This window comes from Ranitomeya variabilis, chromosome 2, assembly GCF_051348905.1.
Source record: "Ranitomeya variabilis isolate aRanVar5 chromosome 2, aRanVar5.hap1, whole genome shotgun sequence".
Classification (NCBI taxonomy): Eukaryota; Metazoa; Chordata; class Amphibia; order Anura; family Dendrobatidae; genus Ranitomeya; species Ranitomeya variabilis.
Genome location: NC_135233.1, coordinates 368,599,970 through 368,878,328, shown reverse-complemented (window position 1 = coordinate 368,878,328; position 278,359 = coordinate 368,599,970). Strand labels below are relative to the sequence as shown.

General features: G+C 46.2%; 4 protein-coding genes across 5 annotated transcripts; 3 read left to right on the top strand and 1 right to left on the bottom strand.

Annotated features, from left to right (window-relative positions):
* Positions 1–23,024: 23,024 nt before the first annotated feature.
* Positions 23,025–23,981, bottom strand: LOC143803775 (olfactory receptor 2AP1-like). The gene has a single exon (XM_077281543.1). It carries the CDS (start codon positions 23,979–23,981, stop codon positions 23,025–23,027), a length of 957 nt encoding a protein of 318 aa, XP_077137658.1.
* Positions 23,982–71,399: 47,418 nt separating this feature from the next.
* LOC143806015 (vomeronasal type-2 receptor 26-like) lies at positions 71,400–209,346 on the top strand. Of its 2 annotated transcripts, none has more exons than XM_077285903.1 (7): positions 71,400–71,571; positions 85,550–85,768; positions 86,122–86,413; positions 113,825–114,070; positions 121,279–121,491; positions 129,533–129,656; positions 207,792–209,346. In XM_077285903.1, exons 1-7 carry the CDS (start codon positions 71,537–71,539, stop codon positions 208,685–208,687), a joined length of 2,025 nt encoding a protein of 674 aa, XP_077142018.1. In that variant the 5' UTR covers positions 71,400–71,536; the 3' UTR covers positions 208,688–209,346. The 2 variants fall into 2 exon arrangements, with proteins under 2 accessions (XP_077142018.1, XP_077142017.1); XM_077285902.1 differs by having other exon boundaries at positions 113,825–114,616.
* Positions 209,347–256,291: 46,945 nt separating this feature from the next.
* Positions 256,292–258,218, top strand: LOC143803774 (olfactory receptor 6C1-like). The gene is made up of 2 exons (XM_077281542.1): positions 256,292–256,470; positions 257,429–258,218. Exons 1-2 carry the CDS (start codon positions 256,292–256,294, stop codon positions 258,216–258,218), a joined length of 969 nt encoding a protein of 322 aa, XP_077137657.1.
* Positions 258,219–263,560: 5,342 nt separating this feature from the next.
* On the top strand, positions 263,561–264,427 carry LOC143809437 (olfactory receptor 6C1-like). Its single transcript, XM_077292508.1, has one exon. It carries the CDS (start codon positions 263,561–263,563, stop codon positions 264,425–264,427), a length of 867 nt encoding a protein of 288 aa, XP_077148623.1.
* The last annotated feature ends 13,932 nt before the right edge of the window (positions 264,428–278,359 follow it).

Genomic DNA, 278,359 nt, shown 5'->3' with positions numbered 1-278,359 from the left:
ACAAGTGACACCATTTTGGAAAGTAGACCCCCTAAGGAATTTATCTAGAGGTGTAGTGAGCATTTTGACCCACCAAGTGCTTCACATAAGTTTATATTGCAGAGCCGTAAAAATAAAACAAACATTTTTTCCCATAAAAATTATTTTTTAGCCCCCAGTTTTGTATTTTCCCGAGGGTGACAGGAGAAATTGGACCTCAAAAGTTGTTGTCCAATTTGTCCTGAGTACGCTGATACCCCATATGTGGGGGGAACCACCGTTTGGGCGTATGGGAGGTCTCGGAAGGGATGGAGCGCCATTTGGAATGCAGACTTAGATGGAATGGTCTGCAGGCGTCACATTGCGTTTGCAGAGCCCCTAATGTAACTAAACAGTAGAAACCCCCCACAAGTGACACCATTTTGGAAAGTAGACCCCCTAAGGAACTCATCTAGATGTGTTGTGAGAGCTTTGAACCCCCAAGTGTTTCACTACAGTTTATAATGCAGAGCCGTGCAAATAAAAAATATTTTTTTTTCCACAAAAATTATTTTTAGCCCTCAGTTTTGTATTTTCCCAAGGGTAACAGGAGAAATTGGACCCCAAAAGTTGTTCTGCAATGTGTCCTGAGTACGCTGATACCCCATATGTTGGGGTAAACCCCTGTTTGGGCGCACGGGAGAGCTCGGAAGGGAAGGAGCACTGTTTTACTTTTTCAACGCAGAATTGGCTGGAATTGAGATCGGACGCCATGTCGCGTTTGGAGAGCCCCTGATGTGCCTAAACAGTGGAAACCCCCCAATTATAACTGAAACCCTAATCCAAACACACCCCTAACCACACCTCTAACCCAGATACACCCCTAACCCTAATCCCAACCCTATTCCCAACAGTAAATGTAATCCAAACCCTAACCCTAACTTTAGCCCCAAACCCTAACCCTAACTTTAGCCCCAACCCTAACTGTAGCCTTAACCCTAGCCCCAACCCTAACCCTAGCCCTAACCCTAACCATAGCCCTAACCCTAGCCCTAACCCTAGCCCTCACCCTAGCCCTAACCCTAACCCTAGCCCTAACCCTAGCCCTAGCCCTAACCCTAACCCTAATTGGAAAATGGAAATAAATACATTTTTTAATTTTTTTATTTTTTCCCAAACTAATGGGGTGATGAAGGGGGGTTTGATTTACTTTTAGGGTTTTTTAGCGGATTTTTATGATTGGCAGCCGTCACACACTGAAAGACGCTTTTTATTGCAAAAAATATTTTTTTCGTTACCACATTTTGAGAGCTATAATTTTTCCATATTTGAGTCCACAGAGTCATGTGAGGTCTTGTTTTTTGCGGGATGAGTTGACATTTTTATTGGTAACATGTTCGGGCACGGGAGATTTTTTGATTGCTTTTTATTCCGATTTTTGTGAGGCAGAATGACCAAAAACCAGCTATTCATGAATTTCTTTTGGGGGAGGCGTTTATACCGTTCCCCGTTTGGTAAAATTGATAAAGCAGTTTTATTCTTCGGGTCAGTACGATTACAGTGATACCTCATTTATATCATTTTTTCATGTTTTGGCGCTTTTATACGATAAAAACTATTTTATAGAAAAAATAATTATTTTTGCATCGCTTTATTCTGAGGACTATAACTTTTTAATTTTTTCACTTATGATGCTGTATGGCAGCTCGTTTTTTGCATGACAAGATGGTGTTTTCAGCGGTACCATGATTATTTATGGCTGTCTTTTTGATCGCGTGTTATTCCACTTTTTGTTTGGTGGTATGAGAATAAAGCGTTGTTTTTGCCTCATTTTTATTTTTTTTTTTGGTGTACACTGAAGGGATTAACTAGTGATATAGTTTTATAGATGGGGTCGTTACGGACGCGGCGATACTAAATATGTGTACTTTTCTTGTTTGATTTTTTTTTATTTAGATAAATAAATGTTTTTATGGGAATAATATATTTTTTTTTTCTTTATTTAGGAATTTTTCTTTTACTTTTTTACTTTGTCCCAGGGGGGACATCACAGATCGCTGATCTGACAGTTTGCACAGCACTCTGTCAGATCACCGATCTGAGTTCCAGCGCTGCAGGCTTACCAGTGGCTGCCTGTCTGAGCAGGCACTTGGTAAGCCACCTCCCTCCCTGCAGGACCCGGATGCCACGGCCATTTTGGATCCGGGCCTGCTGCAGGGAGGAGAGGTAAGAGACCCTCACAGCAACGCGATCACATCGCGTTGCTCCGGGGGTCTCAGGGAAGCCCGCAGGGAGCCTCCTCCCTGCGCGATACTTCCCTGTACCGCCGGCACACCGCAATCATGTTTGATCGCGGTGTGCCGGGGGTTAATGTGCCGGGGTGGTCCGTGACCACTCCTGGCACATAGTGCCGGATGTCAGCTGCGATAGGCCGATCGCGCTGGACGTACTATTCCATCCTTGGGAATTAGGGCCCACCCCACATGGATGGAATAGTACATCCAATGGCAGAAAGGGGTTAAACTAAAATAAATAATGACAACATTCAATAGTGCTTACGCAGGTGGTAAGTTAACTTAAAATGAAGTTAATAACAATAGTGTGGTGATGTGTTGGGGGCGGGATTATGTGTGGTGATGTGTTGGGGGGGCGGGATTATGTGTGGTGATGTTGTGGGGGGCCGGGATTATGTGTGGTGATGTGGTGGGGGTGGGATTATGGGTGGTGATGGGGTGGGGGGCAGGATTATGTGTGGTGATGTGGTAGGGGGCGGGATTATGTGTGGTGATGTGGTGGACAGGCGGGATTATGTGTGGTGATGTGGTGGGCAGGTGGGATTATGTGTGATAATGTGGTGAAGGGGTGGGATTATCTGTAGTAATGTGGTGGGGGGGCGGGATTATGTGTGGTAATGTGGTGGGGGGTGAGATTATGTGTGGTAATGTGGTAGGGGGCGGGATTATGTGTGGTGATGTGGTGGACAGGCGGGATTATGTGTGGTGATGTGGTGGGCAGGTGGGATTATGTGTGATAATGTGGTGGAGGGGTGGGATTATCTGTAGTAATGTGGTGGGGGGGCGGGATTATGTGTGGTAATGTGGTGGGGGGTGAGATTATGTGTGGTAATGTGGTGGGGGGCGGGATTATGTGTGGTAATGTGGTGGGGGGCGGGATTGTGTGTGGTAATGTGGTGGGGGGCGGGATTATGTGTAGTAATGGGGTGGGGGCGGGATTATGTGTGGTGATGTGTTGGGGACGGGATTGTGTGGTGATGTGTTAGGGGCGGGATTATGTGTGGTGATGTGTTGAAGGGGCGGGATTATGTGTGGTGATGTGGAGGGGGGAGGGATTTGTGGGGGGCGGGATTGTGTGTGGTAATGTGGTGGGGGGCGGGATTGTGTGTGGTAATGTGGTGGGGGCGGGATTGTGTGTGGTAATGGGGTGGGGGGCAGGATTATGTGTGGTAATGGGGTGGGGGCGGAGCTACTGTGCAAGGGGTGGGATAAGCGAGTAATCACGATGCCTCTTATATATATAGATGCGCACCTGAATGGAGTGTACAAATTGACACAATATATTCAATGCCACCTGTTATTCATTTACCTGTGTGTCAGGATGATGCTGCAGAGATGGTGGTTCCAAATATAAAAGGTCCTTGCGGTGTGCACTAATTTGTGAGTGCCAGATTCCACGAGGCAGAGAAAGCTTCCTTACTGATGGGGCGCCGTCCCGGCCGGTGACAAACGCCCCTGTTTGTTGGTAACAAGTTACTGCGTGTGGGTGTTCCCAGTCAGAAGCTGGCGAACAGCCAGCAAGATGCAGGAAGCTGCAGGACCTTGCGTGACGTCACGGGCACGTGATACCTCACGTGACTGGCTATTGCTATGGAGCGCCCTACGGACCACAATCCAACGTGTTTCGGGATCACTGATTCCTTCGTCGTCTAGTTTTTTAGCATTAAAATAATGAACTTCTAAAAGTGTGGTTTAAGTTGTGTGATGTTCTTGGAGGTATCATCTGAAGTGTTGACTTGGCAAAATTTTTGTTTAGGAGATAAAAGATCTGAATCTTTTAGAATTGAGAACACTGATTAGATGTAAGCTTAGCATTTTTCCCATCTGGGACATTTATAATAAATTAATGTTTTGAATCCCACTGTTCTTGAGGTAAATGTGGGCCCCATCGGTGGGACCTGCATGTATAGTACATTTGTGGCATATCTTCAGTCAAACTTGGCACAACCTTTTAATGACTGTTCATGTGTAGTTGTACAAGAGCAAATTATTATTATTAATAATGTTATTATTATTTAGTATTATAGAGCCATTTATTCCATGACGCTTTACACGTGAAAAGGGTGTACACATTAAAAAATAAGTACAATAATAACCTTTTCAGAATACCACCCACCGTATATACGCGAGTATAAGCAAAGATTTTCAGCCCATTTTTTTAGGCTGAACGTGCCCCTCTTGGCTTATACTAGAGTTTTTGTCCCAGGGGTCGGCGGGGGAGGGCGAATGGCAGGAGTGGTGGCTGTCACATCATACTCACCCTCCCGGCCAGTCTCTGCACGTCTCTGCTTCCTGTGTTCAGGTCACGTGGTACCACTCCTTAAAGTAATGAATATGGACGCATCTCCACTCCCATAGGCGTGGAGCGAATATTCATTACTTTAATGAGCGGTACCATCTGACCACTGAACACAGGAATAAGCTGCCGGCGCGTGCCAGAGACCATCAGAGAAGCAGGGACTTGCAGAGATGCCCCAGGATGGGGTGAGTAGGATGGGGGAGGGTGAGCCATGCGATATTCACCTGTCCCCTTTCCACCACAGCGCTGTGTCTTCCGTGTCCTCTGGTTGTGACTTTTAGGTCAGAGGGCATGATAATGTATTTAGTGTGCGCCCTCTGCCTGAACAGTCACTACAGAGTGCCGGAAGACAGAGCGGTGCGAGGTGGTGGAATGGGGACAGGTGAATATCGCAAGTGCAGGGGGCCTGAGCCAGCGGCGACACCGGCACCTGACCCCTATAGCGTGCCGGTGTCCCCGCTTGCTCAGGACACCGGCACTCGGCACCCAGCGATGAAAGGTGAGTATGCCTTTTTTGTTAATCTCAGCAGCAGCATATGGGGCATATTATTCTATAGAGCATCTTGTGGGGCCATCAACCTTTATGGAGCAGCATATGGGGCATATTATGCTATGAAGCATCTTATGGGGCCATCAACCTTTACGGAGCATTATATGGGTCATATTATGCTATGGAGCATCTTATCGGGCCATCAATCTTAATGGAGAAGCATATGGGGCATGATATTCTATGAAGTATCTTATGGGGCTATCAACTTTTATGGAGCAGCATATGGGGCATATTATGCTATGGAGCATCTTAAGAGGCCATCAACCTTTATGGAGCAGCATATGGGGCATATTATTCTATGGAGCATCTTATGGGGCCATCATTAACCTTTGTGCAGCATTATATGGGGCATATTTTAATATGGAGCATCTTATGGGGCCATTATTACCCTTTGTGCAGCATTATATGGGGCATATTTTTGTATTTTTGGAGCATCTTATGGAGCCCATCATGAACTTTATAGAGCATTATATGGTCCATATTTTGTATGGAGCATCTTATGGGGCTCCAGATTCAATATGAATATTCAAAAACATTTAAACTACTGATGTATCAATCAATTTAACTTTTATTGGTATCTATTTTTATTTTTGAAATTTACCAGTAGCTGCTGCATTTCACACCCTACGCTTATACTCGAGTCAATAAGTTTTCCTAGTTTTTTGTGGCAAAATTAGGGGTCTTGGCTTATACTCGGGTCGGCTTATACTCGAGTATATACAGTAGATTGGTACTCAAAGGGGTTTTAATGGTCTTTCTCATTTACAATGAAAAACAAAATTACCATATATACTTGAGTATAAGCTGACCCGAGTATAAGCCGACCCCCCTAATTTTGCCACAAAAAACTGGGAAAACTTATTGACTCGAGTATAAGCCTAGGGTGGAAAATGCAGCAGCTACCGGTGAATTTCAAAAATAAAAATAGATGCTCCATACCGTTCATTATGGCCCCATAGCTGTGCCATATAGTGCTCTGCACCATTATTGCCCCATAGCTGTGCCATACAGTGCTCTGCACCATTATTGCCCCATAGCTGTGCCATACAGTGCTCTGCACCATTATTGCCCCATAGCTGTGCCATACAGTGCTCTGCACCATTATTGCCCCATAGCTGTGCCATACAGTGCTCTGCACCATTATTGCCCCATAGCTGTGCCATACAGTGCTCTGCACCATTATTGCCCACTAGCTGTGCCATATAGTGCTCTGCACCGTCCATTATTGCCCCATAGCTGTGCCATACAGTGTTCTGCACCATTATTGCCCCATAGCTGTGCCATATAGTGCTGTGCACCATTATTGCCCCATAGCTGTGCCATACAGTGCTCTGCACCATTATTGCCCCATAGCTGTGCCATATAGTGCTCTGCACCATTATTGTCCCATAGCTGTGCCATATAGTGCTCTGCACCGTCCATTATTGCCCCATAGCTGTGCTGCTGCTGCAATAAAAATAATAAAACACATACTCACCTCTCTTGCTTGCAGCTCCTCGGCGCCATCTTCCCGGCGTCTCTCCGCACTGACTGATCAGGCAGAGGGCGCCGCGCACACTATATGCGTCATCGCGCCCTCTGACCTGCACAGTCAGTGAGGAGAGATGCCGGGAAGATGGAGACAGCGCCCGGCGTGTGGAACGCGGACAGGTGAATATGTAATACTTACCTGCTCCCGGCGTCCCGCTCCTTCCCCCGGACAGCTGGTCTTCGGTGCCGCAGCCTCTTCCTCTATCAGCGGTCACCGGCACCGCTGATTAGAGAAATGAATTATGCGGCTCCGCCCCTATGGGAGGTGGAGCAGCCTATTCATTTCTCTAATGAGCGGTCCCACGTGACCGCTGAACAGGGGAAGAGCTGCAGCACCCGGAGACCGTGGGACGGGCAGGGGGAGCGTCAGGATCGCCGGGACTAGTATGCCTCGGCGCCCTCTCCCCCTCACCCGCCGACCGTGACTCGAGTATAAGCCGAGGGGGCACTTTCAGCCCAAAAATTTGGGCTGAAAATCTCGGCTTATACTCGAGTATATACGGTATATTTATTTAAAATAAAATCCATTGAATTTGTGTGTTCACCATAAAGTAGTATAGTCTATGTTCACTAATTATCCCTATGAGATCCCTGAGTCTCCAAAGACTTACAGTAAGAGTTGCATGATATAAATTCAAACTTGCGGAAGCAAATATTATATTATATTAGGAGCAGATCACATTATTTCTGGTCAAATGACAGAAAATTTCTTTTTAAAAATAAACAACTTATATAAAAAGAAATAAAAACCTAAAGGAATATAACAGATACTGAAGACCTCTGTCTTGATTTCTTATGTTGAATTCTCTTCTGTTTGGAGGAGCTTTGGAAATTCATTGATCTATAGTAAAAAAAAAAAACAAGGACAAAAATGATAATTGGCCATGGTGGACGGTGTCAAAGGTTTTCTTGGTATTTTAAGTAATTTTCCAAAGGAGGTAATGAAAAAATGATGAGATATATTTCTTATTCTATTCTTATTTTCTTCCATTGAATGGTATTTTTTATATTTTTTATTAATACATCTACCATTCCAAAATTAATATTAAAACATGCTTTTCTAATCTCCTCGACTGTCCATAAATCTATTGAAAGAGGAAAACTCTCCAGGGAATTTAGGCAGGCAAATTTTTCTCCAAATCCTGCTGGCAGCTGCAAATAGGATCTAGTTACACACACGAGCAGTGAACACTCTGCCAGTAATATTGTTAATTAGGGGCGGTCTACTGGTATTCTTATTGAGAAGCGAACTGCAAGATGTATTTATTTAGAAAGGACCAATATGTAGGACTTAGGGTACTGTCTCACAGTGGCACTTTGGTCGCTACGACGGCACGATCCGTGACGTTCCAGCGATATCCATACGATATCGCTGTGTCTGACACGCTACTGCGATCAGGGACCCCGCTGAGTATCGTACGTCGTAGCAGATGGTTTGAAACTTTCTTTCGTCGTCAAGTGTCCCGATGTGGCGGCATGATCGCATCGTGTAACAAAGGTGTGCACGATATTCTCCACCTCCTCTGCTGATTCTACATCGCAAATACGTCATGAAATTATCGCTCCAGCGCCGTGCATTGAGAAGTGAGACCGCAGTCTACGACGCTGGAGCGATAATGGTGCGACGCTGGAGCGTCACGGATCGTGCCGTCGTAGCGACCAAAGTGCCACTGTGAGACAGTACCCTTAGTCTACTGCCACAGTTTATTGAAGTCCCTGAGATGGCACCTTAAAGGTCGCCGCCGTTATTTTAATTGTATCAAGCCATCAGATTGCTGGTCTTCCTCTTTGCCTTATTCATTCTATCCTTCCGACATGATGTCCTTTTCTAGTGATCATATGATCTGTCCCAAGAAGACAAGTCATAGCTTGTTGATCCTTGCTTCTAGTGACATGTCGGTCTTGATTTGTTCCAAAATTTGTTTGTTCTTCTTGCCATCTACAGTACTGATAACATCCTGCTCCAGCACCACATTTTGAAGGTCTTTTGTCTTGTTTCTTTATCATCCAGGTTTTGCATCCATATGTTATTACAGAAAAGACCAGACTACATACTAGCCGTGTCTTTGTTGCCAGTGAAATGTTCCTAGAATTAAAGTCCTTGTCTAGTGACTTAATTGTTTATTTGCCATAGCAATTTTCCTATTGACTTTCGTTGTCATCGCTGCATCTTGAGTGATCGCTTATAAGAGTAGGTTGAAGTGCTTTACAACTTCCAATTCATCGCCGTCCATCTCAAATGTGTCTCGGTCATACCTGGCAGTAGTCAATATCTGCGTCTTTTTACTGAGTAGGATTCCCATTTTTGAGCTTTGCATCTTGACACTCCATAATATGTCCTTCATCATATCTTTCCTTGTTACAATCAATGTTGTATCATCTGTATATTTAAGATTATTGATTGTCCAGCAATTTTGATTCCATCTTCTTTCACGGCAAGTTCAGCAGTCAAAAATAGCTTCTGCATATACATTGAAGAGAAATTTTGACAGGATGCAGCCTTGTCTGATGCCTCACTCTACTTTGAACCATGCGGTGTCGTCATTTTCCGTTTGGACTATTCTTGGTCAATGTAAAGGTTTCTACTGAGGCTGATCAGATGGTTTGGCACTCCCATGTCTTTCATGATATTCTAAAGTTTCTAATGATCAACACAGTCGAAGGTTTTGTTATAGTTAATGAAGCAAAAATAGATCTCCTTTTTATATTCTATGGCCATTTTCATTATTCATGTAATGTTAGCAATTACACCTCTGAATCCTGCTTGTTCTTTTCTAAAACCTGCTTGTTCTTCTAGCAGATCTTTGTTAAAGTAAGGTTTGTTGCTGTCTTTGTAGGATCTTCAGTAGTATTTTGCTGGCATGAGGTATGAGTGCAATAGTCCGATAGTTTCCACTGTCAGTAGCATCTCCCTTCTTCAGAATAGGAATAAACACCGATCTTCTCCAGTCCCTGGGCCATTTACCAGTTGTCAACATCAACTGCTGCTTCAGAAGACTTTATTAGCACAATTAAAATATTGGCACATCCAGGCTCTTAGTTTTTTGACAGACATTTTATTGCAGCAACAACTTCATCTTTCAGGATGTCAGTTCTCTATGATTTCCAGTCTCAGTTTCTTTTTCACTGAGTTGTTCTTGTAGAGGTGCTTAATGTATTTTTCCATATTTCCTTGATCTTTTCTGGCTCAGTTAGTTTGTTCCCATTGGTGTCTTTCAATATTCCCCCCTCTTGGTTAAAACTTTTGTAATATCTCTTTGACCTTTCGGTATGACTTCCTATTCGCTTTCTATCTCTGTACATAAGTTTTGATAATAGAGTTCTTTGTCTGCTCGAATAACTCTCTTTAGCCTTTTACTAATGTTGGTACTGATGCTTCCTGTGTGTTACATTTTACTTTTGCCATTTATATTGCCATTTGTCTTTCTTTGATGATCTTTAGGGTCTCTTCTGTTAACTATGGCTGCCTCTTGTTTATTATCTTTCTGGCTTCTTCAATAATAATAATTTTTATATGTGTCCATAATTTCTCAGGCTTTCTTTCATCTGTGATCACATAAATTAGTTGTGCTGATCATTTAAAAAGCTTAATTTATGTTGGACAAATCAAAGTTGGAAACGACCTCTTGTATAGTCCATTTGTGCAGCTTGGCTTTAATCTTTACTGTCAAAAGTTCAGGATCAGTTCCACAATCAGCTCCTGATTTTCTTTTCACGGTAATGATCGATGACCGCCATCTTTGGTGAACACATATGTAGTCAATATGATTCTTACAGACCCCATTCGGTGATGTCCATGTGTAGTCTCCCTTTGTGATATTACAAGAAGCTGTTCATGATGGACAGTTTATTTGTCAATTTCAATTTCAATGAATCTTCCTCCAGCCTTGTTTTTTGCATCAAGTCCAAAGTTTCCAACAACTATTCTGTCACAAGGAAGTTTTCTCAAACATCTCCAACTGTCATGGCGGCATCAGGGTCTGTAGATAAGACAGATTCAGCCACTCCTCCTTGTGACTCCATAGATTGCTATGGTCAGCACAAAGTCACTTGGGGGTCGACTTATAGAGCTGCAGCTCCTAGGCAGGTTAGAAGGAGTTAAATCTTTGCTAGACTCAACTTGTTGATTGCCTGTGGTTAAATGATGTGGGAGAACCAGTTGTGTCTGCTTTTGTCTACTTAAGGCTAGTTTCACACTAGCATTTTGAGGAGCTGCGGAGGGCTGCGGACTTCCTCCGTAAAGCCCTGCCCTCGGCCGCACCTCCGCCGCTAGCTTCGCCTACTTCTGCGCATGCGGCAAGCGTACCTATCTTTAACATTAGGCGCGCAGGTCGTGCAGCTGTATGCGGATGCTTCCGCATGCGTCATTTTAACGATGCGGTGAAAAAAAGAAATTGCTACCAGCTGCGTCCTACGCTGGTCGTCGCATCGTCAAAATGACGCATGCGGAAGCATCCGCATACAGGCGCACGACCTGCATACCTAATGTTAAAGATAGGTACACAGGCCGCATGCCGGCCGCATGCAGAAGTAGGCGGAGCTAGCGGCGGAGGTGCGGACGAGGGCGGGGCTTCACGGAGGAAGTCCGCAGCTCCTCAAAACGCTAATGTGAAACCGGCTTAAGCTGTCTCCACTGTTCAGGTATTGCCAGCAATAGTTCTTCTATGTCTGAAGAGTTGATTATTAGTGGTTATTTCTAAAGTTGTTGCGAGCGGTGTTCGGTTAACCCTTTCCTTTTCCCCTAGTATCTTAATGTTGCTTTATTACCTCATGGGATTCCTCACTTTATATTGTGTAATTTCCCTAGAGTGTTGTGTGATTGTGCTTCCGTTTCTAACGTGTCTGTCTTGTTATGTATTTCCCCATACACTGTACAGAATAGTGCTACTTGGGAGCATAGGAAGGTACAAAGCGCAGACATCTCCACCTTCAGGGGTAATCCTGTGACAGGGATACCCAGGGACACCAAGCCTGAGGGTCCGTACAGGTGCACATCTACTTTCCCACAGTCACACTGTGACAGATTCCACGTTTGCTGTGGCCCCCTTTCGCATTCAAGTCTTACATGATAATGAGTAAATCTTGTTTTGGCATCTTGTCGATTTAAAGATAAACAGATTTCTAAAAATGTTCTAATGAATTATTATAACTTATTTTTAAGGAAAGTAAATTGCTTGAATACCTCCATCTTTTACAGCAACATGTTACATAAAGGACATGATTTCTAAGAGTAATTACACCACGGTGGATTATTTTTTTGTTAAAGGTATTTCAGATTCTCCTGAGCTACAGTTTCCCATTTTTCTTCTGGTCATGGTCATTTATCTGATCACTCTTGCTGGTAATATGTCTATTTTATTGTTGGTAACATTAGAACGGTTCCTTCACACTCCCATGTACTACTTCTTGGCTAATTTATCCATCATGGACTTGTGTTCCTCCACCATAACTCTTCATAATATTCTTGTTACTTATGTCACTAAGACCCATAACATTTCTTATTTTGACTGCATGGCCCAAGTTTTCCTATTCTCTGGGTTTGAAGCTAATGAGTTACTATTACTGGCGTCCATGAGTTATGACCGCTATGTCGCTGTCTGTAATCCATTGCGTTATACAGTCATCATGAGTTTTAAGATTTGCCTTTACCTGTCAGCCATCTTTTGGTCTATGGGCTTCTTGCAGACCATACCATATGTTGTCCTATTGTCCAGAATCTCATGCTATAGCTCAAAACTAATAAACCACTTCTTCTGTGACATTCTCCCTGTGATGGAACTCTCCTGTAGCAGCCTTAAAGCCTTAGAAATCTTACTTCTTACAGAAGGCCTCTTGTTATTGAATGTAACCCCATGTTTGCTCACATTTATCCCATATGTATTCATTATTGTCTCTATTTTAAAGATCAAGACCGCTTCTGGAAAACGTAAAGCCTTCAACACATGTTCTTCTCATCTGACTGTGGTTGTCATCCTCTATCTTACTCTCGGCTGCCAATATCTGTCACCGGTGTCAAAATATAAAGTGGTTTCTAATAAAATGTTCTCTTTCTTCAATGCTGCTATCGTGCCTCTACTGAACCCTCTTATATATAGCTTGAGAAATAGAGATGTCAAGGCAGCCTTGATGCGAAAGATAATTGTGTTTAGATCTGTAAATTGTCTAAAGAATTAATACTATATTAATGTTACAGAATGAGGTTTCTCTTTACTAACAATCCCGTCGAAGGAATGTACTTTCTTGTTTCATGTCATGGAGAGAAGTGTAAAATTCTAAATGGGTCAGGGCCTAATGCGAACAAATGCATTCTTTTATGTGCAGTGAAGAGGAATATGTTGGTACAATTTATATAAGTAGTTTTACTGTGAATTGTTAGGAGCTATATCAGAGAACAAGAATGGATACTCTGAACTTTAATTTGAAGATCAGTTTTAAAGAGAGAACATTTTTTCATCTGTAACCCTCTATGTTTCTAATATGTATTTAATAGTTTTTTTCTTAATATTTTACTGTTGTAATTTACAGTGAACAATATAATTAATCTACATATTAATCCCTGTAAAATTACATATATTTAAAAAATTGTATAAATTTATCCATTCCCTACCTTTTAGACTATATAAAGCTCTCATAACATCAGAGAATTAAGTAAAGACATTATGCAAGAAAGAAAAAAGACAAACTATTAATGTATGATCAAATCACTATAGCTATTGTAAAATGTAAGAAATAGAAAATTAGAGCAGCACAAAGAAGAGACCGGGTGCAGAGCCCCCCAGGCAAATACCAAACCTCAATTATAAAAGAGGAAAATTGGAGGCAGCACACCGTTTGTAGTGAAAAAGAGCTATTTAATCAGCCCAGAAAGCGATGTATCGGTCCCAACAGGAACCTTTCTCAAGAAAAAATGTAAAAATATAATAAAATGTGTCTGTGTTTGTTGGTAAATCCATGATGTCTTGTTTATTTTGTCTGTTTTATTGGAGAATTCTCCTTAGAATTTCTAATTTTTTATTTAAGCTATATAACATTATATTATATTTTATTATATTACATTATACAATTTGTGTTCAACATTATTGGCACACTTAATTGTATATTACAAAAGGCAATATCGATATAAGCAGATATGTACCAATCTTGTAACATTAGAAGATTTTAATACTGCATTCTTTTCATTTAACAATAAAGTTTACCTGTCATACATAGTCATTAAAAGAAAATAAAAGAAACATTTATTACATCATGCTTGATTAATAACTAATCAATCATTGGTTAATTGATTTTGTCCTTTATTTCAAACTGAACCGCGGATGCTATTAACCATGCCCTGGTATTCCTATAAAAAATATGAAAAATCATGAAAAGTCTCAATGTGCCTTGCCGCTGCTTCTGTCCACAGTATCGTGATACAAACTGCTGACCAGCAGTATACATGAGCAAAAAATTAACACCAGATTATTTGAATAGCTTCTAGCCTTTATTCTCTAAAAGTTTACGAAATAGGAAGGCACCTGTGATTAAAAATCTGCAAACTCTATTTCATATCAAACAGGAAGAGTAAACTTTTCAAAGGCAGATGCAGTACTAGCATCATTAGACCAGATAATAAGTATGTCATCCATATACCGCCCATACCAGGCAACATGTGGATGAAATAAACCATCATCTGAAAAAATAAATAACTCCCCCACCAAGCAACTTAAAGAATAGCTAACGAAGGTGAAAACGCGATACCATTGGTGCTTCTTTAATTTGGACAAAAAAGCTCTGAATTAAGCATAAAAAATATGTTTTAAAAAATAATAACTACCCCTATGGATGAATTCTTCCAAATCTAAAATGCACTTACTATATTTATTCAAATGAAAAGAAGTCGCCTCCAATGATCTATTATGAGGAATCCATGAATTGAGGTTAATGGTTGTAGATGTTTGTCAATCCAACTATGAACTAGGATCTGGGGGGAGGAAGGGTCTTTGTCATAATAAAGGAATAGAGAGAATAGAAAGATGGAGGCAGTAGGGGGTCAATGAGGATTTAGGGGGCTGAGATATGCAAGGAAAGCTAAGTAGGTGTAACAAATAATAATAGTATTCAATTTCTGCTAGCAAATGCAAGAACTCTCGCCAACACAATTAATGAACTGGAGACTGTTATGTCAGTCACAGAATACAATGTCCTGGCTGGATGAAATCCATGACTGATTAACAAACGTAGATGGTTACCCTACATTTAGAACGGACAGGAAAGACAAAAAAGGTGGAGGGGTGTGTATTTTCGTAAAATGAAACATAAAACCTGTGCTCAATGATGACATTGGGGGGGAGCTGCGACAATGTAGAGTCACTTTGGGTAAATGTACATGGGGACAGCAATATAAGGGAAAGCTGCTAATTGGAGTTGCTACAAGTAGGGATGGGCGAACCCAAACTGTAAAGTTCTGGACCCGTACCGAACACATAGTGTTCGGTCACAAGGTCCCGAACACGGGTTTCCATGGGAAACCCATGTTACAGTTCAGGTCCAGGGCCTGTAAAATAATAAAATTAATAATAAACAATATAATTATACTTACCTTTCCAGCGACGCGTCCTCCCGTCCAGCTATCTCCTTGCCGCATCTGTTTCCAGGGCCGCTCATTAACTTCCGGCAGTATTAACTGCCAACGCTGGCCGAAAAGTGCCGAGCAATGTTCGTGAATAACCCGGAAGATAATGAGCGGTCCCGGAAGTAGATGCGGCCGGGAGACAGCAGGACGGGAGGACACGTCGCTGGACAGGTAAGTATAATAATGTTTATTATTAACTTTATTCTTTGTTTCACAGCCCCCCTGCCCCATCCCATATCTGTAAATTCCAAGCTCGGGGTTCGGACGCAAGTTCGCATCATCTCCAGCCCCGAGCTCGAACTTTACAAAAAAACTCGGGCGCACCTGCCAATCCCAATCATCGAGGGGTTGCCCATCACTAGCTACAAGCCTTCTAATATAGCTGAACAGGCAGAGGATGAAATGATGCAACAAATTAAAAAGTGCACCAAGTAGTGAAAAGTGGACACTACCATAAATAAATCAATTAGTTTACTTTATTAAGAATAAAAATTAAAGTAAACATACAATACAAAACAAGTACAAAAACCATGAGCCCCAGCAATTTCAGACTAAAAAATGGCTTGAGACTACAGTTTTTTTCCACTGCGGCCATTGTAAGGCCTGTTCAAATATGATTAAGAGCAAAACGTATTGCAACTCTATGGGGGATAGAATCTTTACCAGCAGGCAAGTCATCTCCTATTCATCCAAGGGAGTTGCATATTGTGCAGAGTGCCCGTGTGGCAAATTTTATGTGGGACTAAAAACTTATGAACTCAGGGTCAGAACCCAGCGTAAGATCCTCAACAACATAAAACTCTGCCTAGACATTTTTACCATTATCATAACAGCAACTCCTGTCTGTTGAAGATTAAGGGCATAGACATGGTGTCCTTGGAACCCATAGGGGGTAATCTTAGCAAAAGCCTAGTCAAAATGGAAAATAAGTGGATTTTCATGTTGGGGACCATTGCTCCATATGGGCTCAATGTAAATTTGGAGTTTAGTACCTTTTTGTAATGTTCATAGGTTTATCATGGTTACGTGGATTTTAGGGATTGGGGGGCAGTATTTAGGGATGTGTATTGTCTTATTTTACTTTGTACTTGTATGGGTTTCTAATATGTATTTTTTATTTAGTTTTTTTATAGTCATTGTTGTCTGGTTTCCCTCAGTCAAATAGGATTGATTCCGGGGGTCCCCCACTCATATCCCCTGCTGTTTGGATGTTCCTGCCTGGATCATCTTTTCTGGGCTTTCCTACGATGAGTGTCTTTTCTGGTAGATTTGGCCATTTTTGGCCATTACTCCTTCAGTGGTATATCAGTCATTGGTTACTACTATCAATCCTATTTGACTGATCTGCTACTCACAGCGCTCATATTATAAACCCTGGTTTTTGGGGAGTTTCTTACATTTGCCCTAATTGTAGGGACACTATGTGCTGGTTCTCCAACACTGAGTTTTTTCCTGCTGATTTCGTCCCTCTTAGGGCATACTAGGGATCGTCCAAATTTTGACATGTCCTGATTATTGATATCCCAGGGTGCATTGGATAAATATTTATTAGGAGCTATATTGCCTCAGGGTTATAAGATTTAATTGCACTTATTGTATCTATTTATTGCAAAGGGTTTGAGTGGTTGTTTTCACGTTTTTACCTGTGTTTTATGTTTTCTGTTTCTGTAATTGTGGGTCAATAAAATTATTATATTTTATTATTTTGGTGTAGTGTGCATGCCTTACAGTAGTCCGTTTCTTCTTTTTGGCACTGTTATTTATTTTTACTACTGGCTTTTGCACCTCTCTTGATTATCTTTACAGAGTAATGCGCCTGGTTCCATTATTATTGTACCCGAATATTAGCCCAAATGATTTTGATTAGGAAATTGGGCCTGGTGCCTGCACTCCAGTATTACCTCTTACAATTTTGATTAGGAAATTTGGCTTGGTGCCAGCACCCCAATATTATCCCAAATGATTTTGATTAGGAAATGGAACCTGTTGCTTGCACCCAAATATTAGCCCACATTATTTAAATTAGAAAATGGGGCCTCCTGCCGTACCCCAATAGTAGCCCAAATGATTTGAAATAGTAAATGTGACCTCCTGAGTCCTGACTGCAACACAGTATTAGCCCGAAGAATTTTGATTAGGAAATAGGGACTGGTGCCTGCACCCAGTATTAGCCCAAACAATTTTGATTAGTAAATGGGACATCCCAAGTCCTGACATCAACACAGTATTAGCCCAGATGATTTGAATTAGGAAATGTGGACTCCTGCCTGAACAACACTATTAGCACAAACTAGTTAGATGCTGGAAGGTCGATTTCACACAGGACATCTATCTAACTGTTTGACAACTTACAGCAGCCTCTATGCGTTGTTACGCGTACAAAACATTGCCAGCAAAATAAGATGTAGGCTTTTTATTTTTATATGGAGAGAGACATGTGACTTTGGCAGCCAATGTCAGAAGCCCTACTGTTTGGATGCTGTGGAGGGTTTCTGTGCCCTGTTTGGTTGCCGGAACGTAAACACATTAGGTTAAATAAAAAATTAAAATTAAACTCTGCTGTTCCTCTGACCTAGACACACCCCTGCCCCCCTATCATACAACACCACTATCCTAGCCAAAGTCCTAATAAAAGCATTAATGTAAAGGCAATCATTTACCCGAACTGTGCTCGAATTTTGCCAAATTTGAGGGTAAATGCTCAGGAATCCGAACACGAATCCGAATGAGCTATGTTCGTGTCAAATTTGAGATTGGCTAATGTTTTCTGAACAAGTTCATTCTACTCTAGTTATATAACAACGAAATGTACTCCAGACCATGGAGTAGTCTACAGGTGATCAATATAATACTGATAAGTTTTGAACAAGTTTTTTAAGGGTTATATACCAACGAAATGTACTCCAGACCATGGATTAGTCTATAGTTGAGCAATATAATACCTATAAATTTTGAAGAAGTTTTTTGAGGTTTACAATGGGAGAAATAAGTATTTGATCCCTTGCTGATTTTGTAAGTTCAAATACTGCTGCTCATAGTCACCTTTATAAAAGACTCCTGTCAACAGAATTAATCAGTCAGACGCTAACCTCTACAACATGGGCAAGACCAAAGAGCTTTATAAGGATGTCAGGGACAAGATCATAGACCTGCATAAAGATGGCATGAGCTACAAAACCATAAGTAAGACGCTGGGTGAGAAGGAGACAACTGTTGGTGCAATAAGAAGAAAATGGAAGAAATACAAAATGACTGTCAATCGACATCGATTTGGGGCACCATGCAAAATCTCACCTTGTGGGGTATCTGTAATCATGAGGAAGGTGAGAAATCAGCCTAAAACTACACAGGGGAACTTATTAATGATTTCAAGGTAGCTGGGATCACAGTCACCAAGAAAACCATTGGTAACACATTACGCCGTAAAGGTTTAAAATCCTGCAGTGCCCGCAAGGTCCCCATGCTCAAGAAGGCACATGTGCAGGCTAGTCTGAAGTTTGCCAATGAACACCTGAATGTGAGGGATTGGGAGAAAGTGCTGTGGTCAGATGAGACAAAAATTGAGCTCTTTGGCATTAACTCAACCCGCCGTGTGAGGAGGAAGAGAAATGCTGCCTATGACCCAAAGAACACCGTCCCCACTGTCAGTCATGGAGGTGGAAACATTATGTTTTGGGGGTATTTCTTTGATAAAGGAACAAGACTACTTCACCACATCAATGGGAGAATGGATGGAGCCATGTACCGTAAAATCCTGAGTGACAAGCTCCTTCCCTCCGCCAGGACATTAAAAATCGGTCGTGGCTGGGTCGTCCAGCAAGACAATGACTCAAAACATATAGCCAAGACAACAAAGGAGTGGCTCAAAAAGGAGCACATTAAGGTCATGGAGTGGCCTAGCTAGTCTCCAGACCTTAATCCTAAAGAAAACTTATGGCGGGAGTTGAAGTTCCAAGTTGCCAAGCGACAGCCTCATAATCTTAATGATTTAGAGATGATCTGAAAAGAGGAGTGGACCAAAATTCCCCCTGACATGTGGCCATATCTTATCATCATCAACAAAAAAGTCTGACTGCAGTCTTTGCCAAGAAGGGTTTTGCCACCAAGTAGTAAGTCTTGTTTGCCAGAGATATCAAATACTTATTTCTCACTGTAAAATGCAAGTATATTTATATAATTTATACAATGTGATTTTCTGGATTTTATTTTTGATATTCTATCTCTCAATGTTAAAATTATCTTACCCTTAAAATTATAGGCTGTCCGTGTCTTTGTCAAAAATATTAAGTTGCACCATGTATTGCTAAGAATCATAACTCTAGAACATTGGAACTGCATTACTGCCATAGAAAATAAGAAAACGCTACATTATGTACATATGAAATATTGGAATAATGAAACTGCAATATTGGTATAAAAATTACAGTAAAAAGGAAGATATTTAGCTTATAGATTTGCCAGTATATGTGAGCCCAACACCTTGGTGCACTACCTTTATATCAGTCAGAGTCAGACATGACCCATACATTGTTCATCCCTGGAACACCTCCACATATTGGTACCATCCAATCAGGTCACAGTCTTTTGAGTTCACTAGAAACATGCACATGGCTGCTGATGTCAATTCTCTCCTGAAGGTGGCGCTCTTAGATCGAGAATGGATAAGATAATCAAGGGTCACATGAGAATGCAGAGGTCTTCAGCTTCCTACAGATGGTGTCCTTGTATATTTAGCCAAATCCTGGTATCAAACAAGCCTGAGGACAAGTTCAAATTCCATTTAGGCTGGAGGGAAGATGTCCATCAAGAACAATGGTTTGTAATCAAAACACCACAGGGATTATACAGTATGTACCTTCCAAAAGGCCAGACAAGATGTCCATCTGGAATGTAGGTGCTTTCTATTAACCGAACAAAAGGCACCACAACACAGGACACACAATGCTTTCCTGCCTAACAGGTTTTGTATCCCCCACACTTACAGCTCATTGTCTCTTTGATGTACAGTAGGCCTTTGGTGTTATCCAGTTTATGGATTCAATTATGAGTTCAGTTTTCTTATGATATATACTGTACATTGTCCATGATGGCTTCCAACATTGTTTAAGGAATATATATTTCTATTATGGTCAAGTTTATAAATATATAAGAAACAATATTATGGGAGAATTGCCTAAGGGTCAAAAAGACACCAGGTCCCAATTAATCAAGACCAGTGTTTTTCAGACCATTCTTGATGAGGGGGCTTGGTGAAATGTGAGATTGGGTTTGCCTTCCTACAAATCTTACTGCAGTCAGAGATGATAATTTGAGGAGCGAGGGTCTTGAAGCTTCATTCCTGCCCCATCTCTACCCATTTTGTTATGGCTTAGTGGAAACACCAAAAGTCGTAACAATTTTTGCGCAGTCTTGCATTGCACAAAAATTTTGTGACTTTTCAAAGCTTTTTACACTTTTTTTGGCAAAAAGGTTTAATGAATTGGGGCCTTAGTAAATAATAGTCAAAAATATCAAGACTGGGATCTAGGTTCAAGAAAATTGTACAGGATCACAAGAGACGTGATTGATTACATTAGATTTGATGCAATTAACGATCTCAAGGCGCCACTTACCAGTCATAGCTTTGGACCATCAGATATAATGTAGCACTGATTAACCACCTAATATAATTCTTTTCAGATAAGCAGGAATTTATGAAGATTAGCTGTCGTAGAACAGTGTTCAACAATCTGCAGTATGCACACTTTAGGTGGTATGACCCCACAATCCCAGAAGGTGGACATTGTGGTTGAGAAACTAAAATTAACCTTGCTTTCCTTAGCATCTACCAATGGTTTATTCTTGGCTGCCAGGTTTATGGATGGGTGATGGGCCATCAATCTTTGACAGAAGTTCAAAATAAGTCTCGTCACCCTTCACCTACACTGCTACAGTCCTGCTGTGCATAGTGGGAGTAGGCCAGACTTAGAGAGGTGGTCGTCTAGCTGCAACACAGTAGACAGTGGAGAATTTACTGGTGCAAGCAAGACTGAGCAAAGGTGCTGAGGCATGAGCAGTCCTGCAGAAAGTAGAGAGCAGGGCCAGGAGGAGTATGAGTCGGTAACATTGCCATTTATACACCACACAGTGACCCACGCATGGTTTTTGATCTATGATCTTTATTTTTTTATAAAAACACCAGCATAGGGACAATATATGGTGTCTAATAACTACTAACATTAACATACAGGAAAGATATATATCTTGGTACCGTGTTAGCCAGTGGATAGAAAAATATTTAGAATTTGGAGTTCTCAGTGGTTAATACCTTTTAATGGCTAACTGAAAAGATGGTAACAAATTGTAAGCTTTTGAGACTACTCAGGTCCTTTCTTCAGGCTTAGACTAAGAAGTATCATTGTCAGAAGCTCCCTGTCCTCTCAAACAGCTGCAGGAACCCTTCTTTGCAACCAGAAAAATGTAAAACCTGTCCATTTATAATGACCACGGACAAGATAAAGATCCCAAATTCACATCAGGACTTCAAGATCTCAGGTACTTTCTGCTGCATCACATATAATGTGGTGTACCTAATTAGTTGTACCAAATGTCCAACTGGGGGTCTTTATGTAGGGGAGACATGGCAAAAACTGAGAACAAGGATGAACTCTCATCGCCACACAATAAGAGAAAGAAGAATGGATCTACCTGTGGCACTACATTTTTGTCTCTCTGATCACAGCATTATGGACATGAAAATACTTGTATTAAATGGTAACTTCAAATCTCAGAGAGACAGAAGAGTATGGGAATATAAGCTGATGATGCCCTTTGACATTCTCAGTGCAGGAATGAATGTGTCGCATGGATTTATGTCTTTTTACATCAATTAAGGAATTTGTTCCTCAGACCATGTTAGGGTATCATAACATAGAACCAGACTCCAATCAGAGGACAATAAAACATTCACACTCCTTATCTATGAACTGTTCCAATATTTATGGACATAACTGTTTATCACTCACATAATGGTAGTTCTACTTCACGTCACCTGTCTTATCTATGGCATTATTTCTGTGCTGTGCTGTGCATAAACAGTTAGCCATTAAAAGGTATCAACCACTGAGGACTCTCAATTCCAAATACTTAACATTAACATATAAATCCGTTCATAATCTGTCTGCTCCATATATCTCAGAACTAATCTCCCCATAGCTTTTGACACGTAATCTCTAATCCACTCTAGACCTTCCGCTCTCCTCTATACTCACACGTTCCTCACCAAATCTACTCCAAAACTTTTATCAAGTATCCACCCTCCAGAATTCTGAGCCCCAACACATCCGATTATTATCCAACACATTTAGAACTTTCAGACGAAACTTGAAAATGCATCTCTTCAATAAAGCTTACAGCCTGCAATAACCAACCTTACCACCACCTTTCTCCTTCCCCATTATTCTGTAGACTGCAAGCCCGCAAGGGCAGTGCCCTTTCCTTTCTCTATCAGTCTGTGACTGTCAGTTTGTTCACTGTAATTAATATTTTGTATGTAACCCCTTCTCATGTACTGTACATAAATATGGAATCAATGGTGTTGTAAAAATAAATCATAATAACTGGTGCCAATATAAGAAATCACATGGATACTGGTGAATGTTTTAACATTTTCTGAATAGCATTGACAGCAAAGACAATGTAATAATATATGACACAAAGAAAAAACTACTCCCCTGCTTGAGAGCATGGTACCTAATTTTGAAATTGTCCTATACAATTTTCCATGTGACAATTGAGCAGATCTCATGTAGACCTCCTGTAACTGTTAATATATCTAAATGTTCGTATCATGGCTGACTTAACATCTTTATTTTTTAAGCTGTAAATTAGAGGATTTAAGATAGGGATAGCAGCTGTGTTAAATAGAGAAAAGAACTTATTGGACTTTGAAGTATCTAATGATGTAGGTGTCAAATACTGGAACAAGAGGACCGAGTAAAGCAGAATGACCACCGTGAGGTGGGATGAGCAGGTGTAGAAGGCCTTCCGTCTACCAGTGCTGGACTGGATCTTCAGTATGGTGGAAATGATGAAGACATAAGATATGAACTTCAAAATAAATGGGGTTAAAGTAAGGAGGAGAAGACCTTCTGTCAAGATTAATATCTCAAGGGTTGAAGTATCACTGCAGGACAATATCATGAGAGGTACAAGATCACAGAAGAAGTGATTTATTACATTCGATTTATAACAGGTAATGCCCAAAAGCAAAATAATGTAGGGTATCACCTCTATCATGCCCAACAGCCAACAGCAAATTGCAAGAACAATGCAGAGACTGTGGTTCACGACCATGTGGTATCTCAAAGGATTACAAATAGCAACATAGCGATCGTAGCTCATAGCAGTTAGAAATAGGAACTCATCACATATCAGAAACCCAGAAAAGTACATCTGACAAATGCAACTCTCATAGGAGATCCTGTTATCCCCCGTTATAAAAATGATAAGGATATTATGAAGAGTCACGGTGGTGGAGAACATGTCTAATACAGACAAGTTGGCCAACAAGAAGTACATAGGCGTGTGAAGTTTAGTATCCAGGCAGACCAAGAACAGAATGATCATGTTACCACCAATGGTTAGGAGATAAATAAGAAGAACTAAAAAGAAGATTATTAACTGCAGCTCTGGAGAATCTGAAATGCCTTTAATAATGAAGAACATGACAAGAGTTTGATTTTTTTCTATAATTTCCATGTTGTTACCTATTGGAAAGATAAAAAAAAGTTATAAACAGAACATAATACATCACTAACATAATTTAAAATATTAAACAGGAAAGTCATACTTGTTAATGGAAAGGGTAATAATTACTTAACTTCTTGGGGATAGTTGAGGAGCAAAAGCTGCAACACTATTTTTAGTGTGTTTTTTTTCTGATATTGTGTTTGTATTATACTGTTTATGTTTGAATATAGTAGTAAAAGAAAAGTATAATAAAATTTGAAAAAAAAAGTAAGGTATTCTTCGAGAATGTTATAAAATGACTACCACCACATACTATCAAGCAGTATTTGTTTAGATGCTGACATTCAATGACTTTGAATCATATTCTATGCTATTTTTGGTTTATGCACACATCATGTGTAATCACATATTTCAAGCATGCTACCCATCCTCGTTCTGTGCCAGAATGGGCTGCAGCATAAAGAAGGGCTGCAGCATAAAAAGCACTGATCGATACATATGGGTTAACTGTCAGAGGAGCAGCATTGTGAATAAACTTACTTGATCTACTCACTCAGTCAAGGAGAAAAATAAAAATTTCCTCAGCTGAGCACAACAGGGTTATTTTCTCCAGCTTTAGTCCTGCTCTAGTCCTCAGTCAGTCTGTTTAGCTGCTGTAAACTGGAAGATTGACTCAGCAGAATGGATTTAAAAATGAGCACAGAGCAGGATGAACCTGGAGAAAGAATAATCAGTTGTGTTGAGGAGAAGGCAGTTACATCCCTGCTATGACATATTACTAGGACTGGTTGAAGCTTGAAATATGTGACTACTGAATTACAATAAAAATAAATAGAATAAGCCAACTTATTGCAGTTGCCTAGTTCCCCACCCCGAGCATGGGATGATCGTCGCTGCCACCGATGATAATCAGAAGATTGTAGAAATAATTCAGTCCGACAATATAAAATCTTTGGTTTTGATTATAAAATGAAAATATCTTCACATGCATCCTTAATCCATGGACAAGAACCTCAATGTGTTTCTGGTGCACTCAACTGCCTTACTCATGAACTACGGAATTACACTAAGCAATAGCACACAATATGCTGTTAAGTCTTTGGATGTCAACATATCGCCAAAAATTTCTTACTGGTAGACACCAGTGAAATTAAAATAAATGATTATTTTTTGTGTTGTATATGTAATAAAATAGCTATTGCCAATCTTAACCCAAAAAAGGGGGAAAGCAGATATGAAAGGTGGTGATTTCAACATTTACTGGCAGCTGTTGAGTTGAGGCCCTTTGCACTACTTATTACTTCTTAATCCCTGTAGTGAAGAAGTACCATCATACCTACCTTGTTTTTGTAAAAAAGTTTACACTTGGGAACATATCAATTAACCATGAAATAAAATATTTTAATTCAATCTCAAACATGTCCCGTAGAAGCGCCATATCAGGCGCGAAACTGCCGTCATCGGAACCTGCCGACTCTTTCCTTTGCACACCCCCGAGCCGTGAAGGTTTTATCTATGTTTGAATAAAGGATCAACCCATTTTAAAGGATCGGTGAGTGCTACCACTTTTTCTTCAACTATGGGTTGCATTTCTGTGACTTTGGGCAAAAGCACCCGAGATCCGAGGGCAAGCTTCTATTGAAACCAGGGGTGTTCGGTACCATAACTCAGTCAAACTGGCGGTGCTGTCTACTATTCCTTTTTGACAGTCAAACATGTCCCTTCTCATATTTTTTTAAATAAAATATCCTTAATTAAAAAATGGAACAGAAAAAAAAAAAATCTTCATCATGGACAGATCATTTCATGGGTATTAAATGATTAAATGGTTTCCTAAAACATATAAAAAACTAATTTCAAGGCAACCCCTCTCCATAAACAATATTAGAATATTTCAAAACTTCCTTTATTACTGTTACAAAATACAATAAAATGTTTAGTGATACTGTATACAATCAATAGAAACAGGAAAGAAAAATGATATAGACAAACAAATCCTACTCAAAATTGGATATAAGAACCAGTTCCAAAGATCTCTGGAACTATCTTTCAGATGTAAGGATCTATTATGTAGTAATTAATTACGGTAGCTAGGTGGATAATTCTCTTGAGTCGAAATCTTATTAATGAGATTTACCGACAACCTGTCAGTGATGGGAGTCATCATCTGTCTAATTGTGGTTTGAACAGAGTAATATATAGTGTTGATAATTGCCCTGGGAAGTTTCTCCAAGAACACAGATTAGACTTGTAATAATCCCTAGAGTCATTCTTGAAAAAATAAAAAATTTTAATTGTAAATGCACAAATAACTGCAAAAATGTCCCACAAATTGACATTGACATTGGTGAACTCAAAATCTAAAGTTCATTGGGTCTCTGGTATTTATACCATATGGCAACTGGGATGTTGGATCGGCGAGTTTGACGTTCCATAGAAGTTAAATGCTGACTACGTTCTCTAGTCAGAATGGGAAGGCCGCTGTAAGAGCTCAAAATTCAATGATAAAAACATGAAGTAATTTTCTGTGAAATAGTATTGATAGCCTGGAATAGGTTGGTCTTCAGTAGAGATGAGCAAATCTGCTGAGATTCAAATTCAGCTGACAATTTGTTTACTGCACCCCACAGCCAATTCTCACATCCACAACATACTTTTCGCTGGCACTAGTGATGGGCGAGCCCATGGGTGTTCAGTTTCGCGGGTCCGGCCGAACATCTAAAAACAGTTCTTTTCGGGTACCAGAACAGTACACAAACCTGAACCTGGACTCCATTCATATGAATGGGGGGCCCAGATATCCATTGTTTGCCACGCTGCCATGGATATTGGCCCACCGAGCCTAAAAATAGCAGCTCGCAGCCGCCCCAGAATATTCTCACGATGCTAACGGTGATCTCATTGAGGTCACTGCAGTACATTGTCCAGGCTCACAGTGAAGTGCTGGTGGGAATGCAGAATCAGTGACCTGTGATAACCTTGACAACATCACTGCTTGTCACTGAAGCTGCATTCGCAGTACCTCATTCTCTCATGATTTTCAGCCTGGACAGTTGCATCATGCCACCATTCAGGATGTAAACCACATAAACGCAGGGATGGATTATGGAGTGGGACAGTATTGCTAATCTTCACGTCCAACAGGTGAGGGATATGGTTCTTTATAATTTCTGTTTTTTTCACAAGGAACAAGGGCTTCAATAGAATGGGCGTAAAGTGAGTATAACTGTGCTTTTTTTATTTCAAATAAAGGAGTCTGTGTCTTTCAACTAAAGAATTTTACTCTGGCTGTGGCTTTATTGCAATCAAACTATAGGGTTAGTAATGGACAGTGGTCTTACAGAAGTCTTTCCATCAATAAGCACTGGGCTTACGGTCACTTGATAATACAAAGGTGACAACAACCCCACAAATATTACCCCACTTGCCACCGCCACGGGACTAGTGGGAATAGTGAGTCTAAGCACTAGATTTGGTGCATCTAATTGATGCGCCATTTCTGAGGAAGCTCATGACTCATGTTCTTAGCCTGGAAGGAGGGACAATTTCCTTGGCTATTAATATTAGTCCACAGCCGTCTGTTTAGCCTTTGCTGGTTTGAAATTATGGGAGGGCCGTATGTCATTTTTTTCTGGGGTCTTCCCATAAAGTAACCAGTAAAGGCTAACCAAACAGCTCTGAGATGATATTAATAGCCTGAGAACTTTTAGGGATATTGCCCTCCTTCACAGAATATTAACATCAGCACTCAGCCATTAGATTTCTCTCTGCTGCTTAGGAAAATTACAGGGGACCCCCACTCATTTTTTTTCTAATTTAATAACATTTTGAATTTAACAAGAACAGTAATGTCAATCATTACAATTGTTTCTCTGGCTTTGCAAGTGCCAGTGCCAGATTGGTGAGTCTGGCACTTGGAACTCCTACATTCAACAGTACGGCACTGGAGCTATCATAAGACCCAGTGGCTTGAACTCAGATGACTTTTCAGGTTACCAGAGTTCACAGCCACCGGGTCTCTTGGCAGCTGCAAGGGCCGGAAACCTCATGGGAAACTTTGAGGAACATTTTAAGGTTATTGGAGTTTCCAGCTGCTGGAACACCTGGAGGCTGTGAACTGTTGTGAACTCTGTTTTTGGGCTCCCTCTAGTGGTCACAAGTGGTACTGTGTAGTGTTGTCTTTCTGCAGGTTGGCAGCATCAGCTGGTTCGTTATCCTTGGTTGGTTTCCTATTTAGTTCACCTGGATACTCAGTTCCTTGCCTGCTCTCAATGTATTCAGTGCTCTTCAGATTCCTTGTGACTACCTTGCTCCCAGTCTCTCCAAGACAAGCTAAGTTTTTGTTTGATCATTTTTTGATTATCAGCATTTATTATGTTTTTAGTCCAGCTCGCTAAAATGTGATTTCCTCGCTTGCTGGTTGCTCTAGGGGACTGAGTTTCTCCCCCCCACACCGTTAGTTGGTGCGGGGGTTCTTGAAATCTCAGTGTGGATATTTTGTAAGGGTTTTTTACTGACCGCACAGACCCCTTTACTATTTTCTGCTATCTAGTATTAGTGGGCCTCATTTGCTAAATCTGTTTTCACCCCTGTGTATGTGCCTTCCTCTTACCTCACCGTTATTATATGTTGGGGGCTTCTATTTCTTTGGGGATTATTTCTCTGGAGGCAAGAGAGGTCTTTCTTTCTCTCTAGGGGTAGTTAGTTCCTCAGGCTGGCTCGAGACGTCTAGGATTTTTAGGCACGTTCACCGGCTACTTCTAGTGTGTTTGGATAGGTTCAGATTTGCGGTCAATCCAGTTTGCCACCTCCCTAGAGCTTGTCTTATGTATGTTACTTAGCTGGAGTAATTTGTGATCCTCAACCACTAAGGATCATAACAGTAGAGCAGGCCTCAAAAGTGTTTAATGCATCGCAGAAGTGGGATAAAAAGAAGACCTGAGTACATTTTTTTTTTTCCTCCCGCTTTTCCTTTGCTGCAGTCTGTTTAGCTTCTTTCATCCCCTTGAACTCTGGGTGGTTTTGAGCTCAGCTGCAGACATGAATTTTCAGACTCTGACTTCTAGTGTGGATCATCTGACTGCACGGGTGCAAAGTATTCAGGATTTTGTTATTCATAGCCCTATGTCAGAACCAAAGATACCCATTCCTGAATTGTTTTCTGGTGATAGATCTAGGTTTCTAAACTTTAAGAATAATTGTAAGTTATTTCTATCTCTGAGACCTCGTTCCTCTGGTGAATCCGCTCAGCAAGTTAAAATTGTTATCTCCTTGTTGCGTGGCGACCCTCAAGATTGGGCTTTCTCTCTGGCGCCAGGAGATCCTGCATTGCTTAATGTAGATGCATTTTTTCAGGCTCTTGGGCTGCTTTATGAGGAGCCTAATCTTGAGAATCAGGCAGAAAAAGCATTGCTGGCTATCTCTCAAGGTCAGGATGAAGCAGAGGTGTATTGTCAAAAATTTCGGAAATGGTCGGTGCTTACTCAATGGAATGAGTGTGCCTTGGCTGCAAATTTCAGAGAAGGTCTTTCTGAGGCCGTTAAGAATGTTATGGTGGGGTTTCCCACCCCTACAAGTCTGAGTGATTCTATGGCTTTAGCCATTCAGGTTGATCGGCGTTTGCGGGAGCGCAAATCTGCTCATCCTTTGGCGGTATTTTCTGAACAGAGACCTGAGTCTATGCAATGTGACCGAACTCTGACCAGAATTGAGCGACAAAGTCATAGACGTCAAAATGGGTTGTGCTTTTACTGTGGTGATTCTACTCATGTTATCTCAGCATGCTCTAAACGCTTTAAAAAAATCGCTAAACCTGTCACCATTGGTACTATGCAGCCTAAGTTTATTTTGTCTGTTACTTTGATTTGTTCTTTGTCATCCTACCCGGTTATGGCTTTTGTGGATTCGGGTGCTGCCCTGAATCTTATGGATTTGTCGTTTGCCAGGCGCTGTGGTTTTGTCCTGGAGCCTTTGGAATTTCCTATTCCTCTGAGGGGAATTGATGCTACGCCATTGGCTGAGAATAAGCCTCAGTATTGGACGCAAATGACCATGTGCATGACTCCCATACATCAGGAGGTGATTCGCTTTCTTGTTCTGCATAATTTGCATGATGTTGTCGTTTTGGGTCTGCCATGGCTGCAGGCTCATAATCCAGTTTTAGATTGGAAAGCTATGTCTGTGTCAAGTTGGGGTTGTCAGGGAATTCATGGCGATGTTCCGTTGGTGTCTATTGCTTCTTCCACTCCTTCTGAGGTCCCTGAGTTTTTGTCTGACTACCAGGATGTATTTGATGAACCCAGGTCTAGTGCCCTGCCCCCTCATAGGGATTGTGACTGTGCTATAAATTTAATTCCTGGTAGTAAATTCCCTAAGGGACGACTTTTTAATCTGTCTATACCAGAGCATGCCGCGATGCGGAGTTATATAAAGGAGTCTTTGGAGAAGGGACATATTCGCCCATCCTCTTCCCCTCTTGGTGCAGGATTTTTTTTTGTGGCCAAGAAGGACGGTTCGTTGAGACCTTGTATAGATTATCGTCTTCTGAATAAAATCACAGTCAAATTTCAGTATCCTTTACCACTATTGTCTGATTTGTTTGCTCGGATTAAGGGTGCCAGTTGGTTCACCAAGATAGATCTCCGTGGTGCGTATAACCTTGTGCGCATTAAGCAGGGAGATGAATGGAAAACAGCATTTAATACGCCTGAAGGCCATTTTGAGTACTTGGTGATGCCTTTTGGACTCTCTAATGCTCCTTCTGTGTTTCAGTCTTTCATGCATGACATCTTCCGAGAATATCTGGATAAATTTATGATTGTTTATCTGGATGACATTTTGGTCTTTTCTGATGATTGGGAGTCCCATGTGAAGCTGGTCAGGATGGTGTTTCAGGTCCTGCGTGCTAATACTTTATTTGTGAAGGGCTCAAAATGCCTCTTCGGAGTACAGAAGGTCTCCTTTTTGGGTTTTATTTTTTCTCCTTCTACTGTGGAGATGGACCCAGTCAAGGTCCAGGCTATTCATGACTGGACTCAGCCCACGTCTGTTAAGAGTCTTCAGAAGTTCTTGGGTTTTGCTAATTTTTACCGTCGTTTCATCGCTAATTTTTCTAGCGTGGTTAAACCTTTGATGGATTTGACCAAGAAGGGTTCTGATGTGACTAATTGGTCTCCTGCGGCCGTGGAGGCCTTTCGGGAGCTGAAGCACCGGTTTTCCTCAGCTCCAGTCTTATGTCAGCCAGATGTCTCTCTCCCCTTCCAGGTCGAGGTTGATGCTTCTGAGATTGGAGCAGGGGCTGTTTTGTCGCAGAGAAGCTCTGATGGCTCTGTGATAAAACCATGTGCTTTCTTTTCAAGAAAGTTTTCGCCTGCCGAGCGGAATTATGATGTTGATAATCGGGAGTTGTTGGCTATGAAGTGGGCATTTGAGGAGTGGCGACATTGGCTCGAAGGAGCTAAACATCGTGTGGTGGTCTTGACTGATCACAAAAATCTGATTTACCTTGAATCTGCCAAGCGCCTGAATCCTAGACAGGCTCGTTGGTCGTTGTTTTTCTCCCGTTTCAACTTCGTGGTCCCATATCTGCCTGGTTCGAAGAACGTGAAAGCTGATGCACTTTCTAGGAGTTTTGTGCCTGACTCTCCGGGAGTTTCTGAGCCAGCTGGTATTCTCAGAGAGGGAGTGATTTTGTCTGCCATTTCCCCAGATTTGCGACGAGTGCTGCAGAAATTTCAGGCGGATAGACCTGACCGTTGTCCACCAGAGAGACTGTTTGTCCCGGATAGATGGACCAGCAGAGTTATTTCCGAGGTTCATTCTTCGGTGTTGGCGGGTCATCCTGGGATTTTTGGTACCAGAGATTTGGTGGCTAGGTCCTTCTGGTGGCCTTCCTTGTCGCGGGATGTTCGTTCCTTTGTGCAGTCTTGTGGGATTTGTGCTCGGGCTAAGCCTTGCTGTTCTCGTGCCAGCGGTTTGCTTTTGCCTTTGCCTATTCCGAAAAGGCCTTGGACGCACATTTCCATGGATTTTATTTCGGATCTTCCGGTATCTCAGAAAATGTCTGTCATCTGGGTGGTGTGTGATCGTTTTTCCAAGATGGTCCATTTGGTGCCCTTGCCTAAGTTGCCTTCTTCCTCCGATTTGGTTCCTCTATTTTTTCAGAATGTGGTTCGCTTGCACGGCATTCCTGAAAATATTGTGTCTGATAGAGGATCCCAGTTTGTGTCCAGGTTTTGGCGGACTTTTTGTGCTAAGATGGGCATTGATTTGTCTTTTTCGTCGGCCTTCCATCCTCAGACTAATGGCCAAACCGAGCGAACTAATCAGACGTTGGAAACTTATTTGAGATGTTTTGTTTCTGCTGATCAGGATGATTGGGTGACTTTTTTGCCATTGGCCGAGTTTGCCCTTAATAATCGGGCTAGTTCTGCTACTTTGGTTTCGCCTTTTTTCTGCAATTCTAGTTTCCATCCTCGTTTTTCCTCGGGTCAGGTTGAGCCTTCTGACTGTCCTGGGGTGGATTCTGTGGTGGATAGGTTGCAGCAGATTTGGAACCATGTGGTGGACAATTTAAGTTTGCCACAAGAGAAGGCTCAGCGCTTTGCCAACCGCCGCCGCGGTGTGGGTCCCCGACTTCGTTTTGGGGATTTGGTGTGGCTGTCTTCTCGGTATGTTTCTATGAAGGTCTCCTCTCCTAAATTCAAGCCTCGCTTCATCGGTCCTTATAAGATCTTGGAAATTCTTAACCCGGTGTCTTTTCGTTTGGATCTCCCAGCATCGTTTGCCATTCATAATGTGTTCCATAGGTCTTTGTTGCGGAGGTATGTGGTACCTGTGGTTCCTTCTGTTGAGCCTCCTGCTCCGGTGCTGGTCGAGGGCGAATTGGAGTACGTGGTGGAGAAGATTTTGGATTCTTGTATCTCTAGACGGAGGCTTCAGTATTTGGTGAAGTGGAAGGGCTATGGTCAGGAGGATAATTCCTGGGTTGTCGCCTCTGATGTTCATGCAGCCAATTTGGTTCGTGCCTTCCACGCGGCTCGTCCTGATCGCCCTGGGGGTCTTGATGAGGGTTCGGTGACCCCTCCTCAAGGGGGGGTACTGTTGTGAACTCTGTTTTTGGGCTCCCTCTAGTGGTCACAAGCGGTACTGTGTAGTGTTGTCTTTCTGCAGGTTGGCAGCATCAGCTGGTTCGTTATCCTTGGTTGGTTTCCTATTTAGTTCACCTGGATACTCAGTTCCTTGCCTGCTCTCAATGTATTCAGTGCTCTTCAGATTCCTTGTGACTACCTTGCTCCCAGTCTCTCCAAGACAAGCTAAGTTTTTGTTTGATCATTTTTTGATTATCAGCATTTATTATGTTTTTAGTCCAGCTCGCTAAAATGTGATTTCCTCGCTTGCTGGTTGCTCTAGGGGACTGAGTTTCTCCCCCCCACACCGTTAGTTGGTGCGGGGGTTCTTGAAATCTCAGTGTGGATATTTTGTAAGGGTTTTTTACTGACCGCACAGACCCCTTTACTATTTTCTGCTATCTAGTATTAGTGGGCCTCATTTGCTAAATCTGTTTTCACCCCTGTGTATGTGCCTTCCTCTTACCTCACCATTATTATATGTTGGGGGCTTCTATTTCTTTGGGGATTATTTCTCTGGAGGCAAGAGAGGTCTTTCTTTCTCTCTAGGGGTAGTTAGTTCCTCAGGCTGGCTCGAGACGTCTAGGATTTTTAGGCACGTTCACCGGCTACTTCTAGTGTGTTTGGATAGGTTCAGATTTGCGGTCAGTCCAGTTTGCCACCTCCCTAGAGCTTGTCCTATGTTTGTTACTTAGCTGGAGTAATTTGTGATCCTCAACCACTAAGGATCATAACAGTGAACTAACGTTACCTTGGGTGTGTATTTTACTGTACTTGTTAACAAATGCAAAAAATGAAAAAAATGGCGTGGTGTCCCCTGTAATTTTCATAAGCAGCAGAGGGAAAGCCGACAGCTGAGGGCTGATGTTAATATTCATTGAAGGAGGGGAAATCCCTAAAGGTTCAAAGGCTAATAATGTCAGATCACAGCTGTCTGGTTAGCCTTTTCTGATTAGTTGTGGATTCATATTAATACAAGGGAAGGGGCCAGGGAAATTGGCCCTCTCTCCAGGCTAAGAACTTAAGCCCTCAGTCGCCCCAGAAACTACGCATCTTTAAAATGTGTGAAATCTGGCTGTTAGCCTTGCTAATTCTACTTGCCCTGTTGTGGTGGAAAATGGGGTAATATTTTGGGGATTGATGTCACCTTTGTATTGTCAGGTGACATCGCCTAGGGGTTAGTAATGGAGAGGTGTCTTTGAAATGCCTCTAAATTACTAACCCCATAGTTAGATTGTAAAAAATACACAGCCAAAAAAAAAAGAACTGTATTTGAAAGAAAGACACAGACCTTAATTTGATATAAAAAAGCACAGTTAAATTCACCTTACCCCTATTCTAATGATGCAAGTGCAGTGCCCCAGAGTTCTGGTCGTTGCAGTAATGTCGTTCTTCCACCAGGGGGAGTGATGTTACATCTGAAGGCAATAAATGAGATCTCTTCACTAGGGCTGAGCGAAACGGGTCGGCCATTTTCAGAAGTCGCCGACTTTTGGCAAAGTCGGGTTTCATGAAACCCGACCCGACCCCTGTGTGGGGTCGGCCATGAGGTCGGCGATCTTCTGAATCTGGTAAATGAATTCCGATACCGAGTTCCGATATGTTTGCAATATCGGAAATCGGTATCGGAATCCACATTTAAGTGTAAAATAAAGAATTAAAATAAAAAATATTGATATACTCACCTCTCAGGAGGCCCCTGGACATCGCCGCCGCCGCTAGTAACCATTAAAATACTTTTTAATAATGTGTGTGTTTTTTAACCCTTTCATACAATTGGATTAATAATGGATAGGTGTCATAATTGACACCTCTCCATTATTAATCTGGCTTAATGTCACCTTACAATAGCAAGGTGGCATTAACCCTTCATTACCCCATATCCCACCGCTACACGGGAGTGGGAAGAGAGTGGCCAAGTGCCAGAATAGGCGCATCTTCCAGATGTGCCTTTTCTGGGGTGGCTGGGGGCAGATGTTTGTAGCCACGGGGGGGCCAATAACCATGGACCCTCTCCTGGCTATTAATATCTGCCCTCAGTCACTGGCTTTACCGCTCTGGCGGAGAAAATTGCGCGGGAGCCCACGCCAATTTTTTCCGCAATTTAACCCTTAAATTTAATAGCTACAGCACCGAAATTTTGCACATACACACTACTAACATTAGTAGTGAGGAATATGCAAAAAAAAGGGGGTTATGAGATGGTTTACTGTATGTAAACCATGTCTCATATCCTGTCGGGTTTGGGAAGGAGAAATGAGAAGCCGGCAATTGAATTACCGGCTTTTAACATATCTCGTGCGGAATTAAATATAAATACAGAATATATATATATATATATATGTGTCTCAATGACATATATATATATATATATATATATATATATATATATATATATATATATATATACTGTATATATGTTTTAACGAACATTTGAGCACATAAATCCATTAGATGTCGGTTTTGCAAGCCTGCGAGAAAATCTCGGCATACGGATGCCATACGGATGTCACACGGATGTCAAAGGGATCATTTGATGCGAGGAAATCGCATCCTCGCACTGCACACGGATCACTGTTTTGGAAACATTTGTGCGATTCTCGTCCGTGAAAAACGGACCGTTTTTTTATACGTTGTGTGTGTCCCCGGCCTAATAGGAATATACTCACCCTCGGCTTCTTTCCGGCAGCCTTCCTTCCTAAGAATGAGCGCGTTCAGGGCCTTAGATGATGTCACGGCTTGTGATTGGTCGCGGCCGCCCATGTGACCGCCACGCGACCAATCACAAGCCGTGACGTAATTCTCAGGTCCTAAATTCCTAGAATTAGGAATTTAGGACCTGAGAATTACGTCACGGCTTGTGATTGGTCGCGTGGCGGTCACATGGGCGGCCGCGACCAATCACAAGCCGTGACGTCATCTAAGGCCCTGAACGCGCTAATTTTAAGCAAAGAAGGCTGCCAATTACCAGCGGTAAGGTCCAGGCTGCGTCGGAGAGGTGAGTATATCAATATTTTTTATTTTAATTCTTTATTTTACACATTAATATGGATCCCAGGGCCTGAAGGAGAGTTTCCTCTCCTTCAGACCCTGGGAACCATAGTATCCCATTGCACTGCATTGGGTTTCGTGTTTCGGCCGACCCCGACTTTTTTATAGGATCGGACGATTTCACTCGACCCGACTTTTGAGAAAGTCGGGTTTCGTGAAACACGACCTGATCCTATAAAAATAAAAGTTGCTCAACCCTACTCTTCACCAGGTAACACAATGCATGCAACATGTTCACACTCCAGACCAAAAGGGGGAGCTCTAAACCTGTTTAAGGTGAACTCCTTTATATAACATCCTGATCTGGAGGGAAAAGGGGTTCAGAGTTGAGTTCCTGTCAGGAAGACAGAGGAAGAGTAGCCTGTGGCTTGAAGTGCTACATCTCCTGGGAAGAGAACATATTGCAGAGAGTGTGCAGGAAAGCAGAGCACAGGAGAGGAATATCGGAGGGAGATCAGCCAGGAGCAAGCTGCTTCTCTCTGAGGCGCAGGAATTCCGGTATCCAGCATACCGAGGGAGTAAGGATCTCTACGCTTTACTTCAGAGACTGGCAGGACAGATAATTCCACGTTAGCTGCCCGACCTTATACCCAGGAGGCACAGTGGCAACTTGTGGGGGCCGGGGCATGATGGAGTCCCTGTAAAAAGCCTCAGGCCATCAGTCATACATGTTTGTCCTATCCTAACCATAAGGGGGACAGAGAGAAAGAGACATAACATCTACAATAGTGGTGAGTAGTAGGGTTGAGCGACTTTCATTTTTTTAAGATCGAGTAGGGTTTTGGGAAACCCGATTTTGTCCAGAGTCGAGTCGAGTGCAGTCGGCCGATTATCGCTAAAAGTCGGGGATCGACCGAAACACGAAACCCAATGCAAGTCAATGGGGAAGCATAGTCGGCAGTGAGTGGAGGCCAGGAAAACACCTACAGTGCCCATTTTAATGCCAAAAACATCCATTCTTGTTTCTGAAGCTTGCCAATCTTAATTAACTGTATAATAATAGTTGGGCATAGGGAATTGGGGGAAAGTTGTGGGGGGAGTAGGGCTGGCTCAAGTTTTTCGTGGGCCCAGGAAATGCGGACTACGTCACGGCGGTGTTGCAGGGAAAGGTAAGTATTTAAAAGTTGCAAGTGCTGTGATCCTGAGCAAGCAGGGGGGGCCCACTCGTTCGCATTGCCACTGGCACAGGGCCCCTCAAAGTACGGCGGTGTGTTTGCATGGCGGGGGCGCCTCCCACCAGCAGCGACACTTTTGCGTACTCTGAGGGGCCCTGTGCCAGTGACGTCGCCAACGAGTATGCCCCCCCACCTGATGAAGGAACCTGCACTTTCATCTGCACCTTCCTCTTTGTCCCTGTGTAAGGTGGTATAACATGCGGGAAGGGGAACCTTACTTTCAGCAGGGACAGATTCTGGCTGTGTAGAGTACAAGGGGAATGTAGTGGTCTAGGTCAATGTACCAGCAGACTCATTTAGCAGTGGCTGGGCAATGGGCAGGATGAGGAGGAAACAGATATAGGGCCAAAGAATAAAGTAGGCTACATGCAGTTCAAAATTGGTAACAGGACTAAACAGGCGGCATTGCTTTGTTCAGTGGAGTAGCAAACCCAAGAGCAGCAGACACTGTTTCAAGGGCCTAACCACACTAGTAGGCCAAATGCAGTTTAATATCTGATAGTATAGGGCGAAAGCCAGAATGTGGAAGCTCAGCTTTGTTCAGTTGAGGACAACACCAGGGAGGGGCAGACACCTTTAGTAGGCCGGAAAAGCCTATTGCATTTTTTAAAATGGTAATTTGGAGCAGAAGGTTGAAGCTCAGCTTTATTTAGTTGAGGGCAACACCAGGGAGGGGCAGAAGCCGTTAGTAGGCCCTAACCACCATTTTTTTTTTTTTTAAAACCACTTAATGAGAGCCGGAAGGTTGAAGCTCAGCTTTATTTAGTTGAGGACAACACCAGGGAGGGGCAGAAGCCGTTAGTAGGCCCTAACCACCATTTTTTTTTTAAAACCACATAATGAGAGCCGGAAGGTTGAAGCTCAGCTTTATTTAGTTGAGGACAACACCAGGGAGGGGCAGAAGCCGTTAGTAGTCCCTAACCACCATTTTTTTTTTAAAACCACTTAATGAGAGCCGGAAGGTTGAAGCTCAGCTTTATTTAGTTGAGGACAACACCAGGGAGGGGCAGAAGCCGTTAGTAGGCCCTAACCACCATTTTTTTTTTTTTTAAAACCACATAATGAGAGCCGGAAGGTTGAAGCTCAGCTTTATTTAGTTGAGGACAACACCAGGGAGGGGCAGAAGCCGTTAGTAGGCCCTAACCACCATTTTTTTTTTTAAAACCACATAATGAGAGCCGGAAGGTTGAAGCTCAGCTTTATTTAGTTGAGGACAACACCAGGGAGGGGCAGAAGCCGTTAGTAGGCCCTAACCACCATTTTTTTTTTAAAACCACATAATGAGAGCCGGAAGGTTGAAGCTCAGCTTTATTTAGTTGAGGACAACACCAGGGAGGGGCAGAAGCCGTTAGTAGGCCCTAACCACCATTTTTTTTTTAAAACCACTTAATGAGAGCCGGAAGGTTGAAGCTCAGCTTTATTTAGTTGAGGACAACACCAGGGAGGGGCAGAAGCCGTTAGTAGGCCCTAACCACCATTTTTTTTTTTTTTAAAACCACATAATGAGAGCCGGAAGGTTGAAGCTCAGCTTTATTTAGTTGAGGACAACACCAGGGAGGGGCAGAAGCCGTTAGTAGGCCCTAACCACCATTTTTTTTTTTAAAACCACATAATGAGAGCCGGAAGGTTGAAGCTCAGCTTTATTTAGTTGAGGACAACACCAGGGAGGGGCAGAAGCCGTTAGTAGGCCCTAACCACCATTTTTTTTTTTAAAACCACATAATGAGAGCCGGAAGGTTGAAGCTCAGCTTTATTTAGTTGAGGACAACACCAGGGAGGGGCAGAAGCCGTTAGTAGGCCCTAACCACCATTTTTTTTTTAAAACCACTTAATGAGAGCCGGAAGGTTGAAGCTCAGCTTTATTTAGTTGAGGACAACACCAGGGAGGGGCAGAAGCCGTTAGTAGGCCCTAACCACCATTTTTTTTTTTTTTAAAACCACTTAATGAGAGCCGGAAGGTTGAAGCTCAGCTTTATTTAGTTGAGGACAACACCAGGGAGGGGCAGAAGCCGTTAGTAGGCCCTAACCACCATTTTTTTTTTAAAACCACTTAATGAGAGCCGGAAGGTTGAAGCTCAGCTTTATTTAGTTGAGGACAACACCAGGGAGGGGCAGAAGCCGTTAGTAGGCCCTAACCACCATTTTTTTTTTAAAACCACTTAATGAGAGCCGGAAGGTTGAAGCTCAGCTTTATTTAGTTGAGGACAACACCAGGGAGGGGCAGAAGCCGTTAGTAGGCCCTAACCACCATTTTTTTTTTAAAACCACTTAATGAGAGCCGGAAGGTTGAAGCTCAGCTTTATTTAGTTGAGGACAACACCAGGGAGGGGCAGAAGCCGTTAGTAGGCCCTAACCACCATTTTTTTTTTAAAACCACTTAATGAGAGCCGGAAGGTTGAAGCTCAGCTTTATTTAGTTGAGGACAACACCAGGGAGGGGCAGAAGCCGTTAGTAGGCCCTAACCACCATTTTTTTTTTTAAAACCACATAATGAGAGCCGGAAGGTTGAAGCTCAGCTTTATTTAGTTGAGGACAACACCAGGGAGGGGCAGAAGCCGTTAGTAGGCCCTAACCACCATTTTTTTTTTTTAAACCACATAATGAGAGCCGGAAGGTTGAAGCTCAGCTTTATTTAGTTGAGGACAACACCAGGGAGGGGCAGAAGCCGTTAGTAGGCCCTAACCACCATTTTTTTTTTTAAAACCACATAATGAGAGCCGGAAGGTTGAAGCTCAGCTTTATTTAGTTGAGGGCAACACCAGGGAGGGGCAGAAGCCGTTAGTAGGCCCTAACCAAAGTTGAAGGCCAAATGCAGTTTAATTTCTGATACTATAGGCCGAAAGCCAGAAGGTGGAAGTTCCGATTTAGACAGTGGAGGACAATTTGAATTAGGGACTGCAGACAGACTTAGTAGGCTGTCCCCTGTGGACCATGCATCCACCACATTAACCCATTGCGCCGTAATGGACACGTAATCTTCCGTGGCCATGCCTACAGGTCCATGCGTCTGTTGTCAGGTGCACCTTTGTACTCACAGATTGCCAGAGTGCATGGACAATGCGGTCTTCTACATGCTGGTGGAGGGTTGGGATGGCTTTTCTCGCAAAAGAAGTGTCGACTGGTTAGCTTGTAGCGTGGTACAGCGTAGTCCATCATGGCCTTATTAATAGTAAATAAAATATATAACTAGGCTCTATGAACTTTTAAATAGGTTCCAGGGGTACACGGGCAGCATTGGTGTGGTCAGTGGAGGAGTATTGCAAGTAGGGGCTGCAGACAGGCTATCAAAGGCCTAAAATAACAAACAGTAGGCAGTCATGGCAGTTTTACATCGGTTACATGGATACACAGGCAGGCACTCCAGGCAGCATTGTGCTCAGTGGAGGAGTATTGCAAGTAGGGGCCGCAGACAGGCTATCAAAGGCCTAAAATAACAAACAGTAGGCAGTCATGGCAGTTTTACATCGGTTACATGGATACACAGGCAGGCACTCCAGGCAGCATTGTGGTCAGTGGAGGAGTATTGCAAGTAGGGGCCGCAGACAGGCTATCAAAGGCCTAAAATAACAAACAGTAGGCAGTCATGGCAGTTTTACATCGGTTACATGGATACACAGGCAGCTAGGTGGTGAGTGGAGGAGTATTTAAAGTAAGGACCGCAGACAGGCTATCAAAGGCCTAACATAACAAACAATAGGCTCATGGCAGTTTTACAGCGGTTACATGGATACACGGGCAGGCAGCTTGGTGGTGAGTGGAGGAGTATTTAAAGTATGGACCGCAGACAGGCTTCGAAGGCCTAACACAATAAAATGGGCTGGCTGTAGGCACTTTAAAATTGGTTCCAGGGGTACACGGGCAGCAGTGGTCTGGTCAGTGGAGGCCTAGTGGAAGTATGGACCGCAGACAGGCTTCGAAGGCCTAACACAATAAAATGGGCTGGCTGTAGGCACTTTAAAATTGGTTCCAGGGGTACACGGGCAGCAGTGGTCTGGTCAGTGGAGGCCTAGTGGAAGTATGGACCGCAGACAGGCTTCGAAGGCCTAACACAATAAAATGGGCTGGCTGTAGGCACTTTAAAATTGGTTCCAGGGGTACACGGGCAGCAGTGGTCTGGTCAGTGGAGGACTAGTGGAAGTATGGACCGCAGACAGGCTTCGAAGGCCTAACACAATAAAATGGGCTGGCTGTAGGCACTTTAAAATTGGTTCCAGGGGTACACGGGCAGCAGTGGTCTGGTCAGTGGAGGACTAGTGGAAGGAGGGAGCGCAGACAGGCTTCGAAGGCCTAACACAATAAAATGGGCTGGCTGTAGGCACTTTAAAATTGGTTCCAGGGGTACACGGGCAGCAGTGGTCTGGTCAGTGGAGGACTAGTGGAAGGAGGGAGCGCAGAAAGGCTTCAAAGGCCTAAAATAACAAACAATAGGCTCATGGCAGTTTTACAGCGGTTACATGGATACACGGGCAGGCAGCTTGGTGGTCAGTGGAGGAGTAGGGACCGCAGACAGGCTATCAAAGGCCTAAAATAACAAACAATAGGCTCATGGCAGTTTTACAGCGGTTACATGGATACACGGGCAGGCAGCTTGGTGCTGAGTGGAGGAGTAGTGCAAGGAGTGTCTGTCCCAGTACTCCCAAAATATAAATAGATGTTAATGTCTCGCAAAACAACCAAAACAAAAAAAAAGATGGCATACTTAGGTACAGGGGTGGGCTCATCTGCTGTGTTTCTGACATAGTAATTTGGCAGTAACTATTTAATGGTGCCAATATAGGACACAGACACAGACTACTTTAAGTTGCATCATAGATGTCTACAAATTTGTATTGTCAGTGCCAGACATTGAATGATGTCAGCGAATAGACTAAAGATTGGTGGAGCTGTGCGACATAATTTTGCACGTAGTAGAGCCCAGTTTGAGCTGGGGTAGGGGGGAACTCTCTTGAGGCCGGCGGGACCGCCCCAGGGCCACTCATGTTACAACGGTGTGTCTGACGTTGGGTGCGCACCACCACCGCCAGAGACACTACATTGTACTATGAGGGACCCAGTAGCAATGCCGTCAACCAAAAGCGAGCACACCCACCTCTTCAGACAAACAGCAGTCTCACGGGTGCTTGCGCCAAGTCGCGATACCACGGCCCCGTGTGGGGAGTTTGGCCATTTAGGGAGGTGTAAACATGTCGTATGCTGTACAATCTGCAGCAGCAAATTAGACATTAGAAAAGTAATTCACAGGCAAGAGCTTTTCATAGGAAAGCTAGGTGTCGGCCGGGCAAGGTGGGGCAAAAGATTTTGAAATCCAGTTGTGGTTCATTTTAATGAATGTTAGATCGTCAACATTTTGGGTAGCCAGACGAGTCCTTTTTTCGGTTAATATTGACCCTGCAGCACTGAATACTCTTTCTGATAGGACACTTGCTGCCGGGCAAGCAAGCTCCTGCAATGCATATTCTGCCAATTCTGGCCAGGTGTCTAATTTGGAGGCCCAGTAATCAAATGGGAATGACGGTTGAGGGAGAACATCGATAAGGGATGAAAAATAGTTAGTAACCATACTGGACAAATGTTGTCTCCTGTCACTTTCAATTGATGCAGCAGTACCTGTCCTGTCTGCGGTCATAGCAAAATCACTCCACAACCTGGTCAGAAAACCCCTCTGTCCAACGCCACTTCTGATGTGTGCACCCCTAACACTCCTAGTCTGCTGCCCCCTGGAGCTCGTGTGAGAACGATCACGTGCGCTGTGTGCTGGGAATGCCTGAAGCAAACGGTCAACAAGAGTTGATTGTTTGGTTGCTAATATTAGTTCCAAGTTCTCATGTGGCATAATATTTTGCAATTTGCCTTTATAGCGTGGATCAAGGAGGCAGGCCAACCAGTAATCGTCATCGTTCATCATTTTCGTAATGCGTGTGTCCCTTTGTAGGATACGTAAGGCATAATCCGCCATGTGGGCCAAAGTTCCACTTGTCAAATCTCCGGTTGTGATTGGTTGAGGGGCAGTTGCAGGCAAATCTACGTCACTTGTGTCCCTCAAAAAACCAGAACCCGGCCGTGACACGCAACCAATTTCCTGTGCCCCCGTGAAAGTTTCCGCATTAAAAATATACTCATCCCCATCATCCTCCTCGTCCTCCACCTCCTCTTCGCCCGCTACCTCGTCCTGTACACTGCCCTGACCAGACAATGGCTGACTGTCATCAAGGCTTCCCTCTTCCTCTGGTGCAGACGCCTGCTCCTTTATGTGCGTCAAACTTTGCATCAGCAGACGCATTAGGGGGATGCTCATGCTTATTACGGCGTTGTCTGCACTAACCAGCCGTGTGCATTCCTCAAAACACTGAAGGACTTGACACATGTCTTGTATCTTCGACCACTGCACACCTGACAACTCCATGTCTGCCATCCTACTGCCTGCCCGTGTATCCTCCCACAAATAAATAACAGCACGCCTCTGTTCGCACAGTCTCTGAAGCATGTGCAGTGTTGAGTTCCACCTTGTTGCAACGTCTATGATTAGGCGATGCTGGGGAAGGTTCAAAGACCGCTGATAGGTCTGCATACGGCTGGCGTGTACAGGCGAACGTCGGATATGTGAGCAAAGTGCACGCACTTTGAGGAGCAGGTCGGAGAACCCAGGATAAGTTTTCAATAAGCACTGCACCACCAGGTTTAAGGTGTGAGCCAGGCAAGGAATGTGTTTCAGTTGGGAAAGGGAGATGGCAGCCATGAAATTCCTTCCGTTATCACTCACTACCTTGCCTGCCTCAAGATCTACTGTGCCCAGCCACGACTGCGTTTCTTGTTGCAAGAACTCGGACAGAACTTCCGCGGTGTGTCTGTTGTCGCCCAAACACTTCATAGCCAATACAGCCTGCTGACGCTTGGCAGTAGCTGGCCCATAATGGGACAACTGGTGTGCAACAGTGTCATCTGCCGATGGAGTGGTTGGCCGACTGCGTTCTGTGGAAGAGCTGTAGCTTCTGCAGGAGGACGAGGAGGAGGAGGAGGGGGTGCGAACGCCTACAGCCAACTGTTTCCTAGACCGTGGGCTAGGCACAACTGTCCCTAAATTGATGTCGCCTGTGGACCCTGCATCCACCACATTCACCCAGTGTGCCGTGATGGACACATAACGTCCCTGGCCATGCCTACTGGTCCATGCATCTGTAGTCAGGTGCACCTTTGTACTCACAGATTGCCTGAGTGCATGGACGATGCGCTGTTTAACATGCTGGTGCAGGGCTGGGATGGCTTTTCTGGAAAAAAAGTGTCGACTGGGTAGCTCGTATCGTGGTTCAGCGTACTCCATCAGGGCTTTGAAAGCTTCGCTTTCAACTAACCGGTAGGGCATCATCTCTAACGAGATTAGTCTAGCTATGTGGGCGTTAAAACCCTGTGTACGCGGATGCGAGGATAAGTACTTCCTTTTTCTAACCAGAGTCTCATGTAGGGTGAGCTGGACTGGAGAGCTGTAGATCGTGGAACTTTCGGGTGTGCCGGTGGACATGGCAGACTGAGAGACGGTTGGAGACGGTATTGTTTCCGCCGGTGCCCTACATGCAATATTTCCTCCTACAAAACTGGTGATTCCCTGACCCTGACTGCTTTTGGCTGGCAAAGAAACCTGCACAGATACTGCCGGTGGTGCGGAAAATGGTGGCCTTACAGTGACGGAAGGGATGTTGCGTTGCTGACTAGCTTCATTGGCCGAGGGTGCTACAACCTTGAGGGACGTTTGGTAGTTAGTCCAGGCTTGAGAATGCATGGTGGTTAAGTGTCTATGCATGCAACTAGTATTTAGACTTTTCAGATTCTGACCTCTGCTTAAGCTAGTTGAACATTTTTGACAGATGACTTTGCGCTGATCAGTTGGATGTTGTTTAAAAAAATGCCAGACTGCACTCTTCCTAGACTCTGATCCCTTTTCAGGGATTGCAGACTGAGCTTTAACCGGATGGCAACGCTGTGCTCCAACAGGTTTTGGCTTTGACACGCGTTTTGGTCCAGATACGGGCCCGGCAGATGGAACCTGTTGCGATGTTGATGCCTGCTGCGGCCCCTCCTCCACCTCCGCTTCTGAACTACTGCCGCCTGCACCCTGTTCCCCCAATGGCTGCCAATCGGGGTCAATAACTGGGTCATCTATTACCTCCTCTTCGAGCTCGTGTGCAACTTCGTCTGTGTCACTGTGTCGGTCGGTGGTATAGCGTTCGTGGCGGGGCAACATAGTCTCATCAGGGTCTGATTGTGGATCTGTACCCTGAGAGGGCAATGTGGTGGTCTGAGTCAAAGGAGCAGCATAGTACTCTGGCTGTGGCTGTGCATCAGTGCACTCCATGTCAGAATATACTTGTAATGGGCATGGCCTGTTAAATGTTTCACTTTCTAAGCCAGGGACGGTATGTGTAAAGAGCTCCATGGAGTGACCCGTTGTGTCGCCTGCTGCATCCTTCTCTCTTGTTGTAGTTTTTGCTGAGGAGGACAAGGAAGCGACTTGTCCCTGACCGTGAACATCCACAAGCGACGCGCTGCTTTTACATTTACCAGTTTCGGAAGAGGAGGCAAAAGAGCTAGAGGCTGAGTCTGCAATGTAAGCCAAAACTTGCTGTTGCTGCTCCGCCTTTAAAAGCGGTTTTCCTACTCCCAGAAAAGAGAGCGTTCGAGGCCTTGTGTAGCCTGACGACGAAACTGGCTCCACAGCTCCAGACTTAGGTGGAATATTTTTATCCCCACGACCACCTGATGCTCCACTACCACTACCATCATTACCAGCTGACAATGAACGCCCACGACGACCTCTTGCACCAGACTTCCTCATTGTTTTAAAATCTTAACCAAAGTAACTTTATTTGTTGCTATCAAACAACTTACACGGTGAGCTATAACTTCAGTATGATTTCAATATCCCTTAACAGGTTGGTGAGACCACAAGGAAAATCAGGCACAATGTTACACACTCTGTTTTCTGTGGCACAAAATCACAGAGATGACACACACGCAGGACTGTCACTCAAGCACTAATGTCAATATTAATCTCCCACCTAATTTATTTATTTTTTTTTCTCAGGGAGACTTTAGAAACCAAATAATATTAAAAAAAAAAAAAAAAAAGGCTTTCTATGGCCCACAATTAGAGAGAGAGAGGTGGCACAACCAGGAGTCAAGACTGGCGCACAAGCTGAAAGGGCAATATTACTCTCCCACTGTTTTTTATGTTTTTTTTGTTTTTTTCAGGGAGACTTTAGAAACCAAATAATATTAAAAAAACCAAAAAAAAAAAAGGCTTTCTATGGCCCACTGAATGAGAGGGAGAGAGGTGGCACACCCAGGAGTCAAGACTGGCACACAAGCTGAAAGGGCAATATTACTCTCCCACTGTTTTTTTATGTATTTTTTGTTTTTTTCAGGGAGACTTTAGAAACCCAATAATATTTAAAAAAAAAAATAAATAGGCTTTCTATGGCCCACTGAATGAGAGGGAGAGAGGTGGCACACCCAGGAGTCAAGACTGGCACACAAGCTGAAAGGGCAATATTACTCTCCCACTGTTTTTTTAGGTTTTTTTTGTTTTTTCAGGGAGACTTTAGAAACCCAATAATATTTAAAAAAAAAAATAAATAGGCTTTCTATGGCCCACTGAATGAAAGGGAGAGAGGTGGCACACCCAGGAGTCAAGACTGGCACACAAGCTGAAAGGGCAATATTACTCTCCCACTGTTTTTTTATGTATTTTTTGTTTTTTTCAGGGAGACTTTAGAAACCCAATAATATTTAAAAAAAAAAATAAATAGGCTTTCTATGGCCCACTGAATGAGAGGGAGAGAGGTGGCACACCCAGGAGTCAAGACTGGCACACAAGCTGAAAGGGCAATATTACTCTCCCACTGTTTTTTTAGGTTTTTTTTTTTTTTCAGGGAGACTTTTGAAACCAAATAATATTAAAAAAAAAAAAAAAAAAAAAATATAGGCTTGCTATAGCCCACTGAATGAGAGATAGCGCACACACAGCAGTGGCACACAAGCCCTGACTGAGGCCAATATTTTTCTCCCACTGATTGATGTAGTGTTTCTGTGTTGAGGTAGATTTTAGAACACAAATCACGGAAAAAATAAATAGGCTTTCTATGGCCCACTCAGTGAGAGATGGCACACACAGGGATGGCACTGTAGCAGAAATGCCAATCTTAATCTCCCACAAAAAAAAAAAAAAAAAAAAAAAAAAACTGTCCTACAATTACTATCTCCCTGCAGTAATGTAAGCCAGGTATGGCAGGCAGCAATAGGAGTGGACTGATGCACAAATTAAATAAAAAGTGTGGACAAACAAAAAAGATAGCTGTGCAGAAAGGAAGGAACAAGAGGATATGTGCTTTGAAAAAAGCAGTTGGTTTCCACAGTGGCGTACACACAGCAATACAGCTATCACGGAGCCTTCTAGGGCAGCCCAATGAGCTACAGCGCTGAGGGGAAAAAAAAAAAAAAATAGCTTCCACTGTTCCTGCACACCGAAGGTGGTGTTGGACAGTGGAAATCGCTGCAGCACAAGCGGTTTGGTGGTTAGTGGACCCTGCCTAACGCTCTCCCTGCTTCTGATGAAGCGGCAGCAACCTGTCCCTAAGCTCAGATCAGCAGCAGTAAGATGGCGGTCGGCGGGAACGCCCCTTTATAGCCCCTGTGACGCCGCAGACAGCAAGCCAATCACTGCAATGCCCTTCTCTAAGATGGTGGGGACCAGGATCTATGTCATCACGCTGCCCACACTCTGCGTTCACCTTCATTGGCTGAGAAATGGCGCTTTTCGCGTCATTGAAACGCGACTTTGGCGCGAAAGTCGCGTACCGCATGGCCGACAAGCACAGGGGTCGGATCGGGTTTCATGAGACGCCGACTTAGCCAAAAGTCGGCGACTTTTGAAAATGATCGACCCGTTTCGCTCAACCCTAGTGAGTAGAGTGACTTTTACTTTTTTCGGATCGAGTCGGGTTTCGCGAAACCCGACTTTGTCAACAGTCGGGTCGTGTGAAATCGGCCGATTATTACGAAAAGTTGGGGGTCAACTAAAACACGAAACCCAATGCAAGTCAATGGGGAATCAAAGTCGGCAGTGAGTGGAGGACAGGAAAACACCTACAGTGCCCATTTTAATGCCAAAAACATCAATTCTTATTACTTAAGCTTGTTATTCTTAATTTACTTCATAATAATAGTTAGGCATTGAAAACTGGGGGTCATTTGGCTAAAGTTGTGGGGGGTAGGGCTGGCTCAAGATTTTCGTGGGCCCAGGAAACGCGGAATACGTCACGGCGGTGGAGCAGGGAGAGGTAAGTATTTCAACTTTGCGAGTGCAGTGATCCTGAGCAAGCAGTGGGGGCCCACTCGTTGGCATTGGCACTGGCACAGGGCCCCTCATAGTACGGCGGTGTGTTTGACGGTAGGTGGCGCCTCCCACCGGCAGAGACACTTTTGCGTACTATGAGGGGCCCTGTGCCAGTGACGTCACCAATGAGTATGAAGGTATTTTTGACCATTCCTCTTTACAAAACAATTCCAGTTCAGTTAAGTTTGATGGTCGCCAAGCATGGACAGCCCTCTTCAAATGATCCCACAGATGTTCAATGATATTCAGGTCTGGGGACAGGGATGGCCATTCCAGAACAGTGTAATTGTTCCTCTGCATGAATGCCTGAGTAGATTTGGAGCGGTGTTTTGGATCATTGTCTTGCTGAAAGATCCATCCCCTGCGTAACTTCAACTTTGTCACTAATTCATGAACATTATTGTCAAGAATCTGCTGATACTGAGAGGAATGCATGCGTCCCTCAACTTTAACAAGATTCCCGGTGCTGGCATTGGCCACACAGCCCCAAAGCATGATGGAACCTCCACCAAATTTTACTGTGGGTAGCAAGTGTTTTTCTTGGAATGCTGTGTTTTTTGGCCGCCATGCATAACGCCTTTTTGTATGACCAAACAACTCAATCTTGGTTTCATCAGTCCACAGGATCTTCTTCCAAAAAGAAATTGGCTTCTCCAAATGTGCTTTTGCATACCTCAGCTGACTCTGTTTGTGGCGTGCTTGCAGAAACGGCTTCTTTCACATCACTCTCCCATACAGCTCCTTGTGCAAAGTGCGTTGTATAGTTGACCGATGCACAGTGACACCATCTGCAGCAAGTTGATGCTGCAGCTCTCTGGAGGTGGTCTGAGGATTGTCCTTGACTGATCTCACCATTCTTCTTCTCTGCCTTTCTGATGTTTTTCTTGGCCTGTCACCTCTGGCCTTAACAAGAACTGTACCTGTGTTCTTCCATTTCCTTACTATGTTCCTCACAGTGGAAATTGACAGGTTAAATCTCTGAGACAGCTTTTTGTATCCTTCCCCTGAACAACTATGTTGAATAATCTTTGTTTTCAGATCATTTGACAGTTGTTTTGAGGAGCCCATGATGCCACTCTTCAGAGGAGATTCAAACAGGAGAACAACTTGCAAGTGGCCACTTTAAGTAGCTTTTCTCATGATTGCAAACACCTGGCTATGAAGTTCCAAGCTCAATGAGGTTACAAAACCAAAAAAAGTGATTTAGTAAGTCAGTAAAAAGTAGGTAGTAGTATTTAAAACAAGAGGGCTGTCCATGCTCGGCGACCATCAAACTTAACTGAACTGGAATTGTTTTGTAAAGAGGAATGGTCAAAAATACCTTCATCGAGGATCCAGGAACTCATTAAAAGCTACAGGAAGCGACTAGAGGCTGTTATTTTTGCAAAAGGAGAATCTACTAAATATTAATGTCACTTTTCTGGTGAGGTACCCATACTTAAGCACCTGTCAAATTTTGTTTGAATGCTGTTTGCACATTTTCTGTTAGTACAATAAACCTCATTTCAAGGCAGAAACATTACTGTGTCCAACAGTTATTAGATATATGAAACTGAAATAGCTGTTGCAAAAAAAACAATTTTTATAAAACATTAAGCTTAAGATTAATAGGGGTGCCCAAACTTTTTCATAAAACTGTAAATGCAGTTCAAAATTGGTAACAGGACTAAACTGGTGGCACTGCTTTGTTCAGCGGAGGACAACTGTAATGAGAGGCTGACACAGTGAGTAGGCCCAAATAAGTAAGTAGGCTAAATGCAGTTAAAAATTGGTAACAGGACTAAACAGGCGGCATTGCTTTGTTCAGTGGAGGACAACTGTAAGGAGTGGCTGACACAGTGAGTAGGCCCAAATAAGTAAGTAGGCTAAATGCAGTTCAAAATTGGTAACAGGACTAAACTGGCGGCATTGCTTTGTTCAGCGGAGGACAACTGTAAGGAGAGGCTGACACAGTGAGTAGGCCCAAATAAGTAAGTAGGCTAAATGTCTGCCAAACTTTTTCACAAGTAAACAGGTGGCATAGCTAGGTACAGGGGTGGGCTCCTCTGCTGAGTAGCAGACAGTGGTAGTAGGCGCAAAGTATTAACTGGTCTAAATTGAGGCCAGGGCCCCTGTATATTTTAACTATCATCTATAATTTCAACAAATTTGTATTGGCAGTGCCATTGAAGGATTTAACAGCACAGACTACACAGTGGTGGAGCAGGGAGAGGTAAGTATTGCAAGTGGTAGAGCACTGTTCGAGCTGGGGGAACACTCTTGTGGGCGGCGGTACTGGCACAGGGCCCCTTATATTACGACGGTGTGTCTGACGTTGGTTGTGCACCACCACCATCAGAGACACTTTATTGTACTATGAGGGACCTTGTGCCAGTGCCGTCGCCCAAGAGTGGGCACACCCACCTGTCCAGGCAAACGGCACTCGCATGGGTGCTTGCGCCAGGTGGTGACCACGGCCCTGTGGGGGGAGTCAGCCCATTTAGGGAGGTATAAAAATGGCCTATGGTGGACATTCAGCAGCTGCAAATGGAAGAATTGGAGCAGTCAGTAAGAGGAGGCCAAAAGCAAGACATTTTTCAGGCAAGCTACGTGTCAGCAGGGGAAGATGGGGCCAAATAATTTGAAATCCATGATTGGTTCATTTTAATGAAGGTTAGATCATCAACATTTTGGGTAGCCAGACGTGTCCTTTTTTCGGTCAGTATTGAACCAGCAGCACTGAACAATCTTTCTGATAGCACACTAGCAGCAGGGCATGCGAGCTCCTGTAATGCATATTCTGCCAATTCAGGCCAGGTGTCTATTTTAGATGCCCAGTAATCAAAGGGGAATGACCTGTGAGGGAGAACATCGATAAGGGAGGAAAAGCAATTCTTAACCATACTTGAAAAATGCTGTCTCCTGTCACTTTGAATCGATGCAGCAGTACCTGTCGTGTCAGCGGTCGTTGCGAAATCACTCCACAACCTGGTCATAAAACCCCTCTGTCCAATGCCACTTCGGATTTGTGCACCTCTAACACCTCTGCCATGTTGCCCACTACGGCTCGTGTGAGAACCATCACCGCCTCTGTGTGCTGGGAATGCCTGAACCAAACGGTCTACAAGAGTTGCTTGTTTGGTAGCCAATATTTGCTCAAGGTTCTCATGTGGCAGGATATTTTGTAATTTTCCTTTATATCGTGGATCCAGGAGGCAGGCCAACCAGTAATCATCATCAGTCATCATTTTGATAATGCGGGGGTCCCTTTTTAGGATACGCAAGGCATACTCAGCCATGTGGGCCAATGTTCCAGGTGCCAATTCACTGCTTGTACTGGGTTGAGGAGCACTTTCTTCAAATCAACATAACTTGTGTCACGCAAAAACCCTGTACCTGACCTTGCAATGCCACCAGTTTCTATTGCCCCCTGAGAAGCATCCTCCTCCCATAAATATTCATCCCCATCATCCTCCTCCTCCTCTTCATCCGCCACCTCATCCAGGAGAGTTCCCTGAGCAGACAATGGCTGACTGTCATCAAGGCTTCCCTCCTCTTCAGCTGCAGATGCCTGCTCCTTAATGTGCGTCAAACTTTGCATCAGCAGACGCATTAGTGGGATGCTCATGCTTATGATGGCGTCATCTGCACTTACTAGCTGTGTGCATTCCTCAAAACACTGAAGGACTTGACAGAGGTCTTGTAGCTTCGACCACTGTACAACAGACAACTCCATGTCTGCCATCCAAGTGCCTGCCTGTGTATGTGTATCCTCCCACAAATAAATTACAGCACGCCTCTGTTCGCACAGCCTCTGAAGCATGTTCAGTGTAGAGTTCCACCTTGTTGCAACGTCGATTATTAGGCGGTGCTGGGGAAGATTCAGCGATCGCTGATGGTTCAGCATACGGCTGGAGTGTACGGGCGACCGGCGGATGTGCGAGCAAAGTCTTCGCACCTTCAGGAGCAGGGCTGGTAACCCCGGATAATTTTTCAGGAAGCACTGCACCACCAGGTTCAAGGTGTGAGCCAGGCAAGGTATGTGTTTCAGTTCTGAAAGGGCTATGGCAGCCATAAAATTCCTTCCGTTATCACTGACAACCTTGCCTGCCTCAAGATGTACATTGCCCAGCCATGACTGTGTTTCTTGCTGCAAGTACTCGGCCAGTACTTCCACGGTGTGTCTATTGTCGCCCAAACACTTCATTTGTAACACAGCCTGCTGACGCTTACCACTAGCTGTTCGATAATGGGACACCTCGTGTGGAACACTGGCAGCTGCGGATGGAGTGGTCGTGCGACTGCGCTCTGTGGACGAGCTTTCTCTTCTGGAGGAGGAGGGGTGGCGAACACCTACAGCCAATTGTTTCCTAGACTGTGGGCTAGGCAGAACTGTCCCACTATGGCTGTCCCCAGTGGACTCTGCATCCACCACATTAACCCAGTGCGCCGTGATGGACATGTAACATCCCTGGCCATGCCTACTGGTCCATGCATCTGTTGTGAGGTGCACCTTTCCACTGACTGATTGCCTCAGTGCATGGACAATGCGGTCTTTGACATGCTGGTGGAGGGCTGGGATGGCTTTTCTCGCAAAGAAGTGCCGACTGGGTAGGTCATAGCGTGGTACTGCGTAGGCCATCAGGTCTTTGAAAGCTTTGCTTTCAACCAACCGGTAGGGCATCATCTCTAACGAGATTAGCTAGCAATGTGGGGGTTCAAACCCTGTGTATGCGGATGAGAGGATGAGTACTTTCTTTTCCTAACGAGAGTTTCTTGTAGGGTGAGCTGGACTGGAGAGCTGCATATGGTGGAACCAGCGGTGGTGGTGGTGGTGGTGGACATGGCGGATTAAGAGAGGGTTGGTGATGGTATTCTTGATGATGGCCTACATACAGTGTTTCCTACCAATAACCCTGTGATTCCCTGACTGCTTTGGCCTTGCAACGATACCTCCACATTTACTTCTGGTAGTGTCCTAACCGGTGGGCTTACAGTGAGGGAAGCAATGTAGCGTTGCTGACTACCTTCATTCTGAGCAGGTTCACCAACGGTATGTGACTAGTGTTGAGCATTCCGATACTGCAAGTATCGGGTATCGGCCGATACTTGCTGTATCGGAATTCCGATACCGAGATCCGATATTTTTGTGATATCGGGTATCGGTATCGAAACAACATTAATGTAAAAATGTGTAAAAGAGAGAATTAAAATAAAAAATATTGCTATACTCACCTCTCCGACGCAGCCTGCACCTTACCGAGGGAAGCGGCAGCGTTCTTTGTTTAAAATTCGCGCTTTTCTTTCCTTTACGTGAGTCCCGGCTTGTGATTGGTTGCGTGCCGCCCATGTGACCGGGACGCAACCAATCACAGCAAGCCGTGACGTAATTTCAGGTCCTTCAGGATTTTAAAATTACGTTCCGGCGTTGTGATTGGTTGCGTCGCAGTCACATGGGCGACGCAACCAATCACAGCAAGCCGTGACGTAATTTCAGGTCCTTCAGGATTTTAAAATTACGTTCCGGCGTTGTGATTGGTTGCGTCGCAGTCACATGGGAGACGCAACCAATCACAAGCCGTGACGTCACGGTTAAAATGCGCGCGTGTCCAGCCTCCCGGCTTGTGATTGGTTGATCGCGGCGCAACCAATCACAAGCCGGGACGTCACGGGAGGCTGGACACGCGCCCATTTTAAAAAGCGCGCGTGTCCAGCCTCCCGTGACGTCACGGCTTGTGATTGGTTAATGGCGGCCATGTTGCCGGGACGTGGACCAATCACAGCAAGCCGTGACGTAATTTCGTCACGGCTTGCTGTGATTGGTCCGCGTCCCGGCAACATGGCCGCCCTGACCAATCACAAGCCGGGACTTCACGTAACCAAGTAAAAGCGCGAATTTTAAACAAACAACGCTGCCGGTTCCCTCGCTGAGGTCCAGGCTGCGTCGGAGGGTGAGTATAGCGATATTTTTTATTTTAATTCTTTCTTTTACACATTTATATGGATCCCAGGGCCTGAAGGAGAGTTTCCTCTCCTTCAGACCCTGGGAACCATCAGGAATACCGTCCGATACATGAGTCCCATTGACTTGTATTGGTATCGGGTATCGGTATCGGATTGGATCCGATACTTTGCCGGTATCGGCCGATACTTTCCGATACCGATACTTTCAAGTATCGGACGGTATCGCTCAACACTATATGTGACGTTTGGTAGCTAGTCCAGGCTTGCAAGTGCATGCTGGTTAAATGTCTACGCATGCACGTTGTATTTAAATTTTGAAGATTCTTCCCTCTGCTAAAGGTCTTTGAGCATTTCTTACAGATAACTTTGCACTGATCATTCGGATCTTGGTTAAAAAATTGCCATACTGCACTCTTCCTACTATTATTATTATTATTATTATTATTTATTGTTATAGCGCCATTTATTCCATGGCACTTTACAAGTGAGGAGGGGTATACATAATAAAACAAGTACAATAATCTTAAACAATACAAGTCATAACTGGTACAGGAGGAGAGAGGACCCTGCCCGCGAAGGCTCACAATCTACAAGGGATGGGTGAGGATACAGTAGGTGAGGGTAGAGCTGGTCATGCAGTGGTTTGGTCGATCGGTGGTTACTGCAGGTTGTAGGCTTGTCGGAAGAGGTGGGTCTTCAGATTCTTTTTGAAGGTTTCGATGGTGGGCGTGAGTCTGATGTGTTGTGGTAGAGGGTTCCAGAGTAGGGGTGATACGCGAGAGAAATCTTGTATACGATTGTGGGAAGAGGAGATAAGAGGGGAGTAGAGAAGGAGATCTTGTGAGGATCGGAGGTTGCGTGTAGGAAAGTACCGGGAGATGAGGTCACAGATGTAAGGAGGAGACAGGTTGTGGATGGCTTTGTACGTCATGGTTAGGGTTTTGTACTGGAGTCTCTGGGCAATGGGGAGCCAGAGAAGGGATTGACAGAGGGGAGAGGCCGGAGAATAGCGGGGGGACAGGTGGATTAGTCGGGCAGCAGAGTTTAGAATAGATTGGAGGGGTGTGAGAGTGTTTGAGGGGAGGCCACAGAGCAGGAGGTTGCAGTAGTCAAGGCGAGAGATGATGAGGGCATGGACTAGGGTTTTTGCAGATTCTTGGTTGAGGAATGAACGGATTCGTGCAATATTTTTGAGTTGAAGTCGGCAGGAAGTGGAAAGGGCTTGGATATGTGGTTTGAAGGAGAGATCAGCGTCAAGGATAACCCCGAGGCAGCGAGCTTGTGGGACTGGGGAGAGTGGGCAGCCATTTACTGTAATGGATAGGTTCGTTGGGGGGGTCACGTGAGATGGGGGAAAGATGATGAATTCTGTTTTGTCCATGTTAAGTTTCAGAAATTTAGCGGAGAAGAAGGATGAAATAGTGGACAGACATTGAGGGATTCTGGTTAGTAGGGAGGTGATATCTGGTCCAGAGATGTAGATCTGTGTGTCATCAGCATAGAGGTGATACTGAAAGCCATGAGATTCTATGAGCTGTCCCAGGCCAAAGGTGTAAATGGAGAAGAGCAGGGGCCCAAGGACTGAACCTTGTGGGACTCCGACAGAGAGGGGGCGAGGTGAGGAGGTGGTGTGTGAGTGGGAGACGCTGAATGTCCGGTCTGTTAGGTATGATGAGATCCAGGATAGGGCCAAGTCTGTGATGCCAAGGGATGAGAGGGTCTGTAATAATAGGGAATGGTCCACTGTGTCAAAGGCAGCTGACAGGTCGAGGAGGAGGAGAACAGAGTAGTGTCGCTTGCTCTTGGTGGTTAAGAGGTCATTGGTGACCTTAGTTAGCGCAGTTTCAGTGGAATGGTGTGACCGGAAGCCAGATTGTAAGTGGTCAAAGAGGGAGCAAGAAGAGAGATGGGAGGACAGTTCAAGGTAGACGTGTTGTTCCAGTAGTTTTGAGGCATAGGGGAGAAGTGATATAGGGCGATAGCTAGATACAGAGGATGGGTCAAGAGAGGGCTTTTTGAGGATAGGTGTGATGGAGGCATGTTTAAAGCTTGAGGGGAAAACACCAGTTGTTAGTGATAGGTTGAAGAGATGGGTTAGGGTTGGGATGAAGATTGTGGTGAGGTTTGGGATGAGGTGGGATGGGAGCGGGTCAAGTGCACAGGTGGTGAGATGCGATCTTGAGAGTAGAGTGGCGAGTTGATCTTCTGTAATGGTGGAGTAGTTGGTTTTGGAGGTGGAGGGTAGGGAAGTTGGGAGGAAGGGCTCTGGGGCTTGTTGACCAAAACTGTCTCTGATGTTATTAATCTTCTGCTTGAAGAATGAGGCAAAGTCTTCAGCAGAGATAAGTGAGGAGGGAGGAGGTGCTGGGGGACGGAGGAGAGAATTGAAGGTGTTGAATAACTGTTTAGGGTTGTGAGACAGGGAGGATATGAGAGATGAGAAGTAGGTTTGTTTAGCTGTGGCGAGTGCGGTCTTGAAAGTAGTGAGGGACTGTTTGAATGCGATTAAGTGGTCGTTGGAGTGGGATCTTTTCCATCTGCGCTCAGCAGCCCTGGAAGCTCGCCTCAGTTCTTTGGTCAGGCTGGTGTGCCAGGGCTGTCTGTTGATTTTGCAAGCTTTGGTATGTGTAAGTGGGGCAGCAGATTCCAAAGCTACAGCTATTGTGGTGTTATATAGAGCGGCAGCGTCATCCGCATTGTGTATGGAACTTATGTCTGTGAGAGGGAGGAGGGATTCAGAGAATGAATGTAGGTCAAGATGTTTAAGATTTCTGCGAGGGTGTGAAAGTTTGTGGGGTGGGGACTCTAGACATGGAGTGGAGAGAGATGAGAATGTGAGAAGGTTGTGGTCAGAGAGAGGAAGAGGTGAGTTAGAGAGGTTAGATAGGGAGCAGAGGCGGGTGAAGATGAGGTCCAGTGTGTGACCATCTTTGTGAGTGGCTGCAGAAGACCATTGAGTGAGGCCGAAGGAGGAAGAGAGAGATAGAAGTTTAGTGGCAGCTGAGAGGGAAGTGTCAATGGGGATGTTGAAATCGCCCATGATGATAGTGGGGATGTCTGCAGAAAGGAAATGAAGTAGCCAGGTGGTGAAGTGGTCAAAGAAGATGGTGGCTGGCCCTGGGGGGCGGTAAATGACAGCCAGTTGGAGGTTGGAGGGGGAGTAGATGCGCACAGAGTGCACCTCAAAGGAAGGGAGAGTAACAGAGGGTGGCAGTGGGATTGGGGTGAAGGAGCAGTTATCTGACAGGAGAAAACCAACTCCTCCACCATGCTTGCTGCTGGGGCGGGGTGTGTGAGAAAGGTGGAAGCCACCGTAAGAGAGTGCAGCAGGGGAGGCTGTGTCAGAAGGGGTGAGCCAGGTTTCGGTGATGGCGAGGAAGGAAAGTTTGGTAGTAACAAAAAGATCATGGATGTAGGAAAGCTTGTTACAGACAGAGCGAGCGTTCCACAGAGCTCCTGTTAGTGGGACTGGGGAAGCGGGGGCTGGGCGAATGGGTATAAGGTTAGAGAGGTTACAGAAGTTTGTCATGGAGCGTGGATGGGAGGTAGAAATGACTGTGGGAATGTGGTGAGGAGGACCAGGATTTGGAGAGATATCACCAGCAGTGAGAAGGAGCAGAGATAGTGTTAGCAGGTGGGAGCAGGAGAGGGCATGAGGGGGCTGTCTGTGTTTTGAGACAGAGGATTGTATGTTAAGGAACAGTTCTGAGGAGGAGGTGAGATGGATGGGGAGGATTGAAGAGGAGATGAACAGTTCCTTACTTGGTGTGGGGATTGGGGGAGGTAGCATAAAGTGAAAGATTATAGGGGTAAAAGTGACAACAAACAGAAACATTGTTTACAGTGACAGGCCAGTTACCTTCAGTTCCCTTCAGGTTCAATTCAGGTTTTAATTCTAATGTAATCCACACTTTTAGAACACACTTCTAGAAGTCACACTGCAGACTGAAGTCTAGCAGACTTGTGCTATGCAATATATGGAAAACTAAGTGCGTTCAGGTGTGGAGCAGAGAGGAGTGGTCTCTGCTCATCTTGGTCAGAGAATTAAGGGTGGACCAGATGCATACAATCAAGACTAAGTAAACAATGTCATAAATAACACAGGGCAAGCTGGGGTTAGCTGAAAGGCATACCATATGAAAGCAAAGAGCAGAGGAAAGTCTGTGTGCAAAGCTGGGTGATGTATTATGTGCACTTCATAGGAGAGCTGGATGAACATACCATATGAAAGCAAAGAGCAGAGGAAAGTCTGTGTGCAAAGCTGGGTGATGTATTATGTGCACTTCATAGGAGAGCTGGATGAACATACCATATGAAAGCAAAGAGCAGAGGAAAGTCTGTGTGCAAAGCTGGGTGATGTATTATGTGCACTTCATAGGAGAGCTGGATGAACATACCATATGAAAGCAAAGAGCAGAGGAAAGTCTGTGTGCAAAGCTGGGTGATGTATTATGTGCACTTCATAGGAGAGCTGGATGAACATACCATATGAAAGCAAAGAGCAGAGGAAAGTCTGTGTGCAAAGCTGGGTGATGTATTATGTGCACTTCATAGGAGAGCTGGATGAACATACCTGTTGGAAGAATAGAGATGCTTGTTAGAGTGCGATGGTGGCAGGTAGCAGGGCACAGTCTGTATACATCTTTCAGGTTATAATTCTAATGTAATCCACACTTTTAGAACACACTTCTAGAAATCACACTGCAGACTACTATTGAATACCTTTTCAGGCATTGCACGCTGTGCTACTTTCACTGGATGGCCATGCTGTCCTAAAACTGTTTTTGTTTTTGACACATGTTTTTGGTCTGATACGGGCCTGCCAGATGACAGCTGTTGCGACGTAGATGGCTGCTGCGGATCATCCTCCTCCACTTCTGAGCTACTGGCAGCGGCACCCTCTTCCCCCAATGGCTGCCAATCTGGGTCAACAACTGGGTCATCTATCACCTCCTCTTCAATGTCATGTGCACCTTCCTCTGTGTCAAGGTGCTATAGCATTCGGGACGGGGCACCATAGTCTCATCAGGGTCAGATTGTGGCTCAGTACACTGCGAGGGCAATGTAGTGATCTGAGTCAATGGAACAGCATAATAATCTAGCTGTGGCTGTGCATCAGTGCACTCCATGTCCGATTCATCTTGTAATGGGCAGTTAACAATTTCCCTTTCTAACCCAGGCACGGTATGTGTAAAGAGCTCCATGGAGTAACCTGTAGTATCGCCTGACGCATCCTTCACTTTTGGTTTGGGTGAAGGACACAAGGAAACGTCTTGTTCCTGACCGGGAGCATCCACTGACGACTCGCTGCTTTAATATTTGGAACTTTCTGAAGAGGAGGCAAAAGAGCTAGAGGCTGAGTCAGCAAGAAAAGCCAAAACTTTTTCCTGCTGCTCCGGCTTTAAAAGATGTTTTCCTAATCCCAGATAAGGGAGCCTTCGAGGCCTTGTGTAGCCAGACGATGATGTTGGCTCAACACCTCCAGCCTTAGGTGCTATTGTGCTTTTCCCACTACCACGAGATGCACCACCACCACCACCACCATCAGTAACAGCTGGCAACCTACGCCCATGGCCTCTTCCACCAGACTTCCTCATTTTTTGGAAAATCTAACCAAAATAACAACCGTTATATGGTACTGTAAAACAAGGTAGAAGGTGCATATAAACTTGTTGAGAATTTGAATCTCCCTTTTTTGGGGGGGAAACAGAACCAAAACTCAGGCCCTGTGCATAAAACAACACAATGTAAGTGGCAGAAAGTGGCTGACTGATATACGACAAACTAACAGGACTGAAATATATTCACTTTGTGAGAATTTGAATCTCCCTTTTTTTGGGGGGAGACTGAACTAAAACTCAGGCCCAGTGTATAAAACAACGCAATGTAAGTGGCTGAAAGTGGCTGGCTGATATACGACAAACTAACAGGACAGAAGTATATCCACTTTGTGAGAATTTGAATCCCCCTTTTTTTGGAGGGAGACTGAACCAAAACTCAGGCCCAGTGTATAAAACAATGCAATGTAAGTGGCTGAAAGTGGCTGGCTGATATACGACAAACTAACAGGACAGAAGTATATCGACTTTGTAAGAATTTGAATCTCCCTTTTTTGGGGGGGAGACTGTTGTGATTCGGTTCGTGGGCTCCCCCGGTGGTCTCTTGTGGTACTGGTGTCCTGCAAGCTTTGCCTTCTCAGTTCACCTGTTCCTATCAGGATGTGGGAGTATCCTATTTAACCTTGCTCCTCAGTCATTCTAATGCTGGCCATCAATGTATCCAGAGTGATTCTGTTGCATGTTCCTGCTCCCAGTTTTCTGCTCAGCTAAGTTGGACACTTTAGTCCTTAAGTCTATTTTTGTATGTTTTGTCCAGTTTGCACTTATGTGAATCTCTGCAGCTGGAAGCTCTTGTTGGGCTGAAATTACCACTCCAGTGGCATGAGTTGTCACATGAGTTAAGGTAATTTCAGGATGGTGTTTTGAAGGGTTTTGCAGCTGACCGCGAAGTCCTCTGTTGTATCTTTCTGCTATTTAGTTAGCGGGCCTCTCTGTGCTAAATCTGCTTTCATACTACGTGTGTCTTTTCATCTGCTCTCACCGTTATTATATGTGGGGGGCTGCTATCTCCTGTGGGGACATTCTCTGGAGGCAAGCCAGGACTGTGTTTTCTTCTACCAGGGGTAGTTAGTTCTCCGGCTGGCGCGCGGCATCTAGAGACAACGCAGGAATGCCCCCTGGCTACTTCTAGTGTGGTGTGTAGGTTTAGCATCGCGGTCAGCTCTAGTTTCCATCACCCGAGAGCTTGTCCGTTTATTCTATGCTTCTGATGTTTCCTTGCCATTGGAAACCATAACAGGAGACTGAACCAAAACTCAGGCCCAGTGTATAAAACAACGCAATGTAAGTGGCTGAAAGTGGCTGGCTGATATATGAAAAAATACAAGGACTGTAGCACAATTTCAATCTCCCTACAATGATCTCAGGACAAGTATGGCAGCAATAAAAAGGACTGCTGCACACAAAAGTGTGGACAAATATACAAGATAACTGTGCAGAAAGGAGCAACAGAATTTTTGCTTTTAAAAAAGCAGTTGGTTTGCACAGCAGCGGTGCAAACAGCAATACAGCTATCAGGGAGCCTTATAAGCTACAGAGCTGATGCACAAAAATCTAGCCTCCACTGTCCCTGCAAAACAAAGGTGGTGTTGGACAGTGGAAATCGCTACAGCACAAGCAGTTTGGGGGTTAATCTTCCCTCCCTAACTATATCCCTTCTTCTGATGAAGCTGCAGCAATCTCTCCCTATGCTACGATCGGCAGAAGTAAGATGGCGGTCGGCGTGCACGCCCCTTTATAGCCCCTGTGACGCCGCAGATAGCAAGCCAATCACTGTCATGCCCTTCTCTAAGATGGTGGGGACCGAGACCTATGTCATCACGCTGCCCACACTCTGCGTCCTCCTTCATTGGCTGAAAAATGGCGCTGAACGCGTCATACGAAACGCGACTTTCCTGCGCTGATCGCCGACCGCATGGCCGATCCCACACTAGGATTGGGTCGGGTTTCATGAAACCCAACTTTGCCGAAAGTCGGCGATTTTTGAATTTGTCCGATCCGTTTCGCTCAACCCTATTAACCCCTTCCCGACCTTGGGATTTTTCGTTTTTCCGTGTTCGTTTTTCACTCCCCTCCTTCCCAGAGCCATAACTTTTTTATTTTTCCGTCAATTTGGCCAAGTGAGGGCTTATTTTTGGCGGGACGAGTTGTACTTTTGAACAACATCATTAGTTTTACCATGTCGTGTACTAGAAAACGGGGAAAAAATTCCAAGTGCGGTGAAATTGCAAAAAAAGTGCAATCCCACGCTTGTTTTTTGCTTGGCTTTTTTGCTAGGTTCACTAAATGCTAAAACTGACCTGCCATTATGATTCTCCAGGTCACTACGAGTTCATAGACACCTAACATGACTAGGTTATTTTTTACCTAAAAGGTGAAAAAAAATTCCAAACTTTGCTAAAAAAAAAAAAATTTCGCCATTTTCCATTTTCCGATACTCGTAGCTACTTTCACACTAGCGTCGGTACGGAGCCGTCACCATGCGTCGGCCCGACGTACTGACGCACGTTGTGAAAGAAATGCACAACGGGGGCAGCGAATGCAGTTTTTCAACGCATCCGCTGCCCCATTGTAATGTCCGGGGAGGAGGGGGTGGAGTTTCGGCCGCGCATGCGCGATCGAAAATGGCAGACGCGACGCACAAAAAAACATTACATGGAACTTTTTTTGTGCCAACGGTCCGCCAAAACACGACGCATCCGTCACACGATAATCTGGTAATCTGGCATTGGGTTTCCAACTGGTTCATCCAGTTCAATGTTGGGTCGCTCTTTAGCCATTATGTAATTGTGGAAAACCACACAGGCTTTGACCACCTTATCGACTGTCTCCATTTTTAGACTAATGGCTGTTGCAAGAATGCGCCATTTTGGGACTAGAATCCCAAAGGTACACTCTACTGTTCTTCGGGCCCTGGTCAGTCTGTAGTTAAAAATCCTTTTAGTGTGGTTCAAGTCCCGACTGGAATATGGCTTCAGTAGGTTTTCACACATCTGAAAGGCCTCATCCCCAACCATAACAAATGGCATCGGTGGACCTTGAGTGTTGGGGAGAGATTGTGGCCGTGGAAAATTACAATTTTTGCCATACACATGGCGCCCCATATCCGAGTTCTTGAAAGTCTGGGAATCGTTGCCACGGCCAAAAGCTCCAATGTCCACGGCGATGAAGTGACAGTCCCCATCTGCTATTGCCATGAGAACAACAGAAAAATATTTTTTATAGTTGAATGAAGTATTTCGATCCAGTTCTGGCTGGTTTGATAATGCGGATGTGCTATCCATCCACCGCTCCCAAACAGTTGGAGAAATCACACACACTCCAGAATTTTTCAGCAATTTCAATCCACATGTCCGCAGTGGGTAGGGGTATAAACTCATCCCGGAGAACATTCCACAAAGCCCGGCAGGTGTCCGCAACTATTCCGGACAGGGTGGAAATTCCAAACCGGTATTGAAAGTGGAGGGATGATAAACTCTCTCTGGTTGCCAGAAATCTGTAAAAAAATAAATAAAAAAAAATTAACAATCAATTCTATTTATGGTGTTGTTCTGATAAAGACATAAAGGAAAATACAAAGAATACTGTACATGTCAGAACAACAAAAATTTTTAGGACTGCATTTGTTTAGAATTGTTACGTACCTTAATGTAACCAGCAGATGTTCCTCTGGTGGAATCGCTCTACGGAGCTGGGTGTCCTGTCTCCGGATGGCTCCTTGGACACGAGCAAGCAAATCCTGGAAAGAGTCTTGCGACATCCTGGTATATTCCGGGAATTTGTCCAGGTTGGCATTAAGCTCGCCATATAGAGTGTGATAGGCTCCACGGCTCTCACGTAGTTCGATAATGGGGTGTCGCCAAAAACGCTTACGCCGTGTCCTTCTCCATCTTTCGTGATTTCTGCACAGGCAAGCAAACGCACAGGTAAGAAACAGCTTGATGGTTAAATCCAGGTTGAAATAAAAGCTCCCCATGCGAAGATCCATCATGACACAGGATACAGTAGCACACTGTTAAGATTTCAGCAGTCCTAGGGTCTATATATAGATAGCCCATAATACACGCCCTGTGTAGTCCCATTGGTGGTGTCTGGTTATCTAGATTTTTCACCTGTAAAATTTTCCACCATGCACACAAAAAACACAAACGCATGACAAAACGCATGGAAAAGCGTGAAAACGCGGCGTTTTATTAACCGCATGCGTTCCCACATGCGTCTAAAAAACGCTGCGCTTGTATGTGTTTCTATGCGTTTTTTCCTGCACTTGCGGATGCGGATTTAACGCTGCGGATTCGAACGCAAATGTGAAACTAGCCTAAGTGACACATTTAGCTAGTGAAAAAATATTATTTAGAATGCTATATTCATTCAAGGAGCACAATAGTAGTGCACAAGATACTTGTACTTGTAGGACATGTGCCCTGCTGGCTTTCTCTGTGGACCAAATAAAAAAAATTACGGAAGGTAAATTTTACAGACACACTGGACACTAGCTAGCTACTCTATCTGACTGATATACAACTGCCTAAATAATTAGCTAAAATCTTGCTGTTAACAGTGGCAGTTTCAGGAGCAGCCTCTCTGCACTGTTACAGTGTTAAAATGGCGCTAAAACAAGATGTCCACTATTTATATCGAGAGGGACATGTGATTTCAGCAGTCAATGACACAAGCTGTAGTGTTAGGACATTGTGGGTATTTCCAGCACCCTGATTGGCTAGCTGCATTGTGAACATGTGAGCAGGTTGCGGGATTCAGTGACAAACAGGAGACAGAGCAAGGGTTAACAATTTTAATTAACACTGAAATACTCCATGCAGGGAGGTTAAAGGTTAACTAGAGGGTTGAGTAGGCAGTTCAAAATATAGATAGTATGCAGGGGTTAAAGAACAGTGAAAAAGGTATTAACAGTTCTTGGGGGGTTAACTTATCCTGTCAGATGTTTATCAAGATGTGGTAGTCCCGGAGCACTTGATGGCGCCAACAATGGCTGGCGCGGCGCTTGTCCGATATGGTCCTATAGGTAACGATGATCCATCTTCTAGCGGCAGCGGTTGGTCTCCGGCACCTTCCACTGAGCCCCTAATCCATATACTGATATGGCCAGAGGAGCGTGGGCTATGGTTCTGTCTGAGGCCGACGTGCCCCAGCAAACATATACTGGTGAACCAGGGTGCAGATAGCAGTCCTGCACCCAGTCTCTCTCTGGCAGCACGCACGCAGTAATCACTAGCCCGGAACGTGCAACACCTCGCTTTGTGGTGACCAACGGGCACACTGCATGTCTCTCCTTACAGTCTCTGTCAGCAGTTACGGGGAAGCTCGAGCGCAGGCCTGTGCTATATTGATGCTCGTGGGCCGGAGCACTCATGTCTCCCTGCTGTGCGCTGTCTCTTCCTGCCAAGTCTGCCTGTTTCCGCACGCGCTGAGTTTGTAAGCGATTAGCCACACCTCCTGTTTCCGCCTGCAATGATTGGCCCGGTCTCTTAAGCTTTCCTCCGGACAAGAGAGGAGCAGCCCTGACAGTTCCGGACCCATCACAAAAAAGGTACCCGCGGCACGGTCCTTCTTACACACACATAAAGTTAGGAAAAAAAATGACTGCTATGCTGTGCTTCCAAGAACGCCGCACATCTGAGCACTGCAAATCCCCTCCCCTCATCAACCACGTGCCAAACTCTCATGATACACCACCACTATCGTTGCTAAAGTGCTGAAAATAATTTTGTTGCAATATTTTTCCGCACTTTTACCAAATGTTACCAATTTTTCCCAATTTTATAAAATTTAGCTCGGGTTTCTGATCACGAATCCGAATGTGCCATAGTCGTGCCAAATTTATGTTTGGCGATCGTTTTCCAAACAAATTCGCTCATCACTAGTCTTGGCTGGGTCTTCAATCAAGACAATGACCCAAAACGTACTGCCAAGGCAACAAAGGAATGGCTCAAAAAGAAGCACATTAAGGTCATGGAGTGGCCTAGTCAGTCTCCAGACTTTAATCCCATAGAAATCTTATAGAGGGAGTTGAAGCTCCAAGTGACAGCCTCAAACTCTTAATGATTTAGAGATGATCTGCAAAGAGGAGTGGACCAAAACTCCTGCTGACATGTGAGCAAACCTTGGGTTTCTGATCACGAATCCGAATGTGCCATATTCGTGATGAATTTACGTTTGGCGATCGTTTTCTGATCAAATTCGCTCTTCACTACTCTCCACCGCTGTCCCTGTCCTGCTCTTTCCGAGTCTTCTGCTGTCCGAGGTGCATGCACCACACACAGGTCCTGGGCACTGTGCTTAGGGCGCATGCACATTTCCTCTTTCTTAAAGGGGCTGTGCGCATTCCTTTAAAGTGTCCCCAGCCAATGGCTGGAGGACACTTACTGTATAAAGCACCTCCTTCAACATGGAGGTGCCTGTGCAATGTTGTGAGTTTGTTTTCCTAACATTCTTGTGAGTTCTCAGGTTCCAGTGCTTGTATCTTCTACACCTGCCTTTGGTCACCTCAACTGCAGCCGGTCCAGTTGCATCCGCCAGTGATCATCTCAACAGCAGCCGATCCACTTGAACCCTCAATGTCTCATCTCAATGGCAGCCGGTCCAGTAGCATCTGCTAAAGCTCATCTCAATGGCAGCTGTTCCAATTGCACCCACCAGTGCTCGTTTGTATTGCAGCTGGTCCAGTTGCAGCCGCTAGTGCTCACCTCAATGGCATCTGTTGGACATTCCCTCAGGCTGCCTCAGTTACGCGTTCCTAGGGTTCAACTGCCATCTACTCAAGATCAGTCATGATAGTAGAACTTGGACCCCCTCCCTTGTGTCTCCTCGGATCTCGGTGTCATTAGCTGCTGCATATCCGTTTTTCAGATTGGTTGAGTCTCCTAGTCACACCCCTCCAGGTATTCCTAGGGCTTCAGCACAGTGGTTCCGCCACCCAACCCCCTTACAGTTTGCACAGGCCATGGAATCCACTGGCTCCCAGACATCTTTCATCTTGGACATATACCAGGAGATCTCCCTCCAGAAGGATCAGATTCTATCCTATCTACAGACTGTGAATACCTGTCTAGACACACTGGCACTACTGTTCACTTTCACATCCTCTCAGGAGGAAGTTACCATGATGGTGACCCACCAGGCTGCCAGTTATGCACCAGGTTCCAGACCTTGGCTGCCAGCTCTTCCACACTTTGGCAGAGATCCCACCCTGTGTTGAGGGTTCATTAACCAGTGCATGATGCACTTCGAACTTCTGGCTTATCAGTTCACCTTGGACAGAGCCAAAGTATCTGGGTAGACACCAAAGCACCCTTTGTGAAATCCTCAGAACAGATGAAAAGACACACGGATAAGAGATGTCTGAATTCGACTCTGTTTCATCCTGGAGATAAGGTCTGTCTATCATCTAAGTATATCCGTCTGAAGATACCATCCTATAAATTGGGTTCTCGCTTCATCAGTCCCTTTAAGGTATTGAAACAAATTAATCTAGTAGCCTACAAACTCAAACTTCCGGCCTACATGCGAATCCACAATTCCTTCCATGTGTTTCTTCTCAAACCTATTGTCCCCTAGTTCTTTGTTCAAAGTTCCTGGTAGTCCTCCATCTCCTCTCAGCATTGAGGATGTTTTTGAGGTAGAGAACATTTTGGCCACCAAGAGGGTAAGAGGAATGACATTCTGTCTTGTGGATTGGAAGGGGTTTGGTCCTGAAGAGAGGTCCTGGGAGCCCAGGGAGAACATCCATGCCCCTCTCCTCCTGGAGATATTTCTGGCAGGCTTGAAAAAGAGGGGGCGTAATGGGGGTACTGTAGCAAATGCGTCTCTGCCTGCAGTCCCTCTCTCACCGCAGAAACACCAGAGTACTCACCCCCGTGGACCCCGTCCTGCTCCTTCCAGGTCTGCTGCTGTCCAGCGTGTGCACACCAAAAGCAGGTCTTCTGGCACTATGCTTAGGGCGCACACACGCACACATCTTCTTTCTTAAAGGGGCGTGTTCCTCTAAAGTGTCCCCAGTCAAAAGCTGGAAGACACTTACTATTTAAAGCACCTCCTTCAACATTGAGGTGCATGTGCAATGTTGTGAGTTTATTTCCCTAACACTCTTGTGAGGTCTCAGGTTCCAACGCTCAGCCTGCTGCACCCGCCAGCGCTCACCTCACCGGCAGTTCAGTTGCACCTGCCAGCACTCGTCTCACTGGCAGACGGTCCATTTGCACTCGTCAGCGCACTGTAACAACCCTGCCGGCATCACTGCATGGCCTTCCATCCCCCACCTGCCTGATACATCAACTCACTCACCACGGGCCATGCTGTGACTTCTGTGTGCTGCCGGCTCCATGCGGTGTGCCTCCTGGCTCCCTGCTCTGTGTACACTTCCTGGCCATGTGCATAGGGGGCAAATCCGAATTCTTATTGAGACTGTGTGCACCTCCCTATGGTGTCTCCGGCCGATTGCCTAGAGGCCTCTGATACTTAAGCCGTCCTCACCCATTGGAGGACACCTGAGTAAACCATTTCCCTCAGTTAGTATTTGCTACTGAGCTGCCAGGTCGTGTTCTGTCTCTGTGTCTGAGGGCTGCAATACGCAGGCCTATATCTGTGTCTAGTTCGTGTATCCGTGTCTGTTCCTGTCTGTACTCTGGTCTATGTCTTTTCCTGTTGTTTCCTTTCTTGTTTGCCATTTCCATTCTACTGTGTGTACCTCTGTGTTCTCTCTCTCTGTTCGCCACAAACAGTGGCTCTGCACCATCCCGGCTCTCCTTGCCACTATCCGTGGCTCTGCGCTTCTCTGCTCTGTTCGCCACTGTCCGTGGCTCTGCGTCTCTCTGCTCTGTTCACCACTGTTCGTGGCTCTGCGCTTCTCTGCTCTGTTCGCCACTGTCCATGGCTCTGCGTCTCTCTGCTCTGCTCACCACAACCTGTGGTTCTGTGCTTCTCTGCTCTACTCGCCACTATCCGTGGCTCTGCGTCTCTCTGCTCTGCTCACCACAACCTGTGGTTCTGTGATTCTCTGCTCTGCTCGCCACAACCCGTGGTTCTGCTCTTGGCTCCACCTCCAGTGGCTCTGCTGTTAGCTCCGCCTTCTCCTTCTCTGCTCTTAGCTCTGCCTTCTCCTTCTCTGTTCTAAACTCCGCCTTCTCCTCTGCTCTTAGCTCCGCCTTCTCCTTCTCTGCTCTTAGCTCCGCCTTCTCCTTCTCTTGGCTCTGCCTCCTACATTTATACTCTGCCTCCTGTGCTTCTGCTTTGCGTCCGCTCTTGCAGTCTTGCTCTACCTCCGTTCTGCAACTTGCCAAACAGGTCCCTACCTGTTTCCTTATATCCTCCAGTCCGAACAGGTCCCTACCTGTTCCCATATACCCGCCTGCCTGAACAAGTTTCTACCTGTATCCACATACCTGCCAGTATACCTGTTCCTACCTGTCCAGCCAGAGTACCAGCCCTGTCTGCCTGTCTTGCCAGAGTGCCAGCCGTGCCCGTTTGCCTGCCAATGTTTCTGCCGTACCCATCCACCTGTCAGTGTCACAGCCATGCCAGCCTGCCTGTGTTCTGTCCCTTGGTGGGATCAGCAGTCACAGCCAGACACCACCCTGGAGTGGTACCTGGTAGCTACCTGCCGCACAAGTCTGACCTCACCATCAGAGGCTTCAGCGAATACCTAGGAAGCTACTTAGTTCCGCCCCTTCCGGGGTAGTCTGGTCAGTGGTCCAGTGGGGCCACATCCCCACATGCCCGCCCCAACCAGTCTGGGCATGAGCGTTACACACTCATTTCAATGGCAGCCGGTCCAGAAGCACCCGCCAGTGCTCATCTCAATGGCAGCCGGTCCAGTTGCACCCACCAGCGCTCACCTCAACGGCAGCCAGTCCAGTTGCACCTGCCAGTGTTCATCTCAATGGCAGCTGGTCCTGCTGTACCCACCAGAGCTCATCTCAACAGCAGCCAGTCCAGTTGCACCTACCAGTGCTCACCTCAATGGCAACTGGTCCAGTTGCACCCACCAGTGGTCATCTCATCAGAAGCTGGTCCCGCTGCACCCGCAAGGGCTCATCTCAATGGCAGCCAGTCCAGTCTGCATTTGCAGTTCCTGTCATCATACTCTTCCTGCCTGCAACTGTTGGACATTCCCCAGCTACCACAAAAGCAGCCGGCACAGTTGCACCTGCCAGTGCTCAGCTGAACGGCAGCCGGTCCAGTTGCATATGCCAGTGCTCATCTGAACAGCAGCCGGTCCAGTTGCACCCTCCAATGCTCAGCTGAATGGCAGCCGGTCCTGCTGCACCCACCAGAGCTGATCTCAACAGCAGCCGGTCCAGTTGTACCTGCCAGTGCACATCTTTCAATCAGCCTGTCCCGTCTGCATCTGCGGTTCCTGTCATCTTACTCTGCCTACCTGCATCTGTTGGGCTGCCCCAGCTACCCGTTCCTAGGGGTCAGCTGGCATCTACCAAAGGTCAGTCCGGGAGTAGCACCTGGACCACCTCCCTTGTCTCTCCTCGGATCTCGGTGTCGTTAGCTGCTGCATATCTGTGGTCAGATTGGGTGAGGCTCCTAGTCATGCCCATCCAGTTCGTCCTTGGGCTTCTGCAGTGGTTACACCAACCAGTCCATTACAAGCTGTTCTTAGTACTAGCAGCTGAAGGACACGCTTGATTACGGAACAGAACATCACAGCTCCAGGATCTGTATAGTGGCCACGGTGGGCAGATATGCTGTATCCAGTTGGGGCCACTATACAAGTGATGGAGCTGTATTGTCGGGCTCCACAACTGAGCTCATCTGGCTGGCACTGGGAACAGCTGATTGATATGGATGTGTGACATCCTAACCAATCTGGTATTAATTACCCATTCTTAGGATATGCCATCAGTATAAAAGTGCTGGGCAACAAATTTAAGTTTTATCCTTTTTTTCATTTAGCTTTAATTTTTTACACATCATTGTCTTCTTTTAACTTCTCTTTATCTCAGTTTATTCCTGACTGAGCCTTTTTTTGGTAATCCATAATTTATGTAATTGCTTCTTACAGAAAAACAAGATATAAAAAGTCAACCAGAGACTGTGTTTTCTACATCTAGTTATAGCTACATAGCAAATATTAGCCACTGGTATAATATATAAACCCGTCCTTTCCAGATGCATTGTCTTTGTTCCTGAAAGCAAAGCAAAGGCAAAGACCAGTGAAGAACGTGAACAGTGAGCATCTATCTAGGAATGATTCTGTGATACGATTACTGAATTGCAACTGCTGGTGAAATAGATGGACTGGACTTTTCTGCAACGTCTTATTGCCCAGTAAGTACAAATATGATGCCATTTATTTTTTCTATTTTTCTCTGATTTCTCAACCCATTCAAATATAGTCAATAGTAATACTGTATTGTGAGACCTTTAGAGAGCCCTGGATGGTCATTTCTTCTTTGCTATTGGGAGCAAGTAAAGGACTCCACTCTGTAAGCAATCTCCATTAACAGGCCATTAGGTGGGAAATTGGTCCAAGGCTCCTAGAAAAGGTAATGAGGGAGAAATAAATTATAGGCTGTTCTGTCCTGGGTGGCAAAACCAAGCACCATAATGAGAGTATATTAGGAAATTCAGTGTAAATAGGAAGACAACAAGCACAAATAGGGTCTCAACCAGTAGACAATGAAGCTGAGATAACAGGGAGCTGTTCACCTTTTGGCAGTTATGAATCCCCACAACTGAGGTATCAAAGTGAAATTCAGCTGCTACAGCACTCCGAGGGACGGAGAGGACTGTCATGAAGAAAATTGCTTAGAGGATGTTAGTGATGATCTGCACTTGCCGAATAATTCCAATAGCATCCGACAGACATGAGACAGGTTGAATTAAAAAGTGGCTTATTCTCAACGTGTTTCATAGTTAGACTAAATTCTTCATCAGAAGACCCACAATAACAGTGCCGACTAAAGCAAAAAGGCTTAAATAGTTCCTATTTTTTTAACCATTTAATTATATGCCTTTTTATGGCATCTGCTAAGGGGCCTTATTCCTCAGAGCCTCTTTTTAATGGCGTTGAGTAATAAGAATAAAGCTCCGGCGACCGGAGGCGATTCCCGTGGGTGTCAGCTGACACCCTACGGTATTGACCCCAGATGGTTTTGCGACCGATCGGGGCCGGTTAACTCTTTAAGTACCGCTGTCAATTGCGACAGTGGCATTTACGTTCTTACAAGGGGATCGCAAGACCCTCTTAGTAACCAATGGACCCCCACGATGAGAACGGCAGGTCCTGATGGTTATCATGGTACCCTGAGGTCATATGATGACTCAGTAACTGCTCTCATGCACTGGTCTACACGATTACTGCAGTGTATGAGACCAGTGATCAAAATAATAAAAATTATATGTGTCCCACAATAAACAAATGAAAGAAATTAAAATAAAATATGCAGAAAAGTAAAAAAAACACAAAAAAGTGACCACCAAATCATATCATGAAAATCTGTTTCGCTACTCAAAATGCAGTGTTTGTGATAAAACAAAAACAAAGTACACATAATTGGTATTGCCGTGTCCGGAACAACCCACTTTATACAACTGGCGTGTTATTTATTCAGTATGGGGATCGCTGTAAAAGAAAATTAAAAAAAAAACATGCAAAAATGTCACTTTTTCATCACAGCTACTCACAAAAAAAATGTAAAAAAAAAATGATTTAAATGAAAATAGCAAACAAGCCCTTATATGGCCCATTTAGGAAAAAAAATAAAAATTATAGCTCCCAAAATATAGCGATGAAAAAACAAATTCATTTTGCTAAAATATTGTTTTTAGTCTGTAAAAACAGCAAAGTATAAGAAAAACAATATGAATCTGGTATCGCTGTAATCGGACCGACCCGACAAACAAATCAGTCTTATCACATTTACTGTACGGTGAACGGCGCAAAAGATAAAAAATAAAAACAATAACTGAATTGCTGGTTTTTGTTCATTCTGTGTTTGAGAAATCTGAATAAAAAATTATCAAAAAATGTTATATACTCCAAAATTGTACCAAAAAAGTCTGCAAATCGTCCCACCAGAAATAAGCCCTCATACAGCTCTGTTTGCCAAAAAATTTTAAAAGTTACGGCTCTCAGAATATGGCGACAAAAAAAGCCACTTTTTTTCAAAAAGTATTTTTATTGTATGATAGCAACAAAGCGTAAAAAAACACCTTATCACGTATGCTGCATGGTGAAAAGCACAAAATAAAAATAAAAACTATTCTTGTAGTGCTGTCTATTTCTTCATTCTACCACCCAAAAATTGGAATAAGGCTCTGCTTACATTACTCCTGCGCTCTCCGCTGAGTCCATACTTCAGGGTTACTGTGCAAATTCCCGAAATATGCAATTCAGACAAAACTCCGGACAGAACCTCTCACTTATGAGGCCAATGGAGTCACTTTGGATTGGTTTCTGTTCCTGCAGTGTCCCACCATTTTAGGCATCTTTTTAGAGAACAAGTGAGGACAACCACAAATCTGTGCATGCCTAAAAAGATTGATACCACCGAAGCACACGCTAAATGAAGTATCCAACTCTGTTGGGTTTTGTCTGATTTGCATTTTTGTGGGATTTACACAGAAACCCAAGCATAAGTGCTCAGTGTAGAACACAAAAATGTGATCCAGCCAGCAATCAATCAAAAAATTTGATGTACCCAAAAATGTTACCAGTAAAAACCCTAATTTACCTCTCACAAAACCAGCCCTCACTCAGGTCCGTCATCTGGAACTATAGGGGTTCACACGTTACTGGTTGAACAAAGTATCGGGAAAAGCAACATGGTTCCTACCCACTCAAATAAAATCCAGTGAATTCTGTGCCTCCAAATCCAAATGCCCCCTCTTTCTGAGCCCCATTGTGTTTAAACCACAGTAACCAGCCACATGTTTGACATTATTTTGGTGGGGAGAAAGCACTTAACAAGTTATGGGGTGCGTGGTGCCAGAAGCAAAAACTGGGCACAATGTATGGTGGCTCTACAATTTATAGGGGCTCTAGACTGTATGGGGGCACAATATATTGGTATTAGACTGGCAGATTTGCAATTCTCCAGAAAAAATCCTAGTATAGATGTTAGAAAATAGTCACTGCAGTCAGAAATGAATTCACTGAGGTGCACTTTCTACAATGGGGTCACTTTTGTGCTTTTTTTTCTGTTCTGGACCCTTTGCTGCTACGCAAATGTCGCCCTTAAACTATTCTAGCAAAATCTGTGCTCCAAAAGCCAAATAGTGCTCCTTCCTTCTCAGCCCTAATGTGTGGCCTAACAGCAATTTCTGGCAACCTATGGCACAGAACCACATTTGGAAGAAATTGCACAATAAATTGTAGGGTCTAGTTTCACCTCTTAACCCTTGTGTACCAAAAATAAGTTTTTACCACTAAAATGTCATATTTCCACGTCATCATTATTATAAAATTCTATGAGGCACCTATGAGTTCAAGATACTCACTACGCCCCTAGATGAATTCTCTGAAGGCTCTAGTTTCTAAAATGAGCTCACTTGTGCAGGGCTTCTGCTGTTTCCGCATGTGAGGATCTCTTCAAATGCTACATGGCATTCCCAATCTATCCCAGTCAATGAGTGCCCTTTTCTTTTTCTAGCCCTGCCATGTGCCCAAGCAAAAGTTTTTGACCACATATGGGATATCGTCGCAGTTGGGAAAAATTGCGCAACAAATTATGGGGTCCATTTTCCCCTATTATCCATTGTGAAAATTACAAATTTGAGGTTCATACATTTTCATGAAAAAAATGAAAATTTTCAATAAGACAACTTAATCCAATCAATTTCTGTGTAGTACCCATGGGTTCAAAATGCTTAGTATACCCCTGGATAAAATCCTTGAGGGGTGTAATTTCAAATATAGGGTAACTTGTGTTTTTTTCACTGTTTATAGGCACATCATGGGTTCTCCAAATGTGATATGACACCCGCAGACCAATTAATCAAAGTCTGCATTCCAAAACGGCACCTGTTCCTTTCCAATCCCTGCCAAGCGCCTAAACAGTAGTTTTCCCCCACATATGGGGTATCGGCTTAGTCAGGAGAAATTGCACAAAACATTTTGGGTTAAAAGTACATTTTTTGTGAGTAAAATGTGATTTAATTTATGTTCACAATGGTACGTTATAAACTTTAGTTAAGCACCTGGGAGTTCAAAGTGCTCATCACACATCTAGTTACATTCATTGATTTCCAAGTTTCCAAAATGGGGTCACTTGTGGGGGGTTTCCACTGTTTAGGCACATCAGGGGCTTTCCAAACCCAACACAGCATCCGCTCTCAATTCAGCCATTTTTGTGCTCAAAAAGTCATACTGTACTCCTTCCCTTCCAAAACCTGCCATGCGCCCAAATAGTAGTGGTACTCAGGAGAAATTGAACAACAAAATTTGGAGTACATTTTCTCCTGTTAAACTTGTGAAAATAAAATAAATTGGGGCTAACTGTACATTTTTGTGGGCAAAGTGTGATTTTTTTTCATTATCACAGCTCTACTTTTTAAACTCCTATGAAGCACCTGGTGCAAGGTGCTCACCACTCATCTAGATACATTCCTTAAGGGGTCTAGTTTCCAAAATGGGGTCACCTGTGGAGGAAGTTACAGTTTAGGCACATGACGTCCTCTCTCAATTTTTACATTCAAAAAGTCAAACGGTGATCCTTCCCTTCCGAGATCTACCTTGCATCCAAACAGTGCATTTCCCCCACATATGGGGTAAACTCAGGAGAAATTTCACAAAAAATTTTGAGATCCATTTTCTCCCGTTACCATTGTAATAATAACAAGGTTACGGCTAAATTAAAAATTTTGAGAAAAAAGTAAAATGTTCGTTTTTTCCTTCCATATTGCTTTAGTTCCTGTGAAGCACCTGAAGGGTTAATAAACTTCTTGAATGTTGTTTTGAGCACCTTAACACCTTCACTCCATGCATTTGTGCCAGCCGCAGTATTAGTACGGCGCTGCCATTTTCCGGTCACCGCGTGGCATCGCGTGGTGATCGGGCTCCGATGGCTGCTGTCCCTGACAGCAGACCATCTCTGCACGTAGCCCCGGGGGGCTACACCGCCCCCCCGCTTCAGCGATCACTGTGATTGGCTGGTCAATTCTGACCAGCCAATCACAGCAACATGACAATAAATTTAGAAAAAAAAAAAAAAGCATGTGACAGGCTGTGATTGGTGCTGTGTGACATCGGACCAATCACAGCCGTCAGTGCGTGGGGTGATCGCCATGTCACCTCACCTGATTAACCCCTATGGTGCTGATTGGCTGAACAATAGCTTCTAGCCAATCAGCGCCAAAGGGGTTAATTTCAAATACTGATCACCGCCCTGCACCCATCTTTCTCTCAGATTTGGCGTGCAGAGCGGTTGTCTAAGCCCCTCTGTCTGACCTGAGTGAAGGAATCCATTGGTGGCCAGTGTGATCAACCCGGCGATCTCCTGCCCTCCTGTGCTGTGCTGATCTCCTGCTCCAGCTTCGTGCTCTGTGCTCTCTGCTGCCATCTGCCTGCTGTGTGAGGCCTGTGATCACAGCAGCAGCAGCACCTCCCCCAGCCCTTTCCCATCCCCCCATCCCTGTTCCAGTACCCCCACCCTCCAATTGAATTTTTTTTGCTCACTTTTTTGCGCTTTTTTCCGGTGCGCGGCATCCCGCGCAGAGCATTCCTGCTCTTCCTGTGTCCGCAGTGCTGTGATCAGTATCGCTGCTGATCAGAGACTGCGCCATAGGACTTTTTTTTTAGCTAGTTAGCATAGCGGACATTGCAGTCTAAGCGACGTCCATTTTTTTTTTTTTTTTAAATAGTAGTTAGTACAGTGTAGTTCTAGACGTAACAAGGTAGCGTAGCCGGCGTCACTGTTTGGTGACGTCCCTCCATTCCTGTTCCAGTACCCCCCTCCCCCCCTCCAATTCAATTTTTAGCGCACTTTTTTGCACTTTTTTTCCTGTGTGCGGAGTCCCGTACAGAGCATTCGTGCTCTTCCTGTGTCCGCAGCTCTTTGATCAGTTTCGCTGCTGATCAGAGACTGCGCCACAGGACTTTTTCTTTTTTTAGCTAGTTAGTGTAGCGGACTTCGCAGTCTAAGCCTCGTCCGATTTTTTTTTTTACAAAAATATAATAATAGTAGTTAGTACAGTGTAGTTTTAGACGTAGATTAGCTGGTGTCACAGCGTTAGTGACGACAGGTCTCTTTTTTTAGAGAAAAAAAAAATTGTACAGAGTAGTTTAGTGGTAGCGTGTTAGTGTAGCCAGCATCACAGCGTTAGTGACGACCGATCATCTTTTAGAAAAAAAAGAATCGTACAGAGTAGTTTTATAGGTAGGGAGGTAGCGTCTTTTTTGCATTCAAAAATCTGCTATCGCCGGATAATCTCTAGTGCATTAGGGGAGCGTACGTCACACTGTTAGTGGTGTTCGCTTTTCTTTTGTAAAAAGAATAATTAATTGCGTTGCCTAATTTTTAGCGAGTGCATTAAGGGAGCGAACGTCACACTGTTAGTGGCGTTCGTTTTTTCTTTTGCAAAAAAAAGATTTAGTTGCGTAAGGTAAATTTATACTTTTTTTTTATACAAACTTATTTTTTTACATCTGATTTTTCTTTTCATCTTTTTTTCTTGTTTCTTCTACATTTTTTCTCACTACTTGTTTTTTCTCTCTGATTGGTTATAATAAAGAGTACCCTATACACGAGCCCCACACATTACACGTGTAAAAGCACCACTTACACACACATCCCCAGGGTTTGGGGGAAAAAAATGGCCCATTCGTCAGCAAGGCGGTATTCACCAGAGGAGGCTTACGCCATCCTTGCGTCCGACACGGATACAGCCAGTGAGGAAGATCCCACATTCCTCTATTCCTCCTCCTCCTCAACCTCCTCCTCATCTGGTGAGGAAGGACCCCCAACAAGGCGCTGTAGGACACAGGCAACTCCTGCGGCAATCGATCCCGTATGGATTGCACCCCCTGAAAATTTTCAGCCCTTCATTCCGGATTTCAGCAGCAGCTCAGGAATCCAGTTTGACACCACTGGCCTCACTGAAATTGACTTCTTCAAATTCTTTTTCAGTGAGGAAATAATAAATCTTATGGTGGCCCAGACGAACCTGTATGCCCAACAATTTTTCACCCAAAATCCCACGTCATCACACGCCAGATGGACCCCCGTAAATGCAGCAGAGATTATGACATTTTGGGGAATTGTGCTGCATATGGGCATAATCAAAAAGCCAAAGCTTCGGCAATACTGGAGTACTGACATCCTCTACAGTACACCGGTATTCCGCATGGCCATGAAAAGGACACGATTTGAAGGGATCCAAAAATTTTTGCATTTCAGTGATAATGCACAGTGTCCTCCTCGAGACGATCCAAACTTTGATCGTCTATATAAAATTCGGCCAGTGATTGAACACTTCAGCAGAAAATTTGCTGAGGCGTACACACACCAGAGAGACATCGCTATTGATGAATCTCTCATTCACTTCAAAGGGAGGCTAAAATTCTGACAGTACCTGCCCAGTAAGAGGTTCAGGTACGGAATAAAGCTGTACAAACTGTGCGAGAGTACCTCAGAAGTACACACACAGATTTAGGGTCTACGAGGGGAAGGACACCCAGATTAACCCCCCTGAATGCCCCTCCATCCTGGAGGTGAGTTGGAAAATTGTGTGGGAATTGCTGCACCCACTGCTGGATAAGGGTTATCACCTCTACATTGACAACTTTTACACCAGCATCCCACTCTTCAAGGCCTTCTCTGCCAGAGGTACAGCTGCATGTGGCACCATGCGAAAAAATCAGCAAGGCCTCCCTAAGCCGCTAATTGGGCAAATGCTGAGAAAAGGGGAAAGCAGAGCCAAATGCGACAACATGCTGGTGGTCAAGTATGAGGACAAAAGGGATGTCCTTATCCTGACCACCATACACCATGATAACAGCACCCTTGTCACTGTTCGTGGGACCACAACACAAGTCCCAAAGCCAGATTGTATCCTGGATTACAATCGGTACATGGGGGGGTGTGAATCTCTCAGATCAGGTCCTCCAACCATACAGTGCCATGCGAAAAGCTTACGTATGGTACAAAAAATTGGCCGTGCACATTGTACAGATGGCAATGTACAATGCTTTTGTGCTGTTCCGATCTACAGGCAATACGGGGGGGACCTTCCTTCAGTTTCAGGAGGTAGTCATCAAGGCCCTAATGTTTGGCACTCAGGAAGGTGAGGGCCCCAGTACTTCTGAATCTGATAGTGCCCGTATTGTCCCAGGTCAACATTTCCCAGGACAGGTTCCCCAAACAGCGAGGACAGGACAATCACAAAAACGGTGCAGAGTATGTTCTAAGAGGGGAATCCGAAAGGACACAATTTACCATTGTGAAACCTGCCCTGAGAAACCTGGCCTTTGCATTAAGGATTGCTTCAAAGCATACCACACATCCACAAATTAATAAAATTAGTTTATACTCTGTTGACACAACACATTTTTATTATCTGATGTACCCAGCACATCTTACACATACCGCCACATTATAAATTCATACACCGGTAAAACCAAAAGAATTATAATCAATACTATAAAAATATGCCTCTAGATAAATTCCTTCAGGGGTGTAGTTTCCAAAATGGGGTCACTTGTGGAGGATTTCCACTGTTAGGCACATCAGGGGCTCTGCAAATGCAACATGACGCCCGCAGACCATTCCATCAAAGTCTGCAATCCAAAACGTCACTTATTCCATTCCGAGCCCCGACGTGTGCCCAAACAGTGTTTTTTCCCCACATATGGGGTATCGGCGTACTCGTGAAGAATTGCACAACATCTTTTTCTGTCTATTTTGTCCTATAACCCTTGGGAAAATAAAAAGATCGTAGCTAAAAGATCATTTTTGTGGAAAAAATGTGTTTTATTTTTTTTCACGACTCATCGTCATAATTTTTGGTGAGGCACTTGGAGGTTCACGGTGCTCACCACATAGCTAGATAAGTTCCTTGAAGGGTCTAGTTTCCAAGATGGGGTCACATGTGGCGGTTTTCCACTGTTAGGTACATCAGGGGCTCTCCAAACGCGACATGGTGTCCGATCTCAATTCCAGCCAATTTTGGTTTGAAAAAGTCAAATGGCACTCCTTCCCTTCCGAGCCCTGCCGTGCACCCAAACAGTGGTTTTCCCCCACATATGGGGTATCAGTGTATTCAGGAGAAATTGCACAACTTTAGTGGTCCATTTTCTCCTTTTACACTTGTGAAGATAAAAAAATTGTTGCTAAAATATCATTTTTGGGGAAAAAATTTGATTTTTTATTTTCACGCCTTTACGTTCTAAACTTCTGTGAAGCACCTGGGGGTTCAAAGTGCTCACAACATAGCTAGATAAGTTCCTTGAAGGGTCTAGTTTCCAAAATGGGGTCACTTGTGGCGGTTTTCTACTGTTTAGGTACATCAGGGGCTCTCCAAACACGACATGTTGTCCGATCTCAAGTCCAGCCAATTTTGGTTTAAAAAAGTCAAATGGCGCTCCTTCCTTTCCAAGCCCTGCCGTGCGCCCAAACAGTAGATTTCCCCCACATATGGGGTATCAGTGTATTCAGGAGAAATTTCACAACAACTTTAGTGGTCCATTTTCTTCTTTTATACTTGTGAAGATAAAAAAATTGTTGCTAAAAGATCATTTTGGGGGAAAAAATGTGATATTTTATTTTCACGCCTCTACGTTCTAAACTTCTGTGAAGCACCTGGGGGGTTCAAAGTGCTCACAACATAGCTAGATAAGTTCCTTGCAGGGTCTAGTTTCCAAAATGGGCTCACTTGTGGCAGTTTTCCACTGTTTAGGCACATCAGGGGCTCTCAAAACGCAACATGGCATTCAATCTCAGTTCCAGCCAATTTTGGTTTGAAAAAGTCAAACGGCGCTCCTTCCCTTCCGTGCCTTGCCGTGCGCCCAAACAGTGGTTTTCCCCCACATATGGGGTATCAGTGTATTCAGGAGAAATTGCACAACAACTTTAGTGGTCCATTTTCTCCTTTTCCCCTTGTGAAAATAAAAAAAATGTTGCTAAAAGATCATAATGTGAAAAAAAAGTTAAATGTTCATTTTTTCCTTCCACATTCCGTTAATTCCTGTGAAGCACCTGAAGGGTTAATAAACTTCTTGAATGTGGTTTTGAGTACCTATAGGGGTGTAGTTTTTAGAATGGTGTCACTTTTGGGTATTTTAAATCATTTAAGCCCCTCAAAGTGACTTCAAATGTGATGTGGTCCCTAAAAAAAATGGTTTTGTAAAGTTTGTTGAAAAAATGAGAAATCGCTGTTTAACTTTTAACCCTTATAACTCCCTAACAAAAAAAATTTGGTTCCAAAATTTTGCTGATGTAAAGTAGACATGTGAGAAATGTTATTTATTAACTAATTTGTGTGATATGAGTCTCTGATGCAAGGGTATAAAAATTCAAAATTTTAAAATTGCAAAATTTTCAAAATTTTCACCAAATTTCCATTTTTTTTCACAAATAAATGCAAGTAATATCAAAGAAATTTTCCCACCATCATAAAATACAATATGTCACGAGAAAACAGTGTCAGAATCACCAGGATCCGTTGAAGCATTTCAGAGTTATTACCTCATAAAGTGACAATGGTCAGAATTGTAAAAATTGGCCGTGTCACTTACATTATATACTCGAGTATAAGCCGACCCGAGTATAAGCCGACCCCCCTAATTTTGCCACAAAAAACTGGGAAAACTTATTGACTTGAGTATAAGCCTAGGGTGGAAAATGCAGCAGGTACCGGTGAATTTCAAAATTAAAAATAGATACTCCATACCGTTCAGTATGGCCCCATAGGCGCTCCACATAAAGCTGCCCCATATATAATGCTCTGCACCGTTCATTATGGCCCCATAGATGCTCCATAGAAAGCTGTGCCATATATAATGCTCTGCACCTTTTATTATGGCCCCATAAATGCTCCACATAAAGCTGTGCCATATATACAATGCTCTGCACCGTTGCCCCATAAATACTCCACATAAATCTGTGCCTGTGCCATATATACAATGCTCTGCACCGTTGCCCCATAGATACTCCACATAAATCTGTGCCATATATACAGTGCTCTGCACCGTTGCCCCATAGATGCTCCACATAAATCTGTGCCATATATACAGTGCTCTGCACCATTGCCCCATAGATACTCCACATAAATCTGTGCCATATATACAGTGCTCTGCACCGTTGCCCCATAGATACTCCACATAAATCTGTGCCATATATACAGTGATCTGCACCGTTGCCCCATAGATACTCCACATAAATCTGTGCCTGTGCCATATATACAGTGCTCTGCACCGTTGCCCCATAGATGCTCCACATCTGTGCCATATATACAATGCTCTGCACCGTTGCCCCATAGATGCTCCACATAAATCTGTGCCTGTGCCATATATACAGTGCTCTGCACCATTGCCCCATAGATGCTCCACATCTGTGCCATATATACAATGCTCTGCACCGTTGCCCCATAGATGCTCCACATAAATCTGTGCCTGTGCCATATATACAGTGCTCTGCACCGTTGCCCCATAGATGCTCCACATCTGTGCCTTATATATAGTGCTCTGCACCGTTGCCCCATAGATGCTCCACATAAATCTGTGCCATATATACAGTGCTCTGCACCATTGCCCCATAGATACTCCACATAAATCTGTGCCATATATACAGTGCTCTGCACCGTTGCCCCATAGATGCTCCACATAAATCTTTGCCTGTGCCATATATACAGTGCTCTGCACCGTTGCCCCATAGATGCTCCACATCTGTGCCATATATACAATGCTCTGCACCGTTGCCCCATAGATGCTCCACATAAATCTGTGCCTGTGCCATATATACAGTGCTCTGCACCGTTGCCCCATAGATGCTCCACATCTGTGCCTTATATATAGTGCTCTGCACCGTTGCCCCATAGATGCTCCACATAAAGCTGTGCCTTATATATAGTGCTCTGCACCGTTGCCCCATAGATGCTCCACATAAATCTGTGCCATATAAACAATGCTGCTGCTGCTGCAATAAAAAAAAAACACATACTCACCTCTCTTGCTTGCAGCTCCCCAGCGTCCCGTCCCGGCGTCTCTCCACACTGACTGATCAGGCAGAGGGCGGCGCGCACACTATATGCGTCATCGCGCCCTCTGACCTGCACAGTCAGTGCGGAGAGACGCCGGGAAGATGGAGCGGCGCCCGGCGTGTGGAACGCGGACAGGTGACTATGTAATACTTACCTGCTTCCGGCGTCCCGCTCCTTCCCCCGGACAGCTGGTCTTCGGTGCCGCAGCCTCTTCCTCTATCAGTGGTCAGCGGCACCGTCATTAGAGAAATGAATAGGCGGCTCCGCCCCTATGGGAGTGGAGTCCATATTCATTTCTCTAATGAGCGGTCCCACGTGACCGCTGTACAGGGGAAGAGCTGCGGCACCCGGAGACCGTGGGACGGGCAGGGGGAGCGACAGGAACGCCGGAACTAGGTGAGTATATGACAGTCCTCACCCGCCGACCCCACCACCGATCATGACTCGAGTATAAGCCGAGAGGGGCACTTTCAGCCCAAAAATTTGGGCTGAAAATCTCGGCTTATACTCGAGTATATACGGTAGGTGAAAACAGGCTTCGGGGTGAAGGGGTTAAGGGGTGCAGTTTTTAGAATGGTGACACTTTTGGGTATTTTCTGTCATATAGGCCACCCAAAGTCACTTCAAATGTGATGTGGTCCTTAAAAAAAATGGTTTTGTAAATGTTGCTGGAAAAAATGAGAAATTGCTGGTCAACTTTTAATCCTTTTTATTTCCTTACAAAAAAAATGTTTAAAAAATGAGGCAGGTGTAAAGTAGACATGAGGGATATGTTATTTATTAACTATTTTGTGTAACATAATTTTTTTTTTTAAGGGCATAATAATTGAAAGTTTGAAAATTGCTACATTTTTGAAATTTTCACCAAATTTCTGATATTTTCACAAATAAACGCAAGTCATATTGAACAAATGTTGCCAATATTATGAAATGCATTATGTCACGATAAAAAAACATTCTCCAGAATTAGTGGCATCCGTTGAAGTGTTCCAAAGTTATTACCACGTAAAGTGACACTGGTCAGATTTAAAAAATTTGAACTGGTCATTAAGATCAAAATTGGCTCGGTCACTAAGGTATTAAAAAAGGGCACCAATTTGACTTGAAGAAGGACCACCCTTCTGTAGTGCATGTGACTGCAGACTTGTTCTTTTGTTTGTTAATAAAGCTATTTAAAAAAATGTTTGTTAAAAATTGTTTAATATGAATATAAAATCTGTGAAATCATGAGACTCATGAAAGAAGTATTATAAGTGGAAGGAATATACAAAGTATATGCAAAAATGTAAATATCTAAATTCTCTTTATTTATAATATTAATCCAAAAATCTGTGTATCTGTAAAATTGAATGAATAATTGAATTAGCTAAATCAAATTAATTAGTTAGTGCCATTCAATTTTACAGACATGCCTAACTTATTTGCTAGAGTTGAGTGCAATTGCAAAGATTATTTTTTGTTCTGGAGGAGGAGCCGGCATGTACATATATTACACTGACTGGCCAATGGGAACAATGAGAATTGTGCAATACTTCACTTCCCTGGAGGAAGCACTGCAAGAATATTGAATACTTGCTCCTGGGTACACCTACACAACGCAGCTGGTCATTTGAGGTCAAGTCAGGTGCCATGTTGTGATCAGAAAGGGTGGGTATACGTTCTAACCTTATGTAAGTAATTAGTAGAATTAAAAGGGATTTTTCCATTTTCAGACAAGCTTTGTCCCCCATCTGGAATTTGTGTTGTTTTTTTTCAAACAAAACTTTTCTTTACTCACCTTCCTTGGGTCTAGCGTTGAGTCTCACTGGTGCACTAGTGTCTGTATTTGTTTGTAATGCTGACCTCACATTAACCACTCTGCAGCCAATCAGTGAGCTCAGTAGCTCTGCCCAAGTAGACACCACAAACTGCTGAGCTCACTGATTAGCAGCAGCATTATTCACATGACATCAGTGCTGCAGACAACAACGGAGACAGGGATCAATGACGGAAACTCAGCATCGGACCCAGGGGGGTGAGTAAAGCTGAGAAACTAAGTTAAGGTTTAGTTTAGAAGTTCTTCACTTCATTTATAAATGTCCTCATAGATAATCTGTTGTCTACTCTATAGAGAAAAGCCAATGAAAGCGGTTTTGACTCTGATCCTGCTGTGTGTGTTTTGGATTGAAAGAACAGAAAACAAGAGCGTTCCGTGTACTTTAAAAATATATGGAAACAGAAATCGATACGTGAAGGACGGTGACTTGATCCTGGGTGGAGTGTTTCAGTTGTTCCAGTTTACATATGGAAGAAATAAGCAAATGATTCCAATGTCGCTGCTGTGCTACATGTAAGTGAATGCACTGTCAAAAGTTTACATATAACTTCTGATAAGATGAATACTATACTAGGCATTTAAATTAAACGTTCAGCTTCTGTGCTTATTCAGGGGCTCAGTAGGAAGGGAGTCTCTTGAAAACAGCTTGGTACAGTCTATTAAATAGCATGTAAATGAGTCAGCTAATTAATTTCATAGCTCACAATTACTGCCGAACAGTTACGTGTTTTATGCAGCAGTACAAGAAACACATCAAATAATTTGTATTTTATATCATTTTGAACATTTTTGTTATTTAAATTTTCTTTTTCAAGTTTTACTTCTAACTTAGGGTTGTTTTTAATTAATACCCCATTTTTTTTCAGAGCATCTCCTCGCTTTCTAAGACATTTCCTTGCCGTTGATTTTGCCATTGAAGAAATTAACCAAAATATCAATATTTTACCAAATATCTCTTTAGGATATGATATTTTTGATTCCTGTTTTTTTGAGCAAACTGCTGTCGAAGGTACACTGAAAATTTTATCTGGAGGTACAGATTTATATCCCAATTATAATTGCCGCAAAAAAAACACAGTGGTAGCTTTCATTGGACACTTACTTTCTTCATCATCCCAAGTCATCGCATACCTCCTTAACATTTATGGCTACTCCCAGGTAAGTTAGAAGCTGTCCTGCTTAATGCAATTTAAACATTTGTAATTTTATTTTTTATTTTTCTTTCCTAAATGATAATGTGTGTTTGGGTGTCCTCATTCTACCACAATGACAGATAAGAGGTAAAAGAAGGGTTAGAGTTATGTTGGATTTCAAGAAGTGTCTGCGACCTACTATACTCCCCTCTTCCTAGCTAAATCAAGCTTGCATGTCTATGGGATGGTCTAAAGGATGGGGGTTCATTTAATTTTTAAACTACATAGGGGAAAGCAAAAATGAAGTAATAATATAATCTACTCCCTGTTCCACCATTGCGGCTCCCACAGCCTCCAATGGACCAGAAACAATGGCATCTGGATCACAAGTCAGCTGACCCTGCAGCCAATCAATGCTCATGAGGTTGTCACTTCTGTTCTAGAGGTGGCCGTGGTAAATATGTCCTGTTTGGTCTTTTTACAGACTTTCTTTGCTCTGTCAAGTGTACCACATAAAAATAAATTAATGTGGCACTGTGGTGTGGAGAAATAGTTTAATAATGTTGAGAGTGAGTGCACACACTCACCTTGGGAGCTGGAGATAGAATCAAATGGTGGGTAGTGTGGCGTGCACTCTTGCCTTGACAGTTCCGAGGTGCTGGTGAAGTGGGATGGCTATCCCCATAGTATAGTAATGTTCAATCACCGCACACTCTTGATAGATTCTTGTGAGAATTTTATTGTACATATACAGATGCAGCAATAACACAATTCAGGTGCAGGGATAAAGAAAATGGTGAGGCGTCAAGAACATAATGTTTCGACCCTCACAGGGTCTTATTCATATAGTCGCTGTTGGCAAGGTTCACTGAACGGTATAAAGGATATTCTGATTGCAAAGGACACCTAGGTCCAGGGGAAGTCCGGTGCACCTGCGCCTTGGATTATAAGCTGTAATGCCTTGAAGATAGCATCAGGTCAAGATTCAGAATATATGGTAAGCAGAAGAATGATGAATTAAAGACAATTTTAGGGAAAATGAAAAATATATATATATATAATTATATTTTATATATATTTTAAAAAGTTTCAACTGTCAATGTCTGGGAAGAAAAACCTGTAGTCTACCCATGACTTTTTTCTGTTTACTCATTACTATAACATAATGACCTTCCTAGATTCTGATGAATAGGGCTCCTTCTTGCATAATCATGAGGCGCGCAAAGCAAAGTTTGACCATGCCCACAGACTCGCCTCAATCCATGACCATTTACCATTTCTTTTACCCTGGCAGGAGGAATTGTCAGAGGGGTAGTACCAGTGTGGAACATTCAGCAGATGTCCAATACTGCAGGGCATAGACCTATATCCGAGATTGTCCGCAGTATCCATGACAGTTGATGAGTAAATCGATTTACGGGACTCAGGTCTAGGATCCAGGTCTAGAGAGGCTGAGAATCTCTTGCCTTTAGGTGTCCCCAGCGCTGCTTTTGATTAGCCAGGTGTGACGGCTAGGGCATCATGCTCATCTCTAGTTGGGACCCATAGATTTATTTTTTGTTCATTCATTCATAGTCGTAGCATAGTCGTAACATCTTTATGTAGCTGCACTGTCACAATGGTGTTGGAACTATGGGTGCTAACCAGGTCCATAAAACTAGGGGCGCCCTAGTTTATCCCTGTCCCTCAGATTACTTCTGAAGGTAAAGACACTGGGTTATCTTGCCTTGCTATGTTCTTATATGGTATTGCTCATTATGAAGTGTTCATCAGAGTGGAATGTGGCCAAAGGATGTCTGCTTCTCTGCCTTTTTGTGACTCTACCAGTCTCTGTTACTCTGTTGCAACCTGTTGGTGACACTCAGTGACACTTTAAGCTCAGTGGCCACTTCAGCCTGAGAACATCCTGCTTGAAGCCTCACAATGTTGATCAATTGTTAGGTGTCATCTTGGTCTCATGATGTCAAAATGTGAACAGCATAATGTGGAGGTCTCTATAAAAAAACAATTCTAATCAAACCCCAAAATGTACTGGTCAATTCATGAATAAAAAAACCTGTTGTGAATTTTGCCATTAAGCTACATGTTAGCGAACATTAAGATGTGCAAAAAGTACTGAACTATTGAACAGTTGGACACGTGCAGTCAAAAGTTTAGAGATGGTTGGTCACATTAAGTTCATCTGAAAAGATTGAGTGCATTTTAGGCTCATCCCAAAATTTCTCCAGAAAGTCAAATAGCCCTAACTGTTTGTGAGTAATGTATATCTTTATATAAGATTGCTTTATTAGCTTGGTAAACTAGATTTACATTACACAGAGTATTATAGAATGTTAAAGATGATGGTAAAACCGCATTGCGTACGGATTGCATAGCATGTCATACGGAATGTCATACGCATGACACTCGTCCTACTTTTCGGCACGAACGATTTTTTTATACGCAGATGTGAGTGAACCCTTATGCTGCTGTCAGTCTCTGACAGTGGCATTTAGTTGTTACAATCCAGGGTGATGGAAAAACAAGTTCCACATAGCTCCATCGATGAAAAAAAAATTAGTTATAGTTCTCAGAAAATGGTGACATCAACAAAATGTGTTGTTTTTTTTTACAAACCCCTGAAAATGTTTCTCTACTAATATGTAAAACAATTATGAAGGCTTCTTATTGGAATTTTTTTTTATGTAAATCATCGTGTATCAAATAGAAAAGTACCAAGCTAATTTTTAGTGAATCATCGAATTAAGTACCCAGTCTTGCAAATAAATCATATAAATCTTTATTTTTAATGTTAAAAGATCAGTAAAGTTCAGAAATAAGGTCACCTACATCTGGGTCTGTTTTTAATATAATCCAATACTTTTGTATAATCCGTCTCACTTCTCCTGATCTTTTGTCAAAGGTACCTATATTTCTAACTCGAGATTCTGAGTCCTCCTGCTCCCTTTTTCTCAGTAGTGATGTACCATCCCTCGCCCTAGCTCATTCAATATATCCAAGGGGTAACCTTTGTCAACAAATCTATCTCTCAAATCCCGGGCCTGACAGTGGAACTTCGAGACTGACGAACAGGGCCATTTAGGGTGAGGGACGGATAGCCGCCGATGAGTGGGGGTGCCACTCCACAGGTCTAGGGTGCCTGCAGACAGGTATAGAGAAATCAGTAACAAATTAGGGTACGTTTCCACATGCCTGATTACATCATGATTTGCTGCGGATTGGATGTTGCATGTGCAGCACCCCAGAGTCCTGGTTGTTGCAGTACTGTGGCTCCGCCACTATGGGGAGCTATGGTACGTCTGATTGCACTAAGGAGTTTCTCTGACCAGGTACATTCTCACCACACTTCACACTCCGGCCACCAGGGGGGGTGGTCCTATCTAGTAGGCCACTCCTCACAACTCTGGTAAAACTGGGGGTTGGACAGGAAGACAGGGAGAAGTAGCTGGGAAGAGCTAGTGAGAGGACCTGTCAGGGATGGGGATCCTGGCAGACTCCTCAGAGCAGAACTAACCAGCAAACAACGGGAATACAGAAAAGGAGAATACCAGCAGGGGTTTTGTTGAAAGAGGCAGCACCTTGCTGAGGCGCAAACAATCGGTGGCCGGAACGCCGAGCAAGTAAGAGACTTTAAGTACATTGCAAACCACGGCAGGACAGCTAATTACAGGTTGGCTGTCTCACTTAACACCTAAGCAGACAACGGAGGCAGCTGTGGGAGAGGGGCGACTCTAGAGTCCCGGAAGAACTCCAGGCCTACCCCGTCATACGGGTGCGTCCTACCATATCACCTGGAGGACGGAGAACGAACAGTAGAGACAGAAAGAAACAGTTGTGAGGACTATCCCGGGAGCTCAGCAGGGAAGAACTACAACACACAGCGCTAGAAGGTAGATACTGATTCCCACCTGTGAGGAGAACTCCTGATGTGTCGTTGGACCGGCCGGTCTCTGAAAACCCAGTTAACAGCGCTCTGGACTGAGGTCTCCAACATCTTCAGTAAAGAGGTAAAGAGACTGCAAACTGGTGTCCTCGTTATTTACCGCGACCTGCACCGTTACCACACCACTTATTGCACCGGACGTCCCCCATTGACAGACAGGGCTACGGACCGGGTCTAGCCACCGTGACAACCCCAGGACTGAGACCTAGAGGCCCGGCTCCGGGTACCCCTCGGCCCTGCGGCGGTGTGGGGGCGCTCCAACTTGGCGTCACGAACAGGATTTACTTAAGCCTGAAGAATCAGGTCATGTGTGCCTTGGAACTGTGAGTTATTGTGCTTGGACTGTACTTTATTGAAAAGACTGTGCTGTGCCATTTGCCGCCAAAATTCGCCATTGCCGCGCGCGGAGGGAGGAGCCTTAGCTACGTGGGCGGGATCAGCCAAAAGAAGCGCGGAACGGAAAGCGCGGTGAGGCGCCAATCCCGGAAGAGGAACTCCAACCTCCAGCAGGTTAGTGGGAGGAAGGGACGGCCATGTCCGAGTCGGGAGGAGAGGAGGTGGCGGTCGCAGCCGCGGACGCAGGGGCAGCTCCGGTCCCCGCAGCGGGCGAAGCCGCGGCCCTAATACCACCACTGACTGCCGCGGAACCCGCTGCCCCCATCAGCCAGTCGGACACTGCCGCTAATGCAAAAGCCATAATGCCCTTCTCCATGCCCTACCTGCCCGGAGCGGCCTGGCTCCCACGATACTCTGGGGAGGCGCATACGTTCACTGACTTTAAAGAAGGGCTCTGCAGCCTGCTCGAGTTCTATCCCCTAACCGAGCCCCAGAAGGTCCATATGATAACCGGCCAACTCTTTGGGGCGGCTCTGAGGGAATTGAAATCCTGGCCCGCTGAGGATAAAGGAACTGCACAACAGATTTTTGCCAAGCTTAAAGCCACCTTTGACACTCGCACTGCTACAGAGATTAAACTGACTTTTTATGGATGCAAACAAAAGTCACAGGATAGCTTGCGGGACTATGCCCTTAATCTCCAGGAAGCGATGCGGGCCATTAAGCAGAGTGACCCCGGCAGCATGCAGGATGAAGATAAAATCCTGAAGGATTCATTGAGGGGCTCCTGTGCAGTCACCAGCGGGGCCAATTGCACTTTCTGGCCATGCAAAATCCAGACTTGACTTTTGCGCAGTTTAAAGATAAAGCTATCCAGGCATTGCAGGAGCGACAGCCCAGCCGCGCAGTACCACCCAGGCGCCCCGCTCTCACATACCACCAGGAGGTGGCATCGGATACCCCAGTTGCCGCGGAGGCCGACGCCCAGAGCTTCGAGGACGACTCCCCTGCAGGACTTCGTCTCCAGATGCAAGAGCTAACCAAGAGCGTTGCTGCCCTGGCCCGGACGGTGCAGTCCCTACAGGAGGCCCCCAAAGAGAAGATCCAGTTGGCTTCCAGCCCGGAGGATGTCCCTTGGATGCGACAGAGGAGGACTCCGCCGACCAGGAGCCGGCCCGACGATCGCTTCCACCAGGATGGACGACCCATCTGCCGCCGCTGTCACCAGGTGGGCCATCTTGCAAGGTACTGTCCTTTAAACGAGCAACCCCTGGGGCAAAGGGCCAACCCCCAGGAGTAGGACGGTCAGGCCCGCAGCATTGGAGAACCAAGTATATTGGAGGACGACCAGTTCTCCCTGTAGTGATTGATGGAATCCCCTTGAATGCTTTGCTGGACACCGGTTCTCAGGTGACGACTATACCTTACGTGCTCTACAAACGGTATTGGGAGGACGCTGATATTACTCGTGGCCCTGATGATGATTTCACCATAATCGCCAGTAATGGTCAGCCATTGCCACAAGTGGGGTATAAGGAGGTCACCATCAAAGTGGGGCGGGTGGAATTGAAAGCCCAAGGGATTGTGATTGTAGATATTGATCGTCGAGAATGTAATCCCATGATGACTCTTGGTACTAATGTTATAGAAAATTGTCTTGCAGAAGTGATTGTTTTGTTGCAACAGGTGGCAGAAAACGCTGGCCACAGTGAGCAACGTGCCCTGCAGAAGGAAATCAGAGCTCTGATGCAGAGACAGCAGGTAGAGCTGACTGGTGGTGAGATTGGTCGTGTCACTGTAAGTGATTCAAACCCCATCGCGATACCTCCCAAGAGTGAAATGTTAATATGGTGTCGAGCAGCCATAGGCCTCAGGGGTAAGGACTACCAGGCCTTGGTAGAACCTGTATATTCAGACAATAGGCCTACTGTTCTGACAGCCCGGGGGGTGGTAGACGTCCGACAGGGGAGAGTGCCTGTACGTGTCCTCAATTGTGGGGAGGAAGAGGTCCACCTAACCAAGTATACTACGCTCGCCAAACTGTTCACTGTCAATAATAGTGTAATACAGACACCTGAACCTTTGGGCCCGTCAAACGTGGCGGAGAACAAAGGTTCTGCAGAGCACTCGAAAGATTGGTGTCGGGAATTGCATGTGGGCACTGACTCTACCCCATCTCATCAAATACAGGGGGCTTACAGGGTGGTACACGAGTACGAACAGGTATTCAGCAAACACCCCTCAGATTTTGGACAGGTGAAAGGGATCCAACATCACATCCCCACGGGAGATCATCGACCCATAAAAGAGAGATATCGCCCTGTACCCCCAGCTCATTACCAGTGTGCCAAGGACATGTTGCGGGAAATGAAGGAGGCTGGGGTGGTGAGAGACAGCTGTAGCCCCTGGGCGGCTCCGTTAGTCCTTGTTAAAAAGAAAGATGGTACAATGAGGATGTGTGTTGATTACAGACAGTTGAATCGCATTACACATAAGGACGCATACCCACTGCCCAGGATAGAGGAGTCTCTGGCTGCTTTAAAATCTGCTAACTATTTCTCTACCTTAGATCTCACCAGTGGGTACTGGCAGGTTCCTGTGGCGGAGGCGGACAAGGAAAAGACGGCCTTCACGACGCCAATGGGCCTCTGTGAGTTCAACTACATGCCCTTCGGATTGTGCAATGCTCCCGGGACGTTCCAGAGGATGATGGAGAGCTGCCTGGGACACCTGAACTTTGAAACCGTGCTGCTATATCTGGATGACGTCATAGTCTTCTCTAAAACCTACGAAGACCATCTGAAGCACCTGGCCGAGGTGTTTGAAGCCTTGTCCAAATTCGGCCTAAAAGTGAAACCGTCCAAGTGTCATCTGCTGAAACCTAAAGTGCAGTACCTGGGCCATGTGGTGAGCGCTGAAGGAGTGGCCCCAGACCCCGACAAGGTCACAGTGATCCAGGACTGGCCAAAGCCTAGTGACCTCCACGAAGTCCGGCAGTTCCTCGGGTTGGTAGGTTACTACCGGAGATTCATTAAGGATTTCACCAAGAAGGCCGCACCCTTGCAAAATCTGCTGGTGGGCCAACCAAAGAAGACCAAGGGGAGGAAAACCCCCTTTGATTGGAACGAAGAGCTGGAGGAATCCTTCACCTGCTTGAAGTCGGCGCTGACGGGGGAAGAGGTACTGGCTTACCCCGAATACGACCAACCGTTTGTGCTGTACACAGATGCCAGTAATGTGGGACTAGGAGCCGTGCTGTCTCAGGTCCAGAACGGCAAGGAAAGAGTGATCGCTTACGCCAGCAGGAAACTCCGTCCCACGGAAAGGAACCCTGACAACTACAGTTCCTTCAAACTGGAATTCCTTGCCCTTGTCTGGGCAGTGACGGAGAGGTTTAAGCACTACCTGGCTTCCGCGAAATTCACCGTCTTCACGGACAACAATCCGCTAACGCATCTGGATACCGCCAAACTCGGGGCCTTGGAACAGCGGTGGATGGCCCGGCTGTCCAACTATGATTTCACCATCAAATATCGGGCAGGGCACCAGAATGCCAATGCCGATGCTTTGTCCCGAATGCCCAATTTACCAGAAGTGGGAGAAGACCCGGAGGCACTTGAAGAGGTGGAGCTGCCTGCCTTCCATCGCCCCAAAGCCACTCAGAGCTCTCACCATGTGAAGAACAGGCACAAGAACCAACCGGATGCCACGCTGAATCCCCTGCCCCACCACGGATGGGCAGAAACCCAGGATAGTGACCCCGCGGTCCGTCAGGTGAAGGAGCTCTTGACGCAGGCTGGGTTGCACCCTGGCCCAGATGATCCACAAGAAACCCAACAGCTGTGGAAGGGAAGAAGCAAGCTGTTTATCCATGATGGCAAGCTGTGCAGGAGGAGCATCGACCCACGTACTCATGAATTGGTGTGGCAGATAGTGGTGCCAAGGCGAGATGCGCCCATGGTTCTGGGAGCCTACCATGATGGAGCCGGACACTTCGGATGGAAGAAGCTGGAGAAGCTACTCCGAGGGAGGTTCTATTGGATTGGCATGAAGAGAACCATTGAGAAGTGGTGTCGGGAGTGTGGTCCATGTAGTCTGCGCAGAAAGGACCGTGACAGCCAACGGGCCCCCCTGCGGCCTATCATCACCAAACGGCCGCTTGAACTGGTCGCGCTGGATCATGTGAAGCTGACACCTAGCCGGTCGGGCTATATCTACGCCCTTACCATCGTGGACCACTACTCCAGGTTTCTGGTGGTTGTGCCTGTTAAAGATCTAACGGCCAGGACTGCCGCCAGGGCCTTCCAGCAGCACTTTTGTAGGCCCCATGGCTACCCAGAGAAGGTACTGACCGACCAGGGACCTGCCTTTGAAGCAGAAGTATTCCAAGAATTCTGCCAGTTGTACGGGTGTAAGAAGATCAGAACTACACCGTACCACCCTCAAACCAACGGGATGTGCGAGAAGATGAACCAGGTAGTAATCGATTTATTGAAGACCTTGCCTGTGGAGGAACGGAATCTGTGGCCGACAAAGTTGCCTGACTTGGTGGATATGTACAACCACATCCCAGTAAGTTCCACCAACTGTACTCCAGCGTACCTGATGCGAGGAAGGTCTAGTCGGTTACCCGTTGATCTGGACATGGGGGTCCTAGTACCCGAAGATACCTCGCCGGATGCGGATTGGGATGCAGAAAGGCAGCGAAGGTACCGCGAAGTGCAAGAGTGTGTGGAGAGAAGTCTCGCCCAGGCTAGGCAGAGGCAAGAAAGGGACTACAACCAACACGCTCCTGCGATTCCCCTGTCACCTGGTGAGCAAGTGCTTAAACGAAAGAGGAGGTTACACAAGCTCGATGACCAATGGGAAGCGGAACCGTATACCATCTTGCCATCCGACTTCGACAACACTAAGGTCTGTCTCATCAGCAAGGACAAAGGGGAGACCTCGACAGCGGTATCCAGGGATCACCTTAAGGTCTGCCCCGATAAATTGAAAGAGAGGGGCACGGCCCCAGAAATCTCCCCGCCGGTGGAAAAGGAGAAAATGTTCCATACTGTCCTTGGTGACTTTCCCCAGTCCTGGACTCTGATAAACCAAGCCGTTGCGGTACCTGTTGTAATGTTTGAACAGCCGGACCCGCCAGAAACAATGGTGGAACCAGATCATCCGGCCCCGCAACCTCAACAAGCCTTGCCTGAAGAAGCCATGCCAACCGTTGAACCGGCAAATCCTCCCTCTGCTATCAGTGAGCCTGCCGTACCCACTGTTGATAGCAGCAGCTCTGAGAGCCCCAACCTGCCAGTGCTACCCAGACTCACTAGAAGTGTAGTTAGAAGACAGCGCACTACACCAGCGGTAGCAAGCATAGCGGGCCCTGTTAGGCCAATAGCAACCCCTGCGCTGCGAAGGTCCACACGCAGCACACAGAACCAAACTCCCCTCCGCTACAAAATGTGGAGGTATTGATAAGGGCTGCTATTTCATTAAAAATGTTTGTATGCATATCTTTTTGTTACAGGTTGTTAAAATGGACAATAGAGTAATGGACAGTGAATTGCTCAAAAACTTTCATAAGGGGGACCCCTTTGTTTACCCGGGGTCCCCGCTGTTTCAACCACTGAACTGAGAGTCATAAACTGTGCATGACCTAACTTTTGCAACGTTCAAGAATCCTCACCTCCCGTAAAGGGAAGCATTGTTATGTTCAATTGTTATGCTATTTCAAAAGTTTGTGTGTTTCCTGTTAACATGTATTATTGTTCTTGTTTTCCCAGTCCCGGAGTACTGGATTTAACCGGGGGGGAGTGCAGCACCCCAGAGTCCTGGTTGTTGCAGTACTGTGGCTCCGCCACTATGGGGAGCTATGGTACGTCTGATTGCACTAAGGAGTTTCTCTGACCAGGTACATTCTCACCACACTTCACACTCCGGCCACCAGGGGGGGTGGTCCTATCTAGTAGGCCACTCCTCACAACTCTGGTAAAACTGGGGGTTGGACAGGAAGACAGGGAGAAGTAGCTGGGAAGAGCTAGTGAGAGGACCTGTCAGGGATGGGGATCCTGGCAGACTCCTCAGAGCAGAACTAACCAGCAAACAACGGGAATACAGAAAAGGAGAATACCAGCAGGGGTTTTGTTGAAAGAGGCAGCACCTTGCTGAGGCGCAAACAATCGGTGGCCGGAACGCCGAGCAAGTAAGAGACTTTAAGTACATTGCAAACCACGGCAGGACAGCTAATTACAGGTTGGCTGTCTCACTTAACACCTAAGCAGACAACGGAGGCAGCTGTGGGAGAGGGGCGACTCTAGAGTCCCGGAAGAACTCCAGGCCTACCCCGTCATACGGGTGCGTCCTACCATATCACCTGGAGGACGGAGAACGAACAGTAGAGACAGAAAGAAACAGTTGTGAGGACTATCCCGGGAGCTCAGCAGGGAAGAACTACAACACACAGCGCTAGAAGGTAGATACTGATTCCCACCTGTGAGGAGAACTCCTGATGTGTCGTTGGACCGGCCGGTCTCTGAAAACCCAGTTAACAGCGCTCTGGACTGAGGTCTCCAACATCTTCAGTAAAAAGGTAAAGAGACTGCAAACTGGTGTCCTCGTTATTTACCGCGACCTGCACCGTTACCACACCACTTATTGCACCGGACGTCCCCCATTGACAGACAGGGCTACGGACCGGGTCTAGCCACCGTGACAACCCCAGGACTAAGACCTAGAGGCCCGGCTCCGGGTACCCCTCGGCCCTGCGGCGGTGTGGGGGCGCTCCACATGCAGCCGCAGTGTCCAATCCGAAGTGTCCAGATGTTACAGCATAGCGGAGGGGATTTTAAGAAATCCTGTCTCCACTATGTGCGTGATGCACCCACAGGGCCATAGGGTACTCGGTACTGGGTTCTGTGGTTCACAGGGGGATGTCACGGTGGCGACCCGGGCCATGGCCATGGGCATCAACATAAAAGGGAAAGATGTTTAAAGGGAATACATTTTATGTTCGTGACTAGGGTTGAGCGACTTTCATTTTTTTAAGATCGAGTAGGGTTTTGGGAAACCCGATTTTGTCCAGAGTCGAGTCGAGTGCAGTCGGCCGATTATCGCTAAAAGTCGGGGATCGACCGAAACACGAAACCCAATGCAAGTCAATGGGGAAGCATAGTCGGCAGTGAGTGGAGGCCAGGAAAACACCTACAGTGCCCATTTTAATGCCAAAAACATCCATTCTTGTTTCTGAAGCTTGCCAATCTTAATTAACTGTATAATAATAGTTGGGCATAGGGAATTGGGGGAAAGTTGTGGGGGGAGTAGGGCTGGCTCAAGTTTTTCGTGGGCCCAGGAAATGCGGACTACGTCACGGCGGTGTTGCAGGGAAAGGTAAGTATTTAAACGTTGCAAGTGCTGTGATCCTGAGCAAGCAGGGGGGGGCCCACTCGTTCGCATTGGCACTGGCACAGGGCCCCTCAAAGTACGGCGGTGTGTTTGCATGGCGGGGGCGCCTCCCACCAGCAGCGACACTTTTGCGTACTCTGAGGGGCCCTGTGCCAGTGACGTCGCCAACGAGTATGCCCCCCCACCTGATGAAGGAACCTGCACTTTCATCTGCACCTTCCTCTTTGTCCCTGTGTAAGGTGGTATAACATGCGGGAAGGGGAACCTTACTTTCAGCAGGGTCAGATTCTGGCTGTGTAGAGTACAAGGGGAATGTAGTGGTCTAGGTCAATGTACCAGCAGACTCATTTAGCAGTGGCTGGGCAATGGGCAGGATGAGGAGGAAACAGATATAGGGCCAAAGAATAAAGTAGGCTAAATGCAGTTCAAAATTGGTAACAGGACTAAACAGGCGGCATTGCTTTGTTCAGTGGAGTAGCAAACCCAAGAGCAGCAGACACTGTTTCAAGGGCCTAACCACACTAGTAGGCCAAATGCAGTTTAATATCTGATAGTATAGGGCGAAAGCCAGAATGTGGAAGCTCAGCTTTGTTCAGTTGAGGACAACACCAGGGAGGGGCAGACACCTTTAGTAGGCCGGAAAAGCCTATTGCATTTTTTAAAATGGTAATTTGGAGCAGAAGGTTGAAGCTCAGCTTTATTTAGTTGAGGACAACACCAGGCAGGGGCACACAGACAGACACCTTTAGTAGGCCGGAAAAGCCTATTGCATTTTTTAAAATGGTAATTTGGAGCAGAAGGTTGAAGCTCAGCTTTATTTAGTTGAGGACAACACCAGGCAGGGGCACACAGACAGACACCTTTAGTAGGCCGGAAAAGCCTATTGCATTTTTTAAAATGGTAATTTGGAGCAGAAGGTTGCAGCTCAGCTTTATTTAGTTGAGGGCAACACCAGGGAGGGGCACACAGACAGACACCTTTAGTAGGCCGGAAAAGCCTATTGCATTTTTTAAAATGGTAATTTGGAGCAGAAGGTTGAAGCTCAGCTTTATTTAGTTGAGGACAACACCAGGCAGGGGCACACAGAGAGACACCTTTAGTAGGCCGGAAAAGCCTATTGCATTTTTTAAAATGGTAATTTGGAGCAGAAGGTTGAAGCTCAGCTTTATTTAGTTGAGGGCAACACCAGGGAGGGGCAGAAGCCGTTAGTAGGCCCTAACCACCATTTTGTTTTTTAAAAACCACTTAATGAGAGCCGGAAGGTTGAAGCTCAGCTTTATTCAGTTGAGGACAACACCAGGCAGGGGCACACAGACAGACACCTTTAGTAGGCCGGAAAAGCCTATTGCATTTTTTAAAATGGTAATTTGGAGCAGAAGGTTGAAGCTCAGCTTTATTTAGTTGAGGACAACACCAGGCAGGGGCACACAGACAGACACCTTTAGTAGGCCGGAAAAGCCTATTGCATTTTTTAAAATGGTAATTTGGAGCAGAAGGTTAAAGCTCAGCTTTATTTAGTTGAGGGCAACACCAGGGAGGGGCAGAAGCCGTTAGTAGGCCCTAACCACCATTTTGTTTTTTAAAAACCACTTAATGAGAGCCGGAAGGTTGAAGCTCAGCTTTATTCAGTTGAGGACAACACCAGGCAGGGGCACACAGGCAGACACCTTTAGTAGGCCGGAAAAGCCTATTGCATTTTTTAAAATGGTAATTTGGAGCAGAAGGTTGAAGCTCAGCTTTATTTAGTTGAGGGCAACACCAGGGAGTGGCAGAAGCCGTTAGTAGGCCCTAACCACCATTTTGTTTTTTAAAAACCACTTAATGAGAGCCGGAAGGTTGAAGCTCAGCTTTATTCAGTTGAGGACAACACCAGGCAGGGGCACACAGACAGACACCTTTAGTAGGCCGGAAAAGCCTATTGCATTTTTTAAAATGGTAATTTGGAGCAGAAGGTTGAAGCTCAGCTTTATTTAGTTGAGGACAACACCAGGCAGGGGCACACAGACAGACACCTTTAGTAGGCCGGAAAAGCCTATTGCATTTTTTAAAATGGTAATTTGGAGCAGAAGGTTGAAGCTCAGCTTTATTTAGTTGAGGGCAACACCAGGCAGGGGCACACAGACAGACACCTTTAGTAGGCCGGAAAAGCCTATTGCATTTTTTAAAATGGTAATTTGGAGCAGAAGGTTGAAGCTCAGCTTTATTTAGTTGAGGACAACACCAGGCAGGGGCACACAGACAGACACCTTTAGTAGGCCGGAAAAGCCTATTGCATTTTTTAAAATGGTAATTTGGAGCAGAAGGTTGAAGCTCAGCTTTATTTAGTTGAGGGCAACACCAGGGAGGGGCAGAAGCCGTTAGTAGGCCCTAACCACCATTTTGTTTTTTAAAAACCACTTAATGAGAGCCGGAAGGTTGAAGCTCAGCTTTATTTAGTTGAGGACAACACCAGGCAGGGGCACACAGACAGACACCTTTAGTAGGCCGGAAAAGCCTATTGCATTTTTTAAAATGGTAATTTGGAGCAGAAGGTTGAAGCTCAGCTTTATTTAGTTGAGGGCAACACCAGGGAGGGGCAGAAGCCGTTAGTAGGCCCTAACCAAAGTTGAAGGCCAAATGCAGTTTAATTTCTGATACTATAGGCCGAAAGCCAGAAGGTGGAAGCTCCGATTTAGACAGTGGAGGACAATTTGAATTAGGGACTGCAGACAGACTTAGTAGGCTGTCCCCTGTGGACCATGCATCCAACACATTAACCCATTGCGCCGTAATGGACACGTAATCTTCCGTGGCCATGCCTACAGGTCCATGCGTCTGTTGTCAGGTGCACCTTTGTACTCACAGATTGCCAGAGTGCATGGACAATGCGGTCTTCTACATGCTGGTGGAGGGTTGGGATGGCTTTTCTCGCAAAAGAAGTGTCGACTGGTTAGCTTGTAGCGTGGTACAGCGTAGTCCATCATGGCCTTATTAATAGTAAATAAAATATATAACTAGGCTCTATGAACTTTTAAATAGGTTCCAGGGGTACACGGGCAGCATTGGTGTGGTCAGTGGAGGAGTATTGCAAGTAGGGGCTGCAGACAGGCTATCAAAGGCCTAAAATACCAAACAGTAGGCACTCATGGCAGTTTTACATAGGTTACATGGATACACAGGCAGGCACTCCAGGCAGCATTGTGGTCAGTGGAGGAGTATTGCAAGTAGGGGCCGCAGACAGGCTATCAAAGGCCTAAAATAACAAACAGTAGGCAGTCATGGCAGTTTTACATCGGTTACATGGATACACAGGCAGGCAATCCAGGCAGCATTGTGGTCAGTGGAGGAGTATTGCAAGTAGGGGCCGCAGACAGGCTATCAAAGGCCTAAAATAACAAACAGTAGGCAGTCATGGCAGTTTTACATCGGTTACATGGATACACAGGCAGGCACTCCAGGCAGCATTGTGGTCAGTGGAGGAGTATTGCAAGTAGGGGCCGCAGACAGGCTATCAAAGGCCTAAAATAACAAACAATAGGCTCATTGCAGTTTTACAGCGGTTACATGGATAGACGGGCAGGCAGCTTGGTGGTGAGTGGAGGAGTATTTAAAGTAGGGACCGCAGACAGGCTTCAAAGGCCTAACATAAGAAAATGGGCTGGCTGTAGGCACTTTATAATTGGTTCCAGGGGTACACGGGCAGCAGTGGTCTGGCCAGTGGAGGACTAGTGGAAGGAGGGACCGCAGACAGGCTTCAAAGGCCTAACATAAAAAAATGGGCTGGCTGTAGGCACTTTATAATTGGTTCCAGGGGTACACGGGCAGCAGTGGTCTGGCCAGTGGAGGACTAGTGGAAGGAGGGACCGCAGACAGGCTTCAAAGGCCTAACATAAAAAAATGGGCTGGCTGTAGGCACTTTATAATTGGTTCCAGGGGTACACGGGCAGCAGTGGTCTGGCCAGTGGAGGACTAGTGGAAGGAGGGACCGCAGACAGGCTTCAAAGGCCTAACATAAAAAAATGGGCTGGCTGTAGGCACTTTATAATTGGTTCCAGGGGTACACGGGCAGCAGTGGTCTGGTCAGTGGAGGACTAGTGGAAGGAGGGACTGCAGACAGGCTTCAAAGGCCTAACATAAAAAAATGGGCTGGCTGTAGGCACTTTATAATTGGTTCCAGGGGTACACGGGCAGCAGTGGTCTGGTCAGTGGAGGACTAGTGGAAGGAGGGACCGCAGACAGGCTTCAAAGGCCTAACATAAAAAAATGGGCTGGCTGTAGGCACTTTATAATTGGTTCCAGGGGTACACGGGCAGCAGTGGTCTGGTCAGTGGAGGACTAGTGGCAGGAGGGACCGCAGACAGGCTTCAAAGGCCTAACATAAAAAAATGGGCTGGCTGTAGGCACTTTATAATTGGTTCCAGGGGTACACGGGCAGCAGTGGTCTGGTCAGTGGAGGACTAGTGGAAGGAGGGACCGCAGACAGGCTTCAAAGGCCTAACATAAGAAAATGGGCTGGCTGTAGGCACTTTATAATTGGTTCCAGGGGTACACGGGCAGCAGTGGTCTGGCCAGTGGAGGACTAGTGGAAGGAGGGACCGCAGACAGGCTTCAAAGGCCTAACATAAAAAAATGGGCTGGCTGTAGGCACTTTATAATTGGTTCCAGGGGTACACGGGCAGCAGTGGTTTGGCCAGTGGAGGACTAGTGGAAGGAGGGACCGCAGACAGGCTTCAAAGGCCTAACATAAAAAAATGGGCTGGCTGTAGGCACTTTATAATTGGTTCCAGGGGTACACGGGCAGCAGTGGTCTGGCCAGTGGAGGACTAGTGGAAGGAGGGACCGCAGACAGGCTTCAAAGGCCTAACATAAAAAAATGGGCTGGCTGTAGGCACTTTATAATTGGTTCCAGGGGTACACGGGCAGCAGTGGTCTGGTCAGTGGAGGACTAGTGGAAGGAGGGACCGCAGACAGGCTTCAAAGGCCTAACATAAAAAAATGGGCTGGCTGTAGGCACTTTATAATTGGTTCCAGGGGTACACGGGCAGCAGTGGTCTGGTCAGTGGAGGACTAGTGGAAGGAGGGACCGCAGACAGGCTTCAAAGGCCTAACATAAAAAATGGGCTGGCTGTAGGCACTTTATAATTGGTTCCAGGGGTACACGGGCAGCAGTGGTCTGGCCAGTGGAGGACTAGTGGAAGGAGGGACCGCAGACAGGCTTCAAAGGCCTAACATAAAAAAATGGGCTGGCTGTAGGCACTTTATAATTGGTTCCAGGGGTACACGGGCAGCAGTGGTCTGGCCAGTGGAGGACTAGTGGAAGGAGGGACCGCAGACAGGCTTCAAAGGCCTAACATAAAAAAATGGGCTGGCTGTAGGCACTTTATAATTGGTTCCAGGGGTACACGGGCAGCAGTGGTCTGGCCAGTGGAGGACTAGTGGAAGGAGGGACCGCAGACAGGCTTCAAAGGCCTAACATAAAAAAATGGGCTGGCTGTAGGCACTTTATAATTGGTTCCAGGGGTACACGGGCAGCAGTGGTCTGGCCAGTGGAGGACTAGTGGAAGGAGGGACCGCAGACAGGCTTCAAAGGCCTAACATAAAAAAATGGGCTGGCTGTAGGCACTTTATAATTGGTTCCAGGGGTACACGGGCAGCAGTGGTCTGGTCAGTGGAGGACTAGTGGAAGGAGGGACCGCAGACAGGCTTCAAAGGCCTAACATAAAAAAATGGGCTGGCTGTAGGCACTTTATAATTGGTTCCAGGGGTACACGGGCAGCAGTGGTCTGGTCAGTGGAGGACTAGTGGAAGGAGGGACCGCAGACAGGCTTCAAAGGCCTAACATAAAAAAATGGGCTGGCTGTAGGCACTTTATAATTGGTTCCAGGGGTACACGGGCAGCAGTGGTCTGGCCAGTGGAGGACTAGTGGAAGGAGGGACCGCAGACAGGCTTCAAAGGCCTAACATAAAAAAATGGGCTGGCTGTAGGCACTTTATAATTGGTTCCAGGGGTACACGGGCAGCAGTGGTCTGGCCAGTGGAGGACTAGTGGAAGGAGGGACCGCAGACAGGCTTCAAAGGCCTAACATAAAAAAATGGGCTGGCTGTAGGCACTTTATAATTGGTTCCAGGGGTACACGGGCAGCAGTGGTCTGGCCAGTGGAGGACTAGTGGAAGGAGGGACCGCAGACAGGCTTCAAAGGCCTAACATAAAAAAATGGGCTGGCTGTAGGCACTTTATAATTGGTTCCAGGGGTACACGGGCAGCAGTGGTCTGGTCAGTGGAGGACTAGTGGAAGGAGGGACCGCAGACAGGCTTCAAAGGCCTAAAATAACAAACAATAGGCTCATGGCAGTTTTACAGCGGTTACATGGATACACGGGCAGCTTGGTGGTGAGTGGAGGAGTAGTGCAAGGAGTGTCTGTCCCAGTACTCCCAAAATATAAATAGATGTTAATGTCTCGCAAAACAACCAAAACAAAAAAAAAGGTGGCATACTTAGGTACAGGGGTGGGCTCATCTGCTGAGTTTCTGACATAGTAATTTGGCAGTAACTATTTAATGGTGCCAATATAGGACACAGACACAGACTACTTTAAGTTGCATCATAGATGTCTACAAATGTGTATTGTCAGTGCCAGACATTGAATGATGTCAGCGAATAGACTAAAGATTGGTGGAGCTGTGCGACATAATTTTGCATGTGGTAGAGCACATTTTGAGCTGGGGTAGGGGGGAACTCTCTAGAGGCCGGCGGGACCGCCCCAGGGCCCCTCATGTTACAACGGTGTGTCTGACGTTGGGTGCGCACCACCACCGCCAGAGACACTACATTGTACTATGAGGGACCCAGTAGCAATGCCGTCAACCAAAAGCGAGCACACCCACCTCTTCAGACAAACAGCAGTCTCACGGGTGCTTGCGCCAAGTCGCGATACCACGGCCCCGTGTGGGGAGTTTGGCCATTTAGGGAGGTGTAAACATGTCGTATGCTGTACAATCAGCTGCAGCAAATTAGACATTAGAAAAGTAATTCACAGGCCGGTGTCGGCCGGGCAAGGTGGGGCAAAAGATTTCGAAATCCAGTTGTGGTTCATTTTAATGAATGTTAGATCGTCAACATTTTGGGTAGCCAGACGAGTCCTTTTTTCGGTTAATATTGAACCTGCAGCACTGAATACTCTTTCTGATAGGACACTTGCTGCCGGGCAAGCAAGCTCCTGCAATGCATATTCTGCCAATTCTGGCCAGGTGTCTAATTTGGAGGCCCAGTAATCAAATGGGAATGACGGTTGAGGGAGAACATCGATAAGGGATGAAAAATAGTTAGTAACCATACTGGACAAATGTTGTCTCCTGTCACTTTCAATTGATGCAGCAGTACCTGTCCTGTCTGCGGTCATAGCAAAATCACTCCACAACCTGGTCAGAAAACCCCTCTGTCCAACGCCACTTCTGATGTGTGCACCCCTAACACTCCTAGTCTGCTGCCCTCTGGAGCTCGTGTGAGAACGATCACGTGCGCTGTGTGCTGGGAATGCCTGAAGCAAACGGTCAACAAGAGTTGATTGTTTGGTTGCTAATATTAGTTCCAAGTTCTCATGTGGCATAATATTTTGCAATTTGCCTTTATAGCGTGGATCAAGGAGGCAGGCCAACCAGTAATCGTCATCGTTCATCATTTTCGTAATGCGTGTGTCCCTTTTTAGGATACGTAAGGCATAATCCGCCATGTGGGCCAAAGTTCCAGTTGTCAAATCTCCGGTTGTGATTGGTTGAGGGGCAGTTGCAGGCAAATCTACGTCACTTGTGTCCCTCAAAAAACCAGAACCCGGCCGTGACACGCAACCAATTTCCTGTGCCCCCGGGAAAGGTTCGGCATTAAAAATATACTCATCCCCATCATCCTCCTCGTCCTCCACCTCCTCTTCGCCCGCTACCTCGTCCTGTACACTGCCCTGACCAGACAATGGCTGACTGTCATCAAGGCTTTCCTCTTCCTCTGGTGCAGACGCCTGCTCCTTTATGTGCGTCAAACTTTGCATCAGCAGACGCATTAGGGGGATGCTCATGCTTATTACGGCGTTGTCTGCACTAACCAGCCGTGTGCATTCCTCAAAACACTGAAGGACTTGACACATGTCTTGTATCTTAGACCACTGCACACCTGACAACTCCATGTCTGCCATCCTACTGCCTGCCCGTGTATCCTCCCACAAATAAATAACAGCACGCCTCTGTTCGCACAGTCTCTGAAGCATGTGCAGTGTTGAGTTCCACCTTGTTGCAACGTCTATGATTAGGCGATGCTGGGGAAGGTTCAAAGACCGCTGATAGGTCTGCATACGGCTGGCGTGTACAGGCGAACGTCGGATATGTGAGCAAAGTGCACGCACTTTGAGGAGCAGGTCGGAGAACCCAGGATAAGTTTTCAATAAGCACTGCACCACCAGGTTTAAGGTGTGAGCCAGGCAAGGAATGTGTTTCAGTTGGGAAAGGGAGATGGCAGCCATGAAATTCCTTCCGTTATCACTCACTACTTTGCCTGCCTCAAGATCTACTGTGCCCAGCCACGACTGCGTTTCTTGTTGCAAGAACTCGGACAGAACTTCCGCGGTGTGTCTGTTGTCGCCCAAGCACTTCATAGCCAATACAGCCTGCTGACGCTTGGCAGTAGCTGGCCCATAATGGGACAACTGGTGTGCAACAGTGTCATCTGCCGATGGAGTGGTTGGCAGACTGCGTTCTGTGGAAGAGCTGTAGCTTCTGCAGGAGGACGAGGAGGAGGAGGAGGAGGGGGTGCGAACGCCTACAGCCAACTGTTTCCTAGACCGTGGGCTAGGCACAACTGTCCCTAAATTGATGTCGCCTGTGGACCCTGCATCCACCACATTCACCCAGTGTGCCGTGATGGACACATAACGTCCCTGGCCATGCCTACTGGTCCATGCATCTGTAGTCAGGTGCACCTTTGTACTCACAGATTGCCTGAGTGCATGGACGATGCGCTGTTTAACATGCTGGTGCAGGGCTGGGATGGCTTTTCTGGAAAAAAAGTGTCGACTGGGTAGCTCGTATCGTGGTTCAGCGTACTCCATCAGGGCTTTGAAAGCTTCGCTTTCAACTAACCGGTAGGGCATCATCTCTAACGAGATTAGTCTAGCTATGTGGGCGTTAAAACCCTGTGTACGCGGATGCGAGGATAAGTACTTCCTTTTTCTAACCAGAGTCTCATGTAGGGTGAGCTGGACTGGAGAGCTGGAGATCGTGGAACTTTCGGGTGTGCCGGTGTACATGGCAGACTGAGAGACGGTTGGAGACGGTATTGTTTCCGCCGGTGCCCTAGATGCAATATTTCCTCCTACAAAACTGGTGGTTCCCTGACCCTGACTGCTTTTGGCTGGCAAAGAAACCTGCACAGATACTGCCGGTGGTGCAGAAAATGGTGGCCTTACAGTGACGGAAGGGATGTTGCGTTGCTGACTAGCTTCATTGGCCGAGGGTGCTACAACCTTGAGGGACGTTTGGTAGTTAGTCCAGGCTTGAAAATGCATGGTGGTTAAGTGTCTATGCATGCAACTAGTATTTAGACTTTTCAGATTCTGACCTCTGCTTAAGCTAGTTGAACATTTTTGACAAATGACTTTGCGCTGATCTGTTGGATGTTGTTTAAAAAAATGCCAGACTGCACTCTTCCTAGACTCGGATCCCTTTTCAGGGATTGCAGACTGAGCTTTAACCGGATGGCAACGCTGTGCTCCAACAGGTTTTGGCTTTGACACGCGTTTTGGGACAGATACGGGCCCGGCAGATGGAACCTGTTGCGATGTTGATGCCTGCTGCGGCCCCTCCTCCACCTCCGCTTCTGAACTACTGCCGCCTGCACCCTGTTCCCCCAATGGCTGCCAATCGGGGTCAATAACTGGGTCATCTATTACCTCCTCTTCGAGCTCGTGTGCAACTTCGTCTGTGTCACTGTGTCGGTCGGTGGTATAGCGTTCGTGGCGGGGCAACATAGTCTCATCAGGGTCTGATTGTGGATCTGTACCCTGAGAGGGCAATGTGGTGGTCTGAGTCAAAGGAGCAGCATAGTACTCTGGCTGTGGCTGTGCATCAGTGCACTCCATGTCAGAATATACTTGTAATGGGCATGGCCTGTTAAATGTTTCACTTTCTAAGCCAGGGACGGTATGTGTAAAGAGCTCCATGGAGTGACCCGTTGTGTCGCCTGCTGCATCCTTCTCTCTTGTTGTAGTTTTTGCTGAGGAGGACAAGGAAGCGACTTGTCCCTGACCGTGAACATCCACAAGCGACACGCTGCTTTTACATTTACCAGTTTCGGAAGAGGAGGCAAAAGAGCTAGAGGCTGAGTCTGCAATGTAAGCCAAAACTTGCTGTTGCTGCTCCGCCTTTAAAAGCGGTTTTCCTACTCCCAGAAAAGAGAGCGTTCGAGGCCTTGTGTAGCCTGACGACGAAACTGGCTCCACAGCTCCAGACTTAGGTGGAATATTTTTATCCCCACGACCACCTGATGCTCCACTACCACTACCATCATTACCAGCTGACAATGAACGCCCACGACGACCTCTTGCACCAGACTTCCTCATTGTTTTAAAATCTTAACCAAAGTAACTTTATTTGTTGCTGTCAAACAACTTACACGGTGAGCTATAACTTCAGTATGATTTCAATATCCCTTAACAGGTTGGTGAGACCACAAGGAAAATCAGGCACAATGTTACACACTCTGTTTTCTGTGGCACAAAATCACAGAGATGACACACACGCAGGACTGTCACTCAAGCACTAATGTCAATATTAATCTCCCACCTAATTTATTTATTTTTTTTTCTCAGGGAGACTTTAGAAACCAAATAATATAAAAAAAAAAAAAAAAAAAAAAAAAAAGGCTTTCTATGGCCCACAATTAGAGAGAGAGAGGTGGCACACCCAGGAGTCAAGACTGGCACACAAGCTGAAAGGGCAATATTACTCTCCCACTGTTTTTTTATGTTTTTTTTTTTTTTAAGGGAGACTTTAGAAACCCAATAATATTTAAAAAAAAAAAAAAAAAAAGGCTTTCTATGGCCCACTGAATGAGAGGGAGAGAGGTGGCACACCCAGGAGTCAAGACTGGCACACAAGCTGAAAGGGCAATATTACTCTCCCACTGTTTTTTTATGTATTTTTTGTTTTTTAAGGGAGACTTTAGAAACCCAATAATATTTAAAAAAAAAAAAAAAAAAGGCTTTCTATGGCCCACTGAATGAGAGGGAGAGAGGTGGCACACCCAGGAGTCAAGACTGGCACACAAGCTGAAAGGGCAATATTACTCTCCCACTGTTTTTTTATGTTTTTTTTTTTTTTTTCAGGGAGACTTTAGAAACCAAATAATAAGAAAAAAAATAAATAAATAAATAGGCTTTCTATAGCCCACTGAATGAGAGATAGCACACACAGCAGTGGCACACAAGCCCTGACTGAGGCCAATATTTTTCTCCCACTGATTGATGTAGTGTTTTTGTATTGAGGTAGATTTTAGAACACAAGTCAAGGAAAAAAAAAAAATGCTTTCTATGGCCCACTGAATGAGAGAGAGGTGGCACACCCAGGAGTCAAGACTGGCACACAAGCTGAAAGGGCAATATTACTCTCCCACTGTTTTTTTTTTTTTTTTTTTCAGGGAGACTTTAGAAACCAAATAATAAGAAAATAAATAAATAAATAAATAGGCTTTCTATAGCCCACTGAATGAGAGATAGCACACACAGCAGTGGCACACAAGCCCTGACTGAGGCCAATATTTTTCTACCACTGATTGATGTAGTGTTTTTGTGTTGAGGTAGAATTTAGAACACAAATCAAGGAAAAAAAAAAAAAATGCTTTCTATGGCCCACTGAATGAGAGAGAGGTGGCACACCCAGGAGTCAAGACTGGCACACAAGCTGAAAGGGCAATATTACTCTCCCACTGTTTTTTTATGTATTTTTTGTTTTTTAAGGGAGACTTTAGAAACCCAATAATATTTAAAAAAAAAAATAAATAGGCTTTCTATGGCCCACTAAATGAGAGGGAGAGAGGTGGCACACCCAGGAGTCAAGACTGGCACACAAGCTGAAAGGGCAATATTACTCTCCCACTGTTTTTTTATGTATTTTTTTTTTTTTCAGGGAGACTTTAGAAACCAAATAATATTAAAAAAACCAAAAAAAAAAAAAGCCTTTCTATGGCCCACTGAATGAGAGAGAGAGGTGGCACACCCAGGAGTCAAGACTGGCACACAAGCTGAAAGGGCAATATTACTCTCCCACTGTTTTTTTATGTATTTTTTGTTTTTTAAGGGAGACTTTAGAAACCCAATAATATTTAAAAAAAAAAATAAATAGGCTTTCTATGGCCCACTGAATGAGAGGGAGAGAGGTGGCACACCCAGGAGTCAAGACTGGCACACAAGCTGAAAGGGCAATATTACTCTCCCACTGTTTTTTTATGTATTTTTTGTTTTTTAAGGGAGACTTTAGAAACCCAATAATATTTTAAAAAAAAAAAAATAGCCTTTCTATGGCCCACTGAATGAGAGAGAGAGGTGGCACACCCAGGAGTCAAGACTGGCACACAAGCTGAAAGGGCAATATTACTCTCCCACTGTTTTTTTAGGTTTTTTTTTTTTTTTCAGGGAGACTTTAGAAACCAAATAATATTAAATAAAAAAATAAAATAAATAGGCTTGCTATAGCCCACTGAATGAGAGATAGCACACACAGCAGTGACACACAAGCCCTGACTGAGGCCAATATTTTTCTCCCACTGATTGATGTAGTGTTTTTGTGTTGAGGTAGAATTTAGAACACAAATCACGGAAAAAATAAATAGGCTTTCTATGGCCCACTCAGTGAGAGATGGCACACACAGGGATGGCACTGTAGCAGAAATGCCAATCTTAATCTCCCACAAAAAAAACAAAAAAAAAACAGGGACTGTCCTACAATTACTATCTCCCTGCAGTAATCTAAGCCAGGTATGGCAGGCAGCAATAGGAGTGGACTGATGCACAAATTAAATAAAAAGTGTGGACAAACAAAAAAGATAGCTGTGCAGAAAGGAAGGAACAAGAGGATATGTGCTTTGAAAAAAGCAGTTGGTTTGCACAGTGGCGTACACACAGCAATACAGCTATCACGGAGCCTTCTAGGGCAGCCCAATGAGCTACAGCGCTGAGGGGAAAAAAAAAAAAAAATAGCTTCCACAGTCCCTGCACACCGAAGGTGGTGTTGGACAGTGCAAATCGCTGCAGCACAAGCGGTTTGGTGGTTAGTGGACCCTGCCTAACGCTCTCCCTGCTTCTGACGAAGCGGCAGCAACCTGTCCCTAAGCTCAGATCAGCAGCAGTAAGATGGCGGTCGGCGGGAACGCCCCTTTATAGCCCCTGTGACGCCGCAGACAGCAAGCCAATCACTGCAATGCCCTTCTCTAAGATGGTGGGGACCAGGATCTATGTCATCACGCTGCCCACACTCTGCGTTCACCTTCATTGGCTGAGAAATGGCGCTTTTCGCGTCATTGAAACGCGACTTTGGCGCGAAAGTCGCGTACCGCATGGCCGACAAGCACAGGGGTCGGATCGGGTTTCATGACACGCCGACTTAGCCAAAAGTCGGCGACTTTTGAAAATGATCGACCCGTTTCGCTCAACCCTATTCGTGACGCCACCTGTGGTGTTCCGTCAATGGGGACCGACGCTGCTTTAAGGGGTCCTCTGGGGTGATGTTATGGCAGCTAGATGGTATAACTTCCCACAGATGAAGTGTATCCCCAGGGCTCCCCTGGTGTAGATGGAAGATGGTGGAAGGTGCAGTAAAGAACGAGGACACAGGTTTGCAGTTTCTTTACCTTGTTTACTGAAGACTTCAGCATCCACAGTCCAGAGCACCAGATCACAGGGCAGGCAGGGTCTGGCCGGCTTGAAGGCAAGTTAGGAGTCCCCTTACCCAGATGGAAATCAAAAGCCTTCCTCTAGCGCTGTGGTGGTGTAGTCTCTTACTGCTTAAAGCTTCACATAAGGTCCTCACAGATGTTATCTCTCTCTCTCTGTCCCCCAGATAGGACATAATCCGTATGACTGGTGGCTTGAGGCTGTTTATAGTGACTCTAGCATGCCCTGACCTCTGAGGGGTGCCACCATGCCTCCTGGGTATTAGGTCAGACAGGTAACGTAGAGTTCAGCTGTCCTGCCAGTCTCTGATGTAAGTCGTAGAGGTCCTTACAACCTCGATGTTCCGGCTATCGGTCTCTGCGCCTCAGAAGGAGGCAGCCTGCTCAGGGCTGGTCTCCCCCTGATGTCCTCTTCTGTGCTTTGCTTTCCTGCATGATCGCTACAATCAATTCGGCCTTCTAAATGTCTCTTTCCAGGAACTGTTGCACTGCGGCTACACAGCTCCGTAAAACCTTCCTCTGCCTCAGACTGATCCACTCTGTTTCCTGGCAAGACTGAACTAACTTTCCCTACAGACTACAAGTTATATATATGGAGAGTCACCTAGCAAGTAGGATCAAAAGCTCCCCCTGGTGGCCTGGAGTGTGAATGTTTTGCATGTTTGTGATACCTGGTTGCAGTTATCCCTTCTTGCCTTCAAGCTTAACGTCACTCTCCCCATGAGGAAAGCAATGCTACTGTGTCGACCAGGACCCTGGGGCGCCACATGCACGTCCGCATCCGGCGGCCCCGCGTATCCGGACATGCGATGCTTTTTTACCGACCGCAGCATGTCTATTTATCTTGCGGAGATGCGGTGATTCCTCATGTGTTCAATGAACACATCCGGAATCACCGCACGTACAACAGGGGGTGGCGCTTTGGGCGGAGCGGGGTATCCGCTGCATCCAAAACGCTAGGTTTCCTGAACGTGGTAACATACCCTTAGGGTGATCCCCCCTCCAATACAGAGAAAAATTTAGGATTGGAGTCATGATAATCTATATATATAATTGTCTAAGGGTTTTTCTGTCTGTCTGTCTGTCTGTCCTGGAAATCCCGCGTCTCTGATTGGTCGAGGCCGCCAGGCCTCGACCAATCAGCGACGGGCACAGCATGGCGACGATGATGTCATAAAGGTTGCCTCGACCAATCAGCGACGGGCACAGTCTGCCGCGAATTCGCCTCGACCAATCAGCGACGGGCACAGTATCGAAGTAGATGTCATAATGGTTGCCATGGCGACGATGATGTCATAAAGGTTGCCTCGACCAATCAGCGACGGGCACAGTCTGCCGCGAATTCTGGAATCATCATTGTGCATATACTACGGGGACATGCATATTCTAGAATACCCGATGCATTAGAATCGGGCCACAGTCTAGTTTTTTTATATACATTGAAAAATACACATGATAATTGATCTTTTAACATTCTACATAATGTTTTATATGATTTATTTGCAAGACTGGGTACTTAAGTCAGCACAAAACAATAGAGGGGATCTGTGTGTTTTTCATCATTTCACCCCAATTGGATTTTTATTCTCATTTTTGCATACATTATATAATAAAGTACATGATGACATTGAAACCTAAAACTTGTCCTTTAAAAAAAGCAAGCTCTCATATGGCTATGGGGATGGGAAAAAAACGTCTCTTAGGTCATCTTGATATCTACTTGTTTCCAGTATGCGTGGCATCATTTTTTTCACGAATTTTACACATACGCATAACCTATGGTTATCTTCACATGTTCATGTTTTCATTTTCCAAACTTGATAGCCTATTTAAATTTGATTTCGATTTCTAGGTGAGCTACGGTGCCACAGATCCCATTTTCAGTGATAGAGTACTCTTTCCATTTTTCTTCCGTACTGTTCCCAATAAACAAGTTATGAACAGAGCTTTGGTGAAGTTACTGAAGCACTTTGGATGGACGTGGGTTGGAATTGTCTATTCAGCTGATGACAGTAATCAAAAAGCGACAGAAGAACTGATACCCCTCATACTAAAGAATGATGGTTGTGTGGCCTTTGCAGTGAAGATATACCAGGATGTAAGTTTGGCTTTTGAAAAGGCTATTGGTGTAATCCAGAACTCTTCCACTAATGTAATCATAGTATTCAGTCCATTGGAACATCTGCTCATTATGGTGGGCCATTTAGACAGATATGATCTACTTTCTGGAAAGGTCTGGATTTTATCAAATTTTCCATCAGATGAGCATCTTGAAATTAAAAAGTACATAAACGTCTTCAATGGTTCCCTGGTCATCTCACCTTATAGAGGTGAAATTCCAAATTTTAAAGCATTTCTATACGATGCAAACCCGTACAAGTATTCTAACAGGTTAATGAATCTGTTATGGCAGCAAACATTTAATTGTGAAGTTCCATTACCAAATACGTTTTATTTGAATTCTCAATTGTGCAAGAGAAACCTGTCTCTTAGAACTTTACCTGCCTGGAAATACGATGTAGACAATTTTCGACTGACCTACAGTGTATATATAGCTGTGTATGCAGTGGCTCATGCCCTTCATAAAATGTACCTCTTTCATCTTCAGAAGAAACCAGCTCTCATATTCCACTATCCTGGAAAGGTAATGTCCAACAAATTATCCAAAATCCATATAATGGCATAATAAAATTAGAGACACAAACATCCTTCTTATATTCCCTGTATAAACAGTATAATAGATTGTGAGTGTGTGCGTTTGTGATTAAATGGGCTCTCCAGGACTAGCATTTATGAAGGATAGGTCATTATTAATATTGGCGCATTACTGATCCGACACTCAGCACCTTTACCTGTCAACTGTTATCTGATTTGTTGGTGGCTGGATGCAAAATAAAATAAATGATGCCAATGCAATGGGGCTCCATGTATGATTTATCGGATGGTTCTGGGCACTGCAACTAATTTAAGTGAATGCAGCATAAGGTACTAAACAATGTACAGAGCTTCGCTATTCCGGCTGAGTACATTGTTTACACCCAGCCACCACCGGAGAAAATAAGAGCTGATGACCATGAGTGGAAGGTGTTCGCTTTAAAAGAAACTGGAACTTAGGCACCGATCAGTGTCACATTGCTGTTATCCCCTCCAATAAAGGATGATTCTAGGTCCCCTTTAGTGTCAGAAGTAACAATTTATCATTATTTGTCATAAAACTGTCAATAATCTATTATAGTGTCTAGTAGAGATTACCGAATCACTTCGTGCCATCATTTTCCAGGTCAGTGCTCTCTGCATGAATTTCTGACCTTCCAGGATTCCAGTCTTGCCTTATGATTTGCTGATTTAGTATGGTGTCACCTGTGTGCCATACAGCACATGTAAGGGGGCGACCAGACCACGGGTACCTGCGTGCCGAGTCTGGAACTGAAGAGGCTGCATCCCCTGTTCCCTGGGGGAAGCTTGAGTGAGGCGGACCTTCCTCCTGACCAAGGGGGGTGGGGGAATAAAAGGGAAAAGCACACGCAGCAGGGGAGTTTGGCGCAACAGAGGGCAGCACGCAGTCAGGCAGCCAGCGCACTCCGCTTCCCCTACCCACTGAGTATCGGCTCTGCAACAGGGCCCCACCATCTTCAGAGGGACCGCTGCAAGGAGAGAAGCCGGGCGTAATGCAGCAGTCGAGAGAGAGGGACCGCTGCACTGAGGGAAGCTGGGGCATCTGCAGCAGCCAGGGAGAGAAGTGCTCCATCTTGGAAGCATCAGCATTGTGCAGGACAGGGTCCACAGTGGGGATCTGAAGAAAAGAGGGATGTACAGTGTGTGTCCGGTGACTACAGAGAGAGGTGCAGTGTGCCGGTGACTACAGAGAACAAGGTGCCAAATGCTTTTGGCCCGTGAGTATAGCGCATGTGCCACATTAAAGGGACTAAGTACAGGACTGACACTTGTGCCCTGAGTTTTGCAAGTTTATATTTGCTGAGCCACATTGGGCTTGTACAGTACTGTGACCCGCACCCTTATCAGCCACTGTAACATATGGACTAGGCTCAACGGAAGGTACCGACCACTGCTGCCAGAAGACGGGGCAATGATGCCCACAAGACCCCATTGGACACTACGCCAGCCGTTGCCTGGGCCATTGACTTCCTAGCAGGAGTCACAGTTTGAGGAACTTCTGATACAAGACTTTCATCAGAACTGCCGTTATCTGAACTGTTGTTCTTCCACTCACAATATCCTTTGCCATTTGAACTGTTTAATCCCCTGTTTAACCCTTTACCTCCCTGCGCAGAGTATTCCCCTGTTATTAAACTTGTTAACCCTTGCTCTGCCTCCTGTCCTTCACTGCATCCCGCAACTTGTTTATGTAACATCCCAGGTTCCTGGTTGTTACAGTGACATTGCTTTCCTTACAGGGAGAGTGATGTCATGCTTGGAAGCGAGGAAGGATCCCTTTTGGCAGGTAATTACAAACATGTAACATTTTCTTACTCCAGGCCAGAAGGGGGAGCTCTGATCCAGTTTGTGGGTGGCTCCCCTATATATATTCTAGCTGGAGGGAAAGTAGAGTCATTCAGTCTGTGAGAGAGTCTGAGAGAGGAAAGGAGGGGCCATGCAGATTACAAGATCTGCAGCTCCTGAGAGGAAAGCAGGGGCCGTGCAGACTGAGTTTTGCAGCTCCTGGAAGGAAAGAAAGGAAAGCAGAATAAGTTGTAGAGCGCATGAAGGAAAAAAAGAGAAGTAAGGAGCTGGAGGGGAGCTGTGAGTGGGCTCTCTCCAAGCTGGAGCACAGATACCGGTAGCCAGAAGACCGAGGTTGCGCAGTACTTTATGTCTCACAGCAGAAACCGGCGGACAGCTGGATTTTAAGTCACCTGTCCACCATTACACCTGAAGACACAGTAGCACAGAGAGCCAGGGTCATGATAGAGATCCTATAAAAAGGCTCGAGCTACCTGTCATGCGGGTTAGTGTCCTACCTAAAGGGGGACAGAGAGAAAACGTGAGGATCTGGTGAGAGGCCTAAGGCAGCAAGGGACTTCAACACCATGCTAGAAGGAAAGCTTCCAACCCCACCTGGTAAGGGGGATTCCCAACTCGCTTCCAAGCCGGCCAGACCACACCTGCACCCATGATCTGGTACCCTGGACTGTGGCTGCCTGAATTCTACAGTAAAAAGGTAAAGAGACTGCAACCCTGTGTCCTCCATTTCTTGATACACCATCTACCATCTTTATCTATACACCGGGAGCCCTGGGGACCCAGCTTCACCTGTGGGAGGCTATACCATCCCTGCTGCCACAGCATCACCCCAGAAGACTCTTTTAAGCAGCGTCGGTCATCCCTGACCAAATATCACAGGTGGCATCACGAACAATCTTTATTTCCCATTTCAAATCCCCTTTTACTTGGACGCCCAGGGCCACAGACTGGGTCACTGCCACATCCCTTTAAGAACTGGCCCGGTAACGAGTACCCCACGGCCCTGGTGGGCATTCCACTTACACTTGGCATAGTCGGCAGGATGCATCCCACGGGAGCAGAGGTGGCAGACCAAGCAGGTGCCCCAAGAGTAAGTATAGAGCTGGGGGCAATGATGAGCAACCTCCCAAAATTTACAGGGAGCAACACTCTGTTGGGGGACTGGACTGAGGGAGTCAGGGGTATGATGAGGATGCACCCCATGACCCCCGCAGTGGAGGCGGATGTTGCCCTGATGGCACTGGATGGAGAAGCAAGGTGCTCCGTCATGCTACAGCCCCACCACGAGCAAGACACCTTTAATAAGGTGTTACAAATCCTATAAGTGATGCATGGGGACCCCACAGACGTTGGAGAATTGCGCATTCGCTTGTTTAGGTGTGTCCAAAGGGAGGGGGAGACTGTGACCCAATACATGAATGCGCTGCAGGAGATTCACGCTGCAATCGCTAAGTGAGGTGACGTAGGCGTAAGGCCTGCTGATATAATTCTGTGAGACCAGCTAGTGACAGGCTGTAGAGATGCGCTGCCTAAGCAAGCCTTGCATGAGCGCCTGCGAGCTAACCCGCACATGACTTTCTCAGAGATGGGGCAGAGGTGTGAAAAAAGAGAACAGGAGCAGGAGACCGCAGCCTTGGCAGGGATGGTCCGGAGCTGTGAAGTGCCCACCCCGAACGAGGAAGAGCCAGAGTGGTCCCGGGAATTATGGCAGGGAATGCTGAAAAATGAGGGCAGAAATCGAGAGCCTGAAGGAAGCCCTTGCTGCTGCCTTGGAGTCCAACCCCATACCCAGGGGTAACTTACGGCAACAAATGAAAGAAGCTAGAGGAGATATGTGAAGCATCCGAAAAACTTCAGCAGCAGCCCCAAGACTTAATCACATATTGTGGGGTGAAGAGCGATGGCAGATGGGGTATTCCTCCCAAGGAGGACGGCAATGCACAAATTAGCACCCACCACATAGGCGCAGAAGTGAGTGCTGGACGTGTGGAAGAATGGGACACCTGTCAAGAGGTTGCCCTACAAGAGACAGCCGACGGCAAAGATTCGCTCACCCTTCCGAAGGTCATGCCAACTGGAGAGAGTGCTGCCCCTGGAAGAAATGGTACGGTGAGAGGAGGGGAACTGCACCCAGAGCCAGACAGAGCCACGACATCGGACCCCGAGAAGAGAGGTAGAAGATGTCGATTGTCTATAGTGAGGTGGCTGTGCTCCTCCGTCGCGTGGAGGCGAATCGGGTGGAACGCCAAATTAGATCCAAGGGTCCCGTATTTGAAGATCAATCTGAAGGAGGGGGGAATTGTCAAGTGTCCCTGAAACGCTCACTCCCACGGTTTCCGACGGTGATGAGAAAGAATGCCTTGCCTCGTTCTCTGAAGTGTATAGTTTGCCACCCGCCAGTCCAAGGGAAGTACATAGGCCTGAAACTCCAAAGGTAGCTGCTTCGTTGAACCTGGGCGAACTCCCTTTTCCTGTGACCCAACCTGACTCTACCACTCAATCTGAAGTTCAGAGTATCCCTATTGAGCAAATTCAAGAGGAGCTTCAAGGGACCATATTGTGACCATGCTGGTGACTTGCCCCTGTGGAATGCACAGGACAATTTCTTTTGGCAGAATGTGGTGCAAGAGAGGCAGTAATGGATGCAAAAATTGTGGGCATCTGTTCCACCTCCGAAGAACATAAAGGAGCCCGAAGAGTCCTCGCCCGTGGAATGGCGAGCTTAAGGAGAGGGGGATTGTAAAGGGGACGACCAGACCGCAGGTACCTGCGTGCCGGGTCCATCACTGAAAAGGTTGCATCCCCTGTTCACTGGGGGAAGCTTAAGTGAGGCGGACCTTCCTCCTGACTAAGGGGGCAGGGTAATAAAAGGGAAAAGCGCACGCAGCAGCGGAGTTTGGCGCAAACAGAGGGCAGCGTGAGTCAGGAGGTCAGAGCGCACCGTTTCCCTTACCCACTGAGTACCGGCGCTGCAAAAGGGCCCAACCATCTGCAGAGGGACCACTGCCAGGAGAGAAGCCGGGCGTGCTGCACCAGTCGAGAGAGGGACCGCTGCACTGAGGAAAGCTGGGGGCATCCACAGCAGCCATGGAGAGAAGTGCTCCATCTTGGGAGCATCAGCATTGTGCAGGCTAGCATCCATCGTCTCCTGCCGCCAACAGCGTGGATCTGAAGGAGAGAGGGACGTACAGTGTGTGCCTTGTGACTACAGAGAGAAGTGCAGTGTGCCGCTGACTACAGAGAACAAGGTGCCAAACACTTTGGGCCCATGAGTATAGCACACGGGCCACATTAGAGGGACTGAGTACGAGACTGACACTTGTGCCCAGAGTTTTGCCAGTTTATATTTGCTGAGCCATGTTAGGCTCATATAGTACTGTGGGCCGCACCCTTATCAGCCACTGTAGCATATGGACTAGGCTCAGCGGAAGGTACGGGATGCTGACCGCTGTTGCCAGAAGACGGGGCATTGACGCCCACAGGACCATATTGTAAAAGACACCGCACCAGCCGTTGCCGGCACCATTGACTTTTCAGCAGGAGTCACAGTTTGAGGAACTTCTGATACAAGACTTTCATCAGAACTGCCATTATCTGAACAGATGTTCTTCAACTCATAATATCCTTTGCCATTTGAACTGTTTAATCCCCTGTTTAACCCTTTACCTCCCTGCGTGGAGTATTGCCCTGTTATTAACCTGCTTACACACACATGTGATGTCCCACTATGCAGGAAAACCATATGCCGCACTGAGGAACCTGGAAGGTCAGGAAATTTTCACAGCTCCTGTCCAAGGCCAGAAAGCACTGACCCGGATCATGGACTGGATTGTGAGATGGGATCCGCTTATCACAAGTCAGTAGGATAGATAGTAATGCCTACATCCCAAGGCCTGTGCTACTGTGCCTGGATAAACATTGGAAAAAATGTGGTCCGCTCCCCTGTGGTGAAGTTACTGCGGACAGACTCTCACCAATTAAAACAGACCCCCACCTAATAAAACAGCACTCCTCCTTTGACCGACCTGGCTTCTTCATACTTTACACACTCACTACTTAATTCAAATGGAAACCATGCAAGGACATTAAAGGGAATCTGTCACCTCATTTTTCGCATATAAGCTGCGGCCACCGCCATTACGGGCTTATCTACAGCATTCTGTACTGCTATAGATAAGCCCCCGATGTAACCTGAAAGATAAGAAAAGCAAGTTAGATTATACTCACCCAGGGGCGGTCCGGTGCAGTCCTGGTCCAATGTCCGGCGCCACCCATCTACATACGATGTCATCATCCTCCTTGCTTTGTGTCACGGCTCCTGCGCAGGCGTACTGATTTGCCCTATTCAGGGCAGAGTAAAGTACTGCAGTGCGCAGGCGCTGGGCCTTTCTGAGCTTTCCCGGCACCTGCGCACTGCAGTACTTTGATCTGCCCTCAACAGGGCAGAGAATTACGCCTGCGCATGATCTGCGACAGAAGCAAGCAAGGAAGAGGACGTCATCGCATGAAGATGGGAGGCGCTGGACCCGGACCGCACCAGACCGTCCCTGGGTAAGTATCATCTAACTTGTTTTTCTTATCTTTCAGGTTACATCGGGGGCTTATCTACAGCATTACAGAATGCTGTAGATAAGCCCCTAATGATGGTAGCCACAGTTTATATACGAAAAATGAGGTGACAGATTCCCTTTAATGGTCAGACATAGCTAACCCCAGCGAGTTTGCATAACATTTCATGTATTGGTATTTTCTTTTGAAACCCCCACTATCTTTTATCCAATGCTGTAATTTAACAGTAAAACATTTATTCTTTATTTCCTTTAGTTGGTTCGTTTTCTAAGACACGTCTCTTTTGAAACTAACGCGGGAGATAAAATATATTTTAATGAAAATGGTGAGACACCGGGCCATCTAGATGTCCTAAATTGGCTAATATTTCCAAATAAAGCTATAGAAAGTGTGAACGTTGGAAGATACTTTTCTGAGCAACTCACTCTCAATGACAGCAGCTTCCAATGGCCACCAAACAGTTCTGTTGTAAGTTTGTACATAAAGTTTGATTTTTACTACTTTAAATCTAACGAGTCTTTAAGTATATGCTCATTTTTACAATGTGCTTGTATTGCTCCAATGCATCTAAAACAAGAAAATGGAACAACTTTGCAAATAGCCTTGATAGCAATTCCCTACCAATTTGTGCTTGCAGCTCCTTTGTGCAGTGGTGGAAATTGAAGCTTGTTGGCCCCAATGTAAATTCTCCAACAGGACCTCCAAATATCACAGTTTTTTAAAAGAGTTCTTCACTACTAGTCATTCCATTTTGAATGGCTCCAGTATGCTAAATAAAATAGGATAAAGTCATACAGCTCAGATGGGTTTCAGCCTCCATAGTTATGTCAGACAGCCCATCAGGCCCAACTTTGAAGGCTGTATCCCATTAGAAACTGCAGTGAACGCTGCAGTCCATCTGACTGATATTCTGTAGTTCTCATGTGACATAAGCAATGTTATGAATCACCAGGTGACACAACACTTGGAGAGGAGCGGCGCCAGTCAAACAGATAAGTATGCTTTTTACTTATTTAGAACACTAAGGGCATCCAAAATGGCTTGTTTGATTGTAGACAACCCATTTAACCACTTCATGACCCAGCCTATTTTGACCTTAATGACCTGGCCATTTTTTTCAATTCTGACCAGTGTCCTTTTATGAGGTAATAACTCAGGAATGCTTCAACGGATCCTAGCGATTCTGAGAATGTTTTTTCGAGACATATTGGGCTTCATGTTAGTGTTAAATTTAGGTTAATAATTTTTGCGTTTATTTGTGAAAAAATTGGAAATTTGGTGAAAATTTTGAAAAATTTGCAATTTTCTAATTTTGTATTTTCATTCTGTTAAACCAGAGAGTTATGTGACACAAAATAGTTAATAAACAACATTCCCTTCATGTCTACTTTACATCCGCACAATTTTGGAAACAACATTATTTTTGTTAGGAAGTTATAAGGGTTAAAAGTTGACCAGCGATTTCTCATTTTTACAACAAAATTTACAAAACCATTTTTTTAGGGACCACCTCACATTTGAAGTCACTTTGAGGGGTCTATATGGCTGAAAATACCCAACAGTGACACCATTCTAAAAACTGCACCCCTCAAGGTGCTCAAAACCACATTCAAGAAGTTTATTAACCCTTTAGGTGTTTCACAGCAGCAGAAGCAACATGGAAGGGAAAAATGAATATTTCCCTTTTTAGTCACAAAAATGATCTTTTAGCAACAATTTTTTTATTTTCCCAAGGGTTGTTGTCCAATTTGTCCTGAGTATGCTGAAACCCCATATTTGGGGGGAACCGCTGTTTGGGTGCATGGCAGGGCTCGGAAGGGAAGGAGCGCCATTTGACTTTTTGAATGAAAAATTAGCTCCAATAGTTAGTGAACACCACGTAGCATTTGGAGAGCACCTGTGTGCCTAAACATTGAAGCTCCCCCACAAGAAGTGACCCCATTTTGGAAACTAGACCCCCCAAGGAACTTATCTAGATGCATAGAAGCACTTTGAACCCCCAGGTGGTTCACAAATTGATCCGTAAAAATGAAAAAAGTACTTTTTCACAAACATTTTCTTTTATCCTCAATTGTTTTCATTTTCACAATTTGCAACAGGGTAAAATGGATCCTAAAATTTGTTGGGCTATTTCTCCTGAGTACACTGATACCTCATATGTGGGGGTAAACCACTGTTTGGGCGCACAGCAGAGCTTGGAAGGGAAGGAGTGCCATTTGACTTTTTGAATGGAAAATTAGCTCCAATCATTAGTGAACACCATGTCGCGTTTGGAGAGCCCCTGTGTGCCTAAACATTAGAGCAACGAGGCTGTCAGGAGAGGGGGGCAGGAGGGGGCTGAGGAGATGTAGGAGCCTGTAGCAGCAGGGAAGGGTGATCACTGGGGCAGGGGGATGATTACTGGGGTCGGGGGAGGGAGCGGAGGTCAGGGGGATCGGACAGCGGGGGGCAGCAGAGGGGAGTACCAGATGGCGGCAGTCAGGCGGCGGCGGTCAGGCTGTGGCAACAGCTGTGGCAGCAGGCAGAAACCTCACTCTACAGCTTCCATGGAAGGGATGAAGCTTGAGAGTGATGGCAGCAATGTTTCACTCCGCCCCTGCACATCTGATTGGAGGGATAGTGTCACATGGACGGAATCAGCTGCAGAGCTGGGGGGATGAAACAGAGGTCACGGGAGCGATCGTGGTCACGGGGGGGGGCAAAGCCACCCCCCCGGGGTCAACTAGAGGTCCTCACGTACCTGCAGGTCGGGTGACATTTCAGTGACCCCGCAGGAACGCGATCCAACCATGACGCATATGCTGCATCACAGGTCAGATTGGCACCGACTTTCATGATGCAGTATATGCATCATAGATCAGGAAGGGGTTAATAGTATTGGTCTTCTCATATGAGCCCTTTAAGCCCCCTAAGCTTAAGGGCCTGGTGTAACTAAAACCTCTGCATCAAGTTATACCCCTGCCTGTGTGTCCTCATGGTTGCCGATGATAAGACGTATGTAGGCGTGTGTAATGTCATCCAGTAGGCATGTTGTGCACCTTTTCATCTGCTACCTCTTCTGCAGGCACAGATGGGGATACCCTTTAGAAAAACTCCATAGCTCTTTTTGAGTTAATCTCAGTAATACCCTGCACACAGGTATTGAAGATTTTATGTTATTTAGCTGATAGACCTCGACGTGCTGAAAGCCGTTGACAATAACGGGGAATATGGGTTTCCTTTACTGTTGTTGATATCACAACTACTTCCCATTTAAAGAAGCAATCCTCCCATCAAAGTTTTCATCCACTGAAAATATATTGCAGTCATCATATTACATAGCACTGTGTACTTACAATTGCTCATTTTGTTTTTCTACTCAGTCATTTCTCCTTCTTTGTTCTATGTATAAACAAGAAGTATCTGTTCCCTTCAGAAATCATTCAATTCTTCAACTCTTGAACCAGCTGCTTCTTCTTCCCCCTGCCAGGGACTTTTGCAGTGTCATGAGTCATGCAGGAAACATTCCAAAGAAAAGAGGATAGGGACGCGCATGAGCAGGACCTGTGGAGCAATAGACTGTGGGTGAAGCTGTGTAGCCACTAACCTTAGGAGGTTATGCACCCCTGCGGCGTAACCTCAGTGTGCGTGTGAAGGATGATGGTGTGTCCAAGGGGTAGATGGCTGACAGCTGTGAGTGGTGGCAAAGTGATCTGCTGTGGTAGCCAGGCAGGGCTTCAGTATTCCCTGCTGAAGGGAGATTCTCTGTGCAATGCCTGGAAGGACTGTGGTGCACGCTGGGAGTCACATGACCGTAGGTCCTTGCGGTCACGTGATGGAAGGTCCTAATCTTCCTGTAAGGCGCCTGTGAGAGCAGCTCCTGCCACGCACCCTCAGGGAGGGAGAATAGCAGTCATAGGAAACAAAATAGCGGTCTGGTGGGGAGCGCTGAATTGAAAATGGTGGAAACAATAATTTTTTTTTTTTTTAAAGCGCAGAGCTTTATTGAAAGATAATCCACAACGCGTTTCAACGGCGTTCTGTCGTCTTCATCAGGTGGCAAGCAGGGAACATTGACTACCTGTTTCTTTATAGATAAATAGATTCAGCTAGTCAATATTTAATCACGTGATGTCATAGACCTAAGGGAAAACAGAAGAATTAATTGGGTAGAAGGGAATAAGATCAATTGTAAGTACACAGTGCTATAACATATTATGACTGCTATATATTAACCCCTTTCCGACATCGGGCGTAAATGTGTTAGGGAGGGCCAGGGCCGTAGCCGTGGCTGAGGCTAATGGTCTTTGCGCACCTTGGCCTCCCGTCACATGCAAAGAACGTACTTCTATGAGGGTACTTGCCTCTCTGTTATCCATACTTTCCGGATGTCTTCTGAGCTGTTGCAGGCTCTGTTCACATGAATTCACACAAATTGAGACAAAGTCCAACTTGAACTTCAACCATAAAACTTTACTTGTTTCTGTTCGCAGCACATCCTTTTCAGTTACATTTACAGCAGCGGGTTCCATCCAACCCACATTTCTCACTTTCCCTGCTTCTCTTCTTTCTGCCTCCAGTGGGTGCCCAGTGGGCCCTGGATGGCTGGGTACTGCACTTTAACGTTGCAGAGCTGCTGGGTAGCCTGGGCTGTGGCGCCCGACCAAGCTGCCTGGGCACCCTGGCCCCCTACTGACTCTAACTCCAGAACTCTTCCTACCTTTCCCCAGCTAGCTCCTCCTATGGTTAACTATTTATTAACTCCATGCTAAGTATTTCACATGCCCCCTCTAGTGACCGAACTGAGACACTATGCTTTCCCTATTTAACAACATAGAAATACATACATACATTAGCAGCAGTAAATAATATTCTACTTTAAGGGAGAGGGGTAAAGTGTGGAACCATTTCTGTACCCCTCTTCCAAATGTATGCCGATGTTGGACTCCATGCCTTTGATGTGGGCTCTGGCGGTGAGCCCACATCTTTCCCGGCACATGTCAGCTGTTTTGAACAGCTAACATGTGCCCGGAACAGCCGCGAGTGGAATCGCAGTCCACCTGTGTATTAACCCAACAGCTGCATTTAACATGTGCTTCCAGCAATCGCGCTGGAAATCCGCCCATCGGTGACCCCCATCACGTGATCGCGGGTCACCGATGGGTTGGCATGACAACCAGAGGTCTCCTGCAGACCTCTATGGTTGTCACTGCCGGATTGCTATGAGCACCGCCCAGTGGTCGGCGCTCATTGCAAGTGAGCAATTCTGCTAGATACAGGCGATCGGATTATGGCAGCTTCTAGTCTCCCATGGAGATTATTGATGCATGCCAAAAGTAAAAAAAACTTTTAAAAAATATAAAAGCTCAAATCACCAACCTTTCACTCCATTCAAAATAAAAGAATAAAAAAGAAACTATACAAATATTTGGTATCACCGCATTCAGAATCACCCAATCTATCAATATAAAAAAAGAATTAACCCGATTGCTAAACAACGTAATGAGAAAAAAATTAAAGATGCAAGAATTACATTTTTTTTGGTTGCCACAACATTGCAGTAAAATGCAATAATGGGCGATCAAAAGATCGTGTCTGGATGAAAATGGGATCATTAAAAATGTCAGCTCAGTGCGCAAAACATAAGCCTTCACCCAACCCGATATAACGAAAAATGGAGACGCTACGGTTATCTGAAAATGGTGCCATTTTTTTTTTTTAACAAATTTTGGAATTTTTTTTCATCACTTAAATAAAAAAGAACCTAGACATGTTTGGTGTCTATGAACTCATAATGACCTGGAGAATCATAATGTCAGGCTAGTTTTAACATTTAGTAAACATGGTGAAAAGAACCCCCAAAAAATAACTGTGGGATTGCACTTTTTTGCAATTTCACTGCACTTGGATTTTTTTTCCCGTTTTCGAGTACACGACATTGTAAAACCAAATGGTGTCGTTCAAAAGTACAACTTGTCCCACAAAAAACAAGCCCTCACATGGCTATTTTGATCAAAAAAATAAAAAAGTTATGGCTCTGGGAAGAAGGGGAGCAAAAGATGAAAATGTAAAACCAAAAATACGTCTGATCGTTAAGGGGTTAAGAGGATAAAAACTTTAATGGGAGTGCTCCTTTATGGGAATGGATAAACTGCAATGCTATGATCATCCAAGATCATCTCAAGAAAACCACATCTATGAGCATGTTGATCTTTGAAAGCTATGTTTTAATTTATATATGCAAATTATAAATTAAGTGCTCTGGCATGACAGAGCTCTTCACATGTCTCTGTAGGGATGTGATAGTTTGATGCCTTGTTCCCCTCTCCCTTAACCCACTGTCCAGATGTCATGTGATACTGCTACATTATTCAATGTATTATCATTGTTATTTATGTATGGTACTGCTACACATTTAAAGTGTATTACCATGGTTGCGTACAGGTACTGCTACACCCTATGTGTATTACCTTAAAGAGTCTAAATGTATAATAGGTTGTCATGCTATTACATGTTTGCACATATACTGTTGTTAGGGAAAGTAAGTGCCCCAAGCCAGGTTAGTGTTAGGGGAGTAGTATCCCTAGGTGGCCACTAGATGGGGGCATTATAGCAAATAGTTAGAATAGGAGGGGCATGGTTGGAATAAGTTAGTAAGAACTTCCTGGTTTAGTTGAGTTGGGGCCTGGGTGCCCATGTAGCTCACAGGGCTGGCTAGCCCCAGGCACATCGTGCCCCGTAACATTCTTCTAGGAAGAGGGGGTACAGCAGTAGTATCCAGGGGGCCAGAATTAAGAACAGAGAGTACAGCAACTACAGGAACAGCAGTGCAGTAATAGTGGGACTACAGCTGCTGGAGAGAAGAAGGCTGGGCAAAGTGGAAGAAAGTGCACCAAGATGTGGCAGGATTTTTCAAGGGCCGCCATTCTCAGGACTGGGGTGAAACGGCAGGGAATACCCCGACGAAAGGCAGAAATACTGGACATTGAGGACACTGTGGGACCGTATATGAGACAGGGACAAGGGGGCATCCTCTACGTCTGGAGGAAAGAAGGTTTAAGCATAATAACAGACGCGGATTCTTTACTGTAAGAGCAGTGAGACTATGGAACTCTCTGCCGTATGATGTTGTAATGAGTGATTCATTACTTAAATTTAAGAGGGGACTGGATGCCTTTCTTGAAAAGTATAATGTTACAGGTTATATATACTAGATTCCTTGTTAGGGCGTTGATCCAGGGAACTAGTCTGATTGCCGTATGTGGAGTTGGGAAGGAATTTTTCTCCCCAATGTGGAGCTTACTCTTTGCCACATGGGTTTTTTTTGCGTTCCTCTGGATCAACATGTTAGGGCATGTTAGGTTAGGCTATGGGCTGAACTAGATGGACTTAAAGTCTTCCTTCAACCTTAATAACTATGTTACTATGTTACTATGTATAGTATGGACCATTCCGAACGCAGGCTTAGTGACAGATAAGGGTCAGAGACACCGACGCCTGATGCTGTAAGAGTGTGTGCCCTGGATGACAAGTTGCTGAGTAAACATGTTGAAGTTGAAGTGAAACCGGACTGTGACTCTTTATTCTTTGAATCGTCTGCAGAAGTAACAGCCCCGTATCGGGAAAACTCTGATGGTGCAGAGGAGCAGCACCGAGGTACTTTAAAGGGATGTGGCCAGTGGGTGATACAGGGATTACTGTCCGCCATGACTACTACCCTTGCCCCCGACCCTTACACCTCTACCTCCCATGGTTGCTTCATCACTCAGCTCCAGCTTCTTCAGTTTGATTGGTAGCTGACTGATTTGTTTGCCTTCTGCTTTACATGACACAGACAAGAGAACTATTAGTTAAACTAAAAAAGTTGGTGTTTGGTGAAGACACAGACATGATTACCAAAGACATGGAAAGTGCCCAGAGCACTTAATGCATAATTGAGGACTCTCAATTCTAAATATTTTTCATATGGATTAAAACACTAATTTCTCAGGAATGAAGACACAGATAGAAGATAGAAAGCTGTTGATTAGTGATGAACAATGTGCTTGGATAAGATGTTATCCCAGCATGCTCAGGTGCTAACCAAGTGTCTTCAGTGTGCTGAAAAATATGTTCGAGTCCCTGCGGCTGCATGTCTCTTGGCTGTTAAACAGCCACAACACATGCAGAGACTGCCTGACAAACAGAAATCCCTGCATGGGTTGCGGTTTTCTAACAGCCACGAGACTTACAGCCTCGGGGACTCGAACATATTTTTCTAGCACGATGAAGACACTTGGTTAGCACCTGAGCATGCTGGGATAACACCTTATTTGAGCATGTTTGCTCATCACTAGTGTCGATGAATTTACTTTTCAAAAACCTACATGCCCATATGTGTTGTATAGCAGTTAAGAAGGTTTTATCTCAATATGACAATTTTTTATATTAAGGGAAAAGTAATCAAATATCAGTTTACAGAAAAAAATACATTAAATATATTAGTATACATTATCCCCCAAAAATATGCTTTTGTGTCTTAACCTTGCAGATCCCTCGGTCAGTATGCACAGATAGCTGTCCATCAGGATTTCGAAAATCCGGTCGAGAAGGAGAAGCGATCTGCTGCTACAACTGTGTTCCCTGTTCAGCAGGAGAAATCTCAAATACCACTGGTGGGTAGAAATAGACTATGTTGAGAAAATGACCCTCCTAATAGTTTTTATTTAAAAAGTGAGTCTAGTTATGTGACAGGGTCACTGATGCCATATGTGAGGGGAGATATGTGTCACAAAGCTTATTATCCTTCTTGATTTGAAAGCCATAAGTTTTCCTTCAGCATGATATATGTGGAGAGTAATTCAGTCGTTTAAAGGGACTGGCTTTCATAATGAGTAGGTCAGAGATGGGCGGGATGCCTATTCACCATATCTCCACCTCAAGGGTGTGGTTGGAGGGAGTAAAATGTCCAGTCAGTGTTTTTTTTCTGTCTGTGCTGTCTTGGAGGAAGGAAGCCTCCAGGTTGAAGCTCCAGAGAGATCTGCTGTGCATCTTTGTCCCAGAAGGCGGGAGCCATGCTGAGGAGGACTTTGTATGGACTTTTTATTATCATTTGTGCCAGAAAGGCTGTCTCTGTTATGATTTTAGGCTTTATGGTTTATAAAGTAATAAACCACCCAGAGACACTAACCTAAAATTGTTCCCGTGTCTGCCTCGGGGTGCAGCTAAGTGAGCTGACCTTCCACAAGATTTTATTAATTTTTATAATAAAATAAAATTTTTTCTTCCATTACTGATCTAGCATTTCACAAGACTTTTTCATGACCTAATTTATGTTCGTTTGTCATATCCAAAATATTTCCTGGCTTACCAACTTCCACAATATTCAGCTCATCATTAGTGTTGAGCATTCCGATACTGCAAGTATCGGGTATCGGCCGATACTTGCTGTATCGGAATTCCGATACCGAGATCCGATATTTTTGTGATATCGGGTATCGGTATCGAAACAACATTAATGTAAAAATGTGTAAAAGAGAGAATTAAAATAAAAAATATTGCTATACTCACCTCTCCGACGCAGCCTGCACCTTACCAAGGGAAGCGGCAGCGTTCTTTGTTTAAAATTCGCGCTTTTCTTTCCTTTACGTGAGTCCCGGCTTGTGATTCGTTGCGTGCCGCCCATGTGACCGGGACGCAACCAATCACAGCAAGCCGTGACGTAATTTCAGGTCCTTCAGGATTTTAAAATTACGTTCCGGCGTTGTGATTGGTTGCGTCGCAGTCACATGGGCGACGCAACCAATCACAGCAAGCCGTGACGTAATTTCAGGTCCTTAAGGATTTTAAAATTACGTCCCGGCTTTGTGATTGGTTGCGTCGCAGTCACATGGGAGACGCAACCAATCACAAGCCGTGACGTCACGGGAGGCTGGACACGCGCGCATTTTAAAATGGGCGCGTGTCCAGCCTCCCGTGACGTCCCGGCTTGTGATTGGTTGCGCCGCGATCAACAAATCACAAGCCGGGAGGCTGGACACGCGCGCATTTTAAAATTTTAAAATGCGCGCGTGTCCAGCCTCCCGGCTTGTGATTGGTTGACCGCGGCGCAACCAATCACAAGCCGTGACGTCACGGGAGGCTGGACACGCGCGCATTTTAAAATGGGCGCGTGTCCAGCCTCCCGTGACGTCCCGGCTTGTGATTGGTTGCGCCGCGATCAACAAATCACAAGCCGGGAGGCTGGACACGCGCGCATTTTAAAATTTTAAAATGCGCGCGTGTCCAGCCTCCCGGCTTGTGATTGGTTGACCGCGGCGCAACCAATCACAAGCCGGGACGTCACGGGAGGCTGGACACGCGCCCATTTTAAAATTTTAAAATGCGCGCGTGTCCAGCCTCCCGGCTTGTGATTGGTTGACCGCGGCGCACAAAATGAGTGAGGATGAACTAAACCAAACAAGGGGAAACTGCCAATGTTGTCAAAACATCAATTGTTGCATAATAAGTTTGGTCGAATTTGCAGGATGTGTCTCACATTCCCATGTATCACCTCTCAGCTGATGTATTATACAAGCCTCCCGGCTTGTGATTGGTTGACCGCGGCGCAACCAATCACAAGCCGGGACGTCACAGGAGGCTGGACACGCGCCCATTTTAAAAAGCGCGCGTGTCCAGCCTCCCGTGACGTCACGGCTTGTGATTGGTTAATGGCGGCCATGTTGCCGGGACGCGGACCAATCACAGCAAGCCGTGACGTAATTTCGTCACGGCTTGCTGTGATTGGTCCGCGTCCCGGCAACATGGCGCCGTGACCAATCATAAGCCGGGACGTCACTGGAGGCTGGACACGCGCGCTTTTTAAAAAGCGCGCGTGTCCAGCCTCCCGTGACGTCACGGCTTGTGATTGGTTAATGGCGGCCATGTTGCCGGGACGCGGACCAATCACAGCAAGCCGTGACGTAATTTCGTCACGGCTTGCTGTGATTGGTCCGCGTCCCGGCAACATGGCCGCCCTGACCAATCACAAGCCGGGACTTCATGTAACCAAGTAAAAGCGCGAATTTTAAACAAACAACGCTGCCGGTTCCCTCGCTGAGGTCCAGGCTGCGTCGGAGAGGTGAGTATAGCGATATTTTTTATTTTAATTCTTTCTTTTACACATTTATATGGATCCCAGGGCCTGAAGGAGAGTTTCCTCTCCTTCAGACCCTGGGAACCATCAGGAATACCGTCCGATACTTGAGTCCCATTGACTTGTATTGGTATCGGGTATCGGTATCGGATTGGATCCGATACTTTGCCGGTATCGGCCGATACTTTCCGATACCGATACTTTCAAGTATCGGACGGCATCGCTCAACACTACTCATCATACATTACACTATGCAGAGATTAAATAGCAGAATGAATGTGCAATGTGCAGCATTGATTAGTATCATGAAACTTAGTCCTTTATGCCTTGGTCAGTAAAACATACCATATATACTCGCGTATAAGCCGAGTTTTTCAGCACATTTTTTTGTGCTGAAAACTCCCCCCTTGGCTTATACATGAGTCATTGTCCCAGAAAGACGGCAGGGGAGGGGGAGCAGCGGGTCACAGGGGCAGGAGCCAGCGGCTGCGGCTGTAACTGTGCCTGCTGCTAAAGAAAAATGAATATTCACTGCGTTGGCAGTGAATATTCATTTCTCTTACAGCGTGCACAGTTACAGCCGCAGCCGCCGGCTTCAAGCACACATCCTATTTACCTTCCCTGCGCACCCTCTCTGCATCTCCATCCGGTACCAGTTTTCCAGCCAAGCGATCACGTGTCCCCCACTCATTAAGGTAATGAATATTCACCCCTCTCCACTCCCATAGGCGTGGAGTGAATATTGATTACTTTAATGAGTGGAGACTCGTGATCGCTCGGCCGGAGCTGCTGGTGCCAGAACGAGATGCAGCGAGGGCGTGCAGTGAAGATAAGTAGGATGTGTTTTTTTATAGGAATCATGCATACAAGGATAGGGGATAAGGAGCCATGCATACAAGGACAGGGATAAGGAGCCATGCATACAGGGACGAGGAGCCATGCATACAAGGACAGGGACAAGGAGCCACGCATACAAGGACAGGGAGCCATGCAAACAATGACGGGGACGGGGAGCCATGCATACAAGGACGGAGATGGGGAGCCTTGCATACAAGGACAGGGATGGGGAGCCATGAATACAAGGACAGGGATGGGGAGCCATGAATACCAAGATAGGGATGAGGGGACAATGCATACCTGGCTTATTCTCGAGTCAATAAGGTCTCCTATTTTTTTGTGGCAAAATTAGGTGCCTCGGCTTATACTTGGGTCAACTTTTACTCGAGTATATACGGTAGACGTTTTTTCAGAGCAGGTGGTTCTGCAGGAGAGGGCCTTTTCATGTTATTGCACTCTTTTACTACCAGGAGTAGGGGCATAATTACTGCAGTTGCAGCGGTCTCTAAAGCAACAAGGCCCATACAGGTGTGGGGCCCAGGAGGGTGAAGGGCCAGCCGATGCCAGTGCAAACTTCACCTGGATGTGCGTCTTCAAAAGCACATTCAGCTGAAGTGTATTGCAGAGGAGAGACCGGTCTGGTCCATGAGAGCATTACACGCTACCGGCCATTCAGAGGCCAGAAGCTGACATCAGCGTGCACATGACTGGAGGCCCATGAGAGTAATGTCATGTGCTCCTGTCTCTAGCACACTGATGTCAGCTGCCAGCTCCAGAAGAGGACATTGAATGACGGGGGAGCAGATAGAAAGTGAGTATAATTGTTTATTTTTCTTCTATGTAACAGAAGAGAAGTGAAGTTACATTTTATTATGTAATAAATAAAATAATTAAAAACTCAGAAAAGATGCTGAAAATTGAGGGACACAGGAAAGTCTGCTTTATAATTTTTTTATTTTGCTCACTTATATAGTGCCTTTAATTCCACAGAGCTTTACAGACATTACCAGCACTGTCCCCAATGGGGCACACAATCTAAGTTCCCTATCAGTATGTCTTTGGAGTATGGGAAGAAACCCACACAATCAAAGGGAGAAGATGTAAACTTCTTGCCAATGTTGTCCTTCTTTGGATTTGAACCCAAGCGCAGCAAGGCTGCAGTGCTAACCACTGAGCCACCGTGCTGCTGTATAATGTAAATAATAACATCAATTTATAGTATTACAATACCAGTGCAATTCATTAAATTATAGTTTTTTTTTCCTTGCAGCTAAAACAATGGTAATATATATGGGAGACATGCATCTATGGTATTGCAGTATGAGGACAGTATATCTTGTCATTGTAACTAGAGATGAGCGAACATGTTCGGAAAACGATCTCCAAACATAAATTCGGTACGAATATAACCATAGCTCCCAACCGTCCCTCATACTGCGGGACTGTCCCGATTCTGAGGTTGTGCCCCGCAGTCCCGCATGGGACTCTGCTTCTCCCGCACACAGCAGAAGCAGGCAAGCAGCTGACACTCCTGCTTGTATTAGGCAGGGATGGGATGGAAGCAGCGAAGAATAAACTCCAGTCAGTGACCGTGCAGAGGCTGAGCACAGCTACTCTCGCAGCCAGGTCTGACCAGCCGCCATCAGAGGCACTTTGGGAAGAGATCTCCACTCCAGTCTCCCTCTCTCCGCTTCCTCCCTGATTTATTTCCTCGATTGTAGAGAACGGAGGGAGGATGAGGAGGGTAAGTTACAAGGGAGGCGAGAGGGGAGGCTCCTGCACTCAGCACATGCTGCTGCTGGAAAGTTACGTGCACTGTCTGCGCTCCATCACAGCTGACAGCTCACCACTCCCTGACCGAGAGCACACCAGGAACTTTACTGCTCAGATGGCAGTGTCCGTGTGCCTGGGCTCACACACTCTGCTGCCTCTGCTCCTGCATTACCGTACTTACCTTGGTGCTGCAGCAGACCTACTGTCTCCAATTACCAATATATCTAGCAATAAGCGGCACTTCTTATCTGCCATGCTCATCGACATCAGCCAGCAGCCTGGGGCTACAACCTGGGCATCACAGACCCCCAGAGCATCACAGACCCCCAGAGCATCACAGACACCCCCAGGGCATCACAGACCCCCAGAGCATCACAGACCCTCAGAGCATCACAGACCCTCAGAGCATCACAGACCCCCAGAGTATCACAGACCCCCAGAGCATCACAGACCCCCAGAGCATCACAGACCCCCCAGAGCATCACAGTCCCCCAGAGCATCACAGACCCCCCAAAGTATCACAGACCCCCAGAGCATCACACTCCCAGAGCATCACAGACCCCCCCAGAGCCTCACAGACCCCCAGAGCATCACAGACCCCCAGAGCATCTCAGACCCCCCAGAGCATCACAGACCCCCAGGGACACATCTCCTCCAAAAACCTGCAGCAGGTCTGTCTATATACACAGTGCAAGCTGCAGCAGGTCCATCTATGTGCACACTGCAAGCTGCAGCAGGTCGCTTATACAGTATGGAGCATCATGTGTGGCCATTATACTGTACGCAGAATCATGTGTGGTCATTATACAGTATGGAGCACGGTGTGGCCATTATACAGTATGGAGCACTGTGTGGCCATGATACAGTATTGAGCAACATGTGTGGCCATTATACAGTATGAATCACTGTGTGGCCATTATACAGTATGGAGCACTATGTGGCCATTATACAGTATTGTGCATCAGGTGGGGAGATTATACAGTATGAAGTACTTTGTGGCCATTATACAGTATGGAGCACTGTGTGGCCATTATACAGTATTGAGTATCATCTTTGGCCATTATACAGTATGGAGCATCATGTGTGGCCATTATACTGTATTGAGCATCATGTGTGGCCATTATACAGTATGGAGCATCATGTGTGGCCATTATACAGTATTGAGCATCATGTGTGGTCATTATACTGTACACAGCATCATGTGGGGCCATTATACAGTATTGAGCATCATGTGGGACCATTATACAGTATTGACAATCATGTGTGGCCATTATACAGTATGGAGCATCATGTGTGGCCATTATACAGTATGGAGCATCATGTGTGGCCATTATACAGTATGCAGCATCATGTGGGGCTATTATACAGTATGGAGCATAATGTGGCCATTATACAGTAAGTAGGATCATGTATAGCCATTATACAGTATGGAGCATCATGTGGCCATCAAACAGTATGGAACATCATGTGTGGCCATTATACAGTATGGAGCACTGTGTGGCCAATATACAGTATGGAGCATCATGTGTGGCCATTATACAGTATGCAGCATCATGTGGGCCCATTATACTGTATGGAGCATTATGTGGGGCCAGTACACTGTACGCAGCATCATTTGGGGCCATTATACAGTATGGATCATCATGTGTGGCCATTATACAGTATGGAGCATCATGTGTGGCCATTATACAGTATGGAGCATCATGTGTGGCCATTATACAGTATGGAGCTTCATGTGTGGCCATTATACAGTATGGAGCATCATGTGTGGCCATTATACAGTATGGAGCATCATGTGTGGCCATTATAGAGTATGGAGCATCATGTGTGGCCATTATACAGTATGGAGCATCATGTGTGGCCATTATACAGTATGGAGCATCATGTGTGGCCATTATACAGTATGGAGCATCATGAGTGGCCATTATACAGTATGGAGCATCATGTGAGGCCATTATACAGTATGGAGCATCATGTGTGGCCATTATACAGTATTGACCATCATGTGTGGCCATTATACAGTATGGAGCATCATGTGTGGCCATTATACAGTATGGAGCATCATGTGTGGCCATTATACAGTATGCAGCATCATGTGGGGCTATTATACAGTATGGAGCATAATGTGGCCATTATACAGTATGGAGGATCATGTATAGCCATTATACAGTATGGAGCATCATGTGGCCATCATACAGTATGGAACATCATGTGTGGCCATTATACAGTATGGAGCACTGTGTGGCCAATATACAGTATGGAGCATCATGTGTGGCCATTATACAGTATGCAGCATCATGTGGGCCCATTATACTGTATGGAGCATCATGTGGGGCCAGTACACTGTACGCAGCATCATTTGGGGCCATTATACGGTATGGATCATCATGTGTGGCCATTATACAGTATGGAGCATCATGTGTGGCCATTATACAGTATGGAGCATCATGTGTGGCCATTATACAGCATGGAGCACTGTGTGGCCATATTTTTTTTTGTTTATAATTATTGTTTACGAAACATTGTGATCAGAAGTGCTAAATGGGTGTGGTTGGGGCGTGACTACACTGTGTTCCAAATTATTATGCAAATTGGATTTAAGTGTCATAAAGATTTAATTGTTTTGTTTTTCAAATAAACTCGTGGATGGTATTATGTCTCAGGGCTCAATGGATCACTGAAATCAATCTTAAACACATGTGATAATTGGTTTTCCAGGTGATTCTATTTAAAGGAAAACTACTTAAAAATGATGTTCCACATTATTAAGCAGGTCACAGTTTTCAAGTAACATGGGAAAGAAAAAGGATCTCTCTGCTGCTGAAAAGCATCAAATAGTGCAATGCCTTGGTGAAGGGATGAAAACATTAGAAATTTTCCAAAAATATAAGCGTGATCATCATACTGTTAAGAGATTTGTGGCTGTATCTGAGCATAAATGTGTTAGTGCTGATAAAGGCATAATGAGGAAGATTTCTGCCAGGCAAGTTCATCGAATTAAGAGAGCAGATGCTAAAAAGCCATTACAAAGCAGCAAACAGATATTTGAACCTGCTGGTGCCTCTGGAGTCCCTCGAACCCCAAGGTGTAGGCTCCTTCAAAGGCTTGCTGTGGTGCATAAACCTACTATTCGGCCAACCTTAAACAGTGTTCACAAGCAGAAATGGTTGTATTGGGCCCACACATACATGAAGACTAATTTCCAAACAGTCTTGTTTACTGATAAGTGTTGAGCAAGCCTGGATGGTCCAGATGGATGGAGTAGTGGATGGTTGGTGGATGGCCACCATGTCCCAACAAGGCTGCAACGTCAGCAAGGAGGTGGAGGAGTCATGTTTTGGGCCAGAATCATGGGAAACAGCTGGTAAGGCCCTTTAAGGTTCCTGTTGTGAATTTGGTTTTTGGGCTCCCCCGGTGGTCACTGGTGGTACTGTGTTATGGTTCTCAATGGCAAGAGAACATAGCCCAGCATACATAGGAACTAGCTCTTGGAAGGATGGAAACTTAAACTGACCATGAACTAAACCTGCCACACAACTAACAGTAGCCGGGTAGCGTAGCCTGCGTTTTATCCCTAGACGCCCAGCGCCGGCCGGAGGACTAACTAATCCTGGCAGAGGAAAATATAGTCCTGGCTCACCTCTAGAGAAATTTCCCCGAAAGGCAGACAGAGGCCCCCACATATATTGGCGGTGATTAAAGATGAAAATGACAAACGTAGTATGAAAATAGGTTTAGCAAAATCGAGGTCCGCTTACTAGATAGCAGGAAGACAGAAAGGGTACTTTCATGGTCAGCTGAAAACCCTATCAATACACCATCCTGAAATTACTTTAAGACTCTAGTATTAACTCATAACATCAGAGTGGCAATTTCAGATCACAAGAGCTTTCCAGACACAGAAACGAAACTGCAGCTGTGAACTGGAACAAAATGCAAAAAACAAACAAGGACAAAAGTCCGACTTAGCTGGAAGTTGTCTGGTAGCAGGAACATGCACAGAAAGGCTTCTGATTACAATGTTGACCGGCATGGAAGTGACAGAGGAGCAAGGTTAAATAGCGACTCCCACATCCTGATGGGAACAGGTGAACAGAGGGGATGATGCACACAAGTTCAATTCCACCAGTGGCCACCGGGGGAGCCCAAAATCCAATTTCACAACAGTACCCCCCCCTCAAGGAGGGGGCACCGAACCCTCACCAGAACCACCAGGGCGATCAGGATGAGCCCTATGAAAGGCACGGACCAGATCGGAGGCATGAACATCAGAGGCAGTCACCCAAGAATTATCCTCCTGACCGTATCCCTTCCATTTGACCAGATACTGGAGTTTCCGTCTGGAAACACGGGAGTCCAAGATTTTTTCCACAACGTACTCCAACTCGCCCTCAACCAACACCGGAGCAGGAGGCTCAACGGAAGGCACAACCGGTACCTCATACCTGCGCAACAATGACCGATGAAAAACATTATGAATAGAAAAAGATGCAGGGAGGTCCAAACGGAAGGACACAGGGTTAAGAATCTCCAATATCTTGTACGGGCCGATGAACCGAGGCTTAAACTTAGGAGAAGAAACCCTCATAGGGACAAAACGAGAAGACAACCACACCAAGTCCCCGACACAAAGCCGAGGACCAACCCGACGCCGGCGGTTGGCAAAAAGCTGAGTCTTCTCCTGGGACAACTTCAAATTGTCCACCACCTGCCCCCAAATCTGATGCAACCTCTCCACCACAGCATCCACTCCAGGACAATCCGAAGATTCCACCTGACCGGAGGAAAATCGAGGATGAAACCCCGAATTACAGAAAAAAGGAGACACCAAGGTGGCAGAGCTGGCCCGATTATTGAGGGCAAACTCCGCTAAAGGCAAAAAAGCAACCCAATCATCCTAATCTGCAGACACAAAACACCTCAAATATGTCTCCAAAGTCTGATTCGTCCGCTCGGTCTGGCCATTAGTCTGAGGATGGAAAGCAGACGAGAAAGACAAATCTATGCCCATCCTAGCACAGAATGCCCGCCAAAATCTAGACACGAATTGGGTTCCTCTGTCAGAAACGATATTCTCCGGAATACCATGCAAACGAACCACATTTTGAAAAAACAGAGGAACCAACTCGGAAGAAGAAGGCAACTTAGGCAGGGGAACCAAATGGACCATTTTAGAGAAACGGTCACACACCACCCAGATGACAGACATCTTCTGAGAAACAGGAAGATCCGAAATAAAATCCATTGAGATGTGCGTCCAAGGCCTCTTCGGGATAGGCAAGGGCAACAACAATCCACTAGCCCGAGAACAACAAGGCTTGGCCCGAGCACAAACGTCACAAGACTGCACAAAGCCTCGTACATCTCGTGACAGGGAAGGCCACCAGAAGGACCTTGCCACCAAATCCCTGGTACCAAAGATTCCAGGATGACCTGCCAACGCAGAAGAATGAACCTCAGAAATGACTTTACTGGTCCAATCATCAGGAACAAACAGTCTACCAGGTGGGCAACGATCAGGTCTATCCGCCTGAAAATCCTGCAAGGCCCGCCGCAGGTCTGGAGAAACGGCAGACAATATCACTCCATCCTTAAGGATACCTGTAGGTTCAGAATTACCAGGGGAGTCAGGCTCAAAACTCCTAGAAAGGGCATCCGCCTTAACATTCTTAGAACCCGGTAGGTATGACACCACAAAATTAAACCGAGAGAAAAACAACGACCAGCGCGCCTGTCTAGGATTCAGGCGTCTGGCGGACTCAAGATAAATTAAATTTTTGTGGTCGGTCAATACCACCACCTGATGTCTAGCCCCCTCAAGCCAATGACGCCACTCCTCAAAAGCCCACTTCATGGCCAAAAGCTTTCGATTCCCAATATCATAATTCCGCTCGGCGGGCGAAAATTTACGAGAAAAAAAAGCACAAGGTTTCATCACGGAGCAGTCGGAACTTCTTTGCGACAAAACCGCCCCAGCTCCGATTTCAGAAGCGTCGACCTCAACCTGAAAAGGAAGAGCAACATCAGGCTGACGCAACACAGGGGCGGAAGAAAAGCGGCGCTTAAGCTCCCGAAAGGCCTCCACAGCAGCAGGGGACCAATCAGCAACATCAGCACCCTTCTTAGTCAAATCAGTCAATGGTTTAACAACATCAGAAAAACCAGCAATAAATCGACGATAAAAGTTAGCAAAGCCCAAAAATTTCTGAAGACTCTTAAGAGAAGAGGGTTGCGTCCAATCACAAATAGCCCGAACCTTGACAGGATCCATCTCGATGGAAGAGGGGGAAAAAATGTATCCCAAGAAGGAAATCTTTTGAACCCCTAAAACGCACTTAGAACCCTTCACACACAAGGAATTAGACCGCAAAACCTGAAAAACCCTCCTGACCTGCTGGACATGAGAGTCCCAGTCATCCGAAAAAATCAGAATATCATCCAGATACACGATCATAAATTTATCCAAATAATCACGGAAAATGTCATGCATAAAGGACTGAAAGACTGAAGGGGCATTTGAAAGGCCAAAAGGCATCACCAAATACTCAAAGTGGCCCTCGGGCGTATTAAATGCGGTTTTCCACTCATCCCCCTGCTTAATTCGCACCAAATTATACGCCCCATGGAGATCTATCTTAGAGAACCACTTGGCCCCCTTTATGCGAGCAAACAAATCAGTCAGCAGTGGCAACGGATATTGATATTTAACCGTGATTTTATTCAAAAGCCGATAATCAATACACGGCCTCAAAGAGCCATCTTTCTTAGACACAAAGAAAAAACCGGCTCCTAAGGGAGATGACGAAGGACGAATATGTCCCTTTTCCAAGGACTCCTTTATATATTCTCGCATAGCAGCATGTTCAGGCACAGACAGATTAAATAAACGACCCTTAGGGTATTTACTACCCGGAATCAAATCTATGGCACAATCGCACTCCCGGTGCGGAGGTAATGAACCAAGCTTAGGTTCTTCAAAAACGTCACGATAGTCAGACAAGAATTCAGGAATCTCAGAGGGAATAGATGATGAAATGGAAACCAAAGGTACGTCCCCATGCATCCCCTTACATCCCCAGCTTAACACAGACATAGCGTTCCAGTCGAGGACTGGGTTATGAGATTGCAGCCATGGCAATCCAAGCACCAACACATCATGTAGATTATACAGCACAAGAAAGCGAATAATCTCCTGATGATCCGGATTAATTCGCATAGTTACTTGTGTCCAGTATTGTGGTTTATTACTAGCCAATGGGGTGGAGTCAATCCCCTTCAGAGGTATAGGAGTTTCAAGAGGCTCTAAATCATACCCACAGCGTTTGGCAAAGGACCAATCCATAAGACTCAAAGCGGCGCCAGAGTCGACATAGGCATCCGCGGTAATAGATGATAAAGAACAAATCAGGGTCACAGATAGAATAAACTTAGACTGAAAAGTGCCAATTGAAACTGACTTATCAAGCTTCTTAGTACGCTTAGAGCATGCTGATATAACATGAGTTGAATCACCACAATAAAAGCACAACCCATTTTTTCGTCTAAAATTCTGCCGTTCGCTTCTGGACAGAATTCTATCACATTGCATATTCTCTGGCGTCTTCTCAGTAGACACCGCCAAATGGTGCACAGGTTTGCGCTCCCGCAGACGTCTATCGATCTGGATAGCCATTGTCATGGACTCATTCAGACCCGCAGGCACAGGGAACCCCACCATAACATCCTTAACGGCATCAGAGAGACCCTCTCTGAAATTCGCCGCCAGGGCGCACTCATTCCACTGAGTAAGCACAGACCATTTACGGAATTTTTGGCAGTATATTTCAACTTCATCTTGCCCCTGAGATAGGGACATCAAGGCTTTTTCCGCCTGAAGCTCTAAATGAGGTTCCTCATAAAGCAACCCCAAGGCCAGAAAAAACGCATCCACATTGAGCAACGCAGGATCCCCTGGAGCCAATGCAAAAGCCCAATCTTGAGGGTCGCCCCGGAGCAAGGAAATCACAATCCTGACCTGCTGAGCAGGATCTCCAGCAGAGCGAGATTTCAGGGACAAAAACAACTTGCAATTATTTTTGAAATTTTGAAAGCAAGATCTATTCCCCGAGAAAAATTCAGGCAAAGGAATTCTAGGTTCAGATATAGGAACATGAACAACAAAATCTTGTAAATTTTGAACTTTCGTGGTGAGATTATTCAAACCTGCAGCTAAACTCTGAATATCCATTTTAAACAGGTGAACACAGAGCCATTCCAGGATTAGAAGGAGAGAGAGAGAGGAAGGCTGCAATATAGGCAGACTTGCAAGTGATTCAATTGAAAGCACACTCAGAACTGAAGGAAAAAAAAAAAAAAAAAAAATTTTTCAGCAGACTTCTTTTTTCTCTCCTTTCTCTGCCAATTAATTTAACCCTTTGTGGGCCGGTCAAACTGTTATGGTTCTCAATGGCAAGAGAACATAGCCCAGCATACATAGGAACTAGCTCTTGGAAGGATGGAAACTTAAACTGACCATGAACTAAACCTGCCGCACAACTAACAGTAGCCGGGTAGCGTAGCCTGCGTTTTATCCCTAGACGCCCAGCGCCGGCCGGAGGACTAACTAATCCTGGCAGAGGAAAATATAGTCCTGGCTCACCTCTAGAGAAATTTCCCCGAAAGGCAGACAGAGGCCCCCACATATATTGGCGGTGATTAAAGATGAAAATGACAAACGTAGTATGAAAATAGGTTTAGCAAAATCGAGGTCCGCTTACTAGATAGCAGGAAGACAGAAAGGGTACTTTCATGGTCAGCTGAAAACCCTATCAATACACCATCCTGAAATTACTTTAAGACTCTAGTATTAACTCATAACATCAGAGTGGCAATTTCAGATCACAAGAGCTTTCCAGACACAGAAACGAAACTGCAGCTGTGAACTGGAACAAAATGCAAAAAACAAACAAGGACAAAAGTCCGACTTAGCTGGAAGTTGTCTGGTAGCAGGAACATGCACAGAAAGGCTTCTGATTACAATGTTGACCGGCATGGGAGTGACAGAGGAGCAAGGTTAAATAGCGACTCCCACATCCTGATGGGAACAGGTGAACAGAGGGGATGATGCACACAAGTTCAATTCCACCAGTGGCCACCGGGGGAGCCCAAAATCCAATTTCACAACAGTACTGGACTTGTGTGCTTCACTTTCTCTGTTCACCTGTTTCCATCAGGATATGGGAGTATCCTATTTAGCCTTGCTGCTCAGTTATTCTAGTGCCGGCCATCAATGTAACCAGAGCCTTTCTGTTGCATGTTCCTGCTTCTAGACTACTATCAGCTAAGTTGGACTCTTAGTCCTAAGTTTGTTTTGCATTTTTGTTCCAGTTCACAGTTATGTTATTTTTCTGTAGCTGGAAGCTCTTGTGGGCCGAAATTGCCACTCCAGTGTCATGAGTTGACACATGAGTCTTAAAGTAATTTCGGGATGGTATTTTAATAGGGTTTTCAGCTGACCGTGAAGTTCCCTATTGTATCTTCTTGCTATCTAGTAAGCGGACCTCGCTTTGCTGAACCTACCTTCATACTGCGTATGTCTTTTCCTCTGAACTCACCGTCAATATATGTGGGGGCTTCTGTCTCCTTTTTGGGGGAATTTCCCTAGAGGTAAGCCAGGTCTGTCTTTTCCTCTATTAGGGTTAGTTAGTCCTCCGGCTGGCGCTAGGCGTCTAGGGATAAAACGTAGGTACGCCACCCGGCCACTGTTAGTTGTGTGGTAGGTTTAGCTCACGGTCAGCTCGAGATTCCATCACCCAAGAGCTGTTCTGATATTTATGTTCTCTGACGTTCCCTTGCCATTGGGAACCATGACAGTATGGCCGGCCAGTGTTAAAACCGTTGGCAGAAGAAAGGAGAGAAAAAGAAGTCTGCAGATTTTTTTTTTTTTTTTCCTCTGAGCTTGCTCTATAGTTGACTTAGTTGCATTTCTGCTCTAATTGCAGCCTTTGTCTCTCTCTCTCCTTCTAATCCTTGAATGGCTCTGATCTCACCTGATTAAAATGGATCCTCAGAGTTTGGCTACAGGTTTGAATAATCTTGCTATGAAGGTTCAAAATTTACAGGATTTTGTTATTCATGCTTCTATATCTGAACCTAGAATTCCTATACCAGAATTTTTCTCCGGGGATAGATCTCGTTTCCTGAATTTCAAAAATAATTGTAAATTATTTCTTTCCCTGAGATCTCGCTCCGCTGGAGATCCCGCACAGCAGGTTAGGATAGTAATTTCCTTGCTGCGGGGTGATCCTCAAGACTGGGCATTTGCATTGGCACCCGGGGATCCTGCGTTCCTCAATGTGGATGCGTTTTTTCTGGCTTTGGGGTTGCTTTATGAGGAACCTAACTTAGAGATTCAGGCTGAAAAAGCCTTGATGGCCCTATCTCAAGGGCAAGATGAAGCTGAAATATACTGCCAAAAATTTCGTAAATGGTCTGTGCTTACTCAGTGGAATGAGTGCGCCCTGGCGGCGAATTTCAGAGAGGGTCTCTCTGATGCCATTAAAGATGTTATGGTGGGGTTCCCTGCACCTACAGGTCTGAATGAGTCCATGACAATGGCTATTCAGATTGATCGGCGTTTGCGGGAGCGCAAACCTGTGCACCATTTGGCGGTGTCTTCTGAGAAGGCTCCAGAAAAATATGCAATGTGATAGAATTCTGTCCAGAAGCGAACGGCAGAATTTTAGGCGAAAAAATGGGTTGTGCTTCTATTGTGGTGATTCAACTCATGTTATATCAGCATGCTCTAAACGTACAAAAAAGGTTGATAAGTCTATTTCAATTGGCACTTTACAGTCTAAGTTTATTCTGTCTGTGACCTTGATTTGTTCATTATCGTCAATTACCGCGGATGCCTATGTCGACTCTGGCGCTGCTTTGAGTCTAATGGATTGGTCCTTTGCCAGGCGCTGTGGGTTTGATCTAGAGCCTCTGGAAGTTCCTATACCTCTGAAGGGTATTGACTCTACACCATTGGCTAGTAATAAACCACAATACTGGACACAAGTGACTATGCGTATGAATCCAGACCATCAGGAGATGATTCGCTTCCTTGTGTTGTACAATCTACATGACGTTTTGGTGCTCGGATTACCATGGTTACAATCTCATAACCCAGTCCTTGACTGGAAAGCAATGTCTGTGTTAAGCTGGGGATGTCAGGGGGCTCATGGGGACGTACCTTTGGTTTCCATTTCGTCATCTATTCCCTCTGAGATTCCGGAATTTTTATCTGATTATCGTGATGTTTTTGAGGAGCCTAAGCTTGGTTCACTACCTCCTCACAGAGATTGCGATTATGCCATAGATCTGATTCCGGGCAGTAAATTTCCAAAGGGTCGTTTATTTAATCTATCTGTACCTGAACATGCTGCTATGCGAGAATATATTAAGGAGTCCCTGGAAAAGGGACATATTCGTCCTTCTTCATCTCCCTTAGGAGCCGGTTTTTTCTTTGTATCTAAAAAAGATGGCTCTTTGAGGCCGTGTATTGATTATCGACTCTTGAATAAAATTACAGTCAAATATCAGTATCCTCTGCCACTGCTTACTGATTTGTTTGCTCGAATAAAAGGGGCTAAGTGGTTCTCTAAGATTGATCTCCGTGGGGCGTATAATTTGGTGCGAATTAAGCAGGGGGATGAGTGGAAAACCGCATTTAATACGCCCGAGGGCCATTTTGAGTATTTAGTAATGCCTTTTGGTCTTTCAAATGCCCCTTCAGTCTTTCAGTCCTTTATGCATGACATTTTCCGTGAATATTTGGATAAATTTATGATCGTGTATCTGGATGATATTTTGATTTTTTCGGATGACTGGGATTCTCATGTCCAACAGGTCAGGAGGGTTTTTCAGGTTTTGCGGGCTAATTCCTTGTGTGTGAAGGGTTCTAAGTGTATTTTTGGGGTTCAAAAGATTTCTTTTTTGGGGTACATTTTTTCCCCCTCTTCCATTGAGATGGATCCTGTCAAGGTTCGGGCTATTTGTGATTGGACGCAACCTTCTTCTCTTAAGAGCCTTCAGAAATTTTTGGGCTTTGCTAATTTTTATCGTCGATTTATAACTGGTTTTTCTGATGTTGCTAAACCTTTGACTGATTTGACCAAAAAGGGTGCTGATGTTGCTGATTGGTCCCCTGCTGCTGTGGAGGCCTTTCGGGAGCTTAAGCGCCGCTTTTCTTCCGCCCCTGTGTTGCGTCAGCCTGATGTTACTCTTCCTTTTCAGGTTGAGGTCGATGCTTCCGAGATCGGAGCTGGGGCGGTCTTGTCGCAGAAAAGCTCCGACTGCTCCGTGATGAGACCTTGTGCGTTCTTTTCTCGAAAATTTTCGCCCGCCGAGCGAAATTATGATATTGGTTATCGGGAGCTTTTGGCTATGAAGTGGGCTTTTGAGGAGTGGCGTCATTGGCTTGAGGGGGCTAGACATCAGGTGGTGGTATTGACCGATCACAAGAATTTGATTTATCTTGAGTCTGCCAGGCGCCTGAATCCTAGACAGGCGCGCTGGTCGTTGTTTTTCTCTCGGTTTAATTTTGTGGTCTCATACTTACCAGGTTCTAAAAATGTGAAGGCGGATGCCCTTTCTAGGAGTTTTGAGCCTGATTCCCCTGGTGATTCTGAACCTACAGGTATCCTTAAGGATGGGGTGATATTATCTGCTGTTTCCCCAGACCTGCGACGGGCTTTGCAGGAGTTTCAGGCGGATAGACCTGATCGTTGCCCGCCTGGTAGACTGTTTGTTCCTGATGATTGGACCAGTAGAGTCATCTCGGAGGTTCATTCTTCTGTGTTGGCAGGTCATCCCGGGATTTTTGGTACCAGGGATTTGGTGGCTAGGTCCTTCTGGTGGCCGTCCCTGTCTCGAGATGTACGAGTTTTTGTGCAGTCTTGTGATGTTTGTGCTCGGGCCAAACCTTGTTGTTCTCGGGCTAGCGGATTGTTGTTATCTTTGCCTATTCCGAAGAGGCCTTGGACTCACATCTCTATGGATTTTATTTCTGATCTCCCTGTTTCTCAGAAAATGTCTGTCATCTGGGTGGTGTGTGACCGTTTTTCAAAGATGGTTCATTTGGTGCCCTTGCCTAAGTTGCCTTCCTCATCTTAGTTGGTTCCTCTGTTTTTTCAAAATGTGGTTCGCTTGCATGGTATTCCGGAGAATATCGTTTCTGACAGGGGGACCCAGTTCGTGTCTAGATTTTGGCGGGCGTTCTGTGCTAGGATGGGCATTGATTTGTCTTTTTCGTCTGCGTTCCATCCTCAGACTAATGGCCAGACTGAGCGAACTAATCAGACCTTGGAGACTTATTTGAGGTGTTTTGTGTCTGTGGATCAGGATGACTGGGTTGCCTTTTTGCCGTTGGCGGAGTTTGCCCTCAATAATCGGGCTAGTTCTGCCACTTTGGTTTCTCCTTTCTTTTGCAATTCGGGGTTTCATCCTCGTTTTTCTTCCGGTCAGGTGGAGTCTTCGGATTGTCCTGGAGTGGATACTGTGGTGGATAGGTTGCATCGGATTTGGGGACAGGTGGTGGACAATTTGGAGTTGTCCCAGGAAAAGACTCGGCATTTTGCTAACCGCCGTCGTCGTGTTGGTCCTCGTCTTCGTGTTGGGGACTTGGTGTGGTTGTCTTCTCGTTTTGTCCCTATGAGGGTTTCTTCTCCTAAGTTTAAGCCTCGGTTCATCGGCCCGTATAAGATTTTGGAGATTCTTAACCCCGTGTCCTTTCGATTGGACCTCCCAGCATCTTTTTCTATCCATAATGTCTTCCATCGGTCATTATTGCGCAGGTATGAGGTACCGGTTGTGCCTTCCGTTGAGCCTCCCGCTCCGGTGTTGGTTGAGGGTGAATTGGAGTACGTTGTGGAGAAGATCTTGGACTCCCGTGTTTCCAGACGGAAACTTCAGTATCTGGTCAAGTGGAAGGGCTACGGTCAGGAGGATAATTCTTGGGTGACAGCCTCTGATGTTCATGCCTCTGATTTGGTCCGTGCCTTTCATAGGGCTCATCCTGATCGCCCTGGTGGTTCTTGTGAGGGTTCGGTGCCCCCTCCTTGAGGGGGGGGTACTGTTGTGAATTTGGTTTTTGGGCTCCCCCGGTGGTCACTGGTGGTACTGGACTTGTGTGCTTCACTTTCTCTGTTCACCTGTTTCCATCAGGATATGGGAGTATCCTATTTAGCCTTGCTGCTCAGTTATTCTAGTGCCGGCCATCAATGTAACCAGAGCCTTTCTGTTGCATGTTCCTGCTTCTAGACTACTATCAGCTAAGTTGGACTCTTAGTCCTAAGTTTGTTTTGCATTTTTGTTCCAGTTCACAGTTATGTTATTTTTCTGTAGCTGGAAGCTCTTGTGGGCCGAAATTGCCACTCCGGTGTCATGAGTTGACACATGAGTCTTAAAGTAATTTCGGGATGGTATTTTAATAGGGTTTTCAGCTGACCGTGAAGTTCCCTATTGTATCTTCTTGCTATCTAGTAAGCGGACCTCGCTTTGCTGAACCTACCTTCATACTGCGTATGTCTTTTCCTCTGAACTCACCGTCAATATATGTGGGGGGCTTCTGTCTCCTTTTTGGGGGAATTTCCCTAGAGGTAAGCCAGGTCTGTCTTTTCCTCTATTAGGGTTAGTTAGTCCTCCGGCTGGCGCTAGGCGTCTAGGGATAAAACGTAGGTACGCCACCCGGCCACTGTTAGTTGTGTGGTAGGTTTAGCTCACGGTCAGCTCGAGATTCCATCACCCAAGAGCTGTTCTGATATTTATGTTCTCTGACGTTCCCTTGCCATTGGGAACCATGACAGGTTCCTGAAGGTGTGAAAATGACCTCTGCAAAGTATATAGAGTTTCTGACTGACAACTTTCTTCTATGGTCTAAAAAGCAGAAACGTGCCTTCAGGAGCAAAATCATCTTCATGCTGACAATGCCCCATCTCATGCTGCAAAGAATACCTCTGAGTCATTGGCTGCTATGGGCATAAAAGGAGATAAACTCATGGTGTGGCCACCATCTTCCCCTGACCTCAACCCTATAGAGAACCTTTAGAGGATCATCAAGCAAAAGATCTATGAGGGTGGGAGGCCGTTCACATCAAAACAGCAGCTCTGGGAGGCTATTCCAACTTCATGCAAAGAAATACAAGCAGAAACTCTCCAAAAACTCACAAGTTCAATGGATGCAAGAATTGTGAAGGTGATATCAAAGAAGGGGTCCTATGTTAACATGTAACGTGGCCTGTTAGGACGTTTTGGAGTTAAATAGCTTTTTTGTTCAGTGAATGTGACCTCCTAATGCTGCAAATTCCACAAATGAGCATTTTCAGTTCTTTAAAACATATCAAATGTTTAGAAATTCTACTGTGCATAATAATTTGGAACAGTGCATTTTGAGTTTTTATTCATTTTGGAGATTATACTGTTATCATTGGGAGGTTTCTTCAATAAAATTCGATATATAATCTAACGGGTGATGACTTTTATTAGACTGACTGTCATTTGCACCGACCATTTAGGAAAATCTGATAAAAATGTAATTTGCATAATAATTTGGAACATAGTGTAGTTGTGAAATGGGTGTGGTCAGAGGTGTGGCCTAAACTTTGTCCCTCTTTCCCTTCCTCAAAAGTTGGGAGGTATGATATAACACATTCAGATTCGTGATCTGTAACACGAGCATTTTTTCTTAAAATCGGAAAAAATCTGTAAAATTCTGTAAAAGTTCGAGTAAATAATTGAGTTGCCACTAAAGTATTTTTAGCACTCTGGCGGGGGCACGTGTTTGATGAGAGGAGGGGGTGGGGAGCGGCATGCTTGTAATTTTTTTTTTCTAGCTTTATGTATGCAAATTGCAGCTTGCCAATTAAGGAACAGGAACCTTCCACAATGTCTAGACAGAAGGGCTTGTGCCATGGGCTGCTGAAATTACATGTCCTTCTCTATATAAAGAGAGGACATTTTGTTTTAGCATCATTTTGTGAGTATAACAGCGCAGAGAGGCTGCTCCTGGCTGCTGAGAGATATTTAAGCTAGTTAGGCAGGTGTTTCTAAGTCAGATAGTTAAGATAGCTAGTGTACTGTGCGACTTAGAAAGACATTCCAGCAGATTATTTTTTTCTCATCCCATTAGTGAAGTCCAGATACAAAGACAGCAGGGCACATTTCATAGAAATATGAGTAGACCTTTCAAAAAATATTTTTTTTAGTTGCTAATGTGTTTCAGCAAGGCGTATTTCACCTTGTAATTTAGTGGCGGTGAAATTCAACTGTATGCATTGCTCATGCAGAGTAAAAAAATATTTTTTTGTTTCAGTTGTTAACGTCATTCAGCACGCCATATGTCACGTTGTCATTTAGTGGCAGTGAAATTCAGCTGTATGCAGAGTAAAAGCCTTTTTTTCAGTTGCTAACATGATTCAACACACTACATGTCACCTTGTCATTTAGTGGTGATGAAATTCAGCCGTATGCACAAAAAAAACATTTTTTCCAGTTGCTAACGTATTCAACAAGGCATATGTCACCTTATAATTTTGTGGTGGTGAAATTCAGCTGTATGCCGAGTAAAAAAACTACTTTTTTCAGTTGCTAAAATGATTGATTGTGCTGTTAGGTGTCGAGTTCCGGCCGCTGCACAGAGGGAATCTTGGACCAAGTCCGCTGTGGTCTCCCATTCTTCTGCAGCTGCAGTGGAACCTGCTCAGCGGAGACGTCGGTCCCAGCACCTGGCTTGGACAGATACAGCACGTTTGGTTACTGCTGCCCTTTCAGGTTCAGTCATTATAACCAGTTATACGGCGAGCAGGCGCTCCTAGGACTAAGTCCTGCTTTTCTCCTTCTGAGCATGCCCAAAGGAAGACCTCTCATTGGAAGTTGGGGGTCACACGCTCAGGTCCTGTAGCAGCTCCTATTGGTCCACTAGGAAGGTCCTGGAGAGCTACAACTATAAAAGGTTCGCATGGCCACACGGCCATGCGCTAGTATCATTTGTGTTTGGCTGTTGCCAGTGAATACTCTACCACTCTGCCTATATGTGGTGTGAGTCTGTTTAGCTTTGGGGCTGTACACTCAGGCAGCTAGCGTCAGTGGGGGCAATTAGCCTTGGCTCAGCATCTGGTTCCTTCATGTGTGCGGTTAGCACAGAAGAGTTCCAGAGCAAGCACAACCATAGTTAGGGTATTATTTTCAGTGTACAGTGCGACTCTGTGAGGCAACAGAGCTTGCTTCCATTTCACACGGGGTGAAGTTTAACCCACGTGTGAGCTCAGTGTCCATCCGCCATTACTTTGCAGCAGGTATCTCTGCACGGTGGACCCCAGGCTGCGAACGCACCTTGTATCAATCTCTCTATTACTTGGTGCGTTCCACTAGCCCTAACACATGCCATATGTCAACTTGTCATAGTGGCAGTCAAATTCAGCTGTATGCATTGCTCATGAAGAGTAAAAAAATATTTTTTTTCAGCTGTTAACGTCATTCAGCACGCCATATGTCACCTTGTCATTTTGTGGCAGTGAAATTCAGCTGTATGCAGAGTAAAAAAAACTTTTTTTTTCGGTTGCTAACATGATTCAGCACACCATATGTCACCTTGTCATTTAGTGGCGAGGAAATTCAAATGTATGCAGAGTAAGAAAGTTGGTACCGTGATTCCATAAGACATATCTCACCTTGCAATTTTGTGGCTGTAAAACTCAGCTGTATGCCGAGTAAAAAAAATATTTATTTCAGTTGCTAAAATGATTCATCATATGTCACCTTGTCTTTTAGTGGAAGTCAAATTCTGTTGTATGCATTGCTCATGCAGACTAAAAAAATAAAAATAAATTCAGTTGCTAACGTCATTCAGCACGCCGTATGTCACCTTGTCAATTAGTGGCAGTGAAATTCAGCTGTATGCAGAGTAAAAAAGCCTTTTTTTCGGTTGCTAACATGATTCAGCAGACCATATGTCACCTTGTCATTTAGTGATGATGAAATTCAGCTGTATGCAGAGTAAAAAAAATATTGTTCACTGTTGCTAACATGATTCAACAAGGCATTTCTCACCTTGTAATTTTGTGGCGGTGAAATTCAGCTGTATACAAAATGATTTTTTTTTTCAGGGGCTAACGTGATTCAGCACGCCATGTCACCCTGTCATTTAATGGCAGTCAAATTCAGCTGTATGCAGAGCTCATGCAGAGTAAAAAAATCTTTTTTTCTGTGACAAACGTGATACAGCACGCCATATCCCACCTTTTCTTTTTGTGGCTTTGAAACTTAGCTGTGTGCAGAGCTCATGCAGAGTAAAAAAATATTTTTTTCTGTGACAAATGTGATACAGCAGGCTAAATCTGAGTTTGAAATTGTTTGCCTCATATATTCTATGTTATGCAGGCCTCATTCACACTAAAATAATACTTTCTTCTGTTACTAACGTGATACAGTAGGAGAGATCTCAGTTTTAATTTTTTTTGAGCATATCTTCTATGTTATACAGTCTTCATCCACAGTAAAAAAAAATACTTTCTTCTTTTTCCTTACCGTCATATAAGAGGCCAGATATCAGTTTGAGTTTCACTTAGTGTCGGTGAAAATTGTTCTATGATTTGAGATATTGCACATTAACCCCTTCCCGACCTGTGACACAGCGTATGCGTCATGAATGTCGGTGCCAATCCGACCTGTGACGCATATGCTGTGTCACAGAATGATCGCGTCCCTGCAGATCGGGTGAAAGGGTTAACTCCAATTTCACCCAACCTACAGGGACAGGGGTAGTGGTACTTCAGCCCAGGGGGGTGGCTTCGCCCCCCTGTGGCTACGATCGCTCTGATTGGCTGTTGAAAGTGAAACAGCCAATCAGAGCAATCTGTAATATTTCATGAAAATTGGTGAAATATTACAATCCAGCCATGGCCGATGTTGCAATAGCGTCTGCCATGGCTGGAGACCCTGATCTGGCCCCCCACCGACTGGCGGCGGCAATCTGCAGCCGCCGTCAGTGTTCCCTACCCCTCCGTCCTGTCCTAAGTGCCTACCTCTCCCCTCCGCCCCTCCCCGTCCGCCCCTCTGCCCCCCCCCCGCTGTCCAACCACATACTAACTTAGTCCCGGTGTCCCTCCCGGTGTCCTCGGTCTTCTCGCATGGGCGCCGCCATCTTGGAAAATGGCGGGCGCATGCGCAGTGCGCCCGCCAAATCTGCCGGCCGGCAGATTCGTTCCCTGTACATTTTGATCGCTGTGATAGAACCTATCACAGCGATCAAAATAAAAAAAAGTAAATAAACCCCCCTTTATCACCCCCATAGGTAGGGACAATAATAAAATACAGAAAATATATTTGTTTTTGTTTTTCTGTTAGGGTTAGGGTTAGGGGTAGGGTTAGGGGTAAGGGTAGGGTTAGGGGTAGGGTTAGTGTTGCACTTAGGGTTAGGGTTGCACTTAGGGTTGCACTTAGGGTTAGGGTTGCACTTAGGGTTAGGGTTGCACTTAGGGTTGCATTTAGGGATAGGGTTGCACTTAGGGATAGGGTTGCACTTAGGGATAGGGTTGCACTTAGGGTTGCACTTAGGGATAGGGTTGCACTTAGGGATAGGGTTGCACTTATGGTTGCACTTAGGGCTAGGGTTGCACTTAGGGCTAGGGTTGCACTTAGGGTTGCACTTAGGGTTAGGGTTGCACTTAAGGTTAGGGTTGCACTTAGTTTTGCACTTAGGGCTAGGGTTGCACTTAGGGCTAGGGTTGCACTTAGGGCTAGGGTTGCGCTTAGGGCTAGGGTTGCACTTAGGGCTAGGGTTAGAATTAGGGTTAGAATTAGGGTTAGGGTTACAATTCGGGTTAGGGTTAGAATTAGGGCTAGGGTTGGAATTAGGGTTAGAATAAGGCTATGTGCACACGGTGCGGATTTGGCTGCGGATCCGCAGCGGATTGGTTGCTGCGGATTCGTAGCAGTTCTCCATCACGTTTACAGTACCACGTAAACCTATGGAAAACCAAATCCACTGTGCCCATGGTGCGGAAAATACAGCACGGAAACGCTGCGTTGTATTTTCTGCAGCATGTCAATTCTTTGTGCGGATTCCGCAGCATTTTACACCTGCTCCATAATAGGAATCCGCAGGTGAAATCCACACAAAAAACACTGGAAATCCGCGGTAAATCCGCAGGTAAAGCGCAGTGCATTTTACCTGCAGATTTTTCAAAAACGGTGCTGAAAAATCCGCACACAAATCCGCAACGTGGGCACATAGCCTTAGGGTTAGGGTTGGAATTAGGGTTAAGACTAGGGTTAGGGGTGTGTTGGGGTTGGGGTTGGGATTAGGGTTAGGGGTGTGTTGGGGTTAAAGTTGGAGTTAGAATTGAGGGGTTTCCACTGTTTAGGCACATCAGGGGGTCTCCAAACGCGACATGGCGCCACCATTGATTCCAGCCAATCTTGTGTTGAAAAAGTCAAATGGTGCTCCCTCCCTTCCGAGCCCCGACGTGTGCCCAAACAGTGGTTTACCCCCACATATGGGGTACCAGCATACTCAGGAGAAACTGGACAACAAATTTTGGGGTCCAATTTCTCCTGTAACCCTTGGGAAAATAAAAAATTGCGGGCTAAAAAATTATTTTTGACGAAAGAAAAATGATTTTTTATTTTCATGGCTCTGCGTTATAAAATTGTGTGAAGCACTTGGGTGTTCAAAGTGCTCACCACACATCTAGATAAGTTCCTTTGGGGGCCTATTTTCCAAAATGGGGTCACTTGTGGGGGGTTTCTACTGTTTAGACACATCAGGGGCTCTGCAAACGCAACGTGATGCCCGCAGAGCATTCCATCAAAATCTGCATTTCAAAATGTCACTACTTCACTTCCGAGCCCCGGCATGTGCCCAAACAGTGGTTTACCCCCACATATGGGGTATCAGCATACTCAGGAGAAACTGGACAACAACTTTTGGGGTCAAATTTCTCCTGTTACCTTTGGGAAAATAAAAAATTCTGGGCAAAAAAATTATTTTTGAGGAAAGAAAACGTATTTATTATTTTCACGGCTCTGCGTTAAAAACATCTGTGAAGCACTTGGGGGTTCAAAGTGCTCACCACACATCTAGATAAGTTCCTTTAGGGGTCTAGTTTCCAAAATGGGGTCACTTGTGGTGGGTTTCTACTGTTTAGGCACATCAGGGGCTCTGAAAACGCAACGTGGCGCCCGCAGAGCATTCCATCAAAGTCTGCATTTCAAAACATCACTACTTGACTTCCGAGCCCCGGCATGTGCCCAAACAGTGGATTACCCCCACATATGGAGTATCATCGTACTCAGGAGAAACTGGACAACAACGTTTGGGGTCAAATTTCTCCTGTTACCCTTGGGAAAATAAAAAATTCTGGGCTAAAAAATAATTTTTGAGAAAAGAATTTTTTTTTTATTTTCATGGCTCTGCGTTATAAACTTCTGTCAAGCACTTTGGGGTTCAAAGTGCTCACCACACAACTAGATTAGTTCCTTGGGAGGTCTAATTTCCAAAATGGGGTCACTTGTGGGGGAGCTCCAATGTTTAGGCACACAGGGGCTCTCCAAACGCGACATGGTGTCCGCTAATGATTGGAGCTAATTTTCCATTCAAAAAGCCAAATGGAATGCCTTCCCTTTCGAGCCCTGCCGTGCACCCAAACAGTGGTTTACCCCCACATATGGGGTATCAGTGTACTCAGGACAAACTGGACAACAACATTTGGGGTCCAATTTCTCCTGTTACCCTTGGGAAAATAAAAATTTCCGGGATAAAAAATAATTTTTGAGGAAAGAAAAATTATTTTTTATTTTCACGGCTCTGCGTTATAAACTTATGTGAAGCACCTGGGGGTTTAAAGTGCTCACTATGCATCTAGATAAGTTCATTGGGGGGTCTAGTTTCCAAAATGGGGTCAATTGTGGGGGAGCTCCAATGTTTAGGCACACAGGGGCTCTCCAAATGTGACATGGTGTCCACTAACGATTGGAGCTAATTTTCCATTCAAAAAGTCAAATGGCGCGCCTTCCCTTCCGAGCCTTGCCGTGCGAACAAACAGTGGTTTACCCCCACATATGAGGTATCGGCGTACTCAGGAAAAATTGCCCAACAAATTTTAGGATCCATTTTATCCTGTTGCCCATGTGAAAATGAAAAAATTGAGGCTAAAAGAATTTTTTTGTGGAAAAAAAAGTACTTTTTCATTTTTATGGATCAATTTGTGAAGCACCTGAGGGTTTAAAATGCTCACTATGCATCTAGATAAGTTCCTTGGGGGGTCTAGTTTCCAAAATGGGGTCACTTCTTTTGGGGGAGCTCCAATGTTTAGGCACACAGGGGCTCTCCAAACTCCACATGGTGTCCGCTAAAGATTGGAGCCAATTTTTCATTCAAAAAGTCAAATATTGCTCCTTCCCTTCCGAGCCCTACCGTGCGCCCAAACAGTGGTTTACCCCCACATATGAGGTACCAGCGTACTCAGGACAAATTGGATAACAACTTTCGTGGTCCAGTTTCTCCTTTTACTCTTGGGAAAATAAAAAAAATTGTTGCTAAAAGATCATTTTTGTGACTAAAAAGTTAAATGTTCATTTTTTTCTTCCATGTTGCTTCTGCTGCTGTGAAACACCTGAAGGGTTAACAAACTTCTTGAATGTGGTTTTGAGCACCTTGAGGGGTGCAGTTTTTAGAATGGTGTCACTTTTGGGTATTTTCAGCCATATAGAACCCTCAAACTGACTTCAAATGTGAGGTGGTCCCTAAAAAAAATGGTTTTGTAAATTTTGTTGTAAAAATGAGAAATCACTGGTCAAATTTTAACCCTTATAACTTCCTAGCAAAAAAAAATTTTGTTTCCAAAATTGTGCTGATGTAAAGTAGACATGTGGGAAATGTTATTTTTTAACTATTTTGTGTCACATAACTCTCTGGTTTAACAGAATAAAAATTCAAAATGTGAAAATTGCGAAATTTTCAAAATTTTTGCCAAATTTCTGCTTTTTTCACAAATAAACACAGAAATTATCGACCTAAATTTACCACTAACATGAAGCCCAGTATGTCACGAAAAAACATTCTCAGAATCGCTAGTTTCCGTTGAAGCGTTCCTGAGTTATTACCTCATAAAGGGACACTGGTCAGAATTGCAAAAAATGGCCAGGTCATTAAAGTCAAAATAGGCTGGGTCATGAAGGGGTTAAAAAATATAATTTTGGCATTTGCTAATGTTATCCAGCATGCCATATCTCACCTTGTCATTTAGTGGCTGTAAAACTGTTCTGTGATTTGAGCTGTTGCACAGTAAAAAAAAAAATAGTTTTTGCAGTTGCTAACGTGATTCAGCACACCATGTAACCTAGTCATTTAGTGGCATTGAAATTGTTCTGTGATTTGAGCTGTTGCACAGTAAAAATAAATATGTTTTGCAGTTGCTAAAGTGATTTAGCATACCATTATTCACCTTGACATTTAGTGTGGTGAAATTCAGCTATGTGCAGAGGTCATACAGAGTAAAAAAACACATTTTTTTTCTGTTAGAAACATGAAAAGGAAACCCTCGCAAACATGGGGAGAACATAAAAACTCCTTGCAGATGCTGTCCTTGGTGGGGTTGGAACCCAGGACCCCAGCGCTGCAAGGCTGCTCATGTTTTTGTGTTGACGACTTACCGTTCCCGGGGTTGGAAGTCTATCACTGTCTCACTGCTGTCTTGGCAAAAACCACTGTCACGATTGTCTTCAAGCATGTTTTCATACTGCAGCATGTTCTGGCAACAAAGTAGTCAACACTATTTAGAATTCTAACAATATGGGCAACAATCATGTTGCAGATAGTGCTGCAAGAAGGTGCTCATGGGTCGGTCTTGTTCATGAGGTCGAAGTCCGTACTTTTTTTTACTCTGCATACAGCTGAATTTCATCGCCACTAAATGACAAGGTGACATATGGTGTGCTGAATCATCATGTTAGCAACCAAAAAAATGGCTTTTTCACTCTGCATATGGCTGAATTTCACTGCCACAAAATGACAAGGTGGGATATGGCATGCTGTATCACGTTTGTCACAGAAAAAAATAGATTTTTTTACTCTGCCTGAGCTCTGCATACAGCTGAATTTGACTGCCACTAAATGACAAGGTGACATGGCGTGTTGAATCATGTTAGCACCTGAAAAAAAAAATATTATTCTGTATACAGCTGAATTTCACCACCACAAAATTACAAGGTGAGATATGCCTTGTTGAATAATGCTAGCATCTGAAAAAAAATATTTTTTTTACTCTTCATACAGCTGAATTTCACCAAAACAAAATGACAAGGTGCACAAATTACATTATACTTAATTTTTTTTATAGGACAAAATTATTTTGAGAGCGAATTTACATCTACAGCTACAAAATGTCTAAGAAGCATCTTATGAAGTCAACTGTATTTGAGCATTTCACAGTGACTCAAGATAAAAAAACATTTTGTGTGTTAGAGTATAAGTGACCCAGATGAAAACAAATGCTGTGATGCCAAAATCAGTGCATACACAGGCAGTGGTAAAAATGCTCCTTTAAGAGCTTTCAATCTAAAAAGACATTTACAACGCTGCAACCCAGAAGTTTACAAAGCTGTGACTGAAAAAGATCACAGCAGCACCAAGAAACCAGAGACCAGCACTTCCCACCAGGCAAAAGAGGAGGAAAGAGTGTCTCAAATTTCAGTTACAAGATATTTTGTAAGTGACAAAGTTACAGTAACAATGACAGCAGATGTGTTTAAAGGTACCGTTACACTAAACGACTTACCAACGATCACGACCAGCGATACGACCTGGCCGTGATCGTTGGTAAGTCGTTGTGTGGTCGCTGGGGAGCTGTCACACAGACAGCTCTCTCCAGCAACCAACGATCAGGGGAACGACTTCGGCATCGTTGAAACTGTCTTCAACGATGCCGAAGTCTCCCTGCAGCACCCGGGTAACCAGGGTAAACACAGCGGTGATGTCACTGCTGTGCTCTGCTTTACGGCCGGCGCTGACACAGTCAGTGCGGGAAGCTGACGGCGGGGGACGTGACAGACATCGGAATGTGAGTATGTAGTGTTTTTTTTTTTTCAACTTTTACAATGGTAACCAGGGTAAATATTGGGTTACTAAGCGCGGCCCTGCGCTTAGTAACCCGATGTTTACCCTGGTTACAAGTGAACACATCGCTGGATCGGCGTCACACACGCCGATCCAGCGATGACAGTGGGTGATCAGCGACCAAAAAAAGGTCCTGATCATTCCCTTAGACCAACGATCTCCCAGCAGGCCTGATCGTTGGCCGCAGTCACACATAACGAGATCGTTAGCGGGATCGTTGCTATGTCACAAAAAAGCGTGACGTTGCAACGATATCATTAACGAAATCGTTATGTGTGAAGGTACCTTAAAAGACAGCTTGTTGTGAAGGACTGTGTGCCACTATCATTAATTTGCATGACCAGCTTTTACAGCTCTTAATGGAGAAATGGCTCGCAAACTTGGTGTTTCTCTGGATAGAGAAAGTATTAGAAAATTAGTGATTAAAGAAGCCCTTAAGCAAACGGAAGATCTTAAAAAGACTCAAAGCCTCTCATGAGACGCTTTGTATTTCTTAAAATGGATTCCATTATAATAGATGAATGTGGATAAAATCCGCGCTGCTGTGACAAATAATGGATCCAGATATAGTTGTAAGGTGTTTTGGGTGGTTTATTCAACGCGTTTCGAAGCTCATGGCTTCTTCTTCAGGAAGTTTCCACACAAAGATAACAGTTATCTTTGTGTGGAAACTTCCTGAAGAAGAAGCCATGAGCTTCGAAACGCTTGAATAAACCACCCGAACACCTTACAACTATATCTGGATCCATTATTTGTCACAGCAGCGCGGATTTTATCCACATTCATCTATTATAACTAGGGTTGAGCGACTTTCATTTTTTTAAGATCGAGTAGGGTTTTGGGAAACCCGATTTTGTCCAGAGTCGAGTCGAGTGCAGTCGGCCGATTATCGCTAAAAGTCGGGGATCGACCGAAACACGAAACCCAATGCAAGTCAATGGGGAAGCATAGTCGGCAGTGAGTGGAGGCCAGGAAAACACCTACAGTGCCCATTTTAATGCCAAAAACATCCATTCTTGTTTCTGAAGCTTGCCAATCTTAATTAACTGTATAATAATAGTTGGGCATAGGGAATTGGGGGAAAGTTGTGGGGGGAGTAGGGCTGGCTCAAGTTTTTCGTGGGCCCAGGAAATGCGGACTACGTCACGGCGGTGTTGCAGGGAAAGGTAAGTATTTAAACGTTGCAAGTGCTGTGATCCTGAGCAAGCAGGGGGGGGCCCACTCGTTCGCATTGGCACTGGCACAGGGCCCCTCAAAGTACGGCGGTGTGTTTGCATGGCGGGGGCGCCTCCCACCAGCAGCGACACTTTTGCGTACTCTGAGGGGCCCTGTGCCAGTGACGTCGCCAACGAGTATGCCCCCCCACCTGATGAAGGAACCTGCACTTTCATCTGCACCTTCCTCTTTGTCCCTGTGTAAGGTGGTATAACATGCGGGAAGGGGAACCTTACTTTCAGCAGGGTCAGATTCTTGCTGTGTAGAGTACAAGGGGAATGTAGTGGTCTAGGTCAATGTACCAGCAGACTCATTTAGCAGTGGCTGGGCAATGGGCAGGATGAGGAGGAAACAGATATAGGGCCAAAGAATAAAGTAGGCTAAATGCAGTTCAAAATTGGTAACAGGACTAAACAGGCGGCATTGCTTTGTTCAGTGGAGTAGCAAACCCAAGAGCAGCAGACACTGTTTCAAGGGCCTAACCACACTAGTAGGCCAAATGCAGTTTAATATCTGATAGTATAGGGCGAAAGCCAGAATGTGGAAGCTCAGCTTTGTTCAGTTGAGGACAACACCAGGGAGGGGCAGACACCTTTAGTAGGCCGGAAAAGCCTATTGCATTTTTTAAAATGGTAATTTGGAGCAGAAGGTTGAAGCTCAGCTTTATTTAGTTGAGGACAACACCAGGCAGGGGCACACAGACAGACACCTTTAGTAGGCCGGAAAAGCCTATTGCATTTTTTAAAATGGTAATTTGGAGCAGAAGGTTGAAGCTCAGCTTTATTTAGTTGAGGACAACACCAGGCAGGGGCACACAGACAGACACCTTTAGTAGGCCGGAAAAGCCTATTGCATTTTTTAAAATGGTAATTTGGAGCAGAAGGTTGCAGCTCAGCTTTATTTAGTTGAGGGCAACACCAGGGAGGGGCACACAGACAGACACCTTTAGTAGGCCGGAAAAGCCTATTGCATTTTTTAAAATGGTAATTTGGAGCAGAAGGTTGAAGCTCAGCTTTATTTAGTTGAGGACAACACCAGGCAGGGGCACACAGACAGACACCTTTAGTAGGCCGGAAAAGCCTATTGCATTTTTTAAAATGGTAATTTGGAGCAGAAGGTTGAAGCTCAGCTTTATTTAGTTGAGGGCAACACCAGGGAGGGGCAGAAGCCGTTAGTAGGCCCTAACCACCATTTTGTTTTTTAAAAACCACTTAATGAGAGCTGGAAGGTTGAAGCTCAGCTTTATTCAGTTGAGGACAACACCAGGCAGGGGCACACAGACAGACACCTTTAGTAGGCCGGAAAAGCCTATTGCATTTTTTAAAATGGTAATTTGGAGCAGAAGGTTGAAGCTCAGCTTTATTTAGTTGAGGACAACACCAGGCAGGGGCACACAGACAGACACCTTTAGTAGGCCGGAAAAGCCTATTGCATTTTTTAAAATGGTAATTTGGAGCAGAAGGTTGAAGCTCAGCTTTATTTAGCTGAGGGCAACACCAGGCAGGGGCACACAGACAGACACCTTTAGTAGGCCGGAAAAGCCTATTGCATTTTTTAAAATGGTAATTTGGAGCAGAAGGTTGAAGCTCAGCTTTATTTAGTTGAGGACAACACCAGGCAGGGGCACACAGACAGACACCTTTAGTAGGCCGGAAAAGCCTATTGCATTTTTTAAAATGGTAATTTGGAGCAGAAGGTTGAAGCTCAGCTTTATTTAGTTGAGGGCAACACCAGGGAGGGGCAGAAGCCGTTAGTAGGCCCTAACCACCATTTTGTTTTTTAAAAACCACTTAATGAGAGCCGGAAGGTTGAAGCTCAGCTTTATTCAGTTGAGGACAACACCAGGCAGGGGCACACAGACAGACACCTTTAGTAGGCCGGAAAAGCCTATTGCATTTTTTAAAATGGTAATTTGGAGCAGAAGGTTGAAGCTCAGCTTTATTTAGTTGAGGGCAACACCAGGGAGGGGCAGAAGCCGTTAGTAGGCCCTAACCACCATTTTGTTTTTTAAAAACCACTTAATGAGAGCCGGAAGGTTGAAGCTCAGCTTTATTCAGTTGAGGACAACACCAGGCAGGGGCACACAGACAGACACCTTTAGTAGGCCGGAAAAGCCTATTGCATTTTTTAAAATGGTAATTTGGAGCAGAAGGTTGAAGCTCAGCTTTATTTAGTTGAGGACAACACCAGGCAGGGGCACACAGACAGACACCTTTAGTAGGCCGGAAAAGCCTATTGCATTTTTTAAAATGGTAATTTGGAGCAGAAGGTTGAAGCTCAGCTTTATTTAGTTGAGGGCAACACCAGGGAGGGGCAGAAGCCGTTAGTAGGCCCTAACCACCATTTTGTTTTTTAAAAACCACTTAATGAGAGCCGGAAGGTTGAAGCTCAGCTTTATTCAGTTGAGGACAACACCAGGCAGGGGCACACAGGCAGACACCTTTAGTAGGCCGGAAAAGCCTATTGCATTTTTTAAAATGGTAATTTGGAGCAGAAGGTTGAAGCTCAGCTTTATTTAGTTGAGGGCAACACCAGGGAGGGGCAGAAGCCGTTAGTAGGCCCTAACCACCATTTTGTTTTTTAAAAACCACTTAATGAGAGCCGGAAGGTTGAAGCTCAGCTTTATTCAGTTGAGGACAACACCAGGCAGGGGCACACAGACAGACACCTTTAGTAGGCCGGAAAAGCCTATTGCATTTTTTAAAATGGTAATTTGGAGCAGAAGGTTGAAGCTCAGCTTTATTTAGTTGAGGACAACACCAGGCAGGGGCACACAGACAGACACCTTTAGTAGGCCGGAAAAGCCTATTGCATTTTTTAAAATGGTAATTTGGAGCAGAAGGTTGAAGCTCAGCTTTATTTAGTTGAGGGCAACACCAGGCAGGGGCACACAGACAGACACCTTTAGTAGGCCGGAAAAGCCTATTGCATTTTTTAAAATGGTAATTTGGAGCAGAAGGTTGAAGCTCAGCTTTATTTAGTTGAGGGCAACACCAGGGAGGGGCAGAAGCCGTTAGTAGGCCCTAACCACCATTTTGTTTTTTAAAAACCACTTAATGAGAGCCGGAAGGTTGAAGCTCAGCTTTATTCAGTTGAGGACAACACCAGGCAGGGGCACACAGACAGACACCTTTAGTAGGCCGGAAAAGCCTATTGCATTTTTTAAAATGGTAATTTGGAGCAGAAGGTTGAAGCTCAGCTTTATTTAGTTGAGGACAACACCAGGCAGGGGCACACAGACAGACACCTTTAGTAGGCCGGAAAAGCCTATTGCATTTTTTAAAATGGTAATTTGGAGCAGAAGGTTGAAGCTCAGCTTTATTTAGTTGAGGGCAACACCAGGCAGGGGCACACAGACAGACACCTTTAGTAGGCCGGAAAAGCCTATTGCATTTTTTAAAATGGTAATTTGGAGCAGAAGGTTGAAGCTCAGCTTTATTTAGTTGAGGACAACACCAGGCAGGGGCACACAGACAGACACCTTTAGTAGGCCGGAAAAGCCTATTGCATTTTTTAAAATGGTAATTTGGAGCAGAAGGTTGAAGCTCAGCTTTATTTAGTTGAGGGCAACACCAGGGAGGGGCAGAAGCCGTTAGTAGGCCCTAACCAAAGTTGAAGGCCAAATGCAGTTTAATTTCTGATACTATAGGCCGAAAGCCAGAAGGTGGAAGCTCCGATTTAGACAGTGGAGGACAATTTGAATTAGGGACTGCAGACAGACTTAGTAGGCTGTCCCCTGTGGACCATGCATCCAACACATTAACCATTGCGCCGTAATGGACACGTAATCTTCCGTGGCCATGCCTACAGGTCCATGCGTCTGTTGTCAGGTGCACCTTTGTACTCACAGATTGCCAGAGTGCATGGACAATGCGGTCTTCTACATGCTGGTGGAGGGTTGGGATGGCTTTTCTCGCAAAAGAAGTGTCGACTGGTTAGCTTGTAGCGTGGTACAGCGTAGTCCATCATGGCCTTATTAATAGTAAATAAAATATATAACTAGGCTCTATGAACTTTTAAATAGGTTCCAGGGGTACACGGGCAGCATTGGTGTGGTCAGTGGAGGAGTATTGCAAGTAGGGGCTGCAGACAGGCTATCAAAGGCCTAAAATACCAAACAGTAGGCACTCATGGCAGTTTTACATCGGTTACATGGATACACAGGCAGGCACTCCAGGCAGCATTGTGGTCAGTGGAGGAGTATTGCAAGTAGGGGCCGCAGACAGGCTATCAAAGGCCTAAAATAACAAACAGTAGGCAGTCATGGCAGTTTTACATCGGTTACATGGATACACAGGCAGGCAATCCAGGCAGCATTGTGGTCAGTGGAGGAGTATTGCAAGTAGGGGCCGCAGACAGGCTATCAAAGGCCTAAAATAACAAACAGTAGGCAGTCATGGCAGTTTTACATCAGTTACATGGATACACAGGCAGGCACTCCAGGCAGCATTGTGGTCAGTGGAGGAGTATTGCAAGTAGGGGCCGCAGACAGGCTATCAAAGGCCTAAAATAACAAACAGTAGGCAGTCATGGCAGTTTTACATCGGTTACATGGATACACAGGCAGGCACTCCAGGCAGCATTGTGGTCAGTGGAGGAGTATTGCAAGTAGGGGCCGCAGACAGGCTATCAAAGGCCTAAAATAACAAACAATAGGCTCATTGCAGTTTTACAGCGGTTACATGGATAGACGGGCAGGCAGCTTGGTGGTGAGTGGAGGAGTATTTAAAGTAGGGACCGCAGACAGGCTTCAAAGGCCTAACATAAGAAAATGGGCTGGCTGTAGGCACTTTATAATTGGTTCCAGGGGTACACGGGCAGCAGTGGTCTGGCCAGTGGAGGACTAGTGGAAGGAGGGACCGCAGACAGGCTTCAAAGGCCTAACATAAAAAAATGGGCTGGCTGTAGGCACTTTATAATTGGTTCCAGGGGTACACGGGCAGCAGTGGTCTGGCCAGTGGAGGACTAGTGGAAGGAGGGACCGCAGACAGGCTTCAAAGGCCTAACATAAAAAAATGGGCTGGCTGTAGGCACTTTATAATTGGTTCCAGGGGTACACGGGCAGCAGTGGTCTGGCCAGTGGAGGACTAGTGGAAGGAGGGACCGCAGACAGGCTTCAAAGGCCTAACATAAAAAAATGGGCTGGCTGTAGGCACTTTATAATTGGTTCCAGGGGTACACGGGCAGCAGTGGTCTGGTCAGTGGAGGACTAGTGGAAGGAGGGACCGCAGACAGGCTTCAAAGGCCTAACATAAAAAAATGGGCTGGCTGTAGGCACTTTATAATTGGTTCCAGGGGTACACGGGCAGCAGTGGTCTGGTCAGTGGAGGACTAGTGGAAGGAGGGACCGCAGACAGGCTTCAAAGGCCTAACATAAAAAAATGGGCTGGCTGTAGGCACTTTATAATTGGTTCCAGGGGTACACGGGCAGCAGTGGTCTGGTCAGTGGAGGACTAGTGGAAGGAGGGACCGCAGACAGGCTTCAAAGGCCTAACATAAAAAAATGGGCTGGCTGTAGGCACTTTATAATTGGTTCCAGGGGTACACGGGCAGCAGTGGTCTGGTCAGTGGAGGACTAGTGGAAGGAGGGACCGCAGACAGGCTTCAAAGGCCTAACATAAGAAAATGGGCTGGCTGTAGGCACTTTATAATTGGTTCCAGGGGTACACGGGCAGCAGTGGTCTGGCCAGTGGAGGACTAGTGGAAGGAGGGACCGCAGACAGGCTTCAAAGGCCTAACATAAAAAAATGGGCTGGCTGTAGGCACTTTATAATTGGTTCCAGGGGTACACGGGCAGCAGTGGTCTGGCCAGTGGAGGACTAGTGGAAGGAGGGACCGCAGACAGGCTTCAAAGGCCTAACATAAAAAAATGGGCTGGCTGTAGGCACTTTATAATTGGTTCCAGGGGTACACGGGCAGCAGTGGTCTGGCCAGTGGAGGACTAGTGGAAGGAGGGACCGCAGACAGGCTTCAAAGGCCTAACATAAAAAAATGGGCTGGCTGTAGGCACTTTATAATTGGTTCCAGGGGTACACGGGCAGCAGTGGTCTGGTCAGTGGAGGACTAGTGGAAGGAGGGACCGCAGACAGGCTTCAAAGGCCTAACATAAAAAAATGGGCTGGCTGTAGGCACTTTATAATTGGTTCCAGGGGTACACGGGCAGCAGTGGTCTGGTCAGTGGAGGACTAGTGGAAGGAGGGACCGCAGACAGGCTTCAAAGGCCTAACATAAAAAAAGGGCTGGCTGTAGGCACTTTATAATTGGTTCCAGGGGTACACGGGCAGCAGTGGTCTGGCCAGTGGAGGACTAGTGGAAGGAGGGACCGCAGACAGGCTTCAAAGGCCTAACATAAAAAAATGGGCTGGCTGTAGGCACTTTATAATTGGTTCCAGGGGTACACGGGCAGCAGTGGTCTGGCCAGTGGAGGACTAGTGGAAGGAGGGACCGCAGACAGGCTTCAAAGGCCTAACATAAAAAAATGGGCTGGCTGTAGGCACTTTATAATTGGTTCCAGGGGTACACGGGCAGCAGTGGTCTGGCCAGTGGAGGACTAGTGGAAGGAGGGACCGCAGACAGGCTTCAAAGGCCTAACATAAAAAAATGGGCTGGCTGTAGGCACTTTATAATTGGTTCCAGGGGTACACGGGCAGCAGTGGTCTGGCCAGTGGAGGACTAGTGGAAGGAGGGACCGCAGACAGGCTTCAAAGGCCTAACATAAAAAAATGGGCTGGCTGTAGGCACTTTATAATTGGTTCCAGGGGTACACGGGCAGCAGTGGTCTGGTCAGTGGAGGACTAGTGGAAGGAGGGACCGCAGACAGGCTTCAAAGGCCTAACATAAAAAAATGGGCTGGCTGTAGGCACTTTATAATTGGTTCCAGGGGTACACGGGCAGCAGTGGTCTGGTCAGTGGAGGACTAGTGGAAGGAGGGACCGCAGACAGGCTTCAAAGGCCTAACATAAAAAAATGGGCTGGCTGTAGGCACTTTATAATTGGTTCCAGGGGTACACGGGCAGCAGTGGTCTGGCCAGTGGAGGACTAGTGGAAGGAGGGACCGCAGACAGGCTTCAAAGGCCTAACATAAAAAAATGGGCTGGCTGTAGGCACTTTATAATTGGTTCCAGGGGTACACGGGCAGCAGTGGTCTGGCCAGTGGAGGACTAGTGGAAGGAGGGACCGCAGACAGGCTTCAAAGGCCTAACATAAAAAAATGGGCTGGCTGTAGGCACTTTATAATTGGTTCCAGGGGTGCACGGGCAGCAGTGGTCTGGCCAGTGGAGGACTAGTGGAAGGAGGGACCGCAGACAGGCTTCAAAGGCCTAACATAAAAAAATGGGCTGGCTGTAGGCACTTTATAATTGGTTCCAGGGGTACACGGGCAGCAGTGGTCTGGTCAGTGGAGGACTAGTGGAAGGAGGGACCGCAGACAGGCTTCAAAGGCCTAAAATAACAAACAATAGGCTCATGGCAGTTTTACAGCGGTTACATGGATACACGGGCAGCTTGGTGGTGAGTGGAGGAGTAGTGCAAGGAGTGTCTGTCCCAGTACTCCCAAAATATAAATAGATGTTAATGTCTCGCAAAACAACCAAAACAAAAAAAAAGGTGGCATACTTAGGTACAGGGGTGGGCTCATCTGCTGAGTTTCTGACATAGTAATTTGGCAGTAACTATTTAATGGTGCCAATATAGGACACAGACACAGACTACTTTAAGTTGCATCATAGATGTCTACAAATGTGTATTGTCAGTGCCAGACATTGAATGATGTCAGCGAATAGACTAAAGATTGGTGGAGCTGTGCGACATAATTTTGCATGTGGTAGAGCACATTTTGAGCTGGGGTAGGGGGGAACTCTCTAGAGGCCGGCGGGACCGCCCCAGGGCCCCTCATGTTACAACGGTGTGTCTGACGTTGGGTGCGCACCACCACCGCCAGAGACACTACATTGTACTATGAGGGACCCAGTAGCAATGCCGTCAACCAAAAGCGAGCACACCCACCTCTTCAGACAAACAGCAGTCTCACGGGTGCTTGCGCCAAGTCGCGATACCACGGCCCCGTGTGGGGAGTTTGGCCATTTAGGGAGGTGTAAACATGTCGTATGCTGTACAATCAGCTGCAGCAAATTAGACATTAGAAAAGTAATTCACAGGCAAGAGCCTTTCATAGGAAAGCTAGGTGTCGGCCGGGCAAGGTGGGGCAAAAGATTTCGAAATCCAGTTGTGGTTCATTTTAATGAATGTTAGATCGTCAACATTTTGGGTAGCCAGACGAGTCCTTTTTTCGGTTAATATTGAACCTGCAGCACTGAATACTCTTTCTGATAGGACACTTGCTGCCGGGCAAGCAAGCTCCTGCAATGCATATTCTGCCAATTCTGGCCAGGTGTCTAATTTGGAGGCCCAGTAATCAAATGGGAATGACGGTTGAGGGAGAACATCGATAAGGGATGAAAAATAGTTAGTAACCATACTGGACAAATGTTGTCTCCTGTCACTTTCAATTGATGCAGCAGTACCTGTCCTGTCTGCGGTCATAGCAAAATCACTCCACAACCTGGTCAGAAAACCCCTCTGTCCAACGCCACTTCTGATGTGTGCACCCCTAACACTCCTAGTCTGCTGCCCCCTGGAGCTCGTGTGAGAACGATCACGTGCGCTGTGTGCTGGGAATGCCTGAAGCAAACGGTCAACAAGAGTTGATTGTTTGGTTGCTAATATTAGTTCCAAGTTCTCATGTGGCATAATATTTTGCAATTTGCCTTTATAGCGTGGATCAAGGAGGCAGGCCAACCAGTAATCGTCATCGTTCATCATTTTCGTAATGCGTGTGTCCCTTTTTAGGATACGTAAGGCATAATCCGCCATGTGGGCCAAAGTTCCAGTTGTCAAATCTCCGGTTGTGATTGGTTGAGGGGCAGTTGCAGGCAAATCTACGTCACTTGTGTCCCTCAAAAAACCAGAACCCGGCCGTGACACGCAACCAATTTCCTGTGCCCCCGGGAAAGGTTCGGCATTAAAAATATACTCATCCCCATCATCCTCCTCGTCCTCCACCTCCTCTTCGCCCGCTACCTCGTCCTGTACACTGCCCTGACCAGACAATGGCTGACTGTCATCAAGGCTTTCCTCTTCCTCTGGTGCAGACGCCTGCTCCTTTATGTGCGTCAAACTTTGCATCAGCAGACGCATTAGGGGGATGCTCATGCTTATTACGGCGTTGTCTGCACTAACCAGCCGTGTGCATTCCTCAAAACACTGAAGGACTTGACACATGTCTTGTATCTTAGACCACTGCACACCTGACAACTCCATGTCTGCCATCCTACTGCCTGCCCGTGTATCCTCCCACAAATAAATAACAGCACGCCTCTGTTCGCACAGTCTCTGAAGCATGTGCAGTGTTGAGTTCCACCTTGTTGCAACGTCTATGATTAGGCGATGCTGGGGAAGGTTCAAAGACCGCTGATAGGTCTGCATACGGCTGGCGTGTACAGGCGAACGTCGGATATGTGAGCAAAGTGCACGCACTTTGAGGAGCAGGTCGGAGAACCCAGGATAAGTTTTCAATAAGCACTGCACCACCAGGTTTAAGGTGTGAGCCAGGCAAGGAATGTGTTTCAGTTGGGAAAGGGAGATGGCAGCCATGAAATTCCTTCCGTTATCACTCACTACTTTGCCTGCCTCAAGATCTACTGTGCCCAGCCACGACTGCGTTTCTTGTTGCAAGAACTCGGACAGAACTTCCGCGGTGTGTCTGTTGTCGCCCAAGCACTTCATAGCCAATACAGCCTGCTGACGCTTGGCAGTAGCTGGCCCATAATGGGACAACTGGTGTGCAACAGTGTCATCTGCCGATGGAGTGGTTGGCAGACTGCGTTCTGTGGAAGAGCTGTAGCTTCTGCAGGAGGACGAGGAGGAGGAGGGGGTGCGAACGCCTACAGCCAACTGTTTCCTAGACCGTGGGCTAGGCACAACTGTCCCTAAATTGATGTCGCCTGTGGACCCTGCATCCACCACATTCACCCAGTGTGCCGTGATGGACACATAACGTCCCTGGCCATGCCTACTGGTCCATGCATCTGTAGTCAGGTGCACCTTTGTACTCACAGATTGCCTGAGTGCATGGACGATGCGCTGTTTAACATGCTGGTGCAGGGCTGGGATGGCTTTTCTGGAAAAAAAGTGTCGACTGGGTAGCTCGTATCGTGGTTCAGCGTACTCCATCAGGGCTTTGAAAGCTTCGCTTTCAACTAACCGGTAGGGCATCATCTCTAACGAGATTAGTCTAGCTATGTGGGCGTTAAAACCCTGTGTACGCGGATGCGAGGATAAGTACTTCCTTTTTCTAACCAGAGTCTCATGTAGGGTGAGCTGGACTGGAGAGCTGGAGATCGTGGAACTTTCGGGTGTGCCGGTGTACATGGCAGACTGAGAGACGGTTGGAGACGGTATTGTTTCCGCCGGTGCCCTAGATGCAATATTTCCTCCTACAAAACTGGTGGTTCCCTGACCCTGACTGCTTTTGGCTGGCAAAGAAACCTGCACAGATACTGCCGGTGGTGCAGAAAATGGTGGCCTTACAGTGACGGAAGGGATGTTGCGTTGCTGACTAGCTTCATTGGCCGAGGGTGCTACAACCTTGAGGGACGTTTGGTAGTTAGTCCAGGCTTGAAAATGCATGGTGGTTAAGTGTCTATGCATGCAACTAGTATTTAGACTTTTCAGATTCTGACCTCTGCTTAAGCTAGTTGAACATTTTTGACAAATGACTTTGCGCTGATCTGTTGGATGTTGTTTAAAAAAATGCCAGACTGCACTCTTCCTAGACTCGGATCCCTTTTCAGGGATTGCAGACTGAGCTTTAACCGGATGGCAACGCTGTGCTCCAACAGGTTTTGGCTTTGACACGCGTTTTGGGACAGATACGGGCCCGGCAGATGGAACCTGTTGCGATGTTGATGCCTGCTGCGGCCCCTCCTCCACCTCTGCTTCTGAACTACTGCCGCCTGCACCCTGTTCCCCCAATGGCTGCCAATCGGGGTCAATAACTGGGTCATCTATTACCTCCTCTTCGAGCTCGTGTGCAACTTCGTCTGTGTCACTGTGTCGGTCGGTGGTATAGCGTTCGTGGCGGGGCAACATAGTCTCATCAGGGTCTGATTGTGGATCTGTACCCTGAGAGGGCAATGTGGTGGTCTGAGTCAAAGGAGCAGCATAGTACTCTGGCTGTGGCTGTGCATCAGTGCACTCCATGTCAGAATATACTTGTAATGGGCATGGCCTGTTAAATGTTTCACTTTCTAAGCCAGGGACGGTATGTGTAAAGAGCTCCATGGAGTGACCCGTTGTGTCGCCTGCTGCATCCTTCTCTCTTGTTGTAGTTTTTGCTGAGGAGGACAAGGAAGCGACTTGTCCCTGACCGTGAACATCCACAAGCGACACGCTGCTTTTACATTTACCAGTTTCGGAAGAGGAGGCAAAAGAGCTAGAGGCTGAGTCTGCAATGTAAGCCAAAACTTGCTGTTGCTGCTCCGCCTTTAAAAGCGGTTTTCCTACTCCCAGAAAAGAGAGCGTTCGAGGCCTTGTGTAGCCTGACGACGAAACTGGCTCCACAGCTCCAGACTTAGGTGGAATATTTTTATCCCCACGACCACCTGATGCTCCACTACCACTACCATCATTACCAGCTGACAATGAACGCCCACGACGACCTCTTGCACCAGACTTCCTCATTGTTTTAAAATCTTAACCAAAGTAACTTTATTTGTTGCTGTCAAACAACTTACACGGTGAGCTATAACTTCAGTATGATTTCAATATCCCTTAACAGGTTGGTGAGACCACAAGGAAAATCAGGCACAATGTTACACACTCTGTTTTCTGTGGCACAAAATCACAGAGATGACACACACGCAGGACTGTCACTCAAGCACTAATGTCAATATTAATCTCCCACCTAATTTTTTTTTTTTTTTTTCTCAGGGAGACTTTAGAAACCAAATAATATTAAAAAAAAAAAAAAAAAAAAAAAAAAAGGCTTTCTATGGCCCACAATTAGAGAGAGAGAGGTGGCACACCCAGGAGTCAAGACTGGCACACAAGCTGAAAGGGCAATATTACTCTCCCACTGTTTTTTTATGTATTTTTTTTTTTTTTTAAGGGAGACTTTAGAAACCCAATAATATTTAAAAAAAAAAATAAATAGGCTTTCTATGGCCCACTGAATGAGAGGGAGAGAGGTGGCACACCCAGGAGTCAAGACTGGCACACAAGCTGAAAGGGCAATATTACTCTCCCACTGTTTTTTTATGTATTTTTTGTTTTTTAAGGGAGACTTTAGAAACCCAATAATATTTAAAAAAAAAAAAAAAAAAAGGCTTTCTATGGCCCACTGAATGAGAGGGAGAGAGGTGGCACACCCAGGAGTCAAGACTGGCACACAAGCTGAAAGGGCAATATTACTCTCCCACTGTTTTTTTATGTATTTTTTTTTTTTTTCAGGGAGACTTTAGAAACCAAATAATAAGAAAAAAAATAAATAAATAAATAGGCTTTCTATAGCCCACTGAATGAGAGATAGCACACACAGCAGTGGCACACAAGCCCTGACTGAGGCCAATATTTTTCTACCACTGATTGATGTAGTGTTTTTGTGTTGAGGTAGAATTTAGAACACAAATCAAGGAAAAAAAAAAAATGCTTTCTATGGCCCACTGAATGAGAGAGAGGTGGCACACCCAGGAGTCAAGACTGGCACACAAGCTGAAAGGGCAATATTACTCTCCCACTGTTTTTTTATGTATTTTTTGTTTTTTAAGGGAGACTTTAGAAACCCAATAATATTTTAAAAAAAAAATAAATAGGCTTTCTATGGCCCACTAAATGAGAGGGAGAGAGGTGGCACACCCAGGAGTCAAGACTGGCACACAAGCTGAAAGGGCAATATTACTCTCCCACTGTTTTTTTATGTATTTTTTGTTTTTTAAGGGAGACTTTAGAAACCCAATAATATTTAAAAAAAAAAATAAATAGGCTTTCTATGGCCCACTGAATGAGAGGGAGAGAGGTGGCACACCCAGGAGTCAAGACTGGCACACAAGCTGAAAGGGCAATATTACTCTCCCACTGTTTTTTTATGTATTTTTTGTTTTTTAAGGGAGACTTTAGAAACCCAATAATATTTAAAAAAAAAAATAAATAGGCTTTCTATGGCCCACTGAATGAGAGGGAGAGAGGTGGCACACCCAGGAGTCAAGACTGGCACACAAGCTGAAAGGGCAATATTACTCTCCCACTGTTTTTTTATGTTTTTTTTTTTTTTTTCAGGGAGACTTTAGAAACCAAATAATATTAAAAAAACCAAAAAAAAAAATAGCCTTTCTATGGCCCACTGAATGAGAGAGAGAGGTGGCACACCCAGGAGTCAAGACTGGCACACAAGCTGAAAGGGCAATATTACTCTCCCACTGTTTTTTTATGTATTTTTTGTTTTTTAACCCCTTAACGACCGCCGATACGCCTTTTAATGGCGGCCGCTAAGGGTACTTAAACCACAGCGCCGTTAATTAACGGCGCTGTGGAAAAAGTGAATAGCGCCCCCCAGAGTCGGATTTTCTCTGGGGTCTCGGTTGCCGAGGGTAGCCGAGACCCCAGAGAACATGATTTGGGGGGTTTTTACCGACCCCCGTGTTGCGATCGCCGGTAATTAACCGTTTACCGGCGGTCGCAACAAAAAAAAAAAAAACGCGATTTGCCGTTTAATTTCTCTGTCCTCCGATGTGATCGCACATCGGAGGACAGAGAAATGTGGTCCCCGATGGCCCCCAATAGCCCCCCAATACTTACCTACCTCCCCCGGTGCTCCTCGTGTCTCCCCATGGGCGCCGCCATCTTTTTTCCGGGAAAAAATGGCGGGCGCACGCGCAGTGCGCCCGCCGCCCGGCACCCGGATGTTCTTTGGGGTCTCGGCTGCCGGGGGTAGCCGAGACCCCAAAGAACATGATCGGGGTCGATTTGCACCGACCCCTGCTTTGCGATCGCCGGTAATTAACAGTTTACCGGCGACCGCAAAAAAAAAAAAAAAAAAAAGCGATCAGTTATTTCTCTGTCCTCTGATGTGATCGCACATCAGAGGACAGAGAAATAGGGGGATTCGGGGACCCTATCATACTCACCCGGGGTCCCTGGGTCCTCTTCTGTCTTCTCCTGCCAGCCGGCTTTTTCATCATGGCGGGCGCATGCGCAGTGCGCCCGCCATCTGCTGCCATCTGCCGGCCGGCAGGAGAAGACAAGTTGGGGCTAAAATTAGGGTTAGGGTTAGGGTTAGGGTTAGAGTTAGGGTTAGAGTTAGGGTTAGGGTTGGGGCTAAATTTAGGGTTAGGGTTAGGGTTAGGCTACTTTCACACTAGCGTTTTTTGGCTTCCGTCGCAATGCGTCGTTGGAGAAAAAACGCATCCTGCAAAAGTGCTTGCAGGATGCGTTTTTTCTCCATTGGCTTGCATTAGCGACGCATTGCGACGGATTGCCACATGTCGCATCCGTCGTGCGACGGATGCGTCGTGCTTCGGCGGACCGTCGACACAAAAAAAACTACATGTAACTTTTTTGTGCGACATGTCCCACATATTTCAGTGCCACGTGCCACGTATTTAAGTGACACGTGCCACGTATCAAAGTGCCACGTGCCACATATTTCAGTGCCACGTATCAAAGTGCCACGTGCCACGTATCAAAGTGCCACGTGCCACGTATCAAAGTGCCACGTGCCACATATTTCAGTGCCACGTATCAAAGTGCCACGTGCCACGTATCAAAGTGCCACGTGCCACATCTTTCAGTGCCACGTATTTAAGAGACACGTGCCACGTATCAAAGTGCCACGTGCCACATATTTCAGTGCCACGTGCCACGTATTTAAGTGACACGTGCCACGTATCAAAGTGCCACGTATCAAAGTGCCACGTGCCACGTATCAAAGTGCCACGTGCCACGTATCAAAGTGCCACGTGCCACATATTTCAGTGCCACGTGCCACGTATCAAAGTGCCACGTGCCACGTATCAAAGTGCCACGTGCCACATCTTTCAGTGCCACGTGCCACGTATTTAAGAGACACGTGCCACGTATCAAAGTGCCACGTGCCACATATTTCAGTGCCACGTGCCACGTATTTAAGTGACACGTGCCACGTATCAAAGTGCCACGTATCACGTATTTCAGTGCCACGTATTTAAGTGACACGTATCACGTATAAGTGCCACGTGTCACGTATTTAATTGCCACATATTTAAGTGCCACGTATCAAGATTTTCCATGGAGAACAGACACATCCAGAGATATGTCTGCTCTCCACGGCTGCAGCAACACACTGACAGGAGCCATAGTTCCTGTCGGTGTGTCACTGCGCATGCGCGAGCGAGTTTACCGGCGGTCATTGACCCCGGCACTCTCGCTTAACGGCAGTGCTGCGTGGGAAAGTTCAACGCAGCTGTACTGCTGTTAACCGAGACGCCGGAGTCATTGAACTCCGGAACAGTACGCGATACACTGCTAGGAGCTTCGCTCCTGGCAGTGTATCGCCGGAGAGCAGCCGATCGGCGTGGGACACTCGTTTTATGGATTCTGCGGACAGGGAGTATGAATTTGGTTTATTATTTTTGGATTTTTTCCTGGAGGATCGAGGGCTTCGCCTACAAGTGTGCTGTTGGTGAGTATATACTCTGTGTTATATGTTGTATGTACTGTGTGTCATGTATGTGTATTGTGTGTAGGTGTTTTGTGTAACTTTACAATTGTGCTAAGTCGCCGGACACAGGGACAACTCTCCCATCCTAATACCGGATGGGAGTAGTAGTCCCATACGGCGACTTAGCACAATGGTGGCACTAGCGTCGCATGGGGACACACACACGCACACACACGCACACACACGCACACACACACACACAGAAGGACTCCATGCTGCTTCACTGGGGGGCGGGGGCTTCCCTCTTCCTGTCCGACGTCACGTCCGGTCCTGGGTGTCAACCCCTCCGTACAAAGACGCCGACACCCAGGACAAAGGCGCTGTGTGTGGAAGGTAATATGGGGCCCTAGGGGGATACGCAGACACGCCGCTGCGTAAAGAATTGACATGTCAATTCTTTTTACGCCGGCGTGTTTGCAGACAAAAGCGCCGTGTTTTTTTGCGGTGTGTCTGAACGGCAAAGTGAATTTCTCATTCACTTTGCCGGCAGACGAAAATGACATTGCGCATTTTTGAAAAGCGCCCGCAAAATAGCGCTCAAAAATGCGCTATGTCTGAAAGTAGCCTAAGGCTTCTTTCACACTTGCGTCGGTACGGGGCGGTCGCAATGCGTCGGCCCGATGTACCGACGCACGTTGTGAAAATTGTGCACAACGTGGGCAGCGGATGCAGTTTTTCAACGCATCCGCTGCCCAGTCTATGTCCTGGGGCAGAGTTACGGCCACGCATCCGCGGAAATGGCGGACGCGACGTACAAAAAAAAGGTTACATTGAACTTTTTTTGTGACGACGGGGGCTAAAGTTATGGTTAGGGTTGGGGCTAAAGTTAGGGTTGGGGCTAAAGTTAGGGTTAGAGTTGGGATTAGGGTTAGGGTTTGGATTAGGGTTGGGATTAGTGTTACGTTTGGGATTAGGGTTGGGATTAGGGTTAGGGTTGGGATTAGGGTTAGGGGTGTGTTGGATTTAGGGTTTTGATTAGGGTTATGGTTAGGGTTGAGATTAGGGCTGTTTTGGGGTTAGGGTTGTGATTATCGTTAGGGTTGTGATTAGGATTATGGATCGGGTTGAGATTAGGGTTAGGGCTGTGTTGGGGTTAGGGTTGGAGTTAGAATTGGGGGGTTTCCACTGTTTAGGTACATCAGGGGGTCTCCAAACACGACAGCCAATTTTGCGCTAAAAAAGTCAAATGGTACTCCCTCCCTTCTGAGCTCTGCCGTGCGCCCAAACAGTGGTTTACCCCCACATATGGGGCATCAGCGTACTCGGGATAAATTGGACAACAACTTTTGGGGTCCAATTTCTCCTGTTACCCTTGTGAAAATAAAAACTTGGGGGCTAAAAATCTTTTTTGTTGGAAAAAAATATATTTTTTTATTTTCACTACTCTGCATTATAAAGTTCTGTGAAGCACTTGAGCTTTCAAAGTTCTCACCACATATCTAGATAAGTTCCTTAGGGGGTCTAGTTTCCAAAATTTGGTCACTTGTGGGGGTTTCTACTGTTTAGGTACATTAGGGGTCTGCAAACGCAACATAACGCCCGCAGACAATTCTATCAAAGTCTGCATTGCAAAATGGCGCTCCTTCCCTTCCGAGCTCTGCCGTGCGCCCAAACAGTGGTTTACCCCCACATATGGGGTACCAGCATACTCAGGACAAATTGGACAACAACTTTTGGGGTCCAATTTCTCTTGTTACCCTTGTGAAAATAAAAATTTGGGGGCTAAAAAAATCTTTTTTGTGGGAAAAGAAATATTTTTTATTTTCGCTACTCTGCATTATAAACTTCTGTGAAGCACTTGGGCATTCAAAGTTCTCACCACATATCTAGATAAGTTCCTTGGGGGGTCTATTTTCCAAAATGGGGTCACTTGTTGGGGGTTTCTACTGTTTAGGTACATTAGGGGTCTGCAAAGGCAACATAACGCCCGCAGACAATTCTATCAAAGTCTGCATTCCAAAATGGCACTCCTTCCCTTCCGAGCTCTGCCATGCGCCCAAACAGTGGTTTACCCCCACATATGGGGTACCAGCATACTCAGGACAAATTGGACAACAACTTTTGGGGTCCAATTTCTCTTGTTACCCTTGTGAAAATAAAAACTTGGGGGCTAAAAAATCTTTATTGTTAAAAAATATATATTTTTTATTTTCACGACTCTGCATTATAAACTTCTGTGATGCACTTGGGCATTCAAAGTTCTCACTACACATCTAGATAAGTTCCATGGGGGGTCTAGTTTCCAAAATGGGGTCACTTTTGGGGGGTTTCTGCTGTTTAGGCACATCAGGGGCTCTCCAAACGCGACATGGCATCCGATCTCAATTCCAGCCAATTCTGCATTGAAAAAGTCAAACGGTGCTCCTTCACTTCCAAGCTCTGCGGTGCGCCCAAACAGTGGTTTACCTCCACATATGGGGTATCGACGTACTCAGGAGAAATTGCACAACAACTTTTGTGGTCTAATTTCTCCTGTTACCCTTGTGAAAATAAGAATTTGTGGGCGAAAAAATCATTTTTGTGAAAACAAATGCGATTTTTTATTTTCACGGCTCTACGTTATAAACTTCTGTGAAGCACTTGGGGGTTCAAAGTGCTCACCACACATCTAGATAAGTTCCTTGGGGGGTCTAGTTTCCAAAATGGTGTCACTTGTGGGGGGTTTCCACTGTTTAGGCACATTAGGGGCTCTCCAAACGCGACATGGCGTCCGATCTCAATTCCAGCCAATTCTGCATTGAAACAGTCAAACGGTGCTCCTTCACTTCCAAGCTCTGCGGTGCGCCCAAACAGTGGTTTACCTCCACATATGGGGTATCGGCGTACTCAGGAAAAATTGCACAACAAAATTTGTGGTTAAATTTCTGTTTTTACACTTGTGAAAATTAAAAAAAATGGTTCTGAAGTAAAATGTTTGCAAAAAAAAGTAAAATGTTCATTTTTTTCTTCCACATTGTTTTAGTTCCTGTGAAGTACGTAAAGGGTTAATAAACTTCTTGAATGTGGTTTTGAGCAGCTTGAGGGGTGCAGATTTTAGAATGGTGTCACACTTGGTTATTTTCTATCATATAGACCCCTCAAAATCACTTCAAAGGTGATGTGGTCCCTAAAAAAAACATGGTGTTGTAAAAATGAGAAATTGCTGGTCAACTTTTAACCCTTATAACTCCCTAACAAAAAAAAAATTGTTTCCAAAATTGTGCTGATGTAAAGTAGACATGTGAGAAATGTTATTTATTAACTATTTTTTGTGACATATCTCTCTGATTTAAGGGCATAAAAATACAAAGTTTGAAAATTGCAAAATTTTAAAAATTTTCGCCATATTTCCATTTTTTTCATAAATAATCACAAGTAATATCGAAGAAATGTTACCACTAACTTGAAGTACAACATGTCACGAAAAAACAATCTCAGAATCAGCGGGATCCGATAAAGCGTTCCAGAGTTATAACCTCATAAAGTGACACTGGTCAGAATTGTAAAAATTGGCTCGGTCATTAAGTACCAAATTGGCTCTGTCACTAAGGGGTTAAGGGAGACTTTAGAAACCCAATAATATTTAAAAAAATAAATAAATAGGCTTTCTATGGCCCACTGAATGAGAGGGAGAGAGGTGGCACACCCAGGAGTCAAGACTGGCACACAAGCTGAAAGGGCAATATTACTCTCCCACTGTTTTTTTATGTTTTTTTTTTTTTTTTCAGGGAGACTTTAGAAACCAAATAATATTAAAAAAACCAAAAAAAAAAATAGCCTTTCTATGGCCCACTGAATGAGAGAGAGAGGTGGCACACCCAGGAGTCAAGACTGGCACACAAGCTGAAAGGGCAATATTACTCTCCCACTGTTTTTTTAGGTTTTTTTTTTTTTTTCAGGGAGACTTTAGAAACCAAATAATATTAAAAAAAAAATAAAAATAAATAGGCTTGCTATAGCCCACTGAATGAGAGATAGCACACACAGCAGTGACACACAAGCCCTGACTGAGGCCAATATTTTTCTCCCACTGATTGATGTAGTGTTTTTGTGTTGAGGTAGAATTTAGAACACAAATCACGGAAAAAATAAATAGGCTTTCTATGGCCCACTCAGTGAGAGATGGCACACACAGGGATGGCACTGTAGCAGAAATGCCAATCTTAATCTCCCACAAAAAAAACAAAAAAAAAACAGGGACTGTCCTACAATTACTATCTCCCTGCAGTAATCTAAGCCAGGTATGGCAGGCAGCAATAGGAGTGGACTGATGCACAAATTAAATAAAAAGTGTGGACAAACAAAAAAGATAGCTGTGCAGAAAGGAAGGAACAAGAGGATATGTGCTTTGAAAAAAGCAGTTGGTTTGCACAGTGGCGTACACACAGCAATACAGCTATCACGGAGCCTTCTAGGGCAGCCCAATGAGCTACAGCGCTGAGGGGAAAAAAAAAAAAAAATAGCTTCCACAGTCCCTGCACACCGAAGGTGGTGTTGGACAGTGCAAATCGCTGCAGCACAAGCGGTTTGGTGGTTAGTGGACCCTGCCTAACGCTCTCCCTGCTTCTGACGAAGCGGCAGCAACCTGTCCCTAAGCTCAGATCAGCAGCAGTAAGATGGCGGTCGGCGGGAACGCCCCTTTATAGCCCCTGTGACGCCGCAGACAGCAAGCCAATCACTGCAATGCCCTTCTCTAAGATGGTGGGGACCAGGATCTATGTCATCACGCTGCCCACACTCTGCGTTCACCTTCATTGGCTGAGAAATGGCGCTTTTCGCGTCATTGAAACGCGACTTTGGCGCGAAAGTCGCGTACCGCATGGCCGACAAGCACAGGGGTCGGATCGGGTTTCATGAGACGCCGACTTAGCCAAAAGTCGGCGACTTTTGAAAATGATCGACCCGTTTCGCTCAACCCTAATTATAACGTCTCTAAGAGGTCGCAGCACCGACCTGTGGATCTGCAGCAGCTGACAAACTACACGCCTTTACTTTGTACCACCAGCTGAGCAGTTTTCTCATAATTGATTAGAAGCAATCCTGAGGATAAGACCCTATTTGTGCTTTTTTTGTCTCCTATTCTTCTATTCTATTAAAATGGATGCCTGCACACGTCACAGAGTGAACTATTTTGCTATCAACGTTCAATATCTGTGTGACAACAAAAAAATTGTTACTAAAGGCCCCGTCTCACATAGCGATTTACCAACGATCACGACCAGCGATACGACCTGGCCGTGATCGTTGGTAAGTCGTTGTGTGGTCGCTGGGGAGCTGTCACACAGACAGATCTCTCCAGCGACCAACGATCAGGGGAACGACTTTGGCATCGTTGAAACTGTCTTCAACGATGCCGAAGTCCCCCTGCAGCACCCGGGTAACCAGGGTAAACATCGGGTTACTAAGCGCAGGGCCGCGCTTAGTAACCCGATGTTTACCCTGGTTACCAAAAAAAACAAACACTACATACTCACCATCTGATGTCCGTCAGGTCCCTTGCCGTCTGCTTCCTGCTCTGACAGTGCCGGCCGTACAGTGAGAGCAGAGCGCAGCGGTGACGTCACTGCTGTGCTGTGCTCTCACTGTACGGCCGGATCTCAGTCAGAGCAGGAAGCAGACGGCAAGGGACCTGACAGACATCAGATGGTGAGTATGTACTGTTTGTTTTTTTTTTACATTTACGCTGGTAACCAGGGTAAACATCGGGTTACTAAGCGCGGCCCTGCGCTTAGTAACCCGATGTTTACCCTGGTTACCAGTGAAGACATTGCTGGATCGGTGTCACACACACCTATTCAGCGATGTCAGCGGGACCTCAACGACCAAAAAAAGGTCCAGGCCATTCCGACACGACCAGCGATCTCACAGCAGGGGCCTGATCGCTGGTACGTGTCACACATAGCGAGATCGCTACTGAGGTCGCTGTTGCGTCACAAAACTTGTGACTCAGCAGCGATCTCGCTAGCGATCTCGCTATGTGAGACGGGGCCTTAAGACACTGGCAGTAAGATACTGAAGCTCATCACAGCAGCCAGTTTCTCCAGACCTTAGTGGAAAAAGTTCTGAAAGATTATGAACTCAAAGAAGAACAGGTTCTTGCTATTGTAACTGATAATGCTTAAAACATGATAAGTACAATTAAGCTGATGAATGAGAATAATGAAGGTGAACAGCAGGTAGAAGACCATTTCACATTCAGTATCTTGGAGATGGAAGGCCACAGTCCTGTTCCCATAACAGAGGAACAAACAGATATTACTACAGAAGAACAGCAAAATGATTCTTTACAATTAGATGATCTTGTTGAAACTGCTTCACACCTGTTTCCTATTCATCACATGCACTGTGTTGTGCACACGCTGCAGCTGGCAATAAGAGATAGTCTGCAAGAGGGACATGCTGGAACTCTGATTAGCAAAGTGAGGAAATTGGCTATTGCTTTCAGAACCCCTAAAATTGATTCCATCTTGAAGAGACATCTGGAAAAGGAGTAATTATGGAAGCCACTCAGTGGGGCAGCACCTATTTAATGATTGAGCGATTGCTTGAGCTGAAACCCTTCCTTGTAGATATGGCCAACCCTCAGGTAACACTACATGAAAGTCAATGGACCCAGGTGGCTAAATTGAAGGAATTGCTTCATCACCCATTTACAGTGACTAAAAAGTTACAAGCTGAGGATTTAACGCCAGACATTTTTATAAGGGAGTGGAAGAACTTGTTGTTTTGCCTGTCCCAAGGAGGAGCTTTAATCACAGATGGCATTGCTGCTTCAATGAAACGGAGAGAGACACTGCTATTAGGGTATGTGCACACGTAAGTAAGAAGAAAATCCAGCTCCGGAGTAAGAAGTCATCAAATTTATTTCCACATAATTAAAAATTCGGAAAAAGCTGCTTACAAATAGCTGCACAACTATTCCAGAAAAGAAGCCATAAATTAACTAAACGCGTTTCGAGCACACATATGTGCACACGTAGAATGATCCTCTGCGGATTTTTCCGCAGCGGATTTGATAACTCCGCAGGGCAAAAACTGTGTGTTTTTCCTGCGGATTTATTGCGGATTTACCGTGGATTTACAGTGGTTTTTGTGCGGATTCCACTGCGGTTTTACACCTGCGGTTTTCTATTATGGAGCAGGTGTAAAACCGCTGCGGATTCCGCACAAATAATTGACATGCTGCGGAATGTAAACCGCTGTGTTTCCGAGCGTTTTTTTTCCGCAGCATGTGCACTGCAGATTGTGTACCCCATAGGTTTACATTGTACTGTAAACGCATGGGAAACCGCTGCCTACCCACAGCTGCGGAAATGCTGAGGATCCGGAGCAAAATCCGCAGCGTGTGCACATAGCCTTAGAAAATAAAATTCTTCTGTCAGCTGTTTATGTGGACCCGAGTCATCGTATATTGCTGGATGATCAACAGCTTACTAAAGGAAAAGAGGTTTGATTGAGGTAGCAGTTAGGATAAGTGGGCTACAGGATGGCCAAGAGTAAGAGGACTCGGGTCCTGACAGTGCTACTGCCGTTCCTTCATCCTCATCAGATGAGGAGTTTGATTTTGACAAGTATTTGGACGACATGGATCAGGCAAAGCGTCGCCACAGGGAAAAAGATTCCACTCCCATAGAAAACAGATTGACCATATTTCAGCGAAATTTTTCACTTGCTCTCAAAGAAGTAGAAGAGTTCAATCGTCCATCAAAACTGACTGTGCGCGAGGCAATTCCTTAATACCCTGAAATTGTTAGAGATGTTGCCCATGTGGTTACTGCTTTGCCACCAACCCAAGTTAGTGTAGACAAGTTGTTCTCTAGCCTTAAAATAATTAGGTCAGATTTGAAGTCATCTATAAAGGAGGATCTGATGGAGGCGATACTATTTCTCAGAACAAATTCATAGACTGCACAAATGTTAATCAGTGTGTTTTTGTTGAAAACTGTTTTTTTCCCACTTACTGCAGAGTGTATAATAAATTGTAAATGTGCAAAGTTTTTTTTGTTCTAAAGTTGTATTCCGATAAATATATTATATGTTCTATCTAAATGGCTTGATTATTGTATCATAATAATGATTAAAAACCTGATGTTGCCATTTTACTACAGTAAATTTACCATTTAAACATGAGCCATGTATGAGGGAGTCGGAGTAATGGAGTCGGAGTCGGTGTCATGGGAATTGAGGAGTCAGAGTTGGAATCGGAGGTTTGGCTTACCGACTCCACAGCCCTGCTTCCTACACATGCCAAATCAATCTGTTACGTGACCACAATTGTGGGATTGAGGGCTTGCTGCTGTGCTGAGAGAGGGTGGAGTAGGGTGAACACAACAAGCTGCTGAACTATGAGAGAGGTGAAGGTGGAGACATTACTGTGGATTGAGAAAGATGGGGTTTGCTCGGTATCTGAGATCAGTTGAAAACTGCAGACATGTCCACTTCTGTAACAACTGATGGGCTTTCACCCCGACTGTAGCGGGAAAAAAAGTGGAGGTTCTGCTGCCGGAGAAATGTGCTAGAACACTTGTCACAGTGAGGGAGGAGGAAGAAGCAAAAGAAGGGGTTGATGGGTCAGACGGTGGTTGGCGAGTCCCGCTAGTCTGCATTTTAGCACAGTGAGATTCACAGATTAACCCATGTTGATTGCGCATGTGCCAGTTCATGCATGTAGTAGTCAAACTATTGTATTTTTTACCTCTACTCTGTTGTTTTAACAAAGTTGGCAGATAACGTGAGTTGTGTCATTTTTTTGCGGTCTGAAAAATGACCCAGGAAAGGCAACTGCAGACCTGAGAACACTGCTGGCCACTGAAAGAGTTGGGGCTGAGGATGCAGTGCTAGTCGTGGTTGCATATCTCTGTGTCTTTGTGGTAAACCATAATGTACTCTGCTCGTCTTCTTCCTTCTCCACCTCCTTTGCTAAGCTACTCAGCTGCATGCCCCTGGGTTTACACCTAGTGGGATTTTATTACCTCATCGTCATCCTCTCTGTTCTCCCACTCCTTACCCTGAGAGTCATCCTCTTCCTGCCCTGACAGCACAGTACAGTCTGTGTGCCCCTCAAGTATCTGAGTCTCATCAAGATCACCAGCACTCCCAGGGATTAATGTCTGGTGATGAGGGTTTGGAGTCTGCTTGGACCCTACTGTACTTTGTATGGCCCTGGATCAAACAGAAAGAAATTTTGGGCATCGGTGCACATGATTTCCTCCTCTTGACTCTTTGCATCTTTGGAGCACACTTCTGATGTCCATGGTGAACAGCTCTGGAGACTTAGGCATCCATAGTTCCCTACAATCAGTTGGACAGTTGGAGAGTGGTGACACGGGGGAAAACAAGGGTAATTGGCGTGCCACCTCTGAGGACTGTACTGTGGGTGATGTTAAGGTGGAGGAAGAGGAGCAAAGGCCACTTGATGCAGCGCTTGCAATCTACTAGAGCAGATGTTCTATCTGGCCCTCATCTACAAAGCATACCGCTGTGCAGCTGTCAAAAAAAAGGGAGTGGAGTAGTCCATCCAATAACAGAAGTTGTCAAAATGCTGTGCAATTGCTCACTGAAGCAAAACAAACCTACTTCTCATCTCTCATACCATACCTGTCTCACAACCCTAAACATCTAGTCAGAACTTTCAATTCTCTCATCGGTCCATCAGCTCCCCCTCCCTTTTTCCTTTATCTCAGCTGAAGACTTTGCCCAATTCTTCAAGCAGAAGCAGAGGCATAGCTAGGGTTTTGGTTCGGGGGGGCGAAACTTCTGAGTGGGCTCCTAACCAGATAACCTTGATTACAACTGGTGACGCACCCTAATAGTAGAGGAGAACCTCAGCAGATGACCGCACTGTTACTGAAGATAATCTCTATATAAAGACCAACACTGATATTACTGCCATATGGTCAGTGGTAGATACCAGTCAAACAGAACATATAAGAGATCGCAGCACAGTTACAGATAATGACTTACTGCTGACGTTCTTTCTGATGACAATTGTTAATTTTTCCCGTCTTTTCCATCTTTCCCAGACCGACACAACTTCTTCCAGCCAGGACTCGTCTGCAGAGATTACAACAAAGACACATTTCACTTCTCACATTCCAGCCCCATCACCATCTATTCCCAACCTGCGCAACCTCCTCATCCTGCTGATATCCCAATACTGAGCCGCTGCTGCCTTATGTGTCCCTATTACTGCACCTGCTGTGTGGTTCTCTGTGCCCTCTAAATTCTAAGCAACCCTCTGTAATATAATAATGCCGGGTGCAAGTGCCCTAGAAAACAGAGCCCACATTTTGCCCCCTAGAAAGTAATAATGCCCTGTGTGTGACCCTTTGATAGTCACAGTAACCTGAGCTCCCCTATAATAATAAGTGCCTACTTTACATTTAATAATGTCCCTAGTCTCCCCCTGTACAGCTCCCCTATACACAAATTAATACCCCCTCACTGTATAGTACCACCCACACACTATACTGACTCCTTAGTAGCCCCCAAACTGTTTGATGGTTCCAACAATGTATGATGACCCCACACTGTAATATTCATACTGTATGATGGCCCCCTAGACAGCCTTTATATAGCATAATGTACAAAATAGTCCGCAATATAGTATAATGCACTCCCCATAGGACTCCATATAGTATAATGCACCCCCATAGGCAGACTCTATAGCATAAGGTAGCCCCCATAGGCAGACTCTATAGCATAAGGCAGCCCCCATAGGCAGACACTGTAATAAGGCAGAACCCCCATAGGCAGACCGTGTAATAAGGCAGTACCCACATAGGCAGACTCTGTAGTATAAGGCAGCAACCCCATAGGCAGATCCTGTAATAAGGCAGTACCCCCATAGGCAGACCCTGTAGTATAAGGCAGACCCCCATAGTCAGACCCTGTAATAAGGCAGCACCCCCATAGTCAGACTCTGTAATAAGGCAGCCCCCATAGTCAGACCCTGTAGTAAGGCAGCACCCTTATAGGCAGACCCTGTAATAAGGCAGCACCCCTATAGGCAGACCCTGTAATAAGGCAGCCCCCATAGTCAGACCCTGTAATAAGGCAGACCCCTTAGTCAGACCCTGTAATAAGGCAGCCCCCATAGTCAGACCTTGTAATAAGGCAGCACCCTTATAGGCAGACCCTGTAATAAGGCAGCACCCCTATAGGCAGACCCTGTAATAAGGCAGCACCCCTGTTGTGAACTACACTTTTTGGCTCCCTCTTGTGGTCACTAGCGGTATGGCCTTCGATTGTCTTTCCCCAGGTTGGTAGTCACCTGGTTCGTTAGACCTTGGGTTTTCCTATTTAAACTTCCTGGATTCTTAGTCCATTGCCTGGCAGTAATGTAATCAGTCCTTGTCTGGTTGCTCCTGTCTACTGGTCCTGATTTTTGCAAGATAAGCTAAGTCCTGCTTTCTTATTTTTGTTCATTTGTATTGTTTTGTTTTTTGTCCAGCTTGTTCATAATGTGATTCCTGATTTTGCTGGAAGCTCTAAGGGGGCTGATATTCTCCCCCCACACCGTTAGTCGGTGCGGGGGTTCTTGGATATTCAGCGTGGATATTTTTGTAGGGTTTTTCGCTGACTGCATAAGTCCGCTTTCTATATTTCTGCTATTATATAGTGGGCCTCTCTTTGCTGAATCTAGTTCATACTTACGTTTGTCCTTTCTTCTTACCTCACCGTTATTATTTGTTGGGGGCCTGTATCTACTTTGGGGTACCTTTCTCTGGAGGCAAGTGAGGTCTGTATTTTCTCTGAAAGGGTTAGTTAGATCTCCGGCTGGCGCGAGACGTCTAGAACCAACGTAGGTACGTTCCCCGGCTGCTATTAGTTGTGGGTTAGGATCAGGTATGCGGTCAGCTCAGTTACCACCTCCCTATGAGCTGGTTTTTTATGTTTGCAGACTTTGCTGAAAACCCTGAGATCCTCTACCATTGGGATCATAACAGACCCCTATAGGCAGACCCTGTAATAAGGCAGCCCCCATAGTTAGACCCTGTAATAAGGCAGCACCCCCATAGTCATTCACTGTAATATGGCAGCCCCCATATTCAGACCCTGTAGTAAGGCAGCACCCTTATAGGTAGAACCTGTAATAAGGCAGCACCCCTATAGGCAGACCCTGTAATAAGGCAGCCCCCCTAGTCAGACCCTGTAGTAAGGCAGCCCCCTTAGTCAGACCCTGTAATAAGGTAGCACCCCCATAGACAGACCCTGTAATAAGGCAGCATCCCTATAGGCAGACCCTGTAATAAGGCAGCACCCCCATATTCAGACCTTGTAATAAGGCAGCCCCCATAGTCAGACCCTGTAATAAGGCAGCCCCCATAGTCAGACCCTGTAATAAGGCAGCACCCCTATAGGCAGACCCTGTAATAAGGTTGCCCCCATAGTGAGACCCTGTAATAATGCAGCCCCCATAGTCAGACCCTGTAATAAGGCAGCCCCCATAGTCAGGCCCTGTAATAAGGCCACACCCCTATAGGCAGCCCCCATAGTCAGACCCTGTAATAAGGCATCAGACCCTGTAATAAGGCAGCACCCATAAAAAAAAAAAATAAATACTCATGCAGCGCCCCCACTGCCGCAGGACCGAGGGGTACCCGGTACCGGGCCTCTGAGTCTCTGTTCTGGGATTGTCACGGTGGCTAGACCCAGTCCGTGACCCTGCTGAGGGGCGCCCAATAATAGAAATAACAGTTCGATGTGTGGGTGGTGGTGATGATGTTGTGCAGTGCCGCAGTAAATAACGAGGACACCAGGTTGCAGTCTCTTTACCTCTTTACTGAAGGCTTCAAGGTGCTCAATCCAGAGCACTGTTAACAGGGCTGTCTGAGACCGGCCGGTCCAAAGGCACATCAGGAGTTCCCTTTTCAGGTGGGAATCAGTGTCTTCCTTCTAACGCCTGTGTGTTGTAGTCCTTCCCTGCTGAGCACCCCAGGATAGTCCTCACAACTGATTCTGTCTGTCTGTCTCTGATCTTCGTTCTCTCCGTCCCCCAGATGATATGGTTAGGACGCACCCGTATGACGGGGTAGGCCTGGAGTTCTTCCGGGACTCTAGAGTCGCCCCTCTCCCACAGCTGCCTCCGTTGTCTGCTTAGGTGTTTAAGTGAGACAGCCAACCTATAATTGGCTGTCCTGCCGTGGTTTGAAGTATGCTTAAAGTCTCTTACTTTCTCGGCGTTCCGGCCACCGACTGTTTGCACCTCAGAAGGATGTTGCCTCGATCTTACAGCACGACTCCTTCTGGTCCTACTGCCTCTTTGCTGTATTCCCTTTGCTCACTGGTTTGTGCTGCTCTTAGGAATCTGCCAGGATCCCATCCCTGACAGGTCCTCTCTCTAGCTCTTCCCAGTTACTTCTCTCTGTCTTCCTGTCCAACCCCCCAGTTTTACCAGAGTGTGAGGAGTGGCCTACTAGATAGAACCACTCCCCCTGGTGGCCGGAGTGTGAAGTGTAGTGTGAGTGTTACCTGATCAGGTGAACTCCTTTAGTGCAGTCAGACGTAACATCACTCCCCTTAGCGGCAGAGCGACGTCACTGCAACGACCAGGACTCTGGGGCGCTGCACTCCCCCCCGGTTAAATCCAGTACTCCCGGACTGGGAAAATAAGAACAAGAATACATATTAACAGAAAACACACAAAATTTTGAAACATCATAAACAATTAAATAGAACAGTGCTTCCCTTTATGGGAGGTGAGGACTCTTGAACGTTGGGAATTGGGAAAGTTAGGTCATGCACAGTTTATGACTCTCAGTTCAGTGGTTGAAACAGCGGGGACCCCGGGTAAACAAAGGGATCCCCTGTTAGAAGTTTTTGGAGCAATTCATTGTCCATTACTCCGTTGTCCATTTTTTTTTTTTTTTAAACCTGTAACAGAAGATATGCACACAAACATTTTCAACTAAATAACAGCCCTCATTAATACCTCTAAGTTTTGTAGAGGAGGGGAGTTTGATTCTGAGTGCTGCATGTGGACCTTCGCAGCACAGGGGTTGCTACCGGCCTAACAGGGCCCACTATACTTGCTACCCCTGGTGTAGTGTACTGCCTTCTAGCTACACTCCTAGTAAATCTGGGTAGCACTGGCAGGCTGGAACTCTCAGGGCTGCTGCTGCCAGCAACAGTGGGTACGGCAGGCTCGCCGACAGCAGAGGGAGGATTTGCCAGTTCAATGGTCGGCACGGCATCTTCAGATAGGGCTTGTTGAGGTTGCGGGGCCGGATGATCTGGTACCGCCATTGTTTCTGGTGGGTCCGGCTGGGGAAATGTTAGAACAGGTACCACGATGGCCTGATTTATCTGAGTCCAGGACTGGGGAAAGTCTCCAAGGACGGTGTGGATCATATTCTCCTTTTCCACAGGCGGGGAGATTCCTGGGGCCGGGCCCCTCTCTCTCAACTTATCGGGGCAGACCTTAAGGTGATCCCTGGATATCGCTGTCGAGGTCTCCCCTCCGTCCTTGCTGATGAGACAGACCTTCGTGTTGTCGAAATCGGATGGCAGGATGGTATACGGTTCCGCTTCCCATTGGTCATCGAGCTTGTGTAGTCTCCTCTTTCGTTTGAGTACTTGCTCACCAGGTGCCAGGGGAATCGCAGGAGCGTGCTGGTTATAGTCCCTTTCTTGTTTTTGCCTAGCCTGGGCGAGACTTCTTTCCACGCACTCCTGTACCTTGCGGTACCTTCGCTGCCTTTCTGCATCCCAATCTGCATCCGGCGGGGCATCTTCGCGGACTAGGACCCCCATGTCCAGATCAACAGGTAGCTGGCTAGACCTTCCTCGCATCAGGTACGCTGGAGTACAGTTGGTGGAATTTACTGGGATGTGATTGTACATATCCACCAAGTCAGGCAACTTCGTCGGCCACAGGTTCCGTTACTCTACGGGCAAGGTCTTCAATAGGTCGATCACCACTTGGTTCATCTTTTCGCACATCCCATTGGTTTGAGGATGGTACGGAGTAGTTCTGATCTTCTTACACCCGTACAGTTGGCAGAACTCTTGGAACACTTCTGCTTCGAAGGCTGGTCCCTGATCGGTCAGTACCTTCTCCGGGTAGCCGTGGGGCCTACAAAAGTACTGCTGGAAGGCCTTAGCGGCAGTCCTGGCCGTTAGATCTTTGACAGGTACAACCACCAAAAATCTGGAATAGTGGTCTACGATGGTAAGAGCGTAGGTATAGCCTGACTGCCTAGGTGTGAGCTTCACATGATCCAGCGCGACCAGTTCGAGCGGCCGTTTGGTGATGATAGGCCGCAGGGGAGCCCGTTGGCTGCCACGGTCCTTCCTGCGTAGGCTACATGGACCGCACTCCCGACACCACTTCTCAATGGCTCTCTTCATGCCAATCCAATAGAACCTCCCTCGGAGTAGCTTCTCTAGCTTCCTCCATCCGAAGTGTCCGGCTCCATCGTGGTAGGCTCCCAGAACCATGGGCGCATCTCGCCTTGGCACCACTATCTGCCACACCAATTCATGAGTACGTGGGTCGATGCTCCTCCGGCACAGCTTGCCATCATGGATAAATAGTTTGCTTCTCCCCTTCCACAGCTGTTGGGTTTCCTGTGGATCATCTGGGCCGGGATGCAACCCTGCCTGCGTCAAGAGCTCTTTCACCCGACGGACCGCGGGGTCACCATCCTGAGTTTCCGCCCACCCGTGATGGGGCAGGGGATTCAGCGTGGCATCCGGTTGGTTCTTGTGCCTGTTCCTCACATGATGGGAGTTCTGAGTGGCTTCAGGGCGATGGAATGCAGGCAGCTCCACCTCTTCAAGTGCCTCCGGGTCTTCCTCTGCTTCTGGCAAATTGGGCATTCGAGACAAGGCATCGGCATTGGCATTCTTGTGTCCTGCCCGGTACTTGATGGTGAAGTGGCAGTTGGACAGCCGGGCCATCCACCGCTGTTCCAAGGCCCCGAGCTTGGCGGTATCGAGATGCGTTAGCGGATTGTTATCCGTGAAGACGGTGAATTTCGCTGAGGCCAGGTAGTGTTTGAACCTCTCTGTCACTGCCCAGACGATGGCAAGGAACTCCAGTTTAAAGGAGCTATAGTTGTCAGGGTTCCTCTCTGTGGGACGGAGCTTCCTGCTGGCGTAAGCGATCACCCTCTCTTTGCCTTTCTGGACCTGGGACAGCACGGCTCCCAATCCCACATTGCTGGCATCCGTGTACAGCACAAACGGTTGGTCGTATTCGGGGTAGGCCAGTACCTCTTCACCCGTCAGTGCCGACTTCAAACAAGCAAAGAATCCTTCCAGCCCCTCGTTCCAGTCAAATGGGGCATTCTTCCCCTTGGCCTTCTTGGATTGGCCCACCAACAGGTCTTGCAAGGGTGCGGCCTTCTTGGTGAAGTCCTTGATGAACCTTCGGTAGTAGTCTACCAGCCCAAGGAACTGCCGGACTTCGTGGAGGTTGCTGGGCTTCGGCCAGTCTTGGATCACCGTGACCTTGTCGGGGTCTGGGGCCACTCCTTCAGCGCTCACCACATGGCCCAGGTACTGCACTTTGGGTTTCAGCAGATGACATTTGGACGGTTTCACCTTTAAGCCAAAGTTGGACAGGGCTTCAAACACCTCAGCCAGGTGCTTCAGATGGTCTTCGTAGGTCTTCGAGAAGACAATGACATCATCCAAATACAACAGTACGGTTTCGAAGTTCTTGTGCCCCAGACAGCACTCCATCATCCTCTGGAACGTCCCCGGGGCATTGCACAATCCGAAGGGCATGTAGTTGAATTCGCAGAGTCCCATCGGCGTCGTGAAGGCCGTCTTCTCTTTGTCCGCCTCCGCCACGGGAAACTGCCAGTACCCACTGGTGAGATCTAAGATAGAGAAGTAGTTAGCGGATTTTAAAGCAGCCAGAGACTCCTCTATCCTGGGCAGTGGGTATGCATCCTTATGTGTAATGCAATTCAACTGCCTGTAATCAACGCACATCCTCATGGTGCCATCTTTCTTTTTAACAAGGACTAATGGAGCTGCCCAGGGGCTACAACTGTCTCTCACCACCCCAGCCTCCTTCATTTCTCGCAACATGTCTTTGGCACACTGGTAATGAGCTGGGAGCACAGGGCGGTATCTCTCTTTTATGGGCCGGTGATCTCCCGTGGGGATGTGATGTTGGATCCCTTTCACTTGTCCAAAATCTAAGGGGTGTTTGGTAAATACCCGCTCGTACTCGTGAACCACCCTGTAGGCCCCCTGTTTCTGATGGGATGGGGTGGAGTCAGTGCCCACATGCAATTCCCGACACCAATCTTTCGGGTGCCCTGCAGAACCGTTGTCCTCCGCCACGTCTGACGGGACCAAGGGTTCCGGTGTCCGTATCACACTATTATTGACAGTGAACAGTTTGGCGAGCGTGGCATACTTGGTGAGATGAACCTCTTCCTCCCCACAATTGAGGACACATACGGGCACCCTCCCCTGGCGGACGTCGACCGCCCCCCGGGCTGTCAGAATAGTAGGCCTATTGTCTGAATATACGGGTTCTACCAAGGCCTGGTAGTCCTTTCCCCTGAGGCCTATGGCTGCCCGACACCATATCAACATTTCACTCCTGGGGGGTATCGCGATGGGGTTTGAATCACTCACAGTGACACGACCAATCTCACCACCAGTCAGCTCTACCTGCTGTCTCTGCATCAGAGCTCTGATTTCTTTTTGCAGGGCACATTGTTCACTGTGGCCAGCGGTTTCTGCTACCTGTTGCAACAAAACAATAACTTCTGCAAGACAATTTTCTATACATTGGTACCGATAGTCATCATGGGATTACATTCTCGACGATCAATATCAACAATCACAATCCCTTGGGCTTTCAATTCCACCCGCCCCACCTTGATGGTGACCTCCTTATACCCCACTTGTGGCAACGGCTGACCATTACTGGCTATTATGGTGAAATCATCATCGGGGCCACGAGTAATATCGGTGTCCTCCCAATACCGTTTATAAAGCACATGAGGCATAGTCGTCACCTGAGAACCGGTGTCCAGCAGAGCGTTCAGGGGGATACCGTCGATCACAACAGGAAGAACTGGTCGCCCTCCAACGTATTTGGCTCTCCAATGCTGTGGGCCTGATCGTCCTACTCCTGGGGGTGGGCCCTTTGCCCCAGGGGTTTCTCGTTTAAAGGACAGTACCTTGCAAGGTGGCCCACCTGGTGACAGCGGCAGCAGATGGGTCGTCCGTCCTGATGGAAGCGATCGCTGTCCCGGCCTCTGGTCGGTGGGGTCCTCCTCTGTCGCATCCAGGGGACATCTTCGGGTCTGGAGGCCGGCTGGATCTTTTCCTTGGGGGCCTCCTGTAGGGACTGCACCGTTCGGGCTAGGGCAGCAACACTCTTGGTCAGCTCCTGCATCTGGAGGCGGAGTCCTGCAGGGGAGTCATCCTCTAGGCTCTGGGCATCGGCCTCGGCGGCAACTGGAGCATCCGACGCCACCTCCTGGTGGTATGTGAGAGCGGAACGCCTGGGTGGTATTGCGCGGCTGGGTTTTCGCTCCTGCAGCGCCTGAATAGCTTTATCCTTGAATTGCGCAAAAGTCAAGTCTGGATTCTGCATGGCCAGGAAGTGCAATTGGCCCCTTTGGTGACTGCACAGGAGCCCCTCAATGAACCGCTCTTTCAGAAGTTTATCCTCATCTTGCATGCTGCCAGGGTCACTCTGCTTAATGGCCCGCATCGCCTCCTGGAGATTAAGGGCATAGTCCCGTAAGCTATCCTGCGGTCTCTGTTTGCATCCATAGAAAGTCAATTTAATTTCCGTAGCAGTACGGGTATCGAAGGTGGCTTTAAGCTTTGTAAAAACCTGCTGTGCCGTTCCCTTATCCGCGGCGGGCCAGGACTTCACTTCTCTCAGAGCCGCCCCAAAGAGTTGGCCGATTATCATATGAACCTTCTGAGGCTCTGTCAGGGGATAGAACTCAAGCAGGCTGAAGATCCCTTCTTTAAAGTCAGTAAATGTATGCGACTCCCCAGAGTATCGTGGGAGCCAGGCCGCTCCGGGCAGGTACGGCATAGAGAAGGGCATTATGGCTTTTGTGGTAGCGGCAGCGTCCGATTGGCTGAGGGGGGCAGTGGGTTCTGCGGCAACCGGTGGTATTAGGGCCGCGGCTTCGCCCGCTACGGGGACCGGAGGTGCCCCCGCGTCCACGGCTGCGACCGCCACCTCCTCTCCTCCCGACTCGGACATGGCTGTCCCTTCCTCCCACTAACCTGCTGGAAGTTCGGAGTTCCTCTTCCGGGATTGGCACTTTACCGCGCTTTCTCGTTCCGCGCTTCTTTTGGCCGGTTCCGCCCACGGAGCTAAGGCCCCTCCCTCCGCACACGGCAATGGCGAATCGTGGCGGGAACTCTTGGAGGCAATTGGCAATACACAGTCTCTGCAATAAGTCACAGTCCAAGCACAATAAATCACAGTTCCAAGGCACACATGACCTGATTCTTCAGGCTTAAGTAGATCCTGTTCGTGACGCCAAATTTGCAGCGCCCCCACTGCAGCAGGGCCGAGGGGTACCCAGTACCGGGCCTCTGAGTCTCTGTTCTGGGATTGTCACGGTGGCTAGACCCGGTCCGTGACCCTGCTGAGGGGCGCCCAATAATAGAAATAACAGTTCGATGTGTGGGTGGTGGTGATGATGTTGTGCAGTGCCGCAGTAAATAACGAGGACACCAGGTTGTAGTCTCTTTACCTCTTTACTGAAGGCTTCAAGGTGCTCAATCCAGAGCACTGTTAACAGGGCTGTCTGAGACCGGCCGGTCCAAAGGCACATCAGGAGTTCCCTTTTCAGGTGGGAATCAGTGTCTTCCTTCTAACGCCTGTGTGTTGTAGTCCTTCCCTGCTAAGCACCCCAGGATAGTCCTCACAACTGATTCTGTCTGTCTGTCTCTGATCTTCGTTCTCTCCGTGCCCCAGATGATATGGTTAGGACGCATCCGTATGACGGGGTAGGCCTGGAGTTCTTCCGGGACTCTAGAGTCGCCCCTCTCCCACAGCTGCCTCCGTTGTCTGCTTAGGTGTTTAAGTGAGACAGCCAACCTATAATTGGCTGTCCTGCCGTGGTTTGAAGTATGCTTAAAGTCTCTTACTTTCTCGGCGTTCCGGCCACCGACTGTTTGCACCTCAGAAGGATGTTGCCTCGATCTTACAGCACGACTCCTTCTGGTCCTACTGCCTCTTTGCTGTATTCCCTTTGCTCACTGGTTTGTGCTGCTCTTAGGAATCTGCCAGGATCCCATCCCTGACAGGTCCTCTCTCTAGCTCTTCCCAGTTACTTCTCTCTGTCTTCCTGTCCAACCCCCAGTTTTACCAGAGTGTGAGGAGTGGCCTACTAGATAGAACCACTCCCCCTGGTGGCCGGAGTGTGAAGTGTAGTGTGAGTGTTACCTGATCAGGTGAACTCCTTTAGTGCAGTCAGACGTAACATCACTCCCCTTAGCGGCAGAGCGACGTCACTGCAACGACCAGGACTCTGGGGTGCTGCACTCACCTCTCTTCTTCCTGGTTCTTGCGCTGCTCCCGCTGATCTCTGGACTTCAGGCGCCGGGCAGTGACGTCATCACGCCCGCTGTCAGTGTTGGTGACATCAGACGCTGACACTGACAGGGGGATGATGGGAGAAGGAACGTAACGTTCCTTCTCTCATCAATACGGTCAGCTGTAGGGGCATGTAGCCGATGCAGCTGAACCAGCGATGATGGGCGGGGACCCCCGGCGGAGCCCCCCCGCCTGCTCAAGGGCCCGTAGCGGCTGGGCAGCAGAGCAGGGAGATTGATTCTCCCTGCTCTGCCGCAGAATGTAACTGTATCGGCGTGCTGTGCAGTAGTGTTACAGTAGCGTAGCTCTGGGTGGGCCCCCTCTGAGAACCAGGCCCGGGGCGCCCGCACCCTCTGCCCCCCGGTAGCTACGCTACTGAGCAGAAGATTTACAACATAAGGCAAAGCTTTTACTTAAAGTCCCCATAGCCCCTCCTCATAACTACTCAACTCTCCTCCTCCAAAACCAGCTTCTCTTCCATCATGGAAGATCATTTTTACTCTCTAAATCACATCTCACCACCTGTGAACTTGACCCAATAATGTCCCACCCCATTCCAAACCGAACCACTGTCTTCATCCCAAGCCTAACCCCCCTCTTCAACCTTTCACCAAAAACTGGTGTCTTCTCCTCATGAATCAAGCATATCTCGACCACACCCATCCTCAAAAAGCCCTCGGTTGACCCATCCTCTGTGTTTAGCTTTTGCCCCATCTCACTTCTCCCCATGCCTTCAAACAACTAGAACAACACATCCATTTTGAACAGTCCTCCCACCTCTCCTCTTGCTCCATTTTTGGCCAATTACAATCTGCCTTCCAAATGCACCATTCCACTGAAACTGCCCTGACTAAAGTCACCAACAACCTACTAACCTACCGTGGAAACCTTCAAAAGGAAGCTGAAGACCCACTTCTTCAACAAGCATACAACCTGCATTAACCCTTGCTCCACCATACCACTGCACAACTAGCTGTACCCTCACCTACTGTATCCTCACCCATCCATTGTAGCTTGTTTGTGCACCCTCGTGGGCAGGGTCCTCTCTCCTCTTGTACCAGTTGGTGACCCATTTTCACATGTAAATCACAATGGAATAAACGGCGCTAGAATAATAAATAATAATAATTATGCTACTTGTACTCTGGGTCAATTGATGCCACTTTCCTGGTGTCTGTCCCTAATTTTTTTTAATTTGAAGACTTCTGATTGGGTCTTTCCACCTGCTGTGTTGGCTGTAGTGGAAGAGGTATTGGTGCCCATTATAATAGTTGTACTGTACTGAAATTGATGCCGCTTTGGTCATGTCTGACGCTAATTTTGGTAAATGTTGAGTATCCTGATTGGGTATCCATCTGCTGGTTTGGCTGTAGTGGAAGAGGTATCAGTCCCCATTATACTAGTTTTACTATTGCCCATCTGTCAAATACCTGGTACAGTTTGTACCTGCCAGTGCTCCTCTGCCTAAAACCCAGTCCAACCCACACTTGCCAGTGCCCATCTGTTAAACACAGCTTGCACCTGCCAGTGCCCATCTAACACCCGGTCCAGTCCTCACCTGCCAAAGCTCTCCTGTTACTAAGCAGGTCCAGCCCCCACCTGCCAGTGCTTATCTGTCTAACTGCTGGTCCAGCTTGCACCTGCCAGTGATCCTCTGACTAACAGCTAGTCCAATCCTCACCTGCCAGTGCTTTTCTGTTCCTCAGCTGATCCCATCTGCACCTGTGGTTCCAGTGTCCCTACAGTGCCTGCCTGCATTCTGTGTCCTTCCTTCGGGTCGTACTAGTCAGGCCGTACCAGACTCTAGGAGGTCAGCTGCCACCCTCTGTAGATCAGCCCTGGAGTAGCACCTGGGGCCACCTCCTTCTTCCTCTTTAAGGTGCATTGTCGCCTGCTGCTTATCTGAGGTCGGATTTGTTAGGCCACCTAATTGCACCCCTCCAGGCTTTCTGAGGGCTATGGCACAGTGGTTCCACCACCTTGCTCATTACAGTCTCCATCTGCTGGGTTGGCTGTAGTGGAAGACTTATGGTCCCAATTATACTAGTTCTACTCAAGTGAAATGGATGCCACTTTGTTGGTGTCTGACATTAATTTTTGTAAATGTGTAGACTCCTGGTTGCGTCTCCTTCATGTGTGTTACCTGTAGGAGTAAGCCACCGAAACCGGCAGGACTCCACTTACTTTCAGTCAACTACCTGTGCTACTATTCTTATATTTTTTTGACAATTGTAGTCTACAAAATTGATATTTGTGCTACCTGAGTGTGGCTGAGCAGTAAAGCAGGTTAAGCTGTTGCACATGGTAACAGGGCTCCCAAAATAGCAGGCCTACATGAATGCTCACCCGCCTTGTCATAATTTGAAGTTCAGTTCAAAGCTGTAAATGCTGTCCCAGACCCTGATACCTCATGCATGGCTGATTGCTGCCGTGCCATTCTAAAATGTGTACTGTGGGTCAATTGAATCCACTTTCCTGGTCTCTGCTTTCTTTTGATGTTTTTTGGCAGCTTTTGGTCCCACTTGAAGGTGTTATGTATGCATTTGTTTTTCCCTCACATTGACTCCAATGGTGTTCAACTGTGTTCGGAGCATATTCAATGAATAATTTGGCGAATATTGCAAAATTGCGATCATAATCTGAAACATTGAAATATTCCCTCATCTCTAATTGTAACCTATAAATATTATTATTATTATTCCATGATTCCATGGTGCTGTACATGAGTCGGGGTAACATACAAATTACAGATATCACTTACAGTAAACAAACTAACAATCACAGACTGATACAGAGGGGAGAAGACCCTGACCTTGCAAGCTTGCATTCTACAGGATGGTGGGGAAGGAGACAGTAGTTTGGGGGGTTGCAGCAGCTCTGGTGTTGGTAAGGCGGTAGCTCCAGTAGTGGTGAGGAGTCAGTGGGGTCATTGCAGGCTGTAAGCTTCCTTGGAGAGGTGGGTTTTCAGGTTCCCTCTGAAGGATCCGAATGTGGTTGATAGTCTGACGTGTTGGGGCAAAGAATTCCAGAGGATGGGGGATATTCGGGAGAAGTCTTGGAGGTGGTTGTAAGAGGAGTGAATAAGTATGGAGGAGAGAAGGAGGTCTTGGGAGGACTGGAGATTACGTGAAGGAAGATATCGGGAGATTAATTCAGACATATATGGAGGAGACAAGTTATATGTAGATGGCCTTGTAGGTCAGTATTAGAAATTTCAACTGGATACGCTGAGGGAATGGGAGCCAGTGAAGAGCTTTGCAGAGGGGAGAAGCGGAGGAGTAGGGAGCAGAGAGATGAATTAGTCAGAGTTAAGGATGGACTGGAGAGGTGCGAGGTGTTATGAACTATATTTTTGGGCTCCCTCTTGTGGTCACTCGCGGTATGGCTCTTGTATACTCTTTCCCCAGGTTGGTAGTCACCTGGTTCGTTAATACTCTGGGTGTTTCTATTTAAACTTCCTGGAGTCTTAGTCCATTGCCTGGCATCCATGTAATCAGTCCTTGTCTGGTTGCTCTTGTCTACTGGTCCTGATTTTTGCAACATAAGCTAAGTCCTGCTTTCTTGTTTTTTGTGTTATTTGTATTATTCTGTTTTTTGTCCAGCTTGTTCATAATGTGATTCCTGATTTTGCTGGAAGCTCTAAGGGGGCTGATATTCTCCCCCCCATACCGTTAGTCGGTACGGGGGTTCTTGGATATTCAGTGTGGATATTTTTGTAGGGTTTTTTGCTGACCACATAAGTCCGCTTTCTATATTTCTGCTATTATTTAGTGGGCCTCTCTTTGCTGAATCTAGTTCATACTTACGTTTGTCCTTTCCTCTTACCTCACCGTTATTATTTGTTGGGGGCCTGTATCTACTTTGGGGTACCTTTCTCTGGAGGCAAGTGAGGTCTGTATTTTCTCTGAAAGGGTTAGTTAGATCTCCGGCTGGCGCGAGACGTCTAGAACCAACGTAGGTACGTTCCCCGGCTGCTATTAGTTGTGGGCTAGGATCAGGTATGTGGTCAGCTCAGTTACCACCTCCCTAAGAGCTAGTTTTTATGTTTGCAGACCTTGCTGAAGACCCTGAGATCCTCTGCCATTAGGATCACAACAGTATGCCAGGCCAGTGAATAGTTAATGCATTGCAGAAGTGGGATTAAAAGAAAAGAAGTTCTGAGTTTTTTTTTGTTTTTTTTTTCTTCCTTCCCCTTTATCTCTGAGTGGCTTGAAACTCTGCTGCAGACATGAATGTGCAAACTCTGATTACTAGTGTGGATCAGCTTGCTGCTCGTGTGCAGGGCATTCAGGATTTTGTTTCTAGCAGTCCTATGTCAGAACCTAAGATTCCTATTCCTGAGCTGTTCTCTGGAGATCGATTTAAATTTAGGAATTTTAGGAATAATTGTAAATTGTTTCTATCTTTGAGACCTCGTTCGTCTGGAGACTCAGCTCAGCAAGTTAAAATTGTTATCTCCTTCTTGCGGGGCGACCCTCAGGATTGGGCTTTCTCATTGGCGCCAGGAGATCCGGCATTGGCGAATATTGATGCGTTTTTTCTGGCGCTCGGATTGCTTTATGAGGAGCCCAATCTTGAAATTCAGGCAGAGAAGGCTTTGCTGGCTATTTCTCAGGGCCAGGATGAAGCCGAAGTGTATTGCCAAAAATTTCGGAAATGGTCCGTGCTTACTCAGTGGAATGAGTGTGCTCTGGCCGCAAATTTCAGAGATGGCCTTTCTGAAACCATTAAGAATGTGATGGTGGGCTTTCCCATTCCTACAAGTCTGAATGATTCTATGACGCTGGCCATTCAGATTGATCGGCGTTTGCGGGAGCGCAAATCCGCTAATCCTTTGGCGGTGTTGTCTGAACAGACGCCTGATTTAATGCAATGTGATAGAATTCAGACTAGAACTGAACGGCAAAATCATAGACGTCAGAATGAGTTGTGTTTTTACTGTGGTGATTCTACACATGTTATATCAGCATGCTCTAAATGCCTAACAAAGTTTGTTAGTCCTGTCGCCGTTGGTAACTTGCAGCCTAAATTTATTTTGTCTGTGACTTTAATTTGCTCATTGTCTTCCTACCCTGTTATGGCGTTTGTGGACTCAGGCGCTGCCCTGAGTCTTATGGACTTGTCGTTTGCCAGGCGCTGTGGTTTTGTCCTGGAGCCTTTAGAAAATCCTATTCCTCTTAGAGGAATTGATGCTACGCCATTGGCGGAGAATAAACCGCAGTATTGGACACAAGTGACCATGTGCATGACTCCTGAACATCGGGAGGTGATTCGTTTTCTTGTTCTGCATAAGATGCATGATTTGGTCGTTTTGGGTCTGCCATGGTTACAGGCTCATAATCCTGTTCTGGATTGGAGGGCTATGTCTGTGTCAAGTTGGGGTTGTCAGGGAATTCATTGCGATTCCCCGTCGGTGTCTATTGCTTCTTCTACTCCTTCAGAAGTTCCTGAGTATTTGCTTGACTATCAGGATGTGTTCAGTGAGTCCAGGTCCAGTGCTCTTCCTCCTCATAGGGACTGTGACTGCGCTATAGATTTGATTCCTGGTAGTAAGTTTCCTAAGGGACGATTATTTAATCTGTCGGTACCTGAGCATGCTGCGATGCGTTCTTATATAAAGGAGTCTTTGGAGAAAGGACATATTCATCCATCCTCTTCCCCTCTTGGTGCGGGATTCTTTTTTGTGGCCAAGAAAGACGGATCTTTGAGACCTTGTGTAGACTATCGGCTTCTGAATAAAATCACGGTTAAATTTCAATACCCTCTGCCACTATTGTCGGACTTGTTTGCTCGGATTAAGGGTGCCTGTTGGTTCACCAAGATAGATCTTCGTGGTGCGTACAACCTTGTGCGCATTAGGCAGGGAGATGAATGGAAAACTGCAGTTAATACGCCCGAAGGTCATTTTGAGTACTTGGTGATGCCTTTTGGGCTCTCTAATGCTCCTTCAGTGTTTCAATCCTTTATGCATGACATCTTCCGGAAGTATCTAGATAAATTTGTGATTGTTTATCTGGATGACATTTTAGTTTTTTCTGATGATTGGGATTCTCATGTAAAGCAGGTCAGGATGGTGTTTCAGGTTTTGCGTGATAATGCTTTGTTTGTGAAGAGCTCAAAGTGTCTCTTTGGAGTGCAGAAGGTTTCCTTTTTGGGTTTTATTTTTTCCCCTTCTGCTGTGGAGATGGACCCAGTCAAGGTCCGAGCTATTCATGATTGGACTCAACCCACGTCTGTTAAGAGTCTTCAGAAGTTTTTGGGTTTTGCTAATTTCTACCGTCGTTTTATTGCTAACTTTTCTAGCGTTGTTAAACCTCTGACGGATATGACCAAGAAAGGTTCTGATGTCGCTAATTGGGCTCCTGCGGCCATTGAGGCCTTCTGGGAGCTGAAGCGCCGGTTTACTTCGGCGCCTGTTTTGTGCCAGCCTGATGTCTCACTTCCCTTTCAGGTTGAAGTGGATGCTTCTGAGATCGGTGCAGGAGCTGTTTTGTCGCAGAGAGGCTCTGGTTGCTCTGTGATGAAACCATGTGCTTTCTTTTCCAGGAAGTTTTCGCCGGCTGAGCGGAACTATGATGTTGGTAATCGGGAGTTGTTGGCCATGAAGTGGGCATTTGAGGAGTGGCGTCATTGGCTCGAGGGAGCTAAGCATCGTGTGGTTGTCTTGACTGATCACAAAAATCTGATGTATCTCGAGTCTGCTAAACGCCTGAATCCTAGACAGGCTCGTTGGTCATTGTTTTTCTCCCGTTTTGACTTTGTGGTCTCATACCTGCCTGGTTCAAAAAATGTGAAGGCTGATGCTCTCTCTAGGAGCTTTGTGCCTGACTCACCTGGAGTCTCAGAGCTGGCTGGTATTCTTAAAGAGGGAGTGATTTTGTCGGCCATTTCTCCTGATTTGCGATGTGTGTTGCAGAGATTTCAGGCTGGTAGACCTGACTCTTGTCCACCTGATAGACTGTTTGTTCCTGATAAATGGACCAGCAGAGTTATTTCCGAGGTTCATTCCTCGGTGTTGGCAGGGCATCCTGGGATTTTTGGCACCAGAGATTTGGTGGCTAGGTCCTTTTGGTGGCCTTCCTTGTCACGGGATGTGCGTTCTTTTGTGCAGTCCTGTGGGACTTGTGCCCGGGCTAAGCCTTGCTGTTCTCGTGCCAGCGGGTTGCTTTTGCCCTTGCCCGTCCCGAAGAGGCCTTGGACACACATTTCCATGGATTTCATTTCAGATCTTCCGGTGTCTCAGGGAATGTCTGTCATCTGGGTGGTGTGTGATCGTTTTTCCAAGATGGTCCATTTGGTGCCCTTGCCTAAGTTGCCTTCCTCTTCCGATCTGGTTCCTTTGTTTTTTCAGAATGTGGTTCGTTTACACGGCATTCCTGAGAATATCGTGTCTGACAGAGGATCCCAGTTTGTGTCCAGATTCTGGCGATCTTTTTGTGTTAAGATGGGCATTGATCTGTCGTTCTCGTCTGCCTTTCATCCTCAGACTAATGGCCAAACGGAGCGAACTAATCAGACGCTGGAGGCTTATTTGAGATGTTTTGTTTCTGCGGATCAGGATGATTGGGTGACCTTCTTGCCATTGGCTGAGTTTGCCCTCAATAATCGGGCTAGTTCCGCTACTTTGGTTTCGCCATTTTTCTGCAACTCTGGTTTTCATCCTCGTTTCTCCTCGGGTCATGTTGAGCCTTCTGACTGTCCTGGGGTGGATTCCGTGGTTGATAGGTTGCAGCGGACTTGGAATCATGTGGTGGACAACTTGAAGTTGTCACAGGAGAAGGCTCAGCGTTTTGCCAACCGCCGCCGCGGTGTGGGTCCCCGACTTCGTGTTGGGGATTTGGTTTGGTTGTCTTCTCGGTTTGTCCCTCTGAAGGTTTCCTCTCCTAAGTTTAAGCCTCGCTTTATTGGTCCTTATAGAATTTTGGAGGTCCTTAATCCGGTGTCTTTTCGTTTGGATCTTCCTGTGTCGTTTGCCATTCACAATGTGTTCCATAGGTCTTTGTTGCGGCGGTACATTGTGCCTGTGGTTCCTGCTGTTGACCCTCCTGCTCTGGTCTTGGTTGAGGGCGAGTTGGAGTATGTGGTGGAGAAGATCTTAGATTCTCGTCTCTCTAGACGGAGGCTTCAGTATCTGGTCAAATGGAAGGGCTATGGTCAGGAGGATAATTCCTGGGTGGTCACCTCTGATGCTCATGCGGCCGATTTGGTTCGTGCCTTTCACGCTGCCCATCCTGATCGCCCTGGTGGTCGTAGTGAGGGTTCGGTGACCCCTCCTTAAAGGGGGGGTACTGTTATGAACTATATTTTTGGGCTCCCTCTTGTGGTCACTCGCGGTATGGCTCTTGTATACTCTTTCCCCAGGTTGGTAGTCACCTGGTTCGTTAATACTCTGGGTGTTTCTATTTAAACTTCCTGGAGTCTTAGTCCATTGCCTGGCATCCATGTAATCAGTCCTTGTCTGGTTGCTCTTGTCTACTGGTCCTGATTTTTGCAACATAAGCTAAGTCCTGCTTTCTTGTTTCTTGTGTTATTTGTATTATTCTGTTTTTTTGTCCAGCTTGTTCATAATGTGATTCCTGATTTTGCTGGAAGCTCTAAGGGGGCTGATATTCTCCCCCCATACCGTCAGTCGGTACGGGGGTTCTTGGATATTCAGCGTGGATATTTTTGTAGGGTTTTTTGCTGACCACATAAGTCCGCTTTCTATATTTCTGCTATTATTTAGTGGGCCTCTCTTTGCTGAATCTAGTTCATACTTACGTTTGTCCTTTCCTCTTACCTCACCGTTATTATTTGTTGGGGGCCTGTATCTACTTTGGGGTACCTTTCTCTGGAGGCAAGTGAGGTCTGTATTTTCTCTGAAAGGGTTAGTTAGATCTCCGGCTGGCGCGAGACGTCTAGAACCAACGTAGGTACGTTCCCCGGCTGCTATTAGTTGTGGGCTAGGATCAGGTATGTGGTCAGCTCAGTTACCACCTCCCTAAGAGCTAGTTTTTATGTTTGCAGACCTTGCTGAAGACCCTGAGATCCTCTGCCATTAGGATCACAACAGCGAGGGTGTTAACAGGGAGGCCACAGAAAAGGATGTTGCAGTCGTCGAGGTGGGAGATGATGAGGGCATGCACAAGCATTTTAGTAGATTAAGGGTTGAGGAAAGGACAGATTCTGGAAATATTTTTGAGCTGGAAGCAACAGGAGGTGGAAAGAACTTGGATGTGCGGTTTGAAGGACAGGGCAGAGTCAAGAGTTACTCCGAGGCAGTGGACTTACGGTACAGGGGAAAGCGTGATGTCGGTAATTGTGATAGATAGGTCAGGTAAGGAAGATCTGTGAGATGGAGGAAAGGTGATGAGTTCAGATTTGTCCACATTAAGGTTGAGGAAGCGAGAGGAGAAGAAGGAGGATATGGTTGATAGACACTTTGGGATTCTGGACAGCAGAGAGGTGACGTCTGGGCCAGAGAGGTACTAGAATCCATGGGTCTTTATGAGTTGCCCCAGGCCAAGTGTATAGATTGAGAAGAGTAGGGGTCCTAGAACAGAGCCTTGGGGGACTCCAACAGAGAGAGGGTGGGATGAGGAGGTAGTGTGGGAGTGGAAGACGCTGAATGTGCAGTTGGAAAGGTATGAGGAGATCCAGGATAGGGCAAGGTCTTTGATGTCAAAGGAGGAGAGGATTTGTAGTAGGAGGCAGTGGTCAACTGTGTCGAAAGCAGAGGACAGATCTAGAAGGAGGAGTATAGCGTATTGTCCATTAGCTTTGGCTGTAAGTAGATCGTTAGTAATTTTGGTCAGGGCTGTCTTAGTGGAGTGATGGGGGGTGGAAACCAGATTGTAGATTGTCAAAGAGCAAGTTAGATGAGAGGTGGGAGGAAAGTTCAGCGTGGACGTGCTGCTCCTTGAGTTTGGAAGCGAATGGAAGCAGCGATATTGGGCAATAGCTGGACATAGCGGTTTAGTCGAGGGTTGGCTTTTTAAGGATAGGCGTGATCGTGGCATGTTTGAAAGCAGAAGGGAAGGTTCCAGAAGTTAGTGATAGGTTGAAGAGGTGGGTTAGGGATGGGATAAGAGTGGTGGTGAGGTTTGGGAGGAGGTGGGATGGGATGGGGTCGAGTGTAGGATAGGTAAGATACAATGGTTGTGAAGTAGGCCTGTTTAGCAGAGGTGAGGGCAGATTTGAAAGCGAGGGCCATATGTGTCATACTGTAATTAGTTTGTGTTAGCTAAGATCTAACATTTACCTGCCACTGAATATCAGATTGTAATGTTGTGATGAATTAGCACCACGTCTCTCAACCTCGACATGTATTTTGCCCCGCATCGCTCCCCCTGTGTTCAGTAAAACTTGTATAATGTTAAAAAATGTTCTAAATATTTTTTTGCATAAATCATTTCTAAAATGGGAATTGTGTAAACATTTCTCTTTTTTTGCTTCTTAGATATGGATAATTGTATTGTCTGCCCTGAAGATAAATGGCCCAATATACAGAGAAATGAATGCATTCCAAAAACTGTAATTTTTCTATCATTCCCGGATCCTTTAGGAGTAACACTGACAACATCTTCTGCAATTTGCTTTATTATTGCAGTAGTAGTTCTAGGAATATTTACAGTATATAGGGAAACCCCCATAGTCAAAGCCAGTAACCGAGACCTGAGTTATATTCTGCTCTTATCACTGATGATCTCCTTTTTGTGCACTCTGATGTTCATTGGACGACCAACAACGCTGAACTGCATCTCGAGACAAGTGACTTTTTGTATTGTCTTCACTCTATCTGTTTCCTCGACTCTGGCCAAGAATATTGCAATTTTAGCTGTGTTCAAATCCACCAAGCCTGAAAACAAATTGTGGCCAAAGTTTCTATTCCCTAAAGTCATCATATTGCTCTGCTGTCTAAACCAAGTTACAATCTGTGCTGTTTGGTTGAGTGGATGGCCACCTTTTCCAGAATCAGATACAAATACCGAATTAGGTAAGATAATATTACAGTGTAATGAAGGATCAACCTTGGCGTTCTACATGGCTCTTGGATACATTGGTCTTCTGGCGTTTTTCAGTTTTATACTGGCCTTCTGTGTTAGGAAGCTGCCTGACCGATATAATGAAGCTCATCATATAACTTTTAGCATGTTCGTCTTCTGTGTTGTCTGGATCACCTTCATACCAGTGTACCTTAGGACCAAAGGCAAATACTTGGTGGCCCTGGAGATGTTTGCTATCTTGGAATCAAGTTTTGGTCTTCTGGTCTGTATCTTTATTCCGAAATGCTATACAATTATTTTGAAGCCAGAAATGAACATTCGAGATAAAATACATATTAGATCTGGTTAGAATTGATAAATACTTGGAGAATTATATTTTTAGCATTAACAGAATGAACCTCTTGAAGTGTGATATAAGGTGTGTGATGTTATTGGAGATATCGTTGGAAGTATTGACTTGGCAATATTTTTGTGTAAGAAATAAAGGGTCTGAATCTTTTAGAATTGAGAACACTGATTAGATGTAAGCTTACTGTTTTTCCCATCTTGAACATTTGTAATAACTAAGCTAATGCTTTGAAACCCAATGTATTCATAGGGGTGGCATGGTGCCCTGTTCTCAAGGTAAATGTAGACCCCACTGGTAAGACCTGCATCTATAGGACATTTGTTTCATATCTTCTGTCCCAGTTGGTACAACCTTTTTAAAGACTTTTCATATGTGGTTTTACAAGAGCAAATAACCTTTTAAGGACACCACCTAAAGTGGCACTCAAAGGGATTTTCATGGACTTTTGTAATTTACAATGAATAACAAAATTGTATTTAAAATCCAATGTATTTATGTGTTCATAGTGAAGTAGTATCGTCTCTTTTTACTAATTGTCACTAATTGTCCCTATGAAATCACTGAGTCTCCAGAGACTTACACTAGGAGTTGCCTGATATAAATTCAAACTCGTGTAAGCTGTTGTGATGAGCGAGTGTTCTCGTTACTCAAGGTTTCCGAGCATGCTCAAGTGTTCTCTGAGTATCTTGGGTATGCTCGTAGGTTATGTTTGAGTCCCCGCACCTTCATGATTTGCGGGTGTTAGACAGCCTGAACACATGCAGGGATTGCCTGTTTGTTAGGGAATCTCCACATATATTCAGGCTGTCTAGCAGCCGCAAATCATGCAGCTGCGGGGACTCAAACATAATCTACGAGCACGCTCAAGATACTCAAAGAACACCCGAGCATACTCAGAAAACTCGAGTAACGAGCACACTCGCTCATCACTAGTAAGCTGATATTATTTTATGTTAGGAGCAGATCATATTATTTCTGGTCAAATGTAAGGAAATTCCTATTGAAAAATAAGCAGTCTATGTAAAAAGAAATAAAAACCTAAACGAATATAACACAGACACTGAAGGACTTTGTATTGCTTTCTTATGTTTGATTATCTTTTATTTTGAGGAGCTTTAGAAATTCATTGATCTTCAAGCAAAAAACAAGGGCAAAAATGATAATTGACCGGGGTGGATGGTGTTAAAACTTTTTCTGGTATTTTAAGTGATTTTTCCACATGATGTAATGATAAAATGATGAGATATATTTCATGTTCTTTGCTCATTTTCTTCCTTTGAATGGTATTTTTTATATATATTTTATTAATACGTCTACAATTACAAATTAAATTTTAAAACAAAATTGTCTACTAGCTTTGACTGTCCATAAATCTATTGAAAGAGGAAAGCTCTCTATGGAATTTGGGCACATTTTCTCCAAATCCTGTTGGCAGGTGCCACTAGAAGGAGCTAGTTTCACGAGCAGTGAGCACTCTGCCGGTAGCAATGTTTATTAGGGGTGGTCTACTAGTATTCTTTCAGAGATGCAAACTGCAAGATCTTTTTATTAAGAAAGGACCTATCTGTAGGACTCATTCTACTGCCACAGTTTATTGAAATCCCTCAGATGGCACCTAATAGGGGCATTTAGGCTGTCAGTATATGAGTGTGACTTGCACATATGTCCTTGGTGTACGTAGGGAGGTGAGGTATAACACATCTCAAGTCATCCTGAAATGGATTCTTAACATCATTGAAGCTTGCCTTATTAGTCCTGTTATTGGGTGTTGTGGGCACAGCATCATATTAAAACAGATACTTTGCTGTATTCGCAGGGATCAGAGATAACTCATACCCCAGCTGTTCAACCCCAGATCACACTGTCAGAAGAAATCATGTACTCTATGTTGTTTGACAGAGAAAGGGGGCTCCCTTTATCAGAGCATTGATATCCCAACAATGTGATCGCTTGGTGCTGATGGGCTTCTTGTGCAGATAAAGATGGCGCCCAGTAATGTCATCTATGTGTTTACAATTACGTGCTTAATAAGCTACAACACAGCAGTTTTGCACTGTATTGTGTTAGCAATAATAACATCTCAAATTCAAGTCACCTATTTGTGTAAAAAAAGTGTACATATTATGATTATTTCATTTTTTAGGCACTTTCATTTTAATTTATATTTGGTCTTTGCCAAGTGGTAACAAAAACTATTAACAAAACACAACCCAGAGGCACCAAATACCCAAAGGGGAGGGAACAGTTATTATTGTCTTATCGAAATAGTAAAACCAGATATGAATTAGCATATATCACCCCCCTTGGTTGGTGCTACTGTGAAAAGGTGGTCCGGAAATTGGACAATCGGAAAAATTCCACTCAAAAAAACCCACTCAAAAAAAACAAGGAAAGTTTCTCTTCCTTGTTTTTTTTTGCCAAGCGGTGTATATACAGTGGTTAAAAAGTGTTTGACTGTTTCCTGATTTCCTATTCTTTTGCATGTTTGTCACACTTAAACGTCGAAGATCAGTGAAATCATCCCTGCCGATTTGCTCAGCTGTGATCATAGGTATAAAGTGACCTCCGGTCACTGGTGTCAGCTGATGGGACAACAGCCCCCATCATCCGACACCTGCTGCCGCTAATAATAGAGCAGGTGCGGTGGATGGGAGTATTCATAAGATGCTCCTGCGCTGTAAACAAATACTTTTTTTATAAATGGCGTGGGTTCCCCTGCATTTTTGATAACCAGCCAGGCAAAACTCACAGCTGGGGGCTGCAACCTTCAGCTGTCAGCTTCAGCTAGGCTGGTTATCAAGAAGAGAGGGGTCCCAATGCCGTATTTTTTAATTATTTAAATGAATAATTTAAAAGAAACAGCGTGGGGTCCCCCCATTTTTGACAACCAGCATTGCTAAAGCTCACAGCTGAGTGCTGGTATTCTCAGGCTGGTAAGGGGTCAAGGATATAGTCCCCCAGCCTAAAAATAGCAGCCCGCAGCTGCCAAGTAAAGGCGCATCTATTAGATGCGCCAATTCTGGCACTTTGCCCAGCTCTTCCCACTTGCCCTGTAGCGGTGGCAAGTGAGGTTCATATTTTTGGGTTTGATGTCACCTTTGTATTGTCAGGTGACATCAAGCCAACGGATTACTAATGGAGAGGAATCTATGGGCAAGTGCTATGCGAAAAAACAACGTCTGCACTCAGCCCAGTGTTAATCTATGGGGCAGCTCACATCAGCGTTTATTTTCTCAGCCATATTTGGTGTGCGAGTAAAATCGCAGCATGCTGTGATTGTCACCGACACTCGGCCGAGACTCGCCAATGCAAGCCTATGGGTGCGAGAAAAAAATCGCACAGCACTCGGACTACAGTATGTGAGTGCCGTCTGATTTTTACTCACCAATGTCCTTTGGCAAGCCGGAAATTCATATGCCGCGTACAGTAAAATCACACTGGCAGGTTAGAATAGAATAGATAGAATAGATATATACATATATACACTCACCGGCCACTTTATTAGGTACACCATGCTAGTAACGGGTTGGACCCCCTTTTGCCTTCAGAACTGCCTCAATTCTTCGTGGCATAGATTCAACAAGGTGCTGGAAGCATTCCTCAGAGATTTTGGTCCATATTGACATGATGGCATCACACAGTTGCCGCAGATTTGTCGGCTGCACATCCCAAAGATGCTCCATACAAGGCAGGATGGATCCATGCTTTCATGTTGTTTACGCCAAATTCTGACCCTACCATCCGAATGTCGCAGCAGAAATCGAGACTCATCAGACCAAGCAACGTTTTTCCAATCTTCTACTGTCCAATTTCGATGAGCTTGTACAAATTGTAGCCTCAGTTTCCTGTTCTTAGCTGAAAGGAGTGGTACCCGGTGTGGTCTTCTGCTGCTGTAGCCCATCTGCCTCAAAGTTCGACGCACTGTGCGTTCAGAGATGCTCTTAGGCCTACCTTGGTTGTAACGGGTGGCGATTTGAGTCACTGTTGCCTTTCTATCAGCTCGAACCAGTCTGCCCATTCTCCTCTGACCTCTGGCATCAACAAGGCATTTCCGCCCACAGAACTGCCGCTCACTGGATTTTTTTTCTTTTTCGGACCATTCTCTGTAAACCCTAGAGATGGTTGTGAGTGAAAATCCCAGTAGATCAGCAGTTTCTGAAATACTCAGACCAGCCCTTCTGGCACCAACAACCATGCCACGTTCAAAGGCACTCAAATCACCTTTCTTCCCCATACTGATGCTCGGTTTGAACTGCAGGAGATTGTCTTGACCATGTCTACATGCCTAAATGCACTGAGTTGCCGCCATGTGATTGGCTGATTAGAAATTAAGTGTTAACAAGAAGTTGGACAGGTGTACCTAATAAAGTGGCCGGTGAGTGTATATATCTATATATATAATTGTCTAAGGGTTTTTCTGTCTGTCTGTCTGTCTGTCTGTCTGTCTGTCCTGGAAATCCCGCGTCTCTGATTGGTCGAGGCCGCCAGGCCTCGACCAATCAGCGACGGGCACAGCATGGCGACGATGATGTCATAAAGGTTGCCTCGACCAATCAGCGACGGGCACAGTCTGCCGCGAATTCGCCTCGACCAATCAGCGATGGGCACAGTATCGACGTAGATGTCATAATGGTTGCCATGGCGACGATGATGTCATAAAGGTTGCCTCGACCAATCAGCGACGGGCACAGTCTGCCGCGAATTCTGGAATCATCATTGTCCATATACTACGGGGACATGCATATTCTAGAATACCCGATGCATTAGAATCGGGCCACAGTCTAGTATATATATATAATATCAGATCCAGAAGCCCTTGCCTTGTCCAAGACTAGGGAGATACACTAGAGAAGTTGAGGCCAAGAAGATAAATGCCCTGTTCTCCAAAGAACCATCCAAGGTGCACTCCCAACTACAGAGTAACAGCACAAAGGCAGCAACTCCACAAATAGCAGAGACTAAACAATACTGGAGGAACACATGGGAGAAGGAAAAAGCACACACCAGTGCAATGTGGCTGCAAGATCTGAGAATGAAACACAGCAACCACCTAGAGCAAGAACCAGTCACCATTACAGAAGCAGACATCTAGCAGTGGGTCAAGAACATAAAGAGCTGGACAGCACCTGGCCCAGACATGATCCACACCTACTGGCTAAAGAAACTAACAGTACATAAACGCATGGCAAAGCAGATGAACCAACTGCTAGAAGCAGGCCACCACCTAGATTGGCTAACACAAGGTAAAGCAGTGCTGATCATGAAGGATCCTCACAAAGGAACAGTTCCATCCAAATACCGCCCTGTTGTGAACTCTATTTTTGGGCTCCCTCTAGTGGTCACAAGCGGTACTGTGTAGTGTTGTTTTTCTGCAGGTTGGCTTCATCACCTGGTTCTTTATCCTTGGTTGGTTTCCTATTTAGCTCACCTGGATACTCAGTTCCTTGCCTGCTATCAATGTATTTAGTGCTCTTCAGATTCCTGGTGACTACCTTGCTCCCAGTCTCTCCAAGACAAGCTAAGTTTTTGTTTGTTCAGTTTCTGATTATCAGCGTTCATCATGTTTTTTGTCCAGCTTGTTAAAATGTGATTTCTTACTTGCTGGTTGCTCTAGGGGACTGAGTTTCTCCCCTCACACCGTTAGTTGGTGTGGGGGTTCTTGAAATCTCAGTGTGGATATTTTGTAAGGGTTTTTTACTGACCGCATAGACCCCTTTTCTATTTTCTGCTATCTAGAATTAGTGGGCCTCTTTTGCTGAATCTGCTTTCACCCCTGTGTATGTGCCTTCCTCTTACCTCACCGTTATTATCTGTTGGGGGCTTCTATATCTTTTGGGAATTATTTCTCTGGAGGCAAGAGAGGTCTTTCTTTCTCTCTAGGGGTAGTTAGTTCCTCAGGCTGGCTCGAGACGTCTAGGATTTTAGACATGTTCACCGGCTGCCTTTAGTGTGGTTGGATAGGTTCAGTTTTGCGGTCAGTCCAGTTTTCCACCTCCCTAGAGCTTGTCCTATGTTTAGTCACCTTGCTGGAGTAATTTGTGATCCTCAACCACTAAGGATCATAACAGTTACTGTTGTGAACTCTATTTTTGGGCTCCCTCTAGTCGTCAGAAGCGGTACTGTGTAGTGTTGTCTTTCTGCAGGTTGGCTTCATCACCTGGTTCGTTATCCTTGGTTGGTTTCCTATTTAGCTCACCTGGATACTCAGTTCCTTGCCTGCTATCAATGTATTTAGTGCTCTTCAGATTCCTGGTGACTACCTTGCTCCCAGTCTCTCCAAGACAAGCTAAGTTTTTGTTTGTTCAGTTTCTGATTATCAGCGTTCATCATGTTTTTTGTCCAGCTTGTTAAAATGTGATTTCTTACTTGCTGGTTGCTCTAGGGGACTGAGTTTCTCCCCTCACACCGTTAGTTGGTGTGGGGGTTCTTGAAATCTCAGTGTGGATATTTTGTAAGGGTTTTTTACTGACCGCATAGACCCCTTTTCTATTTTCTGCTATCTAGAATTAGTGGGCCTCTTTTGCTGAATCTGCTTTCACCCCTGTGTATGTGCCTTCCTCTTACCTCACCGTTATTATCTGTTGGGGGCTTCTATATCTTTTGGGAATTATTTCTCTGGAGGCAAGAGAGGTCTTTCTTTCTCTCTAGGGGTAGTTAGTTCCTCAGGCTGGCTCGAGACGTCTAGGATTTTAGACACGTTCACCGGCTGCCTCTAGTGTGGTTGGATAGGTTCAGTTTTGCGGTCAGTCCAGTTTTCCACCTCCCTAGAGCTTGTCCTATGTTTAGTCACCTTGCTGTTCTCGTGCCAGCGGTTTGCTTTTGCCTTTGCCTGTCCCGAAAAGGCCTTGGACGCACATTTCCATGGATTTTATTTCGGATCTGCCAGTATCTCAGAAAATGTCTGTCATCTGGGTGGTGTGTGATCGTTTTTCCAAGATGGTCCATTTGGTGCCCTTGCCTAAGCTGCCTTCTTCCTCCGATTTGGTTCCTCTATTTTTTCAGAATGTGGTTCGCTTGCACGGCATTCCTGAAAATATTGTGTCTGATAGAGGATCCCAGTTTGTGTCCAGGTTTTGGCGAACTTTTTGTGCTAAGATGGGCATTGATTTGTCTTTTTCGTCGGCCTTCCATCCTCAGACTAATGGCCAAACCGAGCGAACTAATCAGACATTGGAGACTTATTTGAGATGTTTTGTTTCTGCTGATCAGGATGATTGGGTGACTTTTTTGCCGTTGGCCGAGTTTGCCCTTAATAATCGGGCTAGTTCTGCTACCTTGGTTTCGCTTTTTTCTGCAATTCTGGTTTCCATCCTCGTTTTTCCTCGGGTCAGGTTGAGTCTTCTGACTGTCCTGGGGTGGATTCTGTGGTGGATAGGTTGCAGCAGATTTGAAGCCATGTGGTGGACAATCTGAAATTGTCACAGGAGAGGGCTCAGCGCTTTGCCAACCGCCGCAGCGGTGTGGGTCCCCGACTTTGTGTTGGGGATTTGGTGTGGCTGTCTTCTCGGTATGTTCCTATGAAGGTTTCATCTCCTAAGTTTAAGCCTCGCTTCATCGGTCCTTATAAGATCTTGGAAATTCTTAACCCGGTGTCTTTTCGTTTGGATCTCCCGGCATCGTTTGCCATCCATAATGTGTTCCATAGTTCTTTGTTGCGGAGGTATGTGGTACCTGTGGTTCCTTCTGTTGAGCCTCCTGCTCCGGTGCTGGTCGAGGGCGAATTGGAGTACGTGGTGGAGAAGATTTTGGATTCTCGTATCTCTAGACGGAGACTTCAGTATCTGGTCAAGTGGAAGGGCTATGGTCAGGAGGATAATTCCTGGGTTGTCGCCTCTGATGTTCATGCGGCCGATTTGGTTCGTGCCTTCCACGCAGCTCGTCCTGATCGCCCTGGGGGTCTTGATGAAGGTTCGGTGACCCCTCCTCAAGGGGGGGGTACTGTTGTGAACTCTATTTTTGGGCTCCCTCTAGTGGTCACAAGCGGTACTGTGTAGTGTTGTCTTTCTGCAGGTTGGCTTCATCACCTGGTTCGTTATCCTTGGTTGGTTTCCTATTTAGCTCACCTGGATACTCAGTTCCTTGCCTGCTATCAATGTATTTAGTGCTCTTCAGATTCCTGGTGACTACCTTGCTCCCAGTCTCTCCAAGACAAGCTAAGTTTTTGTTTGTTCAGTTTCTGATTATCAGCGTTCATCATGTTTTTTGTCCAGCTTGTTAAAATGTGATTTCTTACTTGCTGGTTGCTCTAGGGGACTGAGTTTCTCCCCTCACACCGTTAGTTGGTGTGGGGGTTCTTGAAATCTCAGTGTGGATATTTTGTAAGGGTTTTTTACTGACCGCATAGACCCCTTTTCTATTTTCTGCTATCTAGAATTAGTGGGCCTCTTTTGCTGAATCTGCTTTCACCCCTGTGTATGTGCCTTCCTCTTACCTCACCGTTATTATCTGTTGGGGGCTTCTATATCTTTTGGGAATTATTTCTCTGGAGGCAAGAGAGGTCTTTCTTTCTCTCTAGGGGTAGTTAGTTCCTCAGGCTGGCTCGAGACGTCTAGGATTTTAGACACGTTCACCGGCTGCCTCTAGTGTGGTTGGATAGGTTCAGTTTTGCGGTCAGTCCAGTTTTCCACCTCCCTAGAGCTTGTCCTATGTTTAGTCACCTTGCTGGAGTAATTTGTGATCCTCAACCACTAAGGATCATAACACCGCCCACTAACCTGCCTTACAACAACATAGAAACTCCTGTCAGGCATCATAGCCACCAAACTACAGAACCATTTGAACCAGTACATGAGTCCAGCTCAGAAAGGCATTGGGACCAACACCAGAGGCTCAAAGCACCAGCTCCTAGTAGATAGAGCAGTCGCTCAAGACTCAAGATCCAGACAGGCCAAGGTGATGTACTGTCCCAATTGCTGTTCTGCATAGGCTTGAACGCCCTCAGTCAGATAATTACAGAGTCTAGTTATGGATACAAGTTCAATAGTGGAAGAACCATCAGCCGCCTCCTCTACATGGATGACATCAAGCTGCATGCGAAAAACGAACGAGACATTAATTCACTGATCCACCTGACAAGAATCTACAGTGAAGACATTGGGATGTCCTTAGGATTGGAGAAGTGTGGCCAGTTGGTAATAAAGAGAGGCAACGTAGTCAAGACTGATGGAGTGGAATTACTAGCAGGCACACAGCAGATGTACAGACATGCTACAAGTACCTCGGCATCCCACAAGCATACGGTAACCTTGATGAGGAGGCAAGGAAAGCAGCAACATCCCACTATAATCAAATGGTAAGACAGGTCCTGAAGAGCCAGCTCAATGGGACGAATAAAATCTATGCCATCAATACATATGCCCTATCAGTTATCAGATACCCTGCTGGCATAGTGTGCTGGCCTTTTGATGGAAGAGATGGAAGCTGCAGATGTGAAGACACAAAAGCTCCTCACAATTCATGAAGGTCTCCAACCTAAGTCTAACACCCAAAGATTATATACCAACAGAAAGGAGGGTGGTTGAGGCTTGATAAGCATCCAAGCCACCATCACGGATGAAACAAAGAGTATCCAGGAATACATCAGAAAAATGGCACCAAAAGATGAGATGCTGAGATAAAGCCTAAGGCAGCAACAACAACAGATCTGTAAGGAAGAACAGGAACAGGAAGCGCCATGGCAAGACAAGCCACTTCATGGGATGTACCATCGACAGGTAATGGAGGTGGCTGACATGGAGAAATCCTACCAATGGCTGGAGTAGACAGCACAGAGGCACTAATCATAGCAGCACAAGAGCAAGCACTAAGTACCAAATCCATTGAAGCAGGAATCTACCACAAAAGACAAGACCCAAGGTGCAGACTATGCAAAAAACCTCAGAAACAGTCCAACACATAGTGGCAGGATGCAAAATGCAAGCAGGAACAGTGTATACCGAGCGCCACAGCCAAGTAGCGGCAATTGTATACAGAAACATCTGCACAGCATATGGGCTAAGTCCCCCTAAGTCCAGGTGGGAGACCCCAGAGAAAGTGGTGGAGATTGGAGAATGAAAAGGCTAAAATCCTGTGGGACTTCAAGATCCAGACGGATAAGCAGGTGTTGGCTAACCAACCAGACATTGTGATAGTAGACAATTATCAGAAGACAACAATGATAATAGATGTGGCAGTGCCAAATGACAGCAACATTAGAAAGAAGGAATATGAGAGGCTGGAGAAATACCAGGGCCTCAAAGGAGAACTGGAGAAGATGTGGAATGTGAGATATGCCTAAACAGTGGGAACTCCCCTAAGGTGGTGCCATTTTGGAAACTAGACCCCTCAAAGAATGTAGCAAGTTGTGTAATGAGCATCATGAACCCCCAAATGCTTCACAAAAATTTATACTGTTACCTGTGAAAATAAAAAATCACATTTTTTTACCACAAAAATGTTATTTTAGCCCTAATGTTTTTTTATTTTCTCAATAATAACAGGAGAAATTGCACCATACAATTTGTTGTGCAATTTCTCCTCAGTAAGCGGATACCTGATATGTGGGTGAAAACTACTGTTTGGGTGCATGACAGAGCTGAGAAGGGAAGGAGAGCCAAATTACTTTTTGAACTCAAAATTTGCTGGAATCATTAATGGATGCCATGTCGAATTTGGAGAGCCCTTGATGTGCTTGATTGTCAGTAGGAAAAATGGGTGAAAATGGCACCAAAATTTGTCTCTAGAATAATCTGCGGACTCAACTAGGGCACCCCTAGCTTAATAGGGTATTTAGTGTATTTAAGAAACATTGGAGTGTCTTGCTAACTCACCTGAATCTTATCACACTTGTCCCACCAACACCCAGGGTGATCTACCAGAGGGGGAGGTCTATAGCGGACCAACTAACACACAGCCTATGCTCCAAACCACAGACAACAGGCTCGTGGTTGGACAGGAAAATATGTGGCTCATATAGATGCCGTAATTGCTGTAACTGTAAGTGGATGAATCCATGTAAGACCATTACCAGTTCAGCATCTGGGAAAATCTTCTCTATAAGAGATTTTGGAAACTGCAAATCATCAGGACTGGTATGTAAGGCCACATGTACGTGCCCCCTCGACTATATAGGGAACACCATAAGAGAGTTAAGGAGATGGGTGGGTGAACATCTAGGGGACATCCGGAATTAACGGGACACTGCGATAGCAAGACATATAAACAATGTACGTGATGGCCATCTTAATTACATTTCTTTCCGTATGGTGGAGCTCATTAAACTATCGATCAGAGGGGGAATTCGGACAGGAGAATTCTTCAGAAGGAAGCCAAATGGATCTTTAGGATTCAATCTTTGAGCCCCAAGGGGCTCAATAAACCAGTCCTATATACATGCTTCCTGTAAACAATATGCCTCCCTTGTGCCCTCTACCCAACATGTTGTCGGTTTTGGCCATACTCTATGAAGCTGGGTTGTATCACCTTGTGTGATATCTCTATTATGAGCTCTTTATCTTTATCTAACACTGTTCTACACTACATTGTGGCATCACTAGTAACTAGTGTTGAGCATTCCGATACCGCAAGTATCGGGTATCGGCCGATATTTGCGGTTATCGGAATTCCGATACCGAGTTCCGATATTTTCCGAAATATGAAATGATGATGATATGAAATGATGTCATGATGCACTATAAAAGTCGCTGCCACCATTTAGGGCTCACTCTGCTGTGAATTCAGTTAGGTACAGGATGCTGTGTTCTGACTGAGGGCCAGTTTAGAGATAGCGATTTGCTTCATTGTGCTTTACCCAGGCTAATTTAGCAACCGCTGTGTGAGATCTTTGCTTTTGCCTTGCAGCGCTGTTCACAGCTGTCTGCAAGGTCTCTGTGTGTGTGAGTGCACATCGCTCTGTAGTCTGTCCACAGCCATAGCCGGTTGTAGTCAGCTCAGAGTGCGTCACTGCCTCATACTGTTCTATCCATTATCCTTTGTTGCAATTAGTGCAGCCTGCTGCACATTTTTTCAAATATTTCCTATTAGTGGCTTTCCATCCGTATCCAGCTAAATTGTGGAAAAACACTACATAGGATTACATAGAGGAGCTTGTTTTGGCCTTGCAGCGCCATTTACGGCTGTCTGCACGGTCTCTGTGGGAGTGCACATTGCTCTGTAGTCTGTCCGCAGCCATAGCCGGTTGTAGTCAGCTCAGAGTGCGTCACTGCCTCATACTGTTCTATCCATTGTCCTTTTTTGCAATTAGTGTAGCCTGCTGCACATTTTTTCAAATATTTCCTATTAGTGGCTTTCCATCCGTATCCAGCTAAATTGTGGAAAAACACTACATAGGATTACATAGAGGAGCTTGTTTTGGCCTTGCAGCGCCATTTACGGCTGTCTGCACGGTCTCTGTGGGAGTGCACATTGCTCTGTAGTCTGTCCGCAGCCACAGCCGGTTGTAGTCAGCTCGGAGTGCGTCACTGTCTCATACTGTTCTATCCATTGTCCTTTTTTGCAATTAGTGCAGCCTGCTGCACATTTTTTCAAATATTTCCTATTAGTGGCTTTCCATCCGTATCCAGCTAAATTGTGGAAAAACACTACATAGGATTACATAGAGGAGCTTGGTTTGGCCTTGCAGCGCCGTTTACGGCTGTCTGCACGGTCTGTGTGTGAGTGCAGCTCACTCTGTAGTCAGTTCTGCACAAAAAAATAAATAAAAATAAAGTTCACCAAACACACCACTTTACAGTTGTGTAGGCCACATTAGCTCATATTAAAGTCTAGTCCACACTTTAGAAAATTAGTGTTTCTTATACCTGTTAGGAGCTGTTCAGGAATAAGCACACTAAGCCCTTAGTACTTTTCTGCTTATCTTTATCAGTCAACCAAGATGAAGAGGGCAGGGAGTAAGGCACGTGGGCGTGAGCGCAGAGCAGGGAGAGGACGTGGGGATTCTGTGCCTGTTGCGGGCACCAGTGACTCATCATCACCCAGTTTCAGCAGGGAACAGTCCTTCATGCGCAGCTTTGTAGGAGATCGCCGTACACCGCTGCTGCATGAAGAACAAATTAAAGCATTTGTCGGATGGATGGCAGCTAACGCATCGACTTCAATTAGTGTCACATCCTCTCAGGCACAGAGCACTGGAGAGCACCCATCTGTCTCTTCACCACCTGCCAAATTGCCCAGGCAGTCAGAGAGCCCAGGACAGGAGCCATCTCTACTTCTGTTTTCTGAATCTCTTGGCTTGGAAAAAGGGGGCCAGCCAAGCAGCATTGGAGAAATGGAAGAAGAGACAGTATGCAGTGATGCCCAACAGATTTGTCTCTCAGACTCTGAAGAGATGAGTGGGCCAGTGCCTCCGGTCACCACACCGCAGTACGCATCTGATGATGAGACTCAGGTGCCACTTTCTGGTGTGTACTGTGCTGCCGAGACTACCCAGGAGAAGCAGTTGGTGGCAGAGGGTAGTGTAGATGATGAGGTCCTTGACATATCGTGGCATGAGGTACAGGAAGGTGGTGGGAGCAGCTCTGAGGAAGAGATTCCCCTAATGGGCCAAAGAGGGAGAGGGAGGGGGAAGACTGCGGTGCCTGTAGCCTCCACTTCGGCACCCGTTAGGAGCATGCCTCTTCCAAAAGCCAAAACGGGTGCTCCCAAGACTTGCATTGCCTGGTCCTTTTTTGACACAGTTGCAGATGACATTTGCTTTGTCAAATGCAAGGTGTGCCATCAGAAAGTCAAAAGAGGGAAAAATGTCAGCAACCTCAATACCTCAAATATGTGGAAACATGTCTCGACCAAGCACGCGGTGGAGTTACAAAAACACACTGAAGACCTAGGCCAACCAACAGCGGCACCTACCACCTCTTCAGCTCGTGTTGTTGCCTCTTCCTCCAGCTCACACACAGCTGGTTCGGCTTCCTCACAGGATCGCCATGGAAGAACCTCTGGCACTGTTGTCCAGAGACCCACAGTAATTCCACCTGCAGCACCACGTTCCCAGTCATCCTCACACTCACAGCCCAGTCTACAGCCATCGGTAGCACAGGCATGGGAGAAAAGGAGGCCATTCTCGGCAAACCATCCCCGAGCACAGGCTCTGAATGCTGGCATTGCAAAACTACTGTCCCTTGAAATGCTGTCATTCAGGCTGGTGGAGACTGACAGCTTCCGTAACTTGATGGCATTGGCAGTCCCACAGTACAATGTGCCCAGCCGCTTTTATTTCAGCAGGCAAGCCGTCCCTGCCCTGCACAAGCATGCGGAGGGACACATAAAACACGCGCTACTGAACGCCATCAGTAGCAAGGTCCACCTCACCACCAATGCGTGGACCAGTCACCACGGACATGGGGTGATACCTTTCCCTCACTGCCCATTGGGTTAATGTTGTTGAGCCGGGTATAGATCGTGCGAGTGGCGCAGGATGTGTTCTGCCAACTCCAAAGATTGCAGGAATCCAGTCTGTACGCATTGACTCCTCCTCATACACAAGTTCCTCAGAATCATCGCTGCAGGAGCTGTCACAGTCCACCTCCACATGGACCCGTGAACGTTTACCTGTTACAACCGATATGAGCACAGCCGTGGCCAAACGTCAACAGGCCGTCTTGAAATTAATTTCTTTGGGGAATTGAAGCCACACAGCGCAGGAGCTCTGGAATGCCATCAAGCAGGAGAGCGACGTGTGGTTTGTGCCTGCGAATCTCCAGCCAGGCATGGTAGTGTGTGATAATGGCCGAAATCTGGTGGCAGCTCTGGCCCTAGGCAACCTCACTCACATCCCATGTATGGCACATGTGCTCAACTTGGTCATGCAGAGTTTTTTGAGGGACTATCCTGAGCTTGATGCACTGCTGCACAAGGTCCGCCTAGAGTGTGCTCACTTGCGGCGTTCCAGCGTGGCAAGATCGCACATTGCAGCTCTGCTGCGCCGATTCCGCCTTCCGGAACATCGCATCATATGTGATCTACCCACCAGGTGGAATTCCACGTTACATATGTTGGAGCGGTTGTGCGAGCAGTAGCAATCAGTAATGGAGTACCAGCTGCATCAGGCGCAAAGAAGTCACACTCCGCGCCGTTCAGACTTCACAACCACTGAGTGGGCCACTATGAAGGACGTCTGCCAGGTTTTACGTTCCTTCGATGATTCCACGCGGATGGCGAGTGCAGATGATGCACTAGTCAGCATGACTGTCCCCCTTATCTGCCTGCTTCAACAAACACTGCAAGCGCTAAGGGATGATGTTGTGGAAGAGGTGGAGGATGAGGAGTCACCAATTCCATCAGCTTCTGGACAGTCAGCGCTACCTGGTTCCTCACAAAGGCCTAGGCAGGGGACACTTTGTGAGGAGTATGAGGAGGAGTCAATGGAGGAGGAAGACATCGTTCCAGAGGAGGGAGTTACACAATTCTCCATTAGTCAGTGTGTAGAGCGAGGGTGGGGTGATGCAGAGCAGGCAGAGATCACGCCTCAAGCAGGGGACAGCGTTTCTTGGCCAGTTGGCAGTCTGCAGCACATGGTTGATTACATGCTGCAGTGCCTGAGAAATGATCGTCGCATCGCCCACATTCTCAACACGGCTGATTATTGGGTGTACACCCTCCTAGATCCTCGCTACCGGGACAACTTACAAATCCTCATAACACCGTTGAACCGGGAGCGTAAAATGCGGGAGTACCAAGACACACTGGTGAATTCCATCATCTTCTCCAGTCCAACTGAGAGCAGTGCTGCTAGTGCTTTATAAAGCAGCTCAGTGCGTCCAGGCAGTGGAGGAGGCTCTGCACAAAGAGGGAGCAGAAGCAGTGCCTCAGCACAAGGCAAGACCAGTGTGGCCCAACTGTGGCACAGTTTTGTGTGCCCACTACAAATGTCTACACCATCACAGATGGCTCCAGTCAGCAGGAGGCAATGTTTCCGTCAGATGGTGACAGACTACATGTCTTGCCCTCTTACTGTACTCCCAGATGGCTCTTCCCCCTTCAAATTTTGGGTCTCTAAGCTGGATACATGGCCAGAGCTAAGCCAGTATGCATTGGATGTGCTGGCTTGCCCTGCTGCTAGTGTATTATCGGAACGCGTCTTTAGTGCCGCAGGTGGTATACTAACAGACCGTTGTATGCGACTGTCCTCCGATAACGTTGACCGGCTTACTTTTCTGAAAATGAACAAGGCCTGGATCTCGCAGGAATTTGCCACTCCTCTTCCAGATTAAATAATTGGTTGGCTACAGTATCTAAGTCTCCTGTTGCGTTCATGTGTCTACCACCTGAACTGTTATCCCTGGGCTCCAACACTGCCAGTTGCTGCACAGAAGTGCCGTCTGCACAGTCAAAACACATGACCCACTGTTATTGGGTTTCAGTAACGTCAGCTGATCCCCAGCTGTGTACCCGGCAATGTGTCCTGCGATCGCCACGCTGACACAACAACTCAAATTTAACGGAACCTGTCCACCCCAGGCGTTTGTTACTGAAAGAGCCACCTTGTGCAGCAGTAATGCTGCACAAGAAAAAGGTAGCTCTTTTAGTTTAGCTCCTTGCACACGCAGAACTCAACACTTATAAAATGTGTCCCCTCATACCGTGAAACCGTCCCGGAGGTGGGACTTTCCTTCGTAATGTGACGCAGCACAGCCGTCATTCCTACCCCCTTGGCGCCATGCGCCGCCTCCTTAGCGTTGTTTGAATCTGTCCCTTAGCCTGCGCTGTTATATTCATCCTTGGCCATGCGCTGTTTGCGCTGCCCATCTTCTGACATCATTTGGTGTCAGGCTGACTGGGCCTGTGCGGCCACGCTGCCCGAGATCCCGCCTCGCAGTCTCTCCTGATTTCATCATACTGCGGGCCTGGGATCCATGGGCTTGCGCAGTGCATATCTTCACCTCAGGCTCTCACTCATCTCCCTCCACCTTCTTCAGATGGTGCACCGTCAGCTGATCCCTAATAGCATGCCACGGCCGTGACGCCGCACACTCTGAAGAAGCCGAAAGGAGGTGAGTGAGAGTCGAAGATATGCACTGCGTATGCCCATGGATCCCAAGCCCACAGTGTGATTACATTAGACGACACTGCAAGGCAAGATCACAGGCAGGGCGACCGCACAGGCGCAGCCAGCCTGACACCAAATGATGTCAGAAGATGGGCATCTCTAATTGCGCATGGCCAAGGTTGAACATAACAGCGCAGGCTCCGGGACAGATTCAAACAATGCTAAGGAGGCGGCGCACGGCGCCAAGGAGGTAGGGATGACGGCTGTGCTGCGTCCCATTACGAAGGAAAGACCCACCTCCGGGATGGTTTCACGGTATCAGGGGACACATTTTATAAGTGTTTAGTTCTGCGTTTGCAAGGAGCATAATTAAAAGAGCCACCTTTTCCTTTTGCATCATTGGTGCTGCACAAGGTGGCTCTTTCAGCTACAAACACCTGGGGGGGTTAAAGGTTACCTTTCAACTTGCTCCAATTAGGCCTCAGCCTACACACTGCACCTCCTGCTTTCCTAGGGCTTCAACACCGCCAGTTGCTGCCCAGAAGTGCTGTCTGCACAGTCAACACTTGCTGCCGTGTTATTGGGGTTCAGTAACGCCAGCTGCTCCCCTGCTGTGTTGCGTCAATAACTCTAGCCTGCTCCTCCTGCTGTCCCTGGGCTTTAACACCGCCAGTTTCTGCCCGGAAGTGCTGTCTGCACAGTCACCAGTCGCTCCTCTGTTATTGGGGTTCAATAACGCCAGCTGCTCCCCTGCTGTGTTGCGGCAATAACTCTAGCCTGCTCCTCCTGCTGTCCCTGGGCTTTAACACTGCCAGTTGCTGCCCATAAGTGTTGTCTGCACAGTCAACAGTCGCTCCTCTGTTATTGAAGTTCAGTTAAGCCAGCTGCTCCCCTGCTGTGTTGCGGCAATAACTCTAGCCTGCTCCTCCTGCTGTCCCTGGGCTTTAACACCACCAGTTGCTGCCCGGAAGTGCTGTCTGCGCAGTCAACAGTCGCTCCTCTGTTATTGGGGTTCAGTAATGCCAGCTGCTCCCCTGCTGTGTTGCGGCAATAACTCTAGCCTGCTCCTCCTGCTGTCCCTGGGCTTTAACACCGCCAGTTGCTGCCCGGAAGTGCTGTCTGCACAGTCAACAGTCGTTCCTCTGTTATTGGGGTTCAGTAACGCCAGCTGCTCCCCTGCTGTGTTGCGGCAATAACTCTAACCTGCTCCTCCTGCTGTCCCTGGGCTTTAACACCGCCAGTTGTTGCCCGGAAGTGCTGTCTGCACAGTCAACAGTTGCTCCTCTGTTATTGGGGTTCAGTAACGCCAGCTGCTCCCCTGCTGTGTTGTGGCAATAAATCTAGCCTGCTCCTCCTGCTGTCCCTGGGCTTTAACACCGCCAGTTGCTGCCCGGTAGTGCTGTCTGCACAGTCAACAGTCGCTCCTCTGTTATTGGGGTTCAGTAACGCCAGCTGCTCCCCTGCTGTGTAGCAGCAATAACTCTAGCCTGCTCCTCCTGCTGTCCCTGGGCTTTAACACCACCAGTTGCTGCCCAGAAGTGCTGTCTGCACAGTCAACACTTGCTGCCGTTTTATTGGGGTTCAGTAACGCCAGCTGCTCCCCTGCTGTGTTGCCGGCAATGTGTCCTGCGACCGCCATGCTGACACCACAACTTAAATTTAAGGGAACCTTTCCCCCCCAAGGCGTTTGTTACTGAAAGAGCCACCTTGTGCAGCAGTAAAGCTGCCCAAGGAGAAGGAAGCTCTTTTAGCTTTGCTCCTTGCACACGCAGAAGTTAACACTTATAAAATGTGTCCCCTCATACCGTGAAACCGTCCCGGAGGTGGGACTTTCCTTCGACATGTGACGCAGCACAGCTGTCATACCTACCCTGTCATGATCTCCATGGCCAGAGAACTAGCATAAGCCTCTATAGGAACAAGCTCTTGGAAGATGTAACTGTACTGACCATGAACTAAACCTACCGCATCATCTAGAAGTAGCCAGGTAGCATGTCCTACTTTTTATCCCTATATGCCCAGCGCCGGCCGGAGAACTAAATAATGCTAGCAGAGGGAAATATAAGACCTGACTCACCTCTAGAGAAATGCCCAAAAGGAGACAGAAGCCCCCCACATATATTGGCGGTGATATGAGATGAAACAACAAACGCAGCAGGAAAATAGTTTTAGCAAATTTGAGGTCCGCTTTCTAGATAGCAGAAGACAGAAAGCATACTTTCATGGTCAGTAGAAAACCCTAACAAAACACATCCAGAAATTACTTTAGGACTCTGGCATTAACTCATAATACCAGAGTGGCAATTCCTGATCAACAAGAGCTTTCCAGACACAGTAACGAAACTGCAGCTGTGAACTGGAACCAAAATACAAAAACAAAACATGGACGAATGTCCAACTTATCTAGTAGATGTCTGGGAGCAGGAACAAGCACAGAGAGGCTTCTGATAACATTGTTGACCGGCAAGCATCTAACAGAGAAGCCAGGTTATATAGCGACACCCAGATCTAATCAGAACAGGTGAACAGGGAAGATGATGTCACAAGTTCAATTCCACCAGTAGCCACCGGGGGAGCCCAGAATCCAAATTCACAACAGTACCCCCCCCTCAAGGAGGGGGCACCGAACCCTCACCAGAACCACCAGGGCGATCAGGATGGGCCCTATGAAAGGCACGAACCAGATCAGAGGCATGAACATCAGATGCAGTGACCCAAGAATTATCCTCCTGGCCGTATCCCTTCCACTTGACCAGATACTGGAGTCTCCGTCTGGAAACACGGGAGTCTAGGATTTTTTCCACAACGTACTCCAACTCACCCTCAACCAACACCGGAGCAGGAGGCTCAACGGAAGGCACAACCGGTGCCTCATACCTGCGCAATAACGACCGATGAAAAACGTTATGAATAGAAAAGGATGCAGGGAGGTCCAAACGGAAGGAAACAGGGTTAAGAATCTCCAATATTTTATACGGACCGATGAACCGAGGCTTAAACTTAGGAGATAAGACCCTCATAGGGACAAAACGAGAAGACAACCACACCAAATCTCCAACACAAAGCCGAGGACCAACACGACGGTGACGGTTGGCAAAAAGCTGAGTCTTCTCCTGGGACCACTTTAAATTGTCCATCACCTGCCCCCAGATATGATGCAATCTCTCCACCACCGCATCCACTCCAGGACAATCCGAGGATTCCATCTGACCGGAGGAAAATCGAGGATGGAACCCCGAATTACAGAAAAACGGGGAAACCAAGGTGGCAGAGCTGGCCCGATTATTGAGGGCGAACTCCGCCAATGGCAAAAAAGCAACCCAATCATCCTGGTCAGCAGACACAAAACACCTCAGATATGTCTCCAGGGTCTGATTAGTCCGCTCGGTCTGGCCATTAGTCTGAGGGTGAAAAGCAGACGAAAAAGACAAATCTATGCCCATCCTAGCACAAAATGCCCGCCAAAATCTAGACACAAATTGGGTTCCTCTGTCAGAAACGATATTCTCAGGAATACCATGCAAACGAACAACATTTTGAAAAAACAGGGGCACCAACTCGGAAGAAGAAGGCAATTTGGGCAGGGGAACCAAATGAACCATCTTAGAAAAACGGTCACACACCACCCAGATGACAGACATCTTCTGAGAAACAGGCAGATCTGAAATAAAATCCATCGAGATGTGTGTCCAAGGCCTCTTAGGAATAGGCAAGGGCAACAATAATCCACTAGCCCGAGAACAACAAGGCTTGGCCCGAGCACAAACGTCACAAGACTGCACAAAGCCTCGCACATCTCGTGACAGGGAAGGCCACCAGAAGGATCTTGCCACCAAATCCCTGGTACCAAAAATTCCAGGATGACCTGCCAACGCAGAAGAATGCACCTCAGAGATGACTTTACTGGTCCAATCATCAGGAACAAACAGCCTATCAGGCGGACAACGATCCGGTCTATCCGCCTGAAACTCCTGCAAGGCCCGCCGCAGGTCTGGAGAAACAGCTGACAAGATAACTCCCTCCTTAAGAATACCTGTGGGGTCAGAGTTGCCAGGTGAATCAGGCTCAAAACTCCTAGAAAGGGCATCCGCCTTAACATTCTTAGAACCTGGTAGGTACGATACCACAAAATTAAACCGAGAAAAAAATAATGACCAGCGCGCCTGTCTAGGATTCAGGCGCCTGGCGGTCTCAAGATAAATCAAATTTTTGTGGTCAGTCAATACCACCACCTGATGTCTGGCCCCCTCGAGCCAATGGCGCCACTCCTCAAACGCCCACTTCATGGCCAAAAGCTCCCGATTCCCAACATCATAATTCCGCTCAGCGGGCGAAAATTTACGGGAAAAGAAGGCACAAGGCCTCATCACGGCGCAGTCAGAACTTTTCTGCGACAACACTGCCCCAGCTCCGATCTCAGAAGCGTCGACCTCAACCTGAAAAGGAAGAGTCACATCAGGCTGACGCAACACAGGGGCAGAAGAAAAACGGCGCTTAAGCTCCTGAAAGGCCTCCACAGCATCAGGGGACCAATTAGCAACATCAGCACCCTGTCTAGTCAAATCGGTCAATGGCTTAACGACATCCGAAAAACCAGAAATAAATCGACGATAAAAGTTGGCAAAGCCCAAAAAGTTCTGAAGACTTTTAAGAGAAGAGGGCTGCGTCCAATCACAAATAGCTTGAACCTTGACAGGATCCATCTCAATGGAAGAGGGAGAAAAAATATATCCCAAAAAGGAAATTCTCTGAACCCCAAAAACGCACTTAGAACCCTTGACACACAGAGAATTAGACCGCAAAACCTGAAAAACCCTCTTAACTTGCCGGACATGAGAGTCCCAGTCATCCGAAAAAATCAGAATATCATCCAGATACACTATCATAAATTTATCCAAAAAATCGCGGAAAATATCATGCATAAAGGACTGGAAGACTGAAGGGGCATTAGAAAGACCAAAAGGCATCACCAAATACTCAAAGTGGCCCTCGGGCGTATTAAATGCGGTTTTCCACTCATCCCCCTGCCTGATCCGCACCAAATTATACGCCCCACGGAGATCAATCTTAGAGAACCACTTGGCCCCCTTTATGCGAGCAAACAAATCAGTCAGCAACGGCAATGGGTATTGATATTTAACCGTGATTTTATTCAAAAGCCGATAATCAATACATGGTCTCAAAGAGCCGTCTTTTTTTGACACAAAGAAAAAACCGGCTCCTAAGGGAGATGACGATGGACGAATATGTCCCTTTTCCAAGGACTCCTTTATATATTCTCGCATAGCAGTATGTTCAGGCACAGACAGATTAAATAAACGACCCTTTGGGTATTTACTACCCGGAATTAAATCTATAGCACAATCGCACTCACGGTGCGGAGGTAGTGAACCCAGCTTGGGTTCTTCAAAGACGTCACGATAATCAGACAGGAACTCAGGGATTTCAGAGGGAATAGATGATGAAATGGACACCAAAGGTACGTCCCCATGAGTCCCCTTACATCCCCAGCTCAACACAGACATAGCTCTCCAGTCAAGGACTGGGTTGTGAGACTGCAGCCATGGCAATCCCAGCACCAAATCCTCATGTAGATTATACAGCACTAGAAAACGAATAGTCTCCTGGTGATCCGGATTAATACACATAGTCACTTGTGTCCAGTATTGTGGTTTATTATTAGCCAATGGGGTGGAGTCAATCCCCTTCAGAGGAATAAGAGTTTCCAAAGGCTCTAAATCATACCCACAACGATTGGCAAAGGACCAATCCATAAGACTCAAAGCGGCGCCAGAGTCGATATAGGCGTCAGTAGTAATAGATGACAAAGAGCAAATCAGGGTCACAGACAAAATAAATTTAGACTGTAAAGTGCCAATGGAAACGGATTTATCAAGCTTTTTAGTACGCTTAGAGCACGCTGATATAACATGAGTAGAATCCCCACAATAGAAACACAACCCATTTTTCCGTCTAAAATTCTGCCGCTCGCTTCTGGACAGAATTCTATCACACTGCATGCTTTCTGGCGTCTTCTCAGTGGACACCGCCAGATGGTGCACAGGTTTGCGCTCCCGCAGACGCCTATCGATCTGAATGGCCATTGTCATGGACTCATTCAGACCCGCAGGCACAGGGAACCCCACCATAACATCCTTAATGGCATCAGAGAGACCCTCTCTGAAAGTAGCCGCCAAGGCACACTCATTCCACTGAGTAAGCACAGACCATTTACGGAATCTTTGGCAGTAAATTTCAGCTTCATCTTGCCCCTGCGATAGGGACATCAAAGTTTTTTCTGCCTGAAGTTCCAAATGAGGTTCCTCATACAGCAAGCCCAAGGCCAAAAAAAACGCATCCACATTGCGCAACGCAGGATCCCCTGGTGCCAATGCAAAAGCCCAGTCTTGAGGGTCGCCGCGGAGCAAGGAAATCACAATCCCAACCTGCTGTGCAGAGTCTCCAGCAGAACGAGATTTCAGGGACAAAAATAGCTTACAATTATTTCTAAAATTCTGAAAGCTAGATCTATTCCCTGAGAAGAATTCCGGCAAAGGAATTCTCGGCTCAGATACCGGAGCATGAATAATAAAATCTTGCAAATTTTGTACTTTCGTGGTGAGATTATTCAAACCTGCAGTTACACTCTGAAGATCCATTATTAACAGGTGAACACAAAGCCATTCAAAGATTATAAGGAGAGAGAAAAAAAAGAAAGACTGCAGCATAGACAGACTGGCAAGTGATCCAATTAAGAGCACAGAGGAAAAAAAAAAAAAAAAACTCTCAGCAGACTTCTTATTTCTCTCCTTTCTCAGCCAAGGATTTTAACCCTTTAGTGGGCCGGTCAAACTGTCATGATCTCCATGGCCAGAGAACTAGCATAAGCCTCTATAGGAACAAGCTCTTGGAAGATGTAACTGTACTGACCATGAACTAAACCTACCGCATCATCTAGAAGTAGCCAGGTAGCATGTCCTACTTTTTATCCCTATATGCCCAGCGCCGGCCGGAGAACTAAATAATGCTAGCAGAGGGAAATATAAGACCTGACTCACCTCTAGAGAAATGCCCAAAAGGAGACAGAAGCCCCCCACATATATTGGCGGTGATATGAGATGAAACAACAAACGCAGCAGGAAAATAGTTTTAGCAAATTTGAGGTCCGCTTTCTAGATAGCAGAAGACAGAAAGCATACTTTCATGGTCAGTAGAAAACCCTAACAAAACACATCCAGAAATTACTTTAGGACTCTGGCATTAACTCATAATACCAGAGTGGCAATTCCTGATCAACAAGAGCTTTCCAGACACAGTAACGAAACTGCAGCTGTGAACTGGAACCAAAATACAAAAACAAAACATGGACGAATGTCCAACTTATCTAGTAGATGTCTGGGAGCAGGAACAAGCACAGAGAGGCTTCTGATAACATTGTTGACCGGCAAGCATCTAACAGAGAAGCCAGGTTATATAGCGACACCCAGATCTAATCAGAACAGGTGAACAGGGAAGATGATGTCACAAGTTCAATTCCACCAGTAGCCACCGGGGGAGCCCAGAATCCAAATTCACAACACTACCCCCTTGGCGCCATGCGCCGACTCCTTAGCGTTGTTTGAATCTGTCCCGTAGCCTGCGCTGTTTTGTTCAACCTTGGCCATGTGCTGTTTGTGCTTCACGTCTTCTGACATCATTTGGTGTCAGGCTGACTGGGCCTGTGCGGCCGAGCTTCCCGAGATCCCGCATCGCTGTCTCATCTGATTTCATCATACTGCGGACCTGGGATCCATGGGCATGCACAGTGCATATCTTCACCTCTGGCTCTCACTCATCTCCCTCCGCCTTCTTCAGATGGTGCGCCATCAGCTGATCCATAATAGCATGCCACGACCGTGACGCCGAACACTCTGAAGAAGCCAAAAGGAGGTGAGTGGGTGGCGAAGATATGCACTGCGCATGCCCATGGATCCCAGGCCCGCAGTGTGATTACATTAGACGACACTGCGAGGCAAGATCTCGGGCAGGGCGGCCGCACAGGCGCAGCCAGCCTGACACCAAATGATGTCAGAAGACGGGCATCTCTAATTGCGCATGGCCAAGGTTGAACATAACAGCGCAGGCTCCGGGACAGATTCAAACAATGCTAAAGAGGCGGCGCACGGCGCCAAGGGGGTAGGGATGACAGCTGTGCTGCGTCCCATTACGAAGGAAAGACCCACCTCCGGGACGGTTTCACGGTATCAGGGAACACATTTTATAAGTGTTTAGTTCTGCGTTTGCAAGGAGCATAATTAAAAGAGCCACCTTTTCCTTTTGCATCATTGGTGCTGCACAAGGTGGCTCTTTCAGCTACAAACGCCTGGGAGGGGGGTTAAAGGTTACCTTTCAACTTGCTTTAATTAGGCCTCAGCCTACACGCTGCTCCTCCTGCTTTCCCTGGGCTTCAACACCGCCAGTTGGTGCTCGGAAGTGCTGGCTGCACAGAGAAAAACACTAACCTTGCCACTGTGTCAGTGGGGTTCAGTAACGCCAGCTGTTCCCCTGCTGTGTAGCCGGCAAGGTGTCCTGCGAACGCCATGCAGACACTACAACAAAAATTAAAGGGAACCTGTCCCCCCCCAGGCGTTTGTAACTAAAAGAGCCACCATGTGCAGCACTAATGCTGCATTTAGACAAGGTGTTTTTTTTTGTTATACTCCTTGCACACGCAGAACTAGACACTTATAAAATGTGTCCCCTGATACCGTTTTACCATCCCGGAGGTGAGACTTTCCTTTGTAATGACATGCAGCAATCCCCTTGGCGCCGTGCGCTGCCTCATCAGCTTTGTTTGAATCTGTCCCGGAGCCTGCGCTGTTATGTTATCCCTTGGCCATGCGCAGTTAGCGCTGCCATTCTTCTGACATCATTTGTTGTCAGGCTGGCTGTGTCTGTGCGGCCGCGCTGCACGAGATCACACCCCGCAGTGTCTTAGTTATTCTCATGGCGGGGCTGTGATTCATGGGCATGCGCTGTGCATATCTTCGACTCTCACTCATCTCCTTTTGCCTTCTTCAGACTGTGAGGCTTCACGGCCGTGGCATGCGATAAGGGATCAGCTGACGCCGCACAGTCTGAAGCAGGCGTAAGGACCTGAGTGAGAGGCGATGATATTTACTTTGCAAGGCCATGAATCCCAGGTCCGCAGTCTGAATAAATCACAACACTGCGGGGCCAGGATTCATGGGCATGCGCTGTGCATATCTTCGACTCTCACTCATCTCCTTTTGCCTTCTTCAGACTGTGCGGCTTCACTGCCGTAGCATGCGATAAGGGATCAGCTGACGCCGCACAGTCTGAAGCAGGCGTAAACACCTGAGTGAGAGGCGATGATATTTACTGTGCAAGGCCATGAATCCCAGGCCCGCAGTCTGAATAAATCACAAGACACTGCGGGGCTGGGATTCATGGCCTTGCGCAGTAACAGCGCATGGCCAAGGGATAACACAACATTGCAGACTCCGGAATACAAAAAAGCAACGCTGAGGAGGCTGCGCCCAGGACCAAAGGGGTATGTTTGACAGCTGTGCTTCGTGTCATTAAGAAGGAAAGTCCCGTCTCCGAGACGGTTTAAAGGTATGAGGGCCTAAATTAGATAAGTGTTTCATTCAGCGTGTGCAACGATGAACATAATTAAAAGAACCACATTTTCCTTGTGCAGCATTACTGCTGCACAAGCTGACTCTTCTAGTTACTAATGCCTGGTGGGGTTTAAAGGTTCCCTTTCAATTTGCTCCAATTAGGCTTCGGCCTACACTCTGCTCCTCCTGCTGTCCCTGGGCACTAACACCGCCAGTTGGTGCTCGGAAGTGCTGGCTGCACAGAGAGAAACACTTGCCACTGTGTCAGTGGGGTTCAGTAATGCCAGCTGTTCCCCTGCTGTGTAGCCGGCAATGTGTCCTGCAAACGCCACGCAGACACAACAGATAGTTAAGTGCCTCCAGTGCAGGCTTCGGCCTACACCCTGCTCCTCCTGCTGTCCCTGGGCTCTAACACCGCCAGTTGGTGCTCGGAAGTGCTGGCTGCACAGAGAGAAACACTCGCCAATGTGTCAGTGGGGTTCAGTAACGCCAGCTGTTCCCTTGCTGTGTAGCTGGCAATGTGTCCTGCAAACGCCACGCAGACACAACAGATAGTTAAGTGCCTCCAGTGCAGGCTTCGGCCTACACCCTGCTCCTCCTGCTGTCCCTGGGCTCTAACACCGCCAGTTGGTGCTCGGAAGTGCTGGCTGCACAGAGGGAAACACTCGCCAATGTGTCAGTGGGGTTCAGTAATGCCAGCTGTTCCCCTGCTGTGTAGCCGGCAATGTGTCCTGCAAACGCCACGCAGACACAACAGATAGTTAAGTGCCTCTGGTGCAGGCTTTGGCCTACACCCTGCTCCTCCTGCTGTCCCTGGACTCTAACACCGCCAGTTGGTGCTCGGAAGTGCTGGCTGCACAGAGAGAAACATTCGCCAATGTGTCAGTGGGGTTCAGTAATGCCAGCTGTTGCCCTGCTGTGTAGCCGGCAATGTGTCCTGCAAATGCCACGCAGACACAACAGATAGTTAAGTGCCTCCAGTGCAGGCTTCGGCCTACACCCTGCTCCTCCTGCTGTCCCTGGGCTCTAACACCGCCAGTTGGTGCTCGGAAGAGCTGGTTGCACAGAGAGAAACACTCATCAATGTGTCAGTGGGGTTCAGTAATGCCAGCTGTTCCCCTGCTGTGTAGCCGGCAATGTGTCCTAAAAACGCCACGCAGACACAACAGATAGTTATGTGCCTCCAGTGCAGACTTCGGCCTACACCCTGCTCCTCCTGCTGTCCCTGGGCACTAACTCCGCCAGTTGGTGCTCGGTAGTGCTGGCTACACAGAGAGAGAAACACTCACCAGTGTGTCAGTGGGGTTCAGTAACGCCAGCTGTTCCCCTGCTGTGTAGCCGGCAATGTGTCCTGCAAACGCCACGCAGACACAACAGACATTAAACTGCCTCCAGTGCAGGCTTCGGCCTACACTCTGCTCCTCCTGCTGACCCTGGGCTCCAACACCGTTAGTTGCTGCCTGGAAGTGCTGTTTGCACAAAGAAAAACACTTGCTCCTGTGTTAGTGGGGTTCAGTAACGTCAGCTGCTCCCCTGCTGTGCATCCGGCAATGTGTCCTGCGACTGCCTCGCTGGCACTCCTTCAGATATTAAACTGCCTCCAGTGCAGGCTTCGGCCTACACTCTGCTCCTCCTGCTGACCCTGGGCTTCAACACTGCTGGTTGGGGTTGTAGGAAGACAATCTTGAATAGGTCCCCCTGGTTCCAGTACCGTCAGCTGGTTCCGGGCAGAGCCTGTGGCTTAGGTGCCTCCTTCTGGGTATCCGAGTTCCAACAATGTCTGGTGGTCCTTGGTAGTGCTTTCTGGCACGGGTACCTCCTGCTTAGTAACCATGTTCCAGTACCGTCAGCTGGTCCTCGGTTGTTCCATTGGCTCTTTTATCTTCTGCTACCCATCCGGGTTCCAGTACCATCAGCTGTTTCTCGGCAGTGTCTTTTGCTCTTGTACCTTCTGCTCCCCATGCTGGTTCCAGTACTGTCAGCTGGTTCCGGGCAGAGCCTTTGGCTTAGGTGCCACCTTCTGGGTATCCGAGTTCCACCAACGTCAGGTGGTACTTGGTAGTGCTTACTGGCACGGGTACCTCCTGCTTAGTAACCGGGTTCCAGTAACGTCAGCTGGTCCTCGGTAGTTCCATTGGCTCTTGTACCTTTGGCTACCCATCCGGGTTCCAGTTCCGTCAGCTGGTTCTTGGCAGTGTCTTTTTCTCTTGTACCTTCTGCTCCCCATGCTGGTTCCAGTACCATCAGCTGGTTCCGGGCAGAGCCTTTGGCTAAGGTGCCTACTTCTGGGTATCCGAGTTCCACCAACGTCAGGTGGTACTTGATAGTGCTTACTGGCACGGGTACCTCCTGCTTAGTAACCGGGTTCCAGTACCGTCAGCTGGTCCTCAGTAGTTCCATTGGCTCTTGGACCTTCGGGTAGCCATCCGGGTTCCAGTACTGTCAGCTGGTTCTCAGCATTTCCTCAGCCTTCCTGTACCTTCTGCTACATTTCCAAGTTCAAGACCCTAAAGACGACGACCCTGAAGACCGAGAAGCAGAAGAACAAGAAGCTGCAGAACAAAGAACAGAAGAACATTAAGCATAATACTAAAAATCTGAGCAAAAGATATTATCTAAATTATAAGCAGAAGAAGACTAAGCAGTGTATGGGGGTGAGTCCGTTCCTCCTCGTGGTGCCCCTGGAAATAGCCTGCTGCTGCAGGCCAAACTGAACGCGGACAAATCCTGTTGTAACTCTTTTGTGACAGGCAGAACGGAAGGTGTAACCTTCAAACTTTTATAGATAACAACAACAGGAATGCCTGTCACAAATAAGAATATGATTAAGAAGTAGAATATGAAGAAGAATAATAGTTTAATAAAAAGAATATGAAGAATGTAACAAAAAAAAATAATAGGTTGAAGATGAAGAAGAAGATGAATAAGGTGAAGAAGAAGTTGATGTCAAAGATGCTGCTGCTGAGGATGATTAAAGTGTGGGAGAAGTAAAAAAGAAGGTGAAGGGCATGGAAGTAGTGAAACATCAATATCTGACAAAATAAAAAAAATCTTAACATAGTCAATATCCTTGTAACTCCGAATGTCTTAATAAAAAATTAAAATTCCTGCTATTCTATTTGATTGGGCTAAACCTCTATGCCTTTAATGTCTCCGCCACCTCCCCCAATACATCCTACATTATTCTTAGTTGTTTTCCTTCATGTAGAATGAACCTACAAGGAAAGAAAAGGTTTATTTTAATTCCGATATTTTGGTCCCATTGACTTGCATTGGTATCGGGTATCGGTATCGGCGATATCCGATATTTTTCAAATATTGGCCGATCCAATCCGATACCGATACTTTAGGATATCAGAAGGTATCGCTCAATGCTACTAGTAACCACTGTTATGAAACCTCTGTCCCATTTATTCATACCCCTCTTCTGCGTATCAATATACTAGATCTACCTGTTTGATAGCACCAATCCAATTACTCTACTCTCACAACGGAGTGCATTGGAGAAATGTTTTTATTGGGCTACATTATTGGGGCACTTCTAGGCTGTTGTTTATGTATCTCAATCTCAGCCAGGGATGTAGTATTATATCTCGTCCATATTTGCAGGTCTATGTTGCGCTTACGCACCTTCAGGGAATAGCAGTCTTCCTCGGTATCTCCAGCTCCGCTCTCTCATACATACGCGTCTAATGCTTATGCATTCAAGTGCGGAACGCAAGCACTTCCGGCCCTGGTGGAAGTGTCGTTATCTTGCGCGTGCGCATCTAGCACCTATGCGTTCCAACGTGGAACGCGAGTACTTCTGGTATCCGGCAGAAGCATTGCGACGGCATCCAGTTGGGATCAGAGCACTGCTACAATAAACACTCACTCGATACTCCGGATGGACATGTACAAATGAGATGTATGAGCTGCTCTACACGGTGACTACTCGGGATTCCTGGTTTGGGGAGAAAATGACAAAAAAGGGGTAAGGGAGGGGCTACTCATCTAAACCCACCCTGGCCACACCAAACTGACCAATGTCAGAACTTGTCTTTAGCGCTGCTGGTGGTATTCTGATGGATAGGCGCATCCAGCTGTCCCCTGAATTGTAGACCGCCAAACTTTCATCAAGATGAACAAGTCATGGATCTCCAATGACCTTTGCACCCCAGTCGCAGGCTGGTCAGACTAGGCAATGGTGTCATTGTTAGTGCGCTGCATTGATCTCTTCTTATTGCAAAAGGAGGGAGGATGTGTTAAATAACATTGGTCTTAGGGTACCGTCACACAGTACCATTTTGATCGCTACGACTGCACGATCCGTGACGTCGCAGCGATCGTATGAATATCGCTCCAGCGTCGTAGACTGCGGTCACACGTTGCAATCACGGCGCTGGAGCGATGCCGAAGTCCCCGGTAACCAGGGTAAACATCGGGTAACTAAGCGCAGGGCCGCGCTTAGTAACCCGATGTTTACCCTGCTTACCAGCGTAAACGTAAAAAAACAAACCGTACATACTCACCCGTCGGTGTCCTTCAGGTCCCTTGCCGTCTGCTTCCTGCTCTGAGTGCAGCCGTACAGTGAGCAGAGCGCAGCACCGCTGTGATCTGCTCTCACTTTCCGGCCGGCACTCAGAGCAGGAAGCAGACGGCAAGGGACCTGAAGGACACCGACGGGTGAGTATGTACGGTTTGTTTTTTTAACGTTTACGCTGGTAACCAGGGTAAACATCGGGTTACTAAGCGCGGCCCTGCGCTTAGTTACCCGATGTTTACCCTGGTTACAAGCGAAGACATCGCTGGATCGCTGTCACACACAACAATCCAGCGATGTCAGCGGGTGATCAAGCGACAAAAGAAAGTTCCAAACGATGTGCTACGACGTACGATTCTCAGCAGGGTGTCTGATCGCAGTAGCGTGTCAGACACAGCGATATCGTAACGATATCGCTAGAACGTCACGAATCGTACCGTCGTAGCGATGGAAATTTCAATGTGTGACGGTACCCTTAAGGGAATCTCCAGGTGAGGAATAATACACAGAAAACAGAGAAATGGTTACAGGAACATGACACAAGCAGACTCATGGTGGGAGAAACATTATCGTTCATGAATCCAGCAAATTGGTTTGAGGGTCTAAGTGGGTGGCTCTTAGGGCTTCTACAAACCTATATGCAACTATAATTGTTTTTTTCTGCTTCTTGTAATCAGGTCAATGTGTAAGGGAAACCTTGCAAAGAACCCTTTGTTGTTTATTGTGAACCTAAAATGGGAGGAGATCCATTGTTGTGATACATTTCAGATAGGGAACGAGATGAAGCAATTAGGAAAGTCCAAAGAATGTGAGTAGTGCGCTCCTATATACCTCCTAAAATACTTGGTCACATGAGAGGGGAATGTGAGAGAACAGACTCTATTTTGCCTAATAGCTGAATTAGTGTATATATTTTGTCTCATAACTCATGCATCATGGTGATCAAATGACACTGCTGAGCAGAAAAGTTTTACATTTCTATTCATGACTAGTGTTGAGCGATACCGTCCGATACTTGAAAGTATCGGTATCGGAAAGTATCGGCCGATACCGGCAAAGTATCGGATCCAATCCGATACCGATACCCGATACCAATACAAGTCAATGGGACTCAAGTATCGGACGGTATTCCTGATGGTTCCCAGGGTCTGAAGGAGAGGAAACTCTCCTTCAGGCCCTGGGAACCATATTAATGTGTAAAAGAAAGAATTAAAATAAAAAATATCGCTATACTCACCTCTCCGACGCAGCCTGGACCTCAGCGAGGGAACCGGCAGCGTTGTTTGTTTAAAATTCGCGCTTTTACTTGGTTACGTGAAGTCCCGGCTTGTGATTGGTCAGGGCGGCCATGTTGCCGGGACGCGGACCAATCACAGCAAGCCGTGACGAAATTACGTCACGGCTTGCTGTGATTGGTCCGCGTCCCGGCAACATGGCCGCCATTAACCAATCACAAGCCGTGACGTCACGGGAGGCTGGACACGCGCGCTTTTTAAAATGGGCGCGTGTCCAGCCTCCCGTGACGTCCCGGCTTGTGATTGGTTGCGCCGCGGTCAACCAATCACAAGCCGGGAGGCTGGACACGCGCGCATTTTAAAATTTTAAAATGGGCGCGTGTCCAGCCTCCCGGCTTGTGATTGGTTGATCGCGGCGCAACCAATCACAAGCCGGGACGTCACGGGAGGCTGGACACGCGCCCATTTTAAAATGCGCGCGTGTCCAGCCTCCCGTGACGTCACGGCTTGTGATTGGTTGCGTCTCCCATGTGACTGCGACGCAACCAATCACAAAGCCGGGACGTAATTTTAAAATCCTTAAGGACCTGAAATTACGTCACGGCTTGCTGTGATTGGTTGCGTCGCCCATGTGACTGCGACGCAACCAATCACAACGCCGGAACGTAATTTTAAAATCCTGAAGGACCTGAAATTACATCACGGCTTGCTGTGATTGGTTGCGTCCCGGTCACATGGGCGGCACGCAACCAATCACAAGCCGGGACTCACGTAAAGGAAAGAAAAGCGCGAATTTTAAACAAAGAATGCTGCCGCTTCCCTCGGTAAGGTGCAGGCTGCGTCGGAGAGGTGAGTATAGCAATATTTTTTATTTTAATTCTCTCTTTTACACATTTTTACATTAATGTTGTTTCGATACCGATACCCGATATCACAAAAATATCGGATCTCGGTATCGGAATTCCGATACAGCAAGTATCGGCCGATACCCGATACTTGCAGTATCGGAATGCTCAACACTATTCATGACCCTTAGTTTCTATTGGTCATATATTTCGACGGGAACTTTCCTTTGTTTGTGACACTATTTAAACTTGAGCTGTACATCAAGAAACCAGAAATCCTGCTTAGTACACTGTGCTAAGGTTGTGCTGTTTGATTTCCTAAAGCTCATAAAACATATCTTATTATTTGGGGTTCAAAAGGCATAGACGTGAGTGGATTTCATTCACACCAGGAAACTTGATACAGCTTAGCTAAAGATGTGGAAAACATCAGAAGAAATGAAGGAAAAAATAAAAGTGTAAAAATAAAATTAGGTCTCATTGGGAAGGGGTTAAAGTGGATCAGTCAGCATATTTTATGGTATTGTAAGGTACTAGCAGGAAAGAGGGATGTAGTGACAAGCAGGAGACAGAGCAAGAGTTAACGGATTCTTTATATTTAACTAAAACAGAAGTAATTCTCCACACAGGTAATATGGGGGAAACAATATGTGAGTAACACTAAAATGTTAATGACAACAGGGTAATAGCAGAGGGTCAAGTAACAAGTTAACTTATCAGCCTCTGGTTCCTGAACAGTGGAGGCTGAAAAATCCCACGATGGCGCCGTAGGTGACGCGAGAAGTCTCTAAGCCGGTCCTGGAGGCAAGTAAAGTACTGTCTCTGTGCGGCTGCGAAGTATCCGGGTCTTCCTGCACATGGTCTCCTGATCTTGGTATGGGATGCTGTCCGCAAGCAAGCACGTAGCACCGCAGGTGGAATACACTGTCCGGGGAAGCAGGTCACAGTCTCCCTCCTGCATTCAGCTTGCACCCCAGGAACAGTACTGCGCAGATGCAGATGTCAGCGGTGCACTCTGGTAAGCGGTATTGGGGTCAGCGGGAAGTGTGGGAAAGTTCCCAACAGATGCAGAGTCTGTCTGAGTGGAGACCATAGTCAGTTCATGCGGCCCTGTCAATAGGCGTTGATCAGCAGAGAGGGAGACAACCTTGTCCTGTCACACTTGCTGGGTACCCACCAAAAGCCACGTCTTCCCGCGCTCAGTCCTTTTTATATCCGACCCGCCCCCATCAGTCAGGTGCAAAGGTCTGCTTCAGTCAGAAAGTCTTTCCCCTGGCAACAATGGTGGCAGCCCCGACAATTCCCGCCTAGCCTGGTCCATCTTCCTGCAGTACTAACTGTAAAAATTATCTATAAGTAGATCTCTTAGACCTGATTTCTTTTTATTTGACATTTCAAAAGGTTGCAATTCATTAGTTGCATAGCTAAACCCCACACACATATTTCACCAACGTTTTTAAATTGTGGACAGCTATGCCATTTTTCTAGGCACATTTGTGAAAATCTGAGGATGACTTAAAAAGTATCATAAATAAAATGGGGATGAATCATTGAGACTGGTGTAGCGCATGCAAGTCTTAAAGAAATTCTTTCTAGAGTACAAAGACCTGATTCATTAAGTGACTTGTGCTGTATATTGAATCAGGTGTGTCTGATACCCAACATGCGTCTTTTCCACTGACTACCGTACATTTCTGGAGTAAATCATGGCACTTTAATGACAGCTTGGTCACATCCATCACTAAAGTTTGACTGGAAATTGACCACACCCTGCCTGTCACGGGGAGACTAGGTAAGCGAGAGCTAATAACCCGGGCCCCTGCAATTTCCCTCAGACTAGGGAAATCCTAACTGACCCTCTACCTGGAGTTTACACTGATGGTGTGCATGTCCAGGCCTCGACCCTCGCCCTGTCTCCTGTTTCAACCCTAGGCTGAAACCAACCGCCCACCACCCAGTGAAGAGGTAATACACCAATACCCACAGTTAGCACAGACAAGGATAAAGGAAAATATACACCACGCCGCAGTCACTCAGGAATACACTATAAATGTGCAGGGCAAAATAAATACAAATATAGGAAGGAGTAAATAAGACTAAGGAAAATACACCACCAGCAACGAATCTCCAACAACCAGCTCTCCACTCCGGACCGAGATAACAACGCACAAGACAGAAGCTATAATTGGCGATGCCCAATGATCCGGAGAACTATTTAAAGGCCATAGGCATGGCCCAGCTTCCAATCCGAGGGTCAGGTAAATTAACCCCGGAACAGCTGGACAAAACCTAGCCGACGCCAATGAGCAAATAGTGGTCAAAAGCGGAATTACCGCTGTCTGTCGAACGACCTGGTCTGAACAGCGTCCGACATGACAGTACCCCGCCTTCTAAGAGGGACCCCAGGACCCTCACGGCTTATAGGACCCAGCTTGTCTGGATGGCGACGATGAAAAAACCTGACCAGCCGATCCGCATGAATATCCGAGGCTGGTACCTAGGACCTCTCCTCAGCCCCATAACCACGCCAGTGTACCAAGTACTGTAAAGTACGACACACTACTCGAGAGTCAACCACCTTGGAGACTTCAAACTCCAAATTACCATCCACCAAGACTGGAGGTGGCATAGCCGCCGCGTCCACAAACCCACCACCTTCTTTAGAAGACACCTGTGGAACACGTTGTGTATCTTATACACCGTAGGGAGCTCCAATCGGTACGCTACTGGGTTAATGACGGCGGTGACCCTAAATGGACCAATAAACCGTGGACCCAATTTAAGGGATGATATTTTGAGTCTTATGTTTTTTGTGGATAACCACACCCAGTCATCCACACTCAGGTCCGGACTTGGCCCATGCCTACTGTCAGCCACACGTTTGTACCTAGCACCCACACTCAACAGGCGCTGTTTAACTCTCCTCCAGACTGATGATAATTGTGCTCCTAACTGATCCTCCTCCGGAACGCCAGAAGAGCTCCTCTGACTCAAGGTACAAAATTGAGGATGTAGCCCGTAAACACAAAAAAAACGGAGACTCCCCAGATGACTCCTGGCGGTGATTATTGATGGCAAACTCAGCCAAAAGAAGAAAGGTAGACCACTCCTCCTGGTTATCAGAGACAAAGCAGCATAAGTACTGTTCCAAATTTTGGCTCATACGCTCAGTCTGACCATTTGACTGAGGATGGAACGCCGAAGAATGAGACAACTTGATCCCCAGCCGTGAGCAAAATGCTTTCCAAAATTTTGCCACAAACTGAGACCCCCTGTCAGACACGATGTCAGACGGAACCCCATGAAGTCTGACCACCTCCTGCACAAATACCTGAGCCAGAGTCTTAGCGTTAGGCAACGAAGGCAAAGGCACAAAGTGCGACATTTTTGAAAACCGATCAACAATCACCAAGATGACTGTGTTCCCAGCTGATGAGGGCAAATCAGTGATAAAATCCATGGAGATTTCCGTCCATGGCTTACTAGGTACTTCAAGAGGAAGTAGTGTGCCAACAGGACGGGAGCGGGGCATCTTAGCCCTAGCGCACGTGGTACAAGCTGACACGTATGAGACCACATCCTGTCGGATCTTGGGCCACCAAAACCGACGTGACACCAACTCCAACGTACCTCTAACCCCTGGGTGGCCAGCCAGGACAGCATCATGATGCTCTGCCAAAACCTTTAGGCAGAGATGAAGCGGTACAAAAGATTTGTTGATGGGAAGCTCAGATGGTACCTCCTCCTGAGCCTCGGCAATCTCAGCCTCAACCTCGGTAGTGAGAGCCGAAACCACAACACCCTTTTGGAGGATGGGTACTGGATCCTCCCGAGGTTCACCCCCCGGAAAACACCTGGACAGAGCATCCGCCTTAGTGTTTTTAGACCCCGGTCTGTAAGTGACAACAAAATTGAACCGCGTGAAAAACAATGCCCAGCGAGCCTGCCTGGGGGACAGACGCTTGGCTGACTCCAAATACAGCAGATTCTTATGATCGGTAATAACAGTAACCTGATGTACCGACCCCTCCAAGAAGTGTCGCCATTCCTCAAAGGCCAACTTGATTGCCAACAACTCCCTGTTGCCGATATCGTAGTTACGTTCGGCGGACGACAGTTTCTTGGAGAAATAGGCGCACGGACGCAAACCACTCAAAGATGAGCCTTGAGATAGTACCGCCCCCACACCAACCTCAGAAGCATCAACTTCCACAACAAAGGGTTTTGATATGTCTGGCTGCACAAGAATGGGGGCTGAAACAAAACTGTTCTTAAGAAATTCAAATGCGCGCACAGCAGCCTCAGGCCAAACGGAGAAATTGGTACCCTTTTTAGCCATGTCAGTTAGCGGTTTTGCAATGATGGAAAAATCCTTGATAAATTTCCTGTAGTAGTTAGAAAACCCAAGGAACCGCTGAAGTGCTTTCAGGTTATCAGGACGTTCCCAATGCAGCACCACTTGCACCTTAGCGGCGTCCATTTTAAAACCAGAAGCAGACACAATATAACCCAAGAAAGGCAACTCTTGAACAGAAAATACACATTTCTCAAGTTTATCATACAGCTTATTCTCTCTGAGAAGCTGTAACACCTGCCTGACATGATCTAAATGAGCATCACAGTCACAAGAATATATGAGGATATCATCTAGGTACACGATAACGAATTTCCCCAAAACATGCGAGAACACATCATTGATGAAATGTTGGAACACTGCAGGTGCGTTAGTCAACCCAAAAGGCATCACCAAATTTTCAAAATGACCCTCAGGGGTATTAAAAGCCGTCTTCCACTCATCACCTTGACGGACTCTTATGAGGTTGTACGCCCCCCTGAGGTCAAGCTTGGTAAACCACTTAGCACCCGCCACCTGGTTGAACAAATCTGGTATCAGTGGCATCGGGTATGGATCACGAACCGTAATCTGGTTCAACTCCCTGAAATCCAAACACGGACGTAATCCGCCATCTTTCTTCTTCACGAAGAAGAACCCTGCTGCCACCGGCGAGGATGACGGCCTGATGTGCCCTTTGCTCAAGCTTTCAGCAATATAATCTTTTAACGCTTGTCTCTCCGGACCAGAGATGTTAAACATCCTTGCTTTAGGCAACTTGGCCCCTGGTTTAAATCTGATAGAACAGTCATAGGAACGATGTGGCGGCAACTCTGAGCAACCCTTTTCAGAGAACACATCCACAAAATCCAGAAGTGACTCCGGAACGCTTGAAGTCACCGCAGCCACACATGTGGCCAAGCAATTCTCCTGGCAGAACTCGCTCCACTGAATTATGTCCTGAGTTTTCCAGTCAATTACCGGGTTGTGCATGGACAACCAAGGAAAACCCAAAACCACCTGAGCAGGAAGATTCCTGAGCACCTTACATCTAACCCGCTCGGAATGTAGAACCCCAATGTGGAGTTTCACCTCAGCCACAAATTCAGTAATCTCCCCCTGAGAGAGAGGAGCAGCATTGATGGTGACCACACGGATAGGATGAGACAGTTTTTCAATCCTAAAACCTGCTGTGCGCGCAAACTCCTCATCAATGAGATTTGTGGCTGAACCACTATACACAAAAACAGTAATTGGCAGCTCACTGCCAGCGATAAAAACCTTAGCAGGGAGCATGCATTGAGAAACCACCATGGAGGATATACATAAGCTCAGATTGGTCTCCTCCACACCCTCTGAGCTTAGAAGTTTTCCGCCATTGCGTTTTTCTTAGACAGCAGAGGACAGATGTTAACAAAATGACCAATTTTACCACAGTAAAAACAGGCTCCCTGCTTCCTGAGCTCAGGGGCTTGATTCTTAACATGTGATACCCCTGCGATTTGCATAGGTTCTGTGGGCTCACCTGCAGCAACCTCACGTGAACGCAAACCCTCTCCCATAGGCGGTGTCTCATGTCCCCTTGACGCAAATGGCGATCAATGCGGACAACCAGACTCATAGCGGAATCTAGAGAAGCAGGAGTCTCGTACATCAGAAGGGCTTTTTTAACCCTTCCAGAAACCCCATGAATAAACTGACTCCGCAATGCTGGATCATTCCATTGTGTATCTATCGCCCAGCAACGAAATTCAGAACAGTAATCCTCTGCAACTCGCTCCCCCTGGCGAATAGTGCGTATCTTAGATTCTGCTAGAGCCATTCTGTCAGGTTCATCGTAGATATTCCCAAGAGAAGAAAAAAAACTCTCCACAGAGTCAAATGCAACAGAATCAGATGGCAAAGAAAACGCCCATGCTTGGGGATCCCCGCTTAACAATGACAACACCAGGCCCACACGCTGAGCCTCATTACCCGAGGAGATCGGGCACATACGGAAATATAGTTTGCAAGCTTCACAAAAAGAAACAAATTTACTGCGTTCCCCAGCAAATTTTTCAGGCAAAGGGAATTTAGGCTCAGCAACTCTTCCTGTCGCTCCAGCTTGCACATTAGATACTGCTAGTCCCTGTTGCTGAACTGCCCCCCTCAACTCAGTGACCTGTAGGGACAGCGCCTCCAACTGGCGGGTTATGGAAGTCATAGGATCCATGACAAGAGAAAAAAAAAAGAGAAACCCCCTTTTTTTTTTTTTTGTTGTTGGGCCGATTATAATGTCTCGGGGAGACTAGGTGAGCGAGAGCTAATAACCCGGGCCCCTGCAATTTCCCTCAGAACTAGGGAAATCCTAACTGACCCTCTACCTGGAGTTTACACTGATGGTGTGCATGTCCAGGCCTCGACCCTCGCCCTGTCTCCTGTTTCAACCCTAGGCTGAAACCAACCGCCCACCACCCAGTGAAGAGGTAATACACCAATACCCACAGTTAGCACAGACAAGGATAAAGGAAAATATACACCACGCCGCAGTCACTCAGGAATACACTATAGATTTAAGGTCATTACAACGGCACTTTCCTCATCTCTTTGCTGGATATATAGCTTTCATGTTTGACATGAGGCAAAGAATAGGCTTCCATCCTAGTTTGCACATATGGCAGGTAATACTGAGAATCCTTTCCACTATCCATATTGTAATAAATTCCTTATAGTAATTATTTTCAGATAGAAAATCTGTGCAATTGGCCAACATTTACCAAAATAGAGTCTTACACCAAATTTTTAGTGTATTAACTTAACTCTGCCACTTCCTTATCAAAGTCAGCAACTTAGTGATAGATTTACAGGAAACTTTTTAAGCATAGAAGTACTCTTTCACATTGTTATATAAGAGCTTCTGACCAATATGTCAAATATTGCCAGTTTTTTTCAAATTTTGACTTTTCATGCAAAGACAAAATCTTGCAACATAAATTTGTTCCACGGAGTTTTTAATACAGTTATGTCCTGCCTGGAATATACAGCTTTTTGGATGCTTCTATATAGAAAACCAATTCCAAATATGTCATACTTTGGGATGGAGGGTGGAATCAAATCAAAGAATATATCAAATAATCTCGCAGAAGGGTCTTTCCTCTCTCAATGAGCTACAAGACAAATGTCCTACTCGTACACTATCTTGGTTAGAGTATGAACAATTAAAATCATTTGTCAGATGAATTTCTGGTGGAGAGAGACCACCATCTTCTCTGACACAGTTTGAGAGGATATTCGCCCAGCAGACACATCCATCGCATCAGATTTCTCTTGTGTACAAATTACTAAACGAGGAGACTTCAACAGTTATCCCGGGATATATTAGAGCGTGGGAGGCGGAAATGGGATGCACGTTTACTGAGAGGGAAATCACATCGGCATACCGCTGCGCTCATAAGATGCCTCCTGCCAGCCATGCCCAAGAGAAGAATTTCAAAATTCTTACTAGATGGTACCAATATCCTGTGAGGTTGCATGCCATATTCCCCTCGGTGGTGGATGGGTGCTGGCACTGTGGGAACGCAAGGGGAACTTTGTTCCATATTTGGTGGTAGTGTCCAGGGATAAAGGGTTTCTGGGGAGAAGTATTCTCGACTTACAATAAAATATCAGGAGATGATATAAATCTTACTCCGCACATGGCCATCTTGTCCATGCTACCGGGACCAATAGCCAAACAAAAAAGTAGTCTCCTGAGGCTTTGAGTGACGGCAGCCCACATGATTATACCTAGACATTGGCGTACAACGAAAATTCCGTCCATGATTGAATGGTTAACAGAATTCTCTCATATCCACCATATGGAGGAATTGTTTGCACAGGCTTTGGGTGATAACTCAAGGTACTTGCGGACATGGCAACCCTGGATTTTATTTAGGGACTCTGGGAGTTTCGGGGCTCTCATGGAGAAATGGGAGGTACTTTCCCGGCAGTGAGGTTTCTCCTCGGCTTTACTGGGCTGGTTTCAGAGGGCTGCGGAGGCATGGTCCTTCCTTTCCCCTTCCCATTTTTCCTTTATTTTTCCTCTTTTCTTCTTATCTTTCCTTTAAGTCTGACATTATACCATAAACAACCATAGCTGCTGTCAGGGATAAATAATGATATATTGGGCTGGTTCTATGGATAAATATAGCAATTGGAAATAGACTTCATGTCGGACGCTGTTCAGACCAGGTCGTTCGACAGACAGCGGTAATTCCGCTTTTGACCACTATTTGCTCATTGGCGTCGGCTAGGTTTTGTCCAGCTGTTCCAGGGTTAAATTACCTAATCCTCGGATTGGAAGCTGGGCCATGCCCATGGCCTTTAAATTGTTCTCCGGATCATTGGGCATCGCCGATTATAGCTTCTGTCTTGCGTTGTTATCTCGGTCTGGAGTGGAGAGCTGGTTGTTGGAGAATTTTTGCTGGTGGTGTATTTTCCTTAGTCTTATTTACTCCTTCCTATATTTGTGTTTATTTTGCCCTGCACATTTATAGTGTATTCCTGAGTGACTGCGGCGTGGTGTATATTTTCCTTTATCCTTGTCTGTGCTAACTGTGGGTATTGGTGTATTACATTCACTGGGTGGAGGGCAGAGGTTTTCAGCTTAGGGTTGTAACAAGAGGCAGGGTGAGGTTCGAGGCCTGGACATGCAAACCATCAGTGTAAACTTCAGGTAGAGGGTCAGTCAGCATTTCCCTAGTCTGAGGGAAATTGCAGGGGCCCGGGTTATTAGCTCTCACCCACCTAGTCTCCCCGTGACATTATAATCAGCCCAACAACAGAAAAAAAAGGGGTTTCTTTTTTTTTTGTGTTTTGTCATGGATCCCATGACTTCCATAACCCGCCAGTTGGAGGCCCTGTCCCTACAGGTCACGGAGTTGAGGGGGGCAGTACAGCAACAGGGACTAGCAGTATCTAATGTGCAAGCTAGAGCGACAGAAAGAGTTGCTGAGCCTAAATTTCCTTTGCCTGAAAAATTTGCTGGGGAACGCAGTAATTTTGTTTCTTTTCGTGAAGCTTGCAAACTATATTTCCGTATGCGCCCGATCTCCTCGGGTAATGAGGCTCAGCGTGTGGGCCTGGTGTTGTCATTGTTAAGCGGGGATCCCCAAGCATGGGCGTTTTCTTTGCCATCTGATTCTGTTGCATTTGACTCTGTGGAGAGTTTTTTTTCTTCTCTTGGGAAAATCTATGATGAACCTGACAGAATGGCTCTGGCAGAATCTAAGATACGCTCCATTCGCCAGGGGGAGCAAGTAGCAGAGGATTACTGTTCTGAATTCCGCCGCTGGGCGATCGATACCCAATGGAATGATCCAGCATTGCGGAGTCAGTTTATTCATGGCGTTTCTGGAAGGGTTAAAACAGCCCTTCTGATGTACGAGACTCCTGCTTCTCTAGATTCCGCTTTGAGTCTGGTTGTCCGCATTGATCGCCGTCTGCGTCAGGGGGAGCATGAGACGCCGCCAGTGGGTGAAGGTTCAGGTTCACGTGAGGTTGCTGCAGGTGAGCCCACGGAGCCTATGCAAATCGCAGGGGTGTCACATGTAAAGCGTCGAGCCCCAGAGATCAGGAAGCAGGGAGCCTGTTTTTACTGTGGTAAAATTGGTCATTTTATTAACATCTGTCCTCTGCTGTCTAAGAAAAACGCAACGGCAGAAAACTTCTAAGCTCAGAGGGTGTGGAGGAGACCAATCTGAGCTTATGTATATCCTCCATGGTGGTTTCTCAATGCATGCTCCCTGCTAAGGTTTTTATCGCTGGCAGTGAGCTGCCAATTACTGTTTTTGTGGATAGTGGTTCAGCCACAAATCTCATTGATGAGGAGTTTGCGCGCACAGTAGGTTTTAGGATTGAAAAACTGTCTCATCCTATCCGTGTGGTCACCATCAATGCTGCTCCTCTCTCTCAGGGGGAGATTACTGAATTTGTGGCTGAGGTGAAACTCCACATTGGGGTTCTACATTCCGAGCGGGTTACATGTAAGGTGCTCAGGAATCTTCCTGCTCAGGTGGTTTTGGGTTTTCCTTGGTTGTCCATGCACAACCCGGTAATTGACTGGAAAACTCAGGACATAATTCAGTGGAGCGAGTTCTGCCAGGAGAATTGCCTGGCCACATGTGTGGCTGCGGTGACTTCAAGCGTTCCGGAGTCACTTCTGGATTTTGTGGATGTGTTCTCTGAAAAGGGTTGCTCAGAGTTGCCGCCACATCGTCCCTATGACTGTTCTATCAGATTTAAACCAGGGGCCAAGTTGCCTAAAGCAAGGATGTTTAACATCTCCGGTCCGGAGAGACAAGCGTTAAAAGATTATATTGCTGAAAGCTTGAGCAAAGGGCACATCAGGCCGTCATCCTCGCCGGTGGCAGCAGGGTTCTTCTTCGTGAAGAAGAAAGATGGTGGATTACGTCCGTGTTTGGATTTCAGGGAGTTGAACCAGATTACGGTTCGTGATCCATACCCGATGCCACTGATACCAGATTTGTTCAACCAGGTGGCGGGTGCTAAGTGGTTTACCAAGCTTGACCTCAGGGGGGCGTAGAACCTCATAAGAGTCCGTCAAGGTGATGAGTGGAAGACGGCTTTTAATACCCCTGAGGGTCATTTTGAAAATTTGGTGATGCCTTTTGGGTTGACTAACGCACCTGCAGTATTCCAACATTTCATCAATGATGTGTTCTCCCATGTTTTGGGGAAATTCGTTATCGTGTACCTAGATTATATCCTCATATATTCTTGCGACTGTGATGCTCATTTAGATCATGTCAGGCAGGTGTTACAGCTTCTCAGAGAGAATAAGCTGTATGCTAAACTTGAGAAATGTGTATTTTCTGTTCAAGAGTTGCCTTTCTTGGGTTATATTGTGTCTGCTTCTGGTTTTAAAATGGATGCCGCTAAGGTTTAAGCGGTGCTGCATTGGGAACGTCCTGATAACCTGAAAGCACTTCAGCGGTTCCTTGGGTTTTCTAACTACTATAGGAAATTTATCAAGGATTTTTCCATCATTGCAAAACCGCTAACTGACATGACTAAAAAGGGTACCAATTTCTCCGTTTGGCCTGAGGCTGCTGTGCGCGCATTTGAATTTCTTAAGAACAGTTTTGTTTCAGCGCCCATTCTTGTGCAGCCAGACTTATCAAAACCCTTTGTTGTGGAAGTCGATGCGTCTGAGGTTGGTGTGGGGGCGGTACTATCTCAAGGCTCATCTTTGAGTGGTTTGCGTCCGTGCGCCTATTTCTCCAAGAAACTGTCGTCCGCCAAACGTAACTACGATATCGGCAACAGGGAGTTGTTGGCAATCAAGTTGGCCTTTGAGGAATGGCGACACTTCTTGGAGGGGTTGGTACATCAGGTTACTGTTATTACCGATCATAAGAATCTGCTGTATTTGGAGTCAGCCTAGCGTCTGTCCCCCAGGCAGGCTCGCTGGGCATTGTTTTTCACGCGGTTCAATTTTGTTGTCACTTACAGACCGGGGTCTAAAAACACTAAGGCGGATGCTCTGTCCAGGTGTTTTCCGGGGGGTGAACCTCGGGAGGATCCAGTACCCATCCTCCAAAAGGGTGTTGTGGTTTCGGCTCTCACTACCGAGATTGAGGCTGAGATTGCCGAGGGTCAGGAGGAGGTACCATCTGAGCTTCCCATCAACAAATCTTTTGTACCGCTTCATCTCCGCCTAAAGGTTTTGGCAGAGCATCATGATGCTGTCCTGGCTGGCCACCCAGGGGTTAGAGGTACGTTGGAGTTGGTGTCACGTCGGTTTTGGTGGCCCAAGATCCGACAGGATGTGGTCTCATACGTGTCAGCTTGTACCACGTGCGCTAGGGCTAAGACGCCCGTCCTGTTGGCACATTACTTCCTCTTGAAGTACCTAGTAAGCCATGGACGGAAATCTCCATGGATTTCATCACTGATTTGCCCTCATCAGCTGGGAACACGGTCATCTTGGTGATTGTTGATCGGTTTTCAAAAATGTTGCACTTTGTGCATTTGCCTTCATTGCCTAACACTAAGACTCTGGCTCAGGTATTTGTGCAGGAGGTGGTCAGACTTCATGGGGTTCCGTCTGACATCGTGTCTGATAGGGGGTCTCAGTTTGTGGCAAAATTTTGGAGAGCATTTTGCTCACGGCTGGGGATCAAGTTGTCTCATTCTTCGGCGTTCCATCCTCAGTCAAATGGTCAAAATTTGGAACAGTACTTACGCTGCTTTGTCTCTGATAACCAGGAGGAGTGGTCTACCTTTCTTCCTTTGGTTGAGTTTGCCATCAATAATCACCGCCAGGAGTCATCTGGGGAGTCTCCGTTTTTTGTGTTTATGGGCTACATCCTCAATTTTGTACCTTGAGTCAGAGGGGCTCTTCCGGCGTTCCGGAGGAGGATCAGTTAGGAGCACAATTATCATCAGTCTGGAGGAGAGTTAAACAGCGCCTGTTGAGTGTGGGTGCTAGGTACAAACGTGTGGCTGACAGTAGGCATGTGCCAGGTCCGGACCTGAGTGTGGATGAATGGGTGTGGTTATCCACAAAAAACATAAGACTCAAAATACCATCCCTTACATTGGGTCCACGGTTTATTGGTCCATTTTGGGTCACCGCCGTCATTAACATAGTAGCGTACCGATTGGAGCTCCCTACAGTGTATAAGATACACAACGTGTTCCACAGGTCTCTTCTAAAGAAGGTGGTGGGTTCTGTGGACGCGGCGCCTATGCCACCTCCAGTCTTGGTGGATGGTAATTTGGAGTTTGAAGTCTCCAAGGTGGTTGACTCTCGTGTAGTGCGTCGTACTTTACAGTACTTGGTACCCTGGCATGGTTATGGGCCTGAGGAGAGGTCCTGGGTACCAGCCTCGGATATTCATGCAGATCGGCTGGTCAGGTTTTTTCATCGTCGCTATCCAGACAAGTTGGGTCCTATAAGCCGTGAGGGCCCTGGGGTCCCTCGTAGAAGGCGGGGTACTGTCATGTCGGACGCTGTTCAGACCAGGTCATTCGACAGACAGCGGTAATTCCGCTTTTGACCACTATTTGCTCATTGGCGTCGGCTAGGTTTTGTCCAGCTGTTCCAGGGTTAAATTACCTGATCCTCGGATTGGAAGCTGGGCCATGCCCATGGCCTTTAAATAGTTCTCCGGATCATTGGGCGTCGCTGATTATAGCTTCTGTCTTGCACTGTTATCTCGGTCTGGAGTGGAGAGCTGGTTGTTGGAGAATCGTTGCTGGTGGTGTATTTTCCTTAGTCTTATTTACTCCTTCCTATATTTGTGTTTATTTTGCCCTGCACATTTATAGTGTATTCCTGAGTGACTGCGGTGTGGTGTATATTTTCCTTTATCCTTGTCTGTGCTAACTGTGTGTATTGGTGTATTACATTCACTGGGTGGAGGGCAGAGGTTTTCAGCTTAGGGTTGTAACAGGAGGCAGGGTGAGGTTTGAGGCCTGGACATGCACACCATCAGTGTAAACTTCAGGTAGAGGGTCAGTCAGCATTTCCCTAGTCTGAGGGAAATTGCAGGGGCCCGGGTTATTAGCTCTCACCCACCTAGTCTCCCCGTGACACTTCCGCTTAGCGAAATAATTATCGAAATGGGGCAACAGGTGGTGGACAATATGAGACGCTAAGAAAGAACAGAAGAATTGAGCAAGGAACATATACAGCAATAATTAATAAATATGATTCTGTGATACCATATTTGCGTGAAGTAAAAAACACGTACTATTTTGAGAAGTTTTGTAACTACTTTAGTCTATATGTATGTTTGTATTTGTGATATGTTGTACTATTTTAATACTTTAATAAAAGAGATTAAACACAAATATGTCATACTTCATGCTAATTGAATTAACAACTCTTTTTCTTATCATTTTTATCTTTTGCTGCAAAACTAAAAATTAGTATGTTGAATTTATTAATGTCTCAATTTGTGCAAATATTTTGGCGCACATGTAATGATAATTGTCATTCATTGAGTTTTTTCAACATTGATTTTTGTATCTATTTTACTGTGGTCTTGAAATTTTGAATTGATTTATTTAATAAATTTAATGGATTCAAGAAATGTGAGCATAACGACCTTTTTCATCATTACCGGGATCCCAGATGAGCCTTTAATGCAATTTATTTTTTTCCTCCTGATCCTGCTCATTTATCTCATCACTCTAGGAGGAAATGTAACTATCCTCCTCCTTGTGTGTCTGGATCACCACCTCCATACTCCCATGCAGTGGCGTAACTACAAAGTTATGGGCCCCGGTGCGAACTTTCAAATGGGGTCCCCCCGCCAAAATATTTTCCACCCAAATCCACATCCTGCCCATGCTCCTGCCCCATCTGTCTCCACATTCTGCCCCATCCGCACCGCATTGTGCCCCATCCGTCCCCGCATTCTTCCCCATCCGTCTCCGCATTCTGCCCCATCCGACTCCGCATTCTGCCCCATCTGACTCCGCATTCTGCCCCATCCGAATCCGCATTCTGCCCCATCCGTTTCCACATTCTGCCCCATCCGTCTCCGCATTCTGCCCCATCCGTCTCCGCATTCTGCCCCATCCGACTCCGCATTCTGCCCCATCCGACTCCGCATTCTGCCCCATCCGTCTCCGCATTCTGCCCCATCCGTCTCTGCATTCTGCCCCATCCGTCTCCGCATTCTGCCCCATCCGCACCGCATTCTGCCCCATCCGTCCCCGCATTCTGCCCCATCCGTCTCTGCATTCTGCCCCATCCGACTCCGCATTCTGCCCCATCCATCGCCACATTCTGCCCCTGTCTCCACATCTCACCAGAACAGCAGGAACCGGAAATCTGCTGCTGGTTGATACCAGGGAACACGAGCTGCATACAACCAGGACTGAGCTGCTGAGAGCTGAAGGACCTGTGGTGACATCATCGTCATGTGATCAGGAGGCGGAGCTGATAAATGGTGAAAGACCTATGATAGTGATGACATCACCACAGGATCTTCAGCTCTTCCTTTCCTTTCAGATCAGGCGTCGGCTGCTGATCTGATGTGTGCGCCCGGCAGGTCAGGTGCAGGGCAGGTCTGTCTGTTGCCGTGCGGGAGGAATCAGCTGCACGGCAACAGTTTTTAACTTTTTGCTGGTGTCGGCATGCATCTGACCTGCCGGGGCCCCTGACTGCCCCGGGCCCGGTCGCAGTGGCGACTGCTGCGACCGTGGTAGTTACGCCCCTGCTCCCATGTACTTTTTCTTGGCCAACTTGTCCATCTTGGACATTAGTTGCTCCACAATAATGCTTCATAAAATTATTTTTTCTTTCATATGGGGAGATAACATTGTCTCTGTTCTTGAATGTTTTGTGCAGATTTTTTTCTTTTTAGCATTCACGTGTGATGAGCTATTGATATTGACAGCTATGAGTTATGATCGCTATGTTGCTATCTGTAACCCTTTACGTTATCATTCTGTCATGAACTCTAAACTGTGTTCCCTTTTGGCCTTTTTATGTTGGCTTTTTGGTTTTCTTGAAAGTACTCCTACTTTTATGGAGATCCTTAAATTAACATGTTTTAAATCCGTTAGGATGGACCATTTCTTCTGTGACATTATGCCTGTCCTGAAGTTGACATGCAGTGACACATCTTTCCTTCAGCTCTATATTCTCACTGTAGGGGGGGTCCTTTCTGGTTTTACTCCCTTTGCCCTTACATTCATCTCCTATATCTTTATAATTGGCACCATCTTGTCTGTGAATTCTAGCAACAGTAGACATAAAGCTTTCTACACGTGCTCCTCGCATCTTACGGTGGTCACCTGTCTTTATGTTTCTCTTGTCTTGCAATATCTGAGGCCAACTTCATCCATCAATTTAGGTTCCAATAAATATTTCTCTTTGTTTAATGCAGCTGCCATCCCTATACTGAACCCCCTGATCTACAGCTTAAAGAATAAAGACATAAAAGCTGCTGTTATGAGAAGAATAAGATTTGTAGCAGTTTCATCCAATACTTAAACCTATGAGTGAGAAATCTAAAACTCTCATTTTCAGTGCTCATTAAATTAATGCAATTTCTTTGTGAAATCAAAGAACAAGGAAAGAAAACTAAAAACCTAGATAAAATTGTAACAACTTTGCTTTAATATCTCATAGAAATTTTGAGAACTGAAATAAGTCAGTACATACTTAAGGCTCAACCTTCCTGTGTCCGAAAACATCGAAATCGGCTGCAGACTCTTCACCGGCTGGTGCAAACTAAGTTTCAGGAACTCCAACACCATGAAACGACGTCCATTCGAGGGACAGCTCTCATGGCTGGAGATCAAGTGTTGGTCTGAGACAAGCGGCCTTGGGGCAAGTTGGAGCATCGATGGGAAAAAAACCCCTACCAAGTGAAATGCCAAGTTGGGTCCGATGGGCCAGTGTATGAAGTTCAACCCAAACGGGAAGAAGGAGCGCCTACCCGGATAGTCCAAGGAGTCAATATTCACTGCACACTCTAACAGCATGCTTTGCAAAAAGTGCTCAATTTATTGTAGATACATAAGTGGGAGCAATAATATACAAAAAATAATGGCCGAGCGATTAAAACAAATCAAATGACGTTTCTACCCCTCCAGGGTCTTAATCATAGAGTCACTGAAAAACAAAAAGAAATATATCAATCTAACATAGCAGACCTAATGCATATAATGATGCATACAATAAAGAAATAATAAAATAATAAAATAAACTCAATGACATCCCAAGGAATAGTGCGAGCTTAGAATTCTGCAACTTATATAGAATCAGAGGATTACAAAGTGAACAGAAATATAAGCAAAATTTACACAGTGCAAAAAGAGAGGGGGATATAGTATTAAGAAACCATGATGAGCGGTTTAGCAGCAGTGTGACTGCAGTGGTGGAACAGAGGCTACAGTGAAGGCCATAACAGTACGGGGATGCAGGTGGCTCTAGCATGTAGCAGCTTACTGCATGGGCAGATGCCCTCAGATCCTTTGCGAAACGTATGAGGGAACACCTAAGCATGGTGAGTCTGAACAGGGAGGACGCTGCGTTACCACAAGAGGCGGTAGGACCTGGACACGTACTGAAGGCCGTAGGAAGAAGTTCAGGGAAAGTGGAGAATGTGAACTCTATGGATCCCTATGCTGAAGTTGTATCTAATGAGGATGTGCTGTGAAAAAAAAACAGTAACGTTCTGCATTTCAAGTTACATCTGGACTGTGTCTCTGTGTGCAAACGTATGGAGAAGGCCCACAGCAACTCAGAGGGGATCCAGAAGGTGCGGAGGACAGAGAGGCAAGTACTCTGAAAAAGGGACATTGCTTTGATGTGATGGGAGGCCAGGGTGCGTGTAAACAGATATTCTCAGCCACAACTAGAGCCCTGGTGCTCCCTCACACTTGCATGAGGTATCTGGGTCTGGCCCTGCATTTACAGCTTGGAATTGAAGTTTTAATGAGGACCTGGTGGTTAAGGGAGTAGTGTAAGCTTTCTTAGCTGGGAGACCTCACACCTGATGCAACACCTCCATTTTTTTCTTCCAGCCACACTCAGGTGGCACAAACATCAGTTTCATAGACTACTATTGATAGAAAAATGTAAGAACAGTAACACAGGTAGATAACTGATCAATTGACCCATAGTAGAACCTAATATAATGGCACACAAGCAGTCAGCCATGGGCCACACATGAAGTATTTGGGTCTGGCACAGCATTTACAGCCTGGAATTGAAGTTTTAATGAGGACCTGGTGGGTAAGGGAGCAGTGTAAGCCTTCTTAGCTGAGAGACCTCACTAATAATGCCACACCTCCATTTTTTTTTCCAGCCACACTCAGATGGCACAAACACCAGTTTGATAGACTACTATGGATAGAAAAATGTAAGAATATTAACCCATGTAGTTGACTGATCAAATGACCCACAGTATAACCTGTTATAATGGAACAGACGGATTCAGCCATGGACCATGTGTGGCGCCCCGGGAGTCCGGTTATCCCCATGGGCCCCAGCGGTCTCCTTAAGCAGCGTCAGCCATTTATAGCCGAACACCATAGTTGATGTCACGAACAATCCCCCTTTTCCCTATAAACTTTATTCCCATTTCCACCATCATCCATTTTCTATTCTCCATCCCTTTAGTTGCGCGCACAGGGCCACGGAATGGGTCACGGCTGCCGTGACCACCCCTTTAAGAGCCGTGCGACCCAGTTCCGAGTACCCCATGGCCCTAGCGGGTGTTGCACATGCATGAGGTATCTGAGTCTGGCACAGCATTTGCAGCTTGGAATTGAAGTTTTAATGAGGACCTGGTGGTTAAGGGAGAGGTGTAAGCCTTAAGCTGAGATGGCACACTTCATGCAACACCTCAGATTTTTGTTATTATTTTAGCCACAATCATCAGTTCCATAGACTACTATTGATAGAAAAATGTAAGAATAGCAACACAAGTAGTTGACTGAATGTAAGTGCATGCCTGCCTGTCTGCGAACTTTACTTATATCTGGCCTTCTGAATTGCCACTGAAACACAGTTTTAGCACAAATGATTTGGAGTAGCTAATTGCAAGCACGTAGCGCCGCAGGTGGAATACACTGTCCGGGGAAGCAGGTCACAGTCTCCCTCCTGCATTCAGCTTGCACCCCAGGATCAATACTGTGCAGTGCATCCGCAGATGTCAGCGGTACACTCTGGTAAGCGGTATTGGGGTCAGCGGGAAGCGTGAGAAAGTTCCCCTACAGATGCAGAGTCTGTCTGAGCAGGGACCATAGTCATTTTACGCAGTCCTGTCAGTAGGCATTGATCAGCAGAGAGGGAGACAACCTTGTCCTGTCGCACTTGCTGGGTACCCACCAAAAGCCGCGTCTTCCCGCGCTCAGTCCCTTTTATATCCGACCCGCCCCCATCAGTCAGGTGCAAAGGTCTGCTCCAGTGAGAAAGTCTTTCCCGCGGCAACAATGGTGGCAGCCCCGACAGTTCCCGCCTAGCCTGGTCCATCTTCCTACAGTACTAACTGTAAAAATTATCTATAAGTAGATCTCTTAGACCTGATTTCTTTTTATTCGACATTTCAAAAGGTTGCAATTCATTAGTTGCATAGCTAAACCCGACGCACATATTTCACCAACTTTTTTAAATTGTGGACAGCTATGCCATTTTTCTAGGCACATTTGTGAAAATCTGAGGATGACTTAAAAAGTATCATGAATAAAATGGGGGTGAATCATTGAGACTGGTGTAGCGCATGCAAGTCTTGAAGAAATTCTTTCTAGAGTACAAAGACCTGATTCATTAAGTGACTTGTGCTGTATATTGAATCAGGTGTGTCTGATACCCAACATGCGCCTTTTCCACCGACTTCCGTACATTTCTGGAGTAAATAATGGCACTTTAATGACAGCTTGGTCACATCCATCACTATAGTTTGACTGGAAATTGACCACACCCTGCCCCAGTGCTGGAACACCCATATTGATGTATCTTCCCAGGACTTTGTGTAAATGCCAAAAGTTGTAATAGTTTTGTTTAACTGCTGAGTTACACAAACATTTGTGACTAGTGTTAAGCATTCTGATACCGCAAGTATCGGGTATCGGCCGATATTTGCGGTATCGGAATTCCGATACCGAGTTCCGATATTTTTGCGATATCGGAAATCGGAATCGGAAGTGTGTGGTGCGTATGGTTCCCAGGGTCTGGGGGAGAGGAGACTTTCCTTCAGGCCCTGGGATCCATATTCATGTATAAAATAAAGAATAAAAATGAAAAATATTGATATACTCACCCCTCCGGCGGCCCCTGCTCTTAGCGGTGCCTTCGTTCCTAAGAATGCCGAGTTTAGGACCTGCGATGACGTCGCGGCTTGTGATTGGTCGCGTGAGCGGTCACATGAGCGGTCACGCGACCAATCACAAGCCGCGACGTCATCGAAGGTCCTTCACTCGCTCATTCTTAGGAACGGAGGCTGCCGGTTGCAGCGGTTACAACCAGGGCGCGTCAGAGGGTGAGTATATCCCTATTTTTTATTTTTATTCTTTATTTTACACATGAATATGGATCCCAGGGCCTGAAGGAGAGTTTCCTCTCTTTCATACCCTGGGAACCATCCAGGATCACTTCCGATATTTGTGTCCCATTGACTTGTATTGGTATCGGGTATCGGTATCGGCGATATCCGATATTTTTCGGATATCGGCCGATACAATCCGATACCGATACTTTCAAATATCAGAAGGTATCGCTCAACACTATTTGTGACTTATTAAGCTGTTTATGCCAGATTTCTGGAATAATCAACTTAATGAATTGGACCCAATAAACTTATTGTGCAGTACATGTTATCTCTGGTGGGTAAACCTCTCCCATAACTTTTTTTCTTTATTTATCAGAATTTGCATTATGTGTCCTTTGGGTTTCTACCATTGAAGTCATTAATCCGTTCAGCTTTTATTGACACAAGGGAAATCCTCAAATTCTATTAATTGCCTATTTAAATCCATGCTTCTATTATGACCATACACATACATTCGTGCACAATAACTCCAACGCAACCATTTGTTCATTTAATCCAGTGATTCCATCACTATCAGTTTCCAAAGATTTAAGGTCATTACAATGGACACTTTCCTCTTCTCTTTGCTGGATATATAGCTTACATGTGTCATGTTTGACATGAGGCAAAGAGTAGGCTTCCATTCCTAGTATGCACATATGGCTGGTAATACTGAGAATCCTTTCCACTATCCATATTGTAATAAATTCCTTATAGAAATTATTTTCAGATAGAAAATCTGTGCAATTAGCCAACATTTACCAAAATAGAGTAACTTACACCAAATCTTTAGTGTATTAACTTAACTCTGCCACCTCCTTATGAAAGTCAGCGACTTAATGATAGGTTTACAGGAAACTTTTTAAGCATAGAAGTACTCTTTCACATTGTTATATAAGAGCCTCAGACCAATATGTCAAATATTGCCAGTTTTTTTTTAAATTTTGACTTTTAATGCAAGGAAAAAATCTTGCAACATAAATTTGTTCCACACAGATTTAATACCATTATGTCCTACCTGGAATATACAGTTTTTTGGACGCTTCTATATAGAAAACTAATTACAAATATGTCATACTTCATGCTAATTGAATCAACACATCTTTTTCTTATCATTTTTATCTTTTGCTGCAAGTACTAAAAATTAGTATGTTGAATTTATTAATGTCTCAATTTGTGCAAATATTTTGGCGCACATGTAATGATAATTGTCGTTCATTGAGTTTTTTCAACATTGATTTTTGTATCTATTTTACTGTGGTCCTAAAATTTTGAATTAATTTATTTCATAAATTTAATGGATTCAAGAAATGTGAGCATAACGACCTTTTTCATCATTACCGGGATCCCAGATGAGCCTTTAATGCAATTTCTTTTTTTCCTCCTGATCCTGCTCATTTATCTCATCACTCTAGGAGGAAATGTAACTATCCTCCTCCTTGTGTGTCTGGATCACCACCTCCATACTCCCATGTACTTTTTCTTGGCCAACTTGTCCATCTTGGACATTAGTTGCTCCACAATAATGCTTCATAAAATTATTTTTTCTTTCATATGGGGAGATAACATTGTCTCTGTTCTTGAATGTTTTGTGCAGATTTTTTTCTTTTTAGCATTCACTTGTGATGAGCTATTGATTTTGACAGCTATGAGTTATGATCGCTATGTTGCTATCTGTAACCCTTTACGTTATCATTCTGTCATGAACTCTAAACTGTGTTCCCTTTTGGCCTTTTTATGTTGGCTTTTTGGTTTTCTTGAAAGTACTCCTACTTTTATGGAGATCCTTAAATTAACATGTTTGAAATCCGTGAGGATGGACCATTTCTTCTGTGACATTATGCCTGTCCTGAAGTTGACATGCAGTGACACATCTTTCCTTCAGCTCTATATTCTCACTGTAGGGGGGTTCGTTACTAGTTTTACTCCTTTTGCCCTTACATTCATCTCCTATATCTTTATAATTAGCACCATCTTGTCTATGAATTCTAGCAACAGTAGACGTAAAGCTTTCTACACATGCTCCTCGCATCTTACGGCGGTCACCTGTCTTTATGTTTCTCTTGTCTTGCAATATCTGAGGCCAACTTCATCCATCAATTTAGGTTCCAATAAATATTTCTCTTTGTTTAATGCAGCTGCCATCTCTATACTGAACCCCTGATCTACAGCTTAAAAAATAAAGACATAAAAGCTGCTGTTATGAGAAGAATAAGATTTGTAGCAGTTTCATCCAATACTTAAACCTATGAGTGAGAAATCTAAAACTCTCATTTTCAGTGCTCATTAAATGAATGCAATTTCTTTGTGAAATCAAAGAACAAGTAAAGAAAACTAAAAACCTAGATAAAATTGTAACAACTTTGCTTTAATATCTCATAGAAATTTTGAGAACTGAAATAAGTCAGTACATACTTAAGGCTCGATTTTCCTGTGTCCGAAAACATCGACATCAGCTGCAGACTCTTGACCGGTTTGTGCAAACTAAGCTTCAGAACCTCCAACACCATGAAACGACGCCTATTTGAGGGACAGCTCTCATGGCTGGAGATCGAGAGTTGGTCCGAGACAAGTGGCCTTGGGGCAAGTTGGAGCATCGATGGGAAAAAAAACCCTACTAAGTGAAATGCCAAGTTGGGTCCGATGGGCCAGTGTATGAAGTTCAACCCGAACAGGAAGAAGGAGCGCCTACCCGGATAGTCCAAGGAGTCAATATTCACTGCACACTCTAACAGCATACTTTGCAAAAAGTGCTCAATTTATTGTAAATACATAAGTGGGAGCAATAATATACAAAAAATAGTGGCCGAGCGATTAAAACAAATCAAATGACGTTTCTACCCCTCCAGGGTCTTAATCATAGAGTCGCTGAAAAACAAAAAGAAATATATCAATCTAACATAGCAGACCTAATGCATATAATGATGCATACAATAAAGAAATAATAAAATAATAAAATAAAATCAATGACATCTCAAGGAATAGTGCGAGCTTAGAATTCTGCAACTTATATAGCATCAGAGGATTACAAAGTGAACAGAAATATAAGCAAAATCTACACAGTGCAAAAAGAGAGGGGGATATAGTATTAAGAAACCATGATGAGCGGTTTAGCAGCAGTGTGACTGCAGTGGTGGAACAGAGGCTACAATGAAGGCCATAACAGTACGGAGATGCAGGTGGCTCTAGCATGTAGCAGCTTACTGCATGGGCAGATGCCCTCAGATCCTTTGCGAAACGTATGAGGGAACACCTAAGCATTGTGAGTCTGAACAGGGAGGACGCTGCGTTACCACAAGAGGCGGTAGGACCTGGACACGTACTGAAGGCCGTAGGAAGAAGTGCAGGGAAAGTGGAGAATGTGAACTCTATGGATCCCTATGCTGAAGTTGTATCTAATGAGGATGTGCTGTGAAAAAAAAACAGTAACGTTCTGCATTTCAAGTTACATCTGGACTGTGTCTCTGTGTGCAAACGTATGGAGAAGGCCCACAGCAACTCAGAGGGGATCCAGAAGGTGCGGAGGACAGAGAGGCAAGTACTCTGAAAAAGGGACATTGCTTTCATGTGATGGGAGGCCAGGGTGCGTGTAAACAGATATTCTCAGCCACAACTACAGCCCTGGTGCTCCCTCACACTTCCATGAGGTATCTGGGTCTGGCCCTGCATTTACAGCTTGGAATTGAAGTTTTAATGAGGACCTGGTGGTTAAGGAAGTAGTGTAAGCTTTCTTAGCTGGGAGACCTCACACCTGATGCAACACCTCCATTTTTTTCTTCCAGCCACACTCAGGTGGCACAAACATCAGTTTCATAGACTACTATTGATAGAAAAATGTAAGAACAGTAACACAGGTAGATAACTGATCAATTGACCCATAGTAGAACCTAATATAATGGCACACAAGCAGTCAGCCATGGGCCACACATGAAGTATTTGGGTCTGGCACAGCATTTACAGCTTGGAACTGAAATTTTAATGAGAACCTGGTGGGTAAGGGAGCAGTGTAAGCCTTCTTAGCTGAGAGACCTCACTAATAATGCCACACCTCCATTTTTTTTTCCAGCCACACTCAGATGGCACAAACACCAGTTTGATAGACTAATATTGATAGAAAAATGTAAGAATATTAACCCATGTAGTTGACTGATCAAATGACCCACAGTATAACCTGTTATAATGGAACAGAAGGATTCAGCCATGGACCATGTGTGGCGCCCCGGGAGTCCGGTTATCCCCATGGGCCCCAGCGGTCTCCTTAAGCAGCGTCAGCCATTTATAGCCGAACACCATAGTTGATGTCACGAACAATCCCCCTTTTCCCTATAAACTTTATTCCCATTTCCACCATCATCCATTTTCTATTCTCCATCCCTTTAGTTGCGCGCACAGGGCCACGGAATGGGAGGGAGGGAGGGAGAGGTGTAAGCCTTAAGCTGAGATGGCACACTTCATGCAACACCTCAGATTTTTGTTATTATTTTAGCCACAATCATCAGTTCCATAGACTACTATTGATAGAAAAATGTAAGAATAGCAACACAAGTAGTTGACTGAATGTAAGTGCATGCCTGCCTGTTTGCGAACTTTACTTATATCTGGCCTTCTGAATTGCCACTGAAACACAGTTTTAGCACAAATGATTTGGAGTAGCTAATTGCAAGCACGTAGCGCCGCAGGTGGAATACACTGTCCGGGGAAGCAGGTCACAGTCTCCCTCCTGCATTCAGCTTGCACCCCAGGATCAATACTGTGCAGTGCATCCGCAGATGTCAGCGGTACACTCTGGTAAGCGGTATTGGGGTCAGCGGGAAGCGTGAGAAAGTTTCCTACAGATGCAGAGTCTGTCTGAGCAGGGACCATAGTCATTTTACGCAGCCCTGTCAGTAGGCATTGATCAGCAGAGAGGGAGACAACCTTGTCCTGTCGCACTTGCTGGGTCCATCTTCCTACAGTACTAACTGTAAAAATTATCTATAAGTAGATCTCTTAGACCTGATTTCTTTTTATTCGACATTTCAAAAGGTTGCAATTCATTAGTTGCATAGCTAAACCCGACGCACATATTTCACCAACTTTTTTAAATTGTGGACAGCTATGCCATTTTTCTAGGCACATTTGTGAAAATCTGAGGATGACTTAAAAAGTATCATGAATAAAATGGGGGTGAATCATTGAGACTGGTGTAGCGCATGCAAGTCTTGAAGAAATTCTTTCTAGAGTACAAAGACCTGATTCATTAAGTGACTTGTGCTGTATATTGAATCAGGTGTGTCTGATACCCAACATGCGCCTTTTCCACTGACTTCCGTACATTTCTGGAGTAAATAATGGCACTTTAATGACAGCTTGGTCACATCCATCACTATAGTTTGACTGGAAATTGACCACACCCTGCCCCAGTGCTGGAACACCCATATTGATGTATCTTCCCAGGACTTTGTGTAAATGCCAAAAGTTGTAATAGTTTTGTTTAACTGCTGAGTTACACAAACATTTGTGACTAGTATTAAGCATTCTGATACCGCAAGTATCGGGTATCGGCCGATATTTGCGGTATCGGAATTCCGATACCAAGTTCCAATATTTTTGCGATATCGGAAATCGGAATCGGAAGTGTGCGGTGCGTATGGTTCCCAGGGTCTGGGGGAGAGGAGACTTTCCTTCAGGCCCTGGGATCCATATTCATGTATAAAATAAAGAATAAAAATGAAAAATATTGATATATTAACCTTTCCGGCGGCCCCTGCTCTTAGCGGTGCCTTCGTTCCTAAGAATGCCGAGTTTAGGACCTGCGATGACGTCGCGGCTTGTGATTGGTCGCGTGAGCGGTCACATGAACGGTCACGCGACCAATCACAAGCCGCGACGTCATCGAAGGTCCTTCACTCGCTCATTCTTAGGAACGGAGGCTGTTTCCTCTCGGAGAGTTTCCTCTCTTTCAGACCCTGGGAACCATCCAGGATCACTTCCGATATTTGTGTCCCATTGACTTGTATTGGTATCGGGTATCGGTATCGGCGATATCCGATATTTTTCGGATATCGGCCGATACAATCCGATACCTATACTTTCAAATATCAGAAGTTATCGCTCAACACTATTTGTGACTTATTAAGCTGTTTATGCCAGATTTCTGGAATAATCAACTTAATGAATTGGACCCAATAAACTTATTGTGCAGTACATGTTATCTCTGGTGGGTAAACCTCTCCCATAACTTTTTTTCTTTATATATCAGAATTTGCATTATGTGTCCTTTGGGTTTCTACCATTGAAGTCATTAATCCGTTCAGCTTTTATTGACACAAGGGAAATCCTCAAATTCTATTAATTGCCTATTTAAATCCATGCTTCTATTATGACCATGCACATACATTCGTGCACAATAACTCCAACGCAACCATTTGTTCATTTAATCCAGTGATTCCATCACTATCAGTTTCCAAAGATTTAAGGTCATTACAATGGATGCTTTCCTCTTCTCTTTGCTGGATATATAGTTTACATGTGTCATGTTTGACATGAGGCAAAGAGTAGGCTTCCATTCCTAGTATGCACATATGGCAGGTAATACTGAGAATCCTTTCCACTATCCATATTGTAATAAATTCCTTATAGAAATTATTTTCAGATAGAAAATCTGTGCAATTAGCCAACATTTACCAAAATAGAATAACTTACACCAAATATTTAGTGTATTAACTTAACTCTGCCACCTCCTTATCAAAGTCAGCGACTTCATGATAGATTTACAGGAAACTTTTTAAGCATAGAAGTACTCTTTCACATTATTATATAAGAGCCTCAGACCAATATGTCAAACTAGATGGCAGCCCGATTCTAAAGAATCGGGAGTCTAGAATCCATATATACTTTATTTATTCAAATGTAAGAATAATTTGGTGGGCGGGGACCCTCGGCCTCCGATTTGGTTGGCGGGGCCCCACGGCCTCCGATTTGGTGGGCGGGGTCCCTCTGCCTCCGCTTTGGTGGGCGGGGCCGCTCGGCCTTCGATTTGGTGGGCGGGGCTCCTCGGCCTCCGATTTGGTTGGTGGGGCCCCTCGGCCTCCGATTTGGTTGGTGGGGCCCCTTATCCTCCGATTTGGTAGGCGGGGCCCCTTATCCTCCGATTTGGTGGGCGGGGACCCTCGGCCTCCGATTTGGTGGGCGGGGACCCTCGGCCTCCGATTTGGTTGGTGTGGACCCTCGGCCTCCGATTTGGTGGGCGGGGACCCTCGGCCTCTGATTTGGTGGGCGGGGACCCTCGGCCTCCGATTTGGTGGGCGGGGACCCTCGGCCTCCGATTTGGTGTATGGGGCCCATCGGCCTCCGATGTGGTGGGCGGGGCCCCTCGGCCTCCGATTTGGTGGGCGGGGACCCTCGGCCTCCGATTTGGTAGGCGGGGCCCCTCGGCCTCCGATTTGGTTGGCGGGGCCCCTTATCCTCCGATTTGGTGGGCGGGGACTCTCGGCCTCCGATTTGGTGGGCGGGGACCCTCGGCCTCCGATTTGGTGGGCGGGGCCCCTCGGCCTCCGATTTGGTTGGCGGGGCCCCTCGGCCTCCGATTTGGTGGGCGGGGACCCTCGGCCTCCGATTTGGTGGGCGGGGCCCCTCGGCCTCCGATTTGGTTGGCGGGGACCCTCGGCCTCCAATTTGGTGGGCGGGGACCCTCGGCCTCCGATTTGGTGGGTGGGGGCCCTCGGCCTCCAATTTGGTGGGCGGGGACCCTCGGCCTCCGATTTGGTGGGTGGGGGCCCTCGGCCTCCGATTTGGTGGGCGGGGCCCCTCGGCCTCCGATGTGGTGGGCGGTGCCCCTCGGCCTCCGCTTTGGTGGGCGGGGCCAGGCCCCTCGGCCTCCGCTTTGGTGGGCGGGGCCGCTCAGCCTTCGATTTGGTGGGCGGGGCTCCTCGGCCTCCGATTTGGTTGGCGGGGCCCCTCGGCCTCCGATTTGGTTGGCGGGGCCCCTCGGCCTCCGATTTGGTGGGCGGGGACTCTCAGCCTCCGATTTGGTGGGCGGGGACCCTCGGCCTCCGATTTGGTGGGCGGGGACCCTCGGCCTCCGATTTGGTGGGCAGGGACCCTCGGCCTCCGATTTGGTGGTCGGGGACCCTCGGCCTCGGCTTTGGTGGGCGGGGCCCCTTGGCCTCCGATTTGGTGGGCGTGGTCCCTCTGCCTCCGATTTGGTGTGCGGTAACCCTCGGCCTCCGCTTTGGTGGGCGGGGCCCCTCGGCCTTCGATTTGGTGGGCGGGGCCCCTCGGCCTCCGATTTGGTTGGTGTGGACCCTCGGCCTCCGATTTGGTGGGCGGGGACCCTCGGCCTCTGATTTGGTTGGCGGGGACCCTCGGCCTCCAATTTGGTGGGCGGGGACCCTCGGCCTCCGATTTGGTGGGCGGGGACCCTCGGCCTCCGATTTGGTGGGCGGGGCCCCTCGGCCTCCGCTTTGGTGGGCGGGGCCAGGCCCCTCGGCCTCCGCTTTGGTGGGCGGGGCCGCTCGGCCTTCGATTTGGTGGGCGGGGCTCCTCGGCCTCCGATTTGGTTGGCGAAGCCCCTCGGCCTCCGATTTGGTGGGCGGGGACCCTCGGCCTCCGATTTGGTGGGCGGGGACCCTCGACCTCCGATTTGGTGGGCGGGGCCCCTCGGCCTCCGATTTGGTGGGCGGGGTCCCTCTGCCTCCGATTTGGTGGGCGGGGACCCTCGGCCTCCGCTTTGGTTGGCGGGGCCCCACGGCCTCCGATTTGGTGGGCGGGGTCCCTCTGCCTCCGCTTTGGTGGGCGGGGCCGCTTGGCCTTCGATTTGGTGGGCGGGGCTCCTCGGCCTCCGATTTGGTTGGTGGGGCCCCTCGGCCTCCGATTTGGTGGGCGGGGCCCCTTATCCTCCGATTTGGTGGGCGGGGACCCTCGGCCTCCGATTTGGTGGGCGGGGCCCCTCGGCCTCCGATTTGGTGGGCGGGGCCCCTCGGCCTCCGATGTGGTGGGCGGGGCCCCTCGGCCTCCGATTTGGAGGGCGGGGACCCCCGGCCTCCGATTTTGTGGGCGGGGCCCCTCGGCCTCCGATTTGGTGGGCGGGGACCCTCGGCCTCCGATTTGGTGGGCGGGGACCCTCGGCCTCAGATTTGGTAGGCGGGGCCCCTCGGCCTCCGATTTGGTGGGCGGGGACCCTCGGCCTCCAATTTGGTGGGCGGGGACCCTCGGCCTCCGATTTGGTGGGCGGGGACCCTCGGCCTCCGATTTGGTGGGCGGGGACCCTCGGCCTCCGATTTGGTGGGCGGGGACCCTCGGCCTCCGATTTGGTGGGCGGGGCCCCTCGGCCTCCGATGTGGTGGTCGGGGCCCCTCGGCCTCCGCTTTGGTGGGCGGGGCCGGGCCCCTCAGCCTCCGCTTTGGTGGGCGGGGCCGCTCGGCCTTCGATTTGGTGGGCGGGGCTCCTCGGCCTCCGATTTGGTTGGCGGGGCCCCTCGGCCTCCGATTTGGTTGGCGGGGCCCCTCGGCCTCCGATTTGGTATGTGCTCTGCCTGGGGCCACTGTGCTCTGCCTGGGGCCCCATATGCTGCCTGGGGCCCCTGTGCTCTGCCTGGGGCCCCATATGCTGCCTGGGGCCCCTGTGCTCTGCCTGGAGCCCCATATGCTGCCTGGGGCCCCTGTGCTCTGCCTGGGGCCCCATGTTCTGTCTGGGGCCCCTGTGCTCTGCCTGGGGCCACTGTACTCTGCCTGGGTCCCCATGTTCTGCCTGGGGCCCCTGTGCTCTGCCTGGGGCCCCTGTGCTCTGCCTGGAGCCCCATATGCTGCCTGGGGCCCCTGTGCTCTGCCTGGGGCCACTGTGCTCTGCCTGGGGCCCCATAGGCTGCCTGGGGCCCCTGTGCTCTGCCTGGGACCACTGTGCTCTGCCTGGGGCCCCATATGCTGCCTGGGGCCCCTGTGCTCTGCCTGGGGCCACTGTGCTCTGCCTGGGGCCCCATATGCTGCCTGGGGCCCCTGTGCTCTGCCTGGGTGTAGGACACTGTTGACGTCACTTATCTCCGGACATTAGCTCCGGACATTAGCTCCGGACATTAGCTCCGGACATTAGCTCCGGACAAAGCCACGGAAGTTGGCACAAATTGCAGGAAGTAGTATTCTAGGCAATTATATATTAGATATTGCCAGTTTTTTTTAAATTTTGACTTTTAATGCAAGGAAAAAATCTTGCAACATAAATTTGTTCCACACAGATTTAATACAATTATGTCCTACCTGGAATATACAGTTTTTTGGACGCTTCTATATAGAAAACGAATTACAAATATGTCATACTTCATGCTAATTGAATCAACGCATCTTTTTCTTATCATTTTTATCTTTTGCTGCAAGTACTAAAAATTAGTATGTTGAATTTATTAATGTCTCAATTTGTGCAAATATTTTGGCGCACATGTAATGATAATTGTCGTTCATTGAGTTTTTTCAACATTGATTTTTGTATCTATTTTACTGTGGTCCTAAAATTTTGAATTGATTTATTTCATAAATTTAATGGATTCAAGAAATGTGAGCATAACGACCATTTTCATCATTACCGGGATCCCAGATGAGCCTTTAATGCAATTTATTTTTTTCCTCCTGATCCTGCTCATTTATCTCATCACTAGATGGCAGCCCGATTCTAAAGAATCGGGAGTCTAGAATCCATATATACTTTATTTATTCAAATGTAAGAATAATACAATTAATAAATAATAGTAAGAAAGAACAAAAAATGGCTGCACTCACCAGCTCTTGACAATTCTTGTTATTTAAGGTACAGTTACACAGGATCCATGAACATGCTTATGAGGGGAGTGATGAAAGACATCAGACAACAACTTTGCGTGTTGTGGCAAATGCCACAACAACGGTTCTTTGCTTAAGAACAATAATGTAAATAATAAATAATATGTATCAATAACTATGTATATTGGTATGTTCTATGACATTTTAAAATATTTCATTATTATGTGGAAAAGCTCTTAGTACCCATACTGGCGCATACTTGTGTGCCCATCAGGTATTTTCACAGTAATTTTACATCTGATGGGTTGGTATGAAACGGTTTTAATCATCTCTTGGGCTTAGCTAAGCCTTCATTTTAAATAATTCTAATAAGTACAACAGAAATAAAAGCCTTTTTGTGTATCCAAATTTTTTGTGTTTATTTTTACAGAAGTGTAAAATTTAAGAAATCAACGTTCATAGTACACCGATGGGCTAATATAAGCATGCCCATCAACCACGTCACGGTAGCCTTTGAACTGATGGGTCCTAACTAACTGATTCCTATTTCTTAATACTCAAACATCTTTCACATCTGCATGTTTCTGATATTTGCAGAAGTAATGTTAAAAACAATACAACTTCCACACTTGGCACCAAAGAACTGACCTACAACACACTTTCAGCAAGTGCCATGCAATGTAGATCAAGCTTGGAGTTAACTTGCAGTAAATGCGGCAAACGCGGCATCGACAATTGCATTAAATGCAGCAAAAACACTGGTAAGTGGAGATTTTGTGGCGAAAACTGCACAAACCACATGTGCCGCACCTGCCGCAAGTGAAGTACAAATTCCGTATACATTGCATGCAACTTACAGCAAGAGTGGCGTGGGTCAGCCCTTAGGCAGGAAGTGCAGAAATAGCCTTTTTTCCACCATAAATTCTCCAAATAGCAGAAAAATGTTGATGTGAAAGCAAAATCTCTATTCTTTCCCTATCTATCTAAATATGTACCTATCTATATATCTATTTCTATGTACAGAACACACCTGGAGATAGAGATGTGTGTGAACAGCCATCCCACCCGTCTCTTACCTGTTCACAAAAACCTCACCCTTTTTAAAAACAAAATGAAATCTCTCAGCAGTAGTGTTGAGCGATACCTTCCGATATCGGAAAGTATCGGTATCGGAAAGTATCGGCCGATACCGTCAAAATATCGGATCCAATCCGATACCGATACCCGATCCCAATGCAAGTCAATGGGACGAAAATATCGGAATTAAAATAAACCCTTTATAAACTTGTAGGTTCATTCTACATGAAGGAAAACAACTAAGAATAATGTAGGATGTATTGGGGAACGTGGCGGAGATATTAAAGGCACAGAGGTTTAGCCCAATGTAATAGAATAGCAGGATTTTTTTTTTTTATGACGTTCGGCGTTAGAAAGAATTTGACTATGTTAATTTTTTTTTTTTTTATGTCAGATATTGATGTTTCACTACTTCCACGCCCTTCACCTTCTTTTTTACTTCTCCCACGCTTTCTTCTTCATTATCCTCATCATCAGCTTCTTTGACATCAACTTCTTCACCTTATTCATCTTCTTCTTCATCTTCTACCTATTATTTTTTGGGTTACATTGTTCATATTCTTTTTATTTTACTATTATCTTCATCATATTCTACTTCTTCATCATATTCTTATTTGTGACAGGCATTCCCGTAGTTGTTATCTATAAAAGTTTGAAGATTACACCTTCCGTTCTGCCTGTCACAAAACAGTTACATTTGTCCGCGTTCAGTTTGGCCTGCAGCATCAGGCTTTATCCAGGGGCACCACGAGGAGGAACGGACTCACCCCCATACACTGCTTAGTTTTCTTCTGCTTATAATTTAGATAATATTTTTTGCTCTGATATTTTGTGTTATGCTTAATGTTCTTCTGCTATTTGTTCTGCAGCCTCTTGTTCTTCTGCTTCTCGGTCTTCCAGGTCGTCGTCGTCTCCAGGGTCGTCGTCTCCGGGGTCGTCGTCTCCGGGGTCGTCGTCATCGGGGTGGTCTTCAGGGTCGTCGTCTCCGGGGTCGTCGTCATCGGGGTGGTCTTCAGGGTCATCGTCTCCAGGGTCGTCGTCATCACGGTGGTTGTCGTCTCTGGTGTCGTTGTCATCTTAGGGGTGGTCTTCCGGGTCATCGTGTTTAGTCTCTTGAACTTGGAAATGTAGCAGAAGGTACAAGAAGGCTGAGAAAATGCCGAGAACCAGCTGATGGAACTGGAACTCGGATGGCTACCCGAAGGTCCAAGAGCCAATGGAACTACCGAGGACCAGCTGACGTTACTGGAACCCGGTTACTAAGCAGGAGGTACCCGTGCCTGAAAGCACTACCAAGGACCACCTGACGTTGGTGGAACTCGGATACCCAGAGGGAGGCACCTAAGCCAAAGGCTCTGCCCGGAACCAGCTGACGGTACTGGAACCAGGATGGGGAGCAGAAGGTACAAGAGCAAAAGACACTGCCGAGAACCAGCTGACGGTGCTGGAACCCGGATGGGTAGCCGAAGGTCCAAGAGCCAATGGAACTACCGAGGACCAGCTGACGTTACTGGAACCCGGTTACTAAGCAGGAGGTACCCGTGCCTGAAAGCACTACCAAGGACCACCTGACGTTGGTGGAACTCGGATACCCAGAGGGAGGCACCTAAGCCAAAGGCTCTGCCCGGAACCAGCTGACGGTACTGGAACCAGGATGGGGAGCAGAAGGTACAAGAGCAAGTGTCTGCGTGGCTTTTGCAGGACACGATGCCGGCTGCACAGCAGGGGAACAGCTGGCGGTGCTGAACCCCACTGACACATTGGCTGGTGTTTTTCTCTGTGCAGCTAGCAGTACCGGGCCCCAACTGGCGGTGTTAGAGCCCGGGGTCAGCAGGAGGAGGCGATGGAGCAGAGTGTAGGCCGAAGCCTGCACTGGCAGCAGCTTTTGGGTCTGTTGTGCCTGCGTGGCAGTTGCAGGACACGTTGCCGGCTGCACAGCAGGGGAACAGCTAGCGGTGCTGAACCCCACTGACACATTGGCAAGGTGTTTTTCTCTGTGCAGCTAGCAGTACCGGGCCCCAACTGGCGGTGTTGGAGCCCGGGCTCTGCAGGGGGAGCAGAGTGTAGGCCGAAGCCTAATTGAACCAATTTCAAAGGTAACCTTTAACCCCCCCTCAGGGGTTACAAAGTAGAAGAGCCACAGCTTATGCAGCAGTAGTGCTGCACAAGTCAAAGGTTGGCCGATCCTTCACTGTTTGTTTTGCTGGTTCCTCCTCCTCTCACCTTCCCCTTACTGTTGGGGTTCCTCAAGGATCAGTCCTAGGCCCCCTCCTCTTCTCTTTGTATACTGCCCCTATTGGACAAACAATCAGTAGATTTGGTTTCCAGTACCATCTCTATGCTGACGACACCCAATTATATACCTCTTCTCCTGTTATCACGCCGACCTTTTTAGAAAACACCAGTGATTGTCTTACCGCTGTCTCTAACATCATGTCCTCCCTCTATCTGAAACTGAACCTGTCAAAAACTGAACTCCTCGTGTTCTCTCCCTCTACAAACCTACCTTTGCCCGACATTGCCATCTCTGTGTGCGGTTCCACCATTACTCCAAAGCAACATGCCCGCTGCCTTGGAGTCATCCTTGATTCCGAGCTTTCATTCACCCCCCACATCCAATCACTGGCTCGCTCTTCTTATCTGCATCTCAAAAACATTTCCAGAATTCGCCCTTTTCTTACTTTCGACTCTGCAAAAACTCTTACTGTCTCACTTATTCATTCTTGTCTGGACTATTGTAACTCTCTACTAATTGGCCTACCTTTTACCAGACTCTCCCCGCTCCAATCTGTCCTGAATGCTGCTGCCAGGATCATATTCCTCGCCAACCGTTACACCGATGCCTCTACCTTGTGCCAGTCATTACACTGGCTACCCATCCAATCCAGAATCCAGTACAAAACTACTACCCTCATCCACAAAGCACTCCATGGCTCAGCACCACCCTACATCTCCTCTCTGGTCTCAGTCTACCAACCTACCCGTGCCCTCCGCTCTGCTAATGACCTCAGGTTAGCATCCTCAATAATCAGAACCTCCCACTCCCGTCTCCAAGACTTTACACGTGCGGCGCCGATTCTTTGGAATGCACTACCTAGGTTAATACAATTAATCCCCAATCCCCACAGTTTTAAGCGTGCACTAAAAACTCATTTGTTCAGATTGGCCTACCGCCTCAACGCATTAACCTGATTATCCCTGTGTGGCCTATTAATAAAAAACAACAACATAATCACGTTCCTCCATCATGTTCTCATACACTTTATGCAGTTAATAGCCTCTGTGTCTGTACTGTTACATACTTAGGCAGTTAACTGGTTCATGCAGCTTTACATGAACACCCGAGCCTTACACTATGGCTGGTCCAAATAACTAAAGCAATTGTTACCATCCACCTCTTGTGTCTCCCCTTTTCCTCATAGATTGTAAACTTGCGAGCAGCAGGGCCCTCATTTCTCCTGGTATCTGTTTTGAACTGTGATTTCTGTTATGCTGTAATGTCTGTTGTCTGTATAAGTCCCCTCTATAAGTTGTAAAGCGCTGCGGAATATGTTGGCGCTATATAAATAAAATTATTATTATTATTATTATTATTATTAAAGGTTGCTCTTTTAATTTCGCTCCTTGCACACGCTGAATGAAACACGTCTAACATTTAGCCCTTTATACAGTCAAACTGTGTTGGAGGCGCGAGTTCCCTTTGTAATGAGACGCAGCACAGATGTCAAGAATCCCACCTTGGTGCTGGGTGCAGCCTCCTGAGCGTTGTTATTTGCTGTACAGGAGTCTGCGCTGTCGTGTTGTCCCCTGGCCTAGCGCTGTTAGCGCTGCCCATCTTCTGACATCATTTAATGTCGGCCGGTGCGGTTCGCGATGACCATGAATCCCAGCCCCGCAGTGTCTTAACATTGTTAAAACACTGCGGGGCTGGGATTCAGGGCCTGGCGCAGCACATATGTTCGCCTCTCACACTCGGGTCCTTACACCCGCTTCAGACTGTGCGGCGTCATCTGATCCCTTATCGCATGCCACGGCCATGAAGCCGCACAGTCCGAAGAAGGCGGAAGGAGAGGAGGGACAGGCGAACTGATGCACTGATCATGCCCATCAATCACACCCTCGCAGTCCCAATAAATAAGACACCGAGGGGCGTTGTGTGGGTCAGGGCGGCCGCAGAGGCGCAGCCAGCCAAACAATGATGCCAGAAGACGGGCAGCGCTACCAAGGGGGTTGCAGCGTGTCATTACAAAGGAAAGTCACACCACCGGGAC

What these genes read in the sequence shown, in the direction of transcription:
- LOC143803774 (XM_077281542.1), top strand. Translation starts at nt 256,292, where the DNA reads ATGGATTCAAGAAATGTGAGCATAACGACCTTTTTCATCATTACCGGG. An exon ending in CACCTCCATACTCCCATGCA is followed by an intron (nt 256,471 to 257,428) that starts GTGGCGTAACTA and finishes CGACCGTGGTAG; the next exon opens with TTACGCCCCTGCTCCCATGT.
- LOC143809437 (XM_077292508.1), top strand. Translation starts at nt 263,561, where the DNA reads ATGGATTCAAGAAATGTGAGCATAACGACCTTTTTCATCATTACCGGG.
- LOC143803775 (XM_077281543.1), bottom strand. Translation starts at nt 23,981, where the DNA reads ATGGAAATTATAGAAAAAAATCAAACTCTTGTCATGTTCTTCATTATT.
- LOC143806015 (XM_077285902.1), top strand. Translation starts at nt 71,537, where the DNA reads ATGGACTGGACTTTTCTGCAACGTCTTATTGCCCA. An exon ending in ATGTCGCTGCTGTGCTACAT is followed by an intron (nt 85,769 to 86,121) that starts GTAAGTGAATGC and finishes ATTTTTTTTCAG; the next exon opens with AGCATCTCCTCGCTTTCTAA. An exon ending in ACATTTATGGCTACTCCCAG is followed by an intron (nt 86,414 to 113,824) that starts GTAAGTTAGAAG and finishes TTCGATTTCTAG; the next exon opens with GTGAGCTACGGTGCCACAGA.